General features: G+C 47.0%; 1 protein-coding gene and 1 pseudogene across 3 annotated transcripts; one reads left to right on the top strand and one right to left on the bottom strand.

Moving 5' to 3' along the window:
- The first annotated feature begins 26,375 nt into the window (after nt 1–26,375).
- PRKCB (protein kinase C beta) lies at nt 26,376–209,550 on the top strand. Of its 2 annotated transcripts, none has more exons than XM_083712071.1 (17): nt 26,376–26,763; nt 30,794–30,825; nt 95,800–95,882; nt 118,484–118,595; nt 123,139–123,267; nt 136,425–136,581; nt 138,053–138,187; nt 144,239–144,335; nt 147,647–147,793; nt 154,998–155,171; nt 157,940–158,031; nt 158,254–158,316; nt 165,028–165,166; nt 173,048–173,128; nt 173,892–173,999; nt 185,919–186,059; nt 208,855–209,550. In XM_083712071.1, the coding sequence occupies exons 1-17, from the start codon at nt 26,573–26,575 to the stop codon at nt 209,005–209,007; spliced, it is 2,034 nt and encodes a 677-aa protein (XP_083568197.1). In that variant the 5' UTR covers nt 26,376–26,572; the 3' UTR covers nt 209,008–209,550. The 2 variants fall into 2 exon arrangements, with proteins under 2 accessions (XP_083568197.1, XP_083568196.1); XM_083712070.1 differs by lacking the exon at nt 208,855–209,550 and adding an exon at nt 199,076–202,530 and having other exon boundaries at nt 26,420–26,763.
- On the bottom strand, nt 115,389–116,170 carry LOC310830919 (myosin light polypeptide 6 pseudogene; annotated as a pseudogene). Its single transcript has one exon. The product of its transcript is annotated as a myosin light polypeptide 6 pseudogene (transcript).
- Nucleotides 209,551–218,217: the final 8,667 nt, after the last annotated feature.

Raw genomic sequence — 218,217 nt, 5'->3', positions numbered from 1 at the left:
CAGCAGCAGGAGGAAGGCAGTGACTCAGAGACAGAGGAGAACGGTTTGTGCTGCCCACACAGTAGGAAATAAGAATATCAGAAGAGCTTGCAGGGGGCCCATCTAGTCCAGCATCCTGTCCTCACAGTGGCCAACCAGATGCCCCAACGGGAAGCCCAAAAGCAATAGGTGAGAGCAATCGCCTTCTGCCGCTCTCCTGCATTCTAAGGTAGACTGGCTCTGACCCAGGAGGTTCACTTTAGGAATAATAAAACACAAAGAAAAGCCCTGAAGCAGCTGGGTCAGGCGAAAGGGGAGGGGGACATCTAGATCAGCATCCTGTTCTCACAAGAGACCCCAAATGGAAGAAACCCACAAGCAGGGCCTGAGCACTATCGCCCTCTCCCCTCCTGTGGTTTCGAGCAACTGGTATTCACAAGTACTGCTGCCTTCAACCATGGATGCAGAGCATACCCATGATAGCAGTAGACATTGATAGCCTTATCCTACATGAATAGCCTTCTCTTCCATAGCATAAGAAGAGCTTGGCTGCTGGATGAGCCCAATGGCCCAATGGCAAGGAGACCAACAGTAGGTGGCGCCAGAGCCAACTCATTCTAGTGTTGTCCCTCTCCCTGCCAAGTTCTGCAAGGAGGAGGAAGAAGTAGACAAGCAGTGCTGCCCCCAGAATAGGTTGTAAGCAAGAAAGCAAGCAGGCGGGGGCTGACTGGGGGTAGACTGAGGCTGGTGAGCAGCGGCAGAGCAAGCCGATCGGGCACCTGAGGCAGTGCGCATGCCCTGCATCCAGGGGTGGGGCCAGCCAGCTGTGGGGCAGGGCGAGCTGGGGCAGGACACTCTGTGGGGCCTCTGAGGAGTCTGCCTGCCTCATCCCACTCAGCCGCCCTACAGCTGAGGGGGAGGCGGTGGAAGGACCATTTGGGGCAGTGCGGAGCCTGCGGGCACCCAAGCCACCAAGTCACTCCCAGGAGAGATGCGTGGCTCGGGTGCGCTGTAGGCCCCACAGGGAGTGCCACCTGGAATTTTGTCACCCCCTCAGTGGTGACACTCAGGGTGAACCACCCCCACCACCCCCACTTTTTCTGCTCCTGCTGGTGGGGCAGTGCCCTGTTTGCCCCATGGATCATCTCCCACCACAGTCTCTCCTAGAATCCATTTCTGCAATAAGCAGATTGAATGTGCTTGTGTTTTATTCATCACACGTCTCCATGTCTTTGCTGTTACCCACTACCCTGATGCTGTAATAGCATTCTGGAGTAGGATAGGCAGGCATTTAATCTGACACATGAATGGCTGCTGAGAGAGAGAGAGAGAGAGAGAGAGAGAGAGAGAGAGAGAGAGAGAGAGAGAGAGGCAGGCTCTGGAAGTAGGGACTGACAATGTTTCTGATTTGAACATAAAATTGCAAGCTCCCAGTCCAGGATGTATGAACACAGGTGCCACATTTAAACTGAGGCTGGGATGTCTGCATAGGGTTGCTGTATTTCAAAAATTTCTTCCCAGAAACTGCTTCTGACTGCCATATTCCGCCTATTCCGTTTATGTCTGGGAAATCCCGGGTGAATGGCAACCCAAATTAAGGTCATGCCTGCAATAGGATCCTAGGATCCTACTCAGAGCAGACCTATTAAAATCAATGGGTAAGGTTTTCTTACCTTCATTCATTTCAGTGGGTCCATTCAACCCAAAGACACCCCTGGGCATGCGCTGAGTGCTGTTCTGTTAGCACCAGGCAATTGCAGACTTTCCCCCCAAACCCCAGTTAGCATGAATGGAGAGGGTCTCCTAACAGGATGGATGGTAAGATCTCCAGTGGGGATGCCGGAACAGCATATCTGCCTTTGTCAACATTGCAAGAAAAAATGGTTTGGCATTTCTAAAGCATGAGGTGGTGCTCCAGTAGCATCACTGATGCTCAGTTTCTCAAGATACCCATCCAAGCTGGCTAAAAATATTAAACGATGGGTAGGCAAACTAAGGCCCGGGGTCCGGATCCGGTCCAATCGCCTTCTAAATCTGGCCCACAAATGGTCTGGGAATCAGTGTTTTTACATGAGTAGAATGTGTCCTTTTATTTAAAATGCATCTCTGGGTTATTTGTGGGGCATAGGAATTCGTTCACCCCCAAAATATATATATATAGTCTAGCCCCCCACAAGGTCTAAGGGACAGTGGACCGGCCCCCTGTTGGAAAAGTTTGCTGACCCCTGTATTAAACCAAACCTGCTTCTTTGGTCTAGCACCCTACAGGTCAGCTTCTCAGAGTGGGCTGTGGGGTAGCAGAAGGCACTGGAAATGTAAATGACTATGACTTGATAGTTCATTGCCTTATGTCCTCTTTTTCATGGGTAGAGTTGTCATAGCGATCCATAGTTAAGAGTAGAAGCTGATAAACGTGTCCTCTTTTTTGCTCTTCAAAATATGGCAACCCTATTGAACTACCTTGAATTGAACTACATAGTTTTAATTGGAATTTGAATAAGTGTGCAACTGATTGTAACTGTTTTGAATGGGCTTTGTGCTATTCTCTTCCTTGATTGCACAAACTGCTATTCTGAATATTTGTATAGGATGGGGTAGCGGATAGTGGGAATGAGTTTATGGGACCAGCGGGGAAGTGACCTGAAAAGGTTTGGGAACCACTAAACTCAGTGTTTTGGATTACAACTCCTAGCAGCCTGAGCCAGCACTAAGGTGGATGGGAGTTGTAGTTGAAAACATCTAGAGTGCTCCGGGTTGGGGGAGGCTGAACTAAGCTAGCCCTGACTGTGCCCCTGTCTGTTTTTGCTGCAGTGAGGTGCCTGGTGACGGGCCCTTGTTTTTGTTACGGCTGTTTAGCATTCATCAAATAACAGATTCTCCGCTTGCAAGAGGCACACAGACGGGCGGCTTAATGAGCCAGTAAATGCAGCCTCCTGTTGCGCCAGCTTGAAAACCACCTGCTACCTTGAGCCTCAGGAAAACGCAGCTGCCCTCCAGTGTCTGGGGGCCTGGAGCAGGAAAATCAAAGCCCATCCCTGTCCACGCTCAGTGCCATTTCCCTTTCTGTGTATGGGGTCCTGACCATGGTAAGGGTCCTCTGCCCTACTGCAGTCATAGGAGCACTCTGCTTGCCTCTGTTGTTTTGGAAATTCCTTGCAGGGTGGCTCAAACAAAACTCCCATTCCAAAGATGGGGAGCTGAGATTTCTGTGCTGCACAAACTTGCCCAAGGCCACCCTCCGTGGGCAGGTGAGAGGTGTGGCTTGCACCCTCAACTCCCAGGTCCATCACTTTAGCTGCTACATCACATGGCCATCTGCACAGGACCACAGTAGGATGCCTCAGACTCCATCTTTCTGCTGCTGGCCCTATTTCAATTGCATTCCCAGATGCGCATTCAGGCCCCATGGAAAAGGAGTCCAAGGTCTCTGGGGCCCTGCTTTGATCAGAAAGAGCTTCAGCCTTGAAGCAAATTGCTTTTCTTCTGAGATTGTGGGGGTTGCAGAGCAAGTCCCAGGTATGGAGGGAGGGAGAGCGAGAGAGATGGATCAGGAAGGTGCAGGAGGAGAAAAGCCATCCTGCTATTTATTCTTCTGTTTTTCTCCAGCCTGGCAGCAGGGAAAATATCCTGCCCTTGTGATCTATTGCCTGTCAATGGTTCTAATTGATGAATGGGTGGGCCTCTCCTTTCACCTGGCTGTTTGCAAAGAGCAGCAGGAGGAGAAGGTCCAGCTCAGGGCTGAGTTACGGCCTGACGCTTACAGCTGGTTAGGAGAGCCCATTAAACTCAGGGCCGGCGGTGTAATGGACAAGAGGCTCTCACACCTGCTCCAACAGCAAAATGCACAAGAGAACTCACTTGTGTCACCTTGCTGGACTTTTAGGGGGGGGGGCATTTTTATGTTCCATCCCTGTGTGGATCTGCAGGTCCTTGTGGGTGCCTGTGTATAGGAACGTACACACCTATTTATTACATTTATATGCCCCTTGATGCCAAAATAGGCTTTTAAGCAGTTCACAAGTACAAAAAAACCAATTACACAAACATTAACACATCAGCATGCATAATTAAAACACACAATAAAGGAATCTATTTTTCTTTTAGCACTCTCAGGATGAGAAACAGAGAGTGGAGATTACACCCTACCTTTTCCCCGTTCTGTATTTTTAAGAGTATAGTTGTACCTTGGAAGTCGAATGGAATCGGTTCTGGAAGTTTGACTTCCAAAGCACTGCTTCTGATTGGTCCTGCAGCCAAGCGGAAGCTGCACTGGATGTTCGGCTTCCAAAAATCATTCAAAAACCAGAACAATCCCTTCTGGATTTCGATCGTTTTCCTCTCTGTGCTCCATGCTGTTTGAGTGTGAGTTTATCCTTCACCAATGTGGTGCCATCCAGATGTTTTGGACTACCATTGCTGTCAACCCTGACATCATGCAGTTGTGCAGGCTAGGGTAGGCAGGAGCTGTAGTCCACAACATCTGGATGCACCAGGATGGTGAAGGCTGGTGTGGATACTGCTGGCAGGCAAGACTATTCTTAATGAATCCCCCTGCAGCTGGATCAGGCCAAAGGCCCATTTGCTCCAGCATTCTGTTCTCACAATGGCCAACCTGATGACACTGGGAAGCCTGTGAGCAGGACCTCAGTAATCACATAATCCTTTTCTAAGCGCTCATGGACTGCATGGCCATCTGTCACGGATGCTTTAGTTATGATCCCTGCATTACAGGGGGCTGGACTAGATGAGCCTTAGGGTCCCTTCCAACCTAACAATTCTAAGATTCTCTGTCCTGCAACAGCCAACTCCCTGCCCTTGCCTCTCAGCAACTGGTGTTCAGAGGAACAGCCCCTCTGATACCGGAAGTGGTACACAACCACCACGTCTTGTAGCACATTGATGGCATTGTCCTCCATCAATTCCTCCAGAAGCCTTAAAAAGCTGTCCACGTTGATGGCCATCCCTATCTCTCACAGGTGCAAATTCCATAGTTTAATTTTGTGATTTGTAGGGCTGGGCGATATATCAATATATCATCCAAAAGCCTGTTTGAAGTCCATATCACAATATCGGTTTCATAATTTTTGACCTGGCAACATATCACAAACTGTGATGTATGTGTGTGTTATGCAAAAACTATGATGCAGGAAAAACTGTGAAGCCAGCCAATGCCTCTACATAGCTCCATCCTTATTTCAGACATCGTGATATATCGGTATATTGTGATGCTTAGCTGCTGATATATCACAATGCAGAAAACCAGATATTGCCCAGCCCTAGTGCTGTGTGAAGGACTTCCCTTTATCCTGAGTGCAAGGTGTATGGTGCAAGGTGTGGGACCCGATCCACTTCTCCCACACCTTGCACCATCTTATATACCACAATCATGTCTCCCCCTCCCCTACCTTTTTTCCAAACTACAAAGTCCCAAATGTGGCAACATTCCCTCGTAGGAGAGCTGCTCCAGAGTCCAGACCCTTAATTGTTTTGCTTGCCTTTTTCTGAACCTTTCCCTGTTCCACAGCATCCTTTTTGAGGTGCAGCAACCGGAACTGTACACAATATTCCAAACATTGCCACGCTGCAGCCTTCTCCTTGTGCGGCAAGCTGCTTCGAGACTCCTGAAAGGTACAGCCAGCCAGCCAGCCAGCCAGCCAGCCAGCCAACCCCTACCGCCCATCCCAAATACACACACATTCCTTTCCACTCCTCTGCATGGCAAAGGAGCCCGTGGCAATGGATTCGGGGCCCACCTTGCCTTCTTGGCTGCGCCTTGCCTTGTGACCATCCTGCGCTCTTCCTAATCTCAGCTTGGAGTGATGCAATTTTTCCCTCTGATGGGTGAGAACAGATTGCCGCGGACATCTGCAGGAAGCGGAGCTGTTATGTAACTCCTTTCAGAGAACTGCCCTCTTTTCTTCCCGCTCCTGCGTTTATTTAAAGTGTTCAGAATAGTCCCTTTAAGGCGGAGGAGCAATCTCCAATCGTTTTTTTCCTGGGAGCTGAGCTGCTGCTTGGGTGGGGAAGAATTCTTTCTGCCACAAGAGAACCAGCAAAGGGGCAGGGATGGAGAGAGAAAGATGGACAGGCAAGGATTCTAGACCAGCCTTCTCCCCAGGCCTGGGGGATGTTTTGGGCTACAGTCTCCATCAGCTCCATCCAGCACAGCTGTTCTTCCTTCAGCTGGGGGGGGGGGGAGAATGGGAGTTATTACCATCTGCACAATCTTATTTGGCCATATACCCAAAGGGTATTATTATTATTATTATTATTATTATTCCAATAGTGAGCTTGGACAGAGGCAAAAGCATTTTTTTCTTAACAAATCTTTTATTGGTTTTTTAAAAAAATACAAATACAATAATCATTAGACACTTATCCAGCAGTACATCTAATGGTGTTTGTTTTATCCATTGTCTCTAGACATACATTCAAGCGTCAAAAATATCACTTAGAGTAACATCTCCACTGAGAATGTGGAGCGGCTGGTATAACAAGGTCTTGATTTGGGTCATTAACATAGTTAAAGAAAGGGGGTCCATGTTTCTTGCAAGGTGTCTCTAATTGTTATGCCTCTAATTGCCCTCCTGTGTCTGGTGAGATGCTCAGACAGTGCTGCATCCCAGATATTATTCTCCCATACAGTCAGGGGTATTTCAGTCTGGCTCTTCCATTGTTGAGCTAATTTTGCTGCGGTCAGTAAGAAGTTGCAGGGTGGAATCCAAGTCTATGTCCAAAGATAGTAGAGCTTCGGCAGGATTTGGAGAAAGGGTTGGCCTGTAATGGCGCATATAATGGAGAATATTCCAAAAGTTCTTAACACGAGGCATTCCCACTAAACATGAATAAATGAACCAAGCTTTCCACAGCCCTTCCAACATAAAGGGAAAAGGGAGGGGTTAATTTTTGCCAGAGGCAAAAGTGGGTGGGGCCTGGAATGTAAATTTTATCTGAGTATGGTCAGCTAGTTTCTACATGCACTTTCTCTCTCCTCCATCTGGGGAAGAAAGTGTTCAAGGATAGATGCTGAAGATGCACCTCTTTGCCCTATCTTTTGACACTAGAGAGGTATATTTTTAGGAACCACCTTATTTCTGTAGTTCTAAGTTGTTGCAAACTGTTCTTAACATTGTGCAAGACTGCATTTTCATGTTAGCTAAAGGTAAAGGGACCCCTGACCGTTAAGTCCAGTCGCGGACGACTCTGGGGTTGCAGCGCTCATCTCGCTTTACTGGCCAAGGGAGCCAGCGTTTGTCCGCAGACAGGTTTTCCAGGTCATGTGGCCAGCATGACTAAGCTGCTTCTGGCGAACCAGAGCAGTGCACAGAAATGCCGTTTACCTTCCCGCCGAAGTGGTACCTATTTATCTAATTGCACATTGACGTGCTTTCGAACTGCTAGATTGGCAGGAGCAGGGACCGAGCAACAGGAGCTCACCCCATCGCGGGAATTCGAACCGCCGACCTTCTGATCGGCAAGTCCTAGGCTCTGTGGTTTAACCCACAGCGCCACCCACGTCCCATAATATTATGTCATGCCATAATAGTTGCAACTCACCCTGGGACCTTAGAGTGAAGGCAGAGAGTAGTAGTAATAAAATAATAATAATAATAATAATAATAATAATAATAATAATAATAATAATAATTCCAGCCAGGCAAAAGACTCAAGGAGGATGTGTATTGGAGTAATATGGTTCAATTTCCCATTGAAATCCTTTGGTATGAGTAGCATTTGGTAGTGAATCATCATTAGAAGTTAGACCTTCAGTCGCACACACAGATGTTTGCAGCGTAAGAAGAATAACAAGTAGTTTATTGCAAGACGTACACAACTTGAGTAGGAAAATATCTAGTTCTAACCTAACCAGCTAATCTAGAGAAGAACAAGACAACCAAGGTATGACTGTAGTTAAATTTGCCCATCCCTCATCACAAGGACACTGCAAAGAAAACCTCAGCAGGACCCTGGGACCAGGAGGTTGGCAGCAAGCACCGTTTTGCAACTTGGATGTCCTGCTTTGTTTCAGCAAGGTCTCCTCTGCCTTTAAGAACTATCTAGAGTCAGAAATAAAGGAGCTGGGCTCTTCCTGGGGATGGAAATGGGCAGGAAGTGGCTTTTCATGGCTGAAATTTTGCCTGGCTGTGAAGGCAGGTGTGCACAGGATGTAGTCCTACCAGGACAAAAGTTGTCTGCCTTTCTAATGACTAATGGAAGAAAGTGTTACCTCCTTCTAGAAGCATCAGTCCCACAAGAAACAGGTCTATTTGCCTTCATGTCTCTTGCAAATCTCCAGGGATTCATCTTTGCAATAGTTGTCCTGGCGAGACAAATGCATTTTTATAGTCCCATAAAACGACCTTTATTGAGTTTCAAATAAGCCAACAATATGAGAGGGGAGAGCAAAGATATTTGCTGGCAGACATTATCCTCGGGGGAGCCGAAAAGAGGCATTGTGGGATGCTTCTTTCCCCCAAGGAATGCTGGGATGTTCCAGACTTTGTCTTGCTTGAGTGGAATAAGAGAATGAGTAGGAAGGATCACTGCATGGCCCGTAATGGTGTTTTTGAGATCTCTCACGTGCACAGCTGTACCTTTCTTAAAAAGGGGTGAGAGGTGGGGGAGCAGCCTACGAGTTTTCCTCCTTGTCGGTCAGCCCAAACTGTGAAGCCAGCAGATGTGCAAAGTGTGAGCAGACACATGTGGAAGGGAAGGGAAGCTTGACCCTACAGAGAAGCCAGGGGCGCATCACAGCGTGTGCCGTTGGAGAGGCATTGAATTATGCAGGGTTTTGCTGCTGGAATTACTCGGGTACCAGGAATACTAATGAGCCGTTGCCAGTGCAGCTTCCCTCAATTAGCATAGAGGCACAATGAAGACGGATGAATGCAGCTAGCAAGATGCAGGCGCAGGAGGTTTCTCCCAGAACTCAACAGGCCTGGAAACCAAGCTTGTCAGCAGTAGGGTAGCTTTGCTTCCACGATTGGACATATTCAGGGAGGAGAGGGTTGCCGAGCCATGATGGCTTTGCTCTGCCTCCACAATCAGGGACAGCAATGCTTCTGAACACCAGTTGCTGGAAACCACAGGAGGGGAGACTTGGTCTTGTGCTTGCGTCCTGCTTGCTGGTTTCCAACAGGATGCTGGACTAGATGGGCCATTGGCCTGATCCAGCAGGCTTGTCCTGTGTTCTTAAGGTGCCTGAGCACAGCTATTGGGAGATTTGGCATGAGACCTAGTGTTGCTCAGAGGCAGAGCTTTCCACAGCATGAGTGAGGCACCTCCACACCAGCCCTTAGCCTGGAACTATAGTATCCAGTGTCTAGGGACTGGTCCACATGTTAGAAAATCGCTGTGATGTATTATGGAGATTCTCAGAGCTACTTTTTAAATTTTCTCAGTCGGTTACACCATGGTGCTGATAATGCTGAGATTGCAGGTTCGATCCTTGTATGGAGTGTCTGGCAGGGGGCCTCTTCCATTACGCAACCCTTCCAATCGCAGATTGGAATTGCAGAGCCAGTGTAGTGTAGTGGTTGAGAGCGGTAGTCTCGTAATCTGGTGAACTGGGTTCAATTCCGCTTTGAGACTCCTTAAAAAGGTAAAGGGTAAAGGGACCCCTGACCATTAGGTCCAGTCGCGGACGACTCTGGGGTTGCAGCGCTCATCTCGCTTTACTGGCCAAGGGAGCAGCGTACAGCTTCTGGGTCATGTGGCCAGCATGATTAAGCCACTTCTGGCGAACCAGAGCAGTGCACGGAAACACCGTTTATCTTCCTGCCAGAGTGGTACCTATTTATCTACTTGCACACTGATGTGCTTTCGAACTGCTAGGTTGGCAGGAGCAGGGACCGAGTAACGGGAGCTCACCCCGTCATGAGAATTTGACCTTCTGATCCGCAAGCCCTAGGCCCTGTGGTTTAGACCACAGCACCACCTGTGTCCCTTTGAGACTCCTTAGGGTAGTGATAAAGCGGGATATCAAATCCAAACTCCTCCTCCTCTTCTTCTTCTTCAGATGACAGAAATTGACCCTGCTACCTTCTGTGTGCAGAGCTGCAGGTTCTACCTGTTTGTGGTAGCCTGTCCCCCAAAGGAGAAAGTCCAAGGAGCTTCTCCTCCTTGGCAAATGCCAAATGGCAAAGAGCCCTTTTAATTACTGCACAGTATTTACAGCGTAGCTTCCTAATTTGGGAAATGAAAAGGAGCACCCTGGCAGGATGATTGATGCTGTGCACACCAGGACGAGAGTCAGAGATCCCACTTATGAAGGAGAAATTTGGCAGCTTAAAGGCTGACAAGGCTGTCCCTTGAGCCATGATCTCAGAGCCTCCCTACAACTGACAGCTGATGTGCTGCAATGGCGCATGCTGGATTTTGGCCACAGCTTCAAGGGCCTGCTCAGCTTTTTGGGTGACCGTAGGGCAGGGCCCCCTCCCTCTGACTGTTCTACCTCACAGGGTTATTGTGAGGACAAACTGGAGGGAGGACCTCTGGAGCTCCTTGGATGGAGAGTGAGATGAAAAATGTAAGTCTTTGACCCAGGGGTCCCCACACTGATCCATGTGCAGAAAAGAGGCGTCCCCAGGCTCTGCACCATCACTCTGCCAAAGAATAACACAGCATCCTTGAGAATGTAAACAAAGATGTACAAATGATGGGAACAACCAATAAAAAAGGAGCTATTAGTCACACTTGTAGCTCTCGGAAGAATCCTTTGCATCTTGCTCTTCTTGGCAGCTTTCCTTTCTTTTTCTCATCGGACGCCAGCCCTAGGCAACTGCCGCTTCTGTGGAGCAGGAGGGGTGGGGAACTTCTTTCAACCTAAGGGACACATTCCCTCATGGGAAATTTTCTGGAGGGCCACAAGGCAATGTTGGTGTGTCCATAGTGAGAAGAAGGAAAAAGCCCTGCTAGGATGCCATCACCAGCTGAATGACCATAAAGGTAAATGAACCCCTGACCATTAGGTCCGACTCTGGGGTTGTGACACTCATCTCGCTTTATTGGCCGAGGGAGCCGGTGTACAGCTTCCGGGTTATGTGGTCAGCATGACTAAGCTGCTTCTGGTGATCCAGAGCAGTGCACGGAAACGCCGTTTACCTTCCCGCCGGAGCGGTATCTATTTATCTACTTGCACTTTGACATGCTTTTGAACTGCTATGTTGGCAGGAGCAGGGACCGAGCAATGGGAGCTCACCCCGTGGTGGGGATTCGAACTGCCGACCTTCTGATCGCAAGTCCTAGGCTCTGTGGTTTAACCCACAGCACCCCCTAGAATTAAGTTAGTGGTGTTTTTTTTAAGGCTCACTCAAACAAAGTTCAGCACCAAACCCCACAAGTGGCCCTAGACAGTGGTCTTCAACTGTCCCAGAACTGAGACTCACCTCTGACTCACAAGCTGCAACATGGGACCGGTTTTCACTTGTGGTTTATACTTAATAAAGGTAAAGGTAAAGGACCCCTGGACGGATTACCATATTTTTCCATGTATAAGACAAGGCTTTTTGCTAAAAAATTTAGTGAACGCAGAGGGGGGACGTGCGATCAATGGCAGCAGCAAGCAGGAGATTGGCAGCAGCAATTGGGCGGGTGATTGGTGGCTGCAGCAAGGCCTGCTAGCCATTGGCTGTTGCTGCGGGAATTGGGCAGGCGATTGGCAGCTGTGGCAAGTGGGCGGGTGGGCTGTTGGTGGAGGTGAGCGGGCAGACAATTGGCGGCTGCGGCCAGGTGTGCGATCGGTGGCTGTGGCAAGCGATTGGCAGTGGTGGGCAGGCGGATGAGTGATTGGCAGAAGTGACCCCCCCCCAAAAAAGCTAAACAACTTAATTTATTAATTTTGAGTTTAAAAAAAGGGGTCGTCTTATACATGGGGGCATCTTATACATGAAAAAATATGGTAAGTCCAGTCAAAGCTGACTATGGGGTTGCGGCGCTCGTTTTTAGGCCAAGGGTGATGGCGTTTGTCCACAGACAGCTTTCTGGGTGATTCAGGCCAGCATGTCTAAACCACTTCTGGTGCAACGGGACACCATGATAGAAGTCAGAGCTCACGGAAATGCCATTTCCCTTCCTTCCACAGTGGTACCTATTTATCTACTTGCACTGGCGTGCTTTTGAACTGCTAGGTTGGCAGGAAATGGGACAGAGCAACGGGAGCTCACTCCATTGCGGGAATTCGAACCATCGACCTTCTGATCGGCAAGCCCAAGAGGCTCAGTAGTTTAGACCACAGTGCCACCTGCGTCCCTTATACTTAATAGTGCTAATAATATACTTAATAGTACCAATAATGCATGTTGCATATCCCAAAATGGCAATTCGTGGAGCAATATGCATAGTCTACGAAGTGAGAAATAGTCCCGCCAGTGGCAAGAGAAAGGCATAGGCATGTGGCTGGCCAGAAATATTTGTCTTATTGAAAAAATGGCTTGTGCCTTTCCGCCTGTCGTGTTGCAGCACCTATGGAAATAATGGATAATGGCTATCTGGTCTAGCATCCTCTTCTCACAGCAGCCAATCAGATGCCCCAGTGGGAAACCCTTAAGCAGCATTCAAGCACAAGAGCCGTCTCCCCTCCTGTGGCTTCCAGCGACTGGCATGCAGACACATTGTTGTCTCCAGCTGCGGAAGCAGAGCATAGCCATTGTGGCTAGTAGCCACTGCAGCTGTAACCTCCATGAATTTGTCTAGCCCTCTTTTAAAGCCATCTAGGTTGGTTACCATCACTGCCTCCTGTGGCAGTGAGTTCCATAGTTCCATCAGAATATGTCCTAGTCCAGACATCCTTTGGTCTGGTCCACAGGGAGTTTCACAAGCTTTGAGGTTTGTGTAGGATTGCAGGATTCCTGAACTTATCCTAAAACAGGGTTTACCCTGATTACGATTATGATTATTTTATCTCATCCACTCATGGCTTACTCAAATTTTACCCCAGGATTTTATGAGTGCTCATTTTGTACTGCATTATACTGCACTTTCATTTTTCTGTTGTGTCAATAAAAGAGAAATAGAGCATATTGTTAGAAGTTATCTCATTTCCCTGCCAGGTTATGATAATAACGTGTTAACTGCCATTTGTCATTTTAGACGTGGGAGACTGACAGCTCTGACAAAGTTTGTTTTGCAATGAAATGGTTTCATTAATTATTTGAACCAAAGATAGCATTCCTTATCCATTCAAGACAATTGTTTCTGATTTCAATATAGCGTTCTCTTTCTTCCTAATATGGACACAATGTTTGTATGCTTGTCTTTTGAAAACAACAAAGGAAGAGTTATAAATAAAAAAACCTTATCCAATGTTAAAATTCGCCTCTTAAAGCTTTCTTTCCTCTCTTAATTTATACAGCTTAGAGTTTGCATTTGTAATCCTTGGTAATGTTGAAGGAGATGTTTTCCTTTTTGTTGTTGTCGCCTTCGGCTAGAGCTGTGTTCTCCTGATTTTCATCTGCAACAAATGACCACAAACTGGAAACTGAGGGGAAAGAAGCACACCTGAAAGATAACTGATGGGAGTTCATTTCTCTGCATACACTTTGGAGCAGCCTAGTTAGCTGCTTCTGATGTAGCACAGCATTGGTGCAATGAGGGTGATAAGACTGACCTAACTTGCCTTCTAGGCAGTGGCGTAGCGTGGGTTGTCAGCACCCAGGGCAAGGCAAGTAATTTGCGCCCCCTAACCCGTGGATTTTAGTAGGGGCAGAGAGCTGCGAGTGCGAGCGGCCCCCCCAGATGTTACGCCCGGTGCGGCCGGGCCCCCTGCACCCCCACGCTACGCCACTGCTTGTAGGTGTAACAGAGGCAACACAGGAGAAAGGCTTTCCATACCCCAAAACTAAAAGGTGCAAACGACAAGTATTATTGTTAGTATTGTACCTGTCACAGGGCCATCTCATCTGCTGACTGGCTGTGTCTGAAGGGGGGGGTCATCATGCCCCAACAATCCAGACTTCAGTGATGTTTAAGATCCACAGTTTAAGTCTTCCTGGCCCATATTTTGTCCCAAGCCCCCCACTCCTCTCTGAAGCAAACCTCCATGCTTGGGTGTAGTCAGGATTTTTCTTAGGGAAGGCAGGCCTTTTGTTGGGGGGGGGGACCTCAGTTTGCTATGTATTTTTATTGATTTAGGGGGGCAGCTGCCCCCTTGCCCTCCCAGGCTACGCCCATGCCTCCATATCATATGGAAGTGAGGCAAGTTAACCCAAAGAGAGCCTGGCCAAACCACTCCCTGCCCAGAGTGCTGCTTCCCCTGTGCCAACACCTCCCTTGGGTGCCCCCCTGCTTTTAGTCTTTCTTCTGCCCCCACCTTTTCCACCACCCTCCTCCTTATGAAGCGCTTCGGTTGCTATGGAGATGCCGATGTCATGAATACAAGTAAAACCAGGGTTTCAAATGTTTGGATGCGTGCTTGTAATTTCTGAGCAGAGATTACAGCAATAGAGGATGAAGGTCAGGGGGCTGGGTTAGGCATAGAATGGTAGAATAATAGAGTTGGAAGGGGACACCAAAGGCCATCTAGTCCAATGCCCTGCAAGGCAGGACTCAGAGCTAAAGGATCCCTGGGATGTAGCCACCCAATGGCATCTTCAGGTAGGGCTGAGAAAGACTCCCGGCCTGAAAACTTGGAGAGCTGCTGCCAGTCAGTGTATGTAATACAGTGGTCTAGATGGACTTGAGATCTGACTCAGTACAATGCATAATCTTCCTGATCCAGGAGTGGGAAGGAAGCAAGGCAGCTCCCTTTAGATATGGAAGGAAAGCAGAACGTTCATTCTCACCCCTTGGAGAAAAAGGTGGGATACAGATGCATAGACAGACAGACAGCAGATTAGGGTGTGCAATTTAAAGGAGGCAAATTGGGTGACTTTCCCATCTTAGTTTATTTCTTCATTTAATAAAAGTTATACACTGCTTTCTCGTAAACAAACAAACAAACTCAAAACGATTTACAAAAAAATGACATAGCAATAAAGTTATCAATATGAAAAGTTAACAACAATCATTTAAAACTTCTAAAATAACAATAAACTAAGAATAAATTTAAACCACATCAACCTTCTGAACAGGCTTGCTTAAATGTTTTCAGCAGCTGCCGAGAAGAGTCCAGTGAAGGCACCTGCCTGATGTCAACAGGCAGGGAGTTCCAAAGTGTAGCTGCTGCCACACTAAAAGACTAATTTCTTACAAATGCAATACGTGGATTATGCGGCACCCGTGGCAGTGCCAGTTCCACATATCAAAGCTGTTTGAGTGGGCATATATGGGGTAACTCTCGTGCCATGTCCAACGACAATAGTCTGCTGCTGCACACCTAACTTTGAGTAAGGTTTGAGTCTTCAGTAACACTCCAAACACTTGCAACTCTCCTGTAATCACAGGCGTTATGCAAAAGAAGAATATCAGAAACCATTCATGGAGGGTATTGTGACTGTCCTGCCTGTCAGCGAAGGCAAACTAATCAAGCCATAACGAGCACCTCAACTGAGGGCGTTAATTGGTCCCATGTTGCCCGTCTTCCACAATCTACATGTGGCTGTTATTGTTTTGCATATGTCGTGTCATGGGATTTCTGATGCTCAGATGATAATTGCCCAGGCAAGCTTAATTTTTTTCATTGCATGGTGGGAAGGCAGGTTCCACCCCTCCCTCACCATTTCCTATTCTTACAGCTCACCCACCCACTTCCCACCTCTGACTTTTTAATTCTGGCCTCTCCTCTGTTTCCTAGAAAGAGCAGGTAATTAGAGAATTAACTCCCTTATTTAATTATTGACCCAGAGCGTCAGCGAAGATCTTTATAAGAGATCTTTGCTGGAAAACAAAGCACGGCTGATTTTTCTTGAAGGCAGGCGGGCTGCCTTCTCTTTCCCCTAACAACCAGTGCAACATGCTGCCTTTGTCAGATTGCCGCCTTCACATCAGAAGCGGGTCAGGCACAAAAGTTCCCGGCACTTTGACGAAAAGCAACAGGATGATTTAATTATAAACAAACTCCCGCAGAGAGGAATTCACCAGGCATTTTCACCAAGAGCCGGGGAGAGAGAGGATGGGAGGCAGTTTGAAATGCAAACAAAGGTCTGGAGAAGAGCAAAGGTTGCCAACTTTCTTCCCCTGTTTTGTTTACCAGCCTGTCTTCCTGTGCAGCTCATTGAATTGCAGCTTGACCTGCAGGCCTGAGCAGATGATGCTGATGTTGTTCTCGATGCCAGGAAAAGTTTATGCATCTAGAGTTAAGCCTCTCATCAAAGGCATAGGAACAGGCCAGGCCAGTTTTTCTCCTAGTCATTTGGCAACACAAGGAGGAGCAGATGGACACTCACATACTGAGCTGAGAATTTGGGTGGCTTGCCTTCAAAATTTAGTGCAATGGGATAAGTGTCAAATGGCCCTTAAATTGCACCTGACTGTATCCACTTTTTTTGCCTTGCTCAGAAGTCCCAAGGACTGGACTGGACTGGTCATGATAGTTTGCCTTTTATGGATCTCATGTACCGAATGCAATATTCCACACACTCTACTTCCCTAAGGAAGTTCCACTTAAAGGAACCTTAAGGGAACCACTTTCCATGTTAGGAGAAAGGAGGACTTCCTGGATATTTTTTTTTTTTTTGTCATAGCTGCTGAGTTGCAGATGCACATGTTGCAAATGAGGGAGCAATCACCAAGGGCCTTCTGGTGGTTCCCTCATTGCGAGGAGTGAGGTTACTGGAAACCAGGCACAGGGCCTTCTCAGTAGTGGCACCCGCCCTGTGGAATGCCCTCCCACCAGATTTCAAGGAAATAAATAACTACCTGACTTTTAGAAGACATCTGTTTAGGGAAGTTTTTAATGTTTGATGTTTTATTGTGTTTTTAAATATCCTGTTGGAAGCTGCCCAGAGTGGTTGGGGAGGCCTGGCCAGATGGGCAGGGTATAAGTAAATAATAATAATAATAATAATAATAATAATAATAATAATAATTTGTTGTTGTTATTACTGAATCTAGTCCCAAAGCAGCAGCAAATGCCCTTGAACCTCACCCCAATGACCCCTCATTTTTTGCAAAAAAAAACCCCTCATACCTATTCAGGAGCAGAAGGAACCATATAGCCCATCATTGGCCCTGATTATTAGGAGGCAGTATGAAGCATTTGGAGAGCACAAGGCCAGATCTGCTGCAAACCAGCTTACACCAGCCTTGTGCTCTCCAAATGCTATCAGGCCCAGGCAGCACAGCTGTAGCCCAAACCATCTGGAGGGCACCAGGTTGGAGAAATCTGGTTCAAACTTGAGGAGCCTGGCCCTCTACCTTTCCCTTCCAGTACCAACAAGATGACTTCAGGCAGCACAAGCTGCAGAGAGCCCCACCCCTTCAGTGTGGGTTTGGGTATGTCCAGCCCCCGTTACCCTTAGGCAGGCAGGCAGGCTGGCAGGGCTGACCACCAGCCAGTTCTTCCCAGGCTGATAACAGCAGATGTTTCCTTAGCAGATTGAAGGGCTGCATGTTTCCCATGCAGTGCCCTTTAAACAGAGATAATCCCTGATTGTAAATTGTGAGGTGGTGAATGAGGAGAGGCCAGTCCATTCCCTATGCCTGGCTGAGCTTTGGGCATGGGCTGAGAGTGTGGCTGAAAAATGCAGAGGGAAGACATTAAAGTGCCAAATGGTCATAGTGAATAATTTTGGCAGAAATAGATGCTTTGGACTAGACTCATCTTCTAGCAAGCTGGTTAACAAGAAGTCCATGGCCACAAACTTTCAGGGTGCGATTCTATGTTCATGGTTTGCTGCTGAAGGGGACATAAAATCTTCTGCCTAAGGAATGCCCATTATGTCAGCGAAGTTCTCCTTTCTATGCTTTATGCATGCCCTGGGGCCAGGAAGATAGAGCACCTTCCTGTCACTCTCTTCTCTCCCAGGGTGGCATTTATATACTGGAATTGGTGTGCTATTATTTGAGTGCTGACAAGTGACAGACACCTTGTGATGAACATCCCAGGTTGAGCAAGCCCCAGATATTGGGGCGGGGTGGGTGGAGGCTGGCTGTTCTGCTGATATAGCAGCAGCAGCATCTCTCTCTCTCACTGCCCCCAGTTTAATTGGAGGACACGCTTGCTTGCGTACTTTGCAGAAAACAAAAGAAACAGAGAGAGAAAAAGAAAGCCCTCTTCAGAAATGCCAGGATGCGAAATTGCCATGTTTTCAATTAGTAGAACGGAAATGTTTTAAATCTTTTCTTAAACACAGAAACAACAATCATAGGCCTTTTTGCCGGTAATGTAAAAACTGACATTTTCAGAGGGAAATTAATGTTTGAGGTGACATTTTGAATTGAGGGAAATCTTGGTGTACTTTGAAATGTCACTTTTTTGATCCTCCCCTTCATTTTCTTCCTTGGTTAAAGCAACTCCCGCAGGGGGACTACATACAATGTGCTGAGTGGTCACAGCCAAGTTCCCTCTCTTAGCATCAGTTCTTTCTGCATAAGTAAATTGGGATCCCTTCCTCACAGTGTAGCCTGGAAGATGATCAAGAGAGGAACCAAGGCAGCATTCAATTGCATCTTTCTAAGAGTCCAGTTCCAAGGGCTGCTTGGACAGAATTTCTGCTGGGCATGCAACCAACCTTTCATGTCTGGTATTTTATTATTATTATTTTTAAATAAAAAAACTTATTAAGAATTTCAAAACAAATATTATGGGAAGATTTGGGAAGAAGGTGTGAGGCTCTGGCAGGGTCCTAGAGCCCCTATGCTTCCTTCCCAAAGCCCAGCACCTTGCATACCAGGCTTTGGAAAGGCAGTGCAACCCTTGGGGGGGGGGCACATCAAATTTTGCTGAGGGCTGTAAAAAATGCAAGATCTCATTGCCGGCATATGTTAGGGTACTTTACTGCTGCGAATGAGCAAATCTGTCAATTCTAAATTTCTCAGTTTTCCTGTTTTCCACATCCATTTGTGTTTTTTTTAAAAAGTATTCGTGAAAATTCAGTAGCTTTTTAGTGGCAATGTCTCATGTACACATTTTTTAGTACAACACAGTGGTACCTCGGGTTAAGTACTTAATTTGTTCCGGAGGTCCGTTCTTAACCTGAAACTGTTCTTAACCTGAAGCACCAATTTAGCTAATGGGGCTCCTGCTGCCGCCGCACCGCCGGAGCACGATTTCTGTTCTCATCCTGAAGCAAAGTTCTTAACCCGAGGTACTATTTCTGGGTTAGCGGAGTCTGTAACCTGAAGCGTATGTAACCCGAGGTACCACTGTACCATCTGCTGTACACAGTTTTGCAAAGTAATTCCCCCTCATATAATGCATTTCAGGGGATATTATTTCACTATTATATGCATTTCAAGGACACCTTATTCTACTACAGTGGTACCTTGGTTCTCGAACGTAATTCGTTCCAAAAGTCCGTTCAACTTCCAAAACATCTGAAAACCAAGGCACAGCTTCCAATTGGTGCAGGTGCCCTGGAAACAATAGCTGACAACTGCATCGGGCTTCCAAAAAAATGTTTGAAAACTGGAACACTTACTTCTGGGTTTTCGGCATCCAGGAGCCGAAATGTTTGGGTACCAAGGCGTTCAAGAACCAAGGTTCCACCATATATGCATTTTCACATGCATTCCCCTGCAAGAGAGCTGTACTGCAGAGTTTAGAAAAGTGCAGATTTCGATCAATGGCTCTTTTTTACTTCAAGTGTCATTTGGAAAATTCTGAATTTAGGAAGATTCACCTTGAAAAATTGCAGACTGAATTGACTACCTCCTCCACCCCTATTTGATGCAGCAGCCCAACAGCATGATACAATATCGAAGCAGTGCAAGGTGCTTGCTCTTGATCCTAGCATTGCTCTGCCTTGACTGCAGACACGAAGAACAGCACAAGAAAGAAAGATCATTTGCACATGGGGAATATTTCAGCTGAAGAACACCCCGTCAACAACATCAGGCACTGAATGAGGTTTATTCCTCCTCCCACATCTTCTTCCACCTCCCAAGTCCATAGTTGCCCTGTGCTTCATCTATTGGTGTTTATGTCTTCCTCTGAAGAATCATGTATGAGTTGTTTTCTAAGGCAGGAAGAAGCCTGCCTAGATGGATCAATAGCTTCATCTGAGATGACAAACCCTTTATTCCTATTATCTCCCCCGCCTCCCCTCTCTCCCTCAATGTTCACCAAGAGGATGGTGAGAGACAATGACTTATCCTGACCTTCCCCTGTGAGATCTGCCATGTCTCCTTCCTGTTTCTACTCACTTTCTCCCTTCCTGTTCTTCGATGGGTATACAAGGCTGCTCAGGATAGAACTAGATGTAATGGAAGTCATGACACTGCCACTAATTTTATTTATAAACATATTTGCAGACACCCACACCCACACACACCAAAGTGGTTTACAACAGCCAGAGAGAGAGAGAGAGAGAATAAAAACCACGTAAAAGATTCAAAACTGGAGATCAACTATTACAGAAATACATTTTCTTAATTGCCTTATCCTTAAAACATTTGCATGCCAGTATTAATTAAATGTTAACAGTCAAAATCAGAAATCAACTATTTTAGAAATAAATCTTCTTAATGGCCTTATTTAATTATTATGATTTTTAAAATAAATAAAAGAGCAAAATTCTCATACCTAGTTCTTATCATAAGAAGAGCCGGCCTAATCCAGCTCCCTTTCTCCTACAACAGCAAACCTTATGAACAGACAAACGTAGTAAGAGTCCTGCTGGATTTGGCCAGCATCCTTTTCTCATAGTGGACAGGCAGATGCCCCAATGGGAACCCCACAAACAGGGCCTGAGCACCACAAGACCTCTCCCCACTCATCCTCCGCCGCCACTGGTCTCCAGAGGTAAGACTGCCTCTGATACTGAAGGGATCCTGACCTTCCTCTTTTTCTCCCATCCACCACAGTTTGAGCCACAGGGGGCTGCTGAGCACCTTTGCTTTGCTTCTGGACAAGTATTGGTGGCCATTATAATGGAAGAAATGTGCTGTCTTTGCTGATGCTTTCCTGCCTTACAGGCATGCAGCTGCTGCTATCACCGCTGCCTCATATCCTTGTGCAAGCAATCAGGTTGCAGTGTTGGTGCATCTGCAGTTGGAAGTTGAGAGCACGCTCTTAAATGCCAGATTCTTCTGGCACCAGCCAGTGTGGGACAGCAATGGGTTCTTGAGCAAGAAGCAGCAATTGCACCAATATAATTTTGCTCCTGTGCTTAGACTCCAGCAAAACTCTGCCAGTTCAGCAGGCAAGCCTCTTGCATTCCAGATTATCCAGGGACCCCTCCCTTGCAAACTTCCCTCCAAGACCCCCTTTGGGATTCGGTTTGTTCGAAAGAGAGCAAGCGCCCAAGTCGGCTTTGTTCCTTCTCGACTTTCAAGGGAAGCTTGCTAGAAAGGCCCCTTCATTATTTATCGACTAGGATGGAAGCAGCTGAACCCAAGGCATAATCACAATGCCTCAATGAGATGGCAAACAGCGCTTGCTCTTTTAACAAACAGTCTCTCCTTCCCCGGGCGCATGGGCGCTGCTGTGCAGATCAATCGTGGGGATGGTGGCAGTGAGGAGAAGAGAAGATCTCGTAGGCTGAAATTATCTCTCACTCCCACTCAGCAAAGTGGAGCTGTCAAGAGAGTTCTTGCATCTATGAGTGTGCTTTTCTGTGATAATGCCATGATTGTCATTCTCAGTCTTTTGTCTTGAAGGCTGCTTCAGGCAAGGGAGGTCAATCTTGCTGAAGCCTCTTTCTTCATCCTTTTAGGCACCCCCCCCTTAGGACACCTCTAAGCAGAGCTGTGTTTGAAGGAGGAGGGCTGCCAACTATCCCCTCACCCTGTGCTGCCCAAAGGGTCTGCCTGCTGCCTCCCCACCCCCCAGCTGTAGGGCAGCTGAGTGGGAGGAGGCAGGCAGACTCATCAGAGGCCCCACAGAGCATCCTGCCCCGGCTGGCCCTGCCCTGCGGGCAGCTGGCCCCACACATGCTGCCCCCACACATGCGCTGCCCCAGGTGTCCAATTGGCTTGCTCCGCAGCTGCTCATACCCTCCAACATTACTCCAATGAAAATAGGGACGTCCTATTCCATAACAACAACAACATTTTTTTTTTTTTTACTCTTCATGCCCCACTCAGATGACTGCATCTCAGATGACTGCATCACCCTAGCCGTTCTTGGCAGCTTCCAACATATATAAAAACATAAAACATTTTCTTAAAAAAAAACCCTTCCCTTTACAGGGCTGCCTTAGATGGCTTTGGGATTGCATAACTCTATACCTACCAACATTTCTCCAATGAAAATAGGGACGTCTCAAGGAAAAGCAGGACATTCTGGAGTCAGAAACTGGGACAGTGTCTGTAAATCCAGGATTGTCCCTGGAAAATAGAAGATTCTGTGGTCACCTGCTCTAAGCAACAGCTCAATCTTCATAAAGCAGGAAATGCACCTCTTCATGGTGATAACCTTCATCACCTGTAAAAATTGGACAGGACAGGCCAGTAAAACACCTGGGGACCTTCATAAGAACATAAGAATTTGCCCTGGTGGATTAGGCCAAGGGTGACCTCTCTGATAAAGTCCAGTATCCTGTTCTCACAGTAGCCAACCTGATGCCCCAAAGGGAAGCCTGCCAGCAGGACCTGGGCACAAGGACACTCTGCCCGCCAGCAGTCCCCAGCAACTGGTATGTGGAGACATTATGGCTTGGCAGCAGAGGTGGAGTCAACGAGAGCCTTCTCCTCCTAGTTGCCATCAATGGCCTTCTTCTCCATCCTCTTGTAAAACAGATGGCTGCTTTTCAATAAGCATATTGCGATCCAAATTTTGTTTTGTCACTTGACACACGGAGGTCATGGGCTTCTTGCAGAACTAGGGGTGGACACGGACATGTGCACTCCCTGCACATGCAGATCTAGCCCACAAGGCTAGATGAAAATGGGACCTGCTTCACACATGCAGATAATCTGAGCACTTAGCTTGCTCCTGATAACATCAGTCATCCAATGAAGCTGAATGTAGGAAGTTTCAGGGCAGACCAAAGACAGTCCCTTTTCATGCAGTGCCTAGTTAAACTATGGAACTCCATAGCGATGGCCACCAGCCTGGGTGGCTTTAGAAGAGGGTGGGACAAATTCATGCAGGATTAAGCTCTGAATGACTTCTAGTTATGCTGGCTATGATTTCCCTCTAGTGTTGGAGGCAGTAACGCGTCTAAATATCAATTGCTGGAAACCACAGGAGGGGAGAGCTGCTCTTGTGCTCAGGTCCTGTTTGTGGGATTCTGGTTGGCCACTGTGAGAATAGGATGCTGGACTAGGTGGGGTCATGAGCCTGATCCAGCAGGTGAAGTTCCTATGCTGATATTGAGATGTATAGGACTTGATGGGTTGTTTGAGCGAAAGACTTTGTTCCAATACGTGAGATTGGATGCCAGGCCGAGATCAGCCAGCCCTTATGGAAGGAAAAAGCCTCAGCCAAAGAAGATGATAAAGAAGAAGACTGGCAAAATAAAATACTGAATTTTGCAGGACAAGTTATTACAAAAAGGGGCAACTGTGCAATGCATATTTTTAAAGCTTTGTGTATAGATTCTTACATTGGTATAACTTTTGAAAGTCACTTGAAATAAGATGAAGATTTTAAAATTGGATTGTTAAGTGTATAAGGATTTGTGGACGTGCATATAATGGAACCAAGGGGGGAGTGGAAGGAAGTCAACCAGAAATTTATGGTTTAATATGGTTATGATTTTTTTCTGGGGTTTTCCTCCCTTTCCCTTTTTCATTTTGTTATATTTGGAAAATCAATAAAATGTTACCAAAGTAAAAAGGGGGGAAAAGTTCTTATGCTGATATGAATAAGGAATGAGGCATACAGTGGTTCCTTGGGTTACATACGCTTCAGGTTACAGACTCCTCTAACCCAGAAATAGTACCTCGGGTTAAGAATTTTGCTTCAGGATGAGAACAGAAATCAGGCTCCAGCAGCGCGGCGGCAGCGGGAGGCCCCAGTAGCTAAAGTGGTGCTTCAGGTTAAGAACAGTTTCAGGTTAAGTACGGACCCCCAGAACGAATTAAGCACTTAACCCGAGTTACCACTGTAATGCCTTTGAGCCTACCAAACCCTCCAGCATCCAGAGACCAGTGGAAGTTGGCTCACAGGGTTAAGGAAACATACTTTTCTCTTGCAACTAAGAAACAAGACCTGTGGCAAAGTTGTAGCTTTTGCTGCACAGTACTGTAACAGAATCAGATGGAGTTTCTGTTCAGGGGGTTGCCAACCAGGTGTCCCAGACAGCCAGGTAAACAGGTGCAGTGTTCCTGCCCTTTTAATTGTTTCATGCTACAGACAACATCACCTGTTGCATAACTGTCTGTCTTGAAGCATTCCAGGGTGCAGGGTGTAGGTTGGCATCCCCAATGAAAAACAGCCATTCATATTCTGGGCACTGCTGCTGCTCATGCGGTGGGTCTCCTGTGTAGCCTGCAAGGAACAGGTGGTGGGAAACATCCTGCACCAGTGACAAAGCAGTGCAGTGAGCGATAGCCAGCAAGTGGAATATTAGAAGTGCCTGCTGGATCCGGCCAAAGCGGAAAATGTGGTTCATATGAGACCCAGGACTTATTCACACATGGCCAAGGGGAGGCAGGTGCAACAGTTATATTGGGGTTTTTTTGGGGGGGGGTGTAAGCTGCTCTGGGAACTTGTCTGAAGGGTGAACGGTTTTACTTATTATTTGTTTCATAAAATGTATGTACCATTTGATTGTAAACAGATACCTCAAAGTGGTTTATGAAAAAGAATGAAATAGTGAACTTGTCAGTAATTAATTAAAATTGTTAATAAGCTAAAACAATAAAAAATGGTGTCAATAGGCAGGGAGTTCCCAAGTGTGCGTGCTGCTAGTCTGAAAGATAGATTTCTTGCCCACTGTAAATCATCCCCTTCCATTGCCAATGTCTGGGGTGTGAATGTTTTGCTACTTAGGCAGCCAAAACAGCTCCGCCCTCTCACAAGAAGTGGCATGCAGCGGAGAGGGTGAGGCCCAGCTGGCATGAGAGGCTCAGCTTGGTCCTGCCCAGCTCTGGCCAGAGTTGGAGTTGGGTTGTGCAGATCCAGCACCAGCAGACTCAGTTGGGGTGTTTAGAGTATTGAGAAAGAAAACCCAAACTACAAAGGGGAGGGGAATGGAATGTGGACTGGCTGTTGGGAGAAGGAAAAGGAGAAAAGAAAAACTGTGTGTAATGTGGGAGATGGAATGGAGTATCCTGGAAAAGGCAATGTCTGTGGAACAGTGAACAGCAATATCATCAAAAGAGCCTGGCTGCTGGATCAGACCACAGGTCCAGCTAAAAAGGTAAAGGTAAAGGTACCCCTGCCCGTACGGGCCAGTCTTGACAGACTCTGGGGTTGTGCGCCCATCTCACTCAAGAGGCCAGGGGCCAGCGCTGTCCGGAGACACTTCCGGGTCACGTGGCCAGCGTGACATCGCTGCTCTGGCGAGCCAGAGCCGCACACGGAAACGCCGTTTACCTTCCCGCTGGTATGCGGTCCCTATTTATCTACTTGCACCCGGAGGTGCTTTCGAACTGCTAGGTTGGCAGGCGCTGGGACCGAGCAGCGGGAGCGCACCCCGCCGCAGGGATTCGAACCGCCGACCTTTCGATCGGCAAGTCCTAGGCGCTGAGGCTTTAACCCACAGCGCCACCTGCGTCCTATACAGGTCCAGCTAGTAGCCCAGAATTCTGTTCTCAGCGGCCAACCAGATGCCCATCATGGGAAGTCCCAAAGTAGGACCTGTGCACAACAGCAGTCTTCCCACTTGTGATCCGCAGCTCCAGCTCTTCAGAGGCATTGAATCATAGAACTGTAGAGTTGGAAGGGACCCCAAGGGTCATCTAGTCCAACCCCCTGCAATGGAGGAACCATGGCACCTCCAAGGTGGGAGGCAGCACATAGCCTTACTGCAACATTTTGTTGCCGATTCCTCTTGCAAAGAGACACATTCTAAGAAGCTCGGATCCCAGGGCTCAAAACGCAGACACTCTCCCTCTCTCTCTCTCCTTCCCAAAAGCCCTTGCTGCTGTGAGAGGTGCACTCTGCATGTGCTCAGAGGCACTCGGGGTCTTCCAACACCCTGCCCCTTCTGGGCATCCTGATATTTTGAGCCTTTGAGAAACAGGCCTTGGAGGAGGAGGAGGAGAAGGAAGATAAAACAAGAAGGGGCCCCCACCGCCGCGCATCCGGAGGACGATCAGCAAAACGTAGCGAGGGGGCGTGGGCGGGGCCGGCACGGCTAGAGCTAGGGTGGGCGTGTCCTCGGGCCCCGCGGGGCGGAGCCTGGCGACGCCAGCCCCACAAAAAGCGAAAAGGGAGCGAGCGAGTGGGCGGGGCCCGGCATGCAGAGGAGGGGGCGGGGCCGACAGGCGCGATTGGCTCCGGCGCTGGCTCTGCCCAGCTGTGGCCAGAGGTGTCGCGCGCCGCAGCAGCAGCAGCTTCAGCACCAGCAGCAGCAGCAGCAGCGGGGAGAGGAGGCGCCGCGGCATCCGTGCAGCAGCAGCGGCGGCGGTGGCGGAGGCAGCAGGCTGGGCTGCGGGAGGGACCATGGCCGATCCAGCGGCTGCGGCTGCGACGGCGGGGGCGCCGTCCGGGTCCGAGGGTGAAGAGGGCCCGGTGCGCTTCGCCCGCAAAGGCGCGCTCCGCCAGAAGAACGTGCACGAGGTCAAGAACCACAAGTTCACCGCCCGCTTCTTCAAGCAGCCCACCTTCTGCAGCCACTGCACCGACTTCATCTGGTAAGCAGAACCGACCTCCCCACAGGCCAGGAGGGCAGGAGGGTGGGGAACCCCACTTGCTCGGCATCTTCCCCCTCCCGATCTTGGGCTGCGCCACCCCTCCCTTGCCTTTGCTGAGCCGGGGTCCCCTCCCCCTATCGAGGGACGCCCCCTTGGCACCCGGCACCCTGGAGAATATGAAGAAGGGCTTCCTCTTCCTCTCTTCTTCCCCGCGGTCCCAGGGCAAGCGAGCTCCTGCCCCCACTTAGCCCGGTCTCGGATCCTCCCCTATCTCCCCTGTCCCCCTTTTCAGGGCTGCAGCCCCCGAGCCGTGTGATGCGCCTCAGACCCCCCCACCCAGCGGACCTCGCTTGCAGCTTTTAGTCATCATTTCTCCTTGCCAGCTCCTGTTCCGGGGGGGGGGGGGGAGCTTCCTCCCAACTTGCACCAGCCGCTGTACTCCAGGGTTGGGGGAGTGCCTCCCCCCCGTCCCTAAAATCTCCTCCCCATATATGAGAAGACGAGCACCAAGCTCTCTCTGTCTCTGTTTCACACCCTGTCAAAGGGAGATCGCCTTCCTGTTGCAACCTTTAGCTGGAGTTTTTCTCCCTGGAGGGCCCCTTCCTGCAGGATTCAGAAGAGTCCTTTCCACCATCCACCTACCTTTGCTGCCTGGGGCCCCTTCAGATAGGTACCACCTCCACCAGCTGCATGAATGCAGCAAGCCGCCTCTGAATTGTGTAGTCTCTGTGACTATGTTCACTGGCAAAGACCCCCTAAGTAGATTCTAAGACCCCCACCCTTTTCTTTCTGTTGAGAGATTCCCCCTCCATCCCGTCCCAGCATAAAAAACCTCAGCAGAGAGCTCCTTTCGTCCTCTCTGTCAGATACCACCGAGAACTGAACAACCCAGGTTTTTTATTTTTACTGCCCCATCCATACCACAAAACATTTCTCACAATCTTGACCTTTTCCATAAAGTGCCTTCCTGCCTCATTTGTGCCCCTCTTCCCATTTCAGCATGCAAGGGCATCCCCTCTCTGATGATATTGGACATGAGAGGATATCTGCAATAAGGCCCCCACCCTTCCATCATTATTGGATGCCCCACCCCATATCCTACTCCACAGTTCCATGCACCCCATGGAGAAACTTCCAGTGGCCAACAAGTAGCTAGCCATGGTGAATCCCATCCACTTTCTACCTCTCTCCATCTGTTGTGGAATTAGCTTAACAAGGTCTCCTCTCAGTCATGAATTCACAAGGTGGCCAGCCATAGGCAAGCCACTCCCTTTAACACACACACACACACACACACACACACACACAATGTGAGTAATGACTCTGACCTACTTTATAGGGTGGTTGTTGGGGACACACCACAATTGTGTGTATGAACACTTTGGCTATTCTAAAGCACCATACAATGCAATAATTGAATTCTCGAGTTGGAAGGGACCCAATGGGCCATCTAGTCCAACCTCAGCAAATCACAATGGCCAAGGTGCTTATCTGGGGCCCCATCTCTGGGGGGTAGTGAAACTGCCCTCCATCTTTGCAGATTCCAGGTATCCCTGAATTCTGTGGGGTGAAAGTCCCACTTTGGGAGGAAGGCAGGGAAGGGAGAGGCTTTGGGGTCATTGGAGACAGGGTATGCAGAAATTGGGAGCAGGGTGTTATTGAGCATGTCCAGAGTGCCTTTATTTTTCCACCAAGTAATGGCACCTGGCTTCCCATGGATCTGGGACTAGGGAGAGAACAGTGGTGGAGCAGGGGCAGATTGACTTCAGTCTTGTAAGAAGGATTCGTTCTTTTTAAAAAACCAAAAAACCAATCACACTAGAATTTTTGTGGTCCACCAATGTGTGGTGTATTTGCAAAGCAAGAATGAATATTTGGGATATGCTGGCAGTTAAAGCATAACAAAGCTGTGCTCAGTGAACCTAAGTATGGAGGACACCAAGGTCCACCATTCACAGAATCATAGAATGGTAGAGTTGAAAGGGACCTTGAGGATCACCATCCAACCGCTGCAATGCAGGAATCTCAACTAGATCATACATGATAGATGTCCATCTGTCCTCTGCTTTAAAATTTCCAGGAAAGGAGAATCCACCACCTCTCAAGGAAGCCTTTTTCCACTGTTGCATCTCCTTCCTTGTAACTTGAATCCATTGCTTTGGGTTCTACCCTCTGGAGCAGCAAAAAACAAGCTTGCTCCATCTTCCACGTGATGGCCCTTAAGATATTTGAGGAGGCTATTGTATCACCTCTCAGACTCCTTTTTTCAGGTTAAACATTCCCACCTCCCTCAACCGTTCCTTATAAGGCTTGGCTTCCAGACACCTACTCACCTTGGTTGCCAGCCACTACATACATTCCAGCTTCTCAATACCCTTCTTAAATTGTGGTGCCCAGAACGGGACACAGTATTCTAGATGTGGTCTGACCAAGGCAGAATAGAACAGGACTATAACTTCCCTTGATCTGGACACTATGCTTCTGTTGATGAAGCACTAGAATAGCATTAGCTTTTTTCCTGCTGCATCACACTGTTGACTCATGTTAAGCTTGTGGTCTATATTGCTGGGTGTGAATGTGAGTCTTATTTTAGCAAAGATCCCATCAAGTGATGTGGAACAAGGTCTTCTCTCTGCACAGGGTCTTGGAGAGCTGCTGCCAGCCAGAGTATCTGATGAAAGCTGTAGTCCCAAACAGCTGGAGGGCACCAGGTTGTGGAAGGCTGGCATAAACACCATCTCTGACCTGGCAGTTTCCTAGGTGTGCTAGGCTAGCAAGTGGGCCTCGGTCTCCCTCCTGCCAGCTCTGCTCTGGAGCAAAGACTGCCAGTTCTGGATAGACTTCAGACCCTGCAAAGGCCCCAGGAGGCAGTGATGGCCACCAACTTGGATGGCTTTAAAAGAGGATTGGACAAAGTAATGGAGAAAGAGAAGGCTATTGGTGGCTCTTAGCCACAATGGTCATGTCCTGCCTTCATAGTTGGAGGCAGCAATGCTTATGAATGCCGGTTGCTGGAAACTACAGAAGGGGAGAGGGCTCTTGTGCCCAAATCCTGCTTGCGTCTTTGGCTACCGAGAGCAGGTTCCTGGACTAGGTGGGCCACCAGCCCGATCCAGCAGGGCTCTTCTGATACCCTTTTGGAACCTCCAGGCTCAGAGGCAGTCTATCTTGGTACAGTATATAGATTTTCAGAGGCATTTTGCCACTGTGAGAACAGGATGCAGGACAAGATATTGGATTGATCCAACAAAAGATAAAGGTAAAGGTACCCCTGCCCGTACGGGCCAGTCTTGCCAGACTCTGGGGTTGTGCGCCCATCTCACTCAAGAGGCCAGGGGCCAGCGCTGTTCGAAGACACTTCCGGGTCACGTGGCCAGTGTGACATCGCTGCTCTGGCGAGCCAGAGCTGCACACGGAAACGCCGTTTACCTTCCCGCCAGTAAGCGGTCCCTATTTATCTACTTGCACCTGAGGGTGCTTTCAAACTGCTAGGTTGCCAGGCGCTGGGACCGAGCAACGGGAGCGCACCCCGCCGCGGGGATTCGAACCGCCGACCTTTCGATCGGCAAGCCCTAGGCACTGAGGCTTTTACCCACAGCGCCACCCGCGTCCCTTTGATCCAACAAACCATCCTATTAAAGGCAAATCCAGTTGCACAGTCCTTTTCTGGGGCATTCACCCTACCTGGAGGCTCTGATCTCTTGGTGAGCATGGGAAACCAGGCACTATGGTTCTTCTTCTTTTTTTTAAAGCCCCCCGGTGAGAAAATACTTTTCTTTCTATCCTCCACCCCATCTTCTTTATCTCCCCATCCCACCATCAGTGTCACTAGAGCTTGAGAACTTCTGTTGGGCGTTGTTAGGGAACAATCAGGTCTCCCTTTTTTTGAAGTGGGGAGGGCAGTTGTTGCCTGAAAGGCCTGGAGCTACAGAGGCTGGGACTGCAGTGCTTGTGGTAGAAAAGTGAATGTTTGGGTGTGTGGGTTTGTGCACACACACACTCCCTAACTTGGTGTTTTTCTCTCTTGCAGGGGGTTTGGCAAGCAAGGGTTTCAGTGTCAAGGTGAGTTACACACTATATGCATATGTGAGTGAGTGAGTGAGTGAGTGAGTGCAAGTCTTGGATGTGGTGTCCCCGAAAGACCTGAGTTCAAGTCCAGGCTTGCTGGAGACAGAGCCCCAAACCTCTTTTAAGTGGTGGGGCTCATCAGGTGTTGAAGAAGAAAGGTAGAAGCAAGCCCCCATAACCCTGTAATTTGGAGTCAATGTCTTACTTCTTAGAAAGGAAGGAAGGACTCATCCATTCCAGATGCTGAGTGCCTCTGCGAGTATGATCGGTGTGCATGTGTATCTGTATTACATCATTTGTTTCTACCCTATAACATAACCACTTGTCTTCTTACTGTGGGAAAAGGGGCACCCACTTTGTGGGTGCTGCATCTTGGAAGGCTAATGTGTTGTACACCCCCCTCGTATTGCAGTATATATATATTAAAGGTAAAGGGACCCCTGACCATTAGGTCCGGTCGTGACCGACTCTGGGGTTGCGGCGCTCATCTCGCTTTATTGGCTGAGGGAGCTGGCATGCAGATTCAGGGTCATGTGGCTAGCATGACTAAGCCACTTCTGGTGAACGCCGTTTACCGGTACCTTCCTGCCGGAGCGGTACCTGTTTATCTACTTGTACTTTGACGTGCTTTTTAACTGCTAGGTGGGCAGGAGCAGGGACCGAGCAACAGGAGCTCACCCCTTCACAGGGATTCGAACCGCCGACCTTCTGATCGGCAAGTCGTAGACTCTGTGGTTTAACCCACAGCACCACCCGAGTCCCTAGTATATATATTGGAGGTATGTAAATAAGTAAGAGTCCTGAGCCAGCTTGCCTGCCCCCTCAGCACCATATCAAAATCGAGTGGTTTGCAGAGTAACTAGATTGTGGAACCACCACCACACATCTTGCTGTTTGGACTTAGCCCCGGAACCTGTTTGAATGTCGTTGCTTTTTTATGAGTGTTGGCCTGACTGAGATTCGGGTTGCAAGCTGGGGCGCCTCTCCACCCCCTTGAGCTCTCCTGCATGGCAACCAGCAGCCCCTGTTCTTCTGCACCCTCCATGTTGCCAGCTCCTGGGTCGTAAGAAGTGACTGATTGGCTGCCGACACCCATCAGGATGTGGGAGGCGGGTGGTGAGGCTGAAGGGGGAAGTGGGTGATATGTTGATGTGACAGTCCAAATGTTGGGCTTCCTTTTTTCTCGGTGTCAAATCGCGTTGCAAGGGGGGTGGAGGTGGGGGTGGGGGTGCTGCTTCGAACGTGTTGTACTTTTGTTTTATCGGTCTTTCATGAGGAAATGGGCGATTCTCCTTCCGTTCTGCGGAGGGAAGGGTCCAAACTGAAGGTCTGAAAGTCTCAAACAGAAACCGACAGCTTGCAGGGGTCGGAGTGACCCTTTGGGTTTTCGTTTTGCTTTCCAAAGGTCCGATTTCCATTTCCGATTGTTTTGTGGTAGCGTTCAAGGTGCAGTTGAGTGCAACACCAGAGGAAGCATGAGGTGTATATCCTTAGACTGTGCAGTGCACAATGCAGATTAACCCTATTTCATTATACTCTTTTTTGCCTCAATCAAATCATCCCCAACCTGGTGCCCACCAGATGTTTTGGATTGCAGCTCTCATCTGCCCCCGAACATCTGGAGGGACCTGGTTGTCTTAATCAAATGCTGATAAACCTCACAAGGTGGCGAGTTTATTTTATGTGGCTTTCACTTTGCCTGCTGTTCGTCTCCGCTTCATTGCAAGGTGATGATTTTGTTCTGTTGTGAGCTGCTTTTGAATGGTATGTGGGTGAGAGGCAGGGTATACTTTCAGGAAATAAATAAAGGGATGGATTTCCTCCAATTTTCCAGCTGCAAGTTCATGGATGAAGTATGAATTTTAATCAGAACGAGTGTCTGCAAGTGTGGAATTGCAGAGGGGTGGTTGATCCAGAAAAAAGCGGCCTGTTATAAATCTGGATGCATGCAGAGGGTGTGGAACCCTATTTTATCTAAGGAAGATCATGGGTTTAAATAAGATGCAACATGTCAAAGTATGCAGAGTGATCTGTGTGATAACTTGTCAGGAGGTGCTGTTGCCATTTAACATTATATCCCTTGGAAGAAGAAAAGTCATGAATTAAGAATTTGTAGGTCGCAGAAGGTTTCTCTTTTCATATGTAATCTACTTTGGAAATATTGCTTTAGCCACAAAATGGAGGAAATCGAGGTTCTCGTCTAAACAAAGACAGTAAGAATGCTGTATTTAAACACAGTAAATAGTTTTTATCTCTTCTCCCGCACCCCACCAGGTGTTTAAGGAGATTGGGCAATGCTTTTAAATCAATAGCTTTCCAGTTTTTGTTACTAGAGCTGAATGAATGCAGCTGAAGCACTTTATGGATTGTGTGTACAAAACTGGGTCTGAATAAGATGCTTTGTGGATTAAATAACTCAATGTTGTCCTACCTCCACTTCATGCAGTCTTTAAAGACTTGAAAGGCATATTAAATTTCGACAGATTAAGGTCTGCTGATGCTTAAAAATAAGAGAGTTTCTACTGTTTTAAATGACAGAACTATCATCTCTTTGAATGATATGGCTGTGAGTTTTTCATGTGTTCCGGGATTGATGTTGTATCTTCATTATTCAGTGAAAGGAGCTGAATATTTGATTTTTTTGGGGGGTGGAGTCCTTCTTATACCCAGTTACAGTTTTGAAGCATTGTTTTGGGGCTCCTTTTAGTTTCACTCCCCCTCACCCACATACACACACACGCCTGATTTGAGATTTTGTATAGCTTTGACCCATCCCTGTTGAATGACTGTTGAAGCCTGGTTGTGGGTGGCTTTGAGATAAGAAGGTGGATGTCATATTTTGTCCCCCACCTTGCTGCCGACCTTTCTGAAACCTTGTGCATCTTCCACAGATACAATTCTCAGAAACTTGCATGCCATACAGTTGGGTCCAGGATACCTCATGGACTGCCTAATCCCTTATATTCCATTCCAATCACTCAAATTTTCAGGGGAGTCACTGTTAGTGGTCCCCCGTGGCTCGGATATGTGGCTCATACCCACCAGGATAATAGGCATGGTTTTATGGTGCTCCCAGTGCTTTTTTATCCTTTAAAAAATGTTTAGGGATACTCTCATTTTCCTACTCATATTGAAATACTGACCCTCAATGAGGCCAAACTTAGATTCACAAAATGTTTAGGGGTATGCGTATCCCTGCGTACCCCCAGAAAAAGCACTGGTGTTCCCTTCCAGTTGAAATCAGACAAGCGTCAAAAAGCGGCAATAGGCGGGCAATTCCAAAGTTTTGGTGCTTCCGCGCTAAATGATCTTACAGCCGTGGAATAAGTGTTACGTTGCATCTGTAAGAGTGCCAGTTCTGCAGTTCTGAAGTTCACAGTGGTTGAGTGTGCACAAGTCAGCCCTGCAAGGAAACCCTTTGGAGGGAATCATGCGCCCCCCCTCTCTTCATCTCCCAAATCTTAAATGGAACCTCGGAACACAGTTAATTTAAAGGATTGTGAGCTAATACAATGGAAGCAGGCTGTGTCTTTTGAGTGCCTGTCTTGCTGCCTGCCTCAGCGTAACTCCTTTCTGGTGCTGTCATTTGTCCCCGAAGTAAAAGCCATGGATCAGGGAGCTGATGGTTCCCAAACATCTTCTGGAGAACATGAACGCCAAAACGATTCCAGCAGGGGCCAGTTGTGTGGAAAGCTGGTGCAACCCAATTTCTGCGCATATCTCTGTATATCTTCCTTTGAACCATATTTAATGCCTTGAACCAGTCGCTGTGCTGCTTGAATCAGTCCATGGGTTGCCTCCTTGCACCAGGCTGGGTCAAGCACAGCAAAGATGGAGTCTGTAGCATCTGGTGGGCACTAGGCTGGGGAAAGCTGCCTTAAGAATCTGAATTGCTATGATCATTCAATTAGCCATCGATTTAAAACCAGAGTCTATGGTGTCAGCTTTTGTGCTTTACCTTTTGAGGAATTAAACAATGGGGCTCTTGGTTAGAGGAAGGGAAAAAGAGCTGTGTTTATTCACAGGTGTGGGAAGATGGTGGGGCTGCTAATGCAATTTCGGTTTTCACACTTTCTGAAACAATATGCAAACTAAAGATTAAGAACCTACAAAGAGCTTGTTGAATCTAGCTAGTGGCCCATCTAGTCCACCATCCTGTTCTCACGGTGCCCAGCCAGTGGCCAAAGCACAGCTCTCCTTGGAAATTCACCCCTCTCTGAATTTTGTGTTGCAGTTTTCCAACCAAAGAATGTGTGCAAAAATGCATCCGTTCAGGAAAAGAACATATCAGGTGTATTGTATTGGGGGAAATATGTGCATTAGGCTGAATTGCATACAAAGGTTTTTATTTGCACTGAAATGCTGTCAAATGTTCATGAGGACTTTTGAAAAACTGCAACTTACAATTTGGTGCGGAAATGTGCAGAACTGAACTTTAGACTGGGGGAAAAATGAGAAACTGAAATAGTTGTCCATGCCTAGCTACGAGTGCTGTCTGGGTAGAGGAAAGGGGTCCAGCTCCAGAGGTGTCCTGAGAGGTTCTTCCCAGCCTTTGATAGTTCCTCATTTCCTCAGCTTGATGTCTTCCCTGCAGCCTTTTTTCCTGAAGGCTTCACTGTCTACTTTCCCTCAAGTTCCATTTCCTGCCTACTTAGTCCTCCTGCTACTTAGTCCTCAGTTGCTTCCCCACCTCCTGGGACTTCTTCCTACACAGTTTCCAGCCCTCCATCTCACTGCCTGTCCATAAAGCCCATGTGAGTGAGGCTTTCATGCCAACCCAGCCAAACTGACGATTCACTTCCCTGGTAAAAGCCTGGGCTGTATACAAACATGGTGGTCTTGGCAGTGTCATGATCCCTCCAGCAGAGTTTTGTGAACATTCCATGACATCACAGCAGCTCAGCCGGTCCTTGCCCTTGGATTACCTAGAGAGGCAGGTTGTTCCCGCACTTCCCCGAAACTATTTCTCTCAATCCATATTTTATTATTAATTTCGGCTGTATTTCTTTCATATCACATGTTATATTTTTCATAACAGGAGTTCAGTTGGCATCAGGGGCACGCTATATTTCTTTGCCTTTTTCTAATTGCTTGAGCTTTGGCCTCTCTCTCAACCAGAAGGCCCAGCTTCATTTAACATTTTGAGGCTTTTAAATTCTCATTTTGGAGCCATTAAGGCTATAGCTTACTTTGGATAAGAATGTGAGCTTGCTTTGAGGTTTAACCTGTGCATCTCACAGAAGCTTTAAGTGGAGTGGTCAGGGAGGTCTCGGTGTGGTGAAATCGGTCAAATGAAAAAGCAATATTGGGGTTGTCAGAAAACAGCATGTGCACATTATTGCTCTGAGACTGCTCTGTTTGCTGACAAGGGCTATGCTGTCACGGGGATGCTGAGACTGGGTGGGGTGCAAACCTTGTAGAATTTCATAGAATCATAGAATGGCAGAGTTCAAAGGGACCCCAAGGGTAGTCTAGCCCAACCCCCAGCAGTGCAGGAATCTCAAGGAAAGCACCTCGGAAACATTACCACCCTACCTCTGTTTACAAACCTCCTACAAAGGCGAGTCCATCACTCCACTGTTGTTGAAGAAGAAGAGGAGTTTGGACTTGATATCCCACCTTTCATTCCCCTTAAGAAGTCTCAAAGCGGCTAACAATCTCCTTTCCCTTCCTCCTGAGGTGAGTGAGGCTGAGAGACTTCAGAGAAGCGTGACTAGCCCAAGGTCACCCAGCAGCTGCATGTGGAGGAGCGGGGAAGCGAACCCGGTTCCCCAGATTACGAGTCCACCACTCTTAACCACTACACCACGCTGAACAGCTCCTACCATCAGAATCTAATGTTCAATCAGAATCTCCTTTCTTGTAATTTGGATCCATTGGTTTGCATCTTCTGGAGCAGCAGAAAACAAACTCGGCTTTCCACCTTTTCTTGTAGAGATTTGGGTCCTCGGGGACCCAATACCTTCAACTGCCTTCTGTGGGTGGGAGATCAACACAAGAACCTGCTAGATCAGGCCAATGGCCCATCTAGTCAAGCATCCTCTTTTTACAAGGACCAACCAGATGCTCATGGGAAATGAGTAAAGCAGAAGAGCAAATATCCCCTCCTGTGGTTTCCAGCAACTGGTATTCAGAAGCATTGCTGCCTCCAACTGTGGAGGCAGAGCAGAGCCACCATGGCCAGTAGTCATTGATAGAGATCTCCTCCATGAATTTGTCAAATCCCTTTTTTAAAAGCCTTCCAGGTTTGTTGTCCGTCTATGCCTCCTGTGGGAGAAAGTCTCATAGTTTAACTATGTGCTGTGCTCAGAAGTCTTTCCTGTTATCTGTCCTGGACCTTCCAACGTTATGCTAAATTAGGTGGGGTATGCAGAAATTACATCTGAGGAACTGAAAATGGGAGCTTTGTTAGAGCGCTTTCCCCAGCCCGGTGCCCTTCAGATCTTTTGAACTACAGTGGACGCTCAGGTTACGAACGTGATCCGTGTAGGATGCACGTTCGCAACCCACAGCGTTCACAACCCACGTCTGCACATGCAAGGGTTGTGATTTGGCGCTTCTGAGCATGCACGCAATGCAATTTAGCACTTCTGTGCATGTGCGGCCGCTGAAATCCGGAAGTAACCCATTCCGGTACTTCTGAGTTTCGGCAGTCTGCAACCTGAAAAAATGCAACTTGAAGTGGCTGTAACCCAAAGTATGACTGTACTATTCTCTTTAGCCCCAGTCAGCATGGCTGTGGGACGATGTGTCTGAGGGGAGCACAGCTGTGCTGGCCATTAGGGCTGAGCGATGTCTGGTTTTCAACATCATGTTATATCACCAGCTAAATATCACGATACTGTATACTGAAATGTCACGATGTCTGAAATAAGGATAGAAATAATGAGGTGAACTGGGTAATATCCTGGCAACTGCCGCTATTTAGAAGTCTAAAATGGATACATTTTTCTGGCAGGGAGAAACCTCCTCTCCCTTGTGCATCTATCAATATTTTATATTTTATTCTATCACTGTTTTCCCCACATCATGATTTATTTATTTTTTACATAGTATGCACGCACACATCGTGATTCACGACATATCACATGCCCAATATTATGGAACTTTTACCACAATGTGGACTTCAGACCAATTTTGCATGATGTATCGATATGTCCCCCAGCCCTAACTGACCAGGGCTGATGGGTTGTAGTCCTAAACATCTGGAGCATTCCAGTTTGGGGAAGACTGTGTTAGAGTATGCTGGTGGCTGTGATATTTTTGCTTCTCACCTGCTTTACAGAGAACTCACCAGGTTCTCTGCTTTGAAAAGCATCCTTTTCAAAATAGCTGAAGTCTCATGGAACCTCCAGGTCCAATGCAATCTTTCTAGATTCCCAGGTCCTTCGGGGCATTTGGCCACTGTGAGAACAGGAGGATTTGGCCTGATTCAGCTGCACAGCTCTTCTTAGGCAGTGGCGTAGCGTGGGGTGTGCAGGGGGGGCTGGCCGCACCGGGCGCAACATCTGGGTGTTAGGGTTAGGGGGTGCAAATCCACGGGTTAGGGGGCGCAAATCCATGGGTTAGGGGGCACAAATTACTTGCCTTACCCCGGGTGCTGACAACCCACACTACACCACTGTTCTTAGGTCCTTATCTGGATGCACCCTCACTTACGGCCAGAAGCTGAGGCATGAGACATGAGACTAGCGGCTACCTGGGAGTGTTGGAGCACCCTCTCCAGGCATGGAGGGGAATGGAGTGTGCAACATCAGCCATCCCCCCCCCCCCGATTGACAGACAGTAGAAACCTTTTGGCTAGTTAGACTGGGTATAATTCTGTTATACCCTTCTGTTGTTCTAGGCCGGCCACCAAATCTGCTTCCTTTTGACTTCCAGCTTGTTCATTCACCCCTGGGTAAGATTTCAGGTGCAGTTTCCTGGGTTTTCTCCTTTCCAGTTTTGCTTTTCTGGGACATCCTTGTCAATAATGAGGTTGCTAATTAGCTCTTAATACCTGTTTAAAGTCTCTCAGTTGAAACGCTGGAGCAGATTGGGTTGAAACGGAAGTAATTGGAAGAGCTAATAGGTTGCTGCTAATTGCTAGCCCATGTTTGCAGTGAGCCAGGTAAAGTTTGGAAACTGTGGGGGGGGGGTTGGGGGGAGGGGGCTTTGTGGTATTGAGGGCAATGCCAATATGAATTTCATTTCAATTTTAAATGCAGTAAAAGAAGTAGTTCTCTGCCTACCATGCTGTTGGCTTCCATAAATTTTCTGTGATTGCACTGCCTGTGAGCAGAATCTCACCTATTATCTCCTGTGAGTTGTGCCATATCAACACAACTCTGAAAATAAAATGCTGGGGTCCCAGCTTGTTGAGTATGTGAGTTGATAAGAGATGTCTGAGAAGGGGTGGAAAGAGCTGTAGTCTGAGCTGTGCATTGGAACCAAAGTGCCATATCTGCTTCTGTGGGTCGCTGGACTGTGGGTAGCTGATGCTGTGGGGAGCTGAAGCATGAATCCCAGCAGGATTGGGACCAGAGTTGGAAGCAATGCTGTGGAAGCTCTAGGGCAGGCATAGGCAAACTCCGGCCCTCCAGATGTTTGGGACTACAATTCCCATCATCCCTAGCTAACAGGACCAGTGGTCAGGGATGATAGGAATTGTAGTCCCAAACATCTGGAGGGCCGGAGTTTGCCTATGTCTGGTCCAGGGGTGCTGACTTGAGCAAGTTATTGGGCAGGCCAAGTAAGCCCTGCCCCCCACAATCAATCACATGACGTGGTGCAAAGACACCATTTGAATGGCAATGCCCATCAACTTTGGGGAGGCCCGGCCCCCTCAAATATTTTATGGGGCTGGGGGTGAAGGGACCTTGGCCCCTAGGAGTTGGCTCCTACAGGCAGATCTTCATCTGGCAAGGCGGCATCAATTGAGGGATGGTCTATAGCAGGTCAGGATGTGCAGAGGAAGTCTGTCCAAGGAGGACTGTGAGGGGAAAAAATATATCAATGAGGTAAGTGTGCATTTGGGAAAGGGAAGAGAGCCTCAGATCCTTGGTCCATCTAGCTCAGTACTGTCAACACTGAGTGGCAGCAGCCCTCCAGGTTTTCATACCAGAGCCTAGAGCTACCAGGGATTGACCTTGGGGGCTTCTGTACTCAAAGCAGATGCTCTACTATTGAGCCACAGGAAGAACAGATGGTCTGGAGCAAGACTGGGGAGCCACATGTGCAGAGTGCCGCTGCCATCTGTATAGAGGCCAAAGCCTGAACCACAAGTATTTTTAGCCAGAGAGGAGTCATGCCAAGGCCACGGCAAATCTGCCTCTTCTCCTCCTTCTCTGCATCCACGAGTGATTCTCCAATTGCGCTAGCGAGCAGCTTCCTGCTTTTAGGGTCCTGGCCAATCCCAGCAGTTAGGAGGTCCTGAGTTATGAACTTGCCTCATTATTCCCTCTACTAATGCCTTTATTTTTTTGGCATGCCAGACGAGGGATCGTGTAGCGAGGCGGAAGCTAAGCTAAGCCTCGCCTGCCAGCCAGCCAGGCCTCCTCGGATGCTCACTTGTTTTTATCCTTCGTTCCAGAGCGTCAGCGCATGCCTGAGATGCTCTCAGCCCACGTCTCGGGCCTTGGCAGGTTGACAGCCGTGTCTGTGCTAATATACAACACGTTGCATTTTTTTTGACACAGCTGCTTTCCTTGGAGAGGGGGAAAAACCCACCCAAACAGTCCTCTTTGGCAAGATCCCCTCCCGCCCACAGACGGCGAGTGAGCGAGCCTTCCTTACGTACACCACAAATCCCACAGGCGGGGGCGGGAGAAAACTGGCACTGCCACATTTTGGGGCGGATGGGATTTCTAGGTTTGTGCACTGTTGAGTCCAAAGCGTTCCGCTGAGGATGCTGAATGGAGAGGCAAAACTTGTTTAAGGCCAAAGGCCGTATTCCTTTATAGGCAACCGTGTGTGTCACATGTCAGTGGTAGGTGGAGCCAGAGGCAGAAGTGGGCGGAGCAATGTATGTATGTATGTGTGTGTGTATTCATTTTTTGCTTTACACAGAAGACTACTTTCTACTCACACTCATTCACCCCCTCTGTTCTCCATCAGCATTTAAGGGCACATTCCAGTGAGGCAAAAATACTCAAGGTAGACAAAACTAAGTAGATGGTCCAATGTAGACCCTTCAAGTGTCCCTATTTTCCAGGGACAGTCCCAGATTTACAGAAGCTGTCCAGGTTTCTGATTTGATCCTGGAATGTCCTGTTTTTTCTTATGACGTCCCTATTTTCATTGGAGAAACACTGGAGGATATGGTAGGACATCTCGGTTGTCATTGGAGTAAGGTTGGAGGGTATGGAGTTATGCAATGCCCGAGCCAAGGAGATAAGTAACTATGCAATCTTTAGAAGACATCTGAAGGCAGCCTTGTATAGGGAAGTTTTTAATGTTTAAATGTTGTTGTTGTTTAGTCATTTAGTCGTGTCTGACTCTTTGTGACCCCATGGACCAGAGCACGCCAGGCACTCCTGTCTTCCACTGCCTCCCGCAGTTTGGTCAAACTCATGCTGGTAGCTTCGAGAACACTGTCCAACCATCTCATCCTCTGTTGTCCCCTTCTCCTTGTGCCCTCCATCTTTCCCAACATCAGGGTCTTTTCCAGGGACTTCACTTCTCATGAGGTGGCCAAAGTATTGGATCCTTAGCTTCAGGATCTGTCCTTCCAGTGAGCAATGTTTAATTATGTTTTTATAAATGTTTGAAGCCACCCAGAGTGACTGGGGCAACCCAGTCAGATGGGTGGGGTATAAAACTATTATCATTATTATGGAACAGAGCATCCCTATTTTCAACGGAGAAATGTTGGAGGGTATGTCAATGGTCTGGCTTGGTATAAGGCAGCTTCTTGAGTTTCTATTTAAACTAGCCATTTCTGCAGAACCATGAGAACATTTTTTTAAAGGAGAAGGAATACAGGTGAGTTGTAGAACGCATCCTTTGCATGCTTAAAGTCCCAGGCTAAATCCTCAATGGCCTCTCCATGTAGAACTGGGAGAGACTCCCTGGCTGAAACCCTGGAGAGATGCTGCCAGTCAGGGTGGACCATATTGTCATAGATGCTCCAATGATCCAGTAAAAGGCAGTTTTCTACATTCCTCCACTTCCTTTGAACCACCATGACGCCTATCCACAATGTTGTAGCCCCAAACATCTGGAGAGCCCAAGGTTGGGTAAGGCTGAGTTAGTTGGAGGAGTGCAATGGGGCACAGCAGCGCCTGCTTCCCCTCGGCTGCTCCTCTTCACCCACCCCATTGCTTCCTGTTTTAAGCAGGCTTTGAATGAGATGGTTCTGCTTGATGTTTGTTGAGCATCTTCTGCTTTCCTGATGAAGGTGACTTTTCCTTTTTTTAAGGGAAAGAAAGCTTTAAATTCTGCAGAATTGGAAGCCACCTGGAAATGTTTCCAACTGGCTCTGTCTGCTTCCTCTTTCTCTTTCCACTGCTTGACTTGCCTGGGCCAGTAGTGGTTGCAAAGGAGCCAACTCTTGGGGGCTGAGGTCCCTTCACCCTCCAATAAAACATTTGAGGGGGCAGCCCCTCAGATGTTGATGGACATTGCCATTCAAATGGGGTGTGTGTGCCACATCTTGTGGCCAATTATGTGGGGTGGGGCTTACGTGTGCACCCCAATATTTTATTCTAGTTGGCACCTTTGAGTGGGTGACAAAACCAGTGCAGCCAAGTGGAAGGAGTTTTGACTCGGGGGCAAGTGTGCCTGGGTCCAAATGTCTGCTCACCTCTCTGTCTCACTTCTGCAACTTCAGCAGAAGGGAACTGAGGGTTGCCTGTACCCCTTGTTCATCATAGGAGGCTCCTTCCGGATACCAACAAGAACATAAGAAGCACCTGCTGGACCAGACCAATGCCCCATCTAGTCCAGCATCCTGTTCCCACAGTGGCGAATCAGATGCCTCAATGCAAGCAGGACCCTGCAAGCAGGACCCCCAGCACAACGGCAACTCTTGCATCCTGTAGTTTCAGTTCCAAATGTGGATGCAAAGCATAGCTGCCATCATAGCTAGGAGCCATTGATAGCCCTCCATGAATTTGTCTAATCCTCTTTTAAAGCCGTCCAAGTTGGTGGCTATCACTGCCTCTTGTGGGAGTGAGTTCCAAAGTTTCACTATGTGCTGTGTAAAGGACTTTATGTGTGCTAAATCTTCCAGCATTCAGCTTCATTGAATGTCCGTGAGTTTTAGTGTTCTGGGTGAAGGAGAAAAACTATGCTCTGTTCACTTCTGCCCTGCCACACATACCGTATTTTCCGCTCCATAAGATGCACCTAGATTTTAGAAGGGGAATGCAAGAAAAAAACTATTTTTAAAGGGAGCCCTGAGCAGAGCCTGTATGCATCCCAGGCTCTGCTCGGCGCTCTCTTTCACAAGCCGTGAGAAGCATGTGTGTGGCGCTTGCAGGCTTTTCTCCAGGAGAGAGAAAAGCCCCCAAGAGCCGCACACTCTTTAAAGGATGCGTGGCTCCTGCGGGCTTTTCTACGAGGAAGGAGAAGGGACTGACTGGCTGCATCAGTCCCTTCTCCTTCATTGGGGAAAAGCCCGTAAGAGCCTCGCAGAGCATGTGCGGGTTTTCCTGCCTGCCTCCCGCCTGCATTCGCTCCATAAGAAGCACACACATCCCCCCTACTTTTTAGGAGGGAAAAGGTGCGTCTTATGGAGTGAAAAATATGGTAATTTCATATGCATCAACCATGCCACCTCTTACTTGCTTATTCTCTAAACTAATTAGATTGGGAAGGGGCTCTTGCTCTTAAAACTTTGAATATGGGATCCCGTCAACAGGGAAGCTTTTGACCTTGGTGGTACCACTTCGGACATGGTTTCCATGGTGATCCCATGTTTCTTTAGGACATGGGTAGGCAAACTAAGGCCCAGGGGCCAGATCTGGCCCAATCACCTACTAAATCTGTCCTGTGGATGGTCCGGGAATCAGCGTGTTTTTACATGAGTAGAATGTGTGCTTTTATTTAAAATGCATCTCTGGGTTATTTGTGGGGTATAGGAATTCCTTCATTCCCCCCCCCCCCAAATAGTCTGGCCCCCCACAAGGTCTGAGGGACAGTGGACCGGCCCCCTGCTGAAAAAGTTTGCTGACCCCTTCTCTAGCAGAACACGTGAAGTCGCCTTACACCGAGTCAGACCACAAGTCCATATAGCTCTGTGTTGTTAATGCTGACTGAAATGTGAATGTTCCCAGGTTTAGGAATTAAATCCAAGCCTTTAGCATGCAGTGCAGACACTGTGCCCCTGAGCGATGGCCGTCTGAGGAACTCAACATGCTTTGTGTCTTTGGCTTCTTCCTCTTTGGAGGCCCCTGCGGGGGGGGGGGGGAGAGGAAAAAGTGGGTTTCGGAAATCTGATGTTACTGCTCAGAACTCTTTGTCTTTGCTTTGCGCACTCTGGGGAACCAGTCATGTGAGGGCAGCTGCCCAAACCCCTCTCATCTCGTGGGCAGAACTCAGTGGTAGGACATCAACTGGCTCTCTCCTCTGTCCTTCTCTCCAGAAAACCCTGCCTTTTTCTGTGAAGGGGGGAGGGGTTCAGAGAATTATTGGCAGGCACCTCAAACTACAATTCCCCAGGATTTTGAAGAAGAGAACTGTAATGTAGGTTTAGCAGATGAGCATGAAACAGGGGAGATGGGTGTGCCTCCCTCCTGCCACTGCTGCCAAACTGGAGACTAGAAACATGGAAAGGAGCGTAAGAACAGCCCTGCCGCTGGATCACGCCAAAGGGGGGGGGGTCCATCATTGCTCAGCATCCTCTTCTCATAGTGGGTGACCAGATGCCCCCAAAGAAAAAACCTAAAGCAGGATGGGGGGGGGGAGCGCTTTTCCCTCCTGTAGTTTCCAGCAACTGGTACTCAGAAGCATTCTGCTTCTAACAGTGGTGGGAGAATGTATCCATCAGGCTCGATAGCCTTCTGCTCTGCTCTGGGAGCCAGTGTGGTGTAGTGGTTAAGAGCGTTAGTCTCGTAATCTGGGGAACCGGGTTCGCATCTTCGTTCCTCCACATGCAGCTGCTGGGTGACCTTGGGCTAGTCACACTTCTCTGAAGTCTCTCAGCCCCACTCACCTCACAGAGTGTTTGTTGTGGGGGAGGAAGGGAAAGGAGGATGTTAGCCGCTTGGAGACTCCTCAGGATAGTGATAAAGCGGGATATCAAATCCAAACTCTTCTTCTTCTCTGCGGCGAATTTGCCTAACCCTCTTTTAAAGCCATCCGAGCTTGTGCCTCTTGTTGCCTCTTGTGGGAGCGTATTCCATATTGTAACTTCGTGCTGTCTGTGAAGAAGGATTTCCCTTTGTCTGTCCTGAATCGTCCAACATTCTGCTTCATTGGCGATCCCTGAGTTTTAGTGTTATATGATCATAGAACTATAGAGTTTGACCTTAACGCGCCATTTAGTCCAACCCCTTGGAGTGAGAGAGCCAAAGTCCAGGCTTCTCTGGATTGGCCCTTGATATGCATCATTTCAGTATTATTATACTGAAGTAATAGAACAAGGTTATGCTAATAAAGGCAGTCTTTGTTTAGTCTAGCCTTCTCCAACCTAGTGTTTTGGACTACAACTCCCATCAGTTTCAGCCAGCACATTCAAATGCTGAAGTGTGTTTATATCTGCTATCTTGGGCAACCAGCTGGAGCCCACGGCAAGGCTATTTCCTGGGCTGTATCTCTTCAGCGGTGATGGGGGGGGAATCACATGCCTGTTCCCTTCTCTGGGTTTGAAAACTGGCAGAGCAGGGAGGCAAGCTCAGTGGTTAATTTTATTTTTTGGATGCACAAGTGAGGTTCTTCTTCCTCCTTTCACTGCTGCTGGGGAAGGGCTGTGGCTCAAAGGTAGAGCATCTATTTTGCATGCACAAGGTCCCAGGTTCAAACCCAGGCATTTCCAGGTATGCTTGTGAGCAGTGTTAGAAACTCAGATATGTAACCTAGGCACCAAATGGCTCCTCAGACCAAGGTTATAATTGCCAGAACGGCATATCTAGGTGCCATTTTGGGGTAAGGCAGCTCTAAAGTCTTCTTTTTCAAAAGATGAACTGATTGTATTTGATTCTCAGTTAAGCATCTGGCTAGTTCAGAGGACAACCTTGCGCTAGTTTAAGAACTTTGGGAATTTAAAGAAAAGTCACCCTAAGGTCCCAGGGCAGGTCACAACAATTAAAACACAATATTAAAAAGTAGTTTTAAACAACTTGCAATCACAGAAATATGCAAAAGCCAGATATTCCAAGTGTCCAAAACCAGGCTACAGAGTTTGGTCTGTAGCTGGGTGGGTGAGGTAGATGGATGGATGGATGGATGGATGGATGGATGGATGGATGGACCAGGCCTGCTTCCCACCCCCACAACTGGAAATGGTACAGGAAAAAGGATGGGCAATTGATTTGGTTAAATGTATAAGGCGCCATTTGGTAATGAAACAATTGTTGTTGTTTAGTCGTTTAGTCGTGTCTGACTCTTTGTGACCCCATGGACCAGAGCACGCCAGGCACTCCTTTCTTCCACTGCCTCCCGCAGTTTGGTCAAACTCATGCTGGTAGCTTCCAGAACACTATCCAACCATCTCATCCTCTGTCGTCCCCTTCTCCTTGTGCCCTCCATCTTTCCCAACATCAGGGTCTTTTCCAGGGAGTCTTCTCATGAGGTGGCCAAAGTATTGGAGCCTCAGCTTCAGGAGCTGTCCTTCCAGTCAGCACTCAGGGCTGATTTCCTTCAGAATGGAGAGGTTTGATCTTCTTGCAGTCCATGGGACTCTCAAGAGTCTCCTCCAGCACCATAATTCAAAACCATCAATTCTTCGACAATCAGCCTTCTTTATGGTTCAGCTCTCACTTCCATACATCACTACTGGGAAAACCATGGCTTTAACTATACGGACCTTTGTTGGCAAGGTGACGTCTCTGCTTTTTAAGATGCTGTCTAGGTTTGTCATTGCTTTTCTCCCAAGAAGCAGGCGTCTTTTAATTTCATGGCTGCTGTCACCATCTGCAGTGATCATGGAGCCCAAGAAAGTAAAATCTCTAATGAAACAATACGTTTTTTTAAAAAAACTAATGAATTGGCACCAAGCTCTCCAGCTGAAAGCTCCAGAGCTAGATCAAGGGGTTAAGTTAGATTCCCTGAAACGATGGAGAGACTTTTAAAAGTGGAAGAAAGACAAGTCTAAGTTCCTTCTTGCGGCACAAGACAGTGTGTTTAGCACTGCAGCCTCTGTGTCTCTGGAGAAGTCAGTTGCCTTCTGCTGTTGGCACCCAGGAACTGGGCTTCCTTTGTCTTCTACATCTTGGCGGTTGCTCCACTGCAAGAGGCATTGTCTGTTGGCTGCAGCAAAAGGACTGCAGAGTATTAATCATTTTGAGGCTGGATGCACCAGCAACCACTTCATTGGAAACTTGACTGCAGATTGTTTTGATCTTTGCTGTCCGTCTCTCTAGATCCTCCCTTCCCTTCTCTTTCTGCTGACTGGACTTGGCCTGCGTACAACTTCTCTTTCTAAATAGTAATAATTTCCAGAGGGGTAGCCACAAGAGATATATAGATATTCATTTTTAATTATATTTAGAACCTGCCAGCGTCGAACAGGTGGTTAGAGTGTCAAACAGGTCAACATGCGGCAAAGTCTGATAAGCTACAGTATCTCAGATTTTACTTGACCCATCTACATGGCTAATCCAGGAAGAATAATAAATCATAGTGCAGGTGGGTGAGGGGAGCTTGAAAACCAATGTCAGCTAATGGGGTTGAAAGAGGGAGTTGGGGAGGAATATTTCAGCTTCTAAAACGCTTAAAAGTTTGGGGTGGGCTGCTTGAGGTTTCCCCAAAGCTCCTATTGGCAGTAAAAGGACAGAGTGTTTCAGAAACTTCAGGCAAGATGCTAAATCAAAGAGAAAACATCAACAAATATTCAAGATGTGCCAAAAGTTTCAATTTCACCCGGCAAAACTTTAAATATTAAATATACCGCAAACACTAATTAATTTCAAGGTTTGGCAGGTACCTGCTGTGAAACCTCAGAAGATCATCATCACAACAGTAAAAAATAAAAAATAAACTTGCTGTCAAATGCTAAATGCTACTGCGTACCAACTGTCAAATTCTGTCAGATATAGCTGGATGTCAAATACAGATGGGAATATTAGAATATCTGATAAACATGTGGCAGCAGCGTTCTTGGGTGGGGGGCGGTGTGGAAATCTAGGAACAATTTTTTTTTTTAAAAAAAGATTATATCTACCTGTTCTTCTGTAATGGAGCTCAGAATAGCTTCCATTGGAGAGAAGGGGAGCACTTTTCAGTTGGTCTCCATACAGGAACTGAACAGTCCCAAATTCCTTAGCTCCACCAAGGAAGCTTCATTATGTTGTTTTGGCACTATTAAATACCAGCATTGAATTTGGGAGAAGCTTCTGTTCTTGTTGGATTAGACAATTAGGTGTCTATTGACACCTAATTAGGGCTGGCCAATAATTTGATACATTGCCCAGATCCGGTTTGAAGTCCATCTTGTCATATTGGCTTCGTAATTTTTGACCTGGCAATATATTGTGAATCGTGATGTGTGAAGCCAGCCAATGCCTCTGCATAGCTCCACCCTTATTTCAGACACTGTGATATATCAGTATATCGTGATGTTTAGCTGGTGATATATTGTGATGCTGAAAACCAGATTTCACCCAGCCGTACACCTAATTAGGGGACTCTAGTCATCAGGGTTTCTTTAGATGTAAGAAGAGCTTGGTTACTGGATCGGACCCAAAGGGGATCCATCTAGGGCAGCATCCTGTTCTCACAGTGGCCAGTCAGATGCCCCGTTTGGACACCCAGAAACAGGACCTGAGCACAACAGCCCTATCTTCCCAGCAACTGGCATTCCAAGCCTCTGAAAGTGGGGGTGAAATCTAGCCATCATTGCAAGTAGCCATTGATAGCCTCATCCTCCATAAATGGTCCCATTCTTTCTTAAGGCCATCCAAGACAGGGGTCTCTTGTGGGAGTGAATTCCATAGGTTTGTGGGGCGCCTGGACTTCCGTTCTAATTCTGGGGTGCCCAGCATTGAATTTAGCATGTTAAAATATAAGCCAGGCTGGCTTCCTGGTGAAGTTATCGCCTGCAGAGATGGACCATTAAAAGAGCTAAAAGAAATGGGTGATGTACCATTAAGAAGGCCATTAACAGAAAGCCTCTCCCTGAGTCTAGATTCAGGTAGGTAGTCGTGTTAGTCTGATGCAGTCGAAATAAAAAAATTGTCCAGTAGCACCTTATAGACCAACTAAGTTTGTTCTGGGTAGAAGCTTTTGTGTGCATGCACACTTGAGAAATAATTAACAGAGACAAAAGGCCAGAGTTACGGAGGTGGGGGCAGAATTGTAGGGGTCGATGAGGTAAATAAACAGGAAAAAGGTGTCATTTTTGCAAGCTGGAGAATGGGGGTGCAGAGCATGGGGCAGGCTGTCTGTTTTATGCTGCAGAGAGGGTCAGACACAATATTTTGGGTCTCTTCATCTATATATCAAACTTTTTTTCGGTCACAGACCAGCATAAGAGAAGACATACGGATAAAGTAAACACATAGGATTTAAAAACAGGTAAAGGAAAAAACTAGTAGTTAAGAGGTGATTATATCATACATAACTTTAAAAAGTTAGAGACAAGGACAAACGGTTAAAAGCGACTATAAGGGAGGGAGCATGAAGGAGCACAGATCTTGCATTTTGGGTCTAGTTTGTGGCACGAACCATCCTTTGATGATGGTTACAGCTGTTACAACTAGGTATGTAACATTTGTGTTTTCATCTTGAAGTAGCGGGGAGGTATAAAGTTGTTCTGTGTGACATGGAAATTTATGTATTATAGGCGAGATGAACCTAGCTCATATATCTGTATAGTATTGACAGTGAAAAAGGCATGTTCCATTGGATAAGTGTGTAAACAAATCATATATCATAAAGACACCACAGTCTCTGCTCTGCCTTATTGCCCAAAATGAAACATAGACCCTGGTAAGCACACCTGGTACCCCTGGAATCTCGCATTGCTCAGAGATTGGAGTGGTGTCTAACAATAGTTTAATTCTGGGCTGTGTGGAGAAGTCCATTGCTTTGTCCTGTGTGTTCCCATATTTAGCTTCATTCATTGGATGTCCGCAGGTTCTAGCGCTATGAGAGAGGGAGTAAACACTTTCCCTCCATTATTTCATGATTCTGGAGGAATGGCCACCATGGCGTAGTATTTTCCAACCCTGCTGTTGATTTTCTGCAGGGCTGACTATCTCTTGGCCTTGTGGCGGCCATTTTCTACGTTGGATGGATTTTTGTCAAGTGCCTTTTCCAAGAAGGTGATATCTTTGACCTACAGGTATCTTGTCTTTTGCAGCAAAGTGAAAATCCTGCCAGCTCAGATGCCTGTTCCTATCTTTGTGTTCCTCTGGAGGGACATTTTAAAAATAGCACTATGATTTTCGTTCCTCCCTTCCCCACTCCACCTCTCGTTCTTTGTCTCATAACCTGCTTCTGGGAAGAATCAAAGTTTGTCTTCAGGCAATTTCTGCGAAGCTTAAAAGGGCCCCTGTGCCCAATTTGCTGCCCTGGAGGAGACATGCTGTCCTAGTACTGTGCCCTCAAAATTTCAAAAACAAGGGAGCACTTTTTGTGTGATAGGATGTTGAACCAAAGGGCATGCTTGCAGGAGACTTGAAGTGTGCATGAAATATGCATTCTTTAAGAGAAAGAAGACAGACCAGTAGGCAATGGTTTAACATCTGGGGGCCCAGACTCAGTTCCACTCTGTGCCATGATGGCCTCTTCCTTCTCTTAGTTCATGGGCCTGCAGGCTGTGAACTTGACTTAGGGATGATTCTCGGAAAGGGGAAGATTTGTGAATTAGGCAGCGCTTCCATTGCTCAGACCAGCTTTCCCTAGGCTGGGTGCCTCCAGCTGTTTTGAACTATTTATGTACTATTAATTTCATAAAATTTACACACCTTGTAAAAAAACCCCTTTAACCCCCCCAACCTACCTCAAAGTGGTTTACAAAAAAGGTGAAATGAAAAAAAAAACTATCAACAATAATTGTAAATGTTGAAAAAGTTACAATATCAATAGACTAAAAGCAGATTAAAACTCGCACCTACTTTTTAAACATCTGGGTGGCCTGGTCTAGACAAGGATGTTTTCACAGGGACCAAAAAGACTAAAGCGAAGGCACCTGCCTGATGTCAATAGGCAGTGAGTTCCAAAGTGTTGGTTGCTGCCATATGAAAGATCAAGTTTTTACAAATGCGAAGCGGGTACTATGTGGCATCTGACTACAACTCCCATCAGCCCCAGCCAGAACAGGAGATGCAGGTTGCTTGTACCTTTTCCCATACACCTGGGGTAGCAGTTTTAGGGATGGTGTGTATGACCTGAACAGTGGCTATTATTTTTATTTTATTTTTAAATTTAGGAGACTATTACAGACATGTCCCAAGTCTTGTTATGTCTGATTCACAGCAGATCTCTTTTCCAGAGCTGCCAGGGACTGCTCCTATGGCATTCAACATGCAAATCGCCTGCAAACTATTGCTGGACCCTCCAGAAATCAGAGACCATTTTGCTTTCAGTGGTGGGTAGCTTGCTTGGCATATTCTGTACATGCATCCCTGCTAATTTTCAACCAGACTTGGGTGAGAAGAGGCAAGTCTTTACTTTTGTAGCATCCTTCAGGCCGGGGACCTGCTTTCCTCCCCAGTCAGGTGGTTTAATGTTACATCAGCTCTCCTTGACATTTGCAGTAGCCTCCTTTAAATAATGTAGGAGTGGAAAGAAACATGGGTGATCTCCCCCTCCTTGGAAATGCATCAGCGTGGCTGAATTTAGCCATTAGCGTAAATTTACTCTAACCTCAAACTTTCCAGATCAAAATCTCCTCCTCCTCAAAGGAATGTTCTTTTCAGCAACCCACCTTCAAGGGGCTAGATTGGATTGGGAGGGGGCTATATTTTGACACACACTAAAAATGGAGCAGTTCTGCTTTCTTCAGGACATGGTTGAAGCTGTATGTGATGCGTGAAACTGTCTCTCTGAATTTTTCAAAATGAAGAAGTTGCAGTTGGTCAAAGCCTGTTTTCATTTTTGTATGCCCAAACGCTACCAAGCCCTTCCATTTATTAGTGCATTGCATTTTTTCTGCTTTGCTAAGAGCAGGGGAGCAGGATGGAGCTTGCATGCATTCTGAACCATGTAGTTGTAATGGCACCCTGTGTACTACAACTCCCATTAGCCCCAGTCACTAGTACAAGGTGTGCAAAGGGTGCCAGGTTGGCAGAAGGCTTACCCAGTCAGTAGGTGCTTGCTTCAGCACTAGCCATTGCAGGCTTGTTGGCATCATAAAACTATAAGATTGGGGGATTTTTTGATCACGTCTTTTACGTTTATAAAGACAGCCTCCTGATCTGGACGCCAAAACTAGGATTCCCAAACATTTTTTGGTCCACTGCCCCCTTGGTCCCATAAACTCATCCACTGTCCTCTACCTTGCCCTATAAAATGCATAGCGCTTTGCACAACCCACTAAGGAAGATAACAACACAATAAAACTCAAAACCATTAATTTCTTCTTTGAAGACATGCATATTTCTTCAAAATCCAGTTAAAATGATTTAGTTTAATTAAATTTATAGGCGCAAGGGCGTGACACTGATGCACACAAAAAGAAATATACGCTCTGATCTAACCTCGTAGCTAGAAATAGAAAATGCAGCAAAGAAAACGACAGGATAAATCTTTTTACTCATCCTTACTAACAAAAACTTAAGGGCTGAGGAAATTCGAAGCATAAAATATTTACATATAGCTACTGACCAAACATGCATAAACCTTCACTTACCACAGATATACGGTAACTAATTTATAAGAAAATCAATAGCTATTATGAATAATCGGCTATCTTGTGACAACTCAGAATTGTAAATACAAACAAATGTGATAAAAGGAAATAGCCTTGAAAGCGATAAGAACAATGAAACTTTAAATACCAAACAAGGAAGGTGTTCCACTCCAGCCTGGCACTGCCAACATGGGCTGTCATAAATCTGGATTTTCCCAGACATTTTCCCAATTTCCACCTGGGAAACCGTGTTTGTATGTGTGTACTTAGTCACTTTCATGGGGGTTGGTAGATTTTAAGAATTGTAGAGAAAGGGGCTTACATTTAAATATTAAATAGCCAACTTTCCCCCACTTTCCTTTTAACTGCTGATTCAATGGTCATTGCCATTCTTTGTTCCCAAAAACACTCCCCCCTGAGAATGAGAGGTGTAAGTGCACTGAAGGCAGTGTGGCTCAGTGGAAAGAGAGAGACTGTAAGGATCCTGGGCTCGAGTTCTGCACCTGCAGGCAGTGGGAGGGGAGGCAAGCTTCTGAACCTTCAAATGACTGGTAGAAAATGGAGTCTTTTGTTCTCATTCTTCTGCGGTAAATCACTCTTCTGCCTATTCCCAACTGTGCAATGGGATCAACGGCAGTCTACCTTGCAGGGTGGTGGGTAGTGTAGAGGGTTGCAAATTGATTCAAATGTGTGGGAAATTTCGCATAACATTATCCTGGCTGGCATGAGGAACAGAATGTTCTCTTTGCTGCAGAATACTTTAGGGACAGCGTGGGATGGACAGGTTGTACTTAAGAGAAGTCTCTTTCCCCCCTTAGTTTTCTTCTTTTTTCGCTATCCTTTTTCCCTGTAGGTCCTTTCCTGGGTTTGGGTGGGCTGATGGCAGGAAGATGCTACGCTTAGTTTTCCAGGCTGGTGCGCTGGATCCCTGAGGATCTATCACTCTTCTTGTGTCAAAAAGTTCTTACGAGGTTTTTCTTGGGGGGAGGATGGTGTCTCCCTTAAAGCAGTGACAGGATGAATTTAGGGATTCTTTGTGATTTCTACATTACATAGGGTTAGACTAGTTGATACTTCAGGTCTCTTTCAGCTGTACAATTCTATGCTTTCTATATGATCTACCCAAAGCAACTACAGTGGTACCTTGGTTTTCGAATGTAATGCATTCTGGAAGACCGTTCGAATTCCAAAACGTTCGAAAACCGAAAGCTCAATACTGAAAACTCAATGCGAGGGGCTGGCAACGTTTTTGGGCCATGGGCCAGTTCGTGATCCTGCAGACGCTGCGGTGGGCTGGAGTGTGTGTGTGCGCACGCACGCACGCACGCACAAAACCATTTCCAGCACAGAGGAGGCATGTGCAACTTCCCATTGGCTGCAGGAGCTTCCTGCAGCCAATGAGAAGCTGTCCAGTGTCATGGAAGGCGGTCCCTGCTCTGCTCTGCACCGGTTTAGCATGGCGCATGGGAGCCAACCGAGCGGGTGGTGGGGGTCCATGGGCTGGTTAAACGACCCCCATGGGCTGCTTTTGGGCCATGGGCCTTAGGTTGCCTATGCCTGCTCAATACGGAAGTTGTGTGGCATGTTCGACTTCCGAGGCGTGTTTGAAAACCAAAGCATTTACTTCAGGGTTTACAGCGTTTGAAAACTGAAATGTTTGTCAACGGAGACGTTTGAAAACTGAGGTACCACTGTACGCATGTGAGAGTGACATATGAAAAACAATCTGCTTATTGACATCAACAACAGTGGTTTCCTGATACAGTACATGAAAGTTCTCCAAAACTGCTGAGTAACAGATCAAAGTATTTCAGGGCCGTATGTTTGAGGGATGGGAGGCACAGAGTGATGAGCTGAATTCGAAACTAGCACCTTTTCAGAAGTGTGAATTCTCTGAATTTAAATATTCTTTGCCACTTCTGTCGGAGGTGGGATGTCTCTGAATGCTGATTGATGGGACTCAGAAAGTGGGGAGCACAACTACTCTTGCGCTCAGGTCCAGCTTGTTCCTGCAGGAGGCAGTGATGGCCATAAACCTAGATGGCCATAAACACAATCATGCATGTTAAAAAGCACAAAATACATAACAAAAACAAATACAAGTCAATAACCCCCCCCCAAACACTGAACATTTGTGATTGTGGATGGAACGTGATTGTGTTGTGAGCTACAGGCCTATCTTTCTCTACCCCATTGCTGGGGTGTATCCCCATCTCTCCCTCTCCCTTGCAGGTTAATGGAGGGATCACTCACTCAACTGACTTGCATAGGGGGCAATAAATGACCACAGCTCCAGAACAGCTAGTTCAGGGCGAAGCTCACATCCACCAAGTTGCTGAGGTTTTCCCCTACCACCAGCCATTTCTCGGGGTAAAGGTAAAGGGGCCCCTGACCATTAGGTCCCGTCGTGACCAACTGGGGTTGTGGCGCTCATCTCACTTTATTGGCCGAGACAGCCGGTGTACAGCTTCCAGGTCATGTGGCCAGCATGACTAAACCGCTTCTGACGAACCAGAGCAGCACATGGAAATGCCATTTACCTTCCCACTGGAACAGTACCTATTTATCTACTTGCATTTTGACGTTCTTTTGAACTGCTGGGTTGGCAGGAGAAGGAACCAAGCAACGGGAGCGCACCGCATCATAGGGATTCGAACCGCCGACCTTCTGATTGGCAAATCCTAGGCTCTGTGGTTTAACCCGCAGCGCCAACCGTGTCCCTATTCTCGGGGTACAACTTCTCATTTTCCCCATGCAAGGCAATGGAGAGATTTGTGTACAGGTGTATATGGAGGCATGCAAGGAAGGACAGGGAAGTGATCCTTCAAGAATCACCCACTTCCTGTGCAATTGCCACTTGTCACAGTGATGTTTGCTGCAGAGTCGTATGCCGAAGAGAAGGAAGGAAGGTCATGGGGACTGAGGACCCTCCCCACCCTTTATTGTACTTTGCAGGGGTATGTGGGGTGGAATGGTGTTCTGAAAGAGGGAAAAGAGGCTGCATTGCATCTTCTTGAGAGTGACCCACATTGCAACTGCAAAGAATGTGTTGAAAACAATGAGAGCCTTCAGGGATGGATTGCGCCGCTGACTCCCTTCAAAGGAAAAGAAGCCAAACAGGTCCAGTCTCCATGGCGAGAGAGCAAGAGTGCAGTTCTCTGTGTGCATTCGGCGAGAAAAGGAACTCTTTTCCACAAGTTCCGTGTGAATTGATGAGGTGCACTGTAATTGTTGAATTCTTGTTAGATTCTCCTGCTTCGTTCCCGGGCAGGCATTCCCAGGAGTGTTGTGTAACTGCTCTGCAGAGTGGGCCTTCTTATTACAAAGTTTAATTTTTAATCTCCCTCCTCATTGCTTTTTAATTCCCCCACCCCTCTCAAATGCAGCTCAGAGGCCTGTCAAGCAGAAATCACTCTTACCCCCCAGCTCATCTCTGGATTGCCCAGGCAGACTCAGAACGCATCGCCCTCCTTGGAGAAGTCCCAACTGAGCACACAGTGCTCTCTGTCTCTCTTAAACATGCACCCCACTCATCCAGAGTGTGCTGCAAAACAGGATTCAATCGGGCATCTCTGAACCCCCTTTTTTCTCCTTTTACCTAGAGGAGAAAATTCAGTACCCTTTAAGGCAAACTTATTTCATTTGTTCTTCCCCCAAACACAAGTGAACCAAAACATAACCATCCTTCAAAGCTCACAGTTGTTCAATTTTTGTGATGCAGTTCTCCAACTTTGGCTGGGTGGGGGGGAATTGTGTACAAGAAGGAGGATGTACCGGTAATATGCATAAGGATTCATGTGTTAGTGAGAACATAGAAAAAAATGCATTACAGTGGTACCTCAGGTTAAGTACTTAATTCATTCCGGAGGTAGGTTCTTAACCTGAAACTGTTCTTAACCTGAAGCACCACTTTAGCTAATGGGGCCTCCTGCTGCTGCCGCGCTGCCAGAGCACGATTTCTGTTCTCATCCTGAAGCAAAGTTCTTAACCCGAGGTACTATTTCTGGGTTAGCGGAGTCTGTAACCTGAAGCGTCTGTAACCTGAAACGTCTGTAACCCGAGGTACCACTGTACATTAAGAAATGTTGCTCATCCTTACGTACCTTTTGCCCCAGAGGTCTGCGCTTTCTCAGCTTTCCCCATGGAAACCCACTCTTCTAACACTGAATTCAGGTTTTTTATGGATTGCTCTTGGCTCCAATTCAGCAGTAAAGAGCAGATTTTCACAGGGAAAGCAGCAGGAAACTTCAAAGTGCAGACCTGTGCCTGGAAATGCAGAGCAAAGAGAAGTGTGGGTGAGCCCACTGTTAGAAGAGGGAGGAAATCACTAAAATGCTGGTGAGTTTTTGTGAAGCCTTAAAAAAATAAAGATGTGGAAATGTGGTGAACTGATTGGAAAGTGAGAGAGACTGAAACTGACAGGTGCTGCTTGGAAAAAGGAGAAAGGAAGAGAAACTGAAATTGACAGATGCCTCCGTTCTTAGGTAAAAGGCAGGTCAAGAGCTTCTCACGTTGCAGGAGGGAACAACAGCTTCTCTCACTTTGCAGCCAACAAACTAGACAGGATGTAGAGTCCTCCCTGTTTTCATGGACTCCTGGAATTGCAGAATTGGAAGGGACCTTAAAGGTCATCCATTCCAACCTCCTGCAATGCAGGTGTCTCAACTAAAGCACCCATGACAGATGACCATCCAGCCTCTGCTTAAAAACCTCCAGAGTTTTGTTTTGTCAAATAAAATCTAGCCATCTGGGCAATACAAAGTTGGTAGGGGTAGGCATAGGGAGGGATTGCTTTTAAGCCCTTTCACCTTCAGGGTTTCTTTTTTCTGTACCTTGTTCCCCTGTGTGTGGGAAAGTTAAGGAGAGGAGATTTTATGGCGGAAACTGCCTCCCTGTTAACCACCCTAAACCACGAGAGCCTGGCTTCCTGATGCAGAATAGAACATCCCTATTTTCATTGGAGAAATGTTGGAGGGCATTGCTGCCTCTGTGGAGGCACAGCAAACTCATCCTGGCTAGTAGCCATCAATAACCCTCTCCTCTATGGATTTGTCTAATCCTATTTTAAAGCCATCTAGATGGGTGGACATCACTGCCTCCTGCAGGAATGAGTTCCATAGTTAAGTAGGTGCTCTTGGCTAATGCTGTCGCAGTCGCTGTCTTTTAGAGCCACTGCAGCTTTCACAACAGCAATGAACTTTCAAATTGCAGAGGCATTATTGAGGGTTCTCATCCAGCTATTATTGTGGGACTGGATTGAGGAATACTCTGCGTGGCTTGCAAAATGGAGAAAAGGGTGACTTAACGTGTTTTGCTTCAGACTTCAAGGAACACAGAATTTTGCCTGGATACTTTTCCTTTGCAAGTGAGTAAGGGCTACTTTGTTTGTGAGCCTGTTCTCATGCTATCCTTGACCATGTGGCCAAGTTAGTTCTGGTTTGTGCTTAAGAATTACATTCATATAATTTATTCCCCTGCCACTCCAGCTTTGATTGTGGGACTGCAAGTCAGGTATATCCAGGTTTTTGAAAGGCTTGCCTCATGTGCAACAGAAGCAGGATGCACAGACAATCTTGTGTGATGTTAGATCAGAGAGGGCTTTCAAAAGAACTGAGGTCTTGCAAGGAGCTCACTGCTTGCACAGGTTTTGCAAAGCTTAGGCGACCAACAAGCTTTCCTGCACAGACCTTGAAGCTGCAGTATCCCCTTCAGCCTTTGCCTAAATACCCCAAGTAAAGGAGAGCCCATCACCTCCTGAGGCTAACTGTTCCTCAGCTGTGCTTAGGGATGTCAGAGAATTTCATTGGAAATGGAAAAGGAACAGAAATTGCTGGTGTTCTCTTATCCGTCGCATGTCTAAAACCAGAAATCAATCCAGCAACTACAATTGGTATTTGCTCTTGTTCTTGCTTCCAGTCTGCAAATGGTACACAATTAATTACTTCCTTCTCCCTTCCCCTTGCAATGCATTTCCTTTGCATGAAAAATAGTGGAGTGGAATAGCAGAAAGATGGCATAACTTACGTCATGAATCATATAAGTGTAGCAATTTTGTCACAATGGACAGCGAGAGGAAGAACGTGGTTTGGGGTGGAAGATGCACTGCAGCAGAAGGGAAATGGTGCTTCAGGTGACAAATGCAGGGCAGAATGGAAAAGGATGCCTTCTTATGACCTGAGCTTCTAAATACCAGTTGCTGGAAACCCCAGGAGGGGTCATTCCTCTTGTGCTTGGGTCTTGCTTGCCAGCTTCCCAGCAGAGCCTCTGGCCAGCCACTGGGAGAGCAGGATGCTGAACACAGAACTCCAAATTGCACCTCCAGGTTGTACAAATCTTCATCCATAACCCCAAGCTGAGGCTTTACAGTTTTTGCTGTGCCGCCTGCGGAGTCTCAAGGCTCTACCTTATCCTTTTAAGGTCTCGCATGTGTGTGTGTGGTTGTGGTTGCTTTTTTTATAATCAAAGATTCAAAGAGGAAGCTTGTTTCCTGCTGCTCCAGAGGAAAGGACCTGAACAAATGGATTCAAATGACAAGAAAGGAGATTCTAGCTAAACCTTAGGAAGAACTTTCTGATGGTAAGAGCCATTTGACAGTGAAACGGGCTCCCTCGGAAGATGGTGGCCTCTCCTTCCTTGGAGGTTTTTAAGCAGGGGTTGGGTGGCCATCAGTCAGGAATTCTTCAGCTGTGATCCCTGCATTGCAGGGAGCTGGACTTAGATGACCCTGAGGTCCCTTCCAACTCCACAGTTCTAAAATGTGCTTGCCAATGTCTTCTGGCTTTTGGGTTGGTTTGAAGTCGCCTGGTGTGATTCATTCCCTACCTTCCACTCCAGTGACTCTTTTGGCTGGTTTTTGCCGCTGCTTCATTTTGCAAAGACTCCGTATTGCATTTCAAGTGGCCATTCTGCTAAATAACAAAAACTTGGCACCTCAGTGGGCGGTGGAGGCTGTTGACTTAGTTTGGGGTGTGTGTGTGTGTGTGTGTGTGTGTGTGTGTGTCAGTCCCTTCCCTTCTGACACTGTAGCAGTTGAAAGTCACAGGCCTTGTAATAAGTTGTATACATCCTTCAGTAGAACTGGCAGAGTCTGTGACAAGTGGAAACATCCAGGTTGCTGTCCTAAAGCATTGCTGCAGGGGTTAGGCCAGGTGGTGTCTCTCCTTTCTGATGACCACAGCAGATTGCATTTGCAAAGTTAAAAACCCACAGATTTTGTGACATTAAGTGAGGAACGTAAACATCACGTTCTGATATCCTCCTTCTCTCATAGAGGGTGGCTGGGAGGGCTCGCCTTGCACAGCTGGGGAGCAGGTTAAACATCTGTATTCATCAGGAGTAAAGACGAGGATCTAGTGTGCATTCTGGATGAACTGGGAAGAACCATCATTGCCCAGTGATGGAGTACCTGCCTTGCAGGTAGAAGGTCTCAGGTTCAATTCCAGCAGCATCTCCAGGTAGGGCTGGGAAAGACTTCCTGTCTTCCTGAAAAGGATTATTGTAGAATTGGAAAGGGTTCAGAAAAGGGCAAATAAGTTGCAGGGGCATAGCGTGGGTTGCTGGCACCCAAGGTGGGACAAGTGTTGTGACCCCCCTGGATGACTGCACAGAAAAACCAAGCGTGCATGTGTAAGCTAAAGCAAAAAAACAAAAAACAAAAACTTGCATGAAAAGGCTGATTTGAAAATTCAATTTAGGTGAATTGTAGTGTATTCAGCATCAAATGCTAATGAGTAGAAACAGACGGAGTAGCTTGCATAAAGCACCCATTTCCAAATATATCCTTCATCAGTGTACATACATATTGCTGTAAGGCCAAACACATAAAACAATAATTAATATCTGTTCAGTAGACCATCCTGATGAAGGATGTCTTTGGAAACTGGTGCTTTATGCTAGCTACTCTGTCTCTTTTTGCTCATTAGCATTAAATAACAGACAGCATGACCAATAACATAGCATTTAATGGAAACTGCACTGCAGCAGAACTGAAACAGCTCTGGCTGAGGCAAAGAAGGGTTGCAATGGGAATCTCTGCCTTCTTCCATCCCTAATGCAGGTGCAGGGCTCTCCTGATGTCCTTAACAACTGTCATGGTCTTTGGTCCAGTCTAATTTTCCTGGCTGCGTTTGGCTCACCTCCCATTTATGCCTGTTGTGTATAACTGCTGTATAAATGTCATTCTACCGGCTTCCCATGCTGTGGGTCAGTCATGAGGCGTCCTCGTACCTGACTGCAGATCTATGCCCATGTTGTGTGGCTGAACAGGCTGGCTTCTCAATCCATCCTTGTAGCCTGGAACCGCGCCAGGCTCTGAGCTGCCCTCGTGACGCAATTAGCATCCTCCGTGAAGGCTTGCAGTCCTTGTTGACAGTGCGAGGATGCAACTTCCTCTCATGAACGCGAATGTAATTACCCGGTGAGTGCAAGAAACAGGAGCGGACCTTGGCAGAACGCCTTGGGAGCCAGGAAATTCCTCTGGCTCCTCCTATGCCTATAGCATCGTAGAGTTGGAAGGGATCTGCGAGAGTCTTCTTTTCCAAACCCTGCAATGCAGGAATCACTACTAAAGTATCCCAGAGAGCTGGCCTTCCAACCTCTGTTGAGAAACCCATGATGGAATCTCCACCACCTTCTGAGGGTGTCCATTCCACAGTTGAAGAGCTCCTACTGTCAGGAAATTCCTCCTAAGGTTTGGTCATCATCTCCTTTCTTGTCATTTGAATCCCTTGGTCTTCCCCTCTGGAGCAGCAGAAAACAAGCTTGCTCTCTCTTCCACGTGACAGCCCTTCAGATATCGGAATATGGCTCTCATATCACTCTTTAACTCCCACCAGGCTGTTTTAGATTGTAAGTGAGCCTCTTGGGTGAGCGGGGGACCCGCTTTTATGTTCATATCAATCTATAAAGCATTATGCCTATTGAAAGCCTTTCAAAAATAGCTTATAATGATGATGAATTGAGCAGATGTGGGGCTTTATAGATTTCAAAGAGCAAACTAGTAGGAGCTCTTCGATTAAAGCTTGGCTGTCCAAAAGCACCTAGCTCAGTCTGGTTTTTTTTACCCTAAATGAAACTTAATTTTTGCCCTTGTGCATATGGTGGGGGCGGTTGAGGGGGGTTCTATCTCTTCCTATCCTCCTCCTCCTCCCAACAACATGGTGGTCAAATGGCCATACTGTTTGTGTGCAACAGGTTAAAAGCCCAGCATCTCCAGTATACAGCAGTCTTTCCCATCCAAGAAGCTTTGGACTGCAAATCCCAGGAATGCCCAGGATTGATGGAGGCTAGGGAAGCCCGCAGAGACGCAGGTGGCACTGTGGGTTAAACCACAGAGCCTATGACTTGCCGATCAGAAGGTCGGCGGTTCGAATCCCCGCAACGGGGTGAGCTCCCATTGCTGAGTCCCTGCTCCTGCCAACCTAGCAGTTCGAAAGCACCTCAAAGTGCAAGTAGATAAATAGGTACTGCTCCGGCAGGAAGGTAAACGGCGTTTCCGAGCGCTGCTCTGGTTTGCCAGAAGTGGCTTAGTCATGCTGGCCACATGACCCGGGAGCTGTACGCTGGCTCCCTCGGCCAATAAAGCGAGATGAGCGCCGCAACCCCAGAGTCTGCCACGACTGGACCTAATGGTCAGGGGTCCCTTTACCTTTACCTATACCTAGGGAAGCCTGCGCTACTGGTTCCTTTGGATAAAAGGACCCTTAATGTGGTTTAGCTCTTGACTGGTTCCCACCTACTAGGCTGGATCAGAGGCTAGAATGAGTGGCAAGGGACCTCAGAGGTCTTGTAGTCCAACCTTCTGGCAATGCTCCTGCAGCATCCCTGAGAGGTGGCCAGCCTGTCTCTCTTTTAACGAAGGGGAATTCACCACTTTTTGTGAGGGAGCCTGCTCTGTTGCCTGGTCAGAATTCCCTTTCTCGGGGCTTGAACCCATCGGTTCAGGATGTAGCTTCTGGGGCAACAGAAAACAAATTTGAGCATGAGAAGAATGGCAAGGAGGAGTTGTCCATTGCCTGGAGGGCATGGGGTGAATGTGGAGACCCCCTGAGGGCTGCAAGGGGAGTGGGGATGTTGTGTGCATCCGACTGCCAAACTCTGCACTGCCTTGATCAAACTGTCAGGGCACCATGAGAAAGCAACCCTACATGCACTTCTAGGAGAGCCAGGGAGGTGTAGGGTTTGCATCCTGGGCTTGAATTGAGGCAAACCTAGGTTCATATCCCCACTCGGTCTTATGCTGAGTCAGACCATTGGTTCATCTTGCTCAGTATTGTCTATGCTGACTGGCATCTTTCCAGGATTTCATTCATTTCCTGGGACATTCCCACCCTACCAAGAGACCCCATGGGGAGGAGGAGGTTGAATCTGGGACCTTCTACAGGCAATCCTCTTTTAAAGCTGCCCAAGTTGGTGGCCATCACTGCCTCCTGTGGGAGTGAGTTCCATAGTTTAATGATGTGCTGTCTGAAGGACTTTATTTTGCCTATTCTGGCTCTCCAGAGTATCAGGAAGGGGACATTCCCAGCCCTACTTTGAGATGCTTATGCACATTGAACCTCCAATCTTCTGCAGGTAACGTGGGTGTTCTTGCCCCTGAGCTGCTGGCCTTCCCTTTGAAATGAGTCCTGTGCAGATGTGTCCAGGTGGATCAGTCCACATGGGCCAGATCTATCCGTCTGCCTCTTGCACCCTGTCAACTCAAACAACACCTCCAAACTGTCCTCCTTGCTGTCCTCCATAGCAAGGCAGCTTCTGTTTCTAAGCAGGAGAACTGCAAAGATGTTCTGGCAAGAGTTCTCTCCTCCGATTCTCTTTTCCCTCCGACTTAAATGATGTTGTGTGTTTCTAAATTAGGTTCTCCCCATTGTCGAAGCTGGAGTGAGCGCTATGACTAAAAGAAGTTCTAATAGCAGGAATTGCAATTTGGGGGGGGGTGAGGGTGAGGGGAAGCAGCAGCCTCCTCTTCTGTCAAAAGATGAGAATGTGCAAGTGTCAGAGAGTGTCACTTAGAACTGCAGCTGACGGGGGAGGTAATATTTCAGGAGATGATTTTGCAAATTGAACAAAGTGTATCAGGCTCTTCTCTCCCCAACCCCAACCCCCCAAAAAACCCTCTCTCTCACGCACACTTTCACCCAGTGCTAATGGAACCGTTTAATGCAGTTTCAGAGAGAGCGGTGAAGATTGGTGGAGCAGATCTAACAGATGAGAGATTGAGCAGGATGATGTGGCAAGATGATGTGAGCCCCAGGTGGGATTGCGAAAGTGCCAGGGCAGTAGGTGGGTAGCAGAGGGTGACAGAGAGAGAGAGAGAGAGAGAGCCTGGGAGGATTCTGCAGTGTTTGGAGGCTGACTAGGAGGCTCTGGGCTGGTCAAACAGCTGGTTAGACCCAGTCTCCCAGCTGTTCGTTTATCACGTTTGTAGCCTACAGGGTGGAGAGGGCTTGTGCTGGTTTTATAGGGAAGGAGACACAACTGAGTGATGAAACACATGCTTGAAGCTCTCAGTTACAAGGATTGCAGGCAAGAGGGTTAGGAAAGCAGAGGCCATGGAAAGCCACTGCCAGGCGGGTCAGACCCAGCCTCCCAACAACCTGATGTCCTCCAGGTTTGGACTCCATTTCCCATCAGCCCCAGCTAGCATGGCCATTGGGGGCTGATGGGAGTTAAAGTCTATTGAAGATATTAATATTGTGCCACTTGAAGAGACTGGATGCATAAGAAACTGACTCCTTTAAAACATTGTCAAGGCCCATAAGTTTAATTACAGCTTTACTTGCAGAACTTTCTACAAAACAGAACAAAAACAGTAAACAATGCATTCAAAATACCCGTAAGATCATGGGCAAGTTTGTCATGAACTAGCAGGACAATGGGGAGTCGGAAAAGGATCCTGGCAAGCAATGTAGCTGGGAGCAGGACACACCGGAACAAGCTAGGGATCAAGCCCACTTGCTGCAATCAGCATGCAAACTTTAAAAGGGCAGCAGAGCTGGGATGTTGAGCCTACTCAACTGCCCATGGTGATGGACCTCATCTTGGATGCTCCAGGATCTCTGTGGGACGGAGCTTTGGTTTGGACTTTGGACATGTGGATTGACCCTGGATGGGGACTTGACATACTAACTTGCTGCCAAGTAGGCCAGGGGTTCTGGATGAGGTCCAGCACAGGCTCAGTTTCCAAAAAAATATGAAGTACAGTGGTATCTGAACAAAATAAAAAAATATTCCTTCCAGTAGCACCTTAAAGACCAACAGTCTTTAAGGTGCTACTGGAAGGAATATTTTTAAAGACCGTGTTGGTCTTTAAGGTGCTACTGGAAGGAATATTTGTTTTGTTTTGACTATGGCAGACCAACACGGCTACCTATCTGTAAGTGGTATCTGAGTTTTTGAACAGAATGCGTTTGACTCCCGGAACCATTCGAAAACCAAAGCACAGCTTCTGATTGGCTGCAGGAGTGTCCTGCAGACAATCGGAAGCTGTGGAAGCTGCACCAGACTTTTGGCTTCCGAAAATCGTTTGTAAACCAGAGCACTCACTTCCTGGTTTTGATTGTTTGGAAGCCGATTTGTTCAGGAGCCAAGGCATTCGGCTTCCAAGGTATGACTGTACTCCAAACAGATCTAAAATCACACGTCTGTTTCTCCTTACAGTCTCCGTTTTGCCTGCAGCTGTATTCGCTCACTGGAGAGTCATTTACACATCCTTACTTCCACAGAGCATGAGAACAAAGATTCAGAATGGAGATTTGCAAACAAATACCTTCGTCACCTGATCTAAGGTTAAACACTCACCTGTTAGCTAGCAGAAAACAACAATAGTTAATTATCAACCCATCAAGGAGTTCAGAGACCACTTAGTATACTCTGGTGGAATTTCTCCACATTAAAGCCTCCAGTAATACACATTTAGACATCCCTCATTTCAAACCTGGAAGCTTCTGCATGCAAAGCAGGTGCTCTGCCCTTGAGTAAAATGTGGTTGTTACAAGTTGGGTTTGAACTGGAGATGTTGTCCTGTGCCTGAAAAGGTGGAAGACTCAGTCGACCATCCCTTACTGGCTCTGGGCTTGCATTTTGACAGGTGACCACTGTTATAAACTTCAATGCATGGGAAAGTTTAATTAGAAGAGTTTTCTGCTGGGGTAGGAAGATGGCCATTTCTGAGGCTCACAGAGCTCACTGCATACACACGCTGAAGCCTGACAATGCAGAACCTCCCTGGGGACTGTTTTGCATACACTTTGAGCCTCTTCTCCCTCAAAGGGAAAAAGAGAGTTGACACTACAGCAAAGGAATCAGAAATGCTGTAGATTAAAATAGCCTTTGATAGAATTGAAGAACCACTTCCTTTTGAGAGCCTCAATCTATCTCTCTCTCTCTCTCTCTCTCTCTCTCTCTCTCTCTCTCTCTCTGTGTGTGTGTGTGTGTGTGTAGTGGGGATAGTGAGGAAAGAGAACAAAGGTGTTTGGGGGCTAGAGCCAGGTGTGAAACCTTATGCTTGGGGAGCAAATACAGCTCTCTAGTACTCTCTATGTGGCCCCGAACCCTCCCTTCCTAGGCCAGGCCCCCTCTCCCCAGCCACACCCCTCCCCAGCCTTGCTCCACCCTCTCTTTGTGAAGCCTTAATTAGACATACTGCTGGGAGGGGTCAGGCAGAGTGAAGATGGATGCAGACAGATCCCTCTAGGTGTGTAACATGCCCAAATCTAGTCAAATCCCCTGCTGACCCCCCAAAATTAGATTTGGGTTGGGATCCATGATTTGGCTTGATCTAGTGCACAGCCCTAGCTACCACACAGGAAAAGAAAAATAAATAAAATGTAAAGTAAAATTAAAACATCCATTATAATCAATATACAGTTTTGTTCTGACTGGCACCAAATACAATGGGAGAACCAGGCAATGAGGTGCGTCTGCCGTCTGCCCCCGGCATAGCAAAAGCCTGTTTTTAAAAAAGAGGATTGGGCAAATTAAGGGAGGGCAAGGCTATCAATGGCTACTAACCATGAATGGGAATGCTTCTGGAATCCAGTTGCTGCAAACTGCAGGAGGGGAGAGCACTGTTGGGGTTAGGTCTTGTTTGTGGGCTTCCCTTTGGGGCACCTGACTGACCACTCTGAGAACAAGATGCTGGACTGCCTGGGCCAATGCTCTGATCCACCAGGCTCTCTTTACCTTCTTATTAATGTTGGGACTATTTGCGCTTGCAAGGGAAGGGAGGGGCCCTGCTCTGGTTCCTGCACAGCGAGCCCCTCTGCCAGTCTCAGGTGGTCTTGATAGAGAAAGGGGTACATTAGATCACTCTGCATTGGGCAGCATGTATGCCACATTAATGCCAACCGCCCCATTTCTGTGTGAAAGAAGCTCCATTCTCCTCCCAACCCTCTATTTCCTCCTCCTCCCTGCCAGTTCCCACTGCCCAGCTAAAGTGGCTCCTTGCTCTGAAATTCCACCCACCAACTTACCAAACTGTTTTGCTCGCTGGGGGCTTCTGGGTCTCCTAGCCTACACAAATCCTTCTGCCATTGCCGCTGGGTTGGTTTTCGGGCTGTGAAAAGACCGAATGTGCCACTTGCTCCCTTTTTAAAGAACCCCCCATCCACTTCCTTTTTTCTTCAAAAAAGGGTCCTTTTGTCCCCTTTGAAAGGGCTGTTCTTCCAACGGAGGTATAATTTCTGAGTCCCCTGTGGTGGCCATACAAATGAGCCCAACAGAAGGTGTGCATTATGGAAATGTATAGTTTTCCAGAAAAGATGGAGGTTGCTTCTGTTGAGGGTGTGTGGGAGGGATGTAAATAAAACAAAAGCACCAAGGAGCCAAGTGTGAAGGTGCTGGGCGTGGGTCTCCTTGAAGGGCTAGGGGGAACGCTACAGAAATGCCCAGGCTTTGGGATGGGCTGCCCAATGACTTATGGTTCTCATTGCCTCTCCTTGGCTGAGGGCGGCCCCTCTGGGTCTAATGAGACCAGAATGTGGGGTGGGTGGAGCAATGATTGATGGTTCCCCCACAGATGTGCCTTGCTGGGATCCCACTTCCCTTGCCGATTTTTTCAATGGACAACAAAGGATGCTCGACTGGGGGGAGCACCAATTCAGCCCCCTATTTCCCCCACCCCCGTGCACCACTGCTTCCCTGAACTCATGTTTGCTGCTTGCTGCAATTGTGCAAAGAAAGAACCCCACCCCAAACAACAACGCCTTATTTGCGTGAAAATAGAGGGAGACCTCAGCAGCAGGAACTCAGCTTGCAGTGCTAATGGGGAGCTCAGATTTGGAATAGCGGAAGGCAGCCAGCATGCTATTTTTAAGGAACTTGGTGGGTGGATGGGGGGGTCAAGATTATTGACTATTTAAAAGTGAGAACTTCTGCACAGGTTTCTTTATTCAAAACTTTCCAAGGAGCTGCATTCCTGCTTCACAGAAGTGTCCTCCTTTTCCTTTCATGGAAGCCTTTGGCTGGGTCTGCCTGCAGTAAACCAGACGACTGAGTTGCAGGGAAGAGCAGCAGAAGCACCTGGCTGCTGGATCAGACCCAAAGACGACCCATGTAGTCATCCAGTTTCAGGGCACGCCTTAGTTTCTTAGGGGCAAAATAAACAACCCAGTGTCTCAAGCCATGTGTTAAAATGCATGCCCTGTCAGATTCCTGTCACGTTATCTCTGGGAATTCATGTGCACAATTTAAAGTGAAGCAGGGAGGTTGGACCTAAGAACAGCCTCCTGGATCAGGCCAATGGCCCATCTAGTTCAGCATCCTGTTCTCACAGCGGCCAACCAGATGCCCCTATGGGAAACCCAGAAGCAGGATCCAAGCACAAGAGTTGCTCTCCTGTCCTGTGGTTTCCAGCAACTGGTATTCAGGAGCATTGCTGCCTGCAGCTGTGGAGGCAGAGCCATCGTGACCATCAATAGCCCTCTCCTCGAGAACTCTCCCCCCTCCCTGTTTTGGCAGCTCCGTCCAGGCAATCATCTGTTCTTAAATTTGCTTTAGAGAATTCATTATCGCTTTTGAAATCTGCTTTCATTTTTAATTCTATTCCTTTGGGAAAATGACTAAACACAAGGAAGAACTTTCTGACAGTGAGAAAGTGGTGGACTCTCCTTCCTTGGAGATTTTAAAGCAGAGATTGAATGGCCATCTGCCAGGAATTCTCTGGCCGTGTGATTCCTGCAATGCTGGGGTTGGGCTAGGTGACTTTTGGGGATGCCTTCCAACTCTGCAATTCTATGATTCTATGAAATAATAGATCCCCCTTTAAAACAATCGCACTGATCTTTCAGCACTTAAGCCTTTTGTATTGCAGACTCCTGAGCTGTTTCGGTTTGATGGCTTCGTTTCCAGGTGCTTCCGAGCTCAGAAATGTTCCTCATTCTGCCATGGTGTATCAGGGGCTGCTAGATGAAGCTGTCACTTTTTGTGAATGCCCCCCCCCCTTTCCTGGCTACCCAGAGCCTGTAACTTCTCTTTCTGGCTTGCACAGTCTCAGCGCAGCTTAGAGGAGCTTATTGGTGGGTGAGCAGGCGTGGGGGGGGGGTCCTCATTGGCTCCCCCCTCCCTTCTTCTTTTGCATAAGAATCCTGCTGGGAAATGGCTGTTTATGCTTCAGGGAGGCTGATGTTTAAGGAGCGTTTGCAAGGGCTGATGGGGAAATGCTTCTCTCTCTTTCTCTCCCACCACCAAATGGGTGATGTATTTTTATTAGACTTGATATATAATGGCTGCTAATAAGAACTATTCCAGCCTTCCTCTCTGCCGGGGCTGTCACAGCTTCAACCAGCAAAAAAGGTGATTAAGCAAAACATAGGCTGAGGAGAACATGGGGTGCTGCCTTATACAGAGTCGGACCAACAGTCCATCTAGTCCAGTGCTGTCTACACTGACTGGCAGCAGCTCTCCAGGGTTTCAGACTGGGACATTGCCAGGCCTGCCAGTGGGGAGTGCCTGCCAGTGGGGATTGAACCTGGGACCTTCTGAATACAAAGCAGGTTCTCTGCCCTTGAGCTGTGCGCCTTCCTTTACGTTAGACATAGGAAGCTGCCTTAAATGGAGTCAGACTCTTGGTCCATTTACGCAGCTTAGTATTGCCTACAGCAATGGCAATGACTGGCAGCAATGGCTCTCAATTCAGACTGGGAGCCTTTCCTAGCCCTACCTGGAGATTGCACCTGGGGCATTCTGTATGCAAAGCAGGTGCTCTACCACTAAGCTGCACCTCTTCCATTTAGGATGATAGTCCTTCTTTAGACTACCTGCTACAGTGGGTAAAGTGACTGTGTCCCTCTGCCCCTGGATCTCATTAGGGGGCACTTACACCACATCCACCTGCCCAAAGCTAACCTAATAAGCGAGGTTTGCAGGCCCCGTTAATGATCAACTGATCCTTGGCGCTTGCAAAGTGCCTGCCAGCTTGGAACCCTTGACATCTCCCAAGAGAAATGGGGAATTCTGGAACACGATAAAACTAAGCCCTTACAGCCAATAACCTTTAAGATCTTGTGTGTGTGTTTGTGAGAGAGAACGAGAACATTGCCCTGTTCTTATGTGGCCTTTTAGCTGGTGTGAGAGGCATGGGCATAGCCAGGATTTACATTAGGGGGAGCAGGTTTCATATTGGATAGAGAACCTACAAAAGGACTCTATATGGGCTCTTGGGTACCCCTTAAGAGAAAAGCAGTTTTCTCCCCTCATAACAGGGACCAGAAACTCAGTTATTTAAGTACTTTTATTGAATTGCTTGATTGGGGGAGGCAGCTGCCCCCTCCCCGTCCCACATTTTTCATTAGGACAGTGGCACATGCCAAAACATTCCTAGATCTGGAAAACCAGCCAAAAATTCTCTTTGCAGAGTGGTATGTAAATCAATCTCTTCAATTCTTCAGAGCCTGCCCCCCTTCTGAGAGAGAGAGAGAGAGAGAGAATAGTACCATTGTGGAACCAGAAGACCCGGGCACAAGACATTCTCTAGACTGGCTTATTTCCTCCCTTAGCAGAAGGGATCTGATCTAGAGAGGTTTTATCTGAGATTCCTTCTCCTCCTACTGTGCAGTTTGATTTCCTGCCACCCTGCTTCCTCCCTCCCTCCCTCTGGCCCCCACTGTCCCACAGCTTCTTCCAGACGAAACTGGCTTCCACAGAGACTCCCCAAACGACTTATGTGAAGATTAAGGCAAGCTTTCCAAAGGTTTGGTTTGCAAGGTCAGGGGTGAGGAACTGAGGGCTCCTCCACAGTTCCGTTTGTTCTGTGAATTTTAGTTGCACTTTCTTTCTTTTTTAAAAAAATGCTTTTTATTGGTTTTCCTAAACAAAATTAAATAAAACACAAACTCTTACATTCAACATTTTTGTATCTTCTTATTTACCATGTTGCACTTTCTACTGCTGAATCAGAACGAATATCAATCAGGTTTGTTCCATTCAGCAGTAAACAGCAGGTTTTCCTAGGGAAAGTGGTGGGACAAAACTAAAACATCTCAGATCCACGTCTAGAAGTTATAGGACAAATCTGGGAGAAATCAATGGACAAATAGTAGTGTTTGGATGAGTCCTAAATCTGGCCAGTAGACCAGATGCCTTTTTTTTGTTTGTTTTTTTGCTTCCTTGGCATCCTTCCCTGGCATTTTGAAATCAAGGATTTGGTTGACACTCTGAGATTTTGGATATTTGATTTATTTGGGGATTTAGCTGCTGCTTTTGCACCTGCAAGTGCTTTTTATGGAAAGCACTTAAAAACAATTATGTGGCAGAAAATAAATTGCTGTGCCTGTGTATTTGTCGAGGAAAATGCTAAATCCCATTAGCTGCCTTTGGCAACTTTTCTTGTGGGTCCTGCTGTTCTCCTTTCACAGCAGCCTGAAACACAGAAGTGGAGGAGGCAGAAGCTTTTCCTGTGTGACTCCATTGAACTCGGTGGGACATACTTCGGAGTAGATTAGTGGAAGGGTCTCTTTTTATTGAGCGTGTGGCTCTGCTGCTCAGAACATGTCATTCTTGCTCCAAGGAGCTACAGAGTTCGACTAAAATCATTGAAGGTTGGAACAGGTCCCCTATGAGAAAAGTTGGGGCTTTTTATAGTTGGGGGGGGGGGGGAATCTGAGGAAGGGTCACATGATTGCAGAGTCTACAAAATCATGCAGGGTATAGAGAAATGGATAGAGAGATGTTCTCTCCTCCTGCCCATGATTCTAGAAGCCGCCCAATGAGGCTGGATGTTGGGAGATTCAGGACAGAGAAAATAAAGTCCTCCTTGACATGCAGGAGGCAGTGATGGCCTCCAACCCTGGATGGCTTTAAAAGAGGATTGGACAAGTTCATGGAGGAGGGGGCTATCCATGGCTACTAGCCACAGTGATTATGCTTTGTATCCATAGTTGTAGGCAGCAATGCTTCTGGATACCAGTCACTGGAAACCACAGGAGGGAATGGGAGACTATGGAATTGGCTCCTAGTAGAGGCAGTGATGGGTTCCAACTTGGATGGCTTTCAAAGAGAATGAGAAAAAATCAAGGCTATTGATGCCTACTAGTTGTTGTTTTTGATGTTGTTATCTAACTTTCCCCCTGACACGACTCAAGGTGGCTTACAGATAAATGTCTATGTACCAACTCCGGTATTGCTGGACTAGATGGGCCCTTAGCCTGATCCAGAAGGCTGTTTTGATGCTCTTATGTTCATACATTCAAGCTATCTGACTTTGTCCTTCTCCTTCCCTGGCCCTGGATCAGCAAGTCATACTACTTCCCCTTGCACAGTGTCTCCTGTGAGCAGCACATGAACCCAACCACAGATGTGTCCCTCTTGGCTTCACCTCTGCACCTGTCTCCTGCTCCTCCTTCCGCTTCCCGTCATGTAGCTGTGCTCACTGTGCTGCCAGGAGGCATCCCAGACGTCTTCCTTGGGGAGGGGAGAGGGTGACTGGAGACAGTGTTGTTGAGTAGAGAGCACCCCCTTCCACACATGTACCAGCTTCCACCCAAAGGACTGTGTGGAGATCCATCTGTTGCTCAGCATATACCACAACGGTGTTATTCCCCCCCCCCCCATAAGTCTTAATTAGCTGTGACAGGTGTAAATAATTCACAGCCTCCTGCTCTTTTTCATGCCTGGCAAATTCATATGCATGCAGTAAATACAGCCTTGGGTTTCATTCCCACATATTCTCCACTGCAGCTCCGATATCGGCTCCATCCTTTCCAGGAGTCCTCAGAAAATCACTGAGCATGAATTGGCCATGTTCTCAGCCCTCCGTATGTTTTGGGCTGTAGCAGGTCGAGGCAGATGGGAGCTGAGCTGCATTGGCTGGTGCTGAGGGGAGCTATAATCCAAGGCATATGGAGGGACCACCAGGTTGGAGGAGGCTTCTGTAGACGCTGCTTCATCTCCCACATCTAGGATCAAAGAATTGGTCTCTTCAATTCAGGAAATACATATGAAGAATCCCTGACTGCTCTGGCTAACGCATAGGCTACAGGCTGCCTTCAGCCACCAAGGGGCTTTAGTGGTCTCCCATCAACACCCCCTATTTGTAATTTAAAATAATCATATTTTAAAGCAAGTTTTGACTGTTCCTATGGGTCCCCTGCTTTGAAGCTATTTTCTCTCTCCCACCAACCCTCAACTTTAAGTTTTTTTTAAAAAAATGTTTTTGAAATTCCTGACTGCTCCCATTTTTATTCTTTTATAAATTTTTATTAATTTTCAACATATCATTTTCAACAGTAATTAAACATATTTTGACATCTTATACAATTTTTTTGACTTCCATCAATCTCATCTGAAAATTTTCCATTCTAATCTCTAAATACTCATTTCCCACTTCTTCAGTTACATTTAATTCATAACTAATATCACTGTTCTGTTTCTTATTTCCAATGCTTCATAGATTTCCCCTTGTAGCCCTACTAGTGTAATTTGTTGGTTACCGTTGCTCTTCAAATAGTTTGTATATTTCTTCCAATCTTCTGTAAGTCTCTGGTCCCGCAGGATTCGAATCCTTCCTGTCATTTTATCCAATTCAGCATAGTCCATTAATTTCGTTTGCCATTCTTCTTTCATCGGCATCTCCTCTTGTTTCCAGACTGCTCCCATTTTTAAATCACCATCATTTTAAAAAGTACTTTTTGGGAGCACTCCTGCAGTTCCCCTGATATGATGCCAAAATGTTTCTGTGATACCCACCCCCCGGAAGCATCCACCTCCCTAATGTATCATAAAAAAACCCTTCAGTATTTCCAGTTTGGCACATGGGGCCTTCAGTGTTGACTCATGGGCCAATGTGAGCCTCAGCCTGAAAAAGCTTCGCCACCTGTGGTCTAAAATAGGGGAGTTTTCCGAGGATACAGAAGTATTTCCACTCTCTGCTGTCCAGTGTTTGGGCTTCCTGGCACAATCTGCAGCAAACCATTTGGCCATTATGTGAGTTGGAAGGCAGGTGTGTGCATTCTGGGGGCTCAGCTCAAATGTGAGGGTGTCTGTCATTTGGCAAGGACCCTCCTTAGATATGTTTCACACTTGGTTCCCCACAAAGACATTGCTTTTGCAGCTTCAGAATTGCTGTTGCCTTAATGTTAAATTGTGGTATTCCGTCCCGCAGGAGGCAGTGGTGGCCCCCAACCTGGGTGGCTTTAAAAGAGAATGGGGAAAATTCATGGAAGAGGAGAGGTCTTATCAATAGCTGCTAGTTATGATGGCAGTTCTCTGCCTCCATAGTTGCAGGCAGAAATGCTGTACCACTCAATGCGGAGGGACGCGGGTGATGCTGTGGCTTAAACCACAGAGCCTAGGACTTGCTGATCAGAAGGTCGGCGGTTCTAATCCCTGCAATGGGGTGAGCTCCCATTGCTCGGTTCCTGCTCCTGCCAACCTAGCAGTTCAAAAGCATGTCAAAGTGCAAGTAGATAAATAGGTACCGCTCCGGCGGGAAGGTAAACGGTGTTTCCATGCGCTGCTCTGGTTCGCCAGAAGCTGCTTAGTCATGCTGGCCACATGACCCAGAAGCTGTACGCCGACTCCCTCGGCCAATAAAGCGAGATGAGCGTCGCAAGCCCAGAGTAGGTCATGACTGGACCTAATGGTCAGGGGTCCCTTTACCTTTACCACTCACTGCAAAGTTACCACAGGAGGCGAGAGGGCTTCTTGTGCTCCAATCCTGCTTGCTGGTTTCCCAGAGGAATTTTGGTGGCCACTGTGAGAACAGGATGCTGGACTAGATGGGCCATTGGCATGATCCAGCAGGTGCTTCTTACGTTCCTAATGTCCTTTTGCTAATCATCCTAGCCACTGAAGTGTTCTTTAGGCAATGGGTGTGGGATTTTAAAAATATTTTTGCTGGGGCAGGGAGCTTGAATCTGGAAAATAGAAGTGGCCTGAGTTTTTATGTGGCTGCTTAATCAGCACAAGACACACACACAAAGCGAGAGCGCAATTGATCTGTTTGTTACCAAACCCACAGTGGAAATAAGAAGGAAAACCCTGAAGATTTATTTGAAGTACCTGCTGGGTATTTGGCAGAAGCAACCCACAGTGCATCTTTTTATTTGGATGATGGAAGCATGGGTGTAGCCAGGGGGCAGGGAGGGGCAGCTGCCCCCCCTAAATCAATACAAATAAATAAAATACATAACAAACGGAGGTTTTGCCCCTCCCTCCCCCACAAAAGGCCTCTCTCTCCAACAAAAATCCTGGCTGCACCCATGGATGGAAATATCTGCAATAAAAACTGAACAGATTCCCCCCACCCCTGCAGCTAGCATTCTCCTCATTATGTTTAGACACTTAGCTTTCCCTGGTCTTGGTCACAGAGCACAGCTGTAGCATTTGATTGTTAATTTGGAAATCTTCCAAGCTCAAAGCTGCAGCGCAGTGGCAGATCATCTGCATTCCCAGATAGAACCCCCCATAGCATCCCCAGGTAAAAGGTAAAGGTAAAGAGACCATTAGGTCCAGTCGCAGACGACTCTGGGGTTGCAGCGCTCATCTCACTTTATTGGCCGAGGGAGCTGGCATACAGCTTTTGGGTCATGTGGCTATCATGACTAAGCTACTTCTGGCGAACCAGAGCAGTGCACGGAAACGCCGTTTACCTTCCCACCGGAGTGGTACCTATTTATCCACTTGCACTTGGACGTGCTTTCAAACTGCTAGGTGGGCAGGAGCAGGGACTGAGCAATGGGAGCTCACACCGTCGCAGGGATTCAAACCACCAACCTTCTGATCGGCAAGTCCTAGGCTCTGTGGTTTTAACCCACAGCGCCACCCGTGTTCCAGATCTCCAGGTAGGGCAAGAAAAAATCCCCTGGATGAAACCCTGGGGTTCAACCACACTTACGGTATATTTTCCTTTGCGCTTTCCCAGTCCATGCCCCAATTCTCTTCCCCCACCCCCTGCCCAGCTTTCCCCAGGAAAGCCCACTCTTTATTGTTGAATTGGAGCAAATGACCATTTGGGTTTTCTGCAGATTGAAATTTGCTCTTATTCAACAGTAAAGAATGGATTTTCACAAGGAAAGCACCAGGGCAAAAAAGAAAAAAAGTTGTTAGACATGGACCTGGAAAGCCCAGATCTGTGCCTAGAAATGGGGAGCATGGGTGTGGGATTTTAAAAGTATTTTTGCTGGGGCAGCAAAAATTAAAGTGTGGATTAGCCCCTGGAGAGTTGCTGCCTTTCAGTGTGGACAGTGCAGACTTTTACTGAATTGTATTAATTGTTTTGTTGAATTTGTTGCTGTTCTTTGCTTTATTCCTAAGCTATTGTGTTTGATATTATAATAATTGCAACATTTGTGGGGTTGTTGTTTTTTATGCTGTTGTGATTATTGTAAGCCACTTTGAGCTCAACGTTTGTTGTTGGAAAAGTGGATTACAAATATTAAATCAAATCAGAGCTAGGTGGTCCCAATGATCTGACTTGGTATAAGGCAGCTTCCCTCCCACTCTTCATGGCTACTAGCCCTGATGGTTGTGCTCTGCCTCCACGATGACAGACAGCAATGCTTCTGAATGCATGTTGCTGGAAAACACAGGAGAGAAGAGGGTCTATCATGTGGTATCTGGGTAGCCACTGTGAGAGCAGGATTCAGGGCTAGATGGGCACCTGGTCTGACCCAGCAGCCTCTTCTGATGTTCTTGTGGTTGCTCAAGTAAGGGACTGGGGTTGTCTCAAAGTTACAAAGGACCTGCAGCAGCACCCAGGTTTAAGAACACCCTGGCTTGCAGCATCTCACCAGACAGGAATTTGCCATGATTTTTCCTGTTCCCAGCTAAGGTGGATTCACCGTGACACGAGATCTGAAGTGTGTGTCTGCAAGATGGTTCCCTTACAGGAACACAATATGACTGAGGAAGTTCTCATCTCGGAGAGGCATCTTGTTTCCTGGGAGACGCGGCGCTCTCAAGTTCTGCAAAGGGCAGGAGGCTTCAGCTTCCGAAGTCGGCACGACTGCCTGCTTGGCAGCTGTCCTTGGGTGACTCGCCAGCAGAGCTTCGCCTCGGTTCCTGTTTCTGGGTCTGAGCAGGCGGCTGTGTGCTTGACTTGCATGGCTGCTTTCTCTCTCCCCTCTTTAGGGAGTGTGGTAGCAGAAACATACGCCCTGAAGGATGAGCAGCCTCAGCCACTAAGGGCAGCATGTTGGAAGTGCAGAGCAGAAGGCTCTTCAAGGAAAAGCAGCTCCAGAGGACTCCCCTTTCATTCTGGGTGGCTTCCAACATCTGTAAAAACATAGTAAAACATCAGAACTTCCCTACACAGGGCTGCCTTCAGATACCTTCTGAAGGTTGTGTGGTTACTCATCTCTTTGGCTTGGGGATCACATAACTCTGTACCCTCCAACATTTCTCCAATGAAAATAGGGACATCCTAAGGAAAAGCGGGACATTCTGGGATCAAATTAGAAACTGTGATAGCTTCTGTAAATCCAGGACTGTCCCTGGACACTTGGATTTCGGTAGTGGCACCCGCCCTGTGGAACTCCCTCCCACCAGATGTCAAAGAGAAAAACAACTACCAGACTTTTAGAAGACATCTGAAGGCAGCCCTGTTTAGGGAAACTTTTAATGTTTAATAGACTATTGTATTTTAATATTCTGTTGGAAGCCGCTCAGAGTGGCTGGGGAAACCCAGCCAGATGGGCGGGGTATAAATAAATTATTATTATTATTATTATTATTATTATTATTATTATTATTATTGGAGGATCTGAGCTCAGCATCCTAACTGTGGCTTCCAGGCACTGGTATTCAGAAGCATTGCTGCCTTCAACTTGTAGCAGCAGAGCATAGCCATCACGGCTAGTAGCCATGGATAACCCTCTCCTCCATGAATTTGCTTAATCCTCTTTTAAAGAGATCTAGGTTGGTGGTCATCACTGCCTTCCTGTCGGAGTGAGTTCCATAGATTAACAATGCACTGTGTGAAGAGGGACTTTCTTTAATCTGGCCTGAATCTTCCAGCAGCTGACCCGAGCACAACAGCACCACTCTGTTTGCCTGTGATTCCCAGCAACTAGTATTCAGAGGCATGTTGCTTCTGACAATACAGGGAGAATTGGGCTTCTTTAAGTTTCCCATTTTTTTCTGTTCTTAAGCTCGGTTTTGCCACATTTCCAGATCAGTTTGCAAGCATTTATCAAAAGTACTCCCGGAGACATGTCAGTATGTGTGTGTGTGTGTGTCCCCTGAAATACACATTTTTTTATTGCAAGCAGTTTTCTCCAGTATAATGCATTTTTGTAAGCTGGTTACACCCATGGATGCTTTTTAAAGTACACCTTCGACTTGTACATTTTTGTATGCCTGTTTTGTTCGGAGAACCACGTTGAAAAATTCTCACTGCAGAGCGAATTTTGGAGGAGCGCCGTGTTTCATTCTGTTTTGTTTGGGGAATTGCAATCAGATGAGTTCCCATTAAACTGTGAATGGAACCAAATTTCTCCCCCATGCCAATTCAGGGGCTCATTATGTGGACAGACAGAGACTTGTTTTGTTGCCAGGCGATGAAGATTTCCAGAGGAGCAGCAGCTGAGCTAGTTTCTTGCAGCAAAAGCAACAAAGACTCTTAAGGCACTTTAAGGACTAAGACCTCATCCACACTGCCACTTATCCCAACACTTTCCCCTTGGAAAACTCGCTGGTTACTGCTGAATCAGAACAAATGGCAATTGGTTTTTCTGCAGATTGACATTTGTTCTGATTCAGAGGTAAACAGTGGGTTTTCCCATGGAAAGTGGTGAGAAATGAAAAACCACTCAGACCTGTGCCTATAAATATACTTGGTACAAGCGGAAAGTATAACCAACTGTTTTTATTATGTAGCAAATAACTTCCGGATGCCTCATAGGAAGCCATTCACAAATGAAATAACTATTAGAGGCGACCAAGCAACTTTATTCTGTCCATGTGCTGTTGCTTCATCTCTGATGCAGCAGAGATAAACAAGAAACAACAACCTGAAAACCTTCTCTTGGGGCAGCAGCAGCAGCAGCAAATGGCAATCCTCCTTTGCTTTTTCCGTTCATCAATCAACTATATGCAAACCCATCAAACCATATCTCCACCAGAGACTGTAATGTGCCCCTTATGTAGGAACTGAGCACCCACACCAGCCTGTTGCCTCCCAGATCTTTTGGACAAAGACAGTCATTAACATAAGCACACAGGAAGCTGCCTTCTACTGAGTCAAGCCACTGGCTCTGCAGGGTTTCAGGAAGAGATCTCTCTGCAAGCCCTACCTGGAGATCCCATCGGGGATTGAACCTGGGACCTTCTGCATGCAAAGCAGATGCTCTCCCACTGAGCTATGGCCCTTCCCTGCATTACTCCCAGTCAGCATGGCTGTATGATGCTGGGACTGCTGGCTGGGGCTGATGGGAGTTGTAGTGCAAAACATCTGGCATCCATCTGGGTCAGGAAGACTGGCATATCATGTTGAATTGGGAGGGCTCATGGCCATGCTAAGGTATGGTGAGGCACTTCAGTACTTATGACTTGTATTTCCTTATGAATAAAGATCAAGGCCGTCTGCCTGCTTAGGACTGCGTGTACAGGATACATCCAGCCTTGGTTTTCTATAAAATGAAATGAAATGTGGGCAGCAGCTGTTGCCTCATCATCCCAGAACCCCAAGTGTATAACCTGATATCTCAGGACCTAGGAGGGACTCATCCAGCCTACAATGTCCATTCAGGAACTCAGTCTATAAGCAAACCTCACAGCAACAACACTCCACCTAATTGTTATTTTTTTATCACCCTGGCCTTTCAAGCAACCACCACTCTCTGCTGTGTTGTAAGATCTCTTCTGATTGCGAGTTCTGCAGAAGTTGGAAACTTGCCACTTTGGGGGGATGTTTTAGCTGGTCCTCTGCAATGTTATACCCAGCTGTGGACTTTGATGGATAACTTTTAAGAAATGCTCTGAAAAATGCATTGTGTGTGTATGCTCATATATCCAGGAGCAAGCCTCTGAATCTTGCTTTGAGATTTGTCTCAAACCTAAAATTATGCCCCTGCTTTCAGATCCCTGGCCCCTTTGTATTTCGGAGCTACATTTCCATCTGCTTTGGCAACTTGGGCTGATAACCTTTCTGGCGCCTGCTGAATTCTGAAAGCCTTAGCATTTTGGGAGTGAGATGTCTGTGGCAGTGCAAATCTGTTAATTTATACCCTGCAAATATGCACCTCTTCCCCCAGCTCTGTATCAAGCATTGGATAGTCTGGTGGCATCTGAAATTAGCAGAAGTCTGTTCAGTCCTTTTAATTTTGGGGGGAAACTGCTATATTTTTACTTTTTACTCAGCATCTTTTTCAAAGGGGAAATGGTCTGGAAATGTTGCTTGCGTGGGTCGATGAAGAGAAAAGCTTGCATGAAGCAACTCTTGAGTTTGAGGAAACCAGACAGTGTGTCCCCTGATACCACGATCTGCATCTTAGGAGTCATAGCAAGCAAAGAGACTCACGTTCTTGGATGCTTGTGGAACTCTCTAGGTCCCTGGGTGGTCTTAAGGGGTGAGGAGGATGTGCTTAGGGATTGGGGGAGGGGAAGAAAATGTGGATTAACATACTAAGCACATTTACTAAGGCCCATTGAGCAAAATGAGCCTTGCTTTTAAGTAAATAGACATAAAGAAATAATAACAATAAAATAAATTATATGCCACCCATCTGACTGGGTTTCCCCAGCCACTCTGGGCAGCTCCAAACAAAATATTCAAAACACAGTAAAACATCAACCATTAAAAATTCCCCTGAGCAGGGCTGCCTTCAGGTGTATTCAAAAAGTTAAAAAGTTGTTTATTGGTTTGACATCTGATGGGAGGGCATTCAGCTGCATCAGGCTAATGGCCCGTCCAGTCCAGCATCCTGTTCTCATAGTTGCCAACCAGATGACACTGGGAGGTAAAGGTAAAGGGACCCCTGACCATTAGGTCCAGTCGTGGCCGACTCTGGGGTTGCGACGCTCATCTCACTTTACTGGCCGAGGGAGCCGGCGTACAGCTTCCGGGTCATGTGACCAGCATGACTAAGCCACTTGTGGCGAACCAGAGCAGCGCACGGAAACGCTGTTTACCTTCCCGCCTGAGTGGTACCTATTTATCTACCTGCACTTTGACATGCTTTCGAACTGCTAGGTTGGCAGGAGCAGGGACCGAGCAATGGGAGCTCACCCCGTTGTGGGGATTCGAACTGCCGACCTTCTGATCGACAAGCCCTAGACTCTGTGGTTTAACCCACAGCGCCACCCGCATCCCTGATACTGGGAGACCCGCAAGCAAATTCAAGCACAAGAGCCCCCTCCCCTCCTGGTGGTTTCTAGAAACTGAGATTCAGGAGCATTGCAGCCTCTGACCAAGGAGGCAGAGGATAGCCCTCATGACAACTAGCCCTCTCCTCCAGTCTTCTTTTAAAGCTATCCAAGTTGGGGGCCATCATTGCCTCCTGTGGCAATGAGTTCCATTGTTTAGCTATGCACTGTTGCACTTTGGATTTTCAGGGCAGCTAGCCGCCTTTGTGTGCTGCTCTTGTGACAAGTCCCAGTATTGCTCATCTTCCCACTGTGCAAAGATGGAGAGGCTAGTGGCCCATAATCCCCATATCAAATCGAGGGCAGAAAAAGAAACTCTAAATGACTCTCTCCCAAACTGCAATGTTCTGCCCACTAGATCACACTCTCTCACAGCACCTTTGCCTGCTTCTGTTTTTATTTTTTGCACATTACAGGGCGGCTCTTGGGTCTTCACAGTCAACATGTTCTCATTTCCCCCAGGTGGAGTTTCCCCAAGGGGATAGCGTTGGTGTTCATGCATTTGCAAGTCTGAACAATGTTGCTTTCTTGCTAATTGGTCAGTGACTGAAACTGTCTGTGAGTGCCTTAGAGTTCTCTCTTTCACTGGCCATGCATTTGGAGCACATAGCTTTCCTCCCAAGAATACTACAGTGGACTATTTATTTTTTTAAACCCTTCCAGGGTCAACAGTTGAAGTGTCCTTTGAACCCCTCTTTGCCCCTACAGCAAAAGGAGAATCTGAAGGAAGCACCTGTTGCTCCCTTGGGTATTTGTTCTGTGAGGCAAACCTTAGGTGGCGCCTGTTGACAGGAAGCGGCAGAGAAAACTAGAAGCCTGTCAGTCTCTTCTCCTCAAATCTGTAAGCTGCTTCCTGACCGAGTAAGCCCTCCACCTCTCAAAATGTTTTACAATAAAGCAACGAAAGCCATATAAACAATTGAGCCAACTTTCTTTCTTTCTTTATTTCATAAAATTGACAACACAGATTGATGGGGGGGGGGACACAGCCCTCAGCACAGTTCACAAAGAGAACAAAACAAAACAAAATCAGTAAAAAACAAATCTTTATTTATGTATTTACTTATTAAATTTGTATACTGCCCACAGGTTTCTGGGCAGCTGCAACGTAAGTCAGCAATAAAGTAAAAACAGATTAAAACATTGATCGACATTCTACATGTCAGGGTAGGCTTGCCTAAACAAAAGTGTTTCTAGCAGGTACCAGAAAGGTGGCAGTGAAGGCGCTTTCCTGATATCAATAGGCAGGGAGTTCCAAAGGGTAGGCGTTGCCACACCAAAAGATATTTTTATTTATATACAAATGCAGAATGACTATGATGTGGCACTTGTAACCATGCCAGTTCCACAGGTTCGAAGCAGTTGAGTGGGCATGTATGCGGTAAGAAGATCTTGCAGGTCTTTGAGAAGACAATCTTGGGTGCCCTAGTGGATAACCTATGTCACGACTCCAGCTCTGCCCCTTTGGCTTCTGGGGTTTCACAGGGCTCCACTCTGTGGTGGCTGGTGCCCACCGAGACTGGCAGGGTGGAAGGCTAGGAGACCAACATTAGGTGGCACCAGAGCCAATGACAAGCAGAGACAACTACTTCTCATTTTGTCTCCTCCCTCCTCTCTGTTCTACAAGGGCAACACCTGAGACAGAGGAGGAGGAAGCTGAGAGCCAGGCTCCGCCCCCCTGAACTGGCTTTAAGTAGGCAGGTGGGGCTGGCTGAGGCCAGACTGGTGGGGCAGTGCTCCATTTGCCCTCATGGAACAGCCTTCACTGGTTCCACCATGTCCTTCATGCTATTTAACAACCAACGTGGAACAGCTGGGTGATTTTATCCAGATGTTTGGGCTGAAGAATCATCAGTAGGCAAGTGACATATTTGCAGGCAGTGAGAAAAACCACCCTTCCTAGCTTTGAGAAAAAACTGCTATCTGGAGATATAATTGTTTCCAGCATGAATCAATCCATTGCAAACGGGAGTAACTGCCAGTGGATTCCTCAGGGATCCTTTGGGATGCTGCATGTGCTGGCGGACGTTGAACAGCCTTTGTCGGAAGCTATTTGCTTTCTCAGAAAGCTCCAGTTCCCTGGAGGGTGAGAGAATCAGAATGGATGGGAATAAGGACTTTCTCACCCGGCACACTGTTAAACTATGGAATCTGCTTGCACAGGATTTCATGATGGCCACCAGCTCAGATGGCTTTGAGGAGGGGATATGGAATCATAGAATCATAGAGTTGGAAGAGACCACAAGGGCCATCGAGTCCAACCCCCTGCCAAGCAGGAAACACCATCAGAGCACTCCTGACATATGGTTGTCAAGCCTCTGCTTAAAGACCTCCAAAGAAGGAGACTCCACCACACTCCTTGGCAGCAAATTCCACTGTCAAACAGCTCTTACTGTCAGGAAGTTCTTCCTAATGTTTAGGTGGAATCTTCTTTCTTGTAGTTTGGATCCATTGCTCCGTGTCTGCTTCTCTGGAGCAGCAGAAAACAACCTTTCTCCCTCCTCTATGTGACATCCTTTTATATATTTGAACATGGCTATCATATCACCCCTTAACCTCCTCTTCTCCAGGCTAAACATGCCCAGCTCCCTTAGCCGTTCCTCATAAGGTATCGTTTCCAGGCCTTTGACCATTTTGGTTGCCCTCCTCTGGACACGTTCCAGTTTGTCAGTGTCCTTCTTGAACTGTGGTGCCCAGAACTGGACACAGTACTCCAAGTGAGGTCTGACCAGAGCAGAATAGAGTGACACTATTACTTCCCTTGATCTAGATGCTATACTCCTATTGATGCAGCCCAGAATTGCATTGGCTTTTTTAGCTGCCGCGTCACACTGTTGGCTCATGTCAAGTTTGTGGTCAACCAAGACTCCTAGATCCTTTTCACATGTACTGCTCTCAAGCCAGGTGTCACCCATCTTGTATTTGTGCCTCTCATTTTTTTTGCCCAAGTGCAATACTTTACATTTCTCCCTGTTAAAATTCATCTTGTTTGTTTTGGCCCAGTTCTCTAATCTGCCAAGGTCGTTTTGAAGTGTGATCCTGTCCTCTGGGGTGTTAGCCACCCCTCCCAGTTTGGTGTCATCTGCAAATTTGATCAGGATGCCCTTGAGTCCATCATCCAAGTCGTTGATAAAGATGTTGAATAAGACCAGGCCCAAGAAAGAACCCTGTGGCACCCCACTAGTCACTCTTCTCCAGGATGAAGAGGAACCATTGATGAGCACCCTTTGGGTTCGGTCAGTCAGCTGAAATTCATGGAGGATCAAGGGGCACTGTGTTCATGCATTCATTAACTGCTTGGGGGCTTCCCATCAGGGCATCTGGTTGGCCGCTGTGAGTAGAGGGAAGAGGGGACATGATAAAAGTTTTTAAAATCACACATGGCATGGAGAAAGTAGATAGAGAATTTTTCTCATGAACATCCAATGAAACTGTGTGTTGGGAGATTCAGAACACAGAATAATAGAATGATAAAATCCTAGCGGTGGTAGGGACCCAAGGGTCATCAAGTCCAACCCCCTGCAATGCAGGAATCTCTACTAAAGCATCCATGACAGATGGCCATCCAGCCTCTGCTTAAAAACCTCCAAGGAAGGAGAGTCCACAACCTCCTGAGGGAAACCGTTCCAATGTCAAACAGCTCTTACTGTCAGAAAGTTCTCTCTGATGTTTAGTCAGAATCTTTATTGTAACTTGAAGTCATTGGTTGTCCTACCCTCCAGAGCAGGAGAAAACAAACTTGCACCATCTTCCATGCCTTCACTTATTTGAGAATGGCTATCGTATCTCCTCTCAGTCTCCTCTTTTCTAGGATGAACACATCCAGCTCCTGCAACCGTTCCTCATAAGGCTTGGTTTCCAGACCTCTGATCATCCTGGTTGCCCTCCTCTGCCCACGTTCCAGCATGTCAACATCCTTTTTAAATTGTGGTGCCTAGAAATGGATACAGTATTCCAGCTGTGATCCCACACATAAAAGAAAGTCCTTCTTCACCCAGAATATAGCCAAACTGTGGAGCTCACTCCCACAGGAGGCAGAGATTAGATAAATTCATGGAGGAGAAACAAACAATGGCTACAAGCCAGAATGGCCCTCTTACCTAGGTTCTGCTTGCATGCTTCCCCATGGCATCCGACTGGCCACGGCAAGAACAGGATGCTGGACTGCGTGGGCCATTGGCTTGATCCAGCAGGCTCTTCTCATGTTCTTAGAAGCACTTGCAATGGGCATCTTTCTTCAGAGACGTTTGTGACAGAGTCTCAGCGAGGGTGGCTGGAAGGCCAGGCCTGCTTCTCATACCCTCATGTCAAAATTCATTTCATCACTAGAGGCTGTCAGGCATCTCAGATGACTCCACTCTAAGCTGGCAATTAACTGTGTAATTTCAGGGCTCACCTTTTGGCACCTTTCTTCACCTCAATTTCTGATCATGCTAACTAGAGAAAGCCAAGCCCAGAGAAGGGCTCACTTCATGCAGGCAGCTTTGAATTTGCCCGCAATGTGGAGTTTTTGAAGCTGGCTGCCAAAGGATCTGCTTAAGGCACTGCTCTTGCGTTTTCGAGACCAGTGTTGCCACAGGGCAGTCACTGCCAACATATGTGTGTGTGTGTTCATGTTTGTAAATAAACAACAACAACCAATAATAATAAATGTGTTGTTGTGATGCGTCTAGGAGACACGCCAAAATGGTTTGGCTCCCTGCCCAAGCCGGCTGTCTGGAATTCAGCTGAGGTGTAGTGAAGGGCTGGAAAAATAGAGGCATGAGAAGGGCTGAATCAGAAGAAATGGAGGCACCAGGAGGGAGGGCAAAGGATCATCTATTCCAGCTTTTCTTAAGCTGTGGGTCCCCAGATGTTGTTGAACTACAACTCCCATCACCCCTAGCTAGCAAGGCGAGAGCTCAGGGATGATGGGAGTTGTAGTCCAACAACATCTGGGGACCCACAGGTTGAGAACCGCTGATTCTAGTCCATCCCCTGTAATACAGGAACCACAGAGAAAGTGTGAATGGTAGGAAAGGGGAGCATTTTTCAACCAGAGGGGCCACCTTCCTTTCTACACAACCTTTCAGGGGCCTCATGCTAGAGGTAGGCAGGGCCAAGAGCAAGCCTGAGCAGAGCAACAAATGTTCATTTGCTCACACATCCATTTTTCAAGCTCCCATCCAAGCCACCAAGGAGTATTATCTGAATTCAAAGCCATGCTCTAGACAGGCAAAAGCACTCAGCAGGGTACAAAGCAAGGGGGAGGGGCTGTGGCGTGGGGAGTCCGAAGGGCCAGCTAGAGAACCCCCAGAGGAAAGGCTATACCTTTTTCAACCTTTTTCAGCCGTGGGCCGGTCCACTGTCCCTCAGACCATGTGGTGGGCTGGACTATTTTTTTTGGGGGGGGGGGGAATGAATTCCTATGCCCCACAAATAACCCAGAGATGCCTTTTAAATAAAAGCACACATTCTACTCATGTAAACACACCAGGCAAGCTCCACAAATAACCCAGAGACGCATTTTAAATAAATTTTACAGCATGTAAAAGCACGCTGATTCCCGGACCATCTGCAAGCCGGATTGAGAAGGCGATTGGGCCACATCCGGCCCCTGGGCCTTAGGGTGCCTACCCCTGGGCTATGCTCTGCCTGCACCAGTTTGAGGCAGCAGTGCTGTAAACCACAGGAGGTGACAGGGCTCTTGTGCTCAGAGCCTGTGACAGGCAGTTGCATTTCAATGCTTGGAAGAATGGGAACATCAAGTACAGTTGAAGTCAGAGATGTGTGAACCCAGCAAGTTTGTGCTCAGGACTTGGAATGGATAAAGCTATTCTCAGCCGCCCTCCGCCCCCTCCTGGGAATCAAAAGCAGAGAGCTGCAGGGATCTCCATGGAATGAAAGATAAACAGATGACATGTGTGGGTGGGTGCAAACTCAGCCGTGTCCCCAATGACAGGGTTTTATGACACTGTTTACGAGCAGCTGGGAGTGATGGAGGGAGGACCACAATTTGTGATACTGCAGAAGACCCAGTGCACCAAAAATGGTCAAGTCAAGGGCCAAAGGGCTTAGAGCAGGTTGGACCATAGGAAAAGGAGATGGGGGAGGAGCCAAAACAGATAGGAGGAGGAGAAAAGAAAGCCTGCATGTCGTCAACTCAGACCCCTAGCAAGCACAGTCTGTCCCTCCCTGGCAAACTGAGTGGCACAGAGAGAACAGGAATGAAGGGGTGGGGGCAAAAAGAGAGGGGTGACCCCACCCACTTTTTACTCTGGCTTATGACCCACCCACAGCAGACAAGTATTATTTACTTGTTTATTTGCATTTATATCCAAGGAGCTTGAGGTGGCCTACATAGTTCTCCTCCCCCTTTGCCCCCCACCCACGACAACCTTGCAAAGTAGGTTAAGCTGAGAGTGAGTGACTGGTCCAAGATCACCCCATGAGTTTCATGGCTGCGTGAGGATTTGGCCCCTGGTTTCCCAGGGTCTAATCCGGTTGGTTCGAAAAAGCAATAAGGGCAAATGTTAACGTTCTAGAAAATCAGTAATCATACCAGTTTTTCCTTTTAAAACAGGGAGTGTGTTAGTGTTATTATAAAAACTAAAGAAAAAAAATGGGGAAGCAGAGTTTGACCAGGATTTGGGGCTTTCTAGTTTAGAGAAAAGGCAATGTGATGGCAATGTATAAAATTATGCGTGGCATTGCAGAAAGTGGATGGAGAAAAGCTTTCCCCCCTCTCTCATGACACTAGAACTCATGGCCATCCAATGAAGCTGAATGTTGGAAGACTGAGGACTGAAAAGGAAGGATCTCTTCATGCAGAGCAGATTTAAACTATGGAACTCACTCCCACAGGAGGCAGTGATGGCCACCAACTTGGATGGGTTTAAAAGAGGATTGGACAAATTCATGGAGGACAGGGCTGTCCATGCCTATTACTCATGATGGCTATGTTCTGTCTCCATGGTCAGAGGCAGTAGTGCTTCTGAATATCAGTTGCTGGAAAGCACAGATGGGGAGAGGGCTCTTGCCTTCAAATTCTGCTTGTGGGATGCCCATTGGGACGGCCACTATGAGAACAGACACTGGATCTGATGGACTACTAGTCTGATCGAACAGGGCTCTTTTCTTCTGTTTTCTTATGGTTTATTTATGAATGGTTGGGTTCCAGTTCAGGTCCATCTGCATCTCATGTTCATGCCAGAAAAGGCCCCACAATGGCTTCATTGATCTCTGGAGGGACACTAGGGCTGAATCTAGACTCATTGAAAAAGTGTTTCATTTCAAAGCGTTGTAAATTTGAACAGGGAAAACCAGTAGAGAAAAAACGGGACTCCACGTCGCCATCTGGCGACGCAACATTATATTGCACATACAAGACATATCAATTGCTTTTTCTTTACCAGTCTAGCTTAGTCCTAAGTTGGGGAAGGCTGAAGTAGAAAGACAGCCAGTTGCCCTCTGCAGGCCTTCTGAGTGAAAGCAGGTGGGCTAAAAGCAGGCGATTGTCCCTGGGGTGCTCATGTGGCTTTACCCCCAGAAATCCACACAGATGCTGGCTCCACTTCAGACTATTGTACATTGAGAAGGAAGGTCCAAAGAGAGATTCAAGTGTCCTTAGCTGAATGCATTTGGATTTGGCTTTCAGACTGTCAATGCAAGAAGGTGGATCTGGTGTGTGTGTGTGTGTGTGTGTGTGTGTGTGTGTGTGTGGACACTGGAGGCTTGCCCCAGCCCCCTCCCACGTTTAGCAAATTCCTGGCTAGTGCCAAATGCATCATGGGAACCCCTATGAATAGTAGAATAAAATAAGAATGAAGACCCTTAATTGCGGGCTGCAGATAAATTCCAACATATAAATCTTTCTTGAAGCTTGACATTGTCTGAAGACAAAAAGCTGTAATGGGATAGGTTTAATTTTTTAAAATTTCCACCCTGGAATTAGGTATACTTATATGTTGCAGTTTCCTTTTGTTAGATGTTCCTTGCCTTCGCATATTCTTTCTTGGAACATTTTGTTTTTACGGGTTGGTGTGCAATGCTCCAATTAAGAAAAACAACCAGTTCCTGAAAGTAGGCTGGTTGTGGGGTGACTTTTCTGAAGATAAATTAATGTTGTAGCACTGTTCGGGGGGGGGGGTGTTGCTCCTGCAGTACTTGAATGCAACAGCATCTCTCCCCAGGAACTGGTATTCAGAGGCATAATGCCCCCAACAGTGGAAGGAAAACATAGCCAGCAGGACTAGTAGGAGCAACCTTTGAAAGTCTTCTCCTCCATAGAGTAATGAAATCCCCTCTATACAAGATTGGATCCAAAAGCTGACAGAATATGCCGAATTAGATGGTTTATCAGAAAAAATAAAGAATAAATCAAAACAGGAATTTGTTTCTAAATGGGAGGTTTTCAAAGAATATCTGAAAAATAAATATAGTAGCTTAAATTCTGTTGCAGCATTCGAGGAACTTCAGTAATAGTTGCTAGGTAGATAGAAGAAATTAGATTTATTGAGAATAAGTTTAATTATGAAAAAAATGTGTATTGGCAATAAGTAATATGAATTTGAAATATGGAACAGACGGGAAGTTGGGTCTTTAGTGTTAAGACCAATAGATGTTTTATTGTTTGCCAAGAAAATTATGTGTCTATGGTTATTATTGTAATTTGTGTGTAATTTGGTATTTGTGTTTTTGTGTGTGTGTTTTTTCCTTGTTGTATAAATAAATAAATTTAAAAAAAAGAAAGTCTTCTCCTCCATGAGTTTAAGAACATAAGAACCCTCCTGGATCTAGTCCAGCATCCTGTTCCCAAAGTGGCCAACCAGATGCCCCAATGGGAAACCCAGAAGCAGGATCCAAGCACAAGAGCCCTCTCCCCTCTTGTGGTTCCCAGCAACTGGCATTCAGAAGCATTGCTGCTTCCAACCACTGAGGCAGAGCATCGCCATAATGGCTCAAAGCCTTCAACAGCCCTCTCCTCCATGAATTCATCTATTCCTTTTTTAAAGTCATCAAATTGGTGACCATCACTACATCTTGTGACACATCTATATCAGGTATTCAAAGCACTGTTATGCCATTTTTCACAGGCTTCCCCCAAAGAATCCTGGGAAGTATAGTTTGCTAAGGATGCTGAGACTTGTTACAAGGCCCCCGTTCTTTCCTCAGAGTTCCCTGGGTCAGCAGCGGAGCAAGCCAGTTGGGCGCCTGGGGTGGTGTGTGTGCCCTGCGCCCAGGGCCAGCCAGCCACGGGGCAGGGCAGGGCGGGGAGGGGAGGGGCCAGCCGGGGCAGGATGCTTGTCGGGGCCTCTGCGGAGTCCGCCTGCCTCCTCCCACTCAGCCACCCTACAGCTGAGGGGAAGGTTGTGAGCGAACCATTTGGGCCAGGAGAGATGTGTGGCTCGGACGCGCTGCAGGCCCCGCAGTGAGTGCTGCCCGGCATTTTGTCACACACACACCTCAGTGGTGACACCTGGGGCAAACCGCACCCACCGCCCCCCCTTCCTCCTCCCCCTGACCTGGGTAGAGGGATCAGCTGATAAACCACTCTGGGAACTGTAGCTCTGTGAGGGAAATATAGGGGCCTCCTAACTGCTCTCAGGGACACAGGTGGCACTGTGGGTTAAACCACAGAGCCTAGGACTTGCTGATCAGAAGGTTGGCAGTTTGAATCCCTACGACAGGGTGAGCTCCCGTTGCTTGGTCCCTGCTCCTGCCCACCTAGTGGTTCGAAAGCACATCAAAGTGCATGTAGATAAATAGGTACCGCTCCAGTGGGATGGTAAACGGCGTTTCCGTGCGCTGCTCTGGTTCTCCAGAAGCGGCTTAGTTATGCTGGCCACATGACCCAGAAGCTGTAAGCTGGTTCCCTCAGCCAATAAAGTGAGATGAGCGCCGCAACCCCAGAGTTGGCCACGACTGAACCTAATGGTCAGGGGTCCTTTACCTTTAACTGCTCTCAGCACCCATAACATGCTACAGTTCCCAGGATTCTTTGAGGGCAGCCATGACTGCTGCAAGTGGTACAACAGTGTGTCAAATGTGTGGTGTGCATGTGGCCACTGGGTGCTCCTTGGAAGCAAGTTGCCCCAAAGTTTCTATTGCCTGGTCCTTCAGCCTCAACCGAAATGAACCTGCATAGATTTCCCCAGCCCAGAGGCAGGCGATGGGCCAAAACTCACATTTTGCTATTGGATCTCATTTGTAAATGAAACGACTTCCTTTCACAGCAATCTATGTTATGGATAGAACAATCTATGTTCCTATCGATCGTTGAAAAGGCCAAGCACTTCCAGTCACTATGAGGTGGCCATCACAATGGTTGCTCTGCTGCTCATTGGTAGAAACAGGAAGAACAGCTTTGGTCTGGCAGCTAGACTGGATGGCGAGTGGCTGAGCCTGCTCTGGTGATGGTGGTGGGAATGGGGGATCGTGATGTGTTTGCAGTCCTCCATAACTGGAATGTACTTATTTATTTATTTTTTAAAAATCCATTTATTAAATTGCACCTTTTTGCAATCTATTTTGATATGGTTGCCTAGTTCTGCACTGTGTAACATTTGGCACCTAATTATTTTGCTGCCTGGTGAATGAGAGCTGCAGACTCCTGGATGCTACTGGAAAGGTGTGAAGTGTGTGCATGATATATATTTCATGCCTTCCTTAATAATTAAACTTTGAAACAGAACCTCAAGCGCAAGGATCAGAGAGGGTGTCATATCAGAGAAGGGCCGGGTGGAATTCTGGCAACAGCCTTGACTCCCGCTACATTCTCGTTGGCCACGTCATTGCTGTCTGAGCAACAGGGCTCTCTCCAAGGGCAAAATGGCTCATTCCCTCCCCATCTCCCTGTCCTCTGGTCAACAGAGAAAGGAGATGTCCGCTAGAATCCCTGTGTACCCCCACCCTTGACTTTAATATTTAAAGACACCCTGGGGCAAGGGTGGGTGGAAGGGAGAGATAGAGAAGAACTGACATTTGCTCTGCATTTTAAAACAAAGCGACCTAATTTGCACCTCCCTAACTACTAAACAGATCAGAATGTCATTGTCCTTTGGATTTTGTACTGCTCTGAACTTTGCGATACAATTCCTGGCTCAAAAACCATGTGGGGATACATACACTGACATGAAATACAGATTTAAATATATTTCTTGTGCTACAGTATTCACTTAAATATTGACTTATGTAAAGACACATCCAGAATTGACACAGTCCAGAAATAATCCCTAGCGAAAGGCAAATTGGGATCTGCTTATAGATCTCTGGGTGATCACCATGACTTTCTGACTTCCAATTGTTTAAGAACAGTAACAACCCAAAAAATATTCCTCCTTTCAGTTAGGCTGCTGAGATGAAGAAAACTTGGGAGGAGGGGAAACTCTCTGTGTGTGTGTGTGTGTGTGTGAGAGAGAGAGAGAGAGAGAGAGAGAGAGAGAGAGAGAGAGAGACTGGGCTGTGAGCTCAATGCTAGTGCTCAAAATAAAAAATAAATCCCTGCTCTGAGCATATGCTTGGAGGCACTCTGGTCCTTAAATTATGTCTCCAGCCCCACCCAAAGCTGCTGTATTGCACTGGGCTCTGATTGGTGGACCTTGGGCATCTTCTCTTGTATGTAGAATGTTCCAGGTCCAATCACCAATGGCATCTCCAGGTAGAGCTGATGGAGTAAAAGACTCATGCCTTCATACTGGAGAGCTGCTGCCAGTCCATGTAGACAAGATTGAGCTAGGGGTGGCCAACTCCCAAGAAACTGCGATCTACTCACAGTGTTAAAGACTGGCAGTGATCTACTCCCTTTTTGGGGGGTCCAGAGCAAAAATATTGAGCTTTTTTAGGGGAGCCAAACTTCTTGAGCATCTCGGGGGGGGGGGGCAGTGATCTACCACAGACGTCCAGTGACCTATTGGTAGATCACGATCTACCTGTTGGATGTGCCTGAGATGAACTTATGATCTGGATAAGGCAGATTCCTATGATCCTAGTAAAGGATAACTATGGCTGCACAAGTTTGGAGTCTGGCTACACCATCACTAGGGAAATGTAGTGTGCCATGGGAGGGGGGAGGCAGCAGAGAGAACTTGTCTTGGTTTGGGAGTGGCTGAACCTGGCCAAAGGAATTGCCCTCTGTGTTTCCCTTCTCGATATGGCCCCTGACAGAAATGTTGGGCCCTCTGCCTCTTATGGCCTTTTGCCCCCCACTGCAATTGCTGGGGAGCACAAGTGGGGAGAGATGTTTCTCTTGTGGTTGCCTCCTCTCCATGTCCTGCTTGTTGGCTTCTTCTCCTTGGGGCATCCGATTGGCCACTGTGAGAACAGTATGCTGGATGTGACGGGCTCCTTTGACCTGATCCAGCTGCAGCCAGACACTGGGCTGTCCTGTTCTTACACAGCCTTGTGTTTGCATAGGCAAACTCGGCCCTCCAGATGTTTTGGGGCTACAGCTCCCATTATCCCTAGCTAACAGGACCAGTGGTCAGGGATGATGGGAGTTGTAGTCCCAAAACATCTGAGTTTGCCTATGCCTGCTCTGGTCTGTTTCAGAAGGCTTCTGGGGTCTGGCAAGTAATACAAATGATCCTGTTCTGAGTAATATGAGCCCCCATCCAGCCAAGCGGTTCTCTTGAACAGCAAACCACGTTGAAATGAATGCAAGCAGCTCTGGAGCTCTGCTGGGCTCTTTTGCATCTGCAATCCGCTGCCCAGGTTGAGACGGTTTCAAAAAAGGTGAATCCGTATTAGGGGCCATTGGGAAAGGAGTCAAAAGTAAAGTTGCCAAAGGCGTCATAATGCTGTTATACAAAAGAATGGTGCAACCCCATTTGAAATACCGTGTACAGTTCTGGTTGCCTCACCTTGAAAAGGATCTTGTAGATGTGGGAAAGGGCAACCAAAATGATCAAGCAGTTGGAGCGACTCTCCTGTGAAGAAAGGTTGCAGTATTGGGAACTTTTTAGTTTAGAAAAAAAGGTGAATAACAGGCTAGAAGTGTATAAAAGTACAGTGGTACCTCTGGTTACAAACGCTTCAGGTTACAGATGCTTCAGGTTACACACTCCGCTAACCCAGAAATAGTATCTCAGGTTAAGAACTTTGCTTCAGGATGAGAACAGAAATCGTGCTTCAGCGGCGCAGCGGCAACAGGAGGTCCCATTAGCTAAAGTGGTACCACAGGTTAAGAACAGTTTCAGATTAAGAATGGACCTCCAGAACGAATTATGTTCTTAACCCGAGGTACCACTGTATGGAGAAAATGGAGAGAAATGTTTTTTTCTCACTCTCCCATAATACACTAGGGTCCAGCAGTGTCATCCAGTGAAGCTACATATTGGGCGATTCAGCTTCCCACAGAGAGCCAGTGTGGTGTAGCTGTTAGAGCGTCAGACTAGGACCTGGGAAACCAGGGTTCAAATTAGGAAGAACTTCCTGACAGTAAGAGCTGTTCAACAGTGGAATTTGCTGCCAAGGAGTGTGGTGGAGTCTCCTTCTTTGGAGGTCTTTAAGCAGAGGCTTGACAACCATATGTCAGGAGTGCTCTGATGGTGTTTCCTGCTTGGCAGGGGGTTGGACTCGATGGCCCTTGTGGTCTCTTCCAACTCTATGATTCTATGAAATCCCCACTCAGCTATGAAGCTCACTGGGCAATCTTGGGCCAGTCACGGTCTCTCCGCCTAACCCTACCTCACAGGGTTGTTGTGGGGATTAAATGAGGAGGGAGGAGAACCATGTATACCACTTTGAAGGAAAGATGGGATTTATATGCAATCAATCAATCAATCAATCAATCAATGACCCAGGACAGACAAAATGCAATACTTCTTCCACCCTTGCTGATTCCAGGCTGATACACATGTAAAAGGCTTCTTGGTCTTAGGCTCAAATGAATCACCTAATGATCTTACCCATCATAGGCCTTGATGCCATAAACCAATAAAAGAGTTCTGGTTTCCACTTGATTTTCTTCAGCAGCTTGCTTGTGAATGACCAGCCTTTCAGTGCCTCGCTCAGAAAGCAAAACAAGAGATGAATAATCCCATTAAGCAACCCTTAATTGAGAATTAATTTCCTTGCTTGAAGAAGAATAAGAAACAAATCTGTCATGCCTTGCAAAGCCATGTTAAGTGCAAAATAAATATCTGGCCTGCTGGGGGATTGTAAGACCTGACCGCGCAGGGGTCCCTCAAATCTTACCCCTCCACCACCACTTAGTTAGCTCTCCATTAAATTCTCCTTTCTTTGCTCTCTCCTTGCAGTCTGCTGCTTCGTCGTCCACAAGAGGTGCCATGAATTTGTTACCTTCACTTGCCCTGGTGCAGACAAGGGGCCTGCCTCAGATGTAAGTAAACACCTCAACTAACCTCCGTCTTGTGGGGGGAGGTAGGTGCGATGTTCTAAAAACAGCGAGGGCAGGTTGGAAGAGCGCCCTGGCAAACTGTCCTTCTGCACTTCCTCACCGCGTCCCAGACCCTTTGCCCTCCGTTAATGGGAAAAGAAGGGCATCCAAAAATGATCAAAGGAGAGACAACATGTTGGTGGGATTCTCACTCCAGGTTTCGGGGGTTTTCTTTTGCTTAGCTTACTTCTGAGGTGGCTGCCGGGTGCTTGTGAGCCTCCCTTCTTTCATTCTGCAGATTGTCTCTGATGGGCTGCGTTTTACAGCTTTTCTTACATTGTTTGTTTTTGTTATTTTGCTTTAGAGATCTAGTGTGGCATAATGGTTAGAGTGTCCAGCTAGGAGCTGGGAGGTAGCACTTGGCCATGAAGCTCCCTGGGTGACCTTGGGCCAGTCGCTGCCTCTCAGCCTAACCTACCTCAAAGGGCTGTTGTGGGGATTAAATGGGGAGCTGGAAAAGGGTGGGATATAAATGTACCTCCTTCCTACCTACCTACCTACCTACCTACCTACCTACCTACCTTTTATTTACTTACTTATTTCATTTGTGCCCTGCTGCTACAGCCTTGCCTGGAGATGCCATTGGGGATGTTCTTTCAATGAGGAGTGGGGAGGAACAGGAGCAGCTTGTGATCTCCCCCCACCAACCCCATTTAAATGCTCGTGCTCTCTCTGCTAAATCTCACTTTTGTTGGCCTGCCCGGAGAGCTTGAGCTGGGCTGTTCCACCTTGTTTTTTCTATGGCTCAATCTGCAGTTCTTTGCACCTGCAAGGACAGGAGCCTCCTCCTTGCCCATCGACTTTGGGCAATTTGCCTTGGGACTGTCTGGCAATTTGCCTTCACCATGGAAACGGGCTAATTTCTAGCACTGCTGGGTGATTGATCTTGAGACGCTACTGAACCTCCTTGCTCCCACAGCAGCTATTATTAGCCTTTTTGTGATGAGGAGACCAAAATATACCCTCTGGTCTGTGGCCTTTCTGTCAGATTTAGGATCTTTCTTTCTTTCTTTCTTTCTTCCCACCTCTCTCTCTTTTTCTTAAATTTCAAAAAATCTCTCACTTTAGGGAAGCTTTCTGTAGCCTTATATCCTCGAGATGTTTTGGATTACAACTCTCAACAGACTCAACCAGCACAGCTGTATGCCACTGGGGTTGATGGGAGTTGTAGTCCAAAATATTTGGAGGGTACCATATTGGGGGAGGCTGTTGCAGATTGTAAGCCTACAGGCATGGCCTGCATTGCTGTGCTGAATTTTTGTGCAGCAATTTTAGGAATAATAACAATGACAATACCAGTTTAATAACAAATACCAATGTGGCATTTGCCCAATAACTTTTTAGTGGATCAGGCCCCATGCATTCACTGATTCCTTTACTAAATCTTCTCCAGCTTATAACAGTGCATTTTCCCACCTTTGGTTGAAAACAACTAAGTTAGGAATGAATCAAGTATAATTATCATGATGATGATGATGATGATGATGATGATGATGATGATGATGGAAATGATGTATATGCATCTGACTGGGTTGCCCCAACCACACTGGATGGCTCCCAACAAAAAAACCATTCTACCATTGAACAGCACCTACCATCAGAAACTTCCTCCTAATGTTTAGTCAGAATGTCCTTCCTTGTATTTGAATCCATTGATTTGGGTCCTTCCCTCTCGAACATTAGGAAAAAAGCTTGCTCCATCTTTGCCAAAGCGCTTTCTCTTTTGAGGAGGCAGTCAGCAGTCCACAAAGTCTTCACCTGTACTCATTTGTTAGACTTTTTAAGGTGCTGCAAGACTTTGCCCCAGCTCACTCTCGAGAGTGCCTTTGCCTTCTGTGAGGAATGAACAGCTGGAAGGCTTAAGAAGACATCTCATCCTTATGCCACATAAGGATAAGACCACTTAATCTGCTGGAAGAAGTTCCATTAGCTGTGTTAGTGCTCTCAAGCAGTTCCTTTCCATTTTGATGGGGCTTGGGGAAGCACATTTGCCTGGGTAGTAGGAGCACTTCAGCCTGGATGGGCTCCCTGTGGAATGTGCTCAATGGGATGACAGCAAACCAGCAATGCAGAAGCCTGACTTCAGGGCTGGGACTTCCCCAGTTGGGAGCAACAGTTGGTGGTGACATCACACTGCATTTCCAAACCCACTATAGCTCCTTTGTTTGCAAGTAAAGAAAGGTCAGTTGGCCTGGTTTAAGCTGAACACTGGCCATGCAAAAAACCTCAACACACTTACCTATGCACCAACATTCAGCCTTTGCACTCTGCAGACCCATGGCCTAGATCAGCCTTTGCCAACCTGGTGCCCTCAATATATTTTAGGCTGCAGCTGCCAGCAGCCCCAGGCAGCCCAGCTCCACTGCAATTGAAAACCTCTGGAGGCTTGTGATAGGTTGTGGAAAGTTGTTGAACCAGCACGTGAACATTGCCTGTGTGAACACCAGCAATCTGGTTTTAAATGCATCAAGAGTTGCAGAGAGGTCTGCTTATTGTTGTTGCTGTTTAACCACACTAAGGACTCATCCAGACTTCCTTTTGCACTGTGCATTCCAGGCACAGGTCTGAGCTTTCCAGATCTATGCCCGAGCAACGGGGTTTTTTTTCTTGTTTTTTTCTCCTTCCGCTTTCCCCAGGAAAACCTGCTGTTTACTGCTGAATCAGAACAAACAGCAATTGGGTTTCCCATTGATTGCTGTTTGTACCAATTCAGCAATAAATAGCGAGACTTCCTAGGGGGAAAAAGAAGCTTGGACATGATCTACAAACTGTGCCTGGAAAGCACAGCACAAAAGGAAGCCTGGATGAGACCTAAGTGTCACATTTCAACCAGGGTTTACAACAATCAGGATCACGAGGACCTCAAACCTAAAGTTCAGCCGAGGTTCTTCATAGAAATCATGGAACTGTAGAGTTTGAAGGGGCCCCAAGAGACATCCAGTCCAACCCTTTGCAAGGATGGAATCACAACTAAATAATCTCTGCCAGATGGCCATCCAACCTCCATTTAAAAACCTCCAACTTTCACTGATACTCCAGCTGTTTCTTTGCCAGCACAGAGTAGAATTTGCTTGATTCAGGACCAGAGAAAATGGGGTTCAGCCAAATTTCAGAATCTGTAGTCACACAGTTGTTGTTGGCATTTGTCTGTCTCACGAGACAATGGAGTTTGTCTCCAGGGGAGAAGTCAAACTGCTGTGGGCCACTTGTGACTATGACGGAAAACCCTGCGGTCCTGAGAAACATGGATAGTCCCAATGCAATTTTGAGAACAGCATTTCACAGTTTTGGGAGGCGGATGAGGCGGGGCGAGCCATGACTGCAATTGATGAAAACACATTGCGTACAACCTTAAGCTGCTTTGACAGCCTTAGCTGGTTTGGAACCTCAGTAAATGAAAACTCAGGCAAGACAACATCTCCAACGTCTCTGCTTTTAATATATGTTTAGGAAGTTCTGATCTAAATCAACCTTCACGATATGGCACCATCCTGATCTTTCAGACTACAGCTCTCAACAGCTCTTCTACCTGGGGCCTGATGGGAGCTGTCATCCAAAACATCTGATTGGCACCAGCTTGTTTAGGTCTGCTCTGGATGCGTTCAAAGCTCTCTCAGGTCTTTTTTCTCTTCATTTGCATTGGGTGGGAGTGAGCGTCTTTGGAGATGAGAAGAGGAGCTCTCTGTATTTGGGCTGCTCAATAGATGGTTTCCTTTTGCAGAGTAGAGGGATCAGTTTGTGCCTTCTTTGCTCTCAGAGCTGGTATCAATCTGAAAATTAAGCTCCCCTTTTTCTAAGAGCATTAAGAGGAAAAAAGGAAAGAATGGAGCCTTTTCCAATTATCTAAAAAAATAAAGCCCCGCATTCCTTAGCCTTGTGCTCTCTTTTGATCTGTCTGCTCCACTTCATGTCAACGCCCTTGAAGAAAATAGGCCCTCTTATCTGTGCGAGGTCTATTCAGCGTAAGGCTCCTTTGTCGAGCAGATAAAGCATAATTATGCCAACTTGGCAATGTCTCTTTAAATAAAAATTAGTCGCATCAAAGGGCAGGGAGTGAAGTTGAGAGCTTCAAGGAAGGCATCCAGAAAAGCCTCAGGGCTGCTTCTTGCCTTTGGCTGAGGGACAACTGGTGTTGCCAGGTCACCTTGCCTGAAGTGTGCAGGGCTTGGGTGGGACATCAGGGCACAGTGATGTTTGCAGAAGATCTTGCAGATCCCCCAGAGTTGTGAACCAGAAGGGGATTCCAAAGTGTTTGGCTCTCCCTGCGCTTCCTTTCCTGAAGCAGCAAAAGCATTTGCAAGCATGCAAAGAAAGGGACAAGTGATGCTTTGCCTGCCGCGTTGCTGTTAACAGTGCAGAGAAAAGTCTGCAGCCTTCAACAGCGTTGACAGCTCTTGGCTTCGTACCTGGATCCTCAGTAGGGCCGGGCACTATCAGGTTAACAACATTGTGATATATTGCCAGCTAAACATTGTGATATACGGATATATCACCATGTCTGAAATAAGGGGGGAGCTATGTAGAGGCATGGGCTGGCTTCACAGTTTCCCCCACATTGTGATTTTGGCATAGCACACACAGATATCACGATTCACAATATATTGCCAGGCCAAAAGTTTTGGCACCAATATCATGATATGGGCTTGAAACTGGTTTGGGACAATATATCGCCCAGCCCTACACATCATGATTCGCGATATATTGCCAGGCCAAAATTTATGACACCGATATCGTGATATGGCCTTCAAACTGGTTTGGGACAATATATCACCCAGCCCTAATCCTCAGGTGTTTCAGAGCTGGACCCTTGCCTTGTGAGGTGTGTGCATGCTCAGGCCTTGGGATCTCTGAGCTGGAGGGCCTGCCCTTCAGGCTGAAGGTTTAGCTAGGAGTTCCCTTCACTAGCTTTGTATGCTTTGCCAATGGCGGCCATCTACTACTGAGCCATGTTCAAAGTTCTTGTATTAATTTACAAAGCCCTGAACAACTTAGGTCAAGGGTGCCTCAGGGATCACACAAACCCTTATAATATCCCAACTCAGTCACTAAGAGCAGCTGCAGGAGCATCACTGGTCATTCCCTGAGCAGGTGAGGCTCATTTGACAAGAAGAAACCAAGCCTTCCACAATGATTACCTTTTACCTTTTTAATGGTTTTATTGCATGGTTTTAGTGCTGTAAACTGCTTTGTTTTGTTTTGTTTTTTAAAAAATGATATAATGGTATGCAAATTTTAAAAAATAAATATAAATAAATAATTTCCCACAACCCCAGCTTAGTCGTGAGAGCCAGAGGTAGTTTGGGGCATTGCAAAAAGCCTTTCAAGTGTGGCTTGAGCAATGCAATGCAGCCAGGAGGGGTTGCTGTCAGACACCTGAGTGGCTTCCAACTGGGAGCACAGTCAAGGCCCAAATCTGTGCATCTGTGTTGAGGTTAGGATGCAGCTGTTTCAGAAAGTGTTGTTGGATTACCCCTACAGGCACAAAGAGGATTCCTGGCTGACGTTGCTTTTGGTTCCTGCTGAAGAGTCTGGGGGCTAGGTCTAGGACAGCTTTCCCCCACCTGGTGTCCTCCACAGATGTTTTGAACTGCAGTTCCCATCACCCTCAGCCAGCATGGCCACATGCATCCTGGGAGTGGTAGTCCTAACCATGTTCATGCTGGCTGAGGCTGATGGGAGTTGTAGTCCAAAATGGCTGTGTGGGTTGGGACTGATAGGAATTGTAGTCCAAAACAGAGGCACCATCTTGCAAGGGCGATTTGTGGAGGGTGGGAGGAGCACTGTGCGTGTGATGTCAGGATGTGGGAGGAGCCAAACATGGCAGCCACGCAGCATAATGGCCGGCGGCCCCTCCGCTGCCTCCTCCTGGCGCTGTCACTGGCCGGATGCTGCTTTGACTCTCCTTCCCCTCTGTGGCAGAAGAAGGGGAGAAGGAACCAGCCATTGGAGGCACACTGTGCTCAGCTCCGCGCTTTGGCTTCATGCCAATGGGGTGTGTGTGCCCAGATGCTACTCCCAAAATATAGAGGGGGCCAAAAGTGCTTGAGCCCTAAGAGCCAGCATCCAAAACATCTGGTCCAAAACATCTGGAGGGAACAAAGTTGTGGAAGTCTGCTACGGGAACTTTCAGCCCCTTGCCACCAAGTCATGCGCCATTCATTTGGTACAAAAGGTGTCATTAATATGAGCTTGTCATAAATGCACAAACCACATTGAGGCCCAAGAGCAGTGCAGATGTTTAGCGCTGTGGGCAGCTGTGGATTTGCTGGTTGGTCTGAATTCCATGCCAGAGGAATGAGAGTGGGCAGCTTAAGCTGCTGCTTATACCCCATGTCCTTAAGCAGCCTCTGACATCTGGTTTGCTCGGCTACTTACTCCTCAAGACGCCTTGGCCTTGGGTTTGCTAGAACAGCAAGAAACTCGGGGTGGGGGATCATAAGCTGTTCTGGTGAGCAAGTGGCCTGGTTTTAATGCAGCAATGGGCAGATCGGGAAAACGAATCTGTGTAGCGTTCCCCTTTGGAGCCTCTCATTTCAACCAGCTGGTATTGAGACTGCCTCCGACAGTAGAGGGAGATCAAAGACATCGTGGCCAGTTCAGAGCTCTTGCCCTCTGTCAAACTGATGGGTTGAAGTTGCACACCTCCATTCTCTTCTGTACCTGAAAGAAGCTCTTAGCTCCCCCAGGCTAGCTGACTCAGCTCTGGCCAGTCTCAAATTACATCATCCCAGTCATGGAGGGGGGAGAAATCCTATCCACTTTGCATGTAAAGGTTAAGCCTTCTTAATTCACACCTTCTGAAATGATAAGTGAACTGGGACTGCAGCAGCCACCCTTCAAAATTCACACTTCTCCAATTTTTGCAATGCAGTTCTCCGACCAAGTAATGTGTACAAGTTTGCACGTATGGGGGTAACATGTTCATAGTGTTTATATTAGTGAAAATAATGTGCAAAGAGCCTTACATTAGAGGAAATAGATTTGTAAAACTGTGTATATTAGGTAAAGTTGCATCCACAAATATACCGTACTTTTCTGTGTATAAGACTATGTTTTTTTCTTTTAAAATCATGCTAAAAAGTGTAGGGCATCTTATACATGGGTAGTGCATAGGTGGATGTTTGATTGGGTGCTGTCAAGACTGTCAGCAGCTGTTGTGCGTGTTATTGGTTTCTGCGACAATGTGGGGTGTTTATTGGCTGATGCTCCGGCAGTTGGGTGAGCGATTGGCAGCTTCTGCCGGTGATGGGACAGACGAGAGGTGGATTTACCGACGCATGCGGGTGAGCAATTTTTGGCAATCTCCCCTAAAAAATGCTCAACAACTCTGTGCTGTCGACCCCCATTTTCTTAATTTTGAGTCTTCAAAAAATAGAGGGCGTCTTATACATGGGGGGCGTCTTATAGGCAGAAAAGTATGGTATATATCACGCAAACTGATTGGGAAGTGTGAAGAACTGAAGTTTGAAAAAATGAGAAACTTGCTGTGATTCCTGCATTGCAAGGGGCTGGACGAGGTCACCCTTTGGTCCCTTCCAACAATACAATGCTATGATTATAGAAACCAAAGCCGATGGAGTCACTTAGCCTTCATTCTAACCAGAGCTCCAGAGTCTGACATGCACAGAAAGAAATGGCAAGCAGGCAAACTCCTTTTGAAAAACAGAGTGATAACCTGCACAGCCCTCATCCTAGGGCAGCAAATTGTTTTACGTTGAAAACGTGTGGTGCAATATTGGGGGCATGTTTTTATTTTCTTGAAGAAACCTTGAGGCTAAATTACAAAATTCCTCACCTGGACCTGTTGCCTTGTGGACGCTCTGCAAGCCTGTAGCTCTTTGGAAGCTTAGTGGCTTAGACAGGCTGTCACTTCCATTATGCCACCTGGCAGGGCTCAGACCTTTTGAGAAACGCTTTCCCTAATTCGGCACATCAAAGTCACTCCATCAACGTCCTTTTGAGCGAGAAGAGAGAAGGAAAGAACAGCCCTGGAGGCTGCCCTGCCCAGCAGCTAAAGGCTGGCTTCGGACGGGGAGGAGGAGGAACCCAGGTGACACTTCAGTGCCAGGGGAAGCCCTGGGATCCCCACAGGTCAGACTAGTGGCCATGAAACCTGACCAGGAAAATATCTGTGTGTGTGTGTGAGAGAGAGAGAGAGTTAGAAACTCAGATATATAAGCTGGGTGCCAAATGGCTCCTTAAAGTAAGGTTACAGTCACCAAAACAGAATGCCCAGTTGCCATTTTGGGGCCAGACAGCTTGAAAGTTGAATCTTTGATATCTTAAGGATGTAAAATGAGTTTTTGAAATTGTAATACAGAAAATTTAATAAAAATTATAAAAAAGAGAGAGTCATACTTTTCAATATGTCTTTTTGGTTCCTAAATTTCATTCTGATTGTGCAGATAAAATACAATGCATTCAATCTTCTCGGTAGGGAGGTTACGTTAAGTAATAGGTTTGAACACTGAATGTGGGGGCTTCCTGTTTCCGGTACGCCAGGAATGGAGTCTCCACCAACCCTGCAGGAGAGAGAGACAGACAGAGATAATCAGATAATGATGGGGGAATTTCATCATCTGCACTCCTCTTCAGTTGGAAGAGGAACCAGGCTCTCATCTGCAGTTGGCCTGGTGGAATGTGAGGGGAGGCTAAAGCACTGGGTAGATGGAGCACTCCAACTGCCGCATTCCTGGAAGCACAGCTTATCCTGTTAATTGAACTTTAATTGGAGTAAACTACAGGCGTGTGCCAGAGACGATGTGTGCCAGGGACGCGGGTGGTGCTGTGGGTTAAACCACAGAGCCTAGGACTTGCCGATCAGAAGGTCGGTGGTTCGAATCCCCGCAATGGGGTGAGCTCCCATTGCTCGGTCCCTGCTCCTGCCAACCTAGCAGTTCAACAGCACCTCAAAGTGCAAGTAGATAAATAGGTACCGCTCCGGCGGGAAGTTAAATGGCTTTCCCGTGTGCTGCTCTGGTTTGCCAGAAGCGACTTAGTCATGCTGGCCACATGACCCGGAAGCTGTACGCCAGCTCCCTCAGCCAATAAAGCGAGATGAGCACCGCAACCCCAGAGTTGGCCACGACTGAGCCTAATTGTCAGGGGTCCCTTTACCTTTACCTTTACAGGCGTGTGCCAGAGACAATGAGATAAGAAACTGCAAAAACAACCCAGCTACAAGGATGTGAAAGGTTTGGGTTGAGAGTGGATTTCATTTGGTAGAAGAGACGAAAGGGGGAGCCCACAGTTTGCTTACTTAAGTTTTTTTCTACATTTATGATAAGGCAACCCCCCCCCCCCAACCCAGGAATGCAAGTTTTATTTTAAAAAATATCTGCACAAGTGAGGATGGAGGAAATTGGAATATAAAATGGAATTTAACAAAACTAGTGGAACTGCATGTATAAGAGAAAGGAACTAAGAGGGAAAGGGGTAAGTAATGCTATGCTTTGAAAATATACAGTAAAATCCTTCCTGACCTCCATTATCCACAAAGGAATGTGTTTGAGATAAGGATAAATGGCCATAAATCAGTGGCAGGGAGGGAAGGAGTCTTACCAGCTACGAGAATAAAAGTTTTGGGATTAACTATCTGCAGTCTGAATTCAGACCGTTCTTCCTAGGCTGGAAAAATGGTGAAGATGACTTGTTTGCTGGAAGCCAAATCACGGGACGAAGTGATGCAGTGACTTTGGAAACTGTGAGATAACAGTTTCTCCTGAGACATGATGGGAACCATCAATGGTTGCAGGAATAAAGGATGCAACACTATATATATGGACGGGAAAACATCATGGGAAAAATTGTCACAGGCAGGAAAGAATAAGGATTACATCTAAAGTTCCTCACTGGAAACTTTATAAATTCCCTATTATACCAACATGAATTGAAATCACAAGATTGCTGCTGTTATATAAGGGATTATTATATCTGAATGGAATGTAATAGAAATTATTAACATTTCAGAATGCAGAAAAAAATGTAGGAGAACGAACTCTAGCATGTGAGGGGGCCAGTTTAGTTAAATTGTATAATTTGACATTTGAATAATTGGCATTAATAATTGTATTAATTGGATACAATTGGAGTTGTTATAATGAGGCTGTTATTAAAATGATATTGGAAAATCAATATATTTTTTAAAAACCCCACACTGAATGTGTGAGCTTATATCTAAAGTCAATGGAAAGAACAAACACTATTAGATGTACTGCTGGATGTTCAATGGTTATTGTTGTTACTGTAATTGTTTAAAAACCAATGAAAATTTGTTTTTTAAAAATATAATGCAATGGATAGAATTCTATAGGATGTGTTGCTAGTGTGTGAAAACAGTCAAGTTCCAAGGATACCCAGGCATGCACCTCCAAATGGTGGAGAGGTATCTTCACTTGCTTGCAAGTGGCCAGTGTGTGTGTGTGTGTGTGTGTGTACAATGGTTGCTGTGGCATTGTTCTGGGGAAAGCTTTAATTCACTGAAGCCTGTGTTAGGCAGAGGGTGGGAGGCTGAGCTTCAAAGCACATTCAGCACTTGAACTGCAGAGTGAGAACATCAGAAAAGCCTGCTAGATCAGGCCAATGTCCCATCTAGTCTAGCATCCTGTTCTCACAGCGGCCAACCAGATACCCCAAAGGGAAACTGGCAAGCAGGACCCAAGCACAAGCATCACTGCCCCCAGCAATGGAGGCAGAGCTGAGCCTCATGGCTAGTAGCCATCTATAGCCTTTTTGTCCATGAAAAAGGATGGCAACTGGAGCAGGGCCTCTTGAAAAGGATCTCTAGGTCTGTAGTGATTTGATTGGGGAAAGGTGATTTTACGGATTCCTTATTCCCCTGCCCCTGAGGGGCTCAAGAAGGGCATCTGAAAAAGTACTGGAGTGACATGATCAAAATGCCCAGTCCCAGTTAGCCATTTTGCACACCTGTTTCGGACAAACAAAAGCTTCTGGGTCATTTTCATGAGACTGCCCCATGAAGAACGCATTGCAGTCACCTAAACAGAATGGATGAATCTGCCAATTTTGTCTGCCCTCACTTTCTCATTTTTCCAATCTTCAGTTCACAATTCACAATTGTTTCTGCATCAGTTTGCAAACTTTTTAAAAAACTGAAATGCATGAAAATCTCAATGTATTTATGTATGCATGTATCTTAATAGGCACATCTTTGCAAATGATTTCCTTATAATGCATTCTTGTGTGTTATTTTCGTTAATATATATTTTATTAGTTTAATTTGGGCGCCCTTTCCCCTATTATACATGCTTTTTGATGCACTTTTTGTTGTTGGAAAACTGCATTGCAAAAGTCAAGAGAAGTGGTTTAAAAAAAAAAAAAGATTGTGTTTTTGGCCATGGATTGGTTGGGGAAGTGGGAGCTGCTATTCAAAATGTAAATGAAATAACCTGCTCCCCATCTCTCACCTCTTGAAATAACAATTCTGCAGTCTCTAAAAATGATAGGGTTACTGAAATCAGAACAATCTGCAAATCTAATTTATGTGGCAAAGGCTTTGGGTGGGGAGAGGAGTCTTTTTTGGTTGTGGAGAGAATTGATGTCAGGCTTTTTGAAATACTCCTCTGCTCAGCTGCAATATTTTCTGTGGCTTCCACTGCTGACAGTTTCTCTCTTGGGCTAAATATGTTGTCAACTTCATTTTCTGTTTTTGTTGCAGGATGGATTATTATGGGAAGCGGGTTGCTCCGAAATGGGCATGTGGGCAGTTTGTTGTTTCCAAAGGGGATATAATATTTTGTTTTACTGCTTTCCGTGCGACGGGGACATGCTGTAATGTGAATGTTACCAGCACGTCTCGTTTTTAATCCCATTAAGAATTGCTCTGCATTAATTGGCTTCCTGCTTTGATATTCAACAATGCAGCCGCAATGGCTACTAGTAGGCCTCAAACAGATGGTGCAACTCTGTTTTCCGTAGGCACACAACATGTGCTCCAGAATGCAGAGCTGGTGGGTGCAAGCTTCTGGGTGCCTTCTAGACCAGAGGGAGCCTGTTTCTTGGCTGCTAGTTCCAAGAAGCAGCTTTGATTAATTTTGTGGCCAAACCTACGCTGCCCATTTTAGAGCAGTGGCCCTATAAAGCTGGTCACCAGCTGTGAGCTTTCCTTGCCAACACAGCTTGCCAAGGCCAGCTATGAAAGCCTGAATAGGAGGCACATACTGTCTGAAGCCAGCAGGAGCTTAGAGGCCACGGAGCCTGTCCGTTGTTCCAAGTGTTGCTTCTGAGCACTCTGAATTTTTAAGGGAGCACTTTTCATGCCAGGTGTCTGACCCCTAACATGGGCTTTGGTTATTTCAGGAGTGAGGATAAGCCTGGCATTGTTTTTCATTGTTTGCACAAATTCTAAATCATTTTCTGCTGTTGGCACAGCCCAGTCCCCTGACCAGTGACATACCTTCCAACATTTCGGCAGTGGAAATAGGGACGTCCTATTCCATCATCGTGACGTGGGTGGTGCTGTGGGTTAAACCACAGAGCCTAGGACTTGCCGATCAGAAGGTGGGCGGTTCGAATCCCCGCGACGGGGTGAGCTCCCATTGCTCGGTCCCCGTTCCTGCCAACCTAGCAGTTCGAAAGCATGTCAAAGTGCAAGTAGATAAATAGGTACCACTCTGGTGGGAAGGTAAACGGCGTTTCCATGCGCTGCTCTTGTTCGCCAGAAGCAGTTTGGTCATGCTGGCCACATGACCCGGAAGCTGTACGCCGGCTCCCCTGGCCAATAAAGCAAGATGAGCGCCGCAACCCCAGATTGGTCATGACTGGACCTAATGGTCAGGGGTCCCTTTACCTTTTTTTATTCCATCATCACCATCATCATTTTACTATTTCTACCCCACCCATGTGCCTGGGTTGGCTCAGCTGCTCTGGGCGGCTTCCAACACATATAAAAACATAATAAAACATTAAACATTTTTTAAAATTCCCTATACAGGGCTGCCTTCGGATGTCTTTTAAAGGTTCTAGAGTTACTTATCTCCTTGGCTCGGGGGGTCACATAACTCCATACCCTCCAACGTTTCTCCAGTGGAAACAGGGACATCCTAAAGAAAAGCAGAACATTCTGCAATCAGCTCAGGAACCAGGACGGCTTCTTGAATCCAGGACTGTCCCTGGAAAATAGGGACACTTGGAGGGTCTGCAATAATAAGCTTCCCTATAAGAACATAGGAAGTCCCTGCTGAATCAGGCCAACGGCCCTTCTAGTCCAGCATTCTGTTATTAGAGTGACCAACCAGATGCCCCAGTGGGAAACCCACCAGCAGGGCATGAGGACAACTGCAACTCTCTCTTTCTCTGGTTTGCAGAAACTGGTATTCAGAGGCATCGCTGCCTCCAGCTGTGGAGACAGAGCATAACCATCATGGCTAGTAACCATGGGTAGCCCTCTTCTCTGTGAATTTGCCCATTCCTCTTTTAAGAAGACAGGGTGAGAGTGTTCTATCCCCGTTTCTCCCTAGCAATCGGTACAGTTGAGAGGCTGCTGTTTTGTCCCCGGTGGGGCTGATTTGTTGGGGTTTGCGGATAGCACACTCCCTGAGCACAGTTTTCTTGGCTTCTTCAGTTGTCTTGTGCTATTGATGTGTCTACTAGTGCTGAATATCTTTGAAGAGACAATTTCTTGCCTTAAGAATAAAAGACTGAATAGCTTAGCTAGGGCGAAAGAGGGATAGAACTTCATACACTGGTTCATCAGCACCTCACAGCTACCAGGAACAATGTTGAACTTACCTTTTTCTTGAATTTTCTTGAACTTACAGTGGTACCTCAGGTTAAGTACTTAATTCGTTCCGGAGGTCCGTTCTTAACCTGAAACTGTTCTTAACCTGAAGCACCACTTTACTAATGGGGCCTCCTGCTACCGCCACGCCACCGGAGCACGATTTCTGTTCTTATCCTGAAGCAAAGTTCTTAACCCGAGGTACTATTTCTGGGTTAGCAGAGTCTGTGACCTGAAGCATATGTAACCTGAAGCGTATGTAACCCGAGGTACCACTGTATTTTAAAAAAATGAAAAACTGAGTCAAGAATTCGTAAAAATCTAGTAAAATCTGATATTGCAAGTTCACTTTATTTTACGTAGTTTGGAAGTTTTCATGGCACTTTGCAAGTAATTCTCTCTTTTTCACATATTTGATAAACGATGCAAAATTATTCTTGAACAACTGTGTGAATATTTGACGCCATCATGCTGTACGAGTTGTACTATCTTTATCAACGGCACAGGTAGCATTTTTCTAGCAATCCTCTTTTAAAGCCATCTAGATTCATGGCCATCACTACCTTCCATTTATCCACTGAAGGTCTTGTACACGATCCCTTCCCTCACACATTTTTTTCTTCACAACAACCTGTGAGGCAGGTTCGGCAGAGAGGTTGTAACTGGCTCAGGGTGACAGATGTAGATGTATAAATGGCATCTATGTGTACAGCGAGACCAAACACGGGAGAAGCTTCCTGATATAGAATAGGATGTCCGTATTTTCATTGGAGAAATGTTGGAGGGTATGATAATGGCATTACGATATCGGCAGTTTTATTTTCCATACCTCTGCTAATGATCCCTAGCTGTGTCCAGTCCTTGCATGAGTAGACAAAGAACATTGGATACAGCCCTCAGGTGTGAAAACACCAGCCTCCCACCATGAGTGATATGCAGAACCCATCTGGGAAGTTGCCCCTAGAAAAATGTAACAAATAAATGATAATGCGGTGCCCAGAATGCCTTATGCAAATGAGCAGATCTGCATACATTTGCATTGTCTTGCTTCCAGCATGCACATCCCCCCTCGTCATATGCTGGGGGAAGTGGGCCCACACATCTCAGCTGCTCCCATGGGTCTTGCACACTTCCTTCTGTCTTCATTTTTATTCCTGCCTCCCTTGTCAGTCTCCGGTTGGCACTCTGTCAGTCAAGGGACTCTCAAATAGCAAATGCGTTCCATAAATAGTCCCTTGGAAGAATGATCATATTAAAAGCATTTCCGCACACTCGCTCCCCACCCCCACCCCCGGTAGCGAAAGAATCATGTGGAATTGAGCTTCTTAATTTGAGACAGCCATCACACATGAATTGAGTTACCTGTCTTTCTCTGTGGCAGCTCAGAATGCTGGGCATCATTTGAAAGATAGCGGAACAGCGAGGCAAAAGAAGTTTAAAAAGTGATGTGTGGCGTGGAGAAAGTGGAAAGAGGAAAGTTTTTCTCCCTCTCTCATAACACCAGAACCCACGGCCATCCAATGACGCTGAATGTTGGATGATTCAGAATAGGTTTATACACACACACACACACACACACACACACCCTTCTTCAGGCAGTGTTAAACTGGGAAACTCGCTCCCATAAGAGGCAGTGATAGCTACCAATTTATGACATTAAAGGAGGATTATACAAATTCATGGAGGATGAGGCTATCAACAGCTACTAGCCATGATAGCTACAGTGATGCTTCAGAATGCCACTTGCTGGAAACTGCAGGAGGGGAGCGGGCTCCTGTGCTCGGGTCCTACTTACTGATTTTCCACAGGCACCTGCTTGTCTCCTGTGGGAGTCAAGTGGCTGAAGTTAGTCCTGCAGGCCAGAGTTTCCCCACCCATCTCCTGGGAGAGGACAGCTACCTTCTGACTGAGCCCAACCACCTCCATCTCTTAGACTCCTACGTGTCTTGACTATAGGGCTTGGGGGACCTTAAAGGGGATGTGAGAATCAAAGCAGCAAATGCTGCTGTACCTCCTGGGCCAATGGGGTGCCTGGAGTCATGGGCGTAGCCAGGATTTTTGTTAGGGGAGCAGGACTTTGTTGGGGGGCGGACGACTTTTATTAGCGGGGAGGGGGACAGAACTGACCTGATGGGACAGTTAGTTAAGTACTTCTATTGTTTTATTTAATCTAGGGGGGAGGCAGCTGCCTCCCTGCCCGTCCCTTGGCGACCCCCATGCCTGGAGTGCACATTTGCCGTTTGCTACAGTGGATCTAGAGTCAGTGGCAGAGCATATGCCCACACTGCCCAGGGCGGGCACGCTCCTGAGGGCGGCATGGAACAGAGGGTGCCCTCCCAGGCATGGGACAGCTGCTCAGGTGCTCAAAGTGGTGCGCACGCCCTGCAGCCGGGGTCAGAGTGAGCTGCCCATAGTGGACATTCGGCGCGCCGTGGGCCCGCTACTCCCAAGCCTCCCCCAAGCTGTCAAAACAAAGGGGGAAGGGGGAATGCCACCAGCAAAGCGGCGCTGCTCCACCCCTTACCCCGACGGCTCGGGGTAGGCTTGGGAGTTGCGGGCCGGCGCTACGCCAAATGCCACCCCCCCTCAGTGAGGGCACCAGGGGTGGTCCACCCCACCACCCCCTTCCTATGCCCCTATCTAGAGTGCAGGTTTTCCCCCAGTGAGAAGCACTGCCCCTCAAACCCAAAAGTGGAGGTGGAATGCTCATCTCCTTGGCTCTGCTTTTATGATGAGGTTGCTAGACCCAAGGCAGAACTGGCTTTGAAAGCAAGCTGTGGGGCTGCTCCCAAAGGAGCATCACTTCTCAGATCACATCCCAACCAGGATGTGCCAGCTTTCTTGGGAAAGAGCCTGTCCATCTCCTGATCAACCTCTCCCAACCCGGTGCCCTCCAGCTGTTTTGAACCGCAACTTCCGCCAGCCCTGGGGTCATTGGGTTGTGGCTGAGAGGAGCTGCAGCCCCCCAAAGCCCTGGAGAGCGCCAGGTTGAGTGGGGCGGCTGACTGAGAGGCTGCATAGATGGGAATCTCAATCTCATGGTCGATGAACGAGGGGTGGTGTGCCATCTTAAGGAGCCTCTCCTTCCCCTCCCCTTGTCCCTTGCTGCCAAGGAGATAAATAACTCAGTGTCGCAACAGACATGAAAAGCTGTGATGGGAAGCATCAGGGCAAATCAGGCCAAATGAAAGCGAGTGCCAGCCAGCCTCAAGGGAGTTGTTGTGGAGGGGAGACCACAAGAGAGAGACAGGGGGAGCAGATTGCTTTTGAGCGAAACTGGGTTCAGAAAACAAGGGAAGAGGGAGTCCACCTGCCTGCATCCTGTTACAGTGGTAATTCGTTCTGGAGGTCCGTTCTTAGCCTGAAACTGTTCATAACCTGAAGCACCACTTTAGCAAATGGGGCCTCCCGCTGCCACTGCGCCGCCGGAGCACGATTTCTGTTCTCATCCTGAAGCAAAGTTCTTAACCCAAGGTACTATTTCTGGGTTAGCGGAGTCTGTAACCTGAAGCGTCTGTAACCTGAAGTGTCTGCAACCCGAGGCACCACTGTACTTTCCTCTACTGAGGCAGGTGGGTGAAGGTTCTCTCCCCACACCTGCCCACTCCCAATCCTACCTGGGCAGTGGGAACTGCAGGGAAGCAGGACACAGAAGCAGCAGCTGCAGGCCTTTTGCTTCTTCTGTGAGGTGTCATAGAATAGTAGAATTGGAAGGGACCCCAAGGGTCCTCTAGTCCATCCCCCTGCAATGCAGGAATCTCAGCTCGAGAATCTCTGGCAGGTGGCCATTCAATCTCTGCTTGAAAACCTCCAGTGAAGGAGAGCCCACCATCTTGAAAGGGAGTCCATTCCACTGTCAAACACCTCTTGCCATCAGAAAGTTCTTCCTAAGGTTTAATCAGAATCTTCTTTCTTTCTGCTATTCCTGCATTGCAGGGGGTTGGACTAGATGGTTCTTTGGGTCCCTTCCAACTCTATATTTCTATCTGATTCTAGGCTATGGAGGGCTACATCAGTGGTTTCCCCAAGTATTGACCTACGACCTTTTCATCAAACTCAGGTTCGAGTATAAGCACATCACTTGCCTTAAAAAAGAATACTATCTCCCTTAGAAGCGGAGATTTCTCTAAGTATGTTCTGACTTAATGAATGCGCTTTTTGTATCTGAAGGTTTGCTGAAGACAGGTTAATTGTTGTTAACCCCCATTTTCTCAGGCGTCTCATTACCCAGCTGCTAGCTCAGTCGTTAAAAGGAGCATCTTCCGAGCATTTATGAATCTGAAAGAGGTTTGCTTTGGGGTGAAGCCTCTGAGTTTTCCGATGCAATTAACTTTCATCGCTGCCCGTGCCCGATACGCTGCACTTAAGCAGGTTGAATTAAGTGAAGTTCCATTAGTCCCCATCTCCCTAATGTCGCTCGTTAGTGGGGAGAGAGCACAGCGCATTACACTGATTAATGCAGGAGAAGAAAGAGGTTGAAAAGCAAGGAGGACCCCGCAGAGTGGACTCCGTTCAACTCATGGACATCCAGTGAAGCGGAATGTTGAAAGATTTGGGAGAGATAAGTCCTCCTTCACACAGTGCAGAGTTAAACTACGGAACTCACTGCCACAAGAGCAGCGTTGCTTACCAACCTAGATGGCTTTAAAAGGGGATTAGAGAAGGCCATTGAGGGCTCCTGGCTATGATGGCTCTGCTCTGCCTTCACAATCAGAGGCAGTAATGCTCCTGATTACCAGTTACTGGAAACTGCAGCAGGGGAGAGGGCTCCTGTGCTCAGGTCCCGCTTGCTGGCTTCCCACAGGCATTTGGGTAACCAATGTGAGAACAGGATGCTGGACTAGGATGAGTGATTGGCCTGATCTCCTTATGTCCTTCTGTTCTTAGTTTAGGACTTGACATCTTTCCGCAAGGTCTGCAAGACAGAGCTGTTCCGCCTGGCCTTTGGTTTGGACTCAGTTTGACCCTTATGTTTCTCTCCCCTTATGGTTTTGATCTGTGGGCTATTATTAAAATGAGGCTGCATTTTAAATTGTATTTTTAACCTGTATTTTAAATTGTTTCCCCCCCCCCTGAAGTTTTTATTGCAATTTTACTGGTGTTAGCCGCCCTGAGCCCAGCTCCAGCCAGGGAGGGCGGGGCATAAATTAAAAATTATATTATTATTATTATTATTATTATTATTATTATTATTATTATTATTGCCTTGCTTCACATCCCTCCTTCCTTCTCACTTTTCTCATGAAGTCTTGTTGAATTTGTATCCTGTCCTCCTTTCAAGGAGCCTCAGGGATGTCTGCAAGGTTTGCTAATTCCCCCTGCCTGCCTTGCATTTTATCTTCAAAACAACTTTGTGTGCTCAGTTAGGTTGAGAGATAGCGGCTCTTCCAATATGAGCTTCTTGGCTGGGCAGCCAGCCCAAATGGTCCGCTAGATGGGAATTTAAATGGACACACATGCACGCACGTGCGCGCGCGCACACACACACACACACACAGGTGGAAGCCCATTGCCTGAGGCATCTGTCACCAACCTGTTGCTTTCCAGATGTTTTGGACTACAATTCACAGCAGCATCTGACCGCTAGCCAGGGCTGATGGGATGCCATCCTGTAGAAAAATGAGTTAATGGAGCCCAGCTTCACACCAGACATTTAAAGCACTAAAATACCACTATACACAGTTGTTGTTGTTGTTGTTTTTTCTGTAAGACATTTTTGGGAACAGTTTATTAAAGCAACCAAGAGGAAATAAGCTGAACACTTCTGGAAATAAATGATGCAAGACAAGCCAGCAGTTTGCTTCCCTGCCCTTCAGGAACACCCCCTTCAGACAAATGTTGTTTTTTTCCTTTCCTTAGCCCTCGCCTCAAGGACTAAACCAAAAGGCTGGAGAAAGAGGGAACCCAAAGTAGATTCAGACACAGATAAAAAGGCACAAACATTTTAAGGATAAACTGGAAGAGGTTCTCGGGAGGAGCTAGAGGTGATCTTCAGCCACTCAGAACCATCCGCACCTACTCTTCATAGTTAATGCAGCCATTGCTGTCTTCATGGCCGGCCACAAGCATCTCTACTTCTTCCTCGGTCATCTTCTCCCCTAGGGTGACAAGCACATGGCGTATCTCTGCTCCCATGACCGTCCCGTTGCCCTCCTTGTCGAAGACCTCAGCCCCTCCACATAATCCTCAAAGCAGCCTTGATCCTTGTTCTTGGCAATGGTCTGCATCATGGGCAGGAACTGCTCAAAGCTCAGTGTCTTTGCATTCATTTCATCGCTCTTGGGGTTCCCCAGAACTTTCATGACTTCAGCATTGGTAGAATTATGGCCCAGGGCTCTCATGACATCGCCACACTGGCTGTACAGGATCTTCCCATCTCCAGTTCTGTCAAAGAGCTGGAAAGCCTCCTTGAACTCGGTGGTCTGGTCTTCTGAGAAGTCACACATGATTCCGGCTGCTGGCTGTTCCTCTCGCCTGGCGCTCTGATGCTTCCACCACTATACACAGTTGTGGTTTCCCCAAAGGACTCTGGGAGCTGTAGTTTGTAAAGGGTGCTTGTTAGGAGACCCCTCCCAGAGCTTCAGTGGTTTAATGATCAATCCCTCTTTGAAAGGAACTCTGGAAATTGTAGTTATGAGAGCTCTGTTATGGTCTGACACATTTGGAGAGCAATGGGGGGCAGTGCTAGCAGTGATTCCTGCATTGCCGGGGGTTGGACTACTACTACTACTACTACTACTACTACTACTACTACTACTAATAATAATTTGTTTATACCCCGCCCATCTGGTTGGGTTTCCCCAGCCACTCTGGGCAGCTTCCAACCAAATATTAAAAACAATACAGCATCAGATATTAAAAGCTTCCTTAAACAGGGCTGCCTTCAGTTGTCTTTTAAAAGTAAAATAGTTGTTTATTGCCTTGACATCTGCTGGGAGGGCTTTCCACAGGGCAGGAGGCACTACCGGGTAGGCCCTCTGCCTGGTTCCCTGTAATGTAACCTCATTTCTCACAGTGAGGGAACCGCCAGAAGGCCCTTGGCATTGGATCTCGGTGTCTGGGCTGGATGATGGGGGTGGAGACACTCCTTCAGGTATACAGGACTGAGGCCGTTTAGAGCAGCCTTGGCATTCCTCCCAACACTATAGTTCTATGATTCTATGAAAAGGCATTTTAGAAGATCTCCTCCAGGTCTGGATTTGGGTTTTGTTGCCTGGAGCTCTTGTCTGGTGTTGTGCAACTGTGGGATGCCATATTGCCTCTTAGCCTCAGTTTCCCATTTGTAAAAAAACAAAAAGGAGCGGAGGATATATTGCAGAGGTTTGTGCATTGATTTGGCACCGTTCATTCATTGGGACGGTCTTTAATGTGCTGACAAAGTCGCTAATTGGCTGTAATATTACTCCTTGTTGGTTTGGAAGTGAATATTGGGAATGGTTCTGAATTCAGATACCCCGCTAAAGCATCTTTTGGTGGCCTTGATCATTTTGCTCTGTAATCAATTTAGCCTACCTCGCAGGGTGATTGTGAGGGAGCGGGGGAAATAAAATAGCCCCAAGCTCCTGAGAAGAAATCTGGCATCTGCAAAAATGTGCCTCACATTATGGAAGGCGGGGTAAAGGTAAAGGGACCCCTGACCATTAGGTCCAGTTGTGACTGACTCTGCGGTTGCAGCGCTCTTGATTTTAGGAAACCTCAAAGCAGTTTACAAAAGAATAGCACAGTAAGATGATTAGTAAAACCAACAATAGACTGAAAAAGTATCAGCCATCTAAATATCTAGGCAGTCTTGTCTAAACAAAAATGTGGGCAGCGAAGGCGCCTGCCTGGTGTCAACAGGCAGGGAGTTCCAAAGTGTAGGCGCAAAACTGATTTTATGTTTCACAGATGGAAACAGTCAAGGGGGCATATTGTCAGGCTTCAGGGAATCAGATCCCTCCCACGGTGGCAGCCAAGAAGCAGAGAAACGATAAGCGTTTTCACCAAGTACTGTATTTTTTCATGTATAAGACTATATTTTTTCCTAAATTTTTGAAGTTTGAAATAAGGGGTTGTCTTATACACGGATAGTGCATAGTGCATTTTCTTAATTTTGAGTCCCAAAAATAGGGGGCGTCTTATACACGGGGGCATCTTATACACAGAAAAATATGGTGATTTATTCAATATTCACACAGAGAGACGAAGGAGTGCAGTATCCGCTAGATCAGGCACATCCAACTCCCAAGAGACTACAATCTACTCCCACTATAAAAATTCTGGAAGTGATCTACCAATGGGGGGGTGTGTGAAGCCAAAGTTGTTGAGATTTTTTCAGGGAGGGGGTTAATTAGCGTTAATCCAAGTAACGCCCCCCCCCCAATCTCTCCTATTCTACTCCACCCCTGCATTGGCTAATCTGAACTTTCTGCCTCTGAGCTGTATGTTCTACTACTTTCAATGTTCGCCTGGTCCTGGGAGAGGCAGGGGGTCCAGGAATGCTTTCCAGGACACTGAGACTGTCAGCTGTCTCTTCCTGGTGGTTCTTCTTCTTCCTGTTGTTCCTCTTCCAATATTTCCCAGCTTCTCCCCTCTGCAGCCTCTGAACTATGCCCTTCTGCAAACCACTGTTCTAAATCTATACTGTCCTCCTGTTCTCAGGAAGTTTCAGGAGAAGGGGTGGGGCAGCCCCCACCATTCCTCCTCAGTCCAGCCCCTGACACATATATATGTAATGCTCTTGATGCATATTAGTGACTTGCATTTATAGGCAAAGCCCAGCACTTAACCAATCGTTCCTTTCTTCTGTTTTGTCTCTTTTCTCCAGGACCCACGGAGCAAACACAAGTTCAAAATCCACACGTACTCCAGCCCCACCTTCTGCGACCACTGTGGATCCTTGTTGTATGGACTCATCCACCAGGGGATGAAATGTGACAGTAAGTCCAATTGCATTGAGAGAGATATGACCCAATCGCAGCATCTGGAGTCTGATTCACAATTTTCTTTGTGGATGCAGCAAAGTCCTTATGATCCCACTTTATCACTCCAGAGTATTGTGGATTAACTGTGTTGCTTGGGTGGGGAGAGTGGGGATTTAATGCACCCAGTGTTAGACTTGGCTGGTTTTATCATCCTAGTGAAGGAAACCGTTGCTTTTTTCCAAAAAAGAAACTTGAAACAATTTACAAAAAAAAACGAACATTTAAAAATGAGTATAAAGACAGGATAAAACAGCCTAAAATACACAAATAAATATATATATACCAACCCAACCCTCCAGACCACACCACTAAAATTCAATTGGGGAAGGGTCGTAGCCTAGTGGTTAGAGCATCTGCTTTGCATGCAGAAGGTCCCAGGTTCAATCCCCAGCATCTCCAGTTAGGGCTGGTAGGGAACACATTCTGAACTGCTGGAGAGCTGCTGCCAGTTAGTGTAGACCAGGGGTAGTCAACCTTTTTATACCTACTGCCCACTAACATGGTTCTTGATGGTAAAATTTCCTTACCACCCACCAGTCCTCTATGGAAGCTGGGCATGTTTAGCCTGGAGAAGAGGAGGTTAAGGGGTGATATGATAGCCATGTTCAAATATATAAAAGGATGTCACATAGAGGAGGGAGAAAGGTTGTTTTCTGCTGCTCCAGAGAAGCGGACACGGAGCAATGGATCCAAACTACAAGAAAGAAGATTCCACCTAAACATTAGGAAGAACTTCCTGACAGTAAGAGCTGTTTGACAGTGGAATTTGCTGCCAAGGAGTGTGGTGGAGTCTCCTTCTTTGGAGGTCTTTAAGCAGAGGCTTGACAACCATATGTCAGGAGTGCTCTGATGGTGTTTCCTGCTTGGCAGAGGGTTGGACTCGATGGCCCTTGTGGTCTCTTCCAACTCTATGATTCTATGATTCTATGGAAGAAGGATTCAGCTTGTGCCATAGAACCCCCTACCGCCCACCTAGAATCCTGAAATGCCCACTAGTGGGTGGTAGGGATCAGGTTGACAACCCCTGGTGTAGACAGTGCTGAACTAGAAGGCCCAATGGTCTGGTTTGGTATAAGGCAGCTTCATATGTTCCTAAAATTAAGATCCCAAAGGCCAGGGTGAAAAGGCCGGTTTTGCCTGGCACCTAAAAACAGCCAGTGATGCTGCCAGGCATGCCTCATGGTAGGGCAGAGAGCATCCCACAAATGAGGGGCCACTACTGAAAAGGCTTTTTCTCATGTGGCCACCCTCAGCACACAAAGAAGGGCCTCGAATGAAGAACACAGGGTCCATGTTGGGAGAGGCACTCTTGAGCTATTGGGGAGCCCCATAAGGTTCACTCCCCAATGATATCTCCAGGCCAGAAAGGGAGACAGCCCTGTCCGAAACCTTGGAGAGTCACTGCTAGCCAGTGTGAACAATATTGAGCTAGATGGACTAAAGTCTGGCTCTGCATATGGCAGATTTTGGTGTCCTATTCAAATCAGCCCATAATTCTGAACCATGAGGACTGGAATCTTGCTTTATTTTTAAGAGTGAAGCTATAGCTCAGTGGGAGAACATCTGCTGTGCATGCAGAAGGTCCCAGGTTTAATCCCCAATGGCATCTCTAGGTAGGGCTGCGAGAGCTCCCACCTGAAACACTGGAACGACTGCTGCCAGTCAGTGTAGGCAATACTGAGTTAGATTGCTATGCCTTTTACGGAGTCAGGACCACTGGCCCATCTAGCTTAGCATGCCAACGAGGCACCTTCTAGATGTTATGGACTACAACTCCCATCAGACCCCTCCAGCATGCCCTGCAGACAGGGATGGTGGCAGTTGTTTTCCGCAGCATCTGCAAGCACTGCTTTGGCTACTGGCTCTCTACGTCTCCCAGCAGTGTCCCTCCAGAATTTTAAACCATTTTGAACCTGGGACCTTCTGAATGCAAAGCAGATGCTCTAACCCAGGGGTCAGCAAACTTTTTCAGCAGGGGGCCGGTCCACTGTCCCTCAGACCTTGTGGGGGGCTGGACTATATTTTGAAAAAAAATATGAATGAATTCCTATGTCTAATAATAATAATAATAATAATAATAATAATAATAATAATAATATATTTATTGTCATTGCCCCCTCTCGGGGACAACGAAATTACTTGGCTGCTCCATCCACCCAGCTAGGGCACTCCACACAAAATCAGAACAACTATAAAAACACTAATTAAAACAATACAGTATAATACAGCAAATAACCCAGAGATGCATTTTAAATAAAAGGACACATTCTACTCATGTAAAAACATGGTGATTCCTGGACCATCTGCAGGCCAGATTTAGAAGGCGATTGGGCCAGATCCGGCCCCCGGGTCTTAGTTTGCCTACCCATGCTCTAACCGCTAGGCTATGGCCTTCCTGCCACCTCTCACTTCCCCCAGACAGTGACAGAAGCTGGAGCCGGTTTGCTTGCTTTCTCACCAGGACGTAGCTGCTACTCTCCTCCACTGCTGGATCAATAAATCTCGTATGTTGACCTTTTCCTTTCAATGCTACCACACCCTTTGATTAAGGCCACGAGTCTCCTTATTTGTGCAGAGCTGGTGTGGTCAAATCCACCAGCGGAGGCTCTGCTGTGTTTACAAGAAAAGGGAATCTGAGTGAAGCCTCAGTTGCAAGAAGTGGAACAGGCAGCCGTGAAGATGTTGCAGCCTTATCGTTGCTGGTGCTTGTTTGTATAGCACCATCCAAGGACACAGAAGAAAACACAAGCAAAGGAGACATCTCCTTGTCTTGAGCCCCTTGCAATTCAGAATTCAAGAGCGGAGGAGACAACTGAAGGAGGGAGGGAGGAGTACAGAAGGGAGGGAGGGAGGGAGGGAGGGAGGGAGGGAGGGAGGAAGGAAGGAAGGAAGGAAGGAAGGAAGGAAGGGAGGGAGGAAGGAAGGAAGGAAGGAAGGAAGGAAGGAAGGGGAGAGAATTAAAAAGGGATGCAGAATTCAGGCAGAGGTGGTGGCAAGCTCACATCAGTGATGGTACCCGCTGAATTTAAGGATAATTGAACATCTGAGGAACAAGGAGATCCAGGATTCATAGAATCATAGAACTGCAGATTTGCAAAGGACCCTCAGGGGTCCTGTAGTCCAACCCCCTGGCTCAGTTACAGGGAGGGAATAGGGAAGGAAGGGTTCCAGTGCTGCCTCTCCAACAATACAATAGGGGTACAAGAAATATGGCATACAGGAGATCCAGTTCCCAAGGCAGCTACAGAGCCAGTGTGGTGTCATGGTTAAAGTGCCAGACTAGGACCTGGAAGACCAGGGTTCAAATCCCTACTCAACCCATGAAGCTCACTGGGTGTGACTTTGGGCCAGTCACTGCCTCACTAACCTACCTTGCAAGGTTGTTGTGGGGATTAAATGAGATGGGGAGATCCATGGACACCATGGGGGGGGGGGAGAAGGTGGAGTATAAATGCAAGCGATAAATAAATAAGAATAAGCAGAAAGAACAGCAGAATCTATTGCCCTGGTTTGCCCTTCCCAGATTCACCTGAGTTGCCCTTTTTGCTTTCACTCTGCAACAAGGAACGCTAGAAAAAAGTGACTTTTTCGTACAAAGTAAGAGCTGGACTTTTCAGAGGGGGGTGGAAGGTTCTCACGGGGGGTGGGGTGGAAGAAATGCTGTTCCCTCTCAGGATGAAATTGCTGTTGGGTGGGGGGGATCACATGGATCGGGCCTAGGAAGACCTCTAATGGTCACTGTGTAAATTACAACCTCCTCTTAAATGGTTTATTTATTGAATTTTTATCCCACCTTTTTAACTATCTGTGGCTTTTTTAGAGTGGGTGGGATGCTTTAATGCATTCTACCTCCTGGTTTTAATGTTTGCATGTTTTTGTTTTGGGTAAGTTGCTTAGAGTTGTCATGGCAAAAAATGGCGGCTAATGAATCTACTTAATGATAATAATTCTGCAGAGTAGCTCGCTGGGGCCACTGCAATGGAGATGGTGGAAGGAGAGATCTTAGAGGAGTTGATGGATGTAAATGAGGTGGGACAGGAACTCATCAGGTCTCAAGCCCACAATCCTCTAGGTGTCTGGTGGCATGTAGGGGTTTTTAGATGGTCAGACTAGGGCCTGTGGGGGACTAGGGTTCAAATCCCCACTTGGCCATGAGGCTCACTGGGTGACCCAGGGCCAGTCTCTGCCTGTCAACCTACCTCACAGGTTTCTTGTGGGAACTAAATGAAGAGGAGGAGAGCCATGTGTGCTACCTTTAGCTCCTTGGAGAAAAAAGTGGGATATTAGTGCAACCAAAGAACAAAGAAATAAATATAATTTTTCAGGTGGAAGGCAGGGGAGAATCTAGTGTGTGTTCAAAAATAAACAGCAGCCAAAACCTATGTGGTGTCCCATTAAAGGAGGTGGAGTGCATGATATCCTGATGGCAGGCAAAGCACAATGTACTGAACCCCATTTTGGGACCTAAAGTCTCTCCTTCTGATTCTCTCTCCACCAGCCTGCATGATGAACGTCCACAAACGCTGCGTGATGAACGTACCAAGTCTCTGTGGCACGGACCACACTGAGCGCCGGGGCAGGATACACATCACGGCGGAAATTGAAAACGAGGTCCTCACCGTCGTAGGTGAGTCTGGGAGTGGGTGGTTTGCTTTGTGGTTCCTTGAGGGAAAGTTCAGGAGCAAAAACGTCTTGCCTCCCTCCTTGCCTTCCAAAGAGCTTTCGGCACTTCAAATCCATGTGATGGGGTGAGCTCCCGTTGCTCTGTCCCAGCTCCTGCAATCTAGCAGTTTGAAAGCACACCAGCGTGAGTAGATAAATAGGTACTGCTGTGGCGACAGGTAAACTGTGTTTCCATGCACTCTGGCACTCATCACAGTGTCCTGTTGCACCAGAAGTGGTTTAGTCATGCTGGCCACATGACCCGGAAAGCTGTCTGTGGACAAACGCTGGCTCCCTTGGCCTGAAAGTAGAGATGGGTGTTGCACCCCATAGTCAAATTCAACTGGAATTAACCATCCAAGAGTCCTTTACCTTTACCTTTTATTAATAATAATCATTGAATTTATAGCGTGCCCTTCCTCCCCAAGAGGTCGGGGCAGCAAACAGATGTACAACTGAAAAGCAGAATTAGAAACATTCTTCCACCCATTGACCTCGAGGTTGCCAGGAACAGTCTTCTTCAGCCACCACCAAATGTGTGGGTAAGCAGGAATGTTTTTGAATTCCTCTTGAAAGGTAATCATGATGGAGACAGGCACACCTCCCTAGGGGAAGGCATTCCACAACCGGGGAGCCACCACTGAAAAGGCCCTGTCATGGGTCGGCACCAACCAGGGAATCCCCTACGGAAGCACCACCACGAAGGGCTCACCTGCTGATCGCAGGGTTCAAGACGGTTGGTACAGAGGTAGATGATCTTTTAGGGATTTGGGCTGCAAGCCATTTAGGGCTTTATATGGTAGCACTAACCCCTTGGAAATGTGTGTTCCACGTATATGAACATAAAAAGAGCCTGCTGGATCAGGCCAGTGACCCATCCTGTCCAGCATCCTGTTCTCACAATGGCCAACCACAATGGCTGTGGGAAACCCTCAAGCAGAATTCAATCTCAAGAGCATTCTCCCCTCCTGCAGCTTCCAGCTTCTCTTTCTGAGCAGGGGATACATTTAACCACTTTATGCTTCTTCAAGCAGGAGAATAAGGGTATTTTATTGCTCCAAGTCTTCCCTACCTCTCAACAGCTGCTTCTTCCTCCCAGATGCACGAGCAATTGCTCCAGCCTACTGTCTGTGATCTCTGGGGTTTTGGTGTCCTGAAATGACCTTAGCATGTTTCAGATGTTTTGTCTTAGACAAATACTGTGGACTACCGCTCCTCATTCACCCAAACCAAACACTGCTCTTCTGAGCTTTGGGTCTGTGGTATGAAGTGCACAGAGGAAAAGTATTTTAGGACTACTGCACAGAGGAATTCAGTGTGAGGTGCTGTTGCTTCTTGAAGTGAGGAGCTAATTCCCACCCTCCTGTTTCTCACCATTTCACACCTGTCCTCAGTGGGAATTAGTGAGAGAGCACCCTGAGGAGTCTGAATCACATTTTCCGCAAATATAAATCTGTATGTGGTTTACATTTTTTAAAAAAACCAAATGCAGATTTTGGCAATCACACAGGGTCCCTGGACGTTTGACAGTCTATTGATCCCTGTGCCACCACTGTGATTGCTTCCCCGCTGCCACCAACCCGTTTCCCTCGGGTACACACGGAGTCCAGACAGTTGTTAACATTAAACCAAATAAACAAGTTTATTTTATAAGCATTAACAAGTTTATGGTTTCAGATAATGTTTCTTGTCAGTTTCTTAATCTTAGTTTCTTTACCGGCCTATACCTTCCTAATAACTTCTAACTGATTATCCAAACTGTCTATTTGACTCCTCTTAACAGATTCTCTCACTCTCTCACATCAAACTATCCCAACCCACCGACTTATCCTCCCTCTGTCTTCTCTAACACCCAACTGACTCCCCAACAACACTCACTCTAAGTCCTCCCCTTGGGTTCCCACTGGCCAATCACTTCACACTCATTTAACCCTTTCCTTATGACCCAGCATGATGTCACCTAGGGCAAACGCCACGCAGATATACAATAGTGATACTTAGTACTTTAAAAAGTACTATCACTACAAACATAACCAGTGGTGTCAAGGTTCAGGGGGTCAAATAACCATTAATATTTCTGCAATGGGGCCCCTGTTTCCTAGAGCTGCCCAGTCAGCATGAAAAGGGAGCTTTTTAGCCAATGAGAAGTCTTCTCACCCTTTGTGCCCATTGGAGCCAATTGGAGTGAAAGGAAGTGAGTCAACCACTGAGGATGGGCTCCTAGGGTCACTCTGGAGAAGGTGCACAGGAAGAACACCAAAGAGGAGTTGTTGTGTATGCTCCAAAGCTAAGCACCTAGGAACACCAAAAAGATGAGGAGATTCAACTTTAAGAGAATGGGGTGCATGTTCTGTTTGCTACGAAGGAAAACACAACTTGAAGTGTCTCTGAAATTTGATATTGGAGCATTCCAAATAATTTGCCTGTGGATGTGCACAGAAAATGTGGAGAGTTGCATTGTTCTTTGCAGGGCACCCCTAATTATTATTATTATTGTATATTTATAACATGATTGTGTCATCTCAGAGTATTGCATAATCTTAGAAAGGGTATGGCTATGACTACACTTCTGAACATAACGCTAGTAATCAAGGACTGAAAGCTCATTTGACATGCATCAAAATTTAAATGAGCATGAAACTCACCAGTGGGTCAAGAAAAAATAACCCAATCATTTCACGTCCCAAAGTAGCTCCAAAGTTGAAATTAGTACCTAGCCATTCTCCCCTGTCAGAAACGATAACAAGAAGCCCTCTTATACCTCAACAGCCAGCAAGTCCTCTCAAGAGTTCTTCTTCTGGATGAAGGCTCCCTTATGACGTCTCTCAGAGCTGGGGGGGGGGGCAAGGCAGGTAAAAGCAGGCCACTCCCTGATGAACTGCATCATGATGGCAACACTGAATATTCTACACTTTAATTTCTTTGGAGTGAGAACTATTTGTTTTAGCAAAGCAGAAACTTAACATTTCAGTTGTCTAAACATTCACTTGCCCACTGTCAATCATGTTTTGTTCTATTACTTCTCCCTGGTCCTGAGTGCTGCTTTGGCACCTTTTTTTATTTTACTTATTTTACTTCTACTTCTTCCTCCTTCTTAGAGGAGGCATGGAGAAGAATTTCATTTGGTCCCTATTTTTAGGCACACAATTTGCACTTCCCAGACTAATACACAGATTGGAGCATAATTATCCTTCAGATTTTGCAATATAGATTTTTGTGATACCAAAATGCTTTGAAATGTGTGTTTTAGGTTAATAGATGTTTATAAATGCATACACTGAGATACACATGGTAAAATGCATACTTAGGTACCTACACAATACACTTATGAATAAATGCCTATGACTCTGAGGTGGGTGGGTCCATCCCTCAATACCACCCACGAAAGGTCTATGCTGTGATGGAGTGCTGGCACAGTCATAATTTGCTGTGCAGTGAACTCCCAGAGGGCAGGCGAGTGTATTGTGAGTCAGGAAACAAATATTTTTACAAGGAATGCTTAACAGTCATTGAAAGGGGGAGTTTTGGCTCATCTTGGGGGGGGGGGGAACATGATAAACAAAAGCTGCAAAGCATGTTTCTGAGGTAGTAGTGCTGTACCCAAGCCAAGGGAGGAGTCATGAATTGCTGAGTCAAGGCAAAGCAGACTGGCTGGCTCATCTTGAATCATCTCCAAGAAATGGCAGTTGGAAGTCTGGCAATTGCTGCTGTTCCTTTTTTCAGTGCATCTGAAATTCCAGCCTGTAATTTCATAGATCTGTAGAGTTAGAAGAGATCTCAAGTGTCACATCTAGTCCAACCCCCTGCAATGCAGGAATTGCAGCTGAAGATTCCCGGACAGGTGGCCATCCAACCATGGCTTGAAAACCTCAAATGAAGGTGATCCGCCACCTTCCAAGGTAGTCAATCAGCTCTTACCTTCAGGAAGTCCCTCGGTTTACCACAAATGCATCCACCCACACACCTCATTTTTTAATGAAATAAAAAAGGAGGTGCCATAGGTTAGTGCATCTGTCTTGCATGCATAATAATAATAATAATAATAATAATAATAATAATAATAATACATATAAAAACATTGTTGTTTAGTCGTGTCCGACTCTTCGTGACCCCATGGACCAGAGCACGCCAGGCACTCCTGTCTTCCACTGCCTCCCACAGTTTGGTCAAACTCATGCTGGTAGCTTCGAGAACACTGCCCAAGCATCTCGTCCTCTGTCGTCCCCTTCTCCTTGTGCCCTCCATCTTTCCCAACATCAGGGTCTTTTCCAGGGAGTCTTCTCTTCTCATGAGGTGGCCAAAGTATTGGAGTCTCAGCTTCAGGATTTGTCCTTCCAGTGAGCACTCAGGGCTGATTTCCTTCAGAATGGAGAGGTTTGATCTTCTTGCAGTCCATGGGACTCCCAAAAGTCTCCTCCAGCACCATAATTCAAAAGCATCAATTCTTCAGCGATCAGCCTTCTTTATGGTCCAGCTCTCACTTCCATACATCATATAAAAACATAGTAAAACATAAAACATTAATGCCTTCCCAAGTTCAATCTCCTATATCTCCAGGTAAGGCTGAATGTAAATCCTGGACAGCCACTGTCAGTCATTGTAGACAGTACTAGTACTGAGCTACAGATGGAACAATGGCTCTGTGTGAGGCTCCTTCCTGTGTTTAGTCCTCCATATTGTGGAGTTGATTGGGAAGGGTGGGTTTATTTCACACGAATAGTACTGTCTTTCCAGAGCAGCCTTTCTCAGCTTGCTGCCTTCTAGATATTTTTGATTTACAACTCCATGCTGGCTGGGACTGATGGAAGCTGTAGTCCATAACATCTGGAGGGCACCAGGTTGGGGAAGGGCTCTTCTCAAGCATTCCTTCTGGTCTTTTGGAATTTTGTTTTCCAGGAAAACACGAGGTTGCCTTCTACAGAACGAAGCCTCTTTCTGGGAGGCACAGATGTATCTAGAGTGCTCTCTTGTGGCATTGGAAGCAAAGAGCATGGGTAAAGCCAGGAAATCCAAAGGATTTTGTTCAAAAGGACAGAAAGCATGTCTCATCTATGGTGAATCTTCAGAGGGATTTGTGGGTTAGTCATGCGGCCAATCTGGATGCCTAGATCAAGGGCGTTTTTCAGCCTAGCCCTAGAACTGGAAGCCAGCCCAAGAAATTTGTGATACCCACCCTTGGCACTAGAAATTGAGAAGGTCTGAATACCAGTTGCTGGAAAGTGCAGGAGGGGAGAGTCATGATGTGCTCAGGTCCTGTTAGTGGGATTCCCCCTGGCGCTTCTGGTTGGCCACTGTGAGAACAGAATGCTGGACTAGTTGACCCGTTGACCTGATCCACCAAGCTCTTCTTAAGTTCTTATGGTCTTGCATTTGAGTCCTGCTTGTGGGTCTCCCACAGGCATGTGGTTTGCCACTGTGAGAACAGGATGTACAGTGGTACCTCTGGATGCGAACAGGATCTGTTCCGGAGCCCCATTTGCATCCTGAGTAGAACACAACCCGCGTCTGCGCGGCTCGCGATTTGCTGCTTCTGCGCACGCACGTGATGTCATTTTGAGCAGCTGCGCATGCGCAAGTGGCGAAACCCAGAAGTAACGTGTTCCGTTACTTCCGGGTCACTGAAGAGCGTAACCTGAAAACACTCAACCTGAAGCATATGCGGGTGGCGCTGTGGGTTAAACCACAGAGCCTAGGACTTGCCGATCAGAAGGTCAGCGGTTCGAATCCCCATGATGGGGTGAGCTCCTGTTGCTCGGTCCCTGCTCCTGCCAACCCAGCAGTTCGAAAGTATGTCAAAGTGCAAGTAGATAAATAGGTACCACTTCGGCGGGAAGGTAAATGGCGTTTCCGTGCACTGCTCTGGTTCGCCAGAAGCGGCTTACTCATGCTGGCCACATGACCCAGAAGCTGTACGCCAGCTCCTTCGGCCCATAAAGCGAGATGAGCGCTGCAATCCCAGAATCGGTCATGACTGGACCTAACAGTCAGGAGTCCCTTTACCTTACCTTTACCTTATGACTGTACTGAGTTACCATCCCATTAATGCAAGGATTTATGTTTGTGCAGCAGGCCTCTCCCCTGTCTCCTTCTCCCATGCACCCCCTAAAACTGTTCTAGGGGGTTCCCCCAATCCTCTAGAGCAGATTTGGGGAGGGCAAGGAATGTGCAGGGCGGGGGGAGTCCCATTGCACAAGTGGAAATCCTTGCACTGATGGGGAATGGTTACTTAGTGCTGTTTTGGATACAAATCGGGATAGGGATTCAAATTGCAATGCAATAAAATACAATATAACAAATAAAAGAAGCAGTAAAGATACAGTTAAAGCATCTAGCACCGTGCAGTACAATTGCTACAATTTAAAAAATCATTAAGTGGTCCAGCCAGAGCCTCAGTGATTTTCGTCTGTGGGAGGGAAAGTTTGGGACCTGCAGATATAGCATGGTATCTAAGCCACCCCTAACCGACAGAGATCTGAACATGATTTACAATCATGTTTTAAAGCAAGAAAATTCAATATAAGCTTGAAACCAAAATTAAAAGTCAGGCCGTATCAATGCATCAGATGAATATCCATCAGCTATAGCTGGCTCAGAGGCAGAGCATCTGCATGGCATGCCTCAAGTCCCAGGTTCAATCCCTGACAGTTCCAGGAAGGGCTGGGAGAGACCCCCTAGCTGAAAGCCTGGAAAGCTGCTGCCAGTCAGTGCAGACAGTACTGAGCTACATGGCCCAATGGTCTCGCTCAGTGTAAGGCTGATTTCATTATTACTAATGACACTATTGATCACAAATAATTTCTCCCCACCAAAGGTCTGGGTGAAGACCTAAGTTTTTAATGGGCACCAAACCCAAATAAGGAAGGCAGCAGACATGTCTGAAGTCAGGGAGTTCCATAAATGAGGAGACACCACAGTGTAGATTGTATCCCATTTGATCCAAGTCACACCCACCTGCCCATCAGCTGATGTCACTCTGATGGGCAGGGGACATCAGCTGATGGTCAGAGGGTGGGGGTCAATTCTATCTTAGCTGCATGTGCCAGTTCCCCACAGGAAACTGGTGCACTCAGTCAACACAGTCTGTTTTAACACACACACATCATCTGCTGATGAGCAGGGGTCAAATTCTGTCCAGCTTGGCAGGAGTCAGTGCAACCCCCTTCCTGAATCAGGTAACCAATACTAAAAAAAAAATCCAGTTCCAATACAAACACCTTCCATCCTGCAGGATTCATAGACTCATAGAATTGTAGCAGTGGATGCGGCCCCAAGAGTCATCTAGTTCAAACCCTTGCAATGCAGGAATCACAACTAAAGAATTGGTGTTATATGATGCAATTAGCTGTGATGCGCCAAACTCAGGCAGCTGCACTCTACGCTTCGTGAAGCTTCTAGTCTGTCTTCAAGGGGAGCCCCATGTAGAGTGCATTGCAATGATCTGATCGGCAGGTTATCATAATGAGCTGGATTAAATTTTCTTTAATTCAAAAGTAAGAAATTGTACATCTTTCTGCTTTGTTGCATCAACTGATGTGGCTAAAGGGTGAAGATTAGGATGATTGCTGAGCTTGGCGAGAGCTGGGGTGCTCTGGCAGTGGAAGTGAGGCTTGCAGTACAGCAGCAGAAGTGGGAGCAGGGTGCAGCAGTGAGTGGGGGCAGAAGACAGCAATTTCTGTTTCATCTCAGGTGGCAAAATGGGAACAGGCTGCTAATGCGAACACCTACAACTCTGATCAACCCCAACCAACGTGGCTGGACAATGCTGGGGCTGATGAAAATTGCATTCCGAAACATCTGGAGGATGCCAGGTTGATGAAGGCTGCCAGTGACAATTCAGAACCCCCTCTGGTTCTCCATGCACAGTTTTCGCTGGGGAATCAATTCATCACTCCTGAAAAAGGGGCAACAAGGAGACCCTTTCACCACCTTTAGCAAGCCTGTGTGTGAAAACAAAGTAACACAGCGTGCTAAGGAATATCTAACCATTGACTAGTCACTTAACTGGCCACTAGTCCCTATGACTTAATTAAGGGGTGACCTTGAATGCCCAACATTTGTGATTAAGAAAATTACTCACTTTGTGGTGCAGTCGCAATATCAGCCCGTAGATGGCAGTGCTTGACTTCCAGAATCTTTTAGGGCTTTGACTGCCTGGCGTTTGATTTCAAAAGCCACCAGAAATGGCTGGTGTTATAGCGGGATTCAAGGTCGTGTTGCAAGGCTTTGGAAAGAAAGCACCCCACCCCCACCATCTCTTTGATGCAGGCAGCTTCTCTCGGTGACTTAAGATCAGCCGAGGAGGAATCTTCTAAGCTTGCCTGTGTTTCATCTGATTTGCTTTTCTTGTTACAAATTCCTTATTACCAATTCCTTCATAAATATAGAATGTGGTATCTACGTTGTCAGAAACCCCGGCTTCCTCCTGCCCCTGAAGGTTGCGGATCAGCATTTGAAAATGTTTTAGCTGCATCTGTTGACTTCAGAGGGGAAAGACTAAACCAGGGAACGAATAACAAAGAGCCTTGTGGTATCTTAAAGATGACTCAACTTATTGTGGCAGAAGCTATGAAATCTCTTGCTCTTGCTGCAATCCACTAACACGGCCACCTCTCTGGAAATTATTTGCACATTGTTCAGGACCTTGGACAGTAACTGTGATCTGTGCCTTGTTCCCTTCTTGACTCATTCCCAGTTTCCCTGAGATCTCTGCTATCATGCTTGTCAGAGCAAGGAAGTTATAGCTATTGCTGGCCCCCAAAATAAATCTGAGACTAAGAGAACCAAGTGTGCTTGTTTTGAAAGGTTCAGAATTCTATTTTTCCCTTTATGTGTGTTTGTGCAGATTATGCCTAATTTCTAAACTACAATTCACAGGATTCTTTTCGAGGGGGAATGTGCTTTGAATGTGATCCCAAAGTCAGCTGCTGGAGCAAGTTATCTGCTTGGAGCTGTCCAACTTCCTGCAACTTCAGCCTGACCCTGTCTCCTTCCTGACACCTGCCTAGGCCATTTATCTCGCCCCCACTCATGGTCAGGAGAGGATAGCCTAGTTTATGCAAGCATTTGGTTCCCTTCCCATTTAATTTTATTTAGGTGTGTGGAAACAATCATGGAAACGAGCCCTTAAGGTTCTTCTCAAAGTGTGGTTTTAAGGATTCCTTCCAACCCTTCTCCAGTTTGGATCATGGTCTAGGTTAGAGAAGGACCCTCTTTCACCTTGAAGATGTACAAATCCCAAGGGATACTGCAGTGGGTGCTCTGATGCGTTGTGGAGCATTTCGTGGTGATGGAGAGAGAGAAGTCTCCTCCTTCTCTAGACTCTCGTTGGTGCCATTGCCAGCACATCCTCCAGAGTTAAATGCAAGCAGAAGTGGAAGATTGGGAGGAGGCGTTGGGGATGGGTGAGAGTCCACTGTGTCTCACTTTCCAAGTTCTTAGGAATTGGTTCAAGTGATGAGTTGATTTCACTTTGACTTTGATGTGTGGGGAGAGGAATTGGCTCATTTCCAGTTGAAATGGAGGATCAGCTAGTTGTTCTCACTTAATCTAATTGTATTAGATTTGGATTTGCTCTGTTGCTCTGTTACAAATGGTTAGTATTTTGAGGTCTTTTGTGAATTGTAGTTATTGCAAGCCACCTTGAGTGCTCTGTATAGGAAAAGGAGGCCAGGGTTAAAATATTGATACACAAATCCAGAAACCATCTTGGGAAATGTTCCTTGACTGCTGAGCCACACAGTTCGAAATCCACACATTCCCATGTTTCAGGGGAAGGGAATCCAACTGCAGAATATCCAGTCTATTCTAGTTCCACCAAAATGTCACCAACACAGCCCGGAGTCACTCCTTATTACTTCACAAATCCCATGGTTGATCCCATGAAACTGTAGCTTGCTTGAAGCAACACATGGAAGAAATGCATCGCTCTTTGTTTTTGTCCCATGTCCCTAGGTTGCTGGCCGTTTTGCCACCCGGCATCATTCTGAAGGGCAAATCCATTTGGCAGTTCAAGGTTAATCTGTCCCTTTCTCACGTGGGATTGGTTCTTCCTGCACAGACCTGATACTTGCTAATTGAATGAGTTGATGAAGTGAGTCGTTGGCCCAAACTGGAACAAATTATGCAGCAATTAGATAAACAAGCTAGAAATGCATTAATTAATGTGCACCGGCCCAGGAAGATGCTGCTGTAAGAAGGGCGGTGCATTTTCCATTATAAATATATGTGCAAATTTATTCTTCTGCAGTGTATTAATTACATGTTATAAGGAATGGTGGCACTAATCTTTCTTCCACTTGCTTCATGGAACTGACTCAATCTTCAATGCCCAGATGGGGCCACCCTCACATAATACTACTGCTAGGAAGAAGGGGAAGGCGATGGACTACATTGGCTGGGTTTTATCTCCTGGGTTTTTTTCTGGATCCATTTCAGGATCTTATCCCTCCCTGGGACTTTGCACCATCACCTTCAGTTGCCCCAAGGTGGCAGGGGGAGGCTGCCTCACAGTTTGGGAATAACTGCCCCAAGTAATGAAGGTGTGCTGTGATGTGCTTTTCCTTGCCTGTTGATGGAGGCTGTCATACATGTGATTGACTTCATGATGCACTAAGCAGAAGTTGACCCTGGGGAGTTAGAAGTTGCAGATTTGGAAAGCACTGGCTCCTCTGTTTTTTGGAAGAAAGAGCAATGATGTAGAATAAGGCAGCCTCAATTCAGCTGGCAGTGGTCAGGAAGAAAAGAGGAAATATGGCTCATGTTAAATTGCCAACTAGTCTCTATTTCCATAATAGAAACTGAGGCTGACAGCTGTGAGCTAGTCAGAGAGGACCTGCTAAGTTGGGGTTTGCATCCCCACTCTGTGTCCGATTTTCCATCCATGTGTCTGGACTTTGTATGTTTGAATGGAGGAGATAATTGATCCTCTGTAAACAGCAAAATATCCAAATTTCACATCTACACTCCTGGGGTCTGAACTGGAGGTGACTGTGGAGGAATGAGACCTTGGGGTCATAGTAGATAGCTCAACGAAGACCCTGACCCTGTGTGCAGTGGCTGTGAAGAAGGCAAATTCCACTCTGTGGATCATTGGAAAAGCAACTGAAAAATGAGACTGTTGCTATCATAACACCATTATGCAATTCTTTGGTGTGATTGTGTTTGGAATGCTGTGTATCGTTCTGGTCACCTCACCTCCAAAAGGATATTGCAGAGTTGGGAAAGGTCCAGGAAAGGGCAATCCAAATGGTCAAGGGGGTGGAGTGACTCCCCTATTGTCAGGTGCTGGTGTGGTTGCTCGAGAGCAAACAGGCAAGACTCTGACCTGTTGTTTCCAGGCTTTATTATTAGTGCAAACTATTTACAGTGAAGAGCTTCGCAAGTTCATGTCTGGCTCACTCGCTAGCAGAATCTGGGAGTGGGCGGTCCTTATACATCATCCACATAACAATTGCATGACCCCCAACCTTTTCCTCCCTTCCCTGCTCCTAAACCTCCTGCGCAGAATGGGCGCTGGCAAAGGGGTGCTTCCCTCCCCTTCGGTTTGCTCAGGCTCGGTGTTAAGGCTCTCCCTAGCATCCCCTGCTCTCACCACTTCCTCTCCACTGGAGGTGGGGCTTCCCTTCTCTCCAGAGGAGGAACTGGTTCGCAAGATTTTCGGAGGTTCCCTATAACACAACTGTCCTTCCACCTCTTGCCTCTGAGCTGATGGCAGTTCCCTGGCACCTAGTTCTAGAGAAAAGGCAACTAAGAGGTGACATGATAGACATTTATAAAATTGTGGATGGCATGAAGAAAATGGATTGAGGAAAAAAACTTTTCTCCCTCTCTCCTAACCCTGGAACTTAGCAGACATTCAGTGAAGCTGAAGGCTGAAAGGTCCAGGAAGGCAGTTCAAAGGAAGGACTTATTCAGGCAGCACATAGTTAAAGGATGGAACTTGCTCCTATGGGAGACAGTGATGGCCACCAACTTGGATACCTTCAAAAGAGGAGGTGGAAGAGGTCTCTCAGTGGCTATTAGCCCTGGTGAATATACTCTGCCTCCACAGCAGTAATGGCTTCTGAAGACCAGTTGCTGGGTACTGCATGAGAGGGATGTGCTATTGTGCTTGTATTCCCTCAGGCATCTAGTCAGCTTCTGTGAGAAAAGGATGTCGGACCAAATGTGCCATTGGCCTTATGCAGGCATCCCCAAACTTGGCCCTCCAGATGTTTTGGGACTACAGTTCCCATCATCCCTGACCACTGGTCCTGTTAGCTAGGGATGATGGGAGCTGTAGTCCAAAAACATCTGGAGGGCCATGTTTGCCTATGCCTGGCCTTATGTTAGAGCAGGATGTCCTTAGGTTCTTAGAGTTTGTTCACAAGGCAGCCCACGGATAACGTGGAGTGCAGGGACCTTTCCCAGGTACTGCAGCACCATCACCGTTGCTCCTGGAAATTTCAAGCTCTCCTACCTGTCTTTATATTTTAATGATGCCAAACATGCCTCAGCTGTCAATCCAGTTAGGCGGCAATTACCTTAATTGAGGCTTTTGACAACCAAATCGTGGGCAATTCTGCGGGTCAGCTTGGCATCAGGTAGATGATTTCTTCTTTTCCCTGTATCTTCTCGTGCAGAATCTTTAGTGGCTGCATCTTCAGGGTTGGCCTGAACATAATTTCAAAGAACTACGCTGAGTGGCTTCCATTTTGGAAGCCCCAGCTGCAGTGAAGCTTCCAAAGGGGCCTTTTGCAAGTAAAGGGGTTCAAGAGTCCATCCTGCCTTTCAGGGATAAACAAGGTATGACATTACCATATGAACATAATAAGAGTTTGCTGGATCAGGCCAAAAAGGGCCCATCTAGTCCAGCATCCTGTTCTCACATGAGTTTTGGTGTTATGAGAGAGGGAGAAAAACCTTTCTTTATCCTTGGTGTTTCCAGTATGCAAATGAAAGATAGAGAGTGAATAATAATAATAATAATAATAATAATAATAATAATAATAATACTTTTATTATTTCTACCCCACCCATCTGGCTGGGTTTCCCTAGCCACTCTGGGCAGCTTATAGCACTCTGGGTGGCTTACAGGATGCCCTGGCCCTTTCCCACTGAGTCCTTTCTCTCTTCCCTTTCCAGTACGAGATGCCAGAAATCTGGTTCCAATGGATCCCAACGGCTTGTCAGACCCGTATGTGAAACTCAAGCTCATCCCTGACCCGAAAAGTGAAAGCAAACAGAAGACTAAAACCATCAAATGTTCTCTGAACCCTGAGTGGAATGAGACCTTTAAATTGTGAGTACGGCTCAATGACAACCTTTGACATCTTCTGATGGGTTCCTGGGACTCCAACGTGAAACAGAAGGGGTGGGGTGGGGTGGGGTGGGGTGGGGTGGAGATGGCTGGCTGGCTGGCTGGCTGGCGACCCTCTCCTTCGCTGCTGCTCCAGATTTTTGACTCAAAGGGTCAGGGAATGGCCATGATGACTCCTTCTTGACACCTTTAGGGTAATAGCAGGAGCCCCAACCATGTGAGAGATGCCCATACTGTGGTGCCTCACCTGGATGCAGGTGCCACAGTGGTGTGGAGGGGGAGCCACCTTGTGGGCTCCTACTGCATGGCAGCAGAGCTTCTGATTGTTACCTTTGGCGTATAGGAAGGTGTCACATGACAGCTATTCCCTAAGCAAGGAATGGGGAACTTCCATAGGTCATGGGTGTTTTTTCAGACCCTACACCCCAGCTGAGACCCTACTGTGGCTGGGACTAAACCTTGAAACCATTGCGAAGAGTCTGTGCGCACCAGTTTGCACAAAACAGGCATTTGCTGATTCTTATGTATAGATGCAGATTTAGAAATTAAATGTCTCAAAAGGCAAAGAGACAAATTTCACACGCAGGCCACCTCAGATAAATGCTTTGATTTGCTTGTGCTCAACTCCACAGCAGTCCTTCTTTCATTCATTTACCCCAGATTATTTTCCCAACAGACATCTGAAGGCATGTTCAGGGAAGTTTTTAATGTGTGACATTTTAATGTATTTTTAATCTTTGTTAGAAGCCACCCAGAGTGGCTGGGGAGACCCAGCCAGATGGGCGGGGTACAAATAAAAAATTATTATTATTATTATTATTATTATTATTATTATTATTATTATCCTGCTCCAAAGCAATTCAATTTGTCTTCAGTTACCCTGTTCATTACCCCAGTAAACTACAACACATCCCTCCAATTCAATTCCCCCCCAATTCCCGCCCCCTCCTGGAAACACCCAGGGCCTGGGACCCCCCAGAGACCCACCCATAGCAACACCCCTGCTGAGCCCAGTTTCCTCCCACCGGTCCCTCCTTGCAGGGCTGGTGCCTCCCTAGAATGAATGGGTTGCAAATGATGCTGTGCTTTAATTGCTGAGAAACGCTAAGCGGATTTCAGAGTGAAGCGGCAGGCTCCTTTCTTCAGCTCCTCTCCTCCCTCGCACCCATCCTGTCAGCAATGCTGAGAATGCCATCTCACGCTCCGGGTTGGCGCTGATCAAAGCCTTGCATTTCAATCGCCAGGCGCTCTGAGGTCCTCCATTTGAAGGGGACCCTGTCAGGAAATGAGGCATTAGAGGAGGCACGTCCGCCGAAAACCGTGGCTTCATTTCATAGCTGCTGATTGATTGAGTGCCCACCTGGAAGGCGTGGAAGCAGCTTGCAGATATAGCTCCCTCCAAAAAGAAGATGCCTTTTAAAATCTCTTTCCTCCTTCCTTTTGTTTCTACCAGCCAACTGAAAGAGTCTGACAAGGACAGGAGGCTATCTGTGGAGATCTGGGACTGGGATCTGACCAGTCGGAATGATTTCATGGGGTCGTTGTCCTTTGGGATCTCAGAGCTGCTGAAAGCTGGAGTGGATGGCTGGTAAGGTGGACCTGCCTCTGAAGGGGCTTGGATCAGGGCAATCACTAGCCAGCTGGTGCCCTCCAGATCTTTGCTATCTATTTATTTCATTCCATTTCTGTCCCACCTTTCCTCCAAGTAGTTCAGGTGGCATACATGGTTCTCCCCATTTTATCCTCACAACAACCCTGCAAGGTGGGTTAGGCTGAGAGGCAGAGACTGGTGCCCCAGGTCACACCCAGAGAGCTTGGTGGCCAAGTGGGGATTTGAGCCCTGGTGTCAGGAACTGGAGTCAGGCGTACGTCAGCAAGGAAAACCACAAAGCACCCGATGTCAGTGACGTCAACTCTTGATTCAAAGAAACCCAAACAGCTCGGTCCTAGTGGTTGCAGCAACCCTTCCCAGTAGGTCTTGCCCCAATGAAGCAGTTGTGAGGACTGAAGGTCCCTGCCTTCCCACCGCTCTGTAAGGTTTCCCTCCCGGTTCCTCTCCTAGCAGCCTAAATCTCCGTCATCTTTTCTCTCTTTGCTCTTCCTTCCTCATTCCCCTGCAGGTTCTAGGAGACCAGGGGGAAGGGGAGCTGGTCACAGCAGGAGGGGGAGACTCCCTAGCTTCTTCAGCAGCCTGCCTCATCACTGTCTCCTGGGCCCACTCCCCTCCAGCCTCCTCTCCTGCCTCTGAGTCTGAACTGCCCTATGTCACAGCCTCTTCCTGCTCCCTAAACCCTGTTGCCTCTTCAGCTTCTAATGCCTCCTTCCCCCAGTCTGTTCCTTCTTCTCCAACATCCCCCTGGCTCTGAGCCTTCTTCCCCTGAGGGTTCCTTTGGGGGTTCTCCAGATGGTGCCTCCCACCACTCTTCTACATCCAGTCGGTTCATGACACCTGGTCTCCCACACCTGGTCCAACACTCCAAGCACTACACCAGACTGGCTGTCCTTGCTGGGGCTCATGGGAGAGGTAGTTGAAAACATCTGGAGGCCATGGTGGCTGAAACAAAACAGTGGGAGTGTATTGCCAGGGAGGGATCTGATCCTTAGGAGCCCAGTTTGCATCTGCACCAGGCAGAGTTGGTTGCAGAGAACCCAGCAAAGAGGCTTCCTGCCCCTCCCTAGGCTGAAAGATTAATCTGTGGATGTGAAGAATGGGATTACTTGCTGAGGCTTCCCTGTTTCCTCAAATGAAACACTGTCCAAAGCAGTTAATTACTGTCAGTTGAGGCGGGCAGCATGGGCCTATCAACTCCCAGAGGAGTAGGGCCTGTTTGTTTCTGTTTTATCTCCCTCAGCAGGAAACAGGATTTTAATTTTCTTCCTTCCCGCTCCTGGTGCTGAAGAGTTGGGTGACCTTAGCGAGCAGACCAGAATGCCTATAAAACTTCTGTGCATGCGGCAGGTAGCAGATCTAGCTGGTCCTTCTGTGAGCTGGAGGGGGGACTCTTTCCTTGTCAAACTCAACACCTGGATTTGAGGATTCATCCTGGAAGGTGGTGTTTTGAAACCAAGGGGGACAGAAGGACAGAAGAAGAGTCTGTTGGATAAGACCAATAGCACATCTCAGAGTGGCCGAACAGATGCCTGTAGGAAGCCCACCACCAAGATTCAAGGACAAGAGCCTTCTCCCCTCCTGTGGTTTCCAGCAACTAGTATTATGAAGCTTCACTGACCCCAACTGTGAGGGCAGAGCATAGCCAAGGGAGAAAGTTAATGCCATCCTGACCAAGTCAGCGCTTGTGAAATATATTTGTGGAAGTCAAAAGGGTGATTTCTAGGTCCATTGACATCCTGGGCTAACGGCAACAGGTCCTGAAATCCCATGGATTGCTCTGTTCCAGGATGCCAAATGGGGAAGGGCTGTGGTAGCTCAGTGGCAGAGCACATTTTGTGCATACAGAAGGTCCCAGGTTCAATCCCCCTGATGGCATCTCCAGGTGGGACTGGGAGAGGCACCCTGTCTGCAACACTGAAGAGCTGCTGCCAGTCAGAATAGACAATACTGAGCTGGGTGGACTAATGGTCTGGTTCGATATCAGGCACCTCCCTATGTTCCCATTTAAATCAGAACCACAAGGACTTTATTTTTAGGAAAGGGACATGACTCTGCAGTAGAGCACCTGCTTTGCATGCAGAAGGTCCCAGGTTAAATTTGCCCTGGTGGCATCTCCAGCTAAGCCTTGGGAAGACACCCCAGCTGAAGCCCAGCTGCCAGTTAGTGTGAACAATACAGAGCTAGATTGTCTTCGCTATCTGTGTTACCATCTTAGTCTCCTGATGGATTCACACACACAGTTGTAAATCCACTAGTCGCTGTGCTTACTGGACATATACACACACACCTACCTCAGTTTCTCCAATCACACACACCCCTTTCTGCCCACTTGAACCCTCCTTTGATTCTGATGATGGAGCAGCCTTCTCTATAGCACCTGAGGGCAGTGGGCTTGCTTAAGGGGTGTGGAGGTCTGGGTTTTCTGAGTTTTCAAAGGAACTACCCGTGGAAACCTGACCAAAGCATAGGCAAACAGCAGGATGTTTTTCCATCTGCACGGCAGACAGAGAACCGGTCCGTTGACCAAATGGTTTTCCCAAAATGCTACGAGGACATTAGCAGTAAGTCATGGACCAATTTGGAATGCACTCCCATGGGAGACAGAGATGGCCACCCACTGAGATGGCTTTAGAAGAGGATCAGACCAATTCATGGAGGAGGGGGAGGCTATCAATGGCTGCCAGCCACAATAGCTGTGTTCTACCCCTGTGATCAGAGGCAGTCATGCCTGTTGCTGGAAGCCACAGGAGGGGAGAATACTCTTGTGGTTGGGTTCTGCTTACAAGGACTTCTCCTGGGGCATCTGGTTGGCCACTTTGAGAACAGGATGCTGGACTAGATGGGCCACTAGCCTGATCTTCAGACTCTTCTTATCTTCATATGTTTTCTGCTGTGGGCTGTCAAAGCGAAGCAGGGATGGGGCAGTTGGATCTGGCGTGAGGGATCAGGGTTGCAAATGAGTCTGGGCGCCGCTTCTGGTTGGCACCAACCGCCACCACTGCCAACTATACATTGCTCAAGCCCCAGGAGCAGATCCATGTCACATCTGAGTCTGCTTCAGTGCAGTCTGAGGAGCCGAGTTTAAGGTCTTCAGGGTTGGCAGCGATGAGCCGGAGGGGCGTTGGTTGAGGCAAGCGCGACGGGCCACTCCTCCTCTGAATTTGCCGCAAGCTCTCCGAAGGAAAACAAATTGCAAATTTCCTCCAAGCCCTCGCTGCCACCTGTGGAGCCGTCTCCAGCGGGGAGATGGGCGCACATTAAAGAGCATGTAAAATATGGTAAACAGCTCCTTGCTGCATTTTTAAAAACCGTTAAGTGGAGATCTAAGTAATTTTCCTTGTCACAGTGTTTGGCTAAAGTAAACTCCGGGAGGTGGGAGTCTCCAGTGCATTTTTCATCTCTAAAGAGCCGCAGCAAATGGAGGCGCGGAGTTGAAGGGAAGGGTCCGTCCTTGCATTATGCAAATCCTGCTTTGTTCCTTCCCTGCCAGTCAGGCGCACCGCCGCGCTCAGCCGATAATGGCCCCCTGATAAACTCTTCCTCTCCGCTGAAAAGATCTCATTGACAGAACTGGAGCTTCGCCTCCAGCGGCAGAAACTGACTCACAGCTGAATGACAATTCCATGATTCCCCGTAATTGCTTATTAGATTTTGTTTGTTTGTTTGTTTGCTCCCCTCCCTTCTCCTTGGGGGGGGGGGGTCTTTGCTTTGTAGAAAGCTCTTCCTGAAAGGGTGATGGAGATACTGTTCTGGGATTGCTCAGCCTTGGAGATTAGAAAATCACAGAGCCAGTATGGTGTAGCGGTTAGAGTGTTGGACTAAGACCTGGGAGACGAGGGTTCAAAATTCCCACTCAGCCATAAAGCTCTCTGGGTGTCAGGGACTGGCTGGACGAGAAAAAGTGGTGGGAGCCAGCTGCCCAAAAGCATTGCAAGGAGGACACAGAAGAAGACGACTTACTGTATTTTTCGCTCTATAAGACGCACCAGACCACAAGACGCACCTAGTTTTTGGAGGAGGAAAACAAGAAAAAAAATATTCTGAATCTCAGAAGCCAGAACAGCAAGAGGGATCGCTGCGCAGTGAGAGCAGCAATCCCTCTTGCTGTTCTGGCTTCTGGGATAGCTGCGGAGCCTGCATTCGCTCCATAAGACGCACACACATTTCCCCTTACTCTTCAGGAGGGAAAAAGTGAGTCTTATAGAGCAAAAAATACGGTAGATCCAGGATCCTGGTGGTCGGACACTGAAGAGCAGTCTGGGGAAGGGATGAGTTGGGAGGTAGAAGCAGGGGTTTTGAGCGATCAAGGGAAGTCAGGTGAAGGAGGGTGTTCCAAGACAGGGTTAGAGGCTGAGAGTCACAGTGTGAGTGCAGACTCAGACAGAGGGGAGTCAGAGGTTGTCCCTGCTGCACAGCAGCAGGACAGTCCCAGTCCCTCTGGCTCTTTCCCCCCTCTGACACCCCACTTGAGGAAAGTCCTGTACGTTGTCGAGCAATGAGCCCTGCAAGCCCAGAGAAAAAGCCCCTCCCCTCCCATGCTTTCCTGCCTTGTGGATGACCTGGTCTCGCTTGATAGCTCCTTGACACTGGATGACCTTGGGCCAGTCACTGCCTCTCAGCCTAACCTACCTCACAGGGTTGTTGTGGAGATTAAATGTGGAGAGATAGAACCATGTATGCCACCTTGAGTGTACATGGATGCTTAGATCAGTGTTTTTCAACCTTTTTGGGGCAAAGGCACACTTGTTTCATGAAAAAAATCACGAGGCACACCACCATTAGAAAATGTTTAATATTTTTTTCTTTAATGGCAAACAAAAACATTGCAGACCATTCTCTGCTCAGCGGGGATCGATCCGCTGATCCCCGCTGAGCCGGCGGATGACAGCTCCGTCTCCGCACTGTGTGCGGAGAGGGAGATGTCAGAGCCCTGCTGCTCTCTATGGGGAATCGGATGAGAGCGGACCGCCTGTCCGCTCTCATCCGATCCCATCCGATCTGATCCCCAGCCAGGACGGATGGAAAATAGGGTGGACACAGTCCGGCGCCCGCCTAGTGGGCGAAAAATTGACATTTTTTAAAAAAAACTTTCAAATTTTTCGATTTTTCCCACGGCACACCAGGCAACATCTCGCGGCACACTAGTGTGCCACGGAACAGTGGTTGAAAAACACTGGCTTAGATCATTTTTTAAAACGTGGAATATAAATGACAAAAGTAAAGCAATTACCTGTGCTGTGGAGGACTCCATAAATAGTTTAATGGAGGCAGGGTGCTTCTGTGGGAATGTTCTGGGGTGCAGGAGAGGATATATTGTGAGATTATATCCTAATCCAACTTGTGCTAACAAGTTCCCAAAATATCAGCAGAGTTTATAGACATTCCCCTTTAAGTTCGCAACGGTAACGTCTGCACAGGTTCGCTAGAACCTCTATAATAATTAGTCTGGTAATTTCCCCTTTGTTCCCTCTTAAAATACAAGACACGACACAGTCTTTATAAAAGTATAAAAGAGTTTACTCACGTTCTGTTCACAATATGATCCCAGAAGGCAGACAGCTTAAAAAGGTAAAATACATTTAGAATCTATCTTGTAGCAAGAGAGCATCCTTAGATATTTTCTCATCGAAGGAAGATGGCAGAGAGAGAGGCATGGTTGCCTGCCCTGTGCTTTTATCATTTACCTGCACAGGTGAGGCCACACCCACCTCTGGTCACATGCGGAGGAAGTCCATCCCCAGGAAGTTTACCTGCTTGCTGGACAGACATCCCTCCCCATGTTATAAGATGCACACTCTAGGAATGTTGTCATTGACTGCTCCTGTGTTTACATCCCACAGCTTCCCCCTCCCATTACCTTGGAATTGAGTCTGTCTCCAACTAGACTAGAGGCTCTAGACCAGAGCTTGTTTTTCTAGAGCTCATTTGGGTCCTTTAGCCACATCCATTGTTTTCCCACCTCACCTTGCTTGGGTTGCAGCTTCTGACTCTGGTTCTGCTTTGCTTACCCAATTTCCCCCTGCCTAGGTTTAAGCTGCTGAGCCAGGAGGAAGGGGAGTACTTCAACGTCCCTGTGCCCCCTGAAGGCGAAGAGGGGAATGAAGAGCTCAGGCAGAAGTTTGAGGTGAGCAGCGCTTCCAAAGAACCAACCCCTCAACATCCTTCCCCTGAATGAGGCATTCCAGGGGGGAGAGAAGGAGGTGTGGGAATGTTCAGGGTGGCAGGAGAGGATATATGGTTTATTAATATCCTTCCTAACTTGCCCTTTACTTTGCAGAGTTTACATTCCCCTTCTCACACACAGGAGAAAGCTGGTTGCAGGCTCGTTAGAACCTCTTACTATTATGCCATTCAATCTGCCTCAGATTGAATTGTATGTTCCTGGTAAGATCCCCTTTTAATACCCTCCTAAAAGAATAAAGACACCACAGTCTTATTCATAAGCAATAAGAAGAAGGTTTACTCATGATCAGGCAGAGCTTTAGGCTTAAAGTTACAAGCATATACAAATGGGTTTACCCCATATGGGAGATGAGCTGGGGAGACTGCAAGCTAGCAGTCCAACAAGTTTGCAGGACGAAAGGAAGATGGAAAAGAGAGAGAGTGGCAGCATGCCTTGGCCTTTTACCAGGTCTGGAAAGGTCACGCCCACCCACTAGTAACATACAAGGAAGGATGCTCCAGGCCAGGAGGAACAGGAAGTTTCGACTGGCTGGACCAAACATGTCAACTCTAGCAAAACAAGGAATGTTGTATTTGACTGCTCCCAGTGGATTACATCCCACAGGAGATTCACAAGTTGCAAAGTGTGCAGAGGAGCATAGCCAAATTGCTCCAGGGTCTGAAAACCAAGCCTGATGAGGAACAGTTGAGGGAGTTGGATCTGTTTAGCCTGGAGAAGAGAAGACTGAGAGGCAACAGGATAGCCATTTCCAAATATCTGAAGGGCTGTTACATTGAAGACGGAGTGAGCGTGTTTTCTGCTGCTCCAGAGGGGAGGATCTGAACCAACGGATTCAAATGACAGGGAAGGAGATTCCCACTAAACCTTAGGAAGAACCTTCTGATGGTAAGAGCTTTTTGCCAGGGGAACAGACTCCCTTGGAAGGTGGTGGGCAAGAGATGTGACTCAGGGCTACACTCCTCTAAAGTAAGGAACTGTGGACTTGCAGCACAAGACCTTGGCTCTTAGCACCATGCTTAGAGGAACAGGAAGCTTATGTGTGATGCTTGGGATAGATCTGTTCCTTCATCCAGTATCTCAGAATTTATTTATTTCATAAAATTTATACTCTGCCTGATTGGGAAGAAAAATGTGCTTTACAAGCAAAATGAAAAGATACAACAATAAGATTATCAATAAGAAGAATTAATAGCAATTTAAGACTTTCAAAAAGTTAAAATAACAATACAGTCGTACCTCGGTTGTCGAACACCTTAGTTGTCGAACAAATCGGCTCCTGGGTGATCGAAACCCAGAAGTGAATGTTCCAGTTTTGAAATGGTTTTTGGAAGCCAAACGTCCATGCTGCTTCCGTGGTTTCCAGTTGGCTGCAGGAGCTTTGGTTTCCTAACATTATGGAAGACTAACTGACTTCCGGAACGGATCCCGTTCGACTTCCAAGGTACAAGTGTAGACCAAAACAGATTAAAACATGAATCAACTTTCTAAAAAACTGGGTAGGCTTGTCTAAACAAAGATGATTTTAGCAGGCACCAAAAAAGAATACAACGAAGGTGCCTGCCTGCTATCAATCAGCAGGGAGTTCCAAAGTTCAGTTGCTTCCACACTCAAAGATGGAGTTCTTACCAATGTGGAATGGGTATTATGTGGCACCTGTGGACAGTGCCAGTTCTGCAGACTGAAGTGGTCAAGGGGGCACAGGTGAGGTAATCTGATCTCACAGGTAAACTAGTCCCAGGTTGTTAGCTCCAGGTGAAAACACCCCAGGGCAAGGGGATGCTGAAATGAATTGGACCCTGCTACTGGCTCTTTGCAGGAAAGGAGCATTGCATCTGCCAATTTTACTCTGCGTTCCAGCTCTCCAATGGTGTTTTTGGTAGCAGAGGGAGCCTTGCCCCCCCCCACCAGGTGATACCAGGAAGCCTCTTTTGCGGCTGCCGTGCAAACCTTCTCTCTTGCGCTCGGAGCAGCTGCCCCAATTAAACCACTGGAATCGGCTTAATGGAATTTCATGCTAGGCTGAGCTCTGGGCAGGCTCCTCCAATGTGACATATTTTTTCAGACATTAAAACGAATAAATTGTGAGATAGCTCTGTCTCTGTGCGCGTGTGTTGTTTAACAAATTGTGCTCCGGTGAATTAGTTAGCCACCAGACTGCGGTGGGGAAGGGAAGGCTTTGCACGAGGGATGTGATTGTTCACCATTCTTCCGGCAAAGCTCCTTTTAAACAGTCAGCAGGGATTGGAAATTGCAAACGGAATAAGCATTGTTTGTCCCTTTTGCAAAGCAGGCTTGATCAACCGCCATCCATATCGGACACGCACATTTTCATTCAAACTTCTTTCAAAGGAGGAATCACTACCTTTTTGCCATTGTGGGACAAGTCTTTATGTCCAAGGAAATGTTGCTTTTCTTTTTTAAAAAAAAAAAAGAACTTGCAGCTGAGGATCAGTGCAGGATAATGCAAAGAGTTAGGATCAGTGCTTTTTTTTCTTTAAAAAAATGTTTAGGGGTAATACTGCCCTTCAATGAGGCCAAACTTAGATCCACAAAATGTTTAGGGGTGTGCGTACCCCTGCACTGGCTAGGATCATGTGTACACGAGCTGCAATCATCATGGTATTTCTCCCCCAAATATTTTATTGTTGTCACTTATTTATACAAGAAGCAGACATCAATATTCGACCATCCTCGCCACAGAAGCACCAAACGTCTCTTTAATTACGTTCAGCTTTTAAGTCATTGCAGTTTTTAAACAAAAGTATCATTTCACAAGTTGTCATGTGTTCTCAGAGGCCTTTAGCCATGTTCTCTCGATGTTGCATGTGCAATGAAAATATGCCAGGTTGACTGAAAAGTAGTGATTTGCTTGTCTGTTCAGCTCTCTCGGACACGGGTTGTCAGTGATTGTCAAAGTCTGACTGAGCAGGGATGGAACAAGAATGTTTTGAGGTGAAAATTTGTACGGTGTATGAATGAAAAATCCGCCCAGGAGAGCAGGCACAGCTAGGTGCAGTCAAGGCTGCCTGTGAAATCATTTGACTTTGCATCCATGAGATTAGCTTGTATAGATCACTCGAATGATCCTTTTTAATTTAATTCACTGAAGCTGCAGTGAGACTGCCAATCTCCTCCAAGATGGCTGTGACGGCTTAGTCCAAAATATTTGGGAAGCCAAGGTTGTCTCGTATTTTCACTGCCCTTTGGGAGAGGGGAAGTAAATCAATAAATTCCATTTTTTTCCCCTTAAGAGAGCCAGAATCGGCCCAGGAGCAAAGGCTGCGGAGGAGAAAGCAGCCAATGCCATCTCCAAATTTGACAACAACGGCAGCCGCGATCGGATGAAACTGTCGGACTTCAATTTCCTTATGGTGCTGGGCAAAGGAAGCTTTGGAAAGGTGCGTGGCTGGATGTTCCCAGGACCTCTGCCTGGTCTGATGTCTCCTGGCTTCAAGAAAGCTGGTTTAAAAGGTTCAAAAGCCCTTTTCAGCTTAGGAAGGCTTTTGGTGCTTGGGGAGAGGAGTGAGGCAATTAAATATTCTTTCTGCTGTACTGTAATCATTGTTGAGTGACTGTTTTAACTGATGATGCTTTGGGTTTTAATGGTGATTTGATGCTTGATTATGAATTTTCATACGAGTGGCTTTGAGAGCCCGGTGGAGCCTAACAAGGAGAATATAAATTTTAGAGCAAATGAATGAATATGTACATGCATGGATCAATGACCTGACTCAGTGTAACGTGGCTTCCTGTGTTCGTATAAACTGCAGTCATGCCACAAAGCTTTAAGATCTGATAGATCCTTTCACAAATAAAGTCTCATGAGAATCCTAGCGTTGCAGCTACACGGAATACACATTTTTTGTGGAGGCACCAGCCGCAAGTCCACACCACACATTTAAAGCACATGACTTCCCTCAAAGAATCTTGGGAACTGTAGTTTACCCCCTCACAGAACTACAGTTCCCAGCACCCTTAGCAAGCAACAGTTCCTGGGATTCTTTGGGGGAAAGCCATGTGCAGGGATGGCCACCAACTTAATGGTTTTAAAAGAGGACTGGACAAATTCATGGAGGTTAAGAGGGCTATCAGTGACTACTAGCCACAATGGCTATACTCTGCCTTTGCGGTCAGAGGCGGCAATGCTTTTTAATCCCAGTTGCTGGGAATTGCAGCATGGGAAAGGGTTCTTGTGCTCGACTCCTGCTTGTGGGTTTCGCACATTAAACACACAAGACATAACCAGCTGTAAGGTAAAGGTAAAGGGACCCCTGACCATTAGGTCCAGTCGTGACCAACTCTGGGGTTGCGGTGCTCGTCTCGCTTTATTGGCTGAGGGAGCCGGCGTACAGCTTCCGGGTCATGTGGCCAGCATGATTAAGCTGCTTCTGGAGAACCAGAGCAGCGCACGGAAACACCGTTTACCTTCCCGCCAGAGCGGTACCTATTTATCTACTTGCACTTTGACGTGCTTTCGAACTGCTAGGTTGGCAGGAGCAGGGACCGAGCAACGAGAGCTCTCCCTGTCGCGGGGATTCGAATCTCCGACCTTCTGATCAGCAAGTCCTAGGCTCTGTGGTTTAACCCACAGCGCCACCCGCGTCCCATGTAACCAGCTGTTCTTTTGAATAAATAAGGTATAATATTCATTGTGTCAAATTGTAGATTTCAACGGAAGTCTCATAAAGTTCAACAAAAAAAGCAGAAGACCCAGCGGATCAGTTCATTCTCTAGTCAGTTCATGCATAAGGTCCATACAGGTATAAGTGTCTATTCCACCTGTCTGTTCATAGAGTCCAATAATCCACATGAAGGGTTGTTACAGTTCCACAGAATCCTTTCACAGAGTCTAAGACAAGGATTTCCGGAATATTAGCCTTGTTTCGCCATCCTAGGCTTCATCAGTAGAACAGGCTCATATGTAATATTACAGGATAGTGGATCTTATAGCAAGGGTCATCTAGCCCCACGCGAGACTTGAACCCATGACCCTAAGATTAGGAGTCCACCAACTGAGCTATCTTGGTGTATGCAACCCCCAGTTCAAAGGTCAAGATAGGAATGTGAAGGGAAAGTCACGTTCCTGGTTTGAAAGTGTCCTGGGGGCTAGGTAGACAGGAGGGGAAGGAGGAGAACAAGGAAGCAAGCTTGTATGAACTGCCCTTCTATCCTGAGGCCAGGCAGCACAGATCAGAGGACCACGGCCATTTTGCAGGTGGCGGAGGTTCCAAGATGATGTAAAGCAGGGGTCAGCAAACTTTTTCAGCAGGGGGCCGGTCCACTGTCCCTCAGACTTTGTGGGGGGGCCAGACTATATTTTGAAAAAAAAATATGAACAAATTCCTATGCCCCACAAATAACCCAGAGATGCATTTTAAATAAAAGCACACATTCTGCTCATGTAAAAACACCAGGCAGGCCCCACAAATAACCCAGAGATGCATTTTAAATAAAAGGACACATTCTACATATGTAAAAACACACTGATTCCTAGACCATCCACAGGCCGGATTTAGAAGGCGATTGGGCCGGATCCTACCCCTGGGCCTTAGTTTGCCTACCCATGATGTAAAGTGTCTCTGAGAATTTGCTGCACCTTGCAAGCTCTTCGTCAGCTATTTGACAGAAGCCTGTCAGGTTCCCATGCTTAACTCTCCTCCATTCACTGATTCCCCCACCCCTGTTTCCTGCTGCTGGTAGAGTGTATTTCAGAGAAAAGCCTGACTTGGGAGCCAAGCAGTTAACACTTTGGCACCAGAGGCTGCATCTGCAAGATTAGCATTCCCCTCACTTAGCTGGAGAGAGTCAGGCAAAGCTAGATAGGAGTCTCGGTGGAGATGGCGCAAACCTGGCCACTGATTTTATTGCACTGGAAAGCCTCGCAGGCCCAGAGAGGGGATGGAGAGGATCAATCAAATTAGAGGTTCCCGTCTTGTGCAAGGAAGGAGAAACAACAGCTGCTTTGAGAGTGTCTTCTGGGGCGACAGTGATGATGAGGACAGGGGGTCCAGGAAGACCCTTCTCTTTTCATTGCCCCTTCAGGGGGCAGCACTATTTCTTTCTGCAACAGGACTAAGGGCTGAGAGAGGCTGCAGCACCAGCTTACAACCGTTTTCAAGGCAGCTCCGTCAATCGCACTCTTGCAATGGCCTCTTTCCCCCTATCTTTTGGCAAATTTCAGTTCATCGCACTTCTGTGGGAATTTGCATTTTTTTAAAAAAGGACCTCAAGAAAAAAATGATCATTTTAAACCACTCCCCCCCCCTAATGCACACTTTTTTGGGGGGTGGGTGCAGTTTTGGGATATGTGAGACCAGGGTGCAGCACCCTTTGGCCTGATCCAGTAGGCTCTTCTGAGGCTCTTGCATTCTTACTTTTGTACCCCAAGTTGAATGCAGCTGCCTGGCAGGGCTTTCTGTCCAGACATAGAATCATAGAATTGTAGACTTGGGAGGGACCACGAGGGTCATCTAGTCCAACCCCCTGCAATGCAGGAATCTTTTGCTCAATCTGGGGCTTGAACCCACGACTCTGTGATTAAGAGAATCATGCTTTACCAACTGAGCTGGAGTCCAACAAAGAATCGTGTCATGGATTCTTCAACTGTGATCCCTGCCTTGCAGAGGGTTGGGCTAGATGACCCTTGGGATCCCTTCCAACCCTACAATTCTATGCTTCTGTGAAGCATGGGGTTTTGTCCAAAGCCTCCTCCTCCTTCCCTCATGCGAGTTACTTCTCGTGAGTAAACTGTGCTGTACGCCAGTATCTCCCCAAAGGATGGGGTTTTGTTCCCCCCCCCCATCTTTTGCAGTTGTGTGAAACAGTTTGGCTTTCCGCCTGCATGGCGTCGCACATTTGCAAGCTGTACAAAGGCTACTGCATGAAACATGGGCTGCTGTAGCAAGCCCTCGGGAGCCTCTCCCACCCCCACCCCCCATTTAATTCTGTACTCCAGGAAATGGCTGCCTCTTCCTCTCTTGCAGAGGTTGCAAGGAGCGAACACCAGCCCTGGGCACCGTCTCCCCATCTGTTGGGAGATGTTCACCCTTCAGGAGCCAAATTCGATTGCCTGAGCAGCGTTGGGGAACCATTAGAGAATTATTTACAGTGACTGGAGCCCGCTCTCCGGGGACTGCTTTCATCTTGAAATATAATCGATTTTAATTTTTGTGTTTTACACTCCGGGGAATGTTCTCCCAACACATCCAATTTCTTTTTTGAATGTATCTCATTGCCAAACAGTCTAAAGACCAAACTGGACGTGATGAGTTTGGAACCTGCATGGCTGTTGATACCAGCTTTAGGGTGGGACAGCGAAAAGTGCTGATATGGATTAGGGCTGCAGGGAGGGGGTTATATAATTCCCCCCTCCCCCAAGGTTATTTCCCCCATTAAAATCACCTCCCCACATATCGAAGCTGCCATCCAGTCCACAGGGCAAAAGACTTATAAGGTGATACACGAAGTTTTTGTTCTGTGGGTTGTTGTGTTGGTTTGGAGTGAATCTCTGGCAGTGTATGTGCATGTTTTAGGGTGGGAGGGGGTGGGAATGCTTAATTTCTGAATGATAACCAATGGCGGCGTTTTGCCCTCTCTTTTGTATGTGCTGTAATGCTTGTTTTTGGTCACTAGGTGCCACTATAGAGCTGTGAACCACTGTCTGCAATTCCCAAGCTGTACTTTGAACAAATTGTTTAGGGGCCCACAGACAGCTCCAGAGCTTTCAGGGCCCTTGGTAGGTTGCTGTACTGGGATGTCTCCTATCTGGATGGATAGTTCCCTCAGCTGCACAGCCATCTTTGTTTTCCCATAATGCAATGCACTAAAAGATTGGCTCTCCTTTTCAGTCTTAAAAATCTTTTAAATGATTTTTGTAGATCATGCAATCAGAGAATTGCAGAGTTGGAAGGGACCCTGAGGGTCATCTAGTCCAACCCCATGCAATGAATGAATCCTGTCCACAACTGTCCCTCGAACCACCAACCTTCTGATTAACAGCCTGGTGTACTGTCCCATTGTACCACTTCAAAGATCACTGAATATTGTTTTCTGTAGTTTTCAGAAATTTGCTTGGACTTTGGCATAGTGATTTCATCTGACACTGTATTAGATTTTTGTAGCTTTAAAGCAGAGATGCAGAACCTCTATGACCCTCCATATCTTGTCAGACTCCAACTCCCATCATGCCTCATTATTGACCCTGGTGGCTGCAGGGGCTGGCAGGAGTTCACAGAATCATAGAGTTGGAAGGGACCTTGAGGGTCATCTAGCCCAACCCATGCAGTGCCGCAATCTTTTGCCCAACCTGGGGCTTGAACCCACGACTCTGTGATTAAGAGACTCGTGCTTTACCAACTGTGCTGGAGTCCAACAAAGAATCGTGTCATGGATTCTTCAACTGTGATCCCTGCCTTGCAGAGGGTTGCGCTAGATGACCCTTGGGATCCCTTCCAACCCTACAATTCTATGCTTCTGTGAACCCCTGCAGGGCCACAAGTCCCCCAGTCCCCACTGTATGGGATACTCCTAACCAGGCCTCCTCCGAAGTATTAAACTCAAGAGGGCTGACTCCCAGGCAAGTGGGGTTATTTTGCAGTTTTAGAGTTTTATTTTTCTTTCAGCATTTGTCTTTAACTTTTATTAACTTGTGGTGTTGAATATGGGCGTACTTATGTTACCGAATGTGCAATTTCCATGAATTGCCTATAAATAAATAAGACTGCAAAGTAAGTAGAATGCAAGAAGGGGGTACCAGGCCTAGTAGCCAGTCAGACCACATGAAGCATGAGAGTTGCCCAGGTCAAAGGCAAGACCAGGAATCTGCTCCAGAGCTACTGGTCCAGAGAAGCAGATGAGCAGGCTCAGAGGTCATAGGGGCGGGCTCGATCTGATGTTGCAGATCGGAAGGATCCTGGGGCAGAGTAGATCAAAGTCAGGCGAGGTGGTCTGGAAATCCCCCCTACCAAGATGCCGATCGACTGTGTGGCAAAACAATCCATTTCCAGGGAATATAACGTCCATTTTGAACCCCACAGGCCAGTGAGCAGGTTGTGGGGTGGGGGGAGGTGGCCGTGTTGATTTCCAAAGCAATACCACAACAAATTGAAGCAATGTATCTTAATAACTGGCAGGGTGTTGTTGGCATTTTTCGGGAGCCTTCCTTCGGCTTGATTTGATTAACGACAGAAAATTATGTTGGCAGGAAGCTCTGCGGCTCGGGTTTATTGTAATAAATAAATCTGCAGCTTGCCACAACTGGTTTAAAATATTAGGGGGACAAGTTATTCCACACAGGGGAAGAGGCGTGGGCTGGCTTGCGGGGCAGCCAAATGGGCAGGTGAGGGGTTGCCAAATGGGCATGGGTGAACTTCTTCAATCTCACTCACAGAAGGATGGGCTGGAGCAGTAGAGCACCTGTTTTGCATGCAGAAGTTCTTGGGTTCAATCCCCAGTGGCATCTCCAGGTAGGGGTGGGAGGGAACCTGCCTGAAACCCTGGAGAGCCACTGCCAGTCAGTGTAGATGGACCAATGGTGTGGATGAACAAAGGCTCTGACTCAGTATAAAGCAGCCTCCTGCCAACCTAGCAGTTCGAAAGCACGTCAAAGTGCAAGTAGATAAATATGTGCCGCTTCGGCAGGAAGGTAAACGGCGTTTCTGTGTGCTGCTCTGGTTCGCCAGAATGACCCAGAAGCTGTACGCCGGCTCCCTCGGCCAATAAAGCAAGATGAGCGCCGCAACCCCAGAGTTGGCCACGACTGGACGTAATGGTCAGGGGTCCCCTTACCTTTATCTTTTTATGTTCCTGTGTCTTTTGGAAAGGACTATAGCTGAGAGCTGCTTTATTGGATTTTGAGTTGATTTTAAGTTTGTATTCTGTTTTTGCAACAACAAATGTTGAGCTCAAAGCAGCTCACAATATTCACCATAGCATTAAAAAAAACAGCAAGCATTACAATCACTATAACATATGAATAAAGCAAACAACGAAGGAATGAATGCAATTCAATAATGTCATAGTAATTCAAAACATCACACAGAGCTGCTGAACGCCAGCCCTGTGCCAGATGGCATCCAAACCATGAGGACTAGTGTCTTGCAATACTTTTAGCGGGAAGCAGTAGCTCTGTGGTAAAGCACCTGCTGTGCGTTAATAAATATAAAATAAATTCATCGTTTTATTTGTATGCTGCTTTTCCACACACAAAGTCACGTTCAAAGGGATTTACAACCAAGACGACAGGAATGCATTTCTGAATCAAACACTGCAAAACAATTTTGTAATAACATGATAAACCAACAACCCTATAGCAAACATAACAAGAGGCAAAACAACAACAACGTTTCAGGACTCTAGAAAGAATAAGATTACATTAATAAACCCGGCAGCAAAAATGACAAGGCTGCTTGACAGTTCCACCTTGGTCCTAGGAACACCCCTCCCATGATGTTGCTCACAGTCCTTCTCCTGCAAGGCTTCCAAGGACCTCCCCACCCGTCCCGTGATGTTGTTACTTTGGCATGCAGAGTAGCAGCCAAAGCAGCAGCCCAGGAGGTCTGCTCATTCTCCATCTCCCTTGTGACCACCTTTGTCTTCCTCCAGGTGATGCTCTCTGAAAGGAAAGGGACCGACGAGCTCTACGCTGTGAAGATCCTCAAGAAGGATGTGGTCATCCAAGACGACGATGTGGAATGCACCATGGTGGAGAAGCGGGTGCTGGCTCTGGCCGGGAAGCCCCCCTTCCTAACACAGCTTCATTCTTGCTTCCAAACCATGGTAAGGATCCCTACATGCTCACACACTTCTGCCCTAGATCCTGCACAGTTTCCAAGCCAGCAGTTCTCACATTCCAGCCCCCCCCCAACTCCCCACATGGACTACTTGAAAATTGCTGAGGGTCTTGGCGGACCACTTAATGGTTTTTCTGTCTGTTGAAGAAATTGCAGTGAGCAATGCTGGATGCTAGGTGATTTGTAATTGAATCAAGATTAAATGCCTCCGTTCTAGCCTCCCATTAACTGTGCTGCTAATCCCCTCCACTCCTTTCAAGGGCCTCCTCCCTTACTCCTGCCATGTCTCCAACAAACTCCCCTCCACACCATCCATCTAACTCACCTTCTGGGCGGAACACCAGGTTCCAAGAACCACAGAGTAGCCACTGCAATCACTCATCTTCCCACAAGCACCACATGGTCCATGGACCACAGTTTGGAAGCCCCTGATCTCAGCTGAACAGAGAGCATCCTTGCCTTGATCCCAGGCAATGCCACCAAGCGATACTGGACAACATGGGGAAGCTTAGGAGAGATGGGAGGAACTTTGTCTTGCTGGCAGGAAGAGGAGCTGGAGATGGTATGTTGGGGTGCTCAGTAGATGGTGGGGGCTAAGGGAGTCCAGGGCAGAGTGGGTGGAAGGCAAGGACAGAGGCTGTGGCCATAAGGAGGACTAAAGAAGGGAAAGAGATGAAGAAGGGACCACATGGTTCTACTGGCTGGGGTTGGTGGGAGTTGAACTCCAAAAACAGCTGAAGGGCACCAGATTGTGGCCATCTGCCCTAAAGCAATGAATCATCAGGAACATCCGGTCCGAAATAAACAGAGGCATTGGGGGGACCGCTTGCAAAGGGAGCAGTCATTGCTTCCACAACTGTTCGGGGCTGGCTGCAGATAAGGAAGAGGAGAGGAGGCAGCGATAGGCACAGTGCAAGGCCCATCCTTTCAGGCTTCCTACAATGAGCTTGGAGGATTACACTGAAATGTCAGCCAGCCATTTGGCTTTGCAAAAGGCGTTTTGCTGCAGCGGCAGGCAAGTGGGGCTGGGCCCTTCTCTGCGCTCGCTAATGAAACTCCTGCATGCAGCGAAGCTTTTCCTTTTGCACGTCTCTCTTTCTGACATCTGAAGTGTGTCGGCAGAGGATTAGTTCCCGGAGACCTGCCTGTAGCTTAGCGGTAATCATATTGGTAACGTAATCAAAATTTGTAGCAGAGGGTATTATCAGGTGCTGAGTACAAAGCGCTTTGATTTGGAGGAGAGCAGTCTCAGCCAGAGCTGCTCTTCCCATTTGCTGGCAAGGATGAAAATCTCAAATCTTCATCTCAAAGGGGGAGAGAATTAACTTTTTTGCCCAGGTGTTTTGGGGCCTCTGGATTTGCCTTCCACCTGCTCCCGAGTGACCCTCCTGATCCTGGATAAAATGAGAGTGGATTAAATGTGTGCACCATCTTTTTCCCCGCAAAAGAAGATCAGAGCCTCCACAGCCAAAACAAAGACTGCAGGGAGCTGGCTTCCCCTGAGACCTTGATTCATCTAGCTCAGTATTGTCCGCACAGACTGGCAGCAGCAGCTCTCCAGTGTAGAGATGGAGGAGGAATCGCCTCAAATCCCCACTCAGCTCTGAAGCTCGCTGAGTGACCGGTCTCTATCTCTCAACATAGCCTCTCTTACAGGGTTGCTGTGAATGATACAATGGGGGGGGGCGGGGGGCATGTGTGCTGACTTATTTGTTTGTTTCATAAAAAATTATAAACTGCCTGGTTGTTTAAAAAAGCAAACCTTCAAAGCAATTTACAGAAAGGTGAAGCAATAAATTTGAGGGGGAAAGTGAATACTTAAAAACATACAAAAAGCTTGAGCTGCTAAAAGGAAAGTTGGATCTGCGTTGCTGTGTATGTGCAGCTAAACATATAGAAGCAGCTGTGTGTTTAGCCCCATGGGACATACAGCAGTTCCAGAACGGGCAATTTAGATCAAGAAAACAGACTTAACCACCCCTACCCCCACCTTACTCATACACTTCTGCCTCAATCCAAACTACTCGTTCTCACCATTCTCTAATATATATATATATATAGAGAGAGATTTTCATTAATACAGGTAGATGTGGGTGGCGCTGTGGGTTAAACCACAGAGCCTAGGACTTGCCAATCAGAAGGTCGGTGGTTCGAATCCCCGCGATGGGGTGAGCTCCCATTGCTCAGTTCCTGCTCCTGCCAACCTAGCAGTTCGAAAGCACGAAGTGCAAATAGATAAATAGGTACTGCTCCAGCGGGAAGGTAAACGGAGTTTCCGTGCGCTGCTCTGGTTCGCCAGAAGCGGCTTAGTCATGCTGACCACATGACCCAGAAGCTGTACGCCGGCTCCCTCGGCCAATAAAGCGAGATGAGCGCCGCAACCCCAGAGTCGGTCACGACCAGACCTAACAGTCAGGGGTCCCTTTACCTTTACAGGGATCTGCTGACCGTTCTCTGGGTGATTTGCAGGACATTAGGGCCAATGGGGCACTGCCCCAGCAACCCTACTCTGCACCCAGGCAATACCCACCTGCCTGCTGTCTTACTTACAATCCATTTAGAGGGTGTCCCTGGCTGCCAGCTTCCTCCTCCTTAGTCTCGGTGTAGCTGCTTGTAGTACTCAGCCTCTGCTTGTCATTCGCTCTGGCGCCACCTGCTGCTGGCCTCCCTGCTTCCTGCCCTACCAGTCCCAATGGGCACTAGCCACCTCTGGGCTTCTGTTACGCCTCTCTCTCCTCTCCTCTCCTTCTCTAGGACCGCTTGTATTTCGTCATGGAGTATGTGAACGGCGGCGATCTCATGTACCAGATTCAACAGGTTGGACGGTTTAAGGAGCCCCACGCTGTGTAAGTTGGATGCTCCCTAATATAAAGCTCAGGCTAAGAGGTCAAACATGGCTTGGGGGCCCCAGGGGGCAAAGGGTCTCCCTTGGATTATGGGGGGGGCAGGCAGATGGACTTTCTCCCTCCACGCTGGATGCCCCATGCTGTAATTAGATAGCAAAGCTTTCCGTTTCCAGGTGCCTCCCTTCGTTATCACTCTTCTTCGTCTCTAATCTTTACTTGCAGGTTCTACGCAGCTGAGATAGCCATTGGCCTGTTCTTCTTACATAACAAAGGAATCATTTATCGGTAGGTGGGCATGCTTTCTCTCTCGGGCTTCTAGAAAGGCAGCAGCAGCAGCACCTCCCCTCCTGTTCGACAGGCGATTGGCATTGAGGGTGTGCATTCAAGGCTTTCTGCATGGGGACGTGGTTCCTGGTGCTCTAAAAAAGCCACCAGCTTGCCTTTCGGGTGGCCATTTGGCCATCGTCCATGGAGTGCATTTCCAGCAAGCAGAGCCAAAGACTTCCGAATGCCAGTGCTTTGCAAACAAATGTGGTGTTTTGTGTGTGTGTTTCCCCTCCTCCTGGATTCTGTAGGGAAGCCGACTGATCGAGCATCTTTGAGGCTTCCCTTTGCTCGTGGTCTTAAATCTTTGTTTGCTTGACAAACCACGGCTGGCAGCTCGCAGTGCGGGGAGGGCCCGACGCTGCCTCATCATTGACACATAAAGCTGGCACTTCAGAAGTGATTTGTCTGGAGTCTTGCTGTAAAAACCTGCCATTTGCTGTTTGGCTGCTAAACATTCCAGGACGTGGCTTTGGAAGGCTCTCGGCTGCCCAGAGCAGTAATCTATGCAGAAGGCATTATCCCACCCACCCCTGACTTCGCTCCCCACTTCCTCTTCTATTTGAGTAGCGTTCCCCCCCCCAAAAAAAATGCTCAGCAGCCCTGGAGAACATCTAGCTCCCTCCTGTAAACAGCTGACTGGCTCTAGGGAAAGCCACCAGGAATTGTGGGGAGGGAGAGACAAGCGTTTGACATTATAGCATATCGCACCACCACCCCAACATTTGACAGATGGAAAATAAAGACGCTTTGGTATCACCTGTATTTATCATTTTTTTAAAAAAAAGATTGCTGCCTAAGGCACATTGCTGAAAGCTCTGCTCTGCCTTCTGTATGCTGTTGTCTCCGTTTATTCCCCCCTGGCCTGTACCCCATTGAAGGCAGAGCTTTCTTCTTAAAGGTACAATGGAATGATGTTGTTGTCCCAGAAAACGGCGCCAAGAATTCAAAATCCATGTCATTGGCTACTGCATGAGTGCAATGGCCAGCTGTTCCTGTCCATGTTTGATGTATCAGTTGCTCAGTTTGTGGGGTGCTTCAAAATGCGGAGTTATCGCTACAAAATGCTGCTAAACAACTGCAAGACTTTGGCACAGGATTGCAGATGATCCCAAATTTTGGGGTTTGTAGTTAATGTTAAGTACAGTAAAGGTAAAGTACCCCTGGATGGTTAAGTCCAGTCAAAGGCGACTATGGGGTGCAGCACTCATCTCGCTTTTGGGCCGAGGGAGTTGACGTTTGTCCACAGACAGCTTTCCGGGTCATGTGGCCAGCATGACTAAACTGCTTCTGTCTCATTGGAACACCATGCTGGAAGCCAGAGTGCATGGAAACACCGTTTACCTTCCTGCCACAGTGGTACCTATTTATCTACTTGCACAGGTGTGCTTTCAAACTGCTAGGTTGGCAGGAGCTGGGACAGAGCAATGGGAGCTCACCCCGTTGTGGGGATTCAAACCGCCGACCCTCCAATCGGCAAGCCCAAGAGGCTCAGAGATTTAGACCACAGCGTCACCGTGTGTTTGATGTATTAATTACTCAGTATGTGGGGCCCTGCAAAATGTGGGGTTTCACTGCACAACGCTGCACAAAAACTGCAAAACTTTGGCACAGGTTTGGTGGAGATTCCAAATTGTAGGAGTTCTTAGTTAATTTGCCTGCTGCTGTGCATGCAGGGGCCCTGGAGACAAGGACTAACCACCCATCCATCACTCAGAGATTTTACTTCTAGTGATGCCCAGCAGGGAGGAAGCTGTCACCCTAAAGACTGACAGCTCTAGCAGCCCTTGGGTGTGTATGTGGGGAGGGGAGTCCCCTCTTCTGTTTTGCAATTGCTGTTGCTTGATGAAAATTAAGAGCATTTTTCTCTATTAGCAGAGCAGAACAGACAACCTTGAGACTTGCATTCCCACTGCGATTTTTGCCCCCAATAGTTTGGTGGTGGTGGTGAGGGTGTTTCTGCCACATCAAAGGATCAAAGGACTGATCCTGAAGGAATTCATGCCTCATAAAGAAGGTGACGCCTGCATGTTAGGGGGCAAATAAGTCCCTTCTTATTCCATCCCCCTAAAAAAGAACCATTATGGAATTGCAGGAGTCATTCCAAGGGTGGTTTGGGCTGGGAAGAAGTGGGATACCCAGCCTTGCCTGCATGCCTTTATTACATGTACAAGCTAAAAATACTGGGTGCAAAATTGCAGGTTGTTGTTGTTGTTTGTTTTTTAAAAAATCAAGTTTCTAGTCCATATGACTGATTGCCAATATAGGGTTTAATCTTATTTGGTGGTGCATAGAAATAACTCATGCTTGTTTTCATTTATTTTCCCTGAGGGAAAAAAAAATGCAGAATGCTTAAAATATGCATAGCATTTGTTTGGCTTTCATTACTGAACTGGACAATATCCTTTGGGTTTTGAAGCAATAACAGGGCAAAATAGCCAATGAATCAAGGAAATAACTGTAGACAAATTAAGTCATGTTTTAAACCCGTGGAACCGTTGTAGAAATGCCAGATAAATCTGCAGTATGCCTGCAAATTCTGCATTTTGTTTTTAGTTTCTATTATTTTTTAACTTTTCTGTGTTGCATTATGAGTGAGACCCAAAACAAGTGTTTAGATTCTAGAAACCGAACATCACAAGACATCCAAACGAAAACAGTTATAAATTGAAACTAGTGGTCTAAATCCAGCACAGATTTATGTTTAGTTGTTGCCTGACTCTGTGTTAGATTTCGGCCAGTGATGTAGCAATCAAACACACCAGCAGCGCTAAGCTATCACAATGAACTGGCCTTGCATGAGCCAGAAACCACAACTCGGGTGGCCAGATGTCCTGTTTTGCAGAAGGCTGCCTGGTCCAAGTTCAGCTCAAAGAAGGGAGAATGGTGGGTAGTTGGAGCTGATGTTGCCCACCAACAGTTGAGGCCTGGAGAACAGACCAAACAGGCCCCAACCTCAGCTTGCTTTCTGTTGCTCCAGAGGGTAGGACCCGAATCAATGGATTCAGAAGGCAATAAAGGAGATTCTGAATAAACACCAGGAGGGTGAGAGCTGTTCAACAGTGGAGCAGAATCCCTCGGAAGGTGGTGGACCTTACTTCATTGGGGCTTTAACCAGAGGTTGAATGGCCATCTGTCAGGGATTCTTTAGCTGTGATTCCTTCATTGCAGTTTGGATTAAATGACCCTTGGGGTCCTATCCAGCTTTACAGTTCTAGGTTTCTAAGTCATGGAACTCAGTGGGTCATTCTTCTTCTTTTTATAGAGTTTTATTAACACTTTTCAGAATACAATAAAAGACAAGCTAATCTACACAAAGGGATTTGGGTGGCGCTGTGGTCTAAACCACAGAGCCTAGGGCTTGCCGATCAGAAGGTTGGCAGTTCAAAACCCTGCAACGGGGTGAGCTCCCGTTGTTCGGTCCCAGCTCCTGCCCACCTAGCAGTTCGAAAGCACATCAAAGTGCAAGTAGATAAATAGGTACCGCTCCAGCGGGAAGGTAAACGGCATTTCCGTGCGCTGCTCTGGTGCACCAGAAGCGGCTTAGTAATGCTGGCCACATGACCCGGAAGATGTCTGCAGACAAACGCCAGCTCCCTCAGCCTATAGAGCGAGATGAGCGCCGCAACCCCAGAGTCGTCCGCGACTGGACCTAATGGTCAGGGGTACCTTTACCTTTACCTAATCTACACAAAGAATAATAAAAAGAAAGGAAAAGAGATAGACGAATACAAGATCTTCTCTCAGAAACGTATCTTAACTTTTTTCCCCAGATGGAAAAAGATGTGTGTCCCCAGCTCTCACCTGGGAGCATCCCTATCTTCTCCCAGCCTCTCACACTGAGAGATCTCTCCTTCCCTGTCTTTCACACAGGGTCCTTCAGACTGTTCATCAAGTGGATCTACTCAGGACACATTTAGGTGTGCCGTGTAGCTGATCATGGGTGGAAAGCAATTGTTGCTGCTTTCCTGCTAGAGCCAAGCAAGCTCACTGCCATTTTCCTTGGATGCAGAAAAGAACCGCTTCCTCCTTCCCCTAAAAAGGGCTGCCTCTGCCCATAACTGCTGCCTCGCATTTGCAGCAGCAGATGGGTGACTGAGAGAGTGAGAGTTCTCAACAAGGAGGGAATGATCTCCCCCTTTAAACTTGCCTCCTGGCAGCAGCAGATCATCCAGGGCTCCAGCAGTCCCCCTCCCTCTCCAAACACCCGCCTGTCTCCCCTAAGCCATCTGGGAGACCTCCTCCCTTCCCTGCCCCCAAATTTGTGGGTGTAGCTTTAGGGGTATGAAATCCAGCTGTCCGACAGCCAGGGAACCTCTGTGCTGCCTCCACAACCCAGCAGGGAGTTTGGAGAACTATCAATTCACTTATGCAAAGCAGACAGCCACATCATTGAAGGAGAAAGCTGAAGGATGGGAAGGTGACAGTGTGGCCAACCCTGAAAAAGAGGAAATGCGGAAATGCGTCACTCAAAAAAAAAGCCAAGATGGGGAAAGGGCACCAATTTGCATACAATTTGCATGTGCTTGCTAATCTAAATGTGAAATGAGCTAATCTAGATGTAAATTACATTTAAACAGAAAGACACTAGGGACTGCCACAGTGGGGAACAAGACCCCCTTTTTCTGCTCTCCCTGTATAGTCTTATTTCTCCTTAAGTAGAGGACACCCTCACCTAGATGGTTTCTCTTTGAGATGCCTTCTAACAGAGGACTGGATCTGAGCACTGCAGTCCTCTTCCCTCCTGTGATTCCTAGCAACTGATATCCAGAGGCACATAGCCGTTGTTAGAGTTGCCATATGCCCTCTTTTTCTAGGACACGTCCTCTTTTTCATGATGAAAGTCATCTTAGAGATCCATAGTTAAAAGTAGATGTTGGCAAATGTGTCCTCTTTTTTTAGCTCTTCAAAATATGGCAACCCTACCGTTGATAGCCTTCTTCATGAATGTGTCTAGTTCGGGCCAGTCACTGCATCTTCTTGTTATGAATTTTGGAACTTAGCTATGTGCTGCACAAAGAAGTTCCTTCTTCTGTCTGTTCTGAGTTGCCCAATACTCAATGGATGACTCCTTCATTTATTGATTTCCTGCCTGTTACCATAAGGTGCCAGGGTAGATTACAGCACTGAAAGCAATTTAAAACCACTTCCAATTAAGTGGGTCCTAAAAACATACATCCACATGGAGAAAACTTTTCTCTTTTGTGGTTTTAGCTCAACTCATGCATAATTTCCCCCACTTCCTTCGCTTTCCTCTTAGCAATCATTAATCTAAATTAAAAGCCCCAAACACTGAAGTCTTTCCTTTCCTTTCATTCTAACCCCTTGATCATTTTAAACATGATTTTAATTTATAAAAAATGAGCTTAAGTTGCTTAAAAATGTTTTCTATTGCTTTAAATATATTTTTATTTTTAATTGTTTTGTTTTATCACTTTGGGGTTTGCCTCCCTGGGCTCCCTTTGGAGAAAGTGCAGAATAGAGATTTAATTGATAATAATAATAAGAACAGTTTCGGTTGCCTATTTCCGAACCAGCTCTACAACATCCTTTCGATGTGTAAAGTGGCCAGAACTGCGCACAGCATTACAAGCATGGTTACACCGTGGTATTATATTTTCGGAGGTTTTATTTTTGGTGCACGCTTTTTCTTCAGAGAAGGGGTTCCTGCATTGCAGGGGGTTGAACTAAATGACTCTAGGGAGCCCCTCCTAGCTCTTTGATTCTATGTGCTTTGCAAAGTTCATAGATGTGCAGCTTTCAAAGGGTAGCTGGGTGCGTTTTGTTTGCTCAGCAAATTGCCCTTCTTGAAAAGATAGCTCCTGAACTTAAAAGTATCCAAAGGGCAGAGCTTGAATGACCATGTATAAAAAAATAAATGGCATGGTTTTATTTCTTATACAAATATTAAGGCACCTGGTCACTCAGTGCCTCCAGTATATGCAAATGTCTGGCTCATTTAAGCCTATCTAGAACCTTTATTCTCCACTCACTGTATAAATCTTTTATTCATGGGTAGGCAAACTAAGGCCTGGGGGCAGGATCTGGCCCAATCGTCTTCTAAATCCGGCCCGCGGATGGTCCTGGAATCAGCATGTTTTTACATGAGTAGAATGTACCCTTTTATTTAAAATGCATCTCTGGGTTATTTGTGGGGCCTGCCTGGTGTTTTTACATGAATAGAATGTGTGCTTTTATTTAAAATGCATCTCTGGGTTATTTGTGGGGCATAGGAATTCATTCAATTCCCCCCCAAAAAAATTTAGTCTGGCCCCCCACAAGGTCTGAGGGACAGTGGACCGACCCCCTGCTGAAAAAGTTTGCTGACCCCTGATTTTATTATTTGTAAAGGGAATCTTTGTATGAGTTAATACTTTATTATCCTTTTGGAACCGCGCTGTATCTTTGCACATTTCTCCTTCCAGGTTGTGGCGTTTTATGGTTTAGGTTTTGGAGTCTTCGTTTCCTTTTGCCATGCTTGCACTTTTGCTGTTGTTAGAAAATAAATAAACAACAATAATAATAAAATAAAAAGCTTGCTCAGCTCGAGGGGGTTGGTACTCTCATTGCTGGGGGTCGTCTTCTCTGCTCTGTTCCCCCCTTAAACTACCTGCCAGCCCTCTCTACCTTCCATTAGGCTTTCATAACCATGGTCTGTTTTCAATGCTGCAGTGACCTGAAACTTGACAACGTGATGCTGGATTCTGAGGGGCATATCAAGATTGCTGATTTTGGCATGTGCAAAGAGAATATCTGGGATGGCGTCACCACCAAGACCTTCTGTGGCACTCCAGACTACATTGCGCCTGAGGTGAGTAACAGAGAGAGAGAGACAGAGAAAGAGAGAGAGAGACCCAGGTCTCCTTGCTTACATCCATTGAACTTGTTTTGAATTTTAAGGGTGCACACACATAGCAGACACACACTCCACAGAAAGCCAATCCTCCACCTTTCAAAACTTAGGAAATATTCCCTGAGAAAAATACACCTAGTGCACAGAACAATCCCAAAAGCCATCTTGGAGAAACCTTTCCCAATACAGCGGTACCTCTGGTTATGTACTTAATTCATTTCAGAGGTCCGTTCTTAACCTGAAACTGTTCTTAACCTGAAGCACCACTTTAGCTAATGGGGCCTCCCGCTGCGCCGCCAGAGCACAATTTCTGTTCTCATCCTGAAGCAAAGTTCTTAACCCAAGGTACTATTTCTGGGTTAGCAGAGTCTGTAACCTGAAGCATATGTAACCTGAAGCGTATGTGACCCGAGGTACCACTGTAGTTCTTTTCACTTACCCTTCAAATCTGACCGAAAGAGCACATTTTGTGTATGAATAGGGGAGGTCTGTGACGATGGTTTCAGAACTTGGGGTATTTACAATTTCAAAAAGAATGATCAAGGTGGGGCCTTGGTGGGGTGATTGCATGGGCATAGCCCGGAGAGGGGCCGGGGGGCAGCTGCCCCCCACCCCAGATCAAGTAAAATAATAGAAATACTTAACTGATCAATCACGTCAGTTCTGTCCCCCCCAAACAAAAGTCCTGCCCCTCCCCACAAGAATCCTGGCTATGCTCATGGGCACACATTATCAGGTATCTTGACAAACAGGAGACAGATCACACTCTCAAATTTCTGTTGTAGACTGCCTCTTTCTGTGATGTGCGTGTGATGCTTTTGGGTGGTCTTTGGCTAAGAGGTTGGGCAATTTCTAAAGTCTTTAAAAGGTGCTACACACTATTTTTCGGGGTCCTCTTTGCTGAGGATACAGGGGTCTCTGTTGCAACATGAAAATAAATATCTTCCTTGCTTTCCTTCTACTGGTTCCTGCCTCGGTCCATTCTTCTCTGACCGATCATGGACTTAGGGGACTCAGAGTCCCTAGGAGAGTTGGGCTGCAGAAGCCAACCCCTAATTTTTCTACTACAATCTCAGTGGGTCTACTCTTGAGTATGACATGTGTTGGCTATCACCCTTAGTATTAATAATACGATTCCGTAACTTTCAGTTTTTTAATATATCGTTTAGGCAAATGCTGTTTGTTTTAAAGGCTTGGGCTTGAAGAAATCTTAATCAATGCATCAGTTAAATTTCCATAAGTGCTCTGAAGGAAAGGAGCAGGCTTGCTTTATTTTTAGCACCTTAACAAGCCGTTACCAAGGGAATAAAGACAATTGATCCTCTGCAACAATTTAGTGGATGCTTAAATTGTTAGAAGTTACAGCCCATGGTCTCCTTATCAAAGCATGTGTGCTTGATGAACAACAAAGTTCATTTTTAAATGAGTTAGAAGCGCCAAAATTTTGGCTGCAGAATCACAAATTGCTCTGTGTAACTGAGGCTGTGGCTCAGGGGCAGCGCACATGCTTTGCATGCAGAAGGTCACAGGTTCAATCCCAGGTGTCTCCAGGTAGTGCTGGGAAAAGACTCCCACCAGAAACCCTAGAGAGCCACTGCCAGTCAGTGTAGACAGCACTGATCTGGATGGACTGTTGGCCTGACTCTGGCCTGCAGTATATTGGCTACACGGGCTGGCAGCTCTCCAGCAATTCAGGCAGGGAATCTTTCCCAGCCCCACCTGAAGATGCTAGAGATTTGTCAAAGGGCTGACAGGATGATCAGGTCATTCACAGGTCAGAGAGGGAAATGAGAGGCTAACATGCAGTTCAGTTTCTTTATTAAGGAAAGGAGGAAAATACAAGAAGGCTCATAAGGGTAACAAACCCCCTCCCCATGAAGAAGTTGCTCGAATTGGTGTGCAGCCTCTCCTTCTCTCTCTACCCCTCTGAGTCAGGGCTCCTCTCTTGTAATCTTCTGCTACAGCAAACCCCAGGAGCCTCTCTCTGTGCCTGTCTGGCCCGTTGCTCAGCAACATGTAACATCCTTTGCGTTCTGGGAGTCAATGGGGCCAGAGAGCCTTCAGCTGAGAGGCTGTTCTATTGGTGCTATGGGAAAGATGCAGGGTCTAGCTCCCCTCAGCCATCTCTGTTGGAGCCTGCCTCCAAACTGGAAACCTCATCATCCTGCTCTGTGTTGAGTCACCTGCCTGCTTCTGTCTCCCTGTGATCCCTCATGCTTCCTGCTTCTAGTACCTCCCAGCTTGTCCCCTCCTCTGAGGTGTGGCCGCTATCCCACCACCAGGATCTGGGATCTAAGTCTTCTTCTCCTGTGCCCTCTCTGGGGGGCTCTTGGCAGGCAGCTCCCAGCCCTCTTCCTCATCTAGCCAGTCCCTGGCAAGATTGAACCTGGGACCTTCTACATGCAGAGCAGGTGCCCCATCCCCTGAGCTATGGAAGATAGCTGTGATTCCTGCACTGCAGGCATTTGGACCAGATGGCCCTTTGGGTTGCTTCCAATTCTACAGTTCTGTGATGGGAAGACAAAGGAAGCTGCCTGATGCTGCTCTGTACCGGATCTCTCCTATTCATCATTGGGTCTCTGTTTTAGGAAGCTGTCTCATACCCAGTCAGACCATGAGTCCAGCTTGCTCAATATTGTCTACATGGACTGGAAGCAGCTCTTCATGGTTTCAGACCAGGGACTTTCCCTGCCATACCTGGAGCTGTTTGAACCTGGGACCTTCTACATGAGAGCCCAAAGTCCACCACTGATGAATTTATGGAACAAAAGTGGCAGGGCTCAAAAAGATTTGGGAGCCATGGCTCTAAAGATATGGAGTGCTGCGGCATGTTATATTGATATCCGTGGCTGGTAGCATATCAGGACATCGCTCCTCTCTTCCTGTCTCTCTGAGGAGTGCCTGTGAATGCTAAACCACTTTGTGTGTTCATCCTTCCCAGGGAGACGTTTAATTACTAGGCTAATGTGCGTTATTTTCCCCTTGTTCTGCCAAGATTAATATGGGAGCCTGGCCAGCATGTGGCTGGATCTCTGCACATGATTAATGCGCTTTCAGAGTAGAACAAACCATCATTCTCTCTCCCCCACCCTTGGTCGGCAACTGGGCATCATCTCCAAAGTGCTTGTTTTCTTGGCTTTTAATTCATTGTTTTTACTTTGGAACGAACAGAGAACAAAACCACAGACTGCAGTGTTTGTGAAAGTAGATGCGAAATTGGTATGTAAGCCACCTGGAGCAATGTGCAAAAGGGACCTAGGAATATTTAAAGGAACTAACTAAATTGCAAACTTTGGCCTAGCTTCTGGAATAATGCCATACTTATGCTCTCTCCAGTCCAATGCTGTGAGGCTCAAGCAGAACGCCCTTGATGGGCGCGGACTCAGATCTCCCAAACCTTTGCAGACAAACATCAGGTTCAAAAGGACACTTAGTTGTGATTCCTGCCTTGCAGGGGGTTGGGCTAGAGCAGCCTTTCTCAACCTGTGGGTCCCCAGATGTTGTTGAACTACAACTCCCATCACCCCTAGCTAGCAAGGCCAGAGCTCAGGGATTATGGGAGTTGTAGTCCAACAACATCTGGGGACCCACAGGTTGAGAACCGCTGGGCTAGAGGATCCTTTCTTCCTTCCTTCCAACTATACAATTCTGCGACTCATTGATCTCATGTTAGTCCTATTCAGAGGAGGCCCACTGAAATCAATGCAGAGGAGTAACTTGGAGCCATCCATTTCAAGGGGTCTGCTCTTGAGGAGAACATGGTTGCTGATAACCCTGGGGATCTGAAAGGTTGTCAAATGAGGGGATCTCTGCCAACATTGGACCAACACTATAAATGTGTTTGGGACGAGAGGGTTTGTGGTGGTGGGCAAGTAGGCAACTACTCCAAACCCTGCCGTAGACTGGAGGTGTGGGGACTAGAGACAGAGGCAATTATAACTCCCCATCAAAGGTTTTCAAAACTGCACATCCTTCAGTTCTCTTCATTCATTTCAGTGGAGAATAATTGTTCTGATCCACACAAAAGAGTGGCCCATTGTTCCTCCAACATCACAGATGTGCTCCCGAGATGAAGGCGGCCAGGAATAACACTTTGCAGCAAATGAACAGGTTTTGCACTTCCGAGCATGAGTGCATCTCATGCTTCCCCTTCCCTTGATCTCATTGATTCTGGGGATTTCTCCTTGGTGCCAAAATGACTATATTGAGTGCTAATGACAGCTAGGAGTGCAGCAAGCTCCATAAACTTTTATCTGGGCTGTTTGGAGGGATTAAAGTTTCACACCCCACTGGTGTACAAACAGTCCTCCATTTCCTACAAGTGCTTCTAATGCATTTTTCTCTGGGGTGGGAAGATCTGCACCTGGTTTCCCCCCCAAGGCTAGAAAAGAGGCAGGAACTCTTCCAAGCGAAGAAATGCAGAGGTGATGATGCTTCACACCTCTCCCCCTCCATCCTTGCTTGACCTCTCCGTGTGGCCTGGACAATGGAGTTCCCTCAGTTCAATCTAAGCTGGGTGGATTCTATGAAGGTCCAACTTAGTACAGCTGCTTCATTAAAACAGCTGGAACAGGAGGCATGAATGTATGGGGACCACACTGCTGTTCTGCCGGTCATGGGCATAGCCCGGGGGGCGGGGGGCAACTGCCCCCCAAATCAATAAAATACATAGCAAACTTGGGTTCTGCTCCACCCTAAAAAAGGCTGCCCCTCCTAAGAAAAGGCACGCACCCCCCAACAAAAATCCTGGCTACGCCCATGCTGCTACTCCAACAGAAAAACTTCTTGGATTTGCAGCTGGCCAGTCCAGAGGTTGTATGGTGCCCTCTGAGATCAGAGTCCAATGTCAAACAACTCTGCTGCCTTCTGAGTAGAGAAGCTGGAGAATCCCAATGGGAACAGGAGCAGAGATTGCTGATGTTCGCTTATTCATCCCATGTTCAGAATGGAAATCAATCTGGCGAATACAATCAGTATTTGCTGCTGTTGTTTACAGTCCGTGAATGACACATAATTAGTTATTCCCCAACCTATTTACATTGTGTTTCCTTTGCACTGAAATGAATGGTGTTGGGGGATGCAATTAATTACAGAATTACGTAGAATTGCCCCATTGGTTGGTTGGCATCCGTCTGTCTTGGGAGGCAATGGAGGAGTGCACCTTTGGGGGTGAGGTAAAGATTGCACCTTTGGGGGTGAGGTCAGGTTGCAGAGCCTGCTGTGGCCATAGAGACATGTGGGAGAGACATGTTTTGTTGCAGCTAGGGCAGATGAAGATGCCCAGTTTTGTGGCTGCAGATGCACCATGGCTTTCTTCTCTCTGAGCTCCTCCCAACAGCCGTTTCTCCTCTGGTCACTGCTATGGATACACAACTTGTCTCTCCAGGGACTGTGGTTGTCTGCAAGGGATCCTCACATGGCAGGGTTGATGTGGCCAGCCTTCATGTCATATTTGCAGACATCCTTGTGGTGCAGAGTTGGTCTGCCAATGGGCCTAGTGCTTGAAGCCAGTTCCCCATAAAGTATATCCTTGGGGATCTTCCATTCTGTAGACATGACCAAGATGTTCCTGAGACAGGAGTGTGAACATGCTTGTAATGTAGGCTTGGAAGAGTACATCTTTGTTTGGACTTCTGTGCTGCTCTGTGTTACCCAAAATCCTCCTGATGCAGTGCATGTGGAAGGCATTGGGGTGTCCCTCCTGACAGTTGTAAGCTGCCCACGACTCATTTCCATAAAACCGTGTGCTCAGCACACAGGCCTGGTGAGCCATTGCCATAGTTGCCTTGCCAATACACCTGTCCAGCTCAGTATTGATGGAGGGAATGCTGAAGGGAGATGAATAAGGTTGTTTTTATCAGAAGCCGGACTGCAGCAGAACAGAAACAAAGCCGCATGCAACAAACAGAGGACGGAATAGAAACCATTGTCTTCTCCCAGCCCTGCTCCTGAGCTTCATTGAGGCCTCCCCCTGCCAACACCTGCAGGGTTCAACTCCCCACTCAGCCGTTACCTTGGGACAGCCAGTATCGCTCAGCCTGACCTACCTCGCTGGGTTGTTGTGAGGGGAGGCAGAGGACCACGTACACCACCTTGAGCTCCTTGAAGGAGATGGGAGGTAAATGTGATGAATAAATAATGGAAAATAAAGGTTTGAGATGTCCAAAGCAGTTGACCCGAGTCTCTGCTACAAATCGCCCAAGGAACTGCAGGGCAGAAAAAGAGAGTTATGTAAGTGGAGAAGAAATCGCAAATAAGCAGCAAGAAATCAGACAAAGTTTTGCCAGGAAAACCTATTAAGGGCCAACACAGAATGCCCCAAAGCAAGCAAAAGGAGGAGGAAGAGCCTGCATTTTGAAGGACTCTGCCTCCCCCCCTCCCCATTTGTTTGCCTCGTTTAAGCGTATGGGGTTTGACAAGCCTGAGGCACTGCCATCTGTTACTTAATGCAAAACCGTTCCGTCATTTATTCATCCTAATTACAGATTTCTATTCCGAAAAGATTCATATATTCAAACATAAATGCAAATCGCACGGTAATTGCTGAAAAATATACACAGCCTCAATCGTCTTCATCACCAAGAGAAGCTTCTCCCAGACCATTCATCGTGGCCCAAAAGCTCTGATCTGGGCACAAGAGTTTGACAGCTGCATGGAGTACTCTAGTTCTCTCTCGAAAAGAGGCAATATTTCTCCCAATGGGAACTTCCTTGCACAATGGCAAAGAAATGGGGATCCTCTGTGGGCACTTGAAGCGACCTCCCCAAACTCAACCATTTGTCCACTCTGGGCAAATGAGTTAAAACAGTGGATTTTCACATTCGCCCACCTCCAGCTCCTACCTTCATCCTTTCAAAATCATATTGTGATGCATTAACATTTCCTACATGAACACCCATATTGCAATTTATGTGACAGGCAGCACCATGCCACAGATACATTGCAACAGAAAAGAGAGAGATGAAATTAAACAGAAAATAGAAACGCCTGCCATATTGCATGATCCAAAATGACCTGCTTATTGGGCATTAGTTCTGATTTGCTTGCAGGGAGGTTAGACGATTTTGCATCAAAGCCAGTGTACTCATACCACACTTTCCAATGCATTTCACTGTCACTTTTCTCATTGGAAAAAGTCCACTCTTTGGGGAAAGTGGGGTTTTTGCACAAGACCTCCCAAACAACAATACTTGCAAAACCTGGATTTGCTAGTATGTGGTTGAATTACACCAAAAAGCAGCAGCAGTCTGGAAGCACGCAGTTTTGTGGGCAGGTGGGCAAATGACAGGGCTGGCCATGAAGCAGGCTGAAGCAGTGGCTTCAGGCAGTGGAAGTCCCCGAGGTGGTGCCCCCATGGGTGACGCACCCATTCCAGCTCCACCACCGGCAGAGAAGCAGCACCAGAATCAGCACCGATTTCTAGCGAGAGTTCGCCGAAATCTCACAAGATCTTATGGAGCGTGATGGATCTCATGAGATTTCATGGGATGTTGCTGGAAATCGGCACTGATGCTGATGGCAGAGGCAGCACGGTGGACTGTGTGGCTGCAGTGGCGGTGGATGTGAATTGCCCATTGGTCTTTCACAAGAAAGGAGGCTGGAGGTTCAGGAATGGCTCAGGTCTTTCTTGATAAGTGTCTAATCCTAGTGTTTGTTTGCAATCCCTGGGAAGTCAGCAGGAAATCTGCTTGTTGTCGCTGCAACAGTTAGAATAATTTTTGCCTTGTGACAGACAGTGGGCCAAAAACCGTGTGTGTGTGTGTGTGTGTTTGTGTGTGTGTGTGTGTGTGTGTGTGTGTGTAATCCTGTAGCTCTGATGTTGTTATCAATGTCTTGCAGATAATCGCTTACCAGCCCTATGGGAAATCAGTGGACTGGTGGGCTTTTGGTGTCCTTCTCTATGAAATGCTGGCTGGGCAGGTAAGGAAATTGGACTAGGGTTTTTTTGGGGGGGCAGAGGTTGTGGGGTTTTCAGTGAGGTCCAAGGGATTGAGCACAACCCAGATTCTGGAATGGCCTGTTTGGTCGAGCTTGTGGAAGGGGGAGTGTGTGAAGCAAAGACTAACAGCCTTTCAAGCTGTGGATTGAGGACTGGTGATCAGTGTCTTGTCCCAGCCAAACCCCCAGCCTGTCTCCAAGTCTGGATGGGATCGAAGCCGTACACAGCATCACGATAAATGGGAGTTGTGTGCTGGTTGCCTGGCTTCTGGGTAGAATCCCAGCAGCATCGCTGGGTAAGCACTTAGGACTGTCATTAGGAGCTTTGCAAACTATGCAGCCATCTGTAGACTTGAATTCTGAAAGGGAAAAGGGGGAAAGAGATGAAGGAGAAATGAAAAGGAAAGGTTAAGGAGGATCAGGGTGCATCAGTTGGAGAAAGTCTGGGCAAAAAAGAAGGGGGAAGCATGTACATGCCACCTGGTCTGCTTGCTACATTTTACTTTGCCCGTTATATCACCCGCCCTTCTTTCACCAATTTGGTGAGCTCCAGATGTTTTGAACTACAACTCCCATCACTGGCTGGGGCTGATGGGAGCTGCCATCCAAAACATTTGGAAGGCATCAGGTTGGCAAAATCAGTTCTATGGCCTGCAGACAGCTGCCTATCTCTGTGATACAGAAATGGATTGCAGCGCACCAGTAGCCCTAAAACTTTTCCTCCTTCTGTTCCCCAATGCTGTAGGCACCATTTGAAGGTGAAGATGAAGACGAACTCTTCCAGTCCATCATGGAGCACAATGTAGCCTATCCAAAATCTATGTCCAAGGAAGCAGTGGCCATCTGCAAAGGGGTAAGAGCTGCTCTGGGTGTGTTGGATGCACAAAGAGGCGGTTTACCTCTGAGTAATAATACCAGTTGCTGGGAAGCACAGAAGGGGAGAGTGCTGCTCTTGCACTTAAGTCATGTTTGAGGACTTCCTACTGAAGCATCTGGTTGGTCACTGTGAGAACAGGATGCTGGACTAGATGGGCCTGATCCAGAAGGGCTTTGCTTGTGTTCTTCATACAAGGTAGCAACTTGGCTTCGGATGTCTGCCATCATCTAATTCACAGGGTCAGGAAGATTCTGGGTTGTAGAGAGGTTATCCTAATTTGCCTGCAGTTTCCTTTTCAGGCTACTGAAATTGCTGCAGTGTGCATGATCCTCTGAGAACAGAAACCATGGAAGGGAAAGCCAGCGATATTTCCAGTATTAGCTGTGACTCCTCCATTGCAGCGGGTTGGGCTAGATGACCCTTGGGGTCCTTTCCAACTCTATAGTTCTATGATTCTATTGTTTCTGTAGTCCGCATATGTTACATAAACGATTACATTATTTTCTGCATTGTTTTCGACATTTGCCTTCCACTGAAATGCACTGAAGCTAATACCCTAAGTAATTGCATTAGTTTCATCTGTAGTGGAGAGTGAGAGAGTTGCAATAGGTTTGATTCAAAGCTGAACTGTAGCTGAACAGAAACAGTACTGACTGCAATGAACCCAGGACAGGACAGAAATTGCTGCCTTCTCAACATCTTTAAGGCTTTCTGATTTGAGAACCAAGTTTACTTGGGCTGAGCCCATTGACTTAAATCAGGGCTATGGGTCTTCTGCCCAAACTTCCTCCCTGCGCAAAGGATGGCTGTAGTTCTGCAGCCCATCTAAGTCAGGCCAAATGGGGCACACGTTTGGCATAATTTATTCTCCTTCTGCTAGCAATCAGAGATACAAAGGGGGAACCTGACCTTGCCTTTTCACTGCCAGAAAAGTGCTGAGCTCTCCTCTGGCTTTGGAGACATCCGCACACAGTGTAAAGGCAATTTTTGCAAGCAGAATCTGATTCTCCCTCTTGAAAAAATTAATCTCGGGCTGCACAGGGCCCTGAATGTCAATTTAACCTCAGGATTGATCATTTGCATTGCGTGCATCATCATGAAATGAGTGTACCATTTGGGATGCGTGGAGGAGAGGGCTCCAGGCTAACAACTGGGATTATTCTCTGGGGCCCAGGGAGCACTTCTGGGGGCTGAGGCTACCTCATCAATTTGCCACTTTCCATCTCTGATGTCCTCTTTGCTTGCCTTGCCATTTGGCCAAAGTGCTGTGTGTTAGATTGGAGGAAAAGTTGCTCAGCTGCTCCAGGTTTAATGGGCCACGGATGGTGGGAGGGTGAGGAAGGTACTTTTCCAGGTCACCTGGGAGTTGACTTTGCTCTGAAAGTGTGTCTCCATGTTCCTGTTACTTCAGCCTCCTTCCCCACCTCTGAGGCATTAATTCCTCTAACCCTCACACTTAAACATCAGCGGTGTTCTGACTCTTGTCTGATATGACCCTCTTTCTTAAAAGCCAAGGCAGAGAAGGTGCTGGATCTGCTCAAAATGGTCTTTAACCTCCTTCCTGTCAGCACCAGCACCAGCATATCCATAACCCAACAAGCTGGAAGGTGGGCATAGGAGAGAGACCAAGAGGATCAAGGGTCTGGAAACCAAGCCTTTTGAGGAATGGCAGAGGGAGCCGAGACCGTTTAGCCTGGATAAGAGAAGACCCAGGTTAGAGCCCCACATTGGGCAAAAAGGCTCCTGAATAGATGACCCTTGTGGTCCCTTCCAGCTCTGATTCTAAGTCTGAGAGGGGATATGAGAGCCATCTTCAAATATCAGAAGGGCTGTCACATGGAGTGTGGAGCAAGCTGAAACAGAAACAACAACAACAACAAATGATACACAAGAGGAGAAGGACTGGGTGGGAAGGAGAAAATCCAACTCTAAACTCAGGCACTGATTTCTAAGCAGTTGCTCCTGTCATGGCCAGCTGGGACAAGAGTTCAGGGACAGGAGGTTCCTCATTTAGCAAAGGTGATGCAATGGGCTTTGCTCCCCATCTCTCCTGCACTGAGGCAGTCTGCCAGAATGGCTGCCCCCAAGTGACAGGTGACTTTGTATGCAGAGTGGCCAAGAAAGTCAGAGGGGGCAACCTGAGATCATTTTGCCTGCACACCCGCTCCTCTCCTCCGGGCTATGGATCCACCTGGAGGGTGCCTTGCACAAGTCAGCCCCCCAAATATTGATGTCAGCACTGCTCCTGTCCATTAAAGGAGGTTAAGCTGTGATGCTTTGGTGTGGGGAGTGGGGTAGAATGACCTTTTCCCCCTCACAGCAGCTGTTAGCGTTGAAGTCGGCTATACCCAAGAGTCATTACTTTGCCCATTGTGTCTGGGAAGAGGAGGGAGGCGGGTTTGGAGATTGGCATAGCGATAAAACTTCCTGTCAGTTTTATTTCCTTTCCCATCAGTCCGGGACTGAAGGCTACCAGTTGGTAAGAGACAGGACTGATTAAAACATCTGCTGGGTTTTTCCTCTCTTTCTTTCAGTAATGGCCAATTGATAAGCCAACCAAGCAACTGTCAGGTGGGGAATGCGGGGAGATGACCAAAGGCTGTCTTCCCAGAGAATCCGTTCCACTGTGGAACAGTTCTCAACCATCAAAATCCCCCAAAAATGTTTCGTCAGAATCCCCTTTCTTGTTATTTGAATCCACTGGTTTGGGTCCTTTCCCCTAGATCAGCAGAAAACAAGCTTGCTCTACCTTCCCTGTGAAAGCTTTTCAGATACAGTGGTACCTCAGGTTAAGTACTTAATTCGTTCCGGAGGTCCGTTCTTAACCTGAAACTGTTCTTAACCTGAAGCACCACTTTAGCTAATGGGGCCTTCCACTGCTGCCGCACCGCTGCAGCATGATTTCTGTTCTCATCCTGAAGCAAAGTTCTTAACCCAAGGTAATATTTCTGGGTTAGCGGAGTCTGTAACCTGAAGCGTATGTAACCTGAGGTACCACTGTATTTGAAAGTGGCTATCCTGCCACCTCTCAGTCTTCTCTTCTCCAAGTTAAACATCCCAAACAGCATCAACTGTTCCTCATCAGGCTTGGTTTTCAGACCCTTCGTCATCTTGGTCTCCCTTCTCTGCACACCTTCCAGCTTGTCAATATCCTAAAACTGCAATGCCCGGAACTGGACTGGGCACAGTCCTCTAGTGGAGTCTACCCAAGACAGACTAGAGCAGGACTATTACACCCCTTGATCTAGACAGTCGACTCCTGTTGATGCAGCCTAGAATCGCATACACAACGTACTTTAGAATCACGCAGGTAGAAATTTATATGTGCACGCACACAAACATGCAAAGATGGTGACATTTTCTTGCTCCTGAAAGCTTTTGCTGCGATGTTATGAACAGTGTCAGCCACAGTGTGTGTATCCAGGATGGGGAAAGGGCAGAGATCTTTCTGCTAATGAGCTTCTGCAATGAGCCTCATTGGCGTTTGTCAGGCTTTGAAAGGGAATTGGCCAGTGGAAAGGGAGGGGGAGATGAAAACTGCATCTTTGGACAGGGCTTTGCATATGAACACAGAACGGCCTGTTTATTCTGCAGCCCCTTGTTCCAGGAACAATTGGAGAGGGATTTGCTTCTCTCTACCCAATTTGCCTCATGAATGCCAAAGTCAGGTGTTATTTAGGGCAGGTTTAGACAGCAAAGGACAAGCTGTCTGCGTTGGCTCTTGAGAACTGTGTTTGTCTTAAAAGGACCCAGGCAAGGAAGCTGGTGTTTGGGTTCCATAGAGAGCCATTGTGCCTGTGTGTGGTCAGGAGGGGTTTTATAGAATGCAGGAACCACAGGTGCCACATGAGGAAGGAGTCTCAGTCCGGTGTGTGCAGAGAGCAGTGGCACAGCCAGCCCCCAGCTTCCTGCCCTGCCAGGAATCCTAGCAGGAGATGAAAACTGTAGGCAATTTCAGGCCAAGGTGCAAAGATTTCTACCAGACTGCTACTGGCCCTGGCTTCAAGGCAGCCCTGGAGAGCAAATCTAATCCTCCTTCATTGCTGGTTGTGCTGAGATATCAGAAACTGTGGCTGCAGGGACATAGGGAAGAAATCCTCCTGCATTGCAAGAGGAGATGGGCTGGATGGCCCTTGAGATCTCTTCCAACTCTACAATTATTATTTTTTAAAAAAAGTTAAACTGCTCTCTCCTGTATGTATGTATGTATGTATGTATGTATGTATTGGTTTTTCACATATTACATTACAATACAAATGTACCAAAGCCAACACCATTTCCTCACCATACCCCCAACATTTACATTTATATTTCCTCAATCCATCATATTATTCTTTTCTCCTTCCTCCCACTTCCCTCTACAATTTCCCTCTACAATTTTTTGAGTCAAAGAAAGTGGTATCAAAGGTGGTGGTGGTGCTTAGATAGATAGATAGATAGATAGATAGATAGATAGATAGATAGATGATAGATAATATCTTTATTGCCATTGCCCCCTCTCGGAGACAACGAAATTACTTGGCTGCTCCATCCATCCAGGTAGGGCACTCCACACAAAATCAAAACAACTATAAAAACACTAATTAAAACAATACAGTATAATACAGCAAGGAAGATTAGATGACTTTCAAAGTCCAGGCTTCCCATTCAGGGCCGAGATCGCTCTGGAGAAGAAGCTGTTCTTAAGACGGCTCCTTCTTGTCTTCATCGTCCTGTATCTCCGTCCCGACGGCAGGAGCTCGGCGGCAGGAGCTTACCTTGAAATCCCTGGATGCCTTTGCATCCTATGTGTTAGGTGCTGCAAGGGTCTGTCTGTCTGTCTGTCTGTCTGTCTGTCTCATTTATCTCCCACCCTTTTTCTCCCAGGAGCTCAAAATGGCATGTACATGGTCCCCCACTCCTCATTTAATCCCTGTGAGGTTGGATAGGCTGATGAGGCTGAGAGGCAGCTACTGGCCCAAGGTCACCCATTGAGCTTCATGGCCAAGTCGGGGAATTTGAACCCTGGTCTCCCCCAGGTCCTTGTCCAACACTCTAACCACTACACCACACTGGCTCTGGAAGCCCAGCAAGTCTTGTATCATGATCTGCATTTGACAGTCCCTTTTTTAAAAAATGAATTGTGACCCAAAGCAATATACAAAAACATACAAACATGAAAACCAAGTAATGAAAAACCCAAAGAAAATGAAAAACCTACAAACACATCCAGATACCATTTGTGTGTGTGTTGTGTGTGTGCATGAGTGTAGTCCAACTCTTTGCAATGCAGGAATCACAAGTAAAATTTACCCAAACTCAGAAATGATGGGTGTGGCTGCTGGGGTGCTCCAAGGCAAGATATCCAGCTCCATGGAAGGCTATTGAATACCAGCAGCATTGGGAAGCATCCGAACTGGGTCCTCCATGACTCCTCCCTCCAGGCATTACCTGCCTGGTGTTGGAAGCCATGAGGAAGGAGCTCCCACGTCCTTTCAGTTATATTGGGAATGTGCCCAGAAAGGCGAGCCCACATTATTTATGATCACGCGGAGGATGTAGCTTGCTGGAAGAGGCCTTTGTGAAGATCTCCAAAGCCTGCTTTCAGCAAAGCTGGTGGCGTCGCATAAATAGAAACACTTCCTTTCATCTTGATGTGAGGATTTTAGAATGAGCTTTGAACAATGTGCTGTTTCCAGGTGCACAGATTGCTGGCACATAGCATGCCCCTCTCCACGCAGGAGGCATGAAATTGCTGGCTTCCTCAATGTGTTCTGCAATATATACAATGCCCAGGAAAAGGGAATGATGTCCGGTTATCAGGCAGGCTGTGGGATGGAGATCTCAGCGGGCAAGGAGAGGCTGCAGGCTGCCTCTGACCTTTGGGTGGCACCAACCTTTGAACCAAAGTACAGCCTGCCTTTCTAAAACTACGTCAAAACTAGCTGGAAACGGCTTCCTAATTCTGGCAAGGCTACTGTGGACCATCTGCGATATTCTAAAGCTGCTGATCACAGCCCCACCCCACGATGTTTTAATTTCAGCTTCTCAGAAATGTCGGCAAATACATTTGGATGCGAACACAAACACTCTTTTCTTCATTCCCTCTTGGAGCAGCCGCGGCAAACGTGACTTTCCCCAGCTTCTTATTTCTACTCATCTCCTGTGATGGATTGCACAGCCCTACTTAGGTAGGGGAGACAGGAGGTGCAAAAGTTCTGACCTTCCTTTGGGGCAGGAAGAGGGAAGAAGAGGAAGGGAGAGTTGCTTGCAGTGACATGTGAAAAGGATCGAGGGGTCTTAGCGGACCACAAGTATGAGTCAACAGTGTGGTGCAGTAGCGGGGGTGGGGGTGGAGTTCATGCAATTCTAAAGGTAAAGGTAAAGGGACCCCCTTGACCATTAGGTCCAGTCGTGGACGACTCTAGGGTTGCAGTGCTCATCTCGCTTTATTGGCAGAGGGAGCTGGCATACAGCTTCCGGGTCATGTGGCCAGCATGACTAAGCCACTTCTGGTGAACCAGAGCAGTGCACAGAAATGCCGTTTACCTTCCCACCGGAGTGGTACCTATTTATCTACCTGCATTTTGGCGTGCTTTCGAATTGCTAGGTTGGCAGGAGCAGGGACCGAGCAAAGGGAGCTCACCCCATCGCGGGGATTCAAACCGCCGCCCTTCTGATCAGCAAGTCCTAGGCTCTGTGGTTTAACCCACAGCCCCACCCGCATCCCTCATACAATTCTAGGTTGCATCAAAAAGAAGTCTAGTGTCTGGATCAAGAGAAGTAGTAGTGCCACTCTATTCTGCCTTGGTAAGACCCCACCTGGAGGACTGTGTCCACTTCTGGGCACCAACATTTGAGAAGGATGTTGACAAGTTGGGAGCTGTGCTGAGGAGGGACCAAGACTATCTGGAAACTAAGCCTTTTGAGGAACAGCTGAGGGAGCTGCGTATGTTTAGCCTGGAAAAGAGGAGACTGAGAGTTGATATGATAGCCATCTTCAAATATCTGAAAGGCTGCCACATAAAACGTGATGGAAGTTCGTTTTCTGCTGCTCCAGAGGGGAGGACCAGTCCAGAAACAATGGATTCAAATGACAAGAAAGGAGATTTCTATTAAACATGGGAAGAAATTTCTGACAGTTAAGAGTGGAATGGGGACTCCCAGCAGGATCATCCATGTGAAGGAAAGGGGGCTAGCGAGAGAGGTTCCTGTACAGCTTCTCGTGGCTATGCTAGGTTTCTACTTGAAATTATATTTTTAGAAAGTATAGGGGAGCATCAAAACAGTGATCCCACAATCTCTCCTCAGGTACTCCAGTCCATTCTACTGTCTCAAGACTCTGCCAGTTTGCTTGAGGGCCTCTTCCCACCTGGTTGCCACTGTGAGAACAAGATGGCTGGCCTAAGATGGGGCCCCTTTGGCCTGATCCAGCAGGGGAAACCTTATATTCTTACTGCCTCATTCTGCAACAAGTGTCAAAATCAGCACAAGGCTGCACTCCTACGTTAGCCTAGGAATAACTGAATTAGCAGCAGATACTTCCAATAGCTCCTGGGCCTGGCTGTGAATTGTGCAAGTTAATTTGGTTTGTATCTACTTGTCAGTTGTGTGCAATGTATCCTACTTCTCATAGACACAAATTCAGAGCTATACACAGTTCAGAGTGGTGTGGTGCTGGCCTCATATTGCCACTACATTTGGCTGGCTGCTGTCTTAATGAAGACTGATGCCATGCTTTTGTGCTTTGCCGTTTTGATCTGTAGCAGTGTTTAATGTCACATGAAACGTCATAAGAAACTGACTTATGCTGCCTCAGTCCATTGGTCCACCCAACTCACGTTTGTCTACCCTGATGGGCAGTGTCTCTCCAGAGTTCAGGCAAGGAGTAAGGACATAAAAAGAGCCTGCTGGATCAGGCCAAGGGCCCATAAAGTGAGAAAGCCACAAGGACTGTTACCTTCAACTATGGAGGGAGATTGTAGCCATCATGGCTAGTACCCATTGACAGCCCCCTCCTCAATGAATTTGCCTAATCCTCTTTTAAAGCCCTCCAAGTTGGTGTCTTTCACTGCCTCCTGTGGGAGAGAGTTCCGTAGGTTAACTGTGTACTGCATGAAGAGTCTCTCACATAACATCCCTGAGCTAGGGTTGAGAATGAGGAATGTCTTATGGGAGCATTTGCAGCCTATAAATAATTGCTTTTAAATAAAATAATGGAATACACACACACTGACCACTCTCGCTCACTCTCTGCCCACATATTTGCAAGCTTTTTTCCCTGAGCCATAAGAGCTCTAACAAAAGACTCTAAGGATGCTGAATTCTGTGTCAAGCACCGCTCAGTCAGGGATGCACTGGAGACTTGCAGCTCCAGCTGTCAGGTGAAGCAGGGCTGGTTCTCTGACGCTGTGCAAAGTGGTGCAGAAGCATGGATGGGTTCTATCTTGCAGGGGGCAAATGATGCCTCCGAGCTAGAGTCTGAATTAAAGCACTGTGAATAAATTGTTAGCTGTAGGGGACAAAGCAGAGCAGCCTAGAGGCACTCTAGGGCATCCTCCTCAACCAAGAGGGAGCTGGCATCCAGAACCTTCAAAATGGAGTGTCTGTTCTATGCATTGCAAGCACACGGGCTCCAAATGCATCATCTCCCTGGTTCTGCCCATTCCCTCTTGCTGCCCTGGGATCTGAAGCCCAAACACATGCAGGAGGCCACCTGACTCCAAACCCCTCCTCAGGTCCCCATGTTTGGCATGAGGCTGCCGGTTCATGCCCTCAGCCCTCATCTTCACCTGAAGAATGGGCCACAGCAACAGTTTTGCATATGGAAGATCCCTGTTTCAATCCCTGGCATGCCCCCTGCCTGAAACCCTGGAGGGCTGCTGCCAGCCAGTGCTGACAATACTGAGTTAGGTGTGCCGGTGCTACGAATCTATACACAATGAGGATATTTTATTCTACGAAGCAGCATAAACTCAAGACCCCAGTGCATATAAAATGGTGCTTTGCTGTCCTTGCAAACATACTTTAGTATATATATAATAGTAATGGTAAGGCAGCTAGAATTTGCCTGGAAAATATAATTTCTGTCCCTATTGCAACACAGCATAAAATAGTCCTGAGCAATTGAGTGCTGGTACTCAGCTGCTTCAATGCATCATCTGCCCTTGTTGAAATGTAGATTGCAGTTCAGCCTTCCAGGTGTTAAGACCATATGAGAAGAGACTGCTAGATCAGGCCAATGGCCCATTTGGTCCAACATCCTGTTCTCACAGTGGCCAACCAAATGCCCCAATTAGCAGAGACATCACCTTGCCAACAAAGGTCCGTATAGTTAAAGCTATGGTTTTCCCATTAGTGATGTATGGAAGTGAGAGCTGGACCATAAAGAAGGCTGATCGCCAAAGAATTGATGCTTTTGAATTATGGTGCTGGAGGAGATTCTTGAGAGTCCCATGGACTGCAAGAAGATCAAACCTATCCATTCTTAAGAAAATCAGCCCTGAGTGCTCACTGGAAGGACAGATAGTGAAGCTGAGACTCCAATACTTTGGCCACCTCAGGAGAAGAGAAGACTCCCTGGAAAAGACCCTGATGTTGGGAAAGATTGAGGGCACAAGGAGAAGGGGATGACAGAGGACTGATTGAGGGACCAAGGAGAAGGGGATGACTCCATGGAGTCACGAAAAGTCAGACACAACTAAACGACTAAACAATAACAACAACAGAAAACCACAAGTGGGACCCAAGCAGAAGAGCACTTTCCCCTCCCTGCTATGGTTTCCAGCAACTGGAATTCAGAAGCATTGCTGCCTCCAATGATAGAGACAGAAGCATAGCCATTGTAACTAGAAGCCATTGATAGCTTAATCATCCATAAATTTGTCCAATCCTCTTTAAAAGCAATCCAAGTTAACAGCTGCCACTGCCTCCTGTGGAAGTGAGTCCCATAGTTTAACTACGTGCTGCATGAATAAGTACTTTTCTTTTCTCGGTCCTGAATCTTCCAGCATTCATCTTCATTGGACGTCCACCTGTTCTAGTGTCAGTGTTTTCAACTACAACTCCCATCAGGCCACACCAGCAATTTTTTTTTTTTTCAAAATTTTTATTAGGTTTTTTTAATAAAAGAGATACAAAAATGAAAAACAGCATTGTTTGTGTCTTTACAAAATTTCATAACATCTTTGGACTTCCTCGCGTCATCCGCTCGCACTTACATTGTTCATAAAATTTTTCAAGCAAATTACCATCTTATTTGTAATCTTATAACCAATCAAGGCCACACCAGCAATTTTGAAGCTGTTGGGCGCACAGCTGTGTTGGCTGAGGCTGATGGGAGTTGTAGTCCAAAACATCTGGAGGGCAGCAGATTGGGAGCGCAAGGGAGGCAGCTGTAGTCTCTTGCCGTAGAAAATTTCCAGTGTTACTTGTCAAGGGCTATGTATTACTGACAGCGCTTTGGGCAGAGGTGAGATTTGCACTGGAGACCTCCTCGCTAGTGTCTCTGTCATTTTAGCCACTTCACTGCACTTAAGTTCCTATAAGTGTCACTGGACCCAGAAAGAGGCTTGCTTTACCCACTCAGCCTTTAAACCAGAACTCTCTTTCATATCCCCTTGGTTTATCTAGCCTTTTGCATCCCTTGCTATCTGTCTCTTATCTTGGGGCCAGAGCCGTGTACCACCATCACCAGGATATTAATGTTTCTTCCGAGTCTCTGGGTTCACTTTTTATTTTTCCTGCCCCGCTCGCTGGAGAGTTGGGGGTGGGGGGGGGGTGGGAAGAGATGTTGCTTGGCTGCTTGGAAGGCACATCCCAGCGATAAAGAGCAATAATTCATGCCTCGTCCCTTTCTCGCGGAACGTGCCGTTTCATTAACTGAAGCCTTCGGAGCCGGATGCTGCCAATTCCCTCCCTGTTCTTGGTGTTAATGAAAAAGAGATTCTGAATGGAGATGGCTCCGTGCTAAACTGGGTGGCCAGTCTTTGCACTTAATTGCTTTTACAGCATCAGGTTTGCAGAGATTGCCCTCAAAGTACAAAGCTGCCTTTCTTACCTCTTCATGGTGCTGGGTAAAAGCAGCCCCACATCTTGCCTAACCTCTGATCCACTTTCAGCTGTAGAATGGGAGTCGTTTGCATCCATTTTTATCACTTGTGCCTTCTTTAAAAACATTCATGAACCAGAACAGGATTGTTGTTGTTTTGTTTACTTACCGTACTTAGTTACTTACACACACACAAACACAAAACACAATGTATAATAGCAGATACCACAAAAAAATAAGAGTAGAAAAGGATGACTAGAATTCAACATAGAGGAACAAATTTCCATACTAAAATTGAACATAAATTAATATTACAAGGGTCCAAGTAACACAAATGGGTTTACATTATTCCAGTACATTGTGAAACTACTGTACTCCATTTCTTGATAAAAACATTCTGTTGTTGCCTGCCCTCTCTGTGTCTCACTTAACCATGCATCCTATGTCCCAAATTGTTGTTATCCATTCTCCCATTGTTTATGTTTTCATTTTTTCCCATTTCAGACAAATAATCATTCTGGCAGCAGCTAAGAGATGTTGCATTAATTCCCTGTCCTCTATTAATTCAGTTTCTTTAACATAGACAAATAGGAAAACTAGAAACTCTGTGGGCAAAGCATAGACAGTTGTTTCTTCCATTGCCATTGCTATATCTCCCCAGAATTTTCTGCTTTTGGGACATGCCCAGAATATTTGCCATATCCCAGCATTTGCAGCTTTGCAGGCATCCCTGACTGTTCTATATATCCAGTTAAGACATTGCAGTGTCAGGTGAAGTGGAATGAATGTCACCCACCTAACTCAAATGGTTAGCTATTTAACAAATAAATGTGTTCCCCCCCCCCCTCTGTCTCTGTCTCTCCAAGCTCATGACCAAGCATCCAGCAAAGCGTTTGGGGTGCGGCCCTGAAGGAGAGCGCGATATCAGGGAGCACGCCTTTTTCCGCTACATCGATTGGGACAAACTTGAACGGAAAGAGATCCAGCCTCCTTTCAAGCCCAAAGCTGTAAGTTCCTCCCCTCCCGTCTCACTGCCACAATTCTCTTCTTCCAGCAGAGACACTCGCTTCGCATCTGCAGCGTACATTTCAAGCACTCTTGTGCCACCTTCGACGCTTCCCCCAAAGACACCTGGGAACTGCAGTTTGTCAAGGGCGCTGGGAATTGCACCTCTGCAAAGGATTTTCCTAACAACTCCTTGCACCCTTTAACAAGCTAGAGTTCTCGGGATTCTTTAGGGGAAGCCGTGGCTATTTAAAGGGGCATCAGGGTGCTTGGAATGCTGGGTGTGGATGAGACCAGTTATCACAGCCCCTTCTTGACCCGGACAATAACATGTCCCCTTTCTTATAGCCATGACTATGTCGGTGTCCTGCATTAAGGGCTGCTTTCTGTTGACTGATTCACACATGCAGGATGTGAGGTGGTCATCCTGTGGGTGCGCAGACTGCAGGATGGGGGCTCACATGATGGGAATATCCTCCAACAGGGGTGCGAACTTGAATAAAATATTGGAGGGGGGCAGGTAAGCCCAGCCCCACATAATCAATAACAAGACACTGCACATGCACACCATTTGAATGGCAATGCACATCAACAGGGGGGGGCCCCTCAGATATTTTATTGGAGGGGCAAAGGGACCTCGTCACCTAGGAGTTGGCTCCTATGTCCTCCATACAAAAATAAAATAAGATAAATCCCCAGTACATATTGGGTAGAAAATGTCTACCCTAGTTTTCTCCTTGACATCCTAATGAAGGAGTCTTTTTGAGGGAGGCATTCAGTCAGAGATGCTGGCAGCATCCTATGAGCTTTGATTCATTCACTTCTCACCTGCAGCTGAGATGCAGGTTGGTGGCCTCAACCGCTGTTGTTTGCAAGAACTAGGCCTGGATTGATTTATAGTTCTCTGCAACTCCACAAAACTCCACAGAAGTGGGGAGCAGAGTTGCTGGCTCTCTTTTCCAAGGCAAGGCATGGGATGTCCCTGTACCCGCTCCGAAAAGCTTGCCTGATACGTGCCTGTTCTCTGAGAAAGATGTGCCTGTGATCACTTTCTTGCATTAGCTCTAAGTGCGTTCAGCTCGAGAAGGCCACGTGGTGATGCCAAGGTCTCCTGAAAGTCGCCCATGGGAGGCATAGACAACATAACCTTTAGCCAGTCTATGGAAAACACTCTGCTGGTTTCCGTCTGGCCAAAATGCCATTCTTAAATCACAAGCCTGCAGAGAGGCAGGAGCAGCCCCGGTACCAGAAGTGGGGTTTCATTAACTCAGGCTACATGGGAGCCTTAAGCCGTGCTCTGCTCACTGGGGGGTGGGGTGGGGGGGGGAGAAAGGACAGGGACAAAAGGTCCTTCCTTTTTTTAAGAGTTTTGCAACTGGCACCCAACTGAGACTGTTAGACTTCTGAATGTTCAAATCACTATTGGCTTTTCTCACTGGCTTGTATGTCGGGGTCTCCTATCCTGGGCTCCATCTCTGCCACCAGACCTGAGTTGGAGTCCCGTCCCCCCACACCTCTCTCTTTCTCTTGGAGAAGGGGCTGAGAAAAGGTCCTTTTTGCTCCCTCGGAACCTCTAGCTCAGCAACTGCACTGTACGCCTGAATCATTCATGACGTGGTAATTCACTCAGCAGGTAAAAGGCAGGCAGCAGCTTGAATAGTTTATGAGCAGGCGCCAAAAGCCGGGGAGAATTCTTATCCCAAAGAGGATCTGGTGTCCGGCCAGCGTTTCTGTGCCAATCCCTGGATAATGGCACTTTCTGCAAACTCCTAAAAGGAAAGGGAGTGCGCTCCCCAACTTCATACAACCACACTTGGAATCCTAGTGTACAGTTCTGGTTGCCTCGCCCTAAAGCGGGTACTGAAGAGTTGGGAAAGGTTCAGAAAGGGACAATTGAAATGATGAAGAGGATGGAGCCTCTCCCTGAGGAAGAAAGATTGCAGCCGATGGGACATTTTAGTTTAGAGAGAAGGGAAGTAAGAGGCAACTTGATGGAAGTTTGTAGAATTATGCATGGTTTGGAGATAGAAAGAAGTTTTTCTCCCTCTCTCCTAATACTAGAACTTACTGAAGCTGAATGTTGGGAGATTCGGGACACATAAAAAGTAATTCTTAATGCAGCGCATAGTTGAACTATGGAACTCCCTGCCACATGAGGCAGTGATGGCCACCAAACTAGATGGCTTTAAATGAAGACTAGACAAACTCTTGGACAAAAAAGCTGTTGATGGCTAAAAGCCAGGATGGCTATGCTCTGCCTCTCTGGTCAGAGGCAAGAATGCTTCTGTATGCAGTTGCTGACAACCACAGCAGGGGCGAATGTTGCTCTTGTGCTTCAATCCTGCTAGTGGGTTTCCCGCAGGCATCTGCCTGGCCGTGGCAGGAGAAAAAGATGCTAGGCTTGATGGGCCATTGGCCTGATCCAACAGCTTCTTCTAATGTCCTTATTGTCAACTTCCAGTCATCTAGCTGCAGCTCAGTGGCAAAGTACTTGCTGTTCATTCAGAAGGTCCCAAGTTCATTCTCCAGGTCGGGCTTTAAGTGACTCGCAACTGAAAATCACTGCCAACCACTAAGTTAGATGTAGAAGAAGAGTTTGGATTTGATATCCCGCTTTATCACTACCCGAAGGAGTCTCAAAGCGGCTAACATTCTCCTTTCCCTTCCTCCCCCACAACAAACACTCTGTGAGGTGAATGAGGCTGAGAGACTTCAAAGAAGTGTGACTGGCCCAAGGTCACCCAGCAGCTGCATGTGGAGGAACGAAGATGCGAACCCAGTTCACCAGATTACGAGTCTACTGCTCTTAACTACTACACCGCACTGGCTCTCCTCTGTATGGGACAGCTTCCTGTGTTCCTACATAGAAAAGCCATGTCTCAGAGGTGGAGGACATCTGCATTATATGCAGGAGGTCCTAGGTTCACAACCCTGATATTTCCAGTTAGGGTTGAGAAGATCCTCTGGGGATCTGCTGCTAGTCAGTGTGGACAGTATTGAGCTGGCAACTTCTTACATTTCTCTCTTTTTTTCATGAGCTGGTTTGGTTATTGCTGGACTCTTCCTTTCCTCTTTCTGACTTTTCCGTTTCCTGTTCCCAAGTCGAGCACTCCCTGCATCTCTCGCTCCTGCAGTCTTTTTACTTTGAGTGCCTGGTTCCTTGTGCTACACCTGAGAGCGGCCAGCGCTGTTCCTTGAAGCACCCCCAACCCCTCCTCTCCCCAATAATCTGACAGATTGGTTGTGTTTGTGTAGAAGTGGCTGTTCTGACAGGGTCGTGCATGGCTGATCTTTCGCGGCCATCCCTGCATACCAAGTGGCTTGGAGCAAACCTGACACTAGCTCTCCTTGAGATAATTATGGGCTGGTGGTGGTGGTTGGTTTTTTTAAAAATCAAATTACTTCTTTACATAGAAGCCAGGGCTTGGAGAGCCTGTGTGATCTGAAGGCAAAGCTCAGGCAAGGGGGATGCAGCACATTCTTACAAATAATTGCAAAATATATAGTGCAATCCTAGAGGTGTCTACGCAAAAGTAAGTGCCTTTGCGTTCTGTGGGGCTTACTCCCCAGTAAGTAAGCATAGGATTGCATTCTTCATGACAGAGCGATGGCCTCTTTGGATATAGGGCTTAGATGTTTCAAAGGGTGGGATGTTAAATTGTTCCCACTGAAAATGGCAGGCCTGTGTTTTTATTGATTTATTAAATTTCTATCCCCCCAGCCTTCCTCCCTAAAGGTGTACAGGGTACACTACAACAGAAACAAAATAAAACATACTTTATAACAATTTAAAACCATCTCAAAATGTTTAGAACATCTGTAGGGAAAATTAAAAGCAATCGCATCCCCTCAGTTCTTTTTATTTAATTTCATGGCTGCCGTGCCCATGGAAGCAGGAATGCTTTTCCACTACTCCTCAAAGCCAGTAGTGAGGGAGACAGACGAGCCTTTCGAGAGGATGTCCTGCAAATGGGAAGCACCACTGAGAAGACCCTACCATACTGAACACCAACCAGGCAGCAGCCAGAGGCAGCCCCCAGCCAAGGGGGCCTCCCCTGTGTTGACTCCTGCACCGCTCTGCCCCATAACATTTGGGGCCACTGATCATGTGCTCTGACATCCCATTCTCCATTTCTTTGTGCCCTTCCCTTCTCTGCTACATCCTTGGCAGCAGCTGGTGAGGAAAGGGAGGATTTGGTCATGTCAGGGTGCAAGGTGAGTAACCCTAGGTGTTATGGGGGAAAGTGACTCAGCCCAGGGATGCTAACTTTTGGCACCATTCCTTGATGTCACAAGATTTAAATGCCTCTTAATCAACAAAAACCCCTAGGTGCCAGCCAACCTGGTGCCCTCCTTATTTTTTTTATACTTTTACACTATAACCTCCACCCACCCACATAAGGCAGAAGGCATGGAGACCCGTCTAAGAGCTTTGGACTACAGATCCCTTCTGCCTGTGCTGGCAGGGGCTGATGGGAGTTGTAGTCCAAAGCATCAGGAGGGCACCAGGTTGGGGAATCCTCTTGTAGGGAGTTTCATGTAGTTGCATCCCAAGAGGTATCTTTGACCTCATCTAAAGTTGCAAACACGAAAATGCTTCCCCCACCCCCACCCCCATTTCCACAACAAATGCTGGTCAAACGCCTGAAGGTTAGAGGTGGATCTTGAAGGCAGAAGTTTCTGAAGCCCTCTCATTAATTTCAGTGGGTTTACTCTGAGTAGAGCTTAGTTGGAGATATCCCTAGATTTTCTTCTGTCTTTGCAAGGGGTTGGTGTTTTTTTAATTGCTCGGCTATATAATTAGTGGGGCTGCAAGCTGTAATCAGTTTAATGGGCAGATTAATCAACTCATGTGTTAGTTGTTTAATCAGAAGGGGCCAATTTTAATGGGCAAGGGCAAACTCTTATTAGTGGGGGCTGAATGTCAAAGGCACACTTCTAATTACAAAGCCACCAGAAAGAAAGAAAAAGCCCAACAGTCCTGACCTGATAGTACTGAGTGATGGCTTTTTATTAATTTGTAAATTATCTCCCCAAAGGCAGCGATATGCAGACATTGATTTATATGAAGTGGCCTAGATCCCTCTTTCCTTTATGAAACGATTCCAAAGTGGCTCCCGTGATAAAATGAAATGCAATGCATTCAAAAGAAATCCAATATAACATGACTAAAGAAACCAAATTCCGACAAGAAAGCATCAATCACGGAGGCAACAGTGCTAAAATAATGAAATCTGGGAGGGAAATCCATCAACTAAAGACAGCTACATCTTGGCCAAAATTCCAGAAGGAATGTGGTGGGGGGGCTCTTTGAAATCATACTCAGAGTAAACCTATTGAAGCCTATGGGATTAAGCTTGTTATAATCACCAAATACCATGCCTCTTCTGGTTCTGGGAGACAAGTGGGATGGGGAGCTTGTCGCAGCAGGAGGGAGAGCCATGCATCCCTCTTCACAATGCACGGCCCATCTCTGCCTCTTGGTCTTCCTCCCCTTCTGCTTCTGCTTCTATCTCTGGACTGCCCTCTGCCACAGACTCTCCCCACTCACTACTGTTACCTCTTCAGCTTCCAACACCTTCTTCTCCCAGTCTGCCCTCTCTTCTCCCTCTGACCACTCATAGTTGTCCCACCACTGCTCCCCAGGCTCTCAGCCTTCTTCCCTCGGGGCTTCCGCAGCTGGTTCCTCCCAACCAACCAGTCCATGACAGGCTTGCTGCTTGCTGGATCAATCAATACAATTAAGAGTTTGCAGCTTGCGTGGGGTGCAGCTGGCGAGTGAAAGTGTTTATTTCTGGATGGAGCTGCATAACGCTTTGAGGAACAAGGGTCAGTAGTCACATCTCATCCGTACAAAGGGCAAAAGCTGAATTACATTCTGTGGGAAAGCAGAAACATGCTCGCGCACACCCCAGGGGTCCGGTTCTTTTAAATATGCACTGCAGTACCCCATCAAGGTCATTTCAGGCAATGGCGCTGGAGCTGCAGCTGTCATTGTGAGCTTGCAGCCCTCACATTCTGCATCTCAGATGGTCCTCGAAATCTCAGCAGTTTCCAGGAGTTTGGTTAAGGATCAACAGCTGAAGCCCTGGTAGCTAAATGCTTCACTTCATCTCTGAATACCAGGTGCTGTTGGGGGGGGGTGTATCACAGTGTTCCCAAACTCTTTCAGGTAGCCCCCTTGGTTCCATAAACTCACCCCCAACATGATTCAGAACAGTGGTTTGCATGACCCACTAAAGAAGATAATAACCCAATAAAATTCAAAAGTGACAATTAATTGTAAGGTAAAGGTAAAGGGACCCCTGACCATTAGGTCCAGTCATGACCGACTCTGGGGTTGTGGCGCTCATCTCGCTTTATTGGCCGAGACTCTGTGGCTTAACCCACAGCACCACCCACTTCCCTGACAATTAATTATACACTTATTCAAAATACTGCTAAAACATTTCGTTTAACTAATTCAACAAGACTGATGTACTTGATCCAGTAATGCCATCTTTTCAAAGTCTGATAGTCATTTACAGTGCCCCAGGCCACCCCCTTGCCTCTTAGCTGCCCCCTAAGTAATCCTGCCTCCCACTTTGAGAACCACTGATGGTGGATCTTGTTGGAATACCTAACCATCATGCCAGCCTCCCCCAGCCTCATGCTGTTGAGATGTCTTGAACGACAACTCCCATCAGCCCCAGTCAGGATGACGGCACCATAGTAATCCAAAACACCTGGGAGCTGTACTTCCCAGAACATCTGGGCAACACCAGGTTGGTGAAGGCTATGTTGCAAGTGCAGAAAGCCTTTCCTAGTACAGTCCTCATTCTGAAACAGGGAGGAGGAGAGATACAGCCCTCATCCTTTACCGCCAGTGTTGTCAGGCGCCCTGCCTGATGTCTCTGCTGCACCAGGTGCTTCTGAAGCTAATAGGCAGTGACAAGTGTATTTTCAAAGGTTTAGCTGCACGTCCAGGAGCAGGCTGAGCTGGCAGGCGTGTGAGGCTTACAGAAGCAGGTAGAGCTTCCTGCCACACTGCTGCCTGGCCTAGGCTTGCCTTTTTCCTCTTCTGTTTCGGATGCGAAAGCCAGTTTCAAGACATGACTGAGGATGGCTCCATTTTTGGAGCATAGGACCCTAGGAAGCTGCCTTATACAGAATCAGACCATTGGTTCATCCAGTGGCGCTGTGTCCTTTGCAAGCACACTGGGTGAGAGCGGGAAAGAGGTATGGAGGGTTCACAAGACTGCACTGCACTGCACTGCCTGCCCATGCAGCGAGGAGCTCGGCTGGCTGATTCTTATTTATACACCACTAGAATGTAGAAAAACCTCAAGATAGTTTACAAAACAATAAGAAGAATTAACAATAAGGTAAAACTTGCAGGAAGGCAAAATAACAACAGACTGAGAACAGATTAAAAATCACATCAACTTTTAAAACATCTGGGTAGGCTTGTCTAAACAAGAATGTTTGTAGCAGGCACCAGAACGAGCACAGCGAAAGTGCTTGCCTGGTGTCAATAGGCAGGGAGTTCCAAAGTGTAGATGCTGTCCTATTAAAAAAAACAATATGGGCAATAGGTTGGAGGGGAAAGAATCTTATAGGATGATCATTTATTATGGCCAGTAAATAACCATTCTGCATTTCATTTCCCACTCCCCAAGCCCGACCTACAAATGCTTGTCCACAAAAACACTTGCCCATTTTGCTGCTAGGTAAACCTTTTTCAGGTCAGCTAGTTTGGTGAACCTCCAAGGCAGTAAGCAAACATAAAGAGCCATCATGAATACCTCTTGGAAGTGATTCCCCATGTTCAGATTTGATCCATGGATGGTGCCGCTAAGTAGGTGCTTTCCATCTGTCTTAAGGGGGTTGATTCCTACAATGCAGGCAACTGAGCTAGATGACCCTTGGGGTCCCTTCCAACTCTACAGTTCTGTGATTCTATGATTATGATGAGTATCACACACACACACACACACACACACACACACACATGCCTGCATGGAAGCAAGGGCTCCTGGGAACAGCGCGGGGGCACATGAGCTGTTCAATCATTTTGATTTCCGAATGTCATTCTCTGTGAGACTTGCTGCTGTCAGGTCGGGTTAGAGGAGACGAATGTCTTTGAAGCTGTCTTCTGGGACGTGAATCATGTGGAAAAGAAGTTCTCCGCAGTTGCAGACTTGTGGCTTGTGGAGAAGGCGCTTGAAGCAGCTTTCAAAAATGTCCAAGGCTTAATAACCACCACCCCCAAAAAATAGCTGCTTAAAGAAAAACACAGACATCCAGGCAGGCAGCTAGCTACCTTTTACAGCCGTTCTGCACATCCAGCTCTTAGAGACCCTGTGCATGTTTCAGTGCCTCAGTGCACGTGCTGATAAAACTCCTCCTCTTGCAGCTGTGAGCTGCAGACTCCGCTATCCAAAATGAAAATGGCAAGAGCAACCTTGCACCTTCGTTACAGGATTGCTGTTTGGCTCCTGCACTCAAAGGGGGGGGGGTAAAGAGGGGCTCTTGCTCCTTCCCCAAACATGCTTTGCTTTCCCACTGGCCCCTGAGTAAGAGTGACACTTGTCACACTATAGAACGTTGCAGAATCTCCAAAGCATTTCCCTGACATGGTTTTAGAGATTTTCCCGATAACACTCTTTGGTAGATCATTATTGAAGAGGGAAGAAGTGCAGGCTGAGAGCTTGCCCAGCTTGGGGAAGGGCCATTGGCAGAGCACCTGTGTTGTAAACCCAAACCACAGTTGCAGAGCTGGAGGAAAGCTTGTGGGAGTTTGTGAGACGCAGGAGGATCCAAAAGACACCAGAATGGCCAGTTCTGATGCTTTTATTGAAGAAAGGCATTGGCTTACAGCACAGCAGCCTGTCAGTTCCCCTTGGCCCAGCTCAAAGCCTTCCATGGGATGGGCTCCACAGCAAGGAGATGGCCAGGCTGTAGGTGGCCGGTACCCAAAACATTACAGATAGTTCCTCTTCTGGGCTCGGAGCCCAACATCCCAGTTCCCATGGATAAGGGTACCATCAAAGCAAGCCAATTAGTATATCAAAGCAGGCATATCTGAAGATGTATGAGCCCAGAACCACAGCAGCTTTTGATTAATGAAAGGGTTATCTTGAGTGCCAACATGGCATAAGCACAGCTTCTGGAGCAGTTCACCTTTGATACAGCACAACCTGCTTTGCATGCAGAACGTCCCAGGTTCAACCCCCAATGGCATCTACAGGAAGGGCTTAGGAAGAGTCCCTGCCTCAAACCCTGGAAACCGACTGCCAGCCAGTGTAGACAACACTGGGCTAGATGGACCATTGGTTTGACTTTGTATATGGTATCTTCCTGTGTTCCTAATTGGGGCATGATTGAGATTTGAACCAGGGCTTGCCTAGGAGCCTATCTAAGGAGAGACCACCCCTGAAAAGGCCCCTCTCCTTTTATTTATTTCAGCAGGACCAGATGTCTAGAAGTTAGCAGCCCCCACTGGCCTTAGGAAATTAGGTTCTCCTTGTAGCAGGGGGCATATCCAGGTCTCAGGCTATCTGTGCTTCCAGAGACCACAAGCCAAAACACAGCATATCTGCTCTTCTCATATTTTCGATAGGCCTCTTCGGGGACGCAAATTAGCTCTTGGATTTTCCAGGCATAGGGCTCTCTAGTGCAAAGTGAGTTTTAATGTTGCTCAACAGATGAATCCGACGCCATACCTGCGCTAACAGAAACTGATTGCACCATGGATTTCGCAATCCGTTGTGCCACAAAGTTGCCAGCAACCTGCTTATGCGTTATCTTGTGCAACAACATTTCACTGGTGCAAAACGAGTGGAACAAGTATACCGCTAAGTGACTTTAACCTAGCACTAGATTGGATACAGCAGCAGGTTCTAAAAGAATCCAGCCTTTCCTAAGATTCCAAAAGAATCTAAAGGACTTCCTTGGAAGGTGTTGGACTCTCCTTCATTGGAGGTTTTTAAGCAGAAGTGGGGTGGTCATCTGTCAGGAATTATTTAGCTGCAATTCCTGCATGGCAGGGGGTTGGATTAGATGACCCTTGGGTACCTTCCAGCTGTAGCCCATGGTAAATGTCTCTGCTGAAATCAGACCTCACTCAACACTACCTCCAATGGTTATGGGGAGGGACTGTATTTCACTGGTGGACAAAATTATTATGCTTTTCATGGGAAAGGTTGTGAGTTCAATCTCTGGTTATGGCCAGAGAGAGAGAGAGAGAGAGAGAGAGAGAGAGAGAGCGAATGAGAAGACCTTTTTTGCCCATGACACTGCTGTTTGATGGGCAAATATTGGAACCTGGTATGAGGCCACTTTCTGGGTTCCAGTGGACTCAGCATGATGGGAACAGCTTTCTGCTTGGATCTCTGGAAAGGAAGGTTGGTGGTGGGGCACTTTTTGCTGAAAGATCCTGCGGTGGTCGTGGGATTTGGGGAAGGAATACGTGGACCCCAGAGTAGCCTCCTTTCCCTGCTACAAGCTCCCAGTTGTGAGAAGCTGAAGAGGCTTGACAGTTTGCAAGTGTTTGCCTTGAATAATTAATTTTTTTTAAGAGCCTGCTGTTACGTTTATTAAAAATGCAAATTGTTTTTCTTAGCAAATGAAAGTTAAATACCATGCAGGGGGTAAAAACACAGCGGTGAAAAAAGCTACTGCCTGGGATGAGTGGCTACTTTTTAAAAACTGTGTGTGTGCATGAAGGAGGGATGTACGGTACTTCTAAGCGCCTCCATTTCCTCTGAGGGCATCACGCCAAGAGAGCAAGGCTTAGATGGTCCGTTTGATATGAACAACAGTTCAGTCACCATTAAAGGGAAGCCATTAATGCTGACGCTGACAAGCCCTTTGATTGGCAGAGTCGAATCCCATAGAAGATGTTCTTGTGTTCCCTTAAAAGCATCCTCTCTGAGCTTGCAATGTATGAGCTAGACACTTAAAGGTCCTCTTTTCAGAGCTGATAGATCGCAACCCAAACAGCCCAGTAGGCGCAGGCAAAGGCTTGGATTATAGGGATTTGGGTGGGGGGCAGGGAGATAATTTTTTCCTGTTCTCTTGTTACTTTGGATGTACTCAATTTGCAATTGCCGGCCAGTGAACAAACTGAAGCACATCCTTGGAACTCCACACTGCTCTGAATTTTATGGTGCAGTTCTCTAAAAATGCATATCCTGGTGACAATAATGTTCAAAACTACCTTGTGTTGGGAAAATTGGTTGCAAAAAAAATATGCTTGCATCAGACAGAATCACGTGCAAAAATGAGCACTCTCAGGGAAATGCAAACAAATTTTCATGCAGACTTCTTTTGGGGGGACGGAGGAAATCACAAATTAATGGGAAACACTTGGGAAACAGAGGGAAACTGAAACTATGCTGGTATTCTTCTTTAATCATTGGTTCTTACAAACAATGGCCCTCAGCCGCTGAAACTTGATTTGTCTGAAAATGGGTGTGCCGTAAGTGTTTCCATGAAATGAAATCTTGAGAACTTGCATAAGTGGTGCTGCTCAACGAAATGACTCAGCAGATGCCCCAAGCTATCATGGCAATGACTGGTTGATCAAACTCTTCCTCCGAGGAACCCAGCCTCAAAGTAGACATTATAGTGTCTGCACTTGCGATCTGCTGTGGGGGCGAGGGGATCGCACAACTGCAGTCACACCTGGCTTGCTATCTCGACCAATTTGGTCCTCCCTGCCATGTGTGACATCGTTCTTTCCTTGGTTTCCTTCCCTTCCAGAAGCAGCCATTCATGTGAGGTGGGGTGGGGGAAGGGCCTAGAAAATATGCAAAATGAGGGCTTATGACTCAATGTTACAGTTGGAAGAGAAGAGGGGTAAACAGACAGGTGTGTCACAGTGCCTAGTTTGGACTCCTTGGTAATTGAAATACTGTTGTTCTCACAGCAGATTTCCTGGCCTTTCTGAGGGGAGATTGGGGTGAACCTATGTGCCCAGAAGTGGGCAGTGGTTCTCAGTAGTGGTATCCCCTTGGTGCCTTGTCAGATTGAGCAGCCGGTTTTTAAAAAGGTAAAGGTAAAGGAACCCCTGACCATTAGGTCCAGTCGTGGCCGACTCTGGGGTTGCGGCGCTCATCTCGCTTTATTGGCCGAGGGAGCCGGCATACAGCTTCCGGGTCATGTGGCCAGCATGACTAAGCTGCTTCTGGCAAACCAGAGCAGTGCACGGAAACGCTGTTTACCTTCCCGCTGGAGTGGTACTTATTTATCTACTTGCACTTCGTGCTTTCGAACTGCTAGGTTGGCAGGAGCAGGGACCGAACAACGGGAGCTCACCCCGTCGCGGGGATTCAAACCGCCGACCTTCTGATTGGGCTTAAAATGGAGCGGGGGCACAGGTCCCCGGAAGCATGTTGCTGAAACTCCAGTCTCTCTTTTTTTTGCAAGAGGGTGCGGTCTGGGGACACCTGAGGCTGCAGCCTGGCTGAAGCTAAGCGGGTGTGAACCTGATCTGTCCCTTGGATGGGAGACGATGGAGAACTCTGTGCAGGAGCAGGATATACAAGTATAATGTGTTTGTTTTTCCAAAAGAGAGATGCCACCCCGCACACACACACCTTCCCATGCATGTGGCACATTCTGGGACAGGTACGGTATTGCATGCGGCTGGTGGAGTTCTGCAAGTAATTGCCCTGTCATCTCATCCTTCTCCTACAATTACTTGCCGGGTGGCTGGCTGACAGCTTATCAGTTCCCCAGCACCTCCATGACAAAATACTCCGCGGTTGCAATCAGATCCACCCTCCCGCCAAAGGAGTCATAAGTATTTTGCATTGTTTCTTTTTTCGTTCACCTCGTTTTGCTCATTTGGAGATACTTTGCCTGACCACCAGGGGCGGGGGTGGGGGGCTGGAGCCTGGGACGGGGTGGGGATGTGGCAAAAACCACCTCCGACTTTTGCATTTGGGTTGGTTTTTGTTTTTTTTCTCCTCCTCCCGCTTTTCTTTCCCCCTTTTCGCCACCTACCATGAGTTCTTTTTTTCCCCTTTCATAGTGCGGACGAAACGCCGAAAACTTCGACCGGTTTTTCACTCGCCACCCACCTGTCTTAACACCACCCGACCAGGAAGTCATCAGGAACATTGACCAATCAGAATTCGAAGGATTTTCCTTTTGTAACTCTGAGTTTTTTAAAGCTGAAGTCAAGAGCTAAGTAGCCATTGTAGACCATAAGCATCACCCTCCCGCATCCATTACCATCTACTCCCGGCAGCTGTTGTGGTGACATCCTCTGTTGCAAACCATTAGCCGTCATGACCTGAATTTATTTTGTGGTGATACTAGAATGACCATGTTTCAAAGACTGTGGGGAAAAGAAAGGTGCTTCTTTCTGTAGGCTTAATAACACTTGGGATGGGACACAAGGCTTGGGAAGAAAGCCAATTTGCTTCAAAATCAGCCTGAGAAAAGCCACCTAGTCCTTGGTTTAGAGCAGGGGGGCTGTGGCCCTCCATATGTGGCTGGACTCCACATCCCATCATCTCTGACCTTAGCCCATGCCGGGTGGGACTGCTGGGAGTTGCAGTCCAACAACATCTGGAGAGTCACGGGTTCCCCACCCTTAGATTAGGGGACAAGCAGTGGATTAATTTAATAACTTGTAAAAATCCTGCAGATGCTGCCATCCTTCTCTGCCTCTATTACGTATTTTGCAAAAGGACCAGCTGTTACTGCCTTTTCACTTTTGCAGGCTGGGCTATTTTGCTTGCTTTTACAAAATTCATTGCGGAATCCCTCCCGCATTTTTTCAAAGGGTGCTATCTCCTGAAAAAGTTGGGGAACCTTTGGGAGGAGGGATCATTCAGCACACGTGAACCCGTTTCCTTTTGAGTCCTTGCAACCCGACTGAATCCAGCCTGAATGCAGATGCAGCCCACAGCCATTTTTTACTGCAGCTGCACAGGAACGGCTGCAGATTGCCTTTGCATTGCAAATTGACGGTGCTGAGTTTTCTCCCTTTGGTCTTGAATGTGGGGGTGCAGAAAGCACAGCCAGGTTGTAGGACCCCATAAATCTCCATGAAGTGAAGGAGACTTGGGGAGCGGGGCATGCCTGGATCTACACATACACAAATTGAATAGCAGTTTCTGGAGGCCACAGAAGGGGAGAGGGGTCTTGTGCTCGAATCCTGCTTGCGGGTTTCCCACAGGCATCTGGTTGGCGTATGGGAAATCGACTAGATGAGCCACTAGGATGTTGGACTAGATGAGCCACTGGCCTGATCCAGCAGCATTTTCTTACGTTCTTATGAGCATTATCCCTGAGGACCCTTGTGAATTGTTGGGGAGGAGATGATCTCTTACAGAGCATTTTCAGCCTCCTCATCAAACTACAGTTCTCAGGATGCTTTGGGGGAAGGGAAAGCAAGCTAAAGGCAGCATTAAGTACTTATTTACACAGCACATAGGCAAACTCTAATTTTACAGGAGACAGTGATTGGATGGTTTTAAAAGGGGATTGGACAAATACATGCAGGAGAGGGCTATTGATGGCTACTAGCCAGGATGGCTATGCTCTGCCTTCATGATCAGAGACAGCAATGCTTCTGGATACCAGTTGCTGGAAACCACAGGACAGGAGAGCAACTCTTGCGCTTGGGTCCTGCTTCTGGGTTTCCCATAGGGACATCCGGCTGTGAGAACAGGATGCTGGACTAGAAGGGCCATTGGCCTGATCCAGGAGGCTGTTCTTGGGTTCAACCTCCCGCTTCCACTCCATGCTTCACTTTAAATTGTGCACATGCATTCCCAGAGATAACTTGACAGGAATCTGACAGGTCCTGCATTTTAACACATGGCTTGAGACACTGTGTTGCCCCTAAGAAACTAAGGTGTGCCCTGAAACTGGATCAGACCAGGGGTCCCTCAAGTTCAACGTCCTGTTTCCCACACTGTGGGAAAATTGCATACAAAAAATGTGCATATTAGGAGATACTTGCACTCAAGGCATATCCACACTCACCTTTCTTTCCTCCATGCTTTCCGGACACGTGCCGTATTTTAAAGCTACATGTCTGAGCAGCCTTTTGTCTCCTCCAGAGCTTTCCTCATGAAAACCCACAATCCATGGAAAACCCTAATTGCCATTTGTTGCACTTCCGCTTTAAAGAGCAGGGGGGTTTTGTAGGGAAGTCTTCATGGCCAAAAAAGGACGCTCGGACATGTAACTTAAAAGCGCAGAGCTGTGCCTGGAAAGAGCAGGGTAAAAACTATGTGAGGATGAGCCTTTAAATGGTGATAAATTTTCTTGAGGGCTTTTAAAAATAAAAATAAAAATTGCAAACAGATTTGGAAATGTGCAGAAGTCATCTTAAGATTGGATAAATGAGAACTTGAGGCGAACTGAAACTGGCAGATTTGCCGTGCTGTAGCTTAGTGGTAGAGCATCTGCTTGGCATGCAGAAGGTCAGTTGCCAATGGCATCTGCGGCAAGGGCTGGAAACATTCTCTTGTCTGAAACCCCAGAGAGCCACTGCTGCTGATCAGTGTAGACAATTCTGAGCTAGCTGGTCCCGGTGGGTCTGACTCTTTGCCAGGCAGCCCCATATGCTCTTCCTTAAGTTGCAAAGCTCTGGGTTGCATGAGAGAGAGAGAGAGAGAGAGAGAGAGAGAGAGAGAACTTCTCGCTATCCATTTTTCATGGTTTTCAGCCCAAAGGGTCCAGCAACATCCTGCTTCTCAGCCCAGGTTGATGCTGAGCTGGTGGCAAGCAGGTTGACCAGGGGCTTCTTCCCAAGCAGAGGCTGCAAGCTCAGCGTGGGCCCCCAGAGTTTCAGGCTAATTTCTAACCACACGCAGACTGATGCCTGAGCTCCCGGGAAGAAAGAACAGTATCACACGCAGGCAGGGCTGTGTCAGTCAATTCCCTGCTCATAACCCATCAGTTGGCTACAATCTGGTCCAGCAAAGCTGAACAAGATGGCAGGATTTCCTGTGAATGCTTTGGAACCAATGGTCACCCTAGTATCTACCACTCATGTCACGGTGTCGACGTTACCCTATCAAACCTTTGTGGGTTTCTTTCCTTAAAAGTATTTGGGGTGGGGTGGGGTGCTGTCTGTCCAGTTGCCAAATCGACAAACTCCTGTCTGTTCCACTGCGCTTTACGTGTGTCAAAAACCTGAGTATTTTTACTAAAATGAAGCTGATATTTAAAAGTCCAAACAGTATTTGTGTAACTTGACTGAAGCTGTGTTTTATTTTATTTTATTGTCTCAACTAATCTTCTGAAAGTAACAAAGACTTGCCACTGGAATTCTCCTTTGCCAGTAGGGCTGGCAACCTTGAAGGAAAATGAAATGGGTTCTTTTAAGACTCTGATGCTGCTCGGACACCTTTTATTCTCTCTTTGGGGGTGGGGAGGGGTTCTTCACTTACCGTTCGCTTTGAGTTGTTCATGTGCCAATTTTTTCCCCAGATACAATTATAAAATAAAGAGTCAGAAATCTTGGTTGGAGGAAAACTCAACTTATTTGTAAACGAGACTAAATGACAGTATGGTGATAGGCATGGGGGTTACTGCAGAAGAAAATTGCAAGCAGAATCACGTCTCAAATCTGTTTGCAAACAATTTACAGAGTTAAAATTTGAAAACATTTCCAGGTGTGGGTGCTCAGAATTATACTCCAGGGTCTCAGCCAGCTTTCCAACGCAACCTGGTGCCTTCCAGATGTTTTGGACTACAACTCCCATCAGCCCCAGCTAGCATGGCCATATGATGCTGGCTTCAATGTGAATTGTAGTCCAAAACATTGGGAGGGCACAAGTTTGGGGAAGTATGAACTAAACTACTAAACTTAGCATGTGAAGTCCTTAATGTTGTGAGCTTGAAGGTGTTCTTTCAACAAGGCCTTATTACTGCTTTTATAAAATTGTTTGATGTGATCAGTTTGTGTTTTTTTAAGGAAAAAGAAAGGAAAGTGCTCCCCTCTGCAGACTGAAATTTCAGTTCTGCATTTCAGTTTGTGGGAAAGTCTATCTAAGCAGTTTTATACACTAGATAACCTGGGTGGAAGAGCCTAACAGGTACGGATGAGAAGCCCAATCTTAAAAAGCCTTCCTCCAGGAAACTCATCACAGCGGTGGACCCTTTGAGCTTCTGGGTTCATTGGGACCTTCTGAGAGAACGTAACCTATCAGGACAGGGTACAAGCTATCTGTAGCATCTACATACCTGGAGCAGCCTGGTCTGGGAGCCATGAATTCACATCTTACAATGAAATTTAAGCCACTTGGACTTCACATGCTTTTGGATGGATCCAGGTGAACTCTCTCGTCTCCATTCTCCATCCCTACCATTGACATTGATCCAGTACAGCAACTCTGAGGCTGGCAATCAAGTGGACCAGGTTTGCACAATAGGTGTGTCACTAGTCAACCCTTCTTGAGTGAGGTGGAAAGATTTGGGTGGTCCAATTAGCCTGCTCCTTTGCTGAACTGAATTCCATGCTCCCTGCCCTGTAAATGTATGCAAAAATTGGATGGGCTTCCCACTAGAAAGGGAAGGTGCTGTGACTTTGTCTCCTGCCCAACTATTGAACAGCCAGCATAAGAAGCCATAAGGCAGGCATAGGCAAACTCAGCCCTCCAGATGTTTTGAGACTACAATTCCCATCATCCCTGACCACTGGTCCTGTTAGCTAGGGATCATGGGAGTTGTAATCCCAAAACATCTGGGGGGCCGAGTTTGCCTATGCCTGCCATAAGGCCTAACTTCGCTCAAGCCAAAGAATGGAAGATCATACCTTTGTTCTCTCGTTCTCCGCAAAGGAAGCAGCCTTCCTCTGCTAGGTATTTCAAAACTGTTGATGATGTTTTTGATGGGGGGCACCCCCAAAGTGTTTGCTCCATCAGGTCCCACCTGGTCATTGCATGAGACATCAGCAGCCTGATGGTTTTGCTCTGGAGGCAGATGTCCTTGTGAGCAAATAGCAGCCTTGGGATGTATCTGGTGATGGACTTATCTGCATTTACCTTTTGCCCCACTCTTTCCAGGTACAAGTCCTCACTTTAAAGCTCCATGTCTGAGCACACACACTCCAGAGCTTTCCCCATGAAAGCTGCTATTTAAAGCTGAACAAATGGCTACTTGGGTTTTCCCATGGAATACAATGAGCTGACCGTTGCTGCAATCTTACACTCACTCACCTAGGAGTCAATGGGTCTGACTTGGATTGCAGTTTGGGGCTGGGAGTCAGTCTCATTGCATTTGAGTAAGGGCCATGGATTGGTGGCAGAGCACTTGCTCTGCATGCAGAAGGGCCCAGGTTCAATCCCTGGAAGCATCTCTAAGTATGGCTGGGAACGTCTCCTTCCTGAAACCCTGGAGAGCCACTGCCAGTCAGTGTAAACAATACTGAACTGGGTAGACCGGTGGTTAGGATAAGGTAGCTTCCAGTGTTCCTATTTAAATTAGCCTTCTATTCAAAATCATGAGGACTAGAATCTTACCTTAGTGGTAGACCATCTGCTTTCACTGCAGAACGTCCCCAGGCTCAGTCCTTGGCACCTTTAGGTAGGGTAGGAGCCTCCCCTGCCTGAAACGCTGGGGAACTGCTGCCAATCAGTGTAGACATTACAGTGATAGATGGACCATTGATTCAACTTGGCAGAAGGCAGCTCCAAGTAAACATGAAACAGATGGTGCTGCCAAAAAAAAGTTACTGGGCAATAGCCCTCAGTAACATCAGTATCCCTGGTGCAACCAACCCACTGAAGACCTAAACATGGCTGCTGTCGTTTTTGAAACAAACTTCTCTTTTTATCTTGGTCTCCCTTATTATCTTAAACAAGCATTTGGTAAATCTGTAAGGTATATGTTAACTCTGAGTCTGGGAAGATATAGAGCCAGCCTGAAACTTATTTATTTCTTTAAGTGTCTGTCAGACAGGGTTATTATACCTAAGGTGGGGATCCCTTAAAATGGTTAGAATCTCACCGGGGATCAAAATATAGCCTGCTTCAGCCCAGATCCAACCTTTATAAGATACTGAATGTGCAAAGAGATGAGCTAATTCCTTGTTTAAGCGCTAGTGGTAATGGGGATGGCTTGGGACAAATAGCTGAGGTCAACCAGAGAGTGATGAAACCACCAAGAAATGGGTTTGGCCGTCAATCAACTCAAGTCATTGGCCCATCTGACCACGTCCTGCCTACTGGGGTTGATGACAGTCCTCCAAGGTATTTCAACTCCTACTGCATGAATGACGCTTTGGAGGGTGTAAGTGGACTCTGCTGCAAGAGAAAACTACTCTTGGCTACTAAAGGGATGGAGCTCATAGGGTAAGTTATGTGGTCAGGGGACAGAGCCCTGCTACAAGACTCCTTTATGACTGAAATAATTTCATGGAGAAGCCAGTCATTTTCAACCAGCTTCTCCAACCTGGTGCCCTCCAGATGTTTTGGACTACAACATCATCCTGCTATGCTACCTTAGTTTTTATCAAAGATTCTTTGACCTGAGGGTGGCAGGGATTGAATCTGGGGCCTTCAGCAGGCGAAGCAGCTGTTCTTCCTTTGAGCTATGGCCCCTCCCAATCCATTTGCATGGAATGCTCTCATGTCAATCACAGGCAAGGGTGGTGAGAACACAGCTTCCGACTTCCTGGGCCACATCGCAAAAAGAAACTTAAGTGATGAGCTGTGGCTTGCATAACTTCTCATTGAAAAGTCAGACCTTTGCAACATGAGAGTCTGTCATCATCTCAGCTGTGTGTCAGAAAACACCTACATTAAATATGTGATTGGATGTTTCACCCATCTCAGGGTCCTTAATAGGTGGCCATTTTGCTACATGCTCTACCACACATTAGTAGGCTGGTGAAAAAGTTCATCCCACAAAAGCTTGCTCATTCATATGGTCCTAATGACTTCAGCCATGTTGGCATTTAATCAGCAGCCAGGCAGGAGTAATGCCGGAGGCTGTGAATGCTGGTTCAGCTGCTCCAGCCCCCATAGTTTAGGTGTGGGTAGGTGACAGACCTACTATGATGCAATCACCAAGCAGAGGCCTCTCTGGGAGGGCATGCTTCCAAATTCTGACAACCTTAATGGTTATAGAATCCAAGAGAAATTATAGAAAGTGATTATTGTTTGGCAAATGTTTGTTTGTTTGTTTGTTTGTTTGTTTGTTTGTTTGTTTGTTTGTTTGTTTGTAAAAACTAGCTCTGATCCCGAGAATGTACACTCAAGGGTTTTCCTGCATAGGAATACAGGAAGCTCTTCTATACTGAATCAGACCCCTGGTCCATCTAGCTCAGTATTGTTTACACCAGGCTTCCTCAAACTCAGCCCTCCAGATGTTTCTGGCCTACAACTCCCATGATCCCTAGCTAGCAGGACCAGTGGTCAGGGATGATGGGAATTGTAGTCTCAAAACATCTGGAGGTCCAAGTTTGAGGAAGCCTGGTCTACACAGATAGGCAGTGGCTCTCCAGGATTTCAGACAGGGTTCCCTCCCAGCCCTACCTGGAGCTGCCAGGGATTGAACTTGAGGCCTTCTGCATGCAAGGCAGATGCTCTGCCACTGAGCTATGTGTGTATGCATGCACTCACTACCCTGTCTTCCACCCAATCTCTAATTGAAGGGAAGCCATATGGACCACGAGACTTTCCTAAGAACATCAGAAGAGCTTGCTGGATCAGCCAGTGGCCCATCTAGTCCTGTTCTCATAGTGGCCAACCAGTGCCTGTGGGAAACCAGCAAGCATGTTCCCCAAAAGATCTGGTGGGCACCAGGTTGAAAGCCATCTAGGGTTCCCCTTTCACTGCAGCACCATTATTAATTGCATAATAGAATTTGGGCAGGGAATCCCTGGATTGGCTTCCTCGTAGAATGTATATACATAACAAAGCAAGCGATGACCACCATTAACTAGGATGTCCTTTTGCACCAGCGCCATTGATATGAAAGGGAGTTACACAAGAGTACTTCTGTCCACAAGGTGTAGTGCAAGATCTGGGAATCTGTAGACATCCAGATGTCATTGGCCTACAGTTCCGATTATTATCCCTGGATGTTGACCAACGTCTGTGGAATCCCAGCGATGCCCGAAGGACTACAGGTTCCCCGTCCTTGGTACTGCAGAAGAAGATAACTCTCCCCTCAGCATGCAAAATGCTCCCCTTGCTGCAACAGAAGCATTTATGCCTTGTTTTCTGGCTCTAGTTTACTGTGTTTTACAGGGATGCTTCCTTCACCAAGTCTTTTCCTAACTCTGTATTGCAAATCAATGAAATTCAATGAAACGTTTGCATGATAAGAAACTACTATGACTGCTGCTATTATTATTATTATTATTATTATTATTATTATTATTATTATTATTCGTACTACTGCTGCTGCTATCATTTTCATCTTCATCACCACATACAGGAGAACTTCTTGTCCCCTCTGTAAGGGCAGTAGCATCGTTCTAGGGATATTCAATACAGTGCAAGATGGAAAAAATTGTTTCTCTCTGTGTTGCTGTTTTTCACTGTTTCCTCCTGCAAATACACTCCCTGCATAAATATGTCACTACCTGGAATGTAAGATGTCCAATTTAATGCATGGCCTTTCCCAAGAATGTTTGAAAATTGATATATAAAACATAAAACTTGTAGGCTGTGCTGGAGAGAGGGGTTGAATGCACACACTGTCAAGGGGATGGGAGTGAGTCTGACAGTTAACTGAGCAGCAGTTCTCGTCACGAAACTCCTAGCCCCCCTTTTCCTATTAAAAATGCATTACATTAATAGTATTATTAATACGAATAGAAAATAAGTAGCACTCTTATATGCAATTATTGCTATAAATTTCTAGCTTCCTCTAAGTGCTGCACATATATTGTCTCTGTAACTCTCATAATGATCCACTCCAGCAGATTATTGCCCCCAAACTACAGAAGGGGTGACTGAGGCTGCGGGAACCAAGGTATACCTGAGGCCACGTAATGATGTGTCCAGCTGGGAACTCCCAGCTCATGCTTCGTACCTGCTTACCACTGAAGATAATAACCATTCTGAGTAAATGAGCATATGCCTGGGATCAGACCACAAGCCTCACCAGCTTAGAAAGCTTTAAAATGAGTGAGGCCACCTTTACTTGTGGGCAGCTTTCTGTAGGCCACATGTCAGTGGTGGGCGTGGTCAGAGTCAAAAGTGGGAGGAGCAACAGGTATGACCGTTACCTGTGTACACTTAGGCTACGTTCCAGGCACACACATGTTTTTGGCCCCCATCGACTCCAGATGAGCAAGAGGCATTATCACAATTTGGACAAATTCCAGCCTGGCAAAAGTACTCGAGGAGCATGTAGAACAGGGCCAGCAAGAAGAGCATAGTTTGGGGGGAGTCCCGGGGGCCAGATTGACCTGGGGGGGCAGTGCTTTGGCTCCCAGACCTGAGGTTCCCTATCCCTGCCTTTAAAAATGCTTTGAGAACTCAGGCTGCAGAAGCAGCAGTAGAAATCTGCTCTTCCTAGATTGTTGTGTGCACACATTTGGATTGTAACCATTGCTGACATTTTTGGAAGTAGAAAGTTTGGTCCAAAACAAGGGGATATTTATCCCTGCGGAGACACAGAGCCCACTGTCTCCCAGTGACTGCTGCAGGTCCACAGTGATGGCACATCGATATATCTCCTTCGAAATAGGAATGGCTATTCCTTCCCTCTCCTCTTCTGAGCTGCCTGATGGGTCTGGTGGCTGGTTTGTTGGGGGGGGAGTTCTCTGGCCTGCTCCCCCACTCCATTCCCTCGGCCTCCCTTTTTAACCCTGTGCTTTTCATCCAACAGAAAGACAAACACGACACTTCCAACTTCGATAAGGAGTTCACGAGGCAGCCTGTGGAACTCACGCCCACCGACAAACTCTTCATCATGAACTTGGACCAGAACGAGTTTGCAGGATTCTCCTACACTAACCCTGAGTTTGTCATTCATGTTTAGGCGACGTGGCAAATCCTTCTGGTCCTCTGCTTTTGTAATCACAGTCCTGAATTCCAGATTGCCTTGTATATATGGACACGAGTCTTCCGGGGTTAATGGTGCATCCGTTCCGACATCCACATGCCCTCGTTGGAGAAGAGAGGGACGTCTGTCTTTGGCCACTTCTCCTCTGTGTGTGCAATATATGGTTTGTTCTTTGACTGGTCTGCAAAAGGAATAGCGTTTCTAGAATCTCTAGCTAGTTGGCTAAACTACCAATAGAGTTTTGAAACATGTCAAAGAGTATTGTCTCGAAATATCAACTTTACTACTGTCTTTGTATTTTCAAATGAAACTGAAATGCCAGTGTTTTCTTGTCTTATTTGAATGCTAAGCATGGTCAATATCCTCAGCCGTCGTGCCACAGCGTTTTGCAATGACTGTGACCTTGTTTCCCAAGATTCTTTCTGTTCGTTTGTTTCTGTTTAAGCCAGAACTGAACCGAGTCAACCCTGTTGATGTGAAGACGTCTGCTTCATAAACTTGCTTATCTTTTGAAATCTATCTGTCTTCCACATTAGTTTCTGTCAACACATTTGGGAATAGCCTGTCAAATATCCAGGCAGGAAACTTCCAAAAATGGAATTTCTGTCTATGTTCTTGTAAATGTTGCTTCTACTTCTTCATTTTTGTAAGGAAAAAAATGGAGATGGCCTTTTCAAATCGTTGGAACCATTGGCAGTTTTAACAGTGCCCTATGATGAATTGTTTTTTTAATTTAAGACAAATTTTTGCAAGTCAATTGTTATGGAAGAATTTTCAGAATTTGACCAAGTGATTGACGCTGTCTCCGCAAGAGGAAGGAGAGCTTATTCTGGTGGCTTGCCTGGATCAAATGTTGGCTAAATTAATTAGTTTTAATTTTTAAAATTAATTCTATTAAATTTTTCTTCCACCATTCCTCCCAGGAGCTGAAGGTGGCACACATATTTCTCCTCACCCATTTTACCTTCAAAACAACCCTGCAAAGTAGCTTAGGCTGTGAGTGAGAGAGTAGCCCAAGGTCACCAAATGAGCTTCATGGCCAAGTGGGGATTTGAACCATGGTCTCTCAGGTCCTAGTCCAACACTCTAACCACTACACCACACTGGCCCTGCAACCATTATAGGTTCGAATTTTCCCTTTTTCAGGGCTTGCTCTTTTAGTAATACAAAACCTTATGCATTTTTTAAAAGGAAAATTAGAATGTTATTTTTAAAAAATCCTTCTGGTATTTTTAATAATCAGTTTGAGAATCCTTATGGTGGAGATGCAAAGAAGATGGCACCATATGGCAAAGTCTAGCCAGAAGAATGAGGTGGACCTTCATCTGGGGGTAAAAATTGAGCTTGTGCCCAAATTAGAATTCAAAGTGGTTTTCATACACACAAACATAAATATTTGTTTCTTTTCCAATTTTAAAAGTAAGGCACCATGCATGTGTGTGAGTGTAAAGATAGGAGATATATTGTGGATCCTCTGTGCAAAACCTCATTCTCTATCCCCGTCCCAGAAGTCCTTTGGGAAAACAAAGGCTCCCTCCAGACATGAAGCTCTCCTGCCACCTAAAAGGCCCTTCCTGTTGAGATATCCCCCTTCCTGGAGGAGTACAAAGACATTCAGGACAGCAGTGAATTGATGATGGAGATCAAAGCACACATCCCTTTGATCTAACCCCTTTTCCTGGGCCACCAGGGAGCTCCATATTGGTGTATGGAGTTCTGTATCAGAATTTGCATAAAATCCTACTGTGTGCTAGCTGGCCTTGTTCCCAGGTAAGTGTGCACAGAACCACAGAGCCTCAACCTGTGGATTATCTTTTGGGGACTAGGTGGCCTTGAAGGTCATCTGCATCTCAGTGACTCAGCAATTGCCATCCTCTACACCAGAGCTTTCCAAACTTTTCATGCTGGTGGCACACTTTTTACGACACAGTATTTCAGTTTTACTAGCAAACCAGAGGTTAAACTAACCCCTTTCTAGCCTCAGGACGAATGCAGGGAGCATTTGCACGACACACCTGCACATTGCAGCCGACACACTAACATGCAGACCCTCCAAGTGTCTCTATTTTCCAGGCACGTCCCTGATTTAGAGAAGCTTTGATCCCAGAATGTCCCACTTTTCCTTATGATGCCCCTGTTTTCATTGGAGAAAATTGGAGAGTATGGAGTTAACCCCTGAAACTGTCTGAAGGCAATCCTGTATAGGGAAGGTGTTTTTTTTAATGTTTAATGTTTTATTATGTTTCTATATAATTTGGAAGCCGCCCAGAGAAGCTGGGGCAACCCAGTATGATGTGTGGGGTATAAACAGTAAAATTATCATTATGGAATGGAAAGTCCCTATTTTCATCGTAGAAATGTTGGAGGGTATGTAATGTTTCATGACACTCAGTTTGGAAAGTTCTGTTCTACACGCAGAACAGGGGTGCCAATGTGAATTAAATACGGCAGGGGCAGGTAAGCCCCACCCCACATAAGCAATGAGAAGATGTGGTGAGCACACACCATTTGAATGGCAATTTCCACCAATGGGGGGGGCAGACCCCTCAAATATTTTATTGGGCGGGGCACGAAGGGACGTCAGCTCCTAGGAGCTGGCTCCTATGCCTGGGAATGAGTGGGGCTTAATCAAGCAATCAGTGTAAGTTTATTGGTCTAGCCAAAGACCATGACAAACCTGCTGCAACAGTACCTGGTGATGAGAAGTCACACACAGAGCTGCTGAAGCACTGTAAGTCATATGAAGACTTGGTGTGAATAACGATGGGGAAGCTCCAGCCTTCTGGGTGTTGCTGGACTCCAACTCCCAACAGCCCCAGCCAGCATGACCAATGGTCAAGTATTATGGGATTTAGGGCCCAACAGCAGCTGGAGGGCCACAAGCCCCCTGCTAGTGGTATATAGCATATTCCAAAAGTTCAAGGCACTTCACAGACATCGTCTCAATGATCAGAACAACAGCCGTGTAAGGCAGCCCATATTGCAAAGCTAAGGCAGGGTTTGAAAGTTGAGCCACTTGCATCAGGCCCACCTAGTGGATTTGTGAGTCTTGAAATTGGGATTTCAGAGTTCGCACACTAATGGTGCAACTCTGTGCATGCCCACTCAGTGGTAGTCCAAGGAGCTTCCTCTCAGGTAAGTGTGCACAGGATTACAACACTTGCCTCTACACCAGACAAGCAGGAAACCAGTGATAGCAAAGTAACCACTGATCAGCACAGTGTGGTGGAAAGGAGACATTTGAACACAAGACCTTGGCCCACACAAGAGCATTGACATCTGTTCAAAGCACTTCCACTCCTTTTCAGGAAAACCAATCTACCCAGGGGTCTCCTTTCTCTTGCTAATCTCTTGCTAATCAGCAACAGAAAGCAATTGCGTATCCTCCAACATTTCTCCGACATATCCCGTCCATCTGATTGGGTTGCCCCAGCCACTCTGGATGGCTTTCAGCATATATGAAAACATAATAAAACATTAAGCATTAAAAAACTTCCCTATACAGGGCTGTCTTCAGATGTCTTCTAAGGTTGTATGGTTACTTATGTCCTTGACTTGGGGGGGGTCACATAACTCCAAACCCCCCAACATTTCTCCAATGAAAATAGGGACGTCTTAAGGAAAAGTGGAACATTCTGGGATCAAATCTGAAACTGGGACAGCTTCTGTAAATTCAGGACTGTCTCTGGAAAATAGGGACACTTAGAGGGTCTGCGATTGCTGCTTAGGTAGAAAACGTTGTTCTTCTTCCCCAAAAGTGATTTTTTTTTTCATCTATGGCAGCCTTCCCTAACCTGGGATTTACCCACTCTTACCTTTCCTCTGCTCTTTCCAGGCATGGTCCATGATTTAGAGCTCCGTGTCTCGGTGCCCTTTTGTGTGTGTTTTTGCTCTAGAGCTTTCCCTATGAAAACCCATTCTTTAAAGCTCACTTGGAGCAAACGTCAATCCACAGAAAACCCAAACTGACGGTTGCTCCAATTCATCTTTAAAGAGCAGGTTTTCATGGGGAAAGCTTGGGGCAAAAAATAAAGCTCAGACACAGCTTCCATATGGAAGGAGATCCTTGCCAACATTTTTCAGAACACACTCTCTCTCTCTGCCAATTCACTGGCCATACACTCTTGGTGAGTACAGTTAAAACACTCAAATGATCCCCTGCATGCTAAACATATAAATCCCTTTGATTAAGTGTCTGTGTTTTGGGGGCTGCCAACATTGCAGGCTCTATAAAGTTATTGCAAGGTATTCTGAAAAGCTCCCTTCTCCTGCTCTCATCATGTGAAGAAGGACAGTGGACTGGAAGAGAAAAAACAATTCCACCACAAGTTATCTTTGCCCCAGACATCCAGTTACCACCAACCTTTTCTATTCCTGTGGACAGAAGAAAAAATTCCTCCCTTTCTCATAATGCTACAATTCATGGACATTCAATGCAGCTGAATGTTGGAAGATTCCAAGTGGAAAAAAGGAAGTCTTCCATGCAGCGCACAGTTAAACTGTAGAACTCACTCTCACTGTCCCACCAAAGGCAGTGATGGCCATCAACTTCGATGGCTTTAAATGAGGATTGGACAAATTCATGGAGGAGTTGGCAGTCAATGGCTACTAGCCATGATGGCTCTGCTCTGCCTCCACAGCTAGAGGCAGCAACACTTCCAACTACCAATTGCTGGAAACCACAGGAAGGGAGAGGGCTCTTGTGCTCATGCTCTGCTTGCTGCTTTCCCACAGGCATCTTCTGATGGGCAACTGTGAGAACAGGATGCTTTACAAGATGGGCCAGTGGCCTGATCCAGCAGGATCTTACATTCCTAAGAGAACTGAGATATTGTCCTTACCCCATAATACATATAGAAATAGGTGCAAGGATGAAACCTGAAACTACAGCTTCAACCACTGAACAATGGAGCTCATTCTGAAGATAAGGAGGTGTTGCCCCCTCTGACCTTGTGCACACAGACACACTTCAGAGCGAATGCTTGATTGAGCCTCCAGCACATTATGCAAGGAAATCTCCCTGGATTTCTTGCCATAGCTGGTTGAGGTCACATGATGCAGGGAAAGGAGCCAATTGTAGAGGAATTTGGGAGGGACTCCACTTCCTCCCAGCCAGTTGAAAAAGGGGGAGAAAAGAGAGGCACATGGAGCCCCTGCTTGTCCATCAAGTGTCAAAGCTGCTCAAAATATGCTCTCACTTATCCCCTTGCATACAGTGACACAACCCCCCCCCCCAAAAAAAAAAGATTAAGCTGCCATGCTGCAAGCAAAGGAGCTAAATAAATCTCCAGCATTGCATGGGAAGAGCATACCTGTTTTTGCCAGGAACTGACTGACTTCCAAGACATAGCCTTCCCCCTCCTCAAACAGAAGAGATTTTTTATTGGATCTCTATGGACCATAAAATAGGGTGACCAGCAGGGCTCCAGGCCATTCCTAGTTGTGCAAAACTGGATTTTTCAACATTTGCCATATAAAAAACTGCCTTTTACTGAGTCAGACCTATTGGTCATCTAAGCTCAGTGTTGTCAACACTAACTGGCAGCAGCTCTCTGGGGTTTCAGGCAGAAGTCTGTCCCTGCCCACCTGGAGATGCTGCTGGGGACAGAACCTGAGACCTTCTGCATGCAAAGCAGCTGCTCTAAGCACTGAGCTGCAGCTCTGCCCCTTTATCCATTCTGCAGTGGCAAGCCATACCCAACCCAAATCCTTTTCCTACACAACTCTTATAGGCGCAGCAGCAGCACCTCACTTTCCTTCTGGCTACCATAACTTAAAAGATCAAGAGCTATGGCTGCTGTGATCCCCTTCTTGCATCAAAAGAGCTCTTTTGGAAGTCTTTATCCAGCGCTTTCACATGTTGTACTATAGGTTGTGAAACAGATGGTATAAGAAACTAGCCTCCACACCCTCACCTTTAATCCTGCTCCCTTATATACCACAATTTCAGACTCAAGATAAATTAACAATAACTGCTGTGGTACCTTGGGTTCCAGACACTTCAGGCTCCAGACGCTTCAGGTTACAAACTCTGCTAACCCAGAAATAGTACCTCGGGTTAAGAACTTTACCTCAGGATGAGAACAGAAATCACACGCCAGCGGCGTGGCGGCAACAGGAAGCCCAATTAGCTAAAGTGGTGCTTCAGGTTAAGAACAGTTTTAGATTAAGAACGGACCTCCGGAATGAATTAAGTTATTAACCTGAGGTACTACTGTATTGTTCTTTCCAAAGCAGGACTGCATCGCCAGTGGGACTGTGATGAAACAATGTGCCACTTACAGAATCACAACTCTTGGAATGTTTGAAAGATTTGGGCATAAATTGTCTACGTAGCCACCAGATTAGCATAATCTCAAAAGACACAAAGCTTTGTCTCTTGTCCATTTTTTATGCAAGGTGACGGGGCAATTTAGAATAGCTATCCACAACATTCTGCTATCCAGATTATTATTATAATTTATTTATTAATTACCTTCCAAACTGTCATCTCAAGGCAATTTGCACATGAGTCAAGTAAAGAATTAAAAACACAGAAACAACAAATGCATTTAAAACAAAACACTAACACTAACAAGTGGACACTTGGGATAAAGATCCATTTATCCTTCTGAGAAAAGCTGTTGGAGCAATAATGTTTTCAGTTGTTTCCAGAAGTGCAGGTAGTACTCAGTAGGAATGCTACTCTAGAGAATGGGGCAGTCACACTAAAAGCCCTGCTCTGAGTTATGGTGGAACGGGCCTCTTTCAATTGTGCAGGAGTGAGATACCTACAGACTACAGTGATCTACTGGGTGTAGAAGGGATAAGGCCTGGTCCTGTACAGAAACTTCTATGCTAGTACCAACACCTTGAACTTGTCCCTGTAGCAAATTGGCAGCCAGTGCAAATCCTGGGAACAATGTGTTATATGTTGGCAGTAGTTTCCCCCACAAGCAACCTAGCCACTGTGTTCTCCAGATGCAGCCTCCAAACTAACGCCAACTTTTAGTTTTGGTTATAGCTCCCACTGTGCTGGCTGGGCCTGATAGAAGCTGCCTACCAACACACCTGGAGGACACAAGGTTGGAGAAGGCTGCTTTGGAATGTGGCCAACTGTCTGTGGTCTTTTTTTATATATATATAAATATTTATTAAGAATTTTTATAAGAAAAAAGCATAAATAACAAACAACATTGCTTATGTCATACACAAAATTTCATAACTCGTTTGGACTTCCTCACATCTCCCGCTCCCACTTACATTGTTAAAAAAAAATTTTCAAGCAAATTATCATCTTGTTTACAATCTTATATCCACTCATTTAAATATAATCTGATAGTTCTCCCAAAGGATTTGTCTTTTCCTTTATCTCGCTTATCGTCTAGTTTCAATCTAGTTTAGTGGTGGCCAATTATTTATGATCAAGCATCCAACTGTCTGTGGTCTTTGGTGCCAATACAACAATCAAGAGGATGCCATGTCAGTATAAGAGATACTGGGACACTGGCATGTAGAGAACCATGGGTGCAAATGCACAGCTTGTGCAAAACTTGGAAATCATGGCCAATGCTGGCTTTGCTGCAGAAATGTGACAGTCCACATACCAAGTGTCCAGATTCCTAAATAGAGTCCCTACTTCATAGGAAATTCATTGTGTGTAAAGCAACATTGAACAACCATGGCATCTAAGGGTGTTCTGATCCATCTTGGATTTTGTCATCACGGAGATGCAAAGACCAAGGTGATAAGGAAGGAGGCCTGGTGTGTCTTGGAGCTAACCTGAAGCAGGGGCACAGTCAGGACAGCCCTGGAGTTGCTGGTTTCAGGACCAAGGCTAACGACCTCGAAGCTGAGGCAAAAAGACAGCATAGGCCTGAAACAACTACAATATTTTATTATCTGGTCAGCCTAAAAGTTCCACCCCCTCTGTGCTGCGCCTGGCTAGCTTAAAAGACCTTTTCAGATGCAGTTATTGGCATCTACTAGGGAGGAGAACCTGTGGGGGGGGGGGCAACTCCAGCTCTCATCATTGCTGACCATTGGCCATACTGACTAAGGCCAATGCTCAGCATCTGGAAGTCCACATCCCCACCCACAACATCCTCCACCTTTGCTACAATTCTAATAAGGCACAACAAGCACTGATGTGACCAGCAGCGGTATCCATGTTGGCCAACGTAGTGCTCAGAGCTAGGAAATTGCCAGGATTTTGTGTCATCCTGAAACATTGCCACAACAGCATTCAAGACCCATGGGAGAGGTGGGGGAACAGGTTCCCTTTTTGCATGTCAAATTCTGAAACCCTGAAAGCCATTTCCAGCCCTTAGGAATGGGGGAGGGGGAGTAATTTCCCTTCATTTCGTTTGCTGCAGCTTCCTCTAGTGACACGTTTGGCTTTTGTGACACTTCCCTTAATTATGGCAACTGATGACAAAACCATCGTGACAAATGACTCAGCTCTTTTTCGAGGGTGCAGCAAAGGAAGCCTGAAGCCGGCTTCCTCCGCTTCCTAAGGTATATCTGCTTGCGTGGGCACGACACGGGCAGTGAGCGGCTCTATGCCATCGGCCAGGCTGGGCTGAGATGGGAAGCATCCAACAGAATGATTGCTCAGCCTTCCCTGTCACTTTGGTCTTGCTCATCAGAGAGAAGATGTGGCTGCCTCCTTCATGTTTGGGAAGAGTGACCAGGAGAGGCAACAGAATGACCTTCCCAAACCTTCTCCTCAGGCTGCCTTTCATTCATCTCATTTGCATTACAATTCTCTTCATTAGGCCTGAGAGGATGTATAGAAAATCAATTAAAGAACGGGACTGGCTGAGACTGCAGCAAGTTAGTTCCTTCAGCAGATACAACTGGGATTTAACTCACAGGGCTAGGAGGAATCAGAATGATATGGGTTCAAATCCCAGTTTGGCTAGGAAGCCATATGGGGTGACTTTGAGCAGTCATTGCCTCAAAGCAATGTGCACAGGGGGGGCGAGGTAGGTACCAGGTGGGCAACTCTGGGAGCATTCCCATCTTGTCCCCTTCCTCACCTGGCTCAGCAAAAGCATTCTGAACTCAGAAGGAAATCTCAATGGCAAAGCAAGTTTACAGAGGAAGAGGCAGGCCTTCAGATCCCAAGAAGTGCAGGGCTTTGTAGCACTTCACATTCTGCCCAGAGACACTGCAGAGCTTTTCCAAAAGTAGTGAGAGATGGTC

This window comes from Podarcis gaigeae (genome assembly GCF_964106915.1).
Source record: "Podarcis gaigeae genome assembly, chromosome: 14".
Classification (NCBI taxonomy): Eukaryota; Metazoa; Chordata; class Lepidosauria; order Squamata; family Lacertidae; genus Podarcis; species Podarcis gaigeae.
The sequence above is the reverse complement of the archived record's forward strand: the minus strand, read 5'-3'. Positions and strand labels throughout refer to the sequence as shown.

Bases quoted from the DNA above. Each gene is read 5' to 3' on its own strand.
- PRKCB (XM_083712070.1), top strand. From the start codon at position 26,573: ATGGCCGATCCAGCGGCTGCGGCTGCGACGGCGGGGGCGCCGTCCGGG. The intron at 158,032-158,253 runs GTAAGTTGGATG...CTTTACTTGCAG, and splicing joins TTTAAGGAGCCCCACGCTGT to GTTCTACGCAGCTGAGATAG. The intron at 186,060-199,075 runs GTAAGTTCCTCC...CCCCTTTCATAG, and splicing joins CTCCTTTCAAGCCCAAAGCT to TGCGGACGAAACGCCGAAAA.